Below are 288,358 nucleotides of genomic sequence, written 5' to 3' on the forward strand. Positions count from 1 at the left end.
AAAATGTAATAAAACGAGGGTCTGTATATTCGAATCGCTTGCCGAAAATAGTGGAGCAGATGACATTGGATACTGCGTTCTGCACTAGATGTGTGCAGTCAAACCCTTGTCCCCGTTCTGTCTCGAAGGCCTCGAGAAACTGTGAGATTTCTTCATGTATTTTGTCCTCCATGATGTTCCTGCCAGCTCCAAACTCTCTGAGAGTGTTGAGGGCGAAGCGTCTTTGTTCGCGCCAGAGCTCACCAGATGTTGCAGCCAATCCTGGACAAAGAAGTTAACAAAGGCCCGTTAGCACACCAACATCAACTAATAAACACACTCATAAACATAGTCAAAATATATATCTTTTCTAAATCCTTTACCAATCAATTTGGACATAGTCTATTTTTCTTTACATGTAGTAACGTCGTTAATCCTGTTTAATTGCTTTGATACATTACAAGTTGAGATGATGTTATGTGGGGAAAATCAGTTCAGAGTATGGTGTGGGAAACCCAAATGGGGATGTGATGGCGAGCGACGCAGATGGAGACGTAATGAAGTCGGAAAATGGTGTGGGGAAACCCAGGTGGGGGATGTGATATGCTGCAACACAGGTACAGATTTGTGATATGTGGTCATACAGGTAAGTAGGTAAAACAGGTGGATGTGTCATGTGTTGTCACACAGGTGGTGATGTTATGTGGAAAAACACAGTTTGATATATTAAGTAGGTAAAACAGTTGCAACTGTTATATGTTGCAACACAGGTGGAGATGATCTGTGAGGAAACACAGTTTGATATATTAAGTAGGTAAAACAGTTGCAACTGTTATATGTTGCAACACAGGTGGAGATGATCTTTGAGGAAACACAGTTTGATATGTTAAGTAGGTAAAACAGTTGCAAATGTTATATGTTGCAACACAGGTGGAGATGATCTGTGAGGAAACACATTTTGATATATCAAGTAGGTAAAGCAGTTGCAACTGTTACATGTTGCCACAAATATGGAGATGTTATGTGGAGAAACACAGTTTGATATGTTAAGTAGGTAAAACAGGTATAACTGTTACATGTTTCCACACAGGTGGAAATGTTATGTGGGGAAACACAGTTTGATATATTAAGTAGGTAAAACAGTTGCAACTGTTTTATGTTGCCACACCTGTGGAGATGTTATGTTGGGAAACACAGTTTGATATATTAAGAAGGTAAAACAGTTGCAACTGTTACATGTTGCCACACCTGTGGAGATGTTATGTGGGGAAACACAGTTTGATTGATATATTAAGAAGGTAAAACAGTTGCAACTGTTTCATGTTGCCACAAATATGGAGATGTTATGTGGGGAAACACAGTTTGATATGTTAAGAAGGTAAAACAGGTGCAACTGTTTTATGTTGCCACACAGGTGGAGATGTTATGTGGAGAAACACAGTTTGATATAATAAGAACGTAAAATAGGTGCAGATGTTATATGTGGCCACACAGGTGTAGATGTTATGTGGGGAAACACAGTTTGATATATTAAGTAGGTATAACAGTTGCAACTGTTACATGTTGCCACACCTGTAGAGACGTTATGGGGGGAACACAGTTTGATATTATTAAGTATGTAAAACAGTTGCAACTGTTATATGTTACCAGACAGGTGGAGCTGTTATGTAGAGAATGACAGTTCGATATATTAAGTAGGTAAAACAGTTGCAACTGGTACATGTTGCCACACAGGTGGAGATGTTATGTGGGGAAAGACAGTTTGGTATGTTAAGTAGGTAAAACAGGTGCAGATGTTATATGTTGCCACACCTGTGGAGATGTTATGTGGGGAAACACAGTTTGATATGTTAAGTAGGTAAAACAGGCGTAACTGTTTTATGTTGCCACACCTGTGGAGATGTTATGTGGAGAAACACAGTTTGATATGTTAAGTAGGTAAAATAGGTGCAACTGTTATATGTTGCGACACAGGTGGAGATGTTTTGTGGGGAAACACAGTTTGATATATTAAGTAGGTAAAACAGTTGCAACTGTTATATGGTGCCACACAGGTGGAGATGTTATTTGGAGAAAGACAGTTCGATGTATTAAGTAGGTAAAACAGTTGCAACTGGTAGATGTTGCCACACAGGTGGAGATGTTATGTGGGGAAACACAGTTTGATATGTTAAGGAGGTTAAACAGGTGCAGATGTTATATGTCGCCACACAGGTGGAGATGTTATGTGGGGAAACACAGTTTGATATATTAAGTAGGTAAAACATGTGCAGATGTTATATGTGGCCACACAGGTGTAGATGTTATGTGGGGAAACACAGTTTGATATATTAAGTAGGTAAAACATGTGCAGATGTTATATGTGACCACATAGGTGGAGATGTCATTTGGGGGAATACAGTTTGATATATTAAGTAGGTAAAACAGTTGCAACTGTTATATGTTTCCACACAGGTGGTGATGTTATGTGGGGAAACACAGTTTGATATGTTAAATAGGTAAAACAGGTGGAGATGTTATGTGGAGAAATATAGTTTGATATGTTAAGTGGGTAAAACAGGTGGAACTGTTACATGTGGAGAAACAGTTTGATATATTTAGAAGGTAAAACAGGTGCAACTGTTACATGGTGCCACACAGGTGAAAATGTAATGTGGAGAAACACAGTTTGATATATTAAGAAGGTAAAACAGGTGCAACTGTTACATGTTGCAACATGAAATAACATGAAATGTTATATTTAAAAAAAGAAACATTTGTAATCCGCAGGTTTCACTTCTGTAGCGAGGCTTTCACATCATGTAGCACAACATGTTCATCCTGTGCTGTAACAAATTATGACACCCACCTTTCCCTTTTGAAATGAAGTCATTCAGGAATGAGTGTGGTCTGTCAGAAAAGACGTCGGCGTTCTTGACAATTGCGTCTCTCAGAGCGCTGTAGCCGTTGAGGACGATGAGTGGTTTGTTAAACATGTACACGCTGAAGATATCACCGTATTGTTGCCTGAGTTTCTTAAACGTGATCCGGGGATCGGATCCCATGGAGAGGACATTCCCCACAAACGGGAGGCGAAGGGGCCCGGGAGGGAGCCCGGAGGGACGCCGTGTTAGCAGCCATAACACAGCTAGCACAGCTACACACAATAACACAGTTGTGGGACTGACGGCGAATATATCCAGCATTTTTTCCAGCTGTCCAGTTCTCGTATCGTAGGTATTCCAAACTGAAGATGTTACGACGTGGTTTTGAGTATACACTATATACCTTATGCAATCTCACACTTTTACAGCGTCAGCCTAAAAGAAGTGCCCCAGTTCTGCCTGAGCAAAGATGATACAGCAATTAGACTTGACCCCGTTTCCTTAAGGTTTTCGTGCAAAAACGTTTGTTCTACTTGTTTCTTAACCTGTCTGCTCGTCACTGAAATATTTGCTTGTGATTCAGATATACCTGACGAACACGCAGCAGGCTAAACAAGCTCACGAACCTCTCATTTCCACCAAATAATAATCATCTTAATAACCGGTGTCATTCCTGGCCTCCGTGGTCACTTTGTAATAGTTTCCTGCGAAGTCTATGGGAGTTACGCGTAACTGAATAGAAATTAAAGTGCATCTCTATTTTTTGTACAATTGTTTTTAACATGTCAAATGTGGTGCTAAAATCCCGATACGTTGTTGGTTCAGTTATATTTGTATATTTACTTGTTTACGACGTATGTTGAAGTTCATTCCCCTTACGGTTCGTACACCCGTTGAACACGCGTGTGTCATGCGTGTAACAAGGGGCCGGGTTTCAGTTGAATTTGACAAATAGATCAAATGAACAGTAAGCATTCGTGACCAACTCGTGTTATTCCGGGACAAGCCGAATAGCGACTCGTGCCCTTCTCGTGGCCGTTTTTGCGACAGAACGAAAAGTGGCATTGCCAAAAGAATTGTCAACTCGTTGCGTAATGATTCACATTTATTGCCCATTTATTATAAAGAAAACATTGATGCAGAGCATCAAAGTTCCCCTCCATATGTGATGCCTCACAAACCCATAATTATGATGTTACTGAAAGGCATGAGTGAGTGTGTTGGGTTTAACATCGCCTTTAATAGTATTCCAGTTATATCACGGCGTGTCAGCTTAATGTGGGAGGAACTCCCGAAGTGATGCAGGTGTAAGACGTTTACCACTTCGGTGAAACTCACCAGCACGGGTATGGTGCTGACAAACCTAGAAACATAATCGGGGCAAACCGGAATTCGGACCCGCAATCATAGGTTCCTGGCGGGCGCAAGGGACGCAATTTTGCACAGCGAATCGCGGTGCCTTAGACGACTGGGCCACCCGTGCCCCGAGACACGGTAAGGGATTCATCGGGAACCACAGTTGGGGATGATATGTGGGGCCAGGCAGGTGGTGATGTGACATGGGGCCAGGCAGGTGGTGATGTGACGTGGGGCCAGGCAGGTGGTGATGTGATGTGGGGCCAGGCAGGTGTGATGTGATGTGGGGCCAGGCAGGTGGTGATGTGACATGGGGCCAGGCAGGTGGTGATGTGACGTGGGGCCAGGCAGGTGGTGATGTGATGTGGGCCAGGCAGGTGTGATGTGATGTGGGGCCAGGCAGGTGGTGATGTGATGTGGGGCCAGGCAGGTGTGATGTGATGTGGGGCCAGGCAGGTGGTGATGTGACATGGGGCCAGGCAGGTGGTGATGTGACGTGGGGCCAGGCAGGTGGTGATGTGATGTGGGCCAGGCAGGTGTGATGTGATGTGGGGCCAGGCAGGTGGTGATGTGATGTGGGGCCAGGTAGGGTGGTGGTGTGATGTGGGGCCAGGCAGATGGTGATGTGATGTGGGCCCAGGCATGTGGTGATGTGATGTGGGGCAAGGCAGGTGGTAATGTGACGTTGGGCCAGGCAGATGTGATGTGATGTGGGGCCTGGCAGGTGGTGATGTGATGTGGGGCCAGGAAGGTGGTGATGTGATGTGGGGCCAGGCAGTTGGTGATGTGATGTGGGGCCAGGCAGGTGCTGCAACACAGGTGGATGTGTCACGTTGGAAAAAACAGGTGAAGGTGCCATTTGGGACAACAGAGATGGATATGTTACTTGGGGAAACAGCTGTGATGGCATACAGGACTGCCCATGTAGGTATTACATGTGGGGCAACACAAGTGAAGATGTTATGTGGAGCAACACAGGCGACAATGTTAATTGGGGCAACGGGGGTGGATATGAAATGTTATATTTAAAAAAACCATTTATAATCCGCAGGTTTCACTTCTGTAGCGAGGCTTCCACATCATGTAGCACAACATGTTTACCCTGTGCTGTAACAAATTATGACACCCACCTTTCCCTTTTGAAATGAAGTCATTCAGGAATGAGTGTGGTCTGTCAGAAAAGACGTCGGCGTTCTTGACAATTGCGTCTCTCAGAGCGCTGTAGCCGTTGAGGACGATGAGTGGTTTGTTAAACATGTACACGCTGAAGATATCACCGTATTGTTGCCTGAGTTTCTTAAACGTGATCCGGGGATCGGATCCCATAGAGAGGACATTCCCCACAAACGGGAGGCGAAGGGGCCCGGGAGGGAGCCCGGAGGGACGCCGTGTTAGCAGCCATAACACAGCTAGCACAGCTGCACACAATAACACAGTTGTGGGACTGACGGCGAATATATCCATCATTGTTTCCAGCTGTCCAGTTCTCGTTTCGTAGGTATTCCAAACTGAAGATGTTACGACGTGGTTTTGAGTATACACTATATATGTATTGACTGATAAAACAAACCCCTTTCAGTATGACATGGTAGACTGGATTTGAAGTGACCCAGTTCAGCCTAAGCGAACATGATCAGCAGTTTAAATGGAATTCAATGTACAGCCGTAGCTCTGGTCGCTATCATATATGTTGTGTCACAGGGTTGAACTCTATTTGCGTCTGTACCATGGTTCACTGACCTGATAATCTGTTCATGAACGCACAGCTCTCTACTGTCACATAGTTAACACTGAAGGCTATGAGTGAGTGAGTAAGTTCGGTTTAACGCCGCTTTTAACAGTATTCCAGTTATATCACGGCGTGTCAGCTTAATGTGGGAGGAACTCCCGAAGTGATGCAGCTGTCAGACGTTTACCACTTCGGTGAAACTCACCAGCACGGGTATGGTGTGATAAACCTAGAAACATAATCGGGGCGAACCGGGATTCGAACCCACAATCATAGGTTCCTGGCGTGCCCAAGGAACGCAACTCTGCACAGCGAATCGTGGCTCCTTAGACGACTGGGCCATCCGTGCCCCCGAAAGGCATGAAGGAGCATACATATATCAACAAATAATACACGCTGTTGTGGAAAAAAATCATATATATATTTTGTGTATTGTGCAATACAGTTAATACATTTGCATAGGGTAGGCCTATTTAAAACCAGTTTTCATGTTTAACACGCATTTAGCATTATTCAAGCTATTTCACGGTGGACTGTAAATAATCGACTCTGGACCAGACAATCAAGTGATTGATATCAAGAGCATCGAACTACGCAAATGGAATATGATGTCATGCATCAACCAATTCAGCGAGCCTAACGACCCAATCGTGTTCGCCTCATCTTACGGCAAGCATGGGTTGCTGAAGACCTATTCTAACCTGGGCCTTTATAAAAAAGTAGATTTCTGGCAGAAATGTAAACATGTGGAAATAGTATCAAAACTGCCAACAATATTAGCAGATGCACATACTATAATAATAGATCACATTCTTTTTACACTTGGCATAAAGAGGCATTTGGTAATAATTTTGTAAATGAAAATAGCCTGTTTCCATCCTCAACTCCCCACCTGTGTTGCCCCAAATGGCACCCCACCTGTGTTTCCCATGTGACACCACCATCAGCCATGCCCTACTTCATATGCCGACCTGTATTGACCAACATGAAAGCCCAATAGTTTTCTTCAAACCTAATATGTCGCTGTATACGGAAACTAAAGACACCATAGCTAATATTATGTGAAGGAAACAAAGGTGCAGATGTTACGTCTGGAAACAGAGGTGGAGATGTTGTGGGTGGAGGCAACAAAGATGGAGCAACACCGGTAGGGATCAGCGCTCTGTGCCATTGGAGGAAGAGTTTCTAACCCCTTCCCCACTTTAAGTTTTAAGTGATTTTTAACAAGTCAAGGGCTTTCAGGCATGTATTATATAATTTTTTGATGTGCTGTAAGACGGTCAAATGGTGATCAATAATGGTAGCAAAGAACTTGGCCTCCTTTTCAACTTTAAAAGGAATGCCATCTAAAATAGCCCAGGGTCTTTGATAGCCTTGAACAATCTACAATACTGTATACAATTAGTTTTAGATTTTGAATTCTTAGCACAACAGGAAATGTTACAGTCATCTACGAATAGAGATCATCAATGAAATCGTTTAAACGCTAAGTGAGGCTTTTAATGTGAATACTAAACAATGTGGCTGACCACATATTGCCTTGTTACCCTGATACTGGCGATAATGATCGGTCCTACAATTATCTGTCTGATACAACGCTGGGTATAAATTGAGGAAAGCGGCCTCTCAATCCAAAGTCAATCTTTAAGAATATTGTATTTCCATATAGTGCCATAATATGCTTGTTCGAAATTGTAAAAGATTGTATTACAAACGATCTAAACGAACTAAATGATCAAGGGTATTCATGTTTTTAGGGAAATCGCAATGTATATGTGCAATAAAACTACTGGTCTCTAAGTATCATACTGATCGATTATTTATTATGAGTTTCGTGGTTTTGGAAACACAGTTGGTAAATAAACTTGATCTATAACTTGAGGATCAGTATAGTTCCGTCCAGATTTCGGTATGGGAACAGCTATGGCGTCATGCCATGAAGAAGGTTATTTATCTGATGTCCAGATTTCATCAAACATTAGAAGACCAACATTTCTAAACATGGTTCTGGTAAGTGCTTCAGTTGATAGTGGATGTTCTCAGCTCCCGAATCAGTTTCATGAGCTTACCAAAGAGCGATATGGAGTTCACGTGTTGAAAAATTAGCATTGTAATCTTCCCAATCTGATATAAAAATAATGTAGTTTTTGATATGTTTGAAATTTTAGGAATGTAGTTGAATGAGGAAGAATGTTGAGCGAAGATTTCAACAAGTGTATTCGCATTATCTGAAGTGTGTGTAAATAGTTCATCCCCATGTTTACCTTGGAAATGTGCTTTCGTGAATACAATTTTTGAGACATGATTCTGCCAAGCTAGGCGTTTGTTTTGTTTAAATGTACGCCTGGTTTTATCTTTATAAATTTATCAAATTATGCAATATAGAATGGCGACGGAATGGCGATGCTATTTTCCTTAACCTCTTAGCGTGATTGCAGTCATTGGTAAACCATGGTTTACGGATGTGAGGATTTGGGGTGAACATAAATATCACACAAGGAAAATTTGTAGGGAATTACCTGAGCAAATATACCATTATCCCACTCATCATGTACTCTTGACATGACAGTCATGCTAATGTACGCTTGATACACACGACTAAACCGCCCGAGAATCTACCACGGGTTGCCGCTCTCATAGCATCACAGGTAAAACAGATATGAAAATAAAACACAGGATTTATCAAAATTGAGGCACTTGAATGAATTGATTCTATCAAACAAAATGTCAACATGGGAACAGAATTCTGAAAATTCAGCATTACTAAGTTTGGATTTAAGGCCTGGATGTTCCAAGTGCACACATTTGTCTGAATATTTAGTAAGTGCTGACATCATTCGGGCCACGGCCACATTTCTATGCGATGTCTGAAGATTGAGAATAGAGTGTGGAGCGTCCAGCTACTGCCGATGTGGTTTGAGTGACCAAGAATGTCCCAGACGCTGACTTGAATTTTCTCCCGCGCTGCCCAACTTGTCGAATGTCATCGGCATTCATCTCTCTCTATAATCTGCTTCTCATGACTGAGGTAAGCTGTATCATTATTGTCACAGCCTTTCTTCAAGAATCAAAACAATCATAATCTTATCCAGCGGACTCTCTGCATGAAATCATCATAGGCACGATAATCATTCTTGCCATTTAACAGTCTCTTTCCAATGGCGTAACTGTAGATTTGTCCTTAAAACTGCAAATATTTGACGACAGTTGATCTGTTCCCAATCTTGGAGTGGAGACCATGTGCCCTCTCGATGTCAACATCATCAGCAGAATAGAAGAGAATCCCTCATAAAATATCTCATCTCGTTTTCACTCGCCTTGCAGCGGACACCGGCCTGCATGCCACAGACGGGGAACAAAAGTGCCATACTCCAGCAAATAAAGACCTGTAAAGTTCCCCTGATGTATTTTATCAGATGCTGTAGCAGTATCGCGAGCTTGCCTAATTGCAGTACAGAGCTCCTGAATCGACGTCGATCTCTTTTAAAGTCCCATGCTACAACACATGGCTCAGTATCGGATGTGACCCCCTCCAGCAACGATGCAGGCCCTAACACGACGTCGAACTGAGTCCACGAGTCTCTTGACATCTTGATTAGGGATCCCACGCCATTCTTCCTGCAGGGCAATTGCAAAGGTATCCCTCGTCAATGGCGGCTGTTGTCGTTTCCGAATCCTGCGTCCAGGTTTGTCCCAGAGGTGCTCTATGGGCGACAGGTCCGGTTATCTGGCTGGCCACTGTAATACGGTCACGTTGTTGGCGTTCTGAAAGTCGCTAGTGACTCGAACTGTGTGAGGAGTGGCGTTGTCCTGCTGAAACAGCATCCGTGGGTGTCGTTGCAGGTAAGGCAGTACCAAAGGCCGCAAAACCTCATCAATGTAACGACGTGCTGTGAGATTTCCCTCGATGATGACCAGATCTGTCTTCTGGTCCCCGCAAATGCCACCCCAAACCATGACACTGCCACCTCCATTAGGCTTCACTTCTTGGACGCAAGAAGGTGTCGTCTGTTGACCAAGTCGTTAGTAGATTCGAACCCGCCCATCAGAATTGGCACCTACTCTCGTCGCTGTGACGTCGGTGTAGAAACGTTAACGTCATGCCCTTGAAAGGTCCATAGGCACGGAAACCATACAGTAACGACCCTTCTTCTGGCTGCCCAAGGCTATTAGCGGATGATAACGTCACAGTTAGGAATCAGGACCTTAGGTGAAGCACCCGTAAATACCGGTCTTCCTGTAGGGTCGTGACCTTGGGTCTTCCACTACTCGGTCTGTCTGCAGTACTGCCAGTTTGCCTGTGACGTGGAACAAGTCTGGCGATGTGGCACTTGAAGCAGCCTATGATCCTGACAACGTGCTCCCGCGTCGCTCCCATTTGCAATATAACGATGGCCCTCTCCCTCTGCTCTGCGGCTAGTCGAGGCATGTTCGTTGTTTTAAACGGTTTCATGTGATGCGAGAATACAATCTTGCTCATGTTTTATACCAGAATTTATACGGGTAACTTTGTGCACATTTTGCATTTCTTAGTCTTTAAACTCACTTTTCTCGCAAATCAGGTGAAGCACGTGCTCTTGTTCACAGGGAATAAGTAAGTTCCACGTTTACAGGCTCCACCATAGACGATGGAGCCCTAATCCAGATTGAGCTGGTAAGGGCTCTAAGCCCACGGAGTGTTTGTGAAGATACGCAAACGTTTTACAAACATTCTGCGTAGTCCCCACGTAGCTATGCAAACGTTTTACAAACATTCTGCGAAGTTCCCCCGACAATTTTGCGAAATAAAGTAAAGACTTTTTCAATTCCAAAAATGCCAAAAACAGCAAGGAAAGAAAATATTAATTTGAAGTCAGATCATGGGGAAGATTACAACGAAATAGTTTCAATCCATGCGTTTCATGTTGCTCTTCGACAAACTCATGATACTGCAACAGAAGTTGATGATATACATTTTCAACTACGGAAGCACTTACCAGAACCATGTTTAGAAACCCTTACTGCTATTTGTTTTATGAAATGTGGACATCCGGTAAATCTTCTTCTCCGTGGAATGATGCCACAGATGTTCCCATACCAAAACCTGGACGGGATCATACCGATCCCTCAAATTGTAGACCCATTTCATTGACCATCTGCTTTTGCAAAACCACGGAACAAATACTGATTGACCATTTAGTTCGTTAAGATTACAGCACGACAGCTTAGCATGATTTTGAATTGAGTGTCTGTTTGCTTCGATTTCAATTCAAGTTTTTAACTTGATCAGGATCAGGGTGTCCCACAAAGTATTATTTTGTTTAGTATTAAAATAAATAGCCTCTCCATAGTCCAAAGGCTCGCTGACTTGTTTGATGCATGTCATCGTATCCCAATTACGTGGATCGATGCTCATGATTTCAATCTCTGGATTGTCTGGTCCAGACTCGATTACTTACAGACCGCCGTCATATACCTAGAATACAGTGCGGCATCAAACAACAAACAAACAGACAATCCAAAGTCTTAAATTTTTCATTAGATGCATTTCTATTCGTGGATCATTTTGACATATCATGTCAAGGTGAGAATATGAAAGGCAACATCATTTTTATCATTTATTATATAGAATCCATAATGGTTGTGAGAAAATATTTTTAAGATGTAGAAAAACCCCACTAGTTGCATCCACTTTTGTAGAAAATACAAACCTCACAGAGACCCAGAACTTGTCTTGAATGACAATTCTATTAAAGTTGTTAAACACTTCATTGGTATCATTTTCAATCACTTCTTGACCTTCTTACATACACAAAGTAATCAAACGTTTGAATCACACAATCGGTCACTGATTGTTCAACCTTTCTCTTGTCTGCCCCTTTTGCCTTGTGTGAGCAGTTTCATGAACCCTCATTCTTCTTCCTGTGTACATTTTAGCAGCATCCACACTGTCTCATTTATTTTGGCATCGTTCCTATCTTCCCTGTCACCCTTTATAGTCTCCCTTCCTTGCAGTTACACTCCCCGTTTTTTATTTAGAAGTCTTGATAACAATGGCCATACAATGTTGATGGATGACACTGTCGTTTCAATTATTGATACCATAAATACTGTCTTCAGACACCTGCTCGTTTTACAGACTTCTGATCCAATACAATCATTTTCTGATCAACTGAACAAAATAGCTGATGCATGTATTACTTTGTCCTCTGCAAACCCTCACATCCGTAAACCATGGTTTACTAATGACTGCAAACAAGCTACGAGGTCAAGGAAAATAGCAGAACATTATTTCCGTCGCCATTCTATTGTGCATAATTTGATAAATTTATAAAGATAAAGCCAGGCGTACATTTAAACAAAACAAACGCCCAGCTTGGCAGAATCATGTCTCAAAAATATACTAGTATTCACGAAAACCCATGTCCTAGGTAAACATGGGGAAGAACTATTTACACACTTCAGATATTGCGAATAAATTTTCGCTCAACATTCTTCCTCATTGAACTACATTCCCAACATTTCATACATATCAAAGGCAGCAAGAAAAACTACATTATTTTTATATCAGATTATTGGGAAGATTGCTAATTTTTCAACACGTGAACTCCATATCGCTCTTTGGTAAGCTCATGAAACTGATTCGGGAGCTGAGAACATCCACTATCAACTGAAGCACTTACCAGAACCATGTTTAAAAATGTTGGTCTTCTAATGTTTGATGAAATCTGGACATCAGGTAAATAACCTTCTTCATGGCATGACGCCATAGCTGTTCCCATACCGAAATCTGGACGGAACCATACTTATCCTCAAGTTATAGATCAAGTTTATTTACCAACTGTGTTTCCAAAACCATGAAACTCATAATCAATAATCGATCAGTATGATACTTAGAGACCAGTAGTTTAATTGCAAATATATATTGCGGTTTCCCTAAAAACACGAATACCATTGATCATTTAGTTCGTCTCGATCATTTGTAAAAAAGCGATAATACAATTTCTTTTACGATTTCGAGAAAGCATATTATGGCACTATATGGAAATACGATATTCTAAAAGATTTACATGACTTTGGATTGAGAGGCCGCTTTCCTCAATTTATACCCAGCGTTTTATCAGACAGATAATTGTAGAACCGATCATTATGGCCAGTATCAGGGTAACCAACAAGGCAATATTTGGTCAGCAACATTGCTCGGATTCAAATATATAGCCTCTCTAAGGGTTTAAACGATTTCATTGATGGATCTCTATTCGTGGATTATTAAAAACATTTCCTGTTGTGGTAAGAATTTGAATACTATCGAGAAGGTAGCTGCAGTTATGCCTAAATAAAATACATAAGTGGTCATTAGAACATGGTTTTAGATTTTCAAAATCTAAAACTAATTGTACACAGTATTGTAGATTTACAAGGCTATGAAAGATCCTGAACTATTGTAGATGGCTATCCTTTTAAAGTTGTAAAGGAGGCCAAGTTGTTTGGTACCATTATTGATCACCATTTGACCTTCTTACAGCACATAAAAAAATATATATAACAAATGCCCGAAAGCCCTCGACTTGTTGAAAGTCATCTAAAACCTAAAGTGGGGAAGGGATTAGAAACTCCAATCGCACAGAGCGCTGATCCACTTCAAACTTGATTATGACTCCATCATCTGTTGTGGATCCTGGAAAAGTAATTTAACATCAGATAATATTCATCATGAAGGCCTGGGGCTTTGCTTCGAGCCTTCAGAACAACCCTTATCAATAGTTTGTATGTGGAGACTGATCACTAAAACAACATCGGATAAAACCTCCCTTACAATATTTCACAAAGCTGTATTCAAATTAAAGTAATTCTACATATGACGTTTTTATCGTCTGTACGAAGAAATGTCCCTTACAAAGTCATCCCTTATTCGACCACTTAGAATAAGAATCATACCTGCCATTTCTGCTGACAATATCAATCTTTAAAATATAGCTCCTACTCAGCTTTTGTCTTCTCACCCATGGCATCTGCTACAGCCAGAGAAATTAACTAAACTTAAGAAATCAGAAACAAACAAACCAATCTTCCAGCAAGAATAAAATGAGTTGCGGAACACATATAACACTTACAAATCTAAATTTACAGTCGAATCCAAGGACGATGATACAGTAGCTAGTGCCACTGGGCCTGGATCCAGAAACATATCTTCAAGATTAACAGACGATAATTCATTTTTTACAGCAGAATTAAAGTCAATCATAACAGCTCTCAAATGCATAAATACTCAATCTAAACATAAACAATTCATAATATTTTCAGATGCTCTTTCCTGTCCTCGGGCCAATTATAATGTTTCCTCTTTCATGTAAAATTATAGGATTAAATAACGATTTTGCTTCTGGCCAATACGACATCGTCTTTTGTTGGTAAACCAGCCATGTTTAAATCAGTGGTGACACAATGGCTGATACTGCAGCCAAAGTACCACTCAACAAATATGTGACACTCCTTCCGATCTCATACAATGATTGGATCTGATATCCGAGTTATCTAATGCAAAAATGTGGGACACCTATGTGTGACAACTATCTAACCACTAACTTGGGTTGTCAGTCCAGTTTAGAAGAGGTAATTTTACGAAGATGTCGTATTGGCTATAAAAGATACACAAAAGAATATTTGTTGAAACTCTGAATCTCTTGTGATGAATGAACACGGCCAAGCATGCCCTGATTGACTGTGTCGATTTTTCCATTACAAAGATTAACTTTTTCAAAGTTTCATCCATGCAGGATCATTTTAGCATACGTTCCCATTTAATTCTTGTCGTTTTTTAAATAAAGCGACAAAACCCTGTCTATATCCACTAGCAATATCTGCAGAAAGCGAGAAAGCAAAGACGATAGTACTTTTCCGACTATATAATAAGCATGTGTTTAGGAATCACTATCAAATAGTAATGATACCAGGTGTTCGCGAAAAGGTGAGCGAATCCTGCCCGATCGGTTGTACCCGTCACAAACACATGCAAAGGCAGGTCAATTGTACACCTAAAAAAAACACGGGAACATATGGTACAAGTCAAAATAAGGAATTGCATTGGAATTGCATGCGTCAAATTTGGAAATGTCCTCCACATGTCTAACACAAAACATTTTGAAAGCTTCACTCAGGCCTTGAATGTTGTAACCTTGATCAAACAACTTCTGAGCAAGAGTCGTATGACGCTCTTTGAAATATAAGTGAAAAGAGCGTGCACGAACGTATCTCATAAGTTATAAATAAATGTAAATGTAAACACCAAAGGCTGGGCTGCTGGAATATTTCTGGACATGAAGGGAACGTTATCTATTGGAAAGTTGAAGTCATACCTCTTGTCATACAGTCTTGTGGAGAGTTGTTTGTTAGATTCAAAGGACTGGAGCTGCAGGAATATTGCATATGGCGAACGTTGACTATTTGAAAGTTGAAGTGGAGTGTTGTGTCCCTCTGAACCTTTTGCATAGATCTAAATATGATACGGTTGAGTCTCTTTTTTTCCAGTCCAGGTGGGTAAATCAGTGGAAGTGAATTGGCCATTTGATTGTTATTGAACAATATCAGATCATCGATATACCTGAAGCTTAAGTTAAACTTCTTTGCCAAATTACCTTGATTTGACTTTGCCAATCCGAGCCAAAATTCCAATTCAGATGCAATAAGAAACAGGTCCGCTAGTAAGGATGCCTCCTTCTTGCCTAAAAATCTTACCCCCAAATCTTACGTAGATGTTATCAATGAGGACGTTCAGCATTTCACATATTGTTTTACCAGTAAACCTCAGGTGGCATTTGCTTCCATTTTTCAGAAATTGTCCTGAACCTCTGAATATAGATTCGCAACTGTAACTGTGGTCACCACGTTTTGTAACAAAACCTCCGTGGAATAAGGATCAAGGATCAAAGTAATTTAATCAATGGATAAATCTTGATGTACTTAGTGTTATTTTAAAAATTTGTAGTGTTTGTTCAGAAGAAAACGTAGATTGTTGGTTGCTGTACACTCGATGGGGGTTGAAGTAGGGTAGAATAATTGTCCCCTTGAGAGGATATGTAAGTTCAACGTCACTCAAAGTATTTTATGCATACCCGACTATTAAACGCAGTATATTTGTTATTTTAGATTTTTAGTGAAACTTGTAAACTACCGTGTTGATTTTCCATAACAAGGGATACATACTTCTATCAAGCAGCTGTTCACTGTAAGATTATGATGGCATGCAAATGAAGACCCAACGTTTTTATAACCAAACAAGTAAAGTTACACGTGCATGTCACGTTGGTATGTTTCGGCAACGGGCTCGCACGTGGTTGTGTCAGATAGTAACAGAGACTAGTTCCAATATAGTGCAATATACACCTAATGGTAACAGAGACAAGCTCCAGCTTAGTAGTAGTAGTAGTAGTAGTAGTAGTAGTAGTAGTAGAAGTAGAAGTAGTAGTAATAGTAGTAGTAGTAGTAGTAGTCAGAGTCATCAAGCTTGACCACCAGATCACGTTAGTCACCACTTACAACACGCGTCTTCAGTAGTGGTAGTGGTAGTTTTCACGAGGCGATAGCACCAAACAAAGTACCCAGTGCTGTGTCATGCTTGCATAGACAGGACTAGTACACTTTAATACGTGTGTTGAATTACTAGTATTCAATCTGCTGTGCATGGGATTGCATAATATACAGCGTACACTCTAAAACACATCGTGACATCTACAGTTTGAAAGACCTAGGATTCGAGAACTGGACAGCTGGAAACAATATATGTATATATATATATCACTATATATAAATCATAAGATATTGATTAAAATTAACTACAAATGCCAGAAAGTTGATTGCCAAAATAATGTTATGATATGATGCTTCTGTATGAAAAGAATACCATGTTAAATGTCTACTGTATAGTGTGGGTATGGTTAAATCTGGGACAACCAATGTTTCTTAGAGAATCATGCCATGTTCATATCGAAAATAAGGCAGACGCTTTTTGACATGAACATGGAGATCTACTGTAGATGTTTCTAGCAAATGCGAATATCATAGATATTTTAAAATACAAATATGCGCAGAAAATTATTAAGCTGATGTAAATATAAGAAAATGCAGAATATCATTATCACAATTTAGATGCAGCTCAAACAGGTTAATGGTTGAAGTTGGCAGGCACCAAAAAATACCAAAATGTTTAAGATGTCGACAATGTCAGAAATGGGCACAGTGTTTCTGGGTCCTTTTGGAATACGACACTCTTGTTTTGTCTTTCTCAAAAGACTTAGTGGTGACAATGTTGTTTGCGTGTCTGATGTTCTTTTGCGAGGAAGATTTAGAAAATGTGTATGTTTACGTGTTTTCTGTCCATGACCATATTCCCTGGAATTAAAGCTCCTGAGAAGACTGGGAACATAAATGTCAATTCTCATAAAGAAACATCCTACTTCAATTGATTCAATAAACTTTGGAAGATCAAACGTAAGCATGAAAGTGTTCGAGGGCGAACAGATTGGAAGCACGATAACTGGTAGTCCAGATCGTGTGCGTTGTATACCCCTTTGACAAGTGTAAATTGGCACTCAAACCCCAAAAGCACTGGAAGTTTTACTTTACTACGGAACTATAATCCCTAATATAACATATTATTAAATTCGACCAGTTTCTATGTACTTTTAGGGTATGAAGACAAGTCCTAAATCACGAATTTCATCCACCCCACGAGCATATCACAAACCGGCTCCCGCTACAACAAAGGGGAAAACACGCCACTAACTAATCCCTATAAGGTTAAATGTGAGGTTATATCAGGGTTGATGTTATATTTCAGTGGAGAACGTGGCCATGACTATTGCAGACCTCTTTCTGGCCGGCACAGAAACCACAGCCACTATAATTCGATGGACACTGGCCTACTTTCTCCACAACCCGGATGTACAAGAAAAGTGTTTTCGGGAGATCCAGGAAAATATCGGCCAGAGCAGACGACCCTCCATGAAGGACAAGACTAATCTGCCGTACGTGGAGGCCACCATTATGGAAGTGTTGAGACGTGCGGATATCGGGCCTCTCTCACTCCCCCACACCGTTCCCCACGATGTACAGTTCAGAGGGTACACGTTCCCAAAGGGGGTCAACGTTATGTTGATGCTTGACTCGGTCCTACAAGACCCGGATGTGTGGGATGGCTCACACAACTTCCGGCCCGGCCGTTTCCTTGACGAAACTGGCAAGATTGTAAAGAAAGAAGAGAGTTCATTCCCTTCTCTCTGGGTGAGTTTAATCGCGTGGACAAACTTAATATTGCTGAGTGCGGCGTTATACAAATAAACAAACAAACAAATATAGAGAAATTCAATTAGTCAAGACTCTATTTAATCAAACAGATATATATAATGTGCTCATACCAATGATTCTTCAATCCGAATAAATGTTCATCCAAACAAACTCATTCGGAGCTTTAGAACAACTGCTTTCAAGAAATAACATTTTCTTCATATCGTTTTCACCGTGCATCTACAGAGCGCCTTTACATGAACAGCTAGACGTCATGATGACAGCATGTGTTTGGCATCGCAATGAAGCAATATCAACGAATTGAGAAACACCCCCAACGTATATCTAATTCCCTGGCAAAGATGCCGACATAAGTAGGTCAGGTACGTTGGATTTGAAACTCAAATGTTTGAAACATTTCAGGTTCGACGAGTCTGCCTGGTGGAGTCGATGGCCCGGATGGAGTTGTTCCTCTTCCTGACCACTATGATCCAGAGGTTCAAGTTCGTCCCTGTGGTTGGCCAGATGCCCTATTTGGATGGAATCATCGGCTTAAGTCATTCTCCAAGGCCATTCCTCATGAAAGCCATTCCCAGAGTTTAATCAGTTTAAATGAGTAATGGAGTAGCTGTTTAGACTGCATTTAGCTACAATTCAGCATAGTTTTGCTATTTAGCTATTAGCTTGAGGGTAAAAAAACCCAAACAACAACTGTGTATTAGATAACCAGATACTAACTTTCTAACCACCATGATCCAGAGGTTCAAGTTCGTTCCGTTAGATGGCCAGATGCCCTCCTTGAATGGAATCATGGGTATAACCAATTCTCCAAAACCATTCCTCATGAAAGCTATTCACAGGGTTTAATTAGCTTATGAGTGAGGGAAAGGTGTTTCGAACGTATTTAGAACCAATTCAGCATTGTATTGACAGACAGAGAGACAGACATTTTATCCACTGCTCTTTCAGTTTTAGTTTAAGGGTATCACATTTAATGAGACACCGAAAAAGTGGTACATTGTATTGCAAAACAATTCAGGTTATGTTTAGGTTCTAGGTCAAGATAGGTCGTGATGATGGTTTTTTTTAAAAATATTACTATCAAATGGCTATTAAAACCGTTACAAACACATCACCATCGAATAACCATGTCTTGTTTGTTTCATGTTTAGCCACCATCAAAAGTGGGTGTGTACTCTTTTTTGCCAAACATTTTAATAGTCATTCTTGCAGATTGGAAACATGTTCCGGCTGACATTTAGTATAAGACTACATGCTGACTACATGTAGAAATATATAATCGACGGATGAGTGTCAAATACCATAATATGGAATGTCATAGATGATGAAGTAGTGACTCCAATGATATCGACGAAGCACTTCAGGTCTGGGAGAGATCAAGTCGACGACTAGGGAAGGTTTGTCAGTAAATAAAACTGAAAGCAGATTTGTCATAGCAAAAAAACAGTTGTATTATAATATGGTATGCTACCCCAGAGGTTAACTCCCTTGGTATTCCGTCACGTCGAAGACTTTGGCACAATTCTGGAAATGACATCTGGTGTTTTTCTAATAAACTGCTCCCTCCGCCTACTTACTTGTTTATGATTAACACCCCTGAGCATAATTTTCTGGTACTTGTTGCTCGTGGTCGACGAGTAATCACTGAGTAGGTGAATAGATACTGCTTATCGCAACATCAGCAATTTTGCAACTGTTTGCAGTGACAAATATCTTTACTGTTACCGTGTGTTAACGAACACAATATAAGTGAAGTTGAAAATCACTAAAATGTCAGTCAAATATCCCATTCAATTTAGTGATACATGTATATTGTAATGTCATTTTTATTCGTCTGAAATTAGGAAAGAGTTCATATACTGTCAATTAACGATGTCCTTAATGCTCCAAGACAACCGAAGTTCCTGAAGGTGAATGATGTCAAGTTCTCCGATTTACGATTTACGAGCTGAACCACCGTAATCAGGTTTAGACCTGATCAATGTTCTATGGATATGCAGATGTGTTTCTCTGTGTCTAGCCCACTTAGCATTTGATACAACCTAAAGAATATCAAGCACTTTCAAACATCTTGCTTTGAGATATTAAATAAGAGGTTTAAATGGAAACTTTTGATCAAAGGTAATACCAACAAACGTGGCTTCTCTGACCACTTTAACTAGAATATTATTCAAAGACATTTCTGGATATTTATGCCATTTCCGTTTGCTGCATAAATAAATAAAATAGGTTTTAGTTTTGTGAAACTTAAATGCATTTCTAGAGATCATTTATGTTTTGTATTCTCTCAATGATATTCATATTTGCACCTCGGCATGATATATTAAAATCAAACATCAAACAACAAACCATTGATATTTTCATTTAAAACTTTAGCACTGTTAATTCTTCAGCTAAAAAGTGTCACTGATAAAATACTGCCCTGATGGACTGATCATATATCTCAGGTAATGTGGATCTCACTCAAACTTTAGATTTTCTTTCTTCTAAAAATCATGTCATAATATCAGGCATATGGCCACGAAGACCCATATCATTGAGTTCCTTTAAGATGCCATATTTTCATTGGTTATTACATGTCTTCTCAAATGGATACAACATGTTGTTAATTGTTTAAACCATAGTGTACAAATGACTCTAATTTAACGAGATGACCAATGGTGCTATTCTGATGCCTGGATCCAGACTAAATCAGTCATCAGGTTCTTAGATTCCAAATACCAGACAAGACGCTTGTTAAGCATTCGTTCGATGGTTTTGCATATGCAGCTAATGGATGCAATCGAACGCTAATTAGAAGGATTCGTGTGAACCTTCCTAGGTTTTGGCACAGGAAATTAGCAGCATCATGCCAAAAAAGGAAGAATACCCGTTTCCCAAATATTATGAAAATGAATAAGACTGCAAAAAGAGATGATAATAATTGAAAGTGGATGATATATGTGGTCAAGTTACTGTACCATGAGCTTAATTTGTAGCTTCTTACAGTTCACACAAAGAAAAACATTCATTGTAATCTGATGAATCATCGGATTTAAATTCAGAATCTCCTGTCTTGCTGATTTATATACCTTTGAAATTTAGGATCATAATTGGAAGACGAAGGATGTTTAATAATTGTTTCTGCCAACTTATTATCGATGTCTTTTTTGGATGTTAGTTTATTAGTATCAGTTTTTAAGTGTTAGGCACTATCAGAGGACCCTTTACTTTTATTCTTCTAACCATATTCAGTACATTATTAAGTAGAGTGTGTAGTTTTTTTAAAAACAAAATGTCTCTAGCTGCTACATTTATTTGTTCTACAAGCCTTTGCTCGTGATTCCCTAAGGTGTTCTTTTAAGTTATCTGAGTTGGATGTTTATCGAAGCTCTTTCAGCCTTTTCCCTGTTTCTTCTTGCTTTTTTTGCAGTCATCGTGATACTGAGGTGTACTAACAAGTGGAGTTTTCACAGATGGCTTCAGTAACAATTGTTATTAAGGTATCACAAAACAATAAACTTTGGTCATGATCATTTATGAAATAACCAGCTTTCAATTTACTATTGCAAAAAGTACGAAAAGACAGACAATCGGCCACAAAGGGAGAGATTGCTAAGCACGGTAGGAAATTGATCACTGCCGCACAAATCACTAAGAACTGGTCAAGAAAATTCATCAAAGAATGATGGGTCGGAGATAGACAAATCTAACGCACAGTATGTACCTGTGTCTGGATGGGGGTATATATCATTAAGAAGGCATAGACTATGCTTATCAAGCACGAGGTTATAATCTTTGGCAAGAAATTTGATTACTTCAAGAATTATATCCAAGTCGTCGAAAATTGCATTACTTAGCGTATTCTTCATTCAGGGTGTGTTATTTGAGATCGTTCCCGACCTTTCTTCGTAGGAGCAGTTGCTCTGATGGAGTAACTTTTCCATGTGATCTAGAATACCAAAACCCGTCACAAATGGGCACAGAGTTTCTGTGTCCTTTTGGAATACGATCACTGTTGTTTTTCTAGGTTGAATCCCTTACGGAATTTGAACTCACACTCTCCTAATAACCAGTACACAAAGTCAGCGATCCAAAACCACTCAGTCGCCGAGGCTGGTAGTCCAGATTACGTACTTTGTGTACCCTATTGACTAGAGTATATTGCCACCCAACCTCAAAAATGTACTAGAATTTGTACTTCACTAAGGAAGTGAAATGCCAAACATAACATTTATATGGTTACAAATGACCACTTTGTAAACGCACTGTATATTTTTAGGGTACGATGACAAGCCAAAAATCACGCATTTCATCAATCCCTAGAGTTTATCAGACACACCGACCAGAGGGTCCTGGTACCACAAAGGAGCAAATCACCTTTTAGAGATTTGCGACATCTTAAGTAACTTATCACTACAGTGTTGAGACAAGCGGACATCGCCCCTGTCGCTCTCCCACACACAGTTCCCCACGATGTCCAGTTCTGAGGGTACTCTGGCAAGATTGTAACGAAAGAGTTCATTCCCTTCTCTCTTGGTGAGTTTTATCACGTGTACAAACACAGTATCAGAATCGCATTTGTGCATAAATAAATCAAATATTACTTTGTTTTCTATGTAGATTTTCCAATAAATAGAATAATGTAAACTGACGAGCTAAAGAAATCCAAAATAAATTTATAGGAATTTGGATTCCCGCACGAAATAATGTTTCATGATTACAAACAACGAAATGATATCTTCTTGTCTTTTTTGTCAAGTTTGTTTTGGACGCAAGCGTACTATAAATTATATATTGTTAAGAGCCGTGAAGATATGTGTTAGAACCCATCCTCGTCGTAAGAGGCGACCAAACGAGAACGAGTCAGGCTTGCTGACTTTGTTCATGCATGCCCATGAACCCAGAAACCCTATGATCAATCAGATTTATACAAATTCATTTGGCCATGGTCGTATAAATGATTCTTTAATCTGCTTACAAATAACAGCATTTTTTATTCATATTGTTTTCAGCGTGCATCTATAGAGTGCCTTCACATAAACTTAAATATACTTTAATTTAATTCAATATGCAGAAACACCCTCCCACAGCTTGACGTGCTTGGTCTCGCAATGAAGGAATATCAAAGATGCTGACACGAGTAGATCGTGTATTTTTTTAACAAGGACATGTAGGAGTTGAAACTCAAGGTTTTGAAATATTTCAGGTCAAAGTGTTTGTCTTGGCGAGTCGATGGCCCGGATGGAGTTGTTTCTTTTCCTGACCACCATATTCCAGAGGTTCAAGTTCATCCCCGTGGATGGTCAAATGCCTTCCATGGATGGAATCATGGGTATAACCCATTCTCTAAGACCATTCCTCATGAAAGCTATTCCCAGAGTTTAATCAGTTGATGGGAGTGAATTATTAGGTGTTTAGAACGTAATTAGCAACCCCTGGTTGAATCACACATAAAAAAATTGATACAGAGACTGAGTAAATGCCTGACAAATAAAACGGAACTGATGGCGTTGTCTTACATTGCCAGGGCAATTTATTGATTGAGATAATGTACTCATATTTCAAACCAATAAAGGAAGATGATTTCAACAACATTTTCGAATCAAATTTTGTTAATTGTGTTATTTTGTTGTTGTTTCACAGCTCAAAACCTTTTAAACCAAACTTGCACTGGTGAAAAGGGAGATAATTAAATGTACAAATGTCGAGTTGTTATCAAATTTAACTTACACTCAAGTACTTTGACTGGCATTTCAGCCCTAGTGCCTGAGTAGGTCTAACTGTAGTAAGCGCTTGGAGTGAAACAAGAGGCATTGTCAGTTATCAGGGCAAGCTGTTACAACTAGATTGACAGACATATCATAAACAATGAATTAGCAGACATACAAAATGGGTGTTGAGAGTTGGAACTGCGAGTCAGCGTAGATCTACTTCAACATTTTGGGCTGTTGGTAGTTTTACTACCGCAGTCAGGGATATTCAAACCATATCATGGTATCCTGTAAATTATTGAGTCAGGGCCAGACAAATCTTTGGTTGATATTTTGAGCAACGTCCCTCATCAGTAATGCTCCGCACTGTTGGGGCGCAATGACATTCATGGAATCAACAAGGTCACTAATCAATATACCTCAGCTCGTATGACAAGCAAGAGTGCTGGAGCCTATCTTAAACAAGGGCGCCACAGGAACCATGTGAAGATGCGGATGAGTAAAGGGACTGGGTGGTCAGGCTCGCTGACTTGGTTGATGCATGTCATCGTATCCCAATTGCGTGGATCAACAATGAGAGATTTAAATGTCAGGTTGGTACATATATTGGATATTAATATTGGTAATAATAATGCTTATATACTGATTTCCTGTCACTGGGGAAAGCACATTATGTATTCATATAGCCTGTTTAGATATAACAAAATGATTCAAACTTCTAGTAAGTGTACGTGACATGGACACATGAGCACTGATTTTACTTACAACAGCATATCATCCTTATTCCACAGCTAATTTACATACCTGTGCGGACTTTTGTCAATTCGTGACGACATAAAGCATAGGAAAGATCTATAATATACAACTCAGGCTCCAACTTAAACTTAACTGCCGAGTATAAATCATGCAGTGGGACTTCAGGTTGTTACGTGTATAGGTTATTACTAATCCAAGTATACTGATTGCTTTCACAGAGGAAAGTATATTGTATTTTATGATATTATTTATACAAATATCCCATTGAGACAGGTGGTGTTGCCTCACACTTATGGCTTTATGAACAAATAATTGGAACTTTTTACTAAAGCACTTCTTTTGTAAAGGCATACGATTTGTGTCAACTCGCGACGATATATAGCAAATGAGTGGGTGAGTATGGTATCACGCTGCAATATTCCGGCAATATCACGCTTTTAACCACTAGGCTAACCATCTGCCCCATATAACAGATGAAGGATGTATAATATACAATTCAGGTTCAAACTTTGATGCCGAGGATAAATCGTATCTACTACTAGATTGTAGACAACTTAACCACTCTTGATACAACAGATCTCTAACTCTTTGTTTAAAATCCATAAAAAATATTTGAACTCTGCTAACTTTCTGGAAGATCCAGGCAAAACCAAAACCAAAACCGAAACTAAACAACACATTCTTGACAGAAGTAGCCCAAGTAGGACGATTAGCATATCCAAGACATATACATGTATCTCTGTTGCTGGGCATATGTATAATCCTTGTAAAAACTTACACCTCAGCAAAGAATCATTTATTTTATAAAGGTATCTTTCAAAATCTTTCAAAATCATAGCATTGGGAGAAGTCTTACTTATATTTTAAAAAAACTTTTATAAACAATATAATGTACCCTCTCTGCCTTCTGTCTTTGGTATTCCCATACTTCTGAACAGAAGAACAAATTTACATTATTTTAGAATACAACATCTCAAAGAAAACACGGGAACTGGTCATAACAAAACATTGTCCTTAACACTTCAAATAATGCTTTCTTGGCCTTTATTGCATCGTATCTACAACTTTGAGAAATACTTAAATGACTCGTAAGTACTGCACCAAGATAATTATATTGGTTAACAACTTCTACTTTACTGTCACCATATGTCCACTTTTCAACTCTTTGCTAATCTCCCAATGCCCCTTGAATACAAATATGTATGATTTTGACATATCAACAGACTATGACCATGATTGGCAAGAATTGTGCAATACATTTAATCGTTTCTGTAGTCCATATAGACTTTCTAAAATTAGAACCACATCGTCGGCAAAGAGTAATGAAAATAGCTCCAATACATCTAGTGACAACTGAACACCGATGCACCCCTATCACATGAACCAACAACTTCTGTAGTGACATCATTAATAAATAGAGAAAACAGAATTGGACTTAAGAAACACCCTTGCCTTTATCCCACGGGACAATCTACATAATCCGTAAACCCTTCTCCTTGTCATGACTTAAACACTCAATATATCATCTTAAGACTCTGTATGCTGTGATATAACTGGAATACTGTTAAAAGCGGCTATAAACCCAACTCACTCTCTCACTCTGTAGCATCTTCCCATATGTTCCAACATTTTGAAGAAGATATCAGAGTTGTTCCTGTCCACCGACTCGAAAGTTTGTTTATAAATCAACAAAAGTAACGTTTAATTTACCCTTTTTCTTTGAAATATATTTTTAAACAACTACATACAGTGTGAATGAATTATCAGTAGTTGCACATTCAGCTCTTAACCCCGCCAGTGCTTCAGTAATCATTTCATTAATGCAAGCCCACTTCGTGATTTTCTTGTTCCAAATATCAATATAGATTTTGCTAAATGCCAACAAAAATGTAATACCGCTGTGATTGTATGGACAATCAATTTCCACAATTTTATGAAGCGGTACAATAATACCTGATGACCACTGACTTGAGAAAACACCAGTATCAAAAATAGTGGTAAACAGCTTTACCGTATAGCCAATAAAGTATTATCTACCACAGAAAAACATCCCAAGTTGTTGATATTGCTCCATTGCGGTACCAAACACATGCTACCTCCTAAACCCCTAAACGACCCTTGTTCAGGAAATATCCCACCTACTCGTGTCAGCATTTATTTGACATATACATACGTTGGGGATCTTCCGCAATTTGTTGATGCTGCTTAATTGCAAACCTCATCGGTTGCTATCTTGACGTCTGTCTGGTCGAGGTGGTATATGTATTTAATTTGATGCAAAGTCTACTTGAGTTGATACCAAGGCACCCCGTAGGTGTACATTGAGAAAGGTATGAGGATCTATCAAGCAAATGCTATTATTTGAAAGCTGTATCTCTAAAGTTCCAAATGGATTTGTTCAGATTTACAAAGTTTCGGATAAGTGAATCATTGGTATGTTGTGTACATTTGGGTTTATATAAATAAAAGCGATAAAACTCTTTCCATATTCAAAAGGAATCTCTGCCAAAAGCAGAGTCAACATGAGGATGTGTTTATGAATCACAACAAAGGGACTTAGCGCAAAACAATTTTCATTTGATCTCAATTCTCGTGAGATGGAGGGGTGTTATGTCAAGCTTGATGTTCTGTTTCAGTGGAGAACTTGACCATGTCAACGTCATATTGATGCTTGATTCGGTTCTTCACGACCCGGATGTGTGGGGTGACCCAGACAACTTCCGGCCTGACCGTTTCCTTGACGACACTTTCTTTACAATCTTGCCATAGACATCAAGGAAACGGCCGGGACGGACGTTGTCTGGATCATCCCACACATCCGGCACCTTTTGGGACCGTGTACCTTCTGAACTGGATATCAAGGGGAACGGTGTGTGGGAGCGGTATGAGCAATATCCGCTCGTCTCAACACTTCCATAAAAGTGGCTTCCACATAGGGCAGATTGGTCTTGTCCTTCATGGAGAGTCTGTTCTGGCCGATATTTTCCTGGATCTCCCGAAAACACTTTTCTTGTACATCCGGGCTGTGGAGAAAGTAGGCCATTGTCCATCGAATTATAGTGGCTGTGGTTACTGTGCCGGCCACGAAGAGGTCTGCAATAGTCATGGCCCAATTCCCCACTGTAACATAACATCAACCCTGATATAACACCCCTTCTATTTCATTTAAGACCCTATAGAGATTAGTTACTTAAGACGTCGCAAATCTCTATAGCGTGTTTTGCACCTTTGTGGTACGAGGATCTGATTGGGGTGTCTGATATACTCAAGGGATCTATGAAATGCATGATTTTGGGCTTGTCATCATTCCCTAAAAAGATACAGTGCGTTTTTGAAAGTGGTAATTTTCAGCCATATAAATGTTATATTTGGCATTACACTTTCTTAGTAAAGTACAAATTCTATTACTTTTAGGGATTGAGTACCAATTTACTCTTGTTATTGGGGTACACAAAGTACGTGATATGGAATACCAGTTGTTGCACTTACATTTTTGTAGAAGCCTTAATGGTTGAGTGGCTCAGATGGCTGTCTTTGTGTACTGGTGATTAGGTCCTTCTGAGAGTGTGAGTTCGAATTCCGTAAGGGGCTCAAACTCACAAAGTACTAGAATTTGTACTTTGATAAGAAAGTGTAATCCCAAATATAACATTAGTTACTCACACCCTAAGCTGGCACACAATAATATTACTGAACCTATTTTCATACTCAAGCTATCAACGTTAACACATGAACTACATATCCGCTCGTGCTAAGTGTTACTCGTCCCATGAACATAACAAAAGCAAAATGGAATTACTAAATTGACTGTAGAGTGTCACAAGTACATCAAATAAAGGTTCATTCAGTTTATGTTTACAGTCTAAAGTCGTGTCCTCTTGCTTTTCTTTACGAAGTCGCATTTCCTTGATGTAGGCGTGGATAAAGTCGTCTACGTTATCATCGTCGTGGTTCTGCAAGTGCTGCTTTATCAATGGGTCTATCAGAAGTGAAGCGATGGTATCCATATTCCGCATAGTCTTCTTAATGAATAGATCCCTTGGCAGAAAGCGCACAATAGGCAGCACGTTCGACATATGTGGGCAAAATTTCGTCCATAGCTTTCCAAAATGTAATATAAAGTGGGTCGGTGTATTCAAATCGCTTGCCCAACATAGTTGAGCAGACGACATTGGATACTGCGTTATACACCAGACGTTTGCAGTAAAACCCTTGTCCCCGTTTTGTCTCCGAGACCTCGAGAAACTGCGAGAATTCCTCATGTATTTTGTTCTCCATGATGTTCTCTGAGAGTGTTGAGGGCGAAGCGTCTTTGATCGCGCCAGAGCTCCCCAGAGCTTCCAATCAGACATGCACCAAGAACATGAAGAAGACCTGTTACCACACCAGTATCCATTGAAAAACACAATAGAAAAACACAACCACAAAGGTTGGCATATACAGGTGGAGATGGTATGGGGGTCAAAACACATGTTGAGATGTAATAATTAAAAAAACCATCATGCAATAAATATATTTATCATATAATGGGTGGGTTTCTCTGCAAGATAAAGCCAACGAATAAAAACGATATCCGTTGGGGTCATATGCGGATAGAGATGCAAATATCAAAGGTCAAGTAGGGACTACTTTCACTGTTTACAAACAATCATTGCGTCGCCCTTGTCATTCGGCGATCGAGTCAGAATTAACCATCAGGAATCTTGAGAAACAACTGGGATAATTGATATCATTATCAAGAGAACAGTCTAATATACTGAAAATCAGTGTCTAACTGTGACGTAGCTAAGGCATTTTAGAAGTTGGGGCAGCTTTGGAGATATACATTGCGAAACAATTTTGCGAGGGCACTAGTCCAAGCCAAGCGGGATCAGAAGCCTTATTTGTGCTTTTAGACCTCTGCGCCTTGGAACCTTTTCCACAAATTAAAATAGTTGGATTTTCCCGAAATATGTTTGAATTGTTATCTTGTTTCGTTTTGTCGCTGTAGAGTAGGGTTAGAGAAGCTTCCCTTTGACAAAGGGCAGTTACTCTAGCGGACAGACCGATGGATTCCCGCGAAAGGCAAGTAAAAACAATTCATGTAGGCAATTGTTGTTTTGCGTATATGTTCTTTCGCCACTATGTACGGAACATATTTCAGTTGGAACTATATTGGCTACTGTCACTGTCCGACTGACACATCACTTACCCTGTGACGTAATATATATTAATGCGCACATTCCAGGAAAACTTGCAATGTTTCGGTAATATTTGTGAGAGAAGGAAAGCGATTTTCAAGCACGGATTTGAAGAATGACATTATATGATAAAGAGGTTATCACGCTTGTGTGTTTGGGGATGGTACATATCGTGTATTAGGAATAAACATTGTATTTAGCGAGCCTTGCGTGATAACCTCTATATAATCAGCAGGTTTCACTTCTGTAGTAAGGCTTTCACATCATGGAATCAACATGTTCCCACTATGCTGTAACAAATTATGGCACCCAACTTTCCCTTTTAAAATGAAATTAGCTAACAGTGAGTATGGTCTGTCTGAAAAGTCGTCGGCGTTCTTGACAATGGCGTCTCTCAGAGTGTTGTAGCCGTTGAGGACGATGACTGGTGTGTTCAACATGTACACACTGAAGATATCACTGTATGCGGGGATCGGAGCCCATGGAGAGGGCATTTCCCACAAACGGGAGAAGAGGGGGCCGGGAGGGAGGCCGGAGGGACGCCGTGTTAGCAGCCATCTAGCAGTTATCTTGACTTAAAACCTAAAAATAACCTGAATTGTTTTGCAATACAATGTACCACTTTTTCTGTGTCTCATTAAACATATATACCCTTAAGCTAAAACTGAAAGAGCAATGGATAAAATGTCTGTCTGTCTGTCTGTCTGCCTGTCTGTCTGTCTGTCTGTCTGTCAATACAATGCTGAATTGGTTCTAAAGTCGTTCGAAACATCGAACCTCCGAATGGTGGTCAGGAAGAGGAACATCTCCAGTATTAAGTAAACTGTTCGAAGGACTTCTGTTCGAAAGACTTCTGCTGAATAGAATTGAAGAGTGGGCAAACAAATCTAAAGGCTTCCCCCATCCCTTTCAATTTGGATTTAGGAGAGGGGCTGGGGCAGAATCTGCCCTGTTTACATTAATGGAAAGCATAGCTTATTATAACGAAAGACAGTCTCCAGTCTGGCTTAATGGTCTTTCTTTTCAAATTGTATAACTTTGGTATTAATGGAAATTTATGGCGACTTTTACGCACAATATATACTTCAATGCAGTCATGTGTAAGCATTGGAGGTTTTACCTCAAATGTGTTTCATGTTAAGCAAGGTGTTGGTCAAGGTCGCGTTTTATCGGCATGGCTTTTTACTCTGTATATTAATGACTTGTTGTATTCACTTGATGATTCAGGGCGTGGTTTGTGTCTTCCATGGGGTAATACACTCGGCATTCTATTAGCAGACGATACTACGTTGTTGAGCAGCTCCCCTGACGGACTGCAATGCCTACTGAATGATATATACACCTATGCTAATAGATGGCATTTGAAATATAATGCCAGTAAAAGTGCATTTCTACTGTTTGGGAATATTCTGTCTGTCAATGTGTCTACATTGGTTCACAAGTACTTCCTAAAAAGGAAAATGTAACTTATGCTGGATTGCTTTTAAGTACATCAAAGAAAACCTTAAAACGTACCCATCTAATATGTGAAAAATGTGTCAATTTATGTCAATATAAATTATAATCATGGACTATACTTGTGGTCTAAATCCTATCCCAGCTGTTCGTATATGGGAAAGGGTAATTTTACCATGTGGATTATTTGCTTGTAGTGTATTGGGTAAACTGTCACCGAAGGAATACGAAATGTTTGAAATTATTCAACGTTATTTTTGTAAAAAGATTTAAGGACCATCTAGACGCACTCCTTCCGTCGTCACCAGAGATTGTCTGGGTTTAATTTCTCTCCAGACGTACATTGATCAACGAGCTCTCTTATTCCTTGGAAGACTATGTAATAGTGACATTAACTTTGCACTTAAAAGACTATTGCAGCACAGACTTGTTCAGTATGAACTCGATACAATTAAAGAAAAAGATGATAAATGTAAAATGTCACCCGTATACCACATGCTTTCACTTGTAAACAGGTATGAACTCAATAATGATATAAACACATATACCACCTATTCTCATTTCCTCCCAAAACATACATGGGCGAGTGGAGATAAAGAACAAATAAGCGTATGTGACCATAACGTAATTCATGCAGAGATTCGTTCAAGAGAAAACCTAAAACGATACGATCACTATCAATTTATGAACTTTGCAAAACGTACGTAATAGCTATTGGCGATTTCATCTGGGGATTATATATTATAGCTGTGAATTACATATATTGTTACATGTAAAGATTGTGGAGTTTATGAAGAACGATAAACTTTGAACATTCAATTGAAAACTTGTTATCGGAAGTAGTAACATGCATAACATTTTTTTAATAATGACAACATTGGTATATAATAATAACTTTATTGATAATTTATAACGATCTGAAAAATACTATCATGAAAGTGTATCCCGTGGATAAGCCGACCCCTTTCTACAGAATCTTTTTTCTGGTCCTCAAAATTCGGCTTATACGCGGTCATATACGGTACTCTCTTATACGATCACCTAAGGTACACAGACTTTGGTTACTAACAATTGAAAGTCCGGAACACTTCTATGCTTTAGCATATCTATTGTGTCTTAGCACCTACAGTATACAATCTGATGAATGTTTATGCGGCACATTTGCTTTTGATATTATCAAACATGTGTTTATGTATTGTAAAAAGACTCAACAACAAAGAAATATTCTTGTTGAGTCTATTATTGATTTACTAGATGTGACAACTTTTTCTAGTATCTGGAACGATGATGACGATACCTTTCTGTCCTTTTTACTTGGCGGTTTGCCAACAGAAAGTACTATGGTGAGGTGAGGTGAAATTGAGTTTAACGTCGCGTCCAAGATTATTGCACTTATATAGCGACGTGCATGCACGTGTATGTATGTGTGTGGCTGCTTGTACTAGTCCGGAATGATGCCGATTTATAGTGCTAGCTCACTGAGATACCATGCCGCAGTTTAACATGAATACCCCACTCAGACACAGTATACTGACTCTGAGCCGACCAGTCCTTGTTTTAGCCCCTTAATGCCGAGCGCCAGACAGGGTAACAACAAGTACAATCTTTTAACGTCTTTTTGTATGACGCGGCCCGGGATCGAACCCTGGACCTTCCGCTCTCCGGGCGGACGCTCTACCACAAGACCACGGAGGCGGTCGAAAGTACTATGGCAATTGAATACAATCTATTGACAAATATAATGCTCCGTGTATGTAAAATTGTTAAAATGTGGAAAAACCTACCAAGAAACATTATTTGATAACGATGTGAAACTGCCTGTACATACAATATATCAGCTGTTATATATATATACATTTGTAGAACACCGTAATATCCCATATCAATGTATCTTCATCAACTGGAGGAAATAAAGATGATCTATCTATTTATCTATCTATCTATCCTTTCCCTCACTCATAAGCTAATTAAATCCTGTGAATAGCTTTCATGAGGAATGGTTTTGGAGAATTGGTTATGCCAAAGATTCCATCCAAGGAGGGCATCTGGCCATCTACCGGGACGAACTTGAACCTCTGGATCATGGTGGTCAGGAAGAGGAACATCTCCATCCGGGCCATCGACTCACCCAGACAGACTCGTCGACCTGAAATGTTTCAAACATTTGAGTTTCAAGTTCAACGTACCTGACCTACGTGTGTTTGCATCTTTGCCATGGAAAACGATATACGTTTGGGATGTTTCTCAATTCGTTGAATTTGCTTCATTGCGATGCCAAACACTTGCTATCATCATGACGTCTAGCTGTTCATGTAAAGGCGCTCTGTAGATGCACGGTGAAAACGATATGAAGAAAATGTTATTTCTTGAAAGCGGTTGTTCTAAAGCTCCGAATGAGTTTCTTTGGATGAACATTTATTCGGATTGAAGAATCATTGGTATGATCACATTATATACATCCGTTTGATCAAATAGGGTCTTGACTAATTGAATTTCTCTATATTTGTTTGTTTGTTTAACGCCGCACTCAGCAATATTGAGTTTGTCCACGCGATTAAACTCACCCAGAGAGAAGGGAATGAACTCTTCTTTCTTTACAATCTTGCCAGTGTCGTCAAGGAAACGGCCGGGACGGAAGATGTCTGGGTCGCCCCACACATCCGGGTCTTGTAGGACCGAGTCAAGCATCAATATGACGTTGGCACCTTTTGGGAACGTGTACCCTCTGAACTGTACATCGTGGGGAACGGTGTGGGGGAGTGAGAGAGGCCCGATATCCGCACGTCTCAACACTTCCATAATGGTGGCCTCCACGTACGGCAGATTAGTCTTGTCCTTCATGGAGGGTCGTCTGCTCTGGCCGATATTTTCCTGGATCTCCCGAAAACACTTTTCTTGTACATCCGGGTTGTGGAGAAAGTAGGCCAGTGTCCATCGAATTGTAGTGGCTGTGGTTTCTGTGCCGGCCAGGAAGAGGTCTGCAATAGTCATGGCCAAGTTCTCCACTGAAACAAAACATCAACCCTGATATAACCCCTTCTATCTCACATAAAACCCTTTAGGGATTAGTTAGTTAAGATCTCTGTGGAGTGTTTTCCCCTTTGTTGTACCAGGAGCCGGTGTGTGATATGCTCGTGGGAAGGATAAAATTCGTGAATTAGGACCTGTCCTCATACCCACAAAGTACATAGAAAGTGGTCAAATTTAATAATAAATTTAATTTTTATTGAGGGATTAAGGTTCCGTAATAAAGTAAAAAATCCAGTACATTTGGGGTCGAAGGCCAATTTACACTTGTCAAAGGGGTATACAAAGTACGTGATCTGGACTACCAGTTATCGTGCTTCCATTTTGGGGGAAGCCTCGGTGACTGAGTGGCTCAGATAGTTGACTTTGTGTACTGGCGATAAGGTGCTTCTGAGAGTGTGAGGTCAAATCCTGGATGGGACTCAACCTCAAAAAGTACTAGAATGTGTACTTTTCTAAGAAAGGGTAATCCCATATATAACATTAGTTACTTATATTATAAGCCGAACTTACTTTCACACTCACTAACTCAAGCTATCCATGTAAACACACGAACAACACATGTTCGAAATGTTTCATGTCCCGTAGTCATAACAAAAGCAAAAGGAAAATACTAAATCGAGTGTAGAGTGTTACATGTACAACAAATATAGGTTCATTCAGTTTATGCTTACAGTCTAAGGTCGTGTCCTCTTGCTTGTCTTTGCGAAGTCGCATTTCCTTGATGTAGGCGTGGATAAAGTCGTCTACATTATCATCGTCGTGGTTCTGTAAGTGCTCCTTTATCATAGGGTCTATCAGAAGTGTAGTAATGGTATCCATATTCCGCATAGTCTTCTTAAATTTGAATAGATCCCCTGGCAGAAAGCGCACAATAGGCAGCACGTTCGACACAGCAGCCGCACCTAAATCGGCAAAAATATCGTCAATTGCTTTCAAAAATGTAACATAAAGTGGGTCGGTGTATTCAAATCGCTTGCCGAACATAGTGGAGCAGACGACATTGGATACTGCGTTATTCACCAGACGTTTGCAGTCAAAGCCTTGTCCCCTTTCTGCCTCGAAGGCCTCGAGAAATTGTGAGACTTCCTCATGTATTTTGTTCTCCATGATGTTCCTGCCTGCTCCGAACTCTCTGAGAGTGTTGAGGGCGAAGCGTCTTTGTTCGCGCCAGAGCTCCCCAGAGGTACCAGACACACCTGTACAATGAAGATGAGAAAGACTTGTTGGTAAACCAGTATCAAAAGAAACAACACAATAGAAAAACACAACCGCCATACTCAGGAACAGACCCTGTGATGTGGTGCAGTGATCTAGGGATCTAATGTGGGGCAACACAGGTACAGATGTCATGTTGGGAAACTATGGTGAAGTTGACATGAATGGACAACACAAGTGGAGATATGATATGAGGAAACACAGACAGATATGTCATGTGGGGACAAAAAGGTCAGAATAAATGTTGGGCAACACAGGTGAAGATGTGATGTGGGGCAACACAGGGGAAGATATGATGTGGGGCAACACAGGGGGAGACATGATGTGGGTCAAAACAGGTGGGGCTGTGATTTGAAGTTGTTATGTGGATAAAAACACATGTTGAGATGTAGTAATTAAAGCACATAATGCAATAAACATTTGTAATCAGCAGGTTTCAATTCTGTAGCGAGGCTTTCACGTCATGGAAAGCAGCATGTTCCTACTGTGCTGTACAAGTAATGCCACCTACCTTTCCCTTTTAACATGAAGTCAGTTAACACTGAGTATGGCCTGTCAGAAAAGACTTCGGCGTTCTTGACAATGGCGTCTCTCAGAGTGTTGTAGCCGTTGAGGACGATGACTGGTGTGTTCAACATGTACACACTAAAGATATCACCGTATTGTTGCCTGAGTTTCTTAAACGTGATGCGGAGGTCGGAGCCCATGGAGAGGGCATTCCCCACAAACGGGAGGAGAAGGGGCCCGGGAGGGAGCCCGGATGGACGCCGCGTTAGCAGCCATAACACAGCTAGCACAGCTACACACAATAACACAGTTGTAGGACTGAAGGCGAATAGATCAGGCATTGTTTGCTACTGTCCAGTTCTCGTTTCATACGTACTCCAGACTGTTCAATGTCACGATGTGCTTTAGAATGCACACTGTTTTCACTGCCCTATGTGACCTACATTTAGTATTACGCAATAGAATGAATCAGCGAAAGTTCTTATCAGAGTGTCCTAGTTTTGCCTAAGCAAACATGATATAGCAGGTTTACTCACTGCAGAAATTGGAGTGATGTAAATCCCATATATATACGAAAACGACTCCAGTGTATTAACGGAATGATGAAATAAAATGGAATTAAACGTTGTGATTTTCTGACAAGAAAGAAAACAAATATACACAACAAAAGTTTCTGTGACACCAATATTTTATAGTGGGTTTTTTCAAACAAGTAAAGTTGGGTTTTCCATATTGTATTACATGTATGGAATCAAGTCACAAAAACGCAACTGGTATAGAAAAGCATGCATTCCATGCAAAAGTTGACTTTTATGCAAGGCCCATGCATTTCAAAAATACCCAAGAATGGGTATAAAAACATGTGCGTTAACGGGATTCTTTATGCATTTCTTAGCATCGTGCTGACAACAACCACTCAGAAAAACAACAAAATTACGCAAATATTCAACATTACGAAATGCCACGCCTGTCCGAAAATGAGCGTCTGCGAGCCATTGATATGCTTGAAGCAGGATCGAGTCAACGTGATGTTGCAAGACAATTTAACGTCCACAGAAACACCAACAGACGAATGCAGTCAGAGACCATACTCGGAGTGGCAGGCCACGCGTAACCAATAATCGACAAGACAACTGGATTCGAACAACACGCCTACGAAATCGATTCCAGCCAGCAACAGTGACTGCAAGAAGTTTCCCTGGCCTTCGACGAATATCTTTACAAACCGTACGTCGTCGCCTCAGGTGTGCAGGGATTGTCGCCAGAAACCCGCCAGACGTCCCATTTTGACAGGAAACCACCGTCAGGCACGTCTTCAGTGATGTTGACAGCGTCTACGCTGGACGGCCATGCAGTGGTGACCAGTTCTATTCACTGACGAGTCTCGTTTTCACCTCAGCCACAGCGATGGACGGATTCGAATGTACCAACGTCGAGGCGAATGTTACGTCAATCATTGTGTCATGGAAGAAGATCGGTTCGGGGGCGGCAGCGTTATGGTATGGGATGGGATTACAGCAAGACAGAGGACCCGTTTGATAGTGGTAGCGGGAATTCTCAATGGACAGCGCTACCGCAACGAGATCATCGGTCCTACTGTTCTACCGTTTTTGCGTCGTCATGGCCCAGGCATTACCTTTCAACATGACAACGCCCGGCCTCATGTTGCTCGACTTGTTCAGGATTCTCTTCAACAAAACAACGTGAATGTCATCCCCTGGCCGGCTCGCTCCCCTGATCTCTCACCAATCGAGCACGTGTGGGATGAGATAGATCGGCGCCTTCGACGTCAACCACGTGTTCCACAGACACTCAAGGAACTTCGAAACATGCTCCAGCAGATATGGACAGATATCCCACAGGACTTTGTGCGACGCCTTGTCCATTCCATGATACGAAGATGTGTTGCTTGCATCGCAACCAGAGGTGGACACACACGCTATTGATTATTTTGTAAATTGACATTTTTGCATGTTCATGTTTTTTTATGAAATCACACATTTTCTGAAGTCAGTATGGCAAATTAAATCATTGGAACACTTACAGGAGTCTTTTATCTGTTGCAAACGGAAATTGTTTCAAATTTGGTAAAAAACATAACTTTGCATTAAATCTTATTCAATGTCACGGGAAGCTTTGTTGTTCAGTATATCATGAGAACGATTACCTGAAAAGAATTCAGACTACCACTGTCCTCACAGTTAACAATCTCTAGGATTTTCGTGGGCACCCTGGACAGAGTGTGTCCCCAGCACCCCATTTCTGGTCGTTAGAGGTGACCAAAAGTGAGCAATCAGTTTGCCGTGGGTTGCGTCAATGTGTCGGTTGAGGAAGGGAGTTCCGTGGTTGAGTGCACTGGTTCCAGGAATAGTGTTCCTGTGGCTATAAGGGGCGGTCGGGTAGCCTAGTGGTTAAAGCGTTAGCTCGTCACGCCGAAGACCCGGGTTCGATTCCCGACATGGGTACAATGTGTGAAGCCCATTTCTGGTGTCCCAAGCCGTGATATTGCTGGAATATTGCTAAAAGCGGCCTAAAACCATACTCACTCACTCACTCCTGTGGCTATACGCTTCTTCGACCCTTACTCTACCATGACGGGTGGTAGGATGGACCCGATCCTACCAAAAGGCTGGGCATGCCGAGCCCTGTGCGTTATCTTCTTTAGCACAGGTTTGACCTAATTTCTTTTACATGTTTCAAATGTTACTTATGTTTAAATTTTTTCAAACCAAATATGTGTGTTTGTATGTTGAAATATCTGCACTATTTGCCTAGAGTCTTAAAGCCCAGAAGGCAGTGGCTTATGGGCCAATCTGGTGGTATATAATTTTTAATATTTCTGCTGGGGAATACTCTTTTGGTATCCCTATGCTGTCTGTTTGAAGCATTTGATGCCCACAGGCATTTGGCATCATCCTAGTTGACACTCCATGGTTGGTGGGGAGCCAGTAGGGTGAAACACAAACTGACGATGGCTGCTCCAACGAAACCAAAACAAAATCGCTATAATACAGTTAATACTGTTGATGAGGAAGACATAATAACCTGACTGTGTTATTCTGAACGTGAAATCAGGCCCAGATTTTGCGAAACAAACTTAATTTTTATTCAAATTTCAAACTGAGTTTGCAAAAAATACTCAGCTGATTTTTTAACTCAACTGCATTGATCGAATCAAACTCAGCAAAACTCAGCTGAGTTTTTAACTCAGGACTTAAGTTCGTTCTCAGTTTGTTTTTTTATATGATGTAAGCAGCCTTGGCGCGAGATTTGACATCCGTTTTCAATGTAAACACTTTGCCGTCTGCGCAAGAGTGTCAACGTAACGGAACGAGACGCGACGGTTAAATGTCGATGGTGGCAAGAGGAGGCCGAATTAGACCGAGGAGGAGAGGGAGCTACTTGTTGAAGAAGTACATATGCGACACGATTGCTGTGTTGGAAAATTCAAGGGGTGCAAAGAATAAGCAGCAGGCATCGAGAGCAGATTACCGAGGTCCTAAATGCATAAGTTAATGACAACGAGAACCAAACCATATTAACACTGCCAAAACCTCACCCAATTTCTAAATTCTGGACCTGCCTTTCTTGATGATGTTGTTGAAAACGAATGATGTAATGTTACAGTGGTCTATTTTAGTACATATCAGTGAGAATTTCAAAATAAAATTCAAAATATTTGATAAATCTGTGAATGACATTTTGTTGAGCATGACAATGAAAATTGTTTACTGAAATGAAGCAAATTGTCTTCCAGAAAATCCAGTTATGTGCGAAGATCTGAAGATGAGGGCAGGAAGCAATATGCTACTTGTAACTGAGATGTATGTTTACATATCAAATGACACTGTTTGTTTATTGTATTTTGTATGAAACTTGCTGATAATTATTATTGTTTGGACAATTTCATAAATGTTTGCATAATTTGCCTTGATATATGTCCCCATCTTCCCTTGAATTATTCACTCATAACTCACTATAAGGGTTTATTGAAAATGACTGCGTTAGGCAACAGTTATCATAATTTATGCTTTTAGTGTGAAACTTGCCTCCGGAAACACACACATACGTTAATAATTCATCTAAAATATGTTACAATACCCTCTATTGTTTAGAAGAAACAGCGACATTTTTCCTGATTTTGAGTGCTCCTTATTGAATGTTCAGAGAAATATTGTTTCTTGATATCTGTGACTATCTGAGTTAAAAGTGCCTACACAATGCATACAGTAGTTTTTTTTCGTCCAGCAAAAGAAATGTCAGAAGCAAAAAGGAGGCCTAAGAGAGGAGGGGGGCCAAAGCCTGCCTCGCCATCCCAGTCTAATGTTGTGATCCTGGAATCACTGTCCGAAAGGCCAACCCTCCAAAGTCAGCCTGTTGAATTGAAACTGAAGGTAGATACGTTGCTTACAGTTGGCTGAACATGCTAAATATATATCTTTGTAAAGTGTTACGCTTTATATAATGTTATCATATGATCATCATGTTAAAATAGTAGCTTATTACCTTGTCCTAACATTTTGACAATACAATTATGACATATGTAAAAAAATGCTGTATTTTTGCATGAGCACTGATACAATGCCGAAGTAAACTGATAATGAACATATTGTATTTTAAGTGATCGAACAGTTTATTGAAAATGGAGACATTATGTTTTTATATAATTAACTCAAGTTTACATAACACATTTATCAACAACACGATATTTCATGGGGTGGCGTCTCCTGCAGTCAACAGGTGACAGGTTTATTCAAGGCTAATATGTACAGCAGTGCCAGTGCAGTCAAACAGGTAGAAACCATCGGAGGTAGGATTGGGTACCTAGCAGGAAAATATGCCTGCACGCGATAGCACACGTGTTTTGCATATGTGGTGAAGCTGTGTTACTTATTGTTCTGTATATGGGGATTCAGCTGCAGCGTCACTCCTAGGTCAACAGAAAGTGCCTTTTGTGACAATAGTAAGACATTATAATCTGATGTCAATAGTTTCCAACAAGATGTTTTTGTATGTATTTGCAGAAATGCATCTGCCCCTTCACCACAAATATTTTTCCATCCCATGTTTAACTTACAACCAGCTCAATATACATCAACAAGACTTAAAATTAATCTATGCTGCTATGACCTGTTGGTGACCATGGACAGCCTTAGATACTATCAATACAAGATCCATATGCAATGAGCACAGGCAAATCATTTATAACATTCTCAATGTATATATTGAGACCCGTGAAGATCCGGGGTAGACTAGGTCTTCAGCAACCCATGCTTGCCGTAAAAGGCGACTATGCTTGTCGTAAGAGGCGACTAACGGGATCGGGTGGTCAGGCTCGCTGACTTGGTTCATGCATGGCATCGATCCCAATTGCGTGGATCGATGCTCATGATATTAATCACTGGATTGTCTGGTCCAGACTCGATAATTACAGACATATATAGCTGGAATACTGCTGAGTGCGTCGTACAACAACAAACAAACAGTGATCCATATCAACTTGTTCCGAGTGCTGATATGCAGTTCATGATTTTTCATCAGTATTTGCAGGGACAGGCACATGGATGTCTTAATAACCCTGATTGAGATACAACATGTGCACGCGGGGGAACAACCAGCAAAAGTAAAGTTTGTGTGGAAGAAATAACCGCACAACAAGGGAAAAGTTCATATCAGATAATGTAGATACTAGAAGAAACTGAGTACTACAGGGCCAAGACATCACTGATTTATCACTGCAAAAAAATCAAATTAGAACTTGCAATACAACATTTCAAAAATCAACTTCTACAGTAAACATCACACACTAATCTGCTGTTTCATCAAACGGGACTTCGCCATTTTCGTACCATTTTATAGTTTGTGAAACAAATAGGCAAATATCCTTGAACAAACATTGGGAACTAATCTGAGACACTGAAACTATTGAAAATCTCAGAAAACAAGCTTTCTTCTTGAATTTATTTTTTTTAGTATGTAATTAAGTAACAAGCTTGCCAATATCTACATGACTTAATCCAAGTAATCCATACTAGACTGTGAGTGACGACATGTATCTCATTGACTATTGTGTACATTGAGTATTAAATGAGACCAGAAAAATATTTATTTTTCATGTTTTGCCCTGAATTTGTGTAACTGAGTGTAAGCCTTTTTTCAACTCTGTTTTTGCCAATTTCCTTCAACGAACTCTAACTGTGTAAGAGAAATGAAAACCTGTATGATGATGAGAAGGTATCTTCCTAATCTTTGAGTTCAGTAACATTACATTAACCTAATCTTTGCAACAGAACTCATATGTTTGGTCTGGTCCAAAAACAATTGGATTATTTTATTGGAATGGATGTACATTGGAAAACATTGATAAGGCAGATAATCTGATTTTTATTAATGTTTTCAGGCGATTCTATCAAATTCTCATAAGACCAGTGGCATTAGTGAAAAAGAGCAAAAAAAGTTCATAGAAACGGGGAGACAGCAAGCGCGCCGAGTATTCCGTGCCAAAACCAAAGAACTGTTTGGAGATTAAGAAGAAATTGTTTCCTCGATATGCATCTTGATCCATGACGATCATTGGATCGCATCACATAATTTGCATAAACTTAAGACCCCATTAGAAGCATTGATAGGGTTTGGGCCTGGTCCAGGATGGGTTGCGGCAGAACCCTCATCACCTATACTACTTGTTAATAAGACCAAAATACTAAAAGTACTCATGGAAATGAAAAAACCTGTTTTGCTGGATTTAATAATCGGCACAAAGCATTACGTAGATGTAAATACCAAATAACAAAACAACTGGAAAAGTACTAGTCTGGATTTGCTAGTTTTATCTCAGTGCTCAATACAAAATGTACTTTACAGGAGGTAATTTGTAGGCACTTTCAACATTCAAAAATAAAACTAAGTCCAAATTGACATGGCAGAAACAGGCTATAGGCATTATGCAAATTAGCCTGGAAAAAAGTTATCAAAACAACAATAAGAATAACAGCTATGTTTATGTACATAATAATAATGACATGTAAGTTGTTGTTTGAGAAGGGAATATGTTACTTTTATGTTCTGATATTTTGACGATGATTCACTATCCCACAATGCCACTCACAAATGACTAACCACTGACAAATCACACGCACGTGGGTTTCAAGCACCTGTTTTTACCTTTCGTCAAGGTGTCATAGGTCATGGACCTTGATCTACTAACACCTGGTTATGCTGGTTATGCTCAGTTTCGCAATAGTCTGTTTTGTTCATATTTTTACACACTTTTACGTGTAAAAAGACATAAAAACCTTTGATACGCTGTATTTGTGCCAAGGCCCAATTAGTACTAATTGAGTTGTTTGAATATTTATATATGTTGTATATTAACTGCATTTATTTAAAATCTGAGATCGAAAAAACCGGTTTTTTTTCATTTTAAGAATTATGCTATGCGCTACGTTTGACAATACACATGGCCCTTGTAGTATAATATGGGTTGATGGCGCACATTGTATACATAGTTAATCATGCACAGCTATGCCGAGTAAGAAAGGCTAGTGAAGGACAATAACGTCACATACCGAAAAGTAGCCTACTTGTACCAACTGCCATAACGCATAAGCCACGGAGTGTCGTATGGGCGGGTCCCCTCCTCACACAATGTTGACCTATACATTCGAGTACAAGGGTAAACTCACAATATTCATTGAAATATATATAAACGTTAATTTTGTAAGTCACCATGTCACCATATCTCACGTTCGAGTATAATGGTAAACTCACAATATACATTGTAGTACATAAACGTTGATTTTATAAGTCACCATGTCACCATATCACACGATCGAGTATAACGGTAAACTCGCAATATAATTGGTAATACATAAATATTGATTTTATAAGTCACAATGTCACCATATCACACGATCGAGTATAATGGTAAACTCGCAATATAAATGGTAATACATAAACGTTGATTTTATAAGTCACCATGTCACCATATCACACGTTCGAGTATAATAGTAAACTCACAATATACATTGTAATATATAAACGTTGATTTTATAGGTCACCATGTCACCATATCACACGATCGAGTATAATGGTAAACTCGCAATATACATTCATAACATTTGATATCGCCCCTACAGGCGATTAACTTTTTAGGTCACCATATCACCATATCACACGTTCGAGTACAATGGTAAACTTACAATATGCAATGTAGTTTTGATACAGGAGTTCTCCCCACTATTCTCGGATTACATTGTCCACTCATGTTCACTCCAACTTTGACAAAACCTAACTTAGAAAATCCAGACCCCCTCAACCGAATAAAATACATAAGGAGATGAATAAACCAAAACGTTATGACAGCAACAAAACTGACTTATTCCGCCAAAATATAGATGTTGAACAAATAGATAAACTCATCCAGTTCGCCCATGCGGCGTGTATCCAACAATGTGACCCACTTTCCGTGAACAATCTTGGAGATGGCATAGCGCACGTGCAAAATTGTGTTATCCATGAACTTTGTCATAGGTCAACTTCTAAGAAATGCCTATTAAACAATTGAACATGACAGGTTCGACGTCGACGCTTGTTACAGTTCATTTATTGTAGATTCAGATTCAGAATCAGTTTATTCTCAGAGAAACCACTATCAATCAGTGTATTCATATATAGAGAATCTCACCCGAGTGTCTTTTGATATCAAATATATCAACGCGAGTTGATAAAAGTGGAAAAATTCCGAGGCTTGCCGAGGATTTTTGCCACTTTTATCAACGAGTGTTTGATATATTTGATATCAAAAGACACGAGGGTGAGATTTTATTTATCATCCAACATCATTCTTCCAACTTTTTTCAATTTGTAGACAGTAATTACCAGTGTCTTCAGTGTAAAAAGTACTGCTAACAGCTTCAGTAGCAGAGCCATTAATGATGTCATTTGATTGTGATGTCATGGTAACCAGTGACGTCACAATGGTCTGCAAAGCATTGTGATGTAATTCCAGTGCAGCGATATCTACAGTGGTCAATATGTTTACCATTTTAACAGACTTCTCCACCCCAGTGTAACTACATCTTAATCTATTCTACTGTATAAACACTGCTGCTTACCTGCATATATACTTGTCAACCATACACTGTACATCACTTGTTTGATAACGGTGTTAGAACCTACACCGAAACATCGCTCCTAATTGTAATAAAGACGTTGTTCATCCATACATCTTATCCTAACTTAATACTCCAACTCCTACATGTAAATGCCTCAAAGAAGTAACAAGTAGTACTTTTTGGAATACACTGAATTCTCTGTTGAAGAAGAGCTTCGCATCTGAAAAGATAGTGATTTACTCATCTCCCACTGAAAGTGAATGCAGGAAGCCAAATTTAAGAACGCGTCATATGCAATTTATATGTACTACTATTTACTATTCCCTGTCGGAAAGTGATTGTGATTTTTGCGAATATCACTTGTTCTTTATATATTCTCAGAAATCGCAATTACTTTCCGACAGGGAAAACTACATACCATTAGTAGAAAGTATTGCCAAGTGAAAGTGCTGAAATCACACCTTTCGAAATCGGCTTCCAAAACAAACATATATGGGGGCGTGGCCTAAAGGTACCTGCACAGCTGCAGCGGTGCGTGACAAAGGTTTTCATTGGCAATTAGTTGTGTCATATGTGAGATGCCCCCTTAATCCATTATCGTCTTAGCCTGGCGCTCGAGTGAATTTGTATCTCTAACAATAGGCGCTGGACAAGTAGGAAGACCCCCAGTAAACCGCCACGAAGACCGTTGGAATTGCGCAGCACTTCAAACACCGGGAACCCGTTTAAACACCACTCTAAGGGGAACTATGTGATAGTGAATCATAAACACACGCATATGATATAGTCGGAATCACCAAAGTTTGCTAAATACAAACATTTGGTTTCTCGGCAGGATAAAGCCAACGGATAAAAACGATATACGTTGGGGTCATATGTGGATAGAGATGCAAATATCAAAGGTCAAGTAGGGACTACTTTCAGTGTTTATAAAACAAACATGGCGTCGCCCTTATCATTCGGCGATCGAGTCAGAATTAACCATCGGGAATCTGGAGAAACTACTGGGGATTATTGCTATCATTATTAAAAGAATAGTCTAATCTACTGAAAATCAGTGTCTTACTGTGACGTAGCTAAGGCAATTTTTAAGATTCAGCAACTTTGGAGATATACATTTCGAAACAATTTTGCGAGGGCACGAGGCCTAGCCAAGCGGGATCAGTAGCCATATCTGTGCCTGCAGACCTCTGAGGCTTGAAACTTTTCAACAAACTAAAATAGTTGGATTTGGCCGAAATATGTTTGAATTGTTATCTTGTTTCGTTTTGTCGCTGTGTGTACATCTGACTACACTCAGTCTGCTTAACGTTATGACAGAACAGGCCGACTGTCAACAACGTCTGAACGTGGCCGTGACGTCTCATAGACTAGGGTTAGAGTAGCTTCTCTTTGACAAAGGGCAGTTACTCTAGCGGACAGACCGATGGATTGCCGCGAAAGGCAAGTAAAAACGATTGTTGTACATGTTTTGCGTATAGGCTGCTTCGCCACTGTATGAGAAACAGATTTCAGTTGGAACAATATTGGCTACTGTCACTGTCCGACTGACACATCACTTACCCTGTGACGAAATAAATATTAATGCGCGCATTCCAGGAAAACTCGCAAATGTTACGGTAATGTTTGTGAGAGAGGGAAAGCGATTTTCAAGCACAGAATTAAAGAATGCCATTATATGATAAAGAGGTTATCACGATTGTGTGTTTGGGGATGGTAAATAAACTTCATTTGGAATAAACATTGTATTTAGCAGCGCCTCAAACACCGGTAACCCGTTTAAACACCACTCTAAGGGGAACTATGTGATAGTGATTCATAAACACACGCATATGATATAGTCAGAATCGCCAAGGTTTGCTAAATACAATCATTTTGTTTGTTCCTTATAATAGATATTTACCATCCCAAATGAAACCCACGAGATATCCTCTTTGGTTTTGAACATCTTCCACCTCTTCCCAAACTTTAAAGAAGGAACTGTCTGACAAGCGTGATGTAAATGATGAGGACTACAAATGCTTTGGTGGACGTTTACGTCACCAGGAGTAATTCTTCTACACCAGTGGGATCCAGGCCTGCACTCCAGCATCGTTGGTAGTGTGTTTGGCAAGTGTATGGACCCCGAAGGAGAACAAACTGGAAAATGATCACCAACCAATTCCATCAACACACTCCATCAAAGTTAGGCTTAGCATTTTCAGCTGTGAACGTGTTGCCTCAGGCCCCAGGCTCTTAGATCATGTTGCTACCGTAGGCTGGTCTCTTGGGGGATGTTACTGCAGTAGAAGAACGTCAAAGTTGAAAACTTGTCTCATATAGGTCATTGCTATAGAAGGCTTTTTCGTTAACAGCCTGTCACATTGCAAGAGGATAACTTAAAGTAGTTGGTTATAATAACGTTGACTAAATGTGCCCATAGCTTTCGTTCAACAACAACAAAAAACACAGTGAAAAGTTTGTTAGACATGACACACACACTTGACTGGGCAGCACTGACATCGTATTTTGTCATCTGTATTAATAGCCTCGTCTCGGGAGCCCATCAGCAGCAACTGGGTTGATAGGGCACAGATAGCCAATCTGGAGGCTGAAAAGCGAAGAGGAAGAAATCGGGAGTGTTACATCGATTATCTCCCCTGATGTAGCTAGAGGGTCGCTGGTCTGCTCGACAATACTGCTGATTGTCTACTCCAATATGCCAACAAAGGCAAGCATTAGTTGCTGTCACTTCTAATACGACCGTCCACTTATGTAGCCCATGAAGCGAATATCTTTTCGTGAAAATGACGGGTTTATAGATAAGATGATCGAATCAATTAGTAGATTGGGTAACTCATTAATTATAGGGGAAAGCCTTACAGCCATGGTGTTGATTTGCGGCTGTTTCAGCGATGGTGTTCAAGTGTCTTGCCACAGAGAGATGGATGGATCGGTTGATGAATAGATGGATAGATGGAGTGGAGATGCAAAGGTTTGACTGGGACAGTATCAGAGGTGGTATAATATGGGAAGGATTTTATGGCTGTAGTCTGATTTATAGGTCTGTGAATATTTAAGAGATGGTTGTAGAATATATGGTTTCTGGTTAAAGTATGTGGTGTGTGTTTGTGATTGTGCGAGTGTCTAAATAAATAACATATTGTATGATATCTGATTACCTGTTTCTTTCCGAACTACCATACTTCGTGGACTGGAATGAGTGTCTGGGTGTGTTGTGGGGTGGGGGTCTGAGTGTGATTTAACAATAATGCTGCACTGACAACATTTGTGACACGATAATAACAATGCTACTTTGGCTAAAGACATGACTTATAATGATGCTTTCACAGGAGGGTGGTTTATTTATTATAATGATGCTCTGACCAAAGAAAGGTTTTCATTATAGTGATGCTCTTACAAGAGAAAGGTCTTCGTTATAACTATGCTCTGACTAGAGAAAGGTCTCAATTAAGATTACGTTCTGACAAGAGAAATGTTTTCAGGATAATACTGCTCTGACAAGAGAATGGTCTTCATGATAAACCGCTCTAACAAGGTGAGGTGAAATGGGGTTTAACGTCGCGTCCAAGATTATTGCACTTATATAGCGACGTGCATGTACGTGTGTGTGTTTGTGTGGCTGCTTGTACTAATACGGACTGATGCCGATTTATAGTGCTAGCTCACTGAGATACCATGCCGCAGTTTAACATGAATACCCCCCTCAGACACAGTATACTGACTCTGAGCCGACCAGTCCTAGTTTTAGCCCCTTAATGCCGAGCGCCAGACAGGGTAACAACACGTACCATCTTTTAACGTCTTTTGGTATGACGCGGTCGGGGATCGACCGCTCTAACAAGATACAGGTCCTCCGACAAGAGAAACTTCTTCATGAAAATACTGCTTATGAAAAAAGCTCTTGTGACGACGATGCTCTGACTAGAGAAAGGTCTCCATGGGGATACTGCTCTAAGAAGAGAAAGGTCTTTATGATAATACTGCTGCTGATTAGGTCATGTATCATGAGCATGTTCAATTGGTACAGGGTACATGTTTGTCTCCATATATAAAGTTATTCGTATTCAGTGCTTTCAAAACATATATCAAACCTCAACGCCTGAGAAAAAAACAGTCTCAGAAACAAATTCCATGTCGGCGCAAAAGGCAAAACAAAGATGAATATTATGTGAATGGATCGCTGAAAATCAATGATGACACCAGGGCCCACTTGCACAAAGCAATCTTAGCGCTAAGACTGTTGTAAGCCTATGCTGAAGTATGGGAGTTACGATCATCTTAGCGCTAAGATCGCTTTGTGCAAGTGGGCCCAGGTGTTCACGAAAATTGTAACTATATGAGCTAGCACCCGCCACTCACACAAACTAAACTACAACAGGGTTGAAATGTATGCTGAGATTGTATACAGAGAGTCCTGGATGGCAACAATCTCGCTCCGACAAGCTGGACTGAAACGTGCTGGTTCGTTGGCTACATGTCCGTTTGCGTAATTAAATCATTGCTGGCGACACAAACCCATATGCGGGGGCACGGGTGGCACAGTAGTCTAAGGCGCCGCATATTTGCCACAAGATCCACTGGGTTTGTGATCGAATAACAGATTCACCAGATTGTTTTCACCATATCTGTTACCTGAGATAATGGTCATGGTGCCATAAAAGCTCACCCATTCACTCTCTGTCTGTCGGTACAACTGCTTCTTTTCCCTACATATATTTAAAAAACCGTTTACATTCAGAGTGACAGTCATGAGTTCCAAACAATCGAGTGCTGAAAGGAACAAATTCCAAATCAGCTATCTTAAGAACACATCATCTTAAAGCAAACAGATCTGGTGAACCTAAAAGGACCCAGCAGCGTGCATTGGCCAGCCAAATATAACCACGAACAACACAGTCAGATTTCAAGCGTGCCAGAAACCTATGATCGTGATCCGGATTTGTCCTGGTTATGCAGCATTCCCGTTATCGTAAGTTTCATCTGCATCATTTTGGGATTTCCTCCCACATTAAACTGTCACGCCGTGATATAACTTGAAAACTGCTCAAAGTGGCGTTAAATGAACTCATCTGCTTTTTATTAAATAAAAAACGTCAACGCCAGAGAATAACCAGCTTGATTACTTGCCAGAACAGATTAAAATGCACGTGAAAGGGAAAATAGCGGTTGAAATTATGTGAAGTGATCACTGAAAATCAGTGGTGACGCCAGGTTTTTGCGGAAAGCATAAGCATGTCCTGGACTACCAAACTACACGTTGTGTATGCTGTCACACCATGCGGTTAATAAATAAATAGATGGACACAGCGGTTCTATAGATCACTCATCTAAAGCCATAATAAATCAATTATTAGATCGTCATCCTCGTCCCACACCACCACCTCACACCATTTACTGTCGCCATGTAACTACAGACAGGGAAAAACGTTAATTATATATGCTACCTTCTGTGTGTGCTCGATGGAAAAGTCCACGAATGTAGGCATACCAAACATTTATGATTCACCTGAATCACACCCACTGGAGGGGGCACGGGTGGCCCAGTCGTCTAAGGCGCCGCGATTCGCTGTGCAAAGTTGCGTCCCTTGGGCACGCCAGAAACCTATGATTGTGGGTTCGAATCCCGGTTCGACCCGATTATGTTTCTAGGTTTGTCAGCACCATACCCGTGCTCGTGAGTTTCACCGAAGTGGTAAACGTCTGAGACCTGCATCACTTCGGGCTTTCCTCCCACATTAAGCTGACACGCCGCGATATAACTGGACTACTGTTAAAAGCGGCGTTAAACCTAACTTACTCACTCACTCACTCACTCACTCACATCCATTGGCAGTTCATCTACACAGATGAACAGTTTGTTGTTGTTTTTAAAATAACATATCTATTAAATGCTTCCTGCCTCACATTTAAAACCAGTTGAGATAAAAAAAATTAACATATTATTATGGTTAAAGGGTACAATATTTTTATGGTTGTCAACTTTTACCACTGCCCTTAGCCTCCCTTGCAGTTTCAGTGTCGACAGCACAAAGATATATATGCCTTAAATATTCAACGTTGCCGTGAACAGTTTGCCTTAAAAACTGAATCAAAACATGTAACGTCTCCTCTCTAACAATTATTTTATGTATTGAGATGTTTTATGTTTAATGACAATATTACATACATTGTGCTGAAACCGATAAAATCTTATCTCTCAACCACAGTAGCCAAGAATAGGAAAATGTGCATAGAACGCCCGTCTCCCACCACACAGTGGATGATAACCGGTATTTCTTACGTTGATGACTCGTTTCTATTAAAGGAAACTAATTTTCTACCATAACACTATTTCCCAATGAAGGCGGGAATATACACAAACTGTCCGACGGAAGCTAACTCCTCTTCAGTAAAATGGAAATTGGGTCTAAGCCGGACTGTAATATGAATTATGATACAATGAGCCGTAGGCAGAATCGAAAATCGATGGTAGATTAAGTGTACATTATCGGCCATTTCGTGTGATCCCAGCTCTGGAATAAAGTCGTTCTATGACTCCGTGAAAGGTTTTAGCTCAGTCGACGTGACTTCAATTAATCGCGAATCTAGGGAAGAAATGGCCCATCCAGCTGGAAGAGTGAATTATCTCATCACAGTGTTCCTGATCGTTGTGAGTCGGTGTCTGTACACCCATGCTGTGGATTTGAACGTTGGATGCGAATCTATGTAACGTTGTATTTCATTGGATGATTGGAAAAAGATTTTCATATTTTCATTATGAGACAAAAATGAATTTATCATTTAACTAAAGCATTTATCCATGACATAAGCTTATGACATAAAAACATGTATGTCATACCCCAATGACATAAGTATGCAAATTAGATATGCAAATTAGATAACCGGAAGTGGGACTTTTTTCGCCGGTGCACGTGAGTAGGTGTTTACAAACAACATGGATACATTTGATGTTGGAGACATTATTTCAATTATTCTGCAGAAGTCTGTTCAAGTATTTTGTTTAAAATAATCCGAGGAACTTTTTTTCTCAGCGAAGGAATATGCCATAAAGGAGTTAGGAGGTTGTTTATTTTGGTTTACACGGCTATGGAAAACATGTATCACTACGCACGATCTATACGTAAGATTTCGACAAGTTGCTGATGTTAATGTTTAATGCAATTATTCCTTAATTGGGAAGCAAAAATGTGAAAATGATAAATAGAATTCATCACTCGTGTTTTTTTATATGGGAAATATCAACCTCGTCCCGTTAATCGGTATTTGCCTCGCCAAAGGCTCGGCACATACCGATTAACTAAGACTCGGTTGATATTTCCCATATTAAAAAACACTCGTGATGAATCCTCTATGTATGTAAAGACGTCATTACATACTGAGAGACGTCATCTTGTACATAGACAAACGATATTATAAACATATATAGACGCCATTTTATACATTTTAGAGATTGCATCACATACATATAGAGAGGTCATGTTATCCACATAGAGACGCCATCATATACATATAGAGAATGCATCGCACACATATAGAAACGCCATCTTATTCATATAGAGCCGCATCATGTACATATATAGAGGGAATGCATCACATACAATATAGATACGCTATCTTATACATAAAAAGACGTCATCTTATTCATATATAGATGCCATCATATACTGCTAACATATATAGAATGCATCACGTACATATAGAGACGTCATGTTATTCATATAAAGACGCCATCATGTACCTTTAGAGATGCTATCTTATACATATAGAGACGTCAACAAATACATATATTCGATCTCGGCAGTGTCGGACAAGTCCATTTAATGAACAGGGGAGTTGAGTCGGGTATTTCCCGGATACTCTCACAATGTTCATGTCGATTGTCTGTACCTTTTCTCACAATACCCACTGTCATGTCGCTCCCAATTTTGGATGCGATCGTTCGGCCATTGCGTTGATCAGCGTTGTCCAGATACATCTGTGGGGTACAACTCACATGACACTTCCCTGTCAAAAAAAACGTCGTCTAATTTACGACGTAATCAAGTTGCGAGCGTATGTCCAAATCCCCAGAAATGACGTGCATGCGTGATACGTCATCATACACATGGATATAAATCTATACATCATATAGACACAGTGAGATTTTTCGTCATATAGATACAGTAAGATGTGTCGTTATACAGAGACGTCGTCACATACACGTTCAAACGACATCCTACACATGGATATACATCTATACATCATATAGACACAGTCAGATTTTTCGTCATATAGATACAGTAAGATGTGTTGTGAAATAGAGACGTCATCACATACATATAGAGACGCCAGCATACACATGGATATAAATCTATACATGATGTAGACACAGTGAGATATTTCGTCATATAGATTCAGTAAGATGTGTCGTTATACAGAGACGTCATCACATACATATAGAGACGCCAGCATACACATGGATATAAATCTATACATGATGTAGACACAGTGAGATATTTCGTCATATAGATACAGTAAGATTTGTCGTTATACAGAGACGTCGTCACATACACGTTCAAACGACATCCTACACATGGATATACACCTATACATCATAAAGACACAGTGAGATATTTATGTAGATACAGTAAGTTATGTTGCCAAATAGAGACGTCACCATGTACATTTTGAGACGTCACCATACACACGATCTATGTGTATGATAGAACGTCTGACGCTGTGGGGGGCACGGATGACCCAGTCGTCAAAGGCGCCGCGATTCGCTGTGCAGTGTTGCGTCCCTTGGGCACGCCAGAAACCTATGATTGTGGGTTCGAATCCCGGTTCGCCCCGATTATGTTTCTAGGTTTGTCAGCACCATATCCGTGCTTGTGGGTTTCACCGAAGTGGTAAACGTCTGAGACCTGCATCACTTCGGGCTTTCCTCCCGCATTAAGCTGACACGCCGTGATGTAACTGAAATACTGTTAAAAGCGGCGTTAAACTCAACTCACTCACTCACTCTGACACGGTGAATGTTATATACAGTAAACTACGGTTATAACGAACTCAAAGGGACTACTTTTTTTAGTTCGTTATAACCGTAGTTCGTTATAAGCTTATATACAGCATAACTACAGCAAATAGTCGGGACTAAAAACTTAGTTCGTTATATCCGTCAGTTCGTTATAAGCGTGTTCGTTATAACCGTAGTTTACTGTATGAACATCATCACTGAGAAGTAGAATAATGGGTCTCTATAGCTGACCCTTTTCCATTACTCCAATTTGAAACAACGTTTGATCAATTCTTAAAACATCCATCAAAGGATCAATGACACAAAGCACACACAACAAAACAAAGCTTCTATTGATTTGTAGCTGATGTACTGCTATCCACGACTGGAGTGACCAAAACAGCTTCAATACATTAATTGTATTTCTACAATTACACTCATTTAGACAGCATTGCAACCACGACTGAAGTGCGCATGTGAGTCACTTGCAACACACTATGCTAATGTGAGTTAATGAGTTTAGTTTAACGCCGCTTGAAACAGTTGATCACAGTACTAGAAAATTTGAATCAGACCACGCTAACGTAACCATCTGCTAATACAAGGTTTATTGTCTAGATCAAACAACTACAGCGAACCCCTTAATTGCACTGAAGTAATATCTCATTTTCACACAAAGAATCACTCATAACGTCTAGACATACAGCAACGTATTTTTAATCCTAATGTCTCTCTATTGTTGGAGACAAGCCTGACGTGACGCAGATCGTAAATGTGTACCACGGGGACGAGTGTGCTACCAGAGCAACTATCACAATCGAGGAGAATCTGTGATATTAATATACGATATAACAGAACGTGCTATCTAACCTCCAACGCAGCAGATGTTACCTACGTCCTCTTGTTCGTCAAATAGTAAACCAGTGGGAGATGTTAACATATAAATCAGATACCGGTGAGCAGTTTGCTTGGATTCTTTCATGCAATTTGTTCTAGGTTGCCCAGTGGTTAAAGCGTCCGCTCGTTAAGCCTAAGTTCCGGGTTTGATTCTCCCTACGGGTATGCGTGAAACCCTTTCCCGTTCTCCCCCGTAGTGATACAGCTTGAATGTTGCTAAAAGCGAAGTGAAACCTAATCACTCACTATTAATATACGCAAAGCAGCGGGGATGCGACGTAATTCTCATATTACAACGTTGGCAGGACTGTTGATCTCAAGACCGATGACTTGTACCAACAAGTCGCTAGGGTTTGCCGTTGTCTATAAGGTAGTCAACGTGTTTGTTTTTCCATATAACAAATAATATTATTAATAGCTTTTGGACTTTTAGCAAGATTAGATATACCCACAGATAATGATATTATTTAAATAAGCATAACTATGCTGCTTATCTAAAATTATGTCGCGTTTGCATTATTCATGCACAGTGTAAAGGTCACGGAAAGTAAGGTCATCTATCAATGTGAAGGTGAGTTTGAAATAAACATCCATAGTTGTTGTTTTTATTGTCAAGGTAATGTATGATGTATCTTGTTAAGGTACGTATGATGTTGATTGTCAAAGAAGGCATGATATTAATTGCCAAGGTACGTTAAATGTTAATTGTCAAGGTACGTATGATGTTGATAGTCAAGGTACGTATAATGTTGATTGTCACGGTACGTGTGCTGTATTTTAAGGTACGTATGATGTTGATTGCCAATGTACGTAGGATGTTAATTGTCAAGATACGTATGATTTTGATTGTTAAGGTACGCAGGATGGTAATTGTCAAGGTACGTATAATGTTAATTGTCAAGGCAAGTATGATGTTGATTGTCAAGGAAGGAAGGCTGTTAATTGCCAAGGTAAGCATAATGTTGATTGTTTTGGTACATATAATGTTGATTGTTAAGGTACGTATGATGTCGATTGACAAGGTACGTATGATGTTGATTGTCAAGGTACGTATAATGTTGATTGTCTCGTGCGTATGCTGTATCTTGTTAAGGGACGTAGGATGTTGATTGTCAAGGAAGGAAGGCTGTTAATTGCCAAGGTAAGCATAATGTTGATTGTTTTGGTACATATAATGTTGATTGTTAAGGTACGCAGGATGGTAATTGTCAAGGTAGGTATAATGTTGATGTTCGAGGTACGTATAATGTTGATGTCAAGGTACGTATGGTGTTGATTGTTAAGGTACGTATAATGTTGACTGTCAAGGTACGTATAATGTTGATTGTCTCGTACGTATGCTGTATCTTGTTAAAGGACGTAGGATGTTTATTGTCAAGGTACGTATGATGTTTATTGTCAAGGAAGGAAGGCTGTTAATTGTCAAGGTAAACATAATGTTGATAGTTAAGGTACGCAGGATGGTAATTGTCAAGGTAGGTATAATGTTGATGGTCAAGGTATATATGATGTTTATTATCAAGGTAGGTACGTAGGATGGTAATTGTCAAGGTACGTATAATGATAATTGTCAAGGTACGTATAATGTTGACTGTTAAGCTACGTATGATGTTAATTATCAAGGTACGTATAATATTGATGGTCAAGGTACATATGATGTTGATTTTTAAGGTACGTATGATGTCGATTGACAAGGTACGTATGATGTTGATTGTTCAGGTACGTATGATGTCGATTGACAAGGTACGTATGATGTTGATTTTTAAGGTACATATGATGTCGATTGACAAGGTACGTATGATGTTGATTGTCAAGGTACGTATATTGTTGATTGTCACGGTACGTATGCTGTATGTTAAGTTGCGTATGATGTTGATGGTCAATGTACGTAGGATGCTAATTGGCAAGATACGTATGATTTTGATTGTCAAGGTAAGTAGGATGTTATTTGTCAAGGTACGTATAATGTTAACGGTCCAGGTACGTATGACGTGATTGTCAAGGTACGTATGATGTTGATTGTTAAGGTACGTTTAATGTTGACTGTCAAGCTACGTATGATGTTAATTATCAAGGTACGTATAATGTTGATGGTCAAGGTACATAGGATGTTGATTGTTAAGGTACGTATGATGTCGATTGACAAGGTACGTATGATGTTGATTGTCAAGGTACGTATGATGTCGATTGACAAGGTACGTATGATGTTGATTGTCAAGGTACGTATGATGTCGATTGTCAAGGTACGTATGATGTTGATTGTCAAGGTAAGCATAATGTTGATTGTTTGGGTACATATAATGTTGATTGTTAAGGTACGCAGGGTGGTAATTGTCAAGGTAGGTATAATGTTGATGGTCAAGGTATATATGATGTTTATTATCAAGGTTGGTACGTAGGACGGAAATTGTCAAGGTACATATAATGATAATTGTCAAGGTACGTATAATGTTGATGTCAAGGTATGTATGATGTTGATTGTTAAGGTGCGTATAATGTTGATGGTCAACGTACGTATGATGTTGATTGTTAAGGTGTGTATAATGTTGATGGTCAACGTACGTATGATGTTGATTGTTGAGGTACGTATAATGTTGATGGTCAACGTACGTATGATGTTGATTGTTAAGGTGCGTATAATGTTGATGGTCAACGTACGTATGATGTTGATTGTTGAGGTACGTATGATGTTGATTGTTAAGGTACGTATAATGTTGATGGTCAACGTACGTATGATGTTTATTTGTTGAGGTACGTATGATGTTGATGGTCAAGGTACGTATGAAGTTGATTGTAAAGGTACATTTGATGTTAGGTTTCAAGGTAACGACTCAGCTAACATGATGAACATAAGGCGAAACACAGACAGCTCTTGTCGGTATATTTCGCAACATTTAGTTTCAGACAACCCGTGGGTGGAGTCTGATTGTTTTCAATGAGCGCTCCAATGAAACTGTACCTGACTTCATACAGCTCTGCCAAGAAGACAGAAGACAGATCACGTCTGTCAGTTTAGACGCTTCGTAGACATTTGTACATACGGCGCGGAGATTGTATATGTGATTTGTCTGGTATAGATTTATTATTTATTTAAGAAACAAATAGGTCTAGAAAGTGTCTATCGAGTAGAAAATGACGGCTCAATAACTAAGTTTCTAGCTTCATCAAGGCGAAAATGATAAAAAATATCAAGTTAATTCTTGGAAAGAAAATGAAAGTCAGTTGGTGTCCATTTATGGAACATAATTAATAAATAAACATGATTTTGTTGTATGTGTTGCGTTGTGTAATCTTCCTGTTTGTCAGGTAGTATAACTACAATATTGGCGGTTAGGCCTGGCATGATTCCAGGCAGTATTTCTCTTATTTGGGTATCCCCTGCAATTATATGGCTGGAATGCGACAAACAGCGGTGCAAAACTACACTTATCACTCAGTTACAATAAAACAGGCCCAAACGTACTACTCAAAGATATCTAGAACTGGGTATTATCGAAACAACAAGTGGTTGTCATACCCAATTCTGCTCAGAGAGACCGAACTGGTCAAAGATGCCGTGTTCTCTGTGGAATGTTGCTTGTCGTTTTGCTTGATGGTTCGAATCCAATATGATTATCCTGATTATGAAACTCGTTTCTTCAGCATGATACGAATACGTTCATACACCCAAAACACAAGTGTGGTGTCACCCTGGGAATGGGTACCCGATAGGTGAGGCGCCCTTAGGCAGCTTGGGTTGTATACTCCCCGGGGAGGTGAGAAAGATAACTGGAATGCATACGGATCCACTGGCCGGGGAACAAATAAACCGCATTTTAGCAGATACCAGTACCCTGATAAGTGCATAACATAACATAGCATAGCACAACATAGCATAGCACAACATAACATAACATAACATATCCATAGTTTTATCTGTTTCTCATCTCCAGCATCAACGAACAAGATGTCTTTGTTTGTTTGCTGTTTAACGTCAATATATCAGCAATATTACAGCTACCTGACGGCGGTCTGTAAATAATCGATTCTGAACCAGACAATCCAGTGACTGACATCATGAGCATCGATCAACGCAATTGGGATACCATGTCATTCATCAACCATGTTAGCGAGCCTGACCAACGGATCCTGTTAGTCGCCTTTGATCTTACAACAAGCATAGTCGCCTCTTACAACAAGCATGGGTTGCTCAAGACCTATTGTAACCCGGACCTTACGGGTGTAACCATCAAGAGAGCAGGCGGGCGAAATAAAAAAATAAATAAAAAAACAAAACAACTGTTTTACATTTATTGTGTAACCCAATTTATGACATTTTTAACTTCAAAAAGCTTTACCACTGGTCTTTAAAGTAAACAGAGACCAAGTAATAGATGCTCTCTGAAGTAATTTGATGATGTAGATCGAGTCGCTTTGTTTCGCAAACTGTTTTTTTAATAAACATAGGAGAAGAAAGATCAATCTGACCTGGTTTTGTATGAGTCTGCAATGGTAGCAGTAATAGTTTTTATCACATCAGGGGAAAATTGAGATACGAAACCTTTAAATATTTCACGTCGGAATGAAACTTTTAGGCGGGCGGGAATCGGAAACTCAGAAAGAAAGACTGCCTGACATGACGGACCCAGCATGGCGTGTTCGCTTCTGAGACTACGGTGGGTAATTGACACTTCGTCATAGTGAGGGGCCTCCACCTCATCCCAGTCTTCTGTAGCAGCAACATCCACGTATCATCTTCACCCGACAACATGTCTGCATGCAATGCGACTATTTCAGTCGTTCTCACCCTCTGATCTGCTTCCTGTTCTGCTAGATGGCATAACCGTCACACGCTATGTCTCGTGATCAAAAGCATAAATATTCCCGCCATAACTCGGTCCTGGACATTTCTTTATATTTTGATGTCTTCGATTTTTCTTGGTTGTATTTTCTGCATGGTTACGTTCAATCTGATGGCAATATTTGATCTGACAGAGCCGGTCAGCCAACACAGGCGACGAGAGCACTGGTCATCACTGTAACGACAACCGGCTCCCCTTCTGGCTTCTTTGAACGCCGGCACAACAATCGTAAAGTGTTCGTTTTCGTATATTTTCTGACATCTGACATTTCTCAGTTTTGTAATTTTCTCAGTCGTCTTATACGACTTGGGAGAGGTGGTCATGAGACTGTTAGTGTAGTATTTCTCTATTGACGTCACGAATAACATTAACAAGAATATTTGTATGTCTCAGTCCCGTTTCAATATTTCAAAGTAAAAACGTTTCTTTAAACTAAATATCAAAGGGTTTGAATTTACTCTTCTGTGTTCATTTAACGATTTCGGGAAGGGATGTGTCAGTATTTTATTCAGACTTTAGGCTATTTTGTAGCTAATTTTGTAATATATCGATGAAAGAGTTAAGGAATTGTCAATTTGTAATGACCCTAAATTATTGATGTCTTTGTCCCAGATGGGCTTTCATACGTTGGCCGTTTACAATGGGTAGCAACGTATTTACTTTTTGATAATCTGGTAGAGATGATTAAAACCAATTGATGAATGATTCAAGTACTGAAAAAAATATTATTTCCGGTTTGACGATAAAACTTTTCAATGTCCTAAAGGAAAAGTTTTTTTCAGACTGTTTTGTTTTTTCTTGTAAATGCGCTATCGTGTCAGTGGGTCTGTCTGGTGCTACGTCTAAAGCACATGTAGAATACCTGGCGTTATCACTGATTATTAGCGTCTCTGGCGTTGACATTATATATTTCTATATATTGAAACTGCAAAATGTTTCACTGGATTCCTGAAGATTCGAAATGTGTTATGGGTTCCCCAATTATTGTTTGGTTCATCTTTTCAAAGTCTCTTGAAACAGCGAAAGAAAAAGTGTTCAGTCTCTAACAAAAGGCCCAGAGTCAGAAGTGGCAAGATCTTCGACAATTTTGAAAATAAACTACATACCAAAGGCACGAGTTACGTTAACGATGCTACTGATGAGGCAACCGCCGTGTGAGAGTATCATTCTCGCGTGACTTGAAAATTTTCTTTTAACATTCCCAGTCGACATAGAAACTTTATTAGGATAACGACCACAAACTGACGTCACTTCCCTGATGGGCGAAGGATCATTTCAAAAGCCACATGTGGAAACCACAATCAGAACGTTCCTCACCCCAAGCTATAGTTAATCAACACTTGTTTTCTCCGACGTTCGCGCAATTAGACCTCGTGTCATGACATGTCACGGTGCATTGTGGGATTGCCTGGTCTCGTTTTTGCTGCAGTCTTTTGTTAACAAAGTTGGGCAGTTGTCGTCCCCTGGGTTTCAGCGAGGCAAATTGAAGACTGAGGCAGATGTTGTCTTGAGATCGATCGAAGCTAAAACAGTTCAGTGATGGAGTGTCGGACCATTGTTAGCGCGAGTATTCTCCCCTGATAGTGCGTTTCCGCTGTGCCAGGAGGATGCTAGTAGAATGATGGTCTCAGTGAGACATCACCCAGTAATAAACTTTGAAACTAGATACAGTGTATTTCTGGTCGGTAATCTGTATAAATGTATAAATAACAATGAATCGCGGAGATAGAAGAGGCATTCCGGAAATTGAGGAAAACACACGATCTCTCCGTCTGCTATGTTTAGAAAAAGGGTTGTGCAGTGGGAGGAAAGGGAGTTGAGATGAGAATGGGTGAGGGTGCCGCCATGTTCTGAAGAGATCGGAGATGGTGAATGTCGTTCCAAGTCCCCGTCAGCAGTTTGTCAGCTTGGCATCGCCGAGATTGGTTGATAGCAGGAACCCTGATCCACGCCGTGCACGCCCCCCCTCCCTTTACGCTTTTATGATCGACTGTAGTAACGTCACATTTGTTAGGGTTGTCAGTGAGTCCCCTTGCCCATTTGATGTATAATGTATTTGAGTTCAGGTGTAATGGGGTTTAACGTCTCGTTCAAGATCACTACACTTATACAACATGCGTGTGTGTGTGTGTATGTGCGTGCGTGCGTGCGTGCGTGCGTGCGTGCGTGCGCGTGTGTGTGTGTGTATGTGCGTGCGTGCGTGTGCGTGTGTGTGTGCGTGCGTGCGTGCGTGCGTTCGTGTGTGTGGGTGGCTACTTGTACTAATCCAGACTCATACATCTTTATAGTGCTATCCCACTGAGATACCATGCCGCAGTTTAACATGAATACCAACGTTAGAAATTGGCACTAGTCCTATAGTCCTTACCAAACTGCCCAATAGTAAAGGTATCCTAAGGACTAGTAGAAATTGGCCGATTTTAAAGGTTTTGTTATATGTTATCATTATAAGGACTAGTGGACAAAACTGTTAGTTTCTAACCCTGAATACCCCACTCAGACACAGTATATTCAACCCTTGTTCTTTTCCCCTTAGTACTAAGCACCAGGCAGGGAAACGTTAGGCAACGTCACATTTGACGGTGAGCTACGTTTTATTCCACACTTGCGCTCCTTAAAGGCAGAAACCTGGAGATGGTTTAACATGGCTGAAGGTGACTGTACGTGTACGTTAGGCAACGTCACATTTGGCGGTGAGCTTCGCTATATTCTACACTTGCGCTCCTTAAAGGCAGAAACTGGGAGATGGTTGAACATGGCTGAAGGTGACTGTACGTGTACGTTAGGCAACGTCACATTTGGCGGTGAGCTTCGCTATATTCTACACATGCGTTCATAAAAGGGAGATGGAGAACACTGTCTTCCTCGCTACTTCTGCCTTACTCCGCACATGAGGTACATATCATTAATGTCTCGATGTTGAAATAAATGCGTGTTAAACTAAAACATTTTAATTGTGCATTTGTATGGTGGTAGCCATCCTCTACCAATATGGTGAATTATATGAGCTTGTGTCTATGTGATTTATTAATCTTATAATTAAGTTATTTATTAAGTAAGAAAAGGATATGGATATGGGTCTTGCTGTTAGAGCCTACACCGAAACGTCGCTCCTAATTGTAATAAAGAAGTTGTTCATCCATATATCTTGTCATTACTTAGTACTGCAACTTCTAAATGCCGCTCAAAGAAATTAAGTTATTTATCTTATTTAATTATTGTCCTAACGTTATTTTCTCCAATGTTTCTGTTACAGTATGTAAGCCTATATTTGTGCTTATGTTTTATAAAAAAATATTTATATGTGTTAATGTTTAAAGCACTAAACATGTACGTCTTTTCTTATGACCATCCTTTGTGATGTGTATTTCTGTGTGTGGTTCTGATTTTATAGCATGTCAGTGTGGCACAATAATACACAGTTCCTTTATTAGAGGGAGTCGGTATTATTGTTGTTCAACACGTCAGAGACAGCTAGACAGGTAATCAGTGTCATTCAGTGACTACATCTAACCACTGCACCAACACAACATTGGTGTGAGCGACGGCGGTCACAACTACATTAGGTATGATCGAGAGTGCACACTACTGTCTACGGTATGGGCGATGTCATGCACTGGTCCAGAAAGTGTTGGCACAAACCTTGCTCGAATGAGCGATGGCGTACACAAATACTGACGATATGAGCGATGGCGTACACAAATACTGACGATATGAGCGATGACCTACACAAATACTGACGATATGAGCGATGGCGTACACAAATACTGACGATATGAGCGATGACGTACACAAATACTGACGATATGAGCGATGACCTACACAAATACTGACGATATGAGTGATGGCGTACACAAATACTGACGATATTCATGGTGGCGTACACACATTGACGATATGACTAATGGCGTACACAAATACTGACGATATGCATGGTGGCGTACACAAATACTGACGATATGACTAGTGGCGTACACAAATACTGACGATATGCATGGTGGCGTACACAAATACTGACGATATGAGCGATGACCTACACAAATACTGACGATATTCATGGTGGCGTACACACATTGACGATATGACTAATGGCGTACACAAATACTGACGATATGCATGATGGCGTACACAAATACTGACGATATGAGCGATGACCTACACAAATACTGACGATATGAGCGATGACCTACACAAATACTGACGATATGAGTGATGACCTACACAAATACTGACGATATGCATGGTGGCGTACACACATTGACGATATGACTAATGGCGTACACAAATACTGACAATATGCATGGTGGCGTACACAAATACTGACGATATGACTAGTGGCGTACACAAATACTGACGATATGAGTGATGGCGTACACAAATACTGACGATATGCATGATGGCGTACACAAATACTGACGATATGAGCGATGACCTACACAAATACTGACGATATGAGTGATGACCTACACAAATACTGACGATATTCATGGTGGCGTACACACATTGACGATATGACTAATGGCGTACACAAATACTGACGATATGCATGGTGGCGTACACAAATACTGACGATATGACTAGTGGCGTACACAAATACTGACGATATGCATGATGGCGTACACAAATACTGACGATATGCATGATGGCGTACACAAATACTGACGATATGAGCGATGACCTACACAAATACTGACGATATGAGCGATGACCTACACAAATACTGACGATATGCATGATGGCGTACACAAATACTGACGATATGAGCGATGACCTACACAAATACTGACGATATGAGTGATGGCGTACACAAATACTGACGATATGCATGATGGCGTACACAAATACTGACGATATGAGCGATGACCTACACAAATACTGACGATATGAGTGATGACCTACACAAATACTGACGATATGCATGGTGGCGTACACACATTGACGATATGAGTGATGGCGTACACAAATACTGACGATATGCATGGTGGCGTACACACATTGACGATATGAGTGATGGCGTACACAAATACTGACGATATGCATGATGGCGTACACAAATACTGACGATATGAGCGATGGCGTACACAAATACTGACGATATGCATGATGGCGTACACAAATACTGACGATATGAGCGATGACCTACACAAATACTGACGATATGCATGGTGGCGTACACACATTGACGATATGAGTGATGGCGTACACAAATACTGACGATATGCATGGTGGCGTACACACATTGACGATATGAGTGATGGCGTACACAAATACTGACGATATGCATGGTGGCGTACACAAATACTGACGATATGAGCGATGACCTACACAAATACTGACGATATGAGTGATGGCGTACACAAATATTGACGATGTGAGCAATGACCTACACAAATACTGATGATGTGAGCGATGTCGTACACAAATACTGACGATATGAGTGATGGCGTATTCAAATATTGTTGATGTGAGCGATGGCGTACACAAATACTGACGACATGAATGAAGGCGTATTCAAATACTGATGATGTGATCGATGTCGTACACAAATACTGACGATATGAGTGATGGCGTACACAAATACTGATGATATGAGTGATGGCGTACACAAATACTGATGATGTGATCGATGTCGTAAACAAATACTGACGACATGAGTGATGGCGTATTCAAATACTGACGATGTGAGCGATGGCGTACACAAATACTGACGATATGAGTGATGGCGTACACAAATACTGACGATATGAGCGATTGCTTTCATAAATACTGACGATATGAGTGATGGCGTACACAAAAACTGACGATGTGAGCACTTTTCGTTTATTTCTTAAATAGGTAGATCACTACATCGCTGCTTTATTCAAAGTTTCAAATAAAACCACAGTGCGTTGTCTTGTCACCAGCACGTATTTCAGTTGATATTGTTCGCCTCTAATGACCTAGGCATTAAAAGTACATGAACGTACTCTACTGGTACAGTTTCTTTAGTAAGGGCGTGAAATATTTTCTGAAGCAGTTATCATAAAAGAGTCACAACAACGTACTGTAAATAATACAGCTGACCCTGGGACGTGTCATAAGGAAACACCACCTTCTAATGACCGCAGGTCACGGTCATGTGACCTACCTGTGGCCCCGGTGATGTATGGCGTCACGAGATGGCGGGAATCAGTGTGTGACAGGTTCGCGGAATTATGTGAAACGGAATGTCGCCATGCTGACACTGGACCAGTTCAAGCGGACACTCAATGACTGAACATGTCACGTTGCCCACAAGAGGTAGGTTATTTTTTTTCGATGTATTTTGATGTACTTGTTTTGTTTGCGGTAATATCACAATATAAGGTGTAGCGAGCGAATTACAAGACACTCTGGTATTATTTTCAAGATGTTATATACTGAAGCGTAGGAAATACTTAATACTTATACATTTAAATTAATCGTGACAAACACTCTTCACCATTCATAATCGGTCAGTTTGAGCCAGTAGTCCAGCCTCGTGTTTACATTTGTATTCCAGGTTTTGGGTTCACTGTATTTAGTATTTAGTATTACATGACTGCACCATCAACAAATCTAATGCTTCGACACGTTTTCCGTTGTGTGTGCACATTATGCTTTGAGCATTGATACGGGTTAAGGTCTTACATGCTCGTCTGTTACAGAGTAGGGGTGATGCTTTTTGGGGAGGAGGGGGTAGGGTTTGGGACAGAAGCACCCCGAGGGACCGCTACATTTTGGTTTAATATATTACGTCAACGCCATGGAAGAACCAGTCTCGAGGCACTGGAAAAAATCCCATCGGGCGTAACGACCCACGAAGTCAGAATATGCAATTATACAATGACATATTGACAACCCCGTGAAGATCCGGGATAGAATAGGTCTTCAGCAACCCATGCTTGCCGTAAAAGGCGACTATGCTTGTCGTAAGAGGGGACTAACGGGATCGGGTTGTCAGGCTGCTGACTTGGTTGATGCATGTCATCATATCTCAATTGCGTGGATCGATGCTCATGATGTCAAACACTGGATTGTATGGTCCAGACTAGATGATTTACAGACCACCGTCATGCGGCTGGAATATTGCTCAGTGCGGCGATAAACAACAAACAAACATATTACCAGCCAAGTCTTATTTAGGAGGCTCTTCAACCACAACAGGGTACTGGAGACTCAGTCTTCACAGGACAGTGTTCGAAGAAGTAACCTTAGCGCTACGACTGTCGTAAGTTCATGGAGTTCTACGGAAGTTACGACAAACCTTACGATTGCTTAGTAAAATGGGATATTCTCATACGTTAACCTATGGAATCAGATTGGTGTGTGAACCATGCCTCGTCCTTATCGAGTGATTGATAAATCGGGTTAAGGCCGTATGGTCCAATATGTTTAGGACCTGGTTTTATATACTTCACTGATTTCACCTCAATTATATTATGATTCTGGTTGTTTCTTTCTACTCGTTGTTTGCCTGCTTGTTTAACGTACACAGTCACAAATATTCTAGCTGTATCACGACAATAGGTATATCATCGAGTTTGAACCAGAGAACCGATGACTGATATTATGAGCAAAGTGACAAGCCGTTTGTGTTCGGAGATACACATGCAGACTGATCCATTTACAAGCATAGGTTAATGAGTTGATATAATTGCTGTTTTGACGTTAAACGCCATTCACCCACTTACTGCATATGACCGGTCACACATGTCACCTGCAAGGGCACATTTCACTCAAACATGCTCCCAGCTTGGCGTCACAAATCAGACGCAAAATCCGGATTAAGAACAATTTATGGTTACTCCGGGCAGAGGCACTTGTCCGGTGAAACATGTCCCTTTGATAACAAGACCCCAAACATCAAGAAAATAATCTGTGGGTAACATTTGTTATATGGCTGCATTCTGTATTTATTTAGGTATTCGTGATATTTGTCATCTTCCCGAGGCAAGGGGGTTAACTGACTGAAAAAGTCCAGTTTCCACCCTTGTCGAACTAGGCTTGAATTGAGGGGCTCGATCGTAGCGCCACCAGTGCCGATGTCGAGTTGTGTCTCTTCTATGTCCCTCCCACTGACCATTTAGATTCCACCTTTCATATCACTTGCATTTGCTTCAAACAAAATGGCGGCGCCCAGTCAAGACAGTCTGATCGATAATCAAATTCCATATTGTAATAAACGGGTCTTGCTTCGAGGAAGTGCGTCAAATCACGTAAGCACCTTGATTAAAAACATGAAACGATTTGAAAAATATCTGTTGACACTGTGTTACACATGCTTTGCAAATCCTGCAATTGACCGAAATCCGCACGACAGTTTACGAACCGGATGTCGATTTCGTTACGCGACTTTGATTGGACTATGCATAGACTCGTCAGTACAGCCAAAATATAACTCCATAATTCCTGCCTAGTTCGGCAAGGGTGGAAACGGGACTTTGAAAGTCAGTTACCTCCCTTGCCTCGGGAGGATGGGTATCTGTATGCACATAAAGTACCATTCAGAATTCGTGACACTGCATACAGGTGTTGCCAGTGCCTCGCCTCGGTTTCGGTGAGAACATATGAATGTGAATATATGTACATCACCAAAACTTGTCAGTTACATAAAAACGGAAACAGTAGTAACAAAAAAACTCCGTTTTAATCCCAAAACCAGAGCTACTAACCTACAACTTTGTCTAAGTAGTCAACTAACATCATAACAAATGGAGGCGAGGTAGCATAGTGGTTGAAATGTTCATCACGCCGAAGACTGGGTTCTATTCCCCTCTTGGGTACACTATGTGAAGGTGCTATATCAGGTGCTCCCATCAGAGACATGGTTTAATATTGTAATAACGCGGTGTAGAAACCTGACCCACTCACTCATAACAACTGCATCGATGGATGAGGAATCTATATAATGATACGTATACCTAAGCGAAATACGAGATAACGGGGTTCGAGTTAACGAGATTGCGCTACGTGCTACTTCAAAGCAACTTAAATGGCTAGATATATATCATAATTTTCATGAGGTGAGGTGAGGTGAAATGAAACTTACATAGCAAGGTTCATGCACGTGTGTGTGTGTGGCTGCTTGTATTAGTCCGGATTAATGCCGATTATATAATGCAAGCCAACCGAGATACCATGCCGAAGTTAAACATGAATACCCTACTCAGACACAGTATACTGACTCCGAGCCGACCAGTCCTTGTTTTAGCCCCTTAATGCCGAGCGGAGACAGGGTAACAACAAGTACCATCTTTTAAAGGGTATTGGTATGACGCGGCAGGGGATCGAACCCCAGAGCTTCCGCTCTCCGGGCGGACGCTCTACCACTAGACCGCATTGCGGTCTAATATTCATTAGCTATTTTAACACTACTTAGATCAAACGAAAATAAACTAATATTGAAGAGAGACTCATTGATTTAGCGTGGAAAACACAGACAACACCGTTAATGGCCGCGTTCTAATACCAGTCTATGCTAATGACGGAGCTGCCTGTAGGTGCATGGCTAGAAATAGCTTGATTGTGGAGCAGTGAGTCTAATATGATGGATCGGGGTATTATGTTTATCTTTGAAACGTTAATAATGGCCATTGAACTGTCTTTGACGTATGCGGGGTAATATTACGCCGAGATGTCATTTTACCATCTGAGATCACAACAATTTATGTTCCTATTTTCATTGTCTTGTCAGCCAAAGACGTATAAGTGTTTTGCTCTTTACTGATGCTGTGGGTAATTCTGTCTACAAGGCAAAATTTAAACTCAGAATCCCGCAACTACACTGTAGCCTGTTAAAACTGATTTTGACGGACGCTACGGTACGTTCTTGACCTCAGGTTCACGGGCAGTGCAAATGCACGTGGTTTTAACAAGTGTGTGTTTAAGGTGCGGTCATTTGGGTCAGCGTGATGGTCAACTAGCTATATATACTTGGCTGGGTTTCTCAGTGGGAACAAACATTATTTCCTCTTAGTAACAAGAAAGCGATATGAAAGTGTATCAGTGACGCTCAGTGGGTGGACCGCGGAAGGCATTCCATGTGAACATAATGACGGGATTGTGCATTTTACAAATGTATGACGTTTGTGGATTAACGTCGCGTTTAAGATTATTGCACTTATATTCCGATGTGCATGCACATGTGTATGTATGTGTGAGTTGTACCGTTTTCGCCAGGCAATAGTAGCCGTTTTCGCCAATCGGTGCCGTTTTCGTCCGTTTTCGTCCGGTGACGTTTTGCTGAGGTGCCGTTTTAGCTATAACACAAGTATATTTCAATCAAAATAAATTGAATTAAAATATATAGATGGTTTGACCAGATCTTCATCAATGTAAGGAAATGCTTGCAGCTGGCAGTATAATATTTTCTGTAGGTAGCACGTTATCGATTCTCGTATCATTACGATTAGTTCCTCTTCACGTCTAATTACACCTTGTATTAAAGCACAGAAAGATGTGTTTTGCAGCACCAATAAATCTTAAGACAGCAACTGAAGACGCAGTTAGAATCTGGTGTCTGTCATTTTCTCCCACCACGCGAGGGAGCGTCTGGACTACGAGCCACCATCTTGTCACGTGATCCGATGTCCTACCAGAGTTTAATCATGGCGGATCATAATTTCCTCATACAGAATTAAAATCGTGCCAGTTCGTAACCGAAAATTATTATGTCGGAAAATTAATGTTTATTTTAGCAGGAAATAACACATTTGAACCTTTGAACTAACAAATAATCAATGAAATCGTTTATGACGATGACATGTTGATTTCATGTGAAATATAGCTGGCTTGGATTAAAAAAATACAGATTTTCCACAGTCATGGTGCAGGACAAGTTAAATGTTGTTTATGTTGTTCCTCTCCACTAGTTTTATATGCTTTGAGTTTGACAGGAGGTGAGTGAGTGAGAATGGTTTTAAGCCGCATTTAGTCATATTTTCAGCAATGTCAAGGCGGGGGACTCAAACCCGGGTCTTCGGCATTAAGAACACTTCACCACTAGGCTACCCCATTGCCTATTGTCAGAGGTACTTCATGGTAAGGATTGTGTGGCATGGCACTGAAAACATCGCAACGGATACTAGTATCGGCGCCTCAGGTCAAGATAATTATGCATTACTAACATATGTCGACGTCTCGGTACTTATATATTCGTCGTAAACATATGTCGAAGTCCCGGGACCTGCAGATACCTGGGCGTCTTTAACATTTATGTCGACGTCCCAGTACATGTAGATACGTCGTTTACATGTATCTTGTCGCCCCGGTACCTGCAAAATAGCGATAATATTATTCCTGTATAATACCGCTGTCATAAATCGCCGTACCGGTACCTGTATGTATATGGACTGCTTTAATACATCGACGTCCCGGTACCTGAATATGGACCCCTCCCATACATCGACGTCCCGGTACCTGAATATGGACCCCTCCCATACATCGACGTCCCGGTACCTGAATATGGAACGCTCTCATACATCGACGTCCCGGTACCTGAATGTTGACCGCTCTCATACATCGACGTCCCGGTACCTGAATATGGACCGCTCTCCTACATCGACGTCCCGGTACCTGAATGTGGACCGCTCTCATACATCGACGTCCCGGTACCTGAATATTGGCCGCGTTCATACATGAACGTCCCGGTACCAGAATGTGGGCCGCTCTCATACATCGACGTCCCGGTACCTGAATATTGGCCGCGTTCATACATTGACGTCCCGGTACCTGAATGTGGACCGCTCTCATACATCGACGTCCCGGTACCTGAATGTGGACCGCTCTCATACATCGACGTCCCGGTACCTGAATGTGGACCGCTCTCATACATCGATGTCCCGGTACCTGAAAATGGACCCCTCTCATACATCGACGTCCCGGTACCTGAATGTGGACCGCGTTCATACATCGACGTCCCGGTACCTGAATGTGGACCGCGTTCATACATCGACGTCCCGGTACCTGAAAATGGACCCCTCTCATACATCGACGTCCCGGTACCTGAATGTGGACCACTCTCATACATCGATGTCTCGGTACCTGAATGTGGACCGCTCTCATACATCGACGTCTCGGTACCTGAATATGGACCCCTCTCATACATCGACGTCCCGGTACCTGAATGTGGACCGCTCCCATACATCGACGTCCCGGTACCTGAATGTGGACCGCTCTCATACATCGACGTCCCGGTACCTGAATATGGACCGCCCTCATACATCGACGTCCCGGTACCTGAATGTGGACCGCTCTCATACATCGACGTCCCGGTACCTGAATATGGACCGCCCTCATACATCGACGTCCCGGTACCTGAATGTGGACCGCTCTCATACATCGACGTTCCGGTACCTGAATATGGACCGCTCTCATACATCGACGTCCCGGTACCTGAATGTGGACCGCTCTCATACATCGACGTCCCGGTACCTGAATGTGGACCGCTCTCATACATCGACGTCCCGGTGCCTGAATGTGGACCGCTCTCATACATCGACGTCCTGGTACCTGAATATGGACCGCTCTCATACATCGACGTCCCGGTACCTGAATGTGGACCGCTCTCATACATCGACGTCCCGGTACCTGAATGTGGACCGCTCTCATACATCGACGTCCCGGTACCTGAATGTGGACCGCTCTCATACATCGACGTCCCGGTACCTGAATATGGACCGCTCTCCTACATCGCCGTACCGGTACCTGTATGTATATGGACTGCTTTAATACATCGACGTCCCGGTACCTGAATATGGACCCCTCCCATACATCGACGTCCCGGTACCTGAATATGGACCCCTCCCATACATCGACGTCCCGGTACCTGAATATGGAACGCTCTCATACATCGACGTCCCGGTACCTGAATGTTGACCGCTCTCATACATCGACGTCCCGGTACCTGAATATGGACCGCTCTCATACATCGACGTGCCGGTACCTGAATATGGACCCCTTTCATACATCGACGTCCCGGTACCTGAATGTGGACCGCTCTCATACATCGACGTCCCGGTACCTGAATATGGACCGCTCTCATACATCGACGTCCCGGTACCTGAATGTGGACCGCTCTCATACATCGACGTCCCGGTACCTGAATGTGGACCGCTCTCATACATCGACGTCCCGGTGCCTGAATGTGGACCGCTCTCATACATCGACGTCCTGGTACCTGAATATGGACCGCTCTCATACATCGACGTCCCGGTACCTGAATGTGGACCGCTCTCATACATCGACGTCCCGGTACCTGAATGTGGACCGCTCTCATACATCGACGTCCCGGTACCTGAATGTGGACCGCTCTCATACATCGACGTCCCGGTACCTGAATATGGACCGCTCTCCTACATCGCCGTACCGGTACCTGTATGTATATGGACTGCTTTAATACATCGACGTCCCGGTACCTGAATATGGACCCCTTTCATACATCGACGTCCCGGTACCTGAATATGGACCCCTCTCATACATCGACGTCCCGGTACCTGAATATGGACCGCGTTCATACATCGACGTCCCGGTGCCTGAATATGGACCCCTCTCATACATCGACGTCCCGGTACCTGAATATGGACCGCGTTCATACATCGACGTCCCGGTGCCTGAATATGGACCGCTCTCATACATCGACGTCCCGGTACCTGAATATGGACCGCTCTCAGACATCGACGTCCCGGTACGTGTATGTATATGGACCCCTCTCATACATCGACGTCCCGGTACCTGAATATTGACCGCTCTCAGACATCGACGTCCCGGTACCTGAATATGGACCGCTCTCAGACATCGACGTCCCGGTACCTGAATGTGGACCGCTCTCATACATCGACGTCCCGGTTTCCTGAATGTGGACCGCTCTCATACATCGACGTCCCGGTACCTGAATATGGACCGCTCTCAGACATCGACGTCCCGGTACCTGAATATTGACCGCTCTCAGACATCGACGTCCCGGTACCTGAATGTGGACCGCTCTCATACATCGACGTCCCGGTACCTGAATGTGGACCGCTCTCATACATCGACGTCCCGGTACCTGAATGTGGACCGCTCTCCTACATCGACGTCCCGGTGCCTGAATATGGACCCCTCTCATACATCGACGTCCCGGTACCTGAAAATGGGCCGCGTTCATACATGTACGTCGACTTAATTGAATACTTAGTATTACACTAAGTGATCGAACCGTTGCTCTTCAGCTCTCCGGGCAGACGTCCTATCCACTTGAACATGGGGAGGGACGACCCCACCATAAAGGAATGCAAAGTGTCTGGAATCAGTCAGTTCCGACGAATGAGCGTTCACTGCAGGTATAGCTGCAAAACGTTTCCTTAAGACTATTTTCATAACACTTTTTCTTAAGAATATATTTATATATTTTCCTAGAGACACGATCACTGAATTTCACAATCAGGGTGAGAGTAAAGTTACCAGGACGAAATATTTTGACAAATAATAATATCCAACCTTAGGTAAATACTGGCAAAATCATCCTTACATATTTTTATTTTTTTATAAAATAAACATTTACGTAAAATCATCATCAAAGCGGTTTACACTCCATGACACGCAACTGCATTTTTTAATTATGAAATTTTTTAAGTAAAAACTCTACCCAACATTTACACTGTAAACGTTCACAGAATATCGCCGAATCGGCCGTGATAGACAGAAAGCGTCCCTTTCTCCTTGATGAAAGGAGTCCTGTCTCACTCAGTCAAAGTCACACACAAGCTCGGAACTTTGCAGTGTTGACACATGGTCGACCTCTTAGGTCCGCTTGTCTAATCTCGCTAAAGTCACGTCCGACGCGAGGTAGGTGGTAGACATGACGAGATCATATGCCAGTAACGCGGTTAGTCCAAGACACTAATTATTCAGTTTAAATCAGTAAGTCCGGTTAGTCGAGTCAAACATGACACTTAGACTTCACGCCTGAGCTGGTAAGTCGGGAAATATCAGTACTGATGAAGGCAAATAAGGAATTAGTCTGATTGCGCGTTTGCTTGTCTAGATACAGCTAGAGGGTTGTTCAGATGTCATTTACCCGACGGAATCGGTCTGAAACCGCGGGGACATTACACACAGTGGATGCCCTGCTGCGGAAACGAGTCGGAAATATTTCTGGGACTCGGGGTCAAGCGAAATATCAGTTTGTCATTATGACATTATGCATTCAACCTGGTGGACTATGATTACTTATTTCGGGCACGTAGTTTATAGAAGCAAGGATTAACCAGGATCATGTCTGTCGTACAGATATATTCTGCCTGATTTCAATCAAACATGATATACATTTGAAGTTGGTAATAAAACGAGCAGTAACAGCTGTATGAAGAGACTTGCGGGCAGAGCGGAATCGATGAGAGCGGGTGAAGACCGGGGTGCAACAGAGAGCATGAAGGAGCGGAGAAGACGGAAGAAGCGGATCTGCTGACGTAGGGACGAACAGGGCGGACTGGTGGAGCGGAGAAGGGTGAAGGGGATAGGTGCTGGGTGGGGTGGAGAGAAGAGCGGAGCGGGGTGAAGCCAAGTGGGATTGACAAGAGTGGATAGGGGTGGGTGGGAGAGAAGCAAATGGATTGCTTGAGCAGGACAGAACAGCACAGACACAGGGGGTGGGGGTGGGGTGAGTGTGTGTGTGTGTGTGTGTGTGTGTGTGTGTTGGGGGGTGGGGGGTGGGGGGGTGGGGGTGGGGGGTGAAGAGAAGATTAGGTGATGGAAAAGAGCGAAGCGAGGTGGAGCTTAGGTGGGATTGAACACACAATGAAAGTGGTCAAATGTAACAATGTTATATTTGGGATAACACGGACGAGCACAGTGAAAAGAAGAAGTAGGGAGGAGCGTGGTGTACTGGAGAAGAGCGAGGTGTACTGGAGCAGAGCGGGGGTAATGGAGAAGATCGGGGTGTACTGGAGAAGAGCGGGGTGTACTGGAGAAGAGCGGGGTGTACTGGAGAAGAGCGGGGTGTACTGGAGAAGAGCGGGGTGATGTGATGCGGGATGGAGAGAATAGAAGCAGAGTGGAGGAGGGTGATAGAATATCTTCCGTGTGTATCGCAACCCTCTGTCCAAGGAGAATCTCCAAGAAATGCCTTTCATTTGTTCCATTTAGTTTTAACAATTAACAGCCAGTCTGCATTGTTGTCTCTGGTTTCTTCCAGCAGTTGGATCTTATATTGGCAATAAAATACCTATAAGTATACTCAAACCAAACAAGCCTGTGTAGCAGAATGTCAAATCACCTGTTGTAGCAATCCGCCACAGACTAACACAAAGATAGATCCTACACAGAGATTCGATTTTTCTTAAACAATACAACCCTGTGCAAATCACCTGTATTGACGCACAACCTGACAGCAGATGTACTCAGAATTGTCACTTGTGTTTTTTTGTACGCCTGGAATATCACGTGGGCGGTCGATCTGCTCTCCCAGACATAGCACGTTCAGGTGTCGCGAGGGCAAGAACTGGGTGCCTGTATGGGCGGTGTGTAGGCGAGATAAGAGTGCAAGAGACATTAACCAGTAGCTTTGCACACACAGTATGCTCTTACGCCGTGTAAAACATAGACTGATATTTAGTCCCAGAAATAAACAATCTTATTTATTTATTTATAAATATATATCTACAAAACAAAAATATATAATCCAAATGGAGCCCAGAACAATCCTTAATGTCATCTAGACTTGCCAAATCATTCTAGACTTTAGTTGGACTCCTTTTCAAATTTATTCTCTAGGGTTTGGGGAGAGACTTTGTAACTCCCAAGCCACGGATACGTGGGGGTATTCGTCTTCGCGTAGATGCGTGTGCGTGCGTGCGTGCGTGTGCGTGCGTACATGGGTACACATATGCATTTACGTACGCACGTGCGTGAGTGCGTGTCCTTGTGTACATACTACACGTGTACGTTGGTATTTTACGTTTGGTTTCCTGACTGAAACTGAAATCTATCAATATTTTCAGGTAAACCAATGACTTGCCTTTGCATGTGTTTGTGGTTGGTGGTGTCACCCCTGGGACAGGATACGCTCACCTTTTCTTAAACACCTGGTACCATCACTATTTGATAGTGTTTCATAAATGCATGCTCATTTATGACCAAGAACACGCATTGAAGATCATTATTTTTAAATTATGAAATACTGGTAAAGCAATATTATATAACGTCATTGAATAGATATTAGCCCTGGAAACTGTACAATGTCATACTTTACCCAAACAGGTTTGAATATCAGTGTTGTTAATAACGTCTTATGATTTTTTACCAATCGAATGTGGAAGATGTAATCACACACTTTTTTTTATCGGAAATGTTGTAACAGCCAAGACTGACTGACTGAGTATGGTTTTACGCCGCTTTTAGCAATATTCCAGCAATATCACGGCGGGGGACACCAGAAATGGGCTTCACACATTGCACCCATGTCGGGAATCGAACCCGGGTCTTCGGCGTGACGAGCGAACGCTTTAACCACTAGGCTACCCGACCGCCCCTGTAACAGCCAAGAGAATACTGATGAATGTCATTTACATTTAAAAAGTATTATTTTAACTTAATTAGACCTTCGTACTTCCAGTATGTTTCACCTCCCACCCTTCAATGTATATGTTTATTTCTTTATCTCTTTCAATGTAGGGGCGGTCGGGTAGCCTAGTGGTTAAAGCGTTCGCTCGTCACGCCGAAGACCCGGGTTCGATTCCCGACATGGGTACAATGTGTGAAGCCCATTTCTGGTGTCCCCCGCCGTGATATTGCTGGAATATTGCTAAAAGCGGCGTAAAACCAAACTCACTCTTTCAATGTCAAATGTCGAACTTGGAGAATATTGTAACATAGTGGTGATGTGAGGTGAAATGGGGTTTAACGTTGTGTTAAGAATTGCACGTATAAAGTAAACTGGTAATGTAGAGCTACAAATAACTATCCTAGCCACCGTTATAACTCTAGTCTCCTGTAAATCTTCAACACAGAATAATACTATATCGACTTGAGACATATTTAATTTGGTTTTGTTCTACTACCCTACCGATTGAGAAGGTGAATGTAAGGGTGGAAGAAATAATGTTTTATTGATGCATATTAAAGAAAGAGTGAGTGAGTTGGGTTTAACGCCGCTTTTAACAGTATTCCAGTTATATCGCGGCGTGTCAGCTTAATGTGGGAGGAAAGCCCGAAGTGATGCAGGTTTCAGACGTTTATCACTTCGGTGAAACCCACGAGCACGGGTATGGTGCTAACAAACCTAGAAACATAATCGTGGCGAACCGGGATTCGAACCCATAGGTTTCTGGCTTGCCCAAGGGACATTCCAAGGGACGCAACTCTGCACAGCGAATCGCGGCGCCTTAGACCATTGGGCCACCCGTGCCCCCTATTAAAGAAAGGAAAAAGAATGAATGAATTAATTAATAACTGAAAAGATGATTGGAACTATGAACAGGAAGTTCATGCGAAGATGTCTATCGCGTTTTGAATGGAAATGCCTTTAGTATGTGTAATATATTTAACATCAATTTGTGCGAAACAAGAAACTGTTCTACAATATATCACTGATTCAAGGACTGCGGATTTGTCGTTTCCCCTCAGGTTCATTGAATATAACCGAATGCACACCACTGCTAATGTGTCTCAACACCGATGACTGTCTAGACGGTAGTTGGTAGACAGAGTGTCCACAGATGAACTCACCACAGCGCACTGTCTAGTCATTGCTACCAAACATCGAAGGACACTTCGGCGTCTGTGTCAACACACAACCGCAGCCACGGCTACGTCGGTAATCTGGCCAATATACGTATTCCGGGAGTGATGGGGGGGGGGGGGGGGGGGGTGAGAGTGAAGGGAGGAGTAGTCAATACCGAAGAATCGGATGTCGATATGTTTACCATTGCATGCACTTTGATCAAAGTGCATACTAAAGCAGATCGAACGTGCAAAATCGACATTGTTAGTTTTTGTAAGAAAGTGTTGATATGCTGCTCCGTGTCGTTCACAGTGTTTATCGATTTGATGTGTCCAGTCCCAAATATCCGTCTTGTTTAAATCTATGAATCATAAAATATTCGTTACGTCATTCCCAGTCCTGGTCGAGAAACGGAAAAAGTAGATGTCACATTCCTGAACTGGAAATGAATAGAGTAGAGAAGCACACAAATGAATGAAATTATTTGCTTTTTCACATTAATAATGCTTTGTTATAATACGTCATACTGGCTGGACCTTAGATACGCGATTTATTAACAACAGTAACTTGTACATACCGGATATCGACCTGGAGCCACAGTCATCGAAAGACAATTGTTTGACTAAGACAGCTTCATGCGTTATACCCCTATATCAGTCAACCTTGTCGCCTATATAAACCTACGATATAAGCATGGGTCCTGTAATGTACCATAACGCTACGGTAAGCATGGAGAGAGAGAGAGAGAGAGAGCGAGAGAGAAAGAGAGAGAGAGAGAGAGGGGGGGGGGGGGGGGGTATAAGAAGTGGGCGCAACGGGAACCTCAGCACGAATCGTCAGTTTAAATATAAAAGTCTTCTTTACAATCGCAGGTCGCACCATAGTCGATGTTTGGATTCCAAAATACGCAGAATTTAGCCTTTGATTTCGCCGAAGACGCGACGAGTCTTATAACTTACAGTGGGTCTGTGTGAAGTCAACGCTTGTCACAGATGGCTTGAATACTTGTAAATAAATCAATCACTCTTCGCTTTAATCACGGCTTGTAATCTCAACAAATTCATTCTTTCAAGACACAGATGTGCTTTGAGCTATTTTTTTATTCAAATTCTTTCATCTACACCCAACCAGAAACGAAAGCAGACGACAAATAGGCTCTCGTCTGCTCGTCTTTCTTGCGTTAATTGAAAGCAAAGCTGCGAGTTTCAATTGCCCTGAATCGTGTGTGTCAACTGTCTTATCGAGTTGTGTACTCGTTTTTATCCTGAATCGGGATGACTAGAAATGGGTATTGCGCGAACGGTTTCTCTCCCAGAGGGGCCCGAACGCCAGCGGCAGCTAGGGGGTTATTACGAAGCCTCACCCCTCCCTTCTCCGGGCCTTGTACGTTAAATCAGCACCTTCTTTGCATCAATACTCACTCAATCATTGATTCAGTTTACGGCTGGATTTATATATTATGCCTTTTATACCCCGAGGATTGTAAAGACAACGTAGGTTTCCTCTGTCGCATCGAGGCATAGGGCAATGGGAATATTTGCTGTTGGTTAGTTGTGGTGATATATCGTCTCTGCGCTACATAATGGGGACTTTAGAGAGTCTTATCGGACTTCCAGACAGATGTAGTGACAATCCAAGTGTGGCCTATGCCGTAGGTCTTCTGTATCACGTGAGAAATTGTTTGCACCGAAGAATGCCTTCGGGCATTAACTGAGTATTGATAAGTATACAATTATTTAAATTCATATTGCTATTATTTGACTAAGCATAAGTCACTGTACCTATAAATAGTGTCTTATGATAACACGTGCAGGATAAATTCCGTCTCTATTATGTCCAATGGCTAAAAAGTTTTGAATTAACCAATCAGAATCCTTTTATCATTTTGCCCGAACATATTTCCCACTTCTGCTCATGAAAAAGATCGTCGCTTCTTTTATTGGTATTGAGCCAATTTTCGAAATTTAAAAAGAAAAAGAATATTTTATCGTACTTTCGTTGGTTATTAGAGAATATGTGCCATGGTGTATTGGCGACCACAATAGTTATAACAAGGCTCTAACTATAATGCCTGATTGTAGTGCGTTCATGGTCGTGGTGACTTCAAACAGACAAGACACGACCACTCTCAGCCGCTGAGCCAATTTGTAGTCAGTACCTGTATAGATTATCGCCAGACACAGACCAGAGCTGCTGAAAGGTTAGCCCGTGAAGAAACCAGACAGTGTTGACACATTCAATGTCGTCATGTGTCTACGTAAATGTTATTGAGTGGGATGGTGTTGCCTTTTTGGTTGACAGCTGTGTTAGCATTGAGACATATATTTCCAATTCCTAAGTGACTCCAAATGTAGAGTCATTTATGTCTACTTGGAAGACAGGAGCTCTGTTTATTGTGAAATTGATCAAAGTTTCTCTGCCTCAGTATACTTGTGTATTGGCAGCGTGAAGATGTTGCTGGTGCTTATGGAGTCTTTTTCAAAGGAGGAGTACATTTTGTGAATGTTAATTATCGTTGTGAAGATTTTGCATATGGTCGGTGTAAAGACTTTGCACATTCTCGGGGGTAAAGACTTTGCATATTGTCGGTATAAACACTTTTGTGTTCGGCCGATGCGAAGACTTTGCATATTGTTGGTGTAAACACTTTTGTGTACGGCCGATGTGAAGACTTTGCATATTGTCGGTGTAAACACTTTTGTGTACGGCCGATGCGAAGACTTTGCATATTGTCGGTGTAAACACTTTTGTGTACGGCCGATGTGAAGACTTTGCATATTGTTGGTGTAAACACTTTTGTGTACGGCCGATGTGAAGACTTTGCATATTGTCGGTGTAAACACTTTTGTGTATGGCCGATGTGAAGACTTTGCATATTGTTGGTGTAAACACTTTTGTGTACGGCCGATGTGAAGACTTTGCATATTGTTGGTGTAAACACTTTTGTGTACGGCCGATGCGAAGACTTTGCATATTGTCGGTGTAAACACTTTTGTGTACGGCCGATGCGAAGACTTTGCATATTGTCGGTATAAACACTTTTGTGTACGGCCGATGTGAAGACTTTGCATATTGTCGGTATAAACACTTTTGTGTACGGCCGATGCGAAGACTTTGCATATTGTCGGTATAAACACTTTTGTGTACGGCCGATGCGAAGACTTTGCATATTGTTGGTATAAACACTTTTGTGTACGGCCGATGCGAAGACTTTGCATATTGTCGGTATAAACACTTTTGTGTACGGCCGATGCGAAGACTTTGCATATTGTTGGTGTAAACACTTTTGTGTACGGCCGATGCGAAGACTTTGCATATTGTTGGTGTAAACACTTTTGTGTACGGCCGATGTGAAGACTTTGCATATTGTCGGTATAAACACTTTTGTGTACGGCCGATGTGAAGACTTTGCATATTGTTGGTGTAAACACTTTTGTGTACGGCCGATGTGAAGACTTTGCATATTGTTGGTGTAAACACTTTTGTGTACGGCCGATGTGAAGACTTTGCATATTGTCGGTATAAACACTTTTGTGTACGGCCGATGCGAAGACTTTGCATATTGTTGGTGTAAACACTTTTGTGTACGGCCGATGTGAAGACTTTGCATATTGTTGGTGTAAACACTTTTGTGTACGGCCGATGTGAAGACTTTGCATATTGTCGGTGTAAACACTTTTGTGTATGGCCGATGCGAAGACTTTGCATATTGTTTGAAAGAAGACTTTGCATGTGGTCGGTCCATGTAAAGACTTTGCATATTGTCGGTGCAAAGACTATATTGTGTATGGCCGATGTGAAGACTTTGCATATTGCCGGTGTGAAGACTTTGCACATTCTCAGGTGTGAAGACTTTGCATATTGTCGGTGTAAACACTTTTGTGTATGGCCGATGCGAAGACTTTGCATATTGTTTGAAAGAAGACTTTGCATGTGGTCGGTCCATGTGAAGACTTTGCATATTGTCGGTGCAAAGACTATATTGTGTATGGCCGATGTGAAGACTTTGCATATTGCCGGTGTGAAGACTTTGCACATTCTCAGGTGTGAAGACTTTGCATATTGCCGGTGTGAAGACTTTGCACATTCTCAGGTGTGAAGACTTTGCATATTGCCGGTGTGAAGATTTTGCACATTCTCGGGTGTGAAGACTTTGCATATTGCCGGTGTGAAGACTTTGCATATTCTCAAGTGTGAAGACTTTGCTTATTTTGCTGGTGTGAAGACTTTACACATTCTCGGATGTGGAGACATTCATTTTTGCCGGTGTGAAGACTTTGCACATTCTCGGGTGTAAAGACTTTGCGCATATTATCTATGTGAAGACTTTGCGTATGGCCGGTGTGAAGACTTTGCATATTGCCGGTGTGAAGACTTTGCATATTGTTGGAGAGAAGACTTTGCATATGGTCGGTCCATGTAAAGACTTTGCATATTGACGGTGTAAAGACTTTTGTGTATGGCCGGTGTGAAGACTTTGCATATGGTCGGTGTATAGATTTTGCACATATTATCTATGTGAAAACTTAACATATATTACCTGTGTGAATACTTTACATATATTATATATGTGAAGATTTTGCATATAGTCGGCGTGAAGACTGCATTTGGTCAGAGCGATGCCTTTGCATATTATCGATGTGAAGACTTTGCCTATGTATTGTCTGTGTGAAGATATGTGCATATATTTTCGATAAATTGTGTCTGAATAGTTCTACTCCGCACGTAGACCACACGTACATCACAGGCAAACGGTGGTTGTCAAAGTGTTTATGCGTTCGCTAGTCACGCCGATACGTCGGCTCCATTCCCAAGGCATGCGTGTACCCTGTCATGATGTTGCTGGAATGTTGATAAAAGCAGCGTAAAACCCCACTCATTCCATTCTACACAACTTGGCGCTGAAGATATATTCACGGCCCCTAAACAAGGTGAAAGAACCTTCTCCTCCCCGAGAACACACATGATCCGCACAACGCCAGGCTATATACCCACGCCCTCCATCCCCCATGCAAATACGTACACCATGCACTCATGAAAGAAAACTACATTCAGCGAAAACACCTTCTTGAACGAACACCCACTCAAAACTCCATAAGCCATCATTAGACATCATCATCATGTCATTAGACATAAGCCTCCCTGACAGCCCTTGCTATGTAATATAGCGTAATACGCTGTTCTCCAGTGTAAGAGTATTTGAGGGATTAATCGCAATTTTACGATCAATTTTTGAATTTTCACCGCTCAAGTAGCACGTCCTAGACAGCTGTTGTTGATGTCTCCGTGTGACTGCTTCATGTGGATTACCCCGTTGTTTATGACGTAGCGTTTGTCGATATCCCCGCCTGGCCGCGTCAGATACACACACTCTCAACAGCAATATTATCCTACTTTAGAGATCAGTTATAGGTAAATACGATAAGAAGGACTACATCGGCTTTAATTGTATACTCTGTGCTGTAACATAATGTATATGGTCGAGAAATGTACATATATTGCATACTGTGTACATATATTGCATAACTGTAATCTCGCGAGGTCTGCCGTAAAGATGGGTCAAGTCCTCGAGGAATATTGAGCGTGTTCGTGACAAGCTCCCATTGTGATGTTTCCAACGAAGAGCATCTTGGAACTTACGGAGATATCTAAGTAAACTGTCTTTGCGCTGAAAACGTTTAATTGTGTTGAAAAGGAGTCGTCTGTAATTATGTTTACAGTTTCTATCCATGTTGGTTTGTGGTAACGTTGTAACATGATCAGCGTGTTACAAGTGGCATTCGCATTTCTCACACATTGAAGCACGTTTTCGGCCCGCCTTATATTTACGTTGGCAATTAATGTTACACTTTTCTTCAGATTTATGTTTCGAGAATAGGCAAAATAGGAGAAGCCTTTTGATAGTATGAGCGAGTGAAAAGGGTTTAACGTCGATTTAAACATTAATTTAGTCATATAACGGCGGCCGTGAGGGCATTACTGGTTAGAAGTGGTTCCCATCATCCATTGCTGGACGTTCGAGCCGGTGGATCGGGTGGTCAGGATCGGAGACTTGGCTGATTGCTTGACATCGTACCCGTCGTGGATCGTTGCTCATAATATCAATCACTGGATTGACTGGTACAGACTCGACTATTTACAAACCGTGGTCATCTAGCTGGAGGGCGGCGTTAAACAACAAACAAGCAAACAAACAGCATGATGCGGGAAGAAAATCCTTTAGGATCATGGTACAGTGCTGACAAATCAAGCATCATAATCGAACGCGTAGGACATGTACACCTAAGGGACGCAGCTCTGCACAGCGAATGGCGACTGCCACCCACAGCATAACGCCTCTCTAACCTTGTGCCATGAAAAACTGTTCGCGTTAGAAATGTTTGCCCTGACAGTTAGGCTGGTACAGCTTTCAGCTCAGTATTTCAAGACAGATATAACCTGAGATTACCAGCCACTCTATCGTTGAGAGATTTGCAAATTCGATATTCATCACGACATCGAATCCGACACTTACACCTACATGGTAAACAACGAAATGAGATACAACGCCAGTGCAGCCCAGGCCAGGCCAGGCCACGCCAGGCCACGCCACGCCACGCCACGCCACGCCACACCACACCACACCACACCACGTCACGACACGTCACGTCACGTCACTTCACGTCACGCCACGCAACGCAACGCAATACCCAACCCACACTCTCACCCACACCAACTCCTGAAGATCTACATCAACGCGCACAATCATAACCCCAGCCACAATCAGAAATCAAACCACATTCTTAAACAGAAGCACCCCGACAATACCCATGCCTAAACCCACAAATACACGAGAATACCCCCAACACCCGTGAGTCTGGTGCCCAACAGGTCTTACTGTCATCACCATCATGTGCCCCTCCCAACAAATCTTACTCTCATCACCATCATGTGCCCCTCCAAACAAGTCTTACTCTCATCACCATCATGTGCCCATCCCAACAAGTCTCACTCTCATCACCATCATGAGCCCCTCCCAACAAATCTTACTCTCATCACCATCATGTGCCCCTCCCATCAAAAATTACTCTCATCACCATCATGTGCCCCTCCCAACAGGTCTTACTGTCATCACCATCATGTGCCCCTCCCAACAAATCTTACTCTCATCACCATCATGTGCCCCTCCCAACAAGTCTTACTCTCATCACCATCATGTGCCCCTCCCAACAAGTCTCACTCTCATCACCATCATGAGCCCCTCCCAACAAATCTTACTCTCATCACCATCATGTGCCCCTCCCAACAAATCTTACTCTCATCACCATCATGTGCCCCTCCCAACAGGTCTTACTGTCATCACCATCATGTGCCCCTCCCAACAAATCTTACTCTCATCACCATCATGTGCCCCTCCCAACAAGTCTTACTCTCATCACCATCATGTGCCCCTCCCAACAAGTCTCACTCTCATCACCATCATGAGCCCATCCCAACAAATCTTACTCTCATCACCATCATGTGCCCCTCCCAACAAATCTTACTCTCATCACCATCATGTGCCCCTCCCAACAAATCTTACTCTCATCACCATCATGTGCCCCTCCTAACAAGCCTTACTCTCATCACCATCATGTGCCCCTCCCAACAAATCTTACTCTCATCACCATCATGTGCCCCTCCCAACAAATCTTACTCTCATCACCATCATGTGCCCCTCCCAACAAGTCTTACTCTCATCACCATCATGTGCCCCTCCCAACAAGTCTCACTCTCATCACCATCATGAGCCCATCCCAACAAATCTTACTCTCATCACCATCATGTGCCCCTCCCAACAAATCTTACTCTCATCACCATCATGTGCCCCTCCCAACAAATCTTACTCTCATCACCATCATGTGCCCCTCCCAACAAGCCTTACTCTCATCACCATCATGTGCCCCTCCCAACAAATCTTACTCTCATCACCATCATGTGCCCCTCCCAACAAATCTTACTCTCATCACCATCATGTTCCCCTCCCAACAAATCTTACTCTCATCACCATCACGAGCCCCTCCCAACAAGTGTTACTCTCATCACCATCATGTGCCCCTCCCAACAAGTCTTACACTCATCACCACCATGTGCCCCTCCCAGCAAGTGTTACACTCATCACCATCATGTGCCCCTCCCAACAAGTTTTACTCTCATCACCATCATGTGCCCTTCCCAGCAAGTGTTACACTCATCACCATCATGTGCCCCTCCCAACAAGTCTTACTCTCATCACCATCATGTGCCCTTCCCAGCAAGTGTTACACTCATCACCAGCATGTGCCGGTCACCACAATAGTCTCTTGCTTCCCCTGTTATGCCTGTCTTCTTCTTGTGTTATCAACTGCAGCGCTTCCCAGAGACTGTCTCTAGGAACTCAAAAACTTTATCACGTACGCCTTTCCTGTATTTACAGTAACAACCTACTCCTGCCTCACAACGTAAATACGCAAACAATTTTGAACCATTGACCCATCTTAAATGAGAGATAGGACCGAAAGGTGACCATATTCTTGTCGTATATGTCATATTTCCAAAGTTTAAAGTTAAAATGGCATATTTAAAGGCTCACGATACGGAACTGTTTACACCGACCATCGACAATAATTAAACTCTTTCAATCTGCACTGGTTACTTACTAGGCTATCATGCAGTATATGCAAGCTTCTTCTATTAAGTAATACATTTCTCACTTCTAAATTTTCATTTTCTGATACTGATTTCATATATTGTGGAATATATCTAGCCAGATTTGTCTATATTATTATCTTTATCGGTTCGATCCAATTAAGAGCAGATTTTCTTCTCTCACCCATTGCCGAGCTTGGCACAAGGCAGTGCCTTATAACTACAAACAAACCTATGAGGGGTCTTGTCGGTATAATTGTATTCCTTTGAAATATCTATAATCTGGTCAAATTTGATCGACTTTCTAATGGACTGAGACAGGCACATGCTGTAAATAAGACATGCAGTGGAAGAGCAAAGGTACTATTACACCGCACACACCACCAACAACACAGAATTAACATCCCTCAAATCCACAATAAACTGTAACAAACAAATGTCTCTGGCAACACTTCTAAACCCACTGAACGACCTACAAAACTTCCTTATTAAAACAGGCCTAATAGGCCGCATCTAATAAACTACAAAATCAGTTACTGTATATACTCTGCTGAAACCCTAAAAGAATAATATATTAAAAAACACCCCTAAAACAAACTCCCTCAGTTCCCCCACCTATATCCCGGCATTCTTCAAAATTCCAAATTTCCTCAAAATTAAATAAGCAGCCCTAAAGTCCTCCAGGTTGCCCTTCCTGGGAGGGACATACCCTCCTCGGCAAAACCACTAAATGGCCTGGCGGGCCCGTGTGCGAAATAGTCGGAAAGCGCACGTAAAAACACCAACTCTCTCTCTCTCTCTCTAGAGCCAAGGCTCACACACTTTCAGCGATTTTAGGAGTATCAAGGTAAGATGGCTGCTGACCGTCAGCTGTAGACAAAGCATTCTTGTGATATGCGATAGTCATCCATTACCCCCGGGTTACAGGATTCCGACACACAATCTGTATTGTGACTGATGGTACATCTGTCCAGGGACGCTGAGCGTGTCCAATATCACATCTGCCATCCACACACAACGCGAGATATCGGGGGGATCCTTTGCTGTAGACTTTCTGTTCACCATAGTCCTGCGCCAAGACTGTGGCATATCTGCATTTTTAATCAAAACCAGTCTAGATGATGAAAAAAGGTAAGTCTAGGTTCTATATTTCACACCAGCAGTAGAATGTGTTATATAAACAAGAAAAGAATATTGTGTAAGATAAGATTTCATACAATATCTGTTAGTCTAACTATAGTTGTATCATACCAGTTATGTGTCATCAAATGACAATGTGTATATCATAGCAGTGTATAATGTGTTAAATCATGTGTTCTATCATAGCAGACATACGTAGTAAAGCATTCTTCCATGATTATATCTGAGTGACATACACGGTGAATCATTCCTCCTTCATATCTGAGTGACAAACATAGTGTAGCATTCCTCCTTCATATCTGAGTGACAAACATAGTGTAACATTCCTCCTTCATATCTGAGTGACAAACATAATGTAGCATTCCTCCGTCATATCTGAGTGACATACACGGTAAAGCATTCCTCCTTCATATCTGAGTGACATACGTAGTGTAGCATTCTCATTCATATCTGAGTGACAAACATAGTGTAGCATTCCTCCATCATATCAGAGATACATACACGGTAAAGCATTCCTCCTTCATATCTGAGTTGCATACACGCTACAGCATTCCTCCATCAAACTGAGTGACAAACCAAGTGACGCATTCCTCGATCGTATCTGACCAACAAACATGGTGAAGCATTCTTCCATCATATCTGAGTGACATATGTAGTGAATCATTCCTCCTTCATATCTGAGTGACAAACATAGTGAAGCATTCCTCCTTCATATCTGAGTGACAAACATGGTGAAGCATTCCTCCATTATATCTGAGTGACATACATAGTGAAGCATTCCTCCATCATATCTGAGTGACATACACGGTGAAGCATTCCTCCTTCATATCTGAGTGACATACGTAGTGAAACATTCCTCCATCATATCTGAGTGACATACACGGTGAAGCATTCCTCCTTCATATCTGAGTGACATACATAGTGAAGCATTCCTCCTTCATATCTGAGTGACAAACATGGTGAAGCATTCCTCCACCATATCTGAGTGACATACATAGTGAAGCATTCCTCCATCATATCTGAGTGCCATACACGGTGAAGCATTCCTCCTTCATATCTGAGTGACATACGTAGTGAAACATTCCTCCATCATATCTGAGTGACATACACGGTGAAGCATTCCTCCTTCATATCTGAGTGACAAACATAATGAAGCATTCCTCCTTCATATCTGAGTGACATACACGGTGAAGCATTCCTCCTTCATATCTGGGTGACAACATAGTGAAGCATTCCTCCATCATGTCTGAGTGACAAACATGGTGAAGCATTCCTCCATCGTATCTGAGTGACATACATAGTGAAGCATTCCTCCATCATATCTGAGTGACATACATTCCTGAAACATATCTCGGAGACACACACGGTGGAGAACTCCGACATGAGGTACACCATGTTGACTCTTTGTGTAATAGAAGTAAACCAAAGTATGTCCCCAGGAATCTTCAGCTGGAGCATGCCGACACAAGGAACACTTCTCCTTTCACAAGGCAGTGCTAATAGAGGGCTACATTCTACAAACATCACCTAAAACCATTGCCACAGTTTAACCACGGTTCCACGGGACCTTGGTGTTTAGACAATAAATTGGCTCGTGTACAAAGTAATTCTAGCATGGACTCAGCAAAAGTTGGCCAAACATTGTCATAGCTTGGGCTCGGGGCATAGAGGGTTGGGGGCAGCTCGCGTAAACATGGACTCACGAAAGAGGTCAATTATGTTGCAATTTTTCTGTTGATAAGAAGGATGTCTTTTTGTCAAGACTTTGTTACCCCTTTTAGGTACATCACCTCATCTTGTAGTCCGGGGAAACAGGCATCGGTCAGAAGGAATGCGTCGATATAAACACTGAAGGTCACAATAGCATGTCAAGGTTATGTCGAGGGGGAAAGGTTTGTTTTAACCTCATTTAGGATACAGGTGCGAGAAATGTCAACACTGGCTGTAGAGACAACGTCTCGGAAAAAACATAGAGAGCTCGGAGGAATTGTTGGTTATTTTTAAGCCCAACAGAGGAACGAGTTTGACATTGCGAATGGGTCAATATCAAACAAACAGGGGCAGTTATTGACTGTTCGCGGTTCTTGGTGGTGCGTAACAGTAAAACTCTAACATGATCTGTCTCTGTTTGAGTGGAGTGTATTTAATGAAACCTATTCGGATAAAATATTTAAATTACAGTTCGTAAACACATGGCATCCATGGGGGTTCCGGATACTCTGTGTGGCGGACAAGACAGAGGATGCTGTTCAGTCATGGACAACCAAACATAGCTGTGTTATAACTGAGCACTGCTATATGGATCATATCCGATTCCCGGGGTGTATTTGACGTATTGCGTTTTGACGTATGATGACGTATGGTAGGGCAAGATGATCGTGGTGCGGGGTCATAATGACATGTTGGGGCGTGGTCAAGTATAGGGCGTGATGACGTGTGCCAAAGAGGAGCGACGTACGTAATGGCGTGCGTCGGGGCGTTATGTGGTTCGTAATGGTATGTTGGAGTATGTCATATCGAAGTGAAGTGCTGGGGACTTTGTGAGGTATGTAAGGACGTGTCGACGTACACCTAGACGTGGTGACGTATGTTGGGGTAGGGTGAAGTATATCACGAGTTGGTGATGTATGTCGGGGCGTAGTGACGTATTTTTGGGGCGTGGTGAGGGTATGTAAGGGCGGTTGACGTATGCCAGGACAATGTGACGTACGTCTAGGCAAGGTGACGTATGTCAGGATTTGGTGACGTATGGTCACTGAGTCATAGGGATTGATTACATGACAAATATGGCCGCATGGGCGTGAGTTGTAGTTATATCTATTCATAGTTATTTGTGATTAAACAATATTGTCAGTGTCAGTGACAAAACCTTTGCACATTGTGTGTCCAATATCGATATGGCAAATAGAATACATGTTTCCAGCTGCGGATTGGTTTAGTTGTTAACGTCAAATCTTGGCCCACGTTCGATTCCTATATGAATGGTTTACATTAAGCACACTCATGGCGTGACCCGCCTCTTATGACGGCAATGATTTGCATACATGCTTTGTAAACACTATCCAGTATGGCGGAAAGTTCACTTCGGCGTTCCTGTTTGCGTATTTCCTAAAACATGTTAAACGATTCTAGGGTTATTGGCGTCGTCTCAGAACGACCATTTGTGCTTTTATAAATCACAGATACCCGTTATCACTGATGTGTCTTTGTTTGTTATTGGATTATCCAAATAAGTATCCGCCATCTAGATTTCAAAACAACGCCTAGAATCGTGATTTGTAAAATGTTAAACAGTAATGATTATTACGAGGAACCTAGTTTTCAGAGGTCGTATTCAATAACTGTGCTCTGCTCATAATGATAGTGGATGGTATCATGGGACAGAAAGTTTCCTGCAGAATTCAAAACAGTTAAGGGTATTTGTGTACGTGGTGCAATTTGAGTTTTATTCAACTTTTAAGGGCGGGTTGAAGAGGATGGCGTCTATGTCCTTCCGGCATCCAGGGGGTTAACAATCTGTCAGCATATCCCGTTTTTAATTATCAGATGATACGAAAAAGCTTTTCTTCCATAATACAACCAAGTATAATAGTCTCATATTCAAAACTCTCTGTCAAAAATTATAGATATATTTCCTGGTACAGTAAGTATCCACACTTTACACAAGTTAAGGCCTATCAACAACATTCAATCTGGTTTTCGCCGGCGCTGACTAACACAATATTTCAAACTTCTATTGTGGTGGTTTTCTAATGTCCTGTTGTCACACAAACAGGTTATACTTGAGTTTACATCCTTCTTCAGTGAACACGTGACAACCACTATTGTCATCGCGTTTTATCTAGAAAGCGATTTGGTTTGGTATTGTCTGAGGTATATTGCCTTATTTTCCTCGGGAAATTTTCCTCAACACCACGTTTGCAGCTTGAGTGATATTCAGTCGCACGAAAAGTAGAATATAATTGAAGGGGTCCACATAGACGTCAGCAGAACATGGCATTACTAAGAGAACCAGACTCTAACAGGCATGAAACTTGTATATTAACCTGGAATGTGGGCTTCAATGTCACCTTTATATGGGATGCCATGCGGCTACCAGATTCAAGGTGACGCGACAGTAACAGTGTCCAATAGATATGGGTTACAGGTAATTGGCAGATCGCCGCCGGGACGGTGCGAAACACCATCTGCACCTGGTCAATAGTATTAAAGGAAACATTCTTCAACTAGTTATAATGATAGTATGATGTTAACAGCAAAATATGATGTGCTGGTTGGTTGGTTGGTTGTTTTACGCCGCACTCAGCAATATTCCAGCGGTCTGTAAATAATCGGGTCTGGATTAGACAATCCAGTGATTGATATCATGAACATCGATCAACGCAATTGGGATCGATGACATGCTTCAACCAAGTCAGCGAGCCTGACCACCCGATCCCGTTAGTCGACTCTTACGACAAGCATAGTCGCCTTTACGGCAAGCATGGGTTGCTGAAGACCTATTCTACCCCGGATCTTCACGGGTCATATGATATGCATGAAGTGATAATGACATTATGCTGTTAACTTCCAAAGGTGTTATTCTTCCACTTGTGATAAAGACACCATATCCGACGTTAACAGTAAAATATGACATGCGTTAAGTAATAATGGCATTAAGTCAACATTAAAATGTGAAAAATATGCTGCGACTAGAGAGAAAGGCAATTTGTTGTTAACAGTGTAAAGAAAATATGCTGCAACTAGTGAAAAAGGCAATTTGTTGTTAACAGTGTAAAGAAAATATGCTGCAACTAGTGATAAAAGCAATTTGTTGTTAATAATGTAAAAGAAAATATGCTGCAACTAGTGATAAAAGAGACTTGTTGTTAACAGTGGAAAAGAAAATATGCTGCATTAGTGATGAAGGCAATTCGTTGTTAACAGTGTAAAAGAAAATATGCTGCGACTAGTGATGAAGGCAATTCGTTGTTAACAGTGTAAAAGAAAATATGCTGCATTAGTGATGAAGGCAATTTGTTGTTAACAGTGTAAAGGAAAATATGCTGCATTAGCGATGAAGGCATGTTGTTGTTAACGGTGTACAAGAAAATATGCTGCATTAGTGATAAAGGCAATTTGTTGTTAACAGTGTAAAGGAAATATGCTGCATTAGGGATGAAGGCAATTTGTTGTTTACAGTGTGAAAGAAAATATGCTGTATTACTGATGATGATTTCAGCTGAAGGGACGGTCTGTCAATAATCGTCAGACAATCCTGTGATTTACATCATGAGCATCGATCTACGCAATTGGGATGCAATGACATGCATTAACCAGCCAGTCTGACTACCCGATCCCGTTAGTCGACTCTTACGACAAGCATAGTCGCCTCTTACGGCAATCATGGGTTGCTGAAGACCTATTCTACCCCGGATCTTCACGGTTAAAAAGATTTATAACAGTTGGTATTAATGACAATTGTAATTGAACACACGCTGCAACCAGTGATGACGACTTACACCACCAGTGTATTGTAAGATGCAACAGCCTGCACAGGTCGATGCAAGATCACGACTAGCTGTTTACAAAAGCGATCCCTGTCAGGGAACCGTTGTATTATCTCAACTGGCGGTAAAGTAAACCCTTCGTCTCCTGCCCCCACGCTTACCTTACAACCCCCCCCCCCCCCCCCCCCCCCCCCCCCGACTCAAACTCAACAGCGGTCGGCACATCAGCAGCCGATCCGACAGTTTCAGTTCATCCTATCCCAGAAGCAAGTGGGAAGCCAGAGCCAGTCTGAAGTTCGCGGGTCTCTCTCGATTCCACGAAACCATGGAGACGGATCTATAACACCGACGCACATTCGAGTACGGTGAAGTACCGGTTGTACATACATGACCTCAACAATAACCCCTCGACCCGGAATATGTCTGTTTGAAATACTTCCGGTCACTGTAGGGCCCGACGTGCGAATGGAATAAGTTTATGAGAGGGATCTTTTTATTGTGGCTACCGCGGATTACCATGGCGGTGGAAGCGCTCTAGTCGATAGCACAGTCAGCGGGGACCTACAATTGATTTTAGTTGAGTTCTCACGCCCGCCGTAACAGTGGCTGAGGGGCTGCCTGTACGTAGCATGCTCGGCTTTTGAAGCGAGAGTGTTCACTCCGTGCTGTGTCTTCGTGCTGCTTGTATCGGATGGGATTACTATCGAGTGTATTTGAGGGAGAAACAGTTGACATCAGATTAAGGTAAGGGCTTGTGTTGTGTCTACACCTCAGTTACATGTACACAGTAGGAGGAGAATTATCTGCACGTTCAAACGCGGAAATGGAATAACCCACGAAATCCATGCATAACAACAAACATGGCGGCCACAACATTCCACTGTCAACGTGCTTGTTGTTTGGGGTGCTTGGAAGTGGCTAGATGGGGGAAATAGTAGGCTAGTAGAAGGTGATAGTCGACTTGGAGATCATACCATAGGATGTATGATCCCGTATCATATATCGTCGGGTCTTGGTTACAGAGTTTGTTTATGTTGACGGGTCATGTTTCTGCTTGCCTGGTTTGCGCGCACATGGCTACTTTTCTAAACTCACTGACGATAACATCCATAGTAATTACCCCAAGGTTTTATCACCCTGCGTATGTCATACTTTATCTCTGCTTTTAGCATACTTTATCTCTGTTTACACCACAGTTCATCTCATGACTGGTCCCAGCCTTGGAGAAGGGTATTGCAGGAAAGGATGGGACACAGACCAGAGTCGCATTTACTTATTAACCTTTCGAGTGTGTATTCGGGGACACCAAATCTCTTTCTAGTGTATCTCTACTTTAACATATCGTGTAATAACCATCGGCCAGTATGACGGCCCAACACACAAGTTGGTAATATGAGTCCAGTCTATGAACGAGGCAGGCATAAAACCCAGCGACTGTGCTCACTACAGTGATATAAATAGCAGTTTCATGGCTACTTGAGGAAAACGTATTTCAGTGTCTCTCATATAGTCAGCCTTGATCTAAATTCTTAGCAAAGGCGATGTGTTATTTACATAATACTTTCCGCCGTTCACTGCCTAACGTGGGCGAGAGTAGATGTCTACAGCGGGGTCACTTTGTCTAATATGGGGGAGAACGGCTGTCCCGGGTGGGGTGTACTTGTCTAATTTGTAGGGGTGAAGCTGTCTGACGTCTGGGAAAATAGCTCTGTTCGGGGTGAGGGCGGGGGGACAGGGGTGTGTGGGGGTATTTGTGTCTCGGGTGTGTGACTGTAACAGATGAGGGTCTGCCTGTCTGGGTTGGAAGAGCGCAGGGAGGGGTAATTGTGTAGGGTGGGGCAGTTTAGCTGTCTAGGGTGGGGGTCTACTTGTCTACAGTAGGGTCTAGGGTGGGAGAGCAGCTGTTTTGGATGGGGGAGGCAGATCTATCGATCCGTCTTTTGTAGGGGTGACTACCTGTCTACCGTGAGGTTGCAGCTGTCTATGGTGGGAGAGAGCTGCTGTATTAAGGTAGGGGTTTGGGTAGGTGGGTGGGGATCAACTTGACTACAGTAGAGGGGTGTAGCTGTATAGGGTGGGGAAGGAGGGCTACATACACGCCAGAGGTCAGTGAACCTCATCCGCCTCAAATACATCTGCTATCACTAATACGTGGATGGGGGGAGTTGGGGTGAGGGCGGCATCTAGACTGGTTGCGTCACGCAGGGTGAGGAGGGGACTCGGGACAACGACCTGGTATAAGTCCTCTACCACTGTATCCTCAGCATCTGTTCTCGCCATCTATACCCAACACTATAATATCAGTTCTGAGTGTGTACTCAACTCTTTATGCTTCAATTAACCCATTACTTTACATGTAACAAGGCCCAGTGAGCGACGATTCTGACATCACCACATACAGCAATCACGGCCTAGAGGAAGAATATACCCGCAGTATAAAAGGCAATAGTTTATGTGTGATGTGAGGCGTGATTTGTAATCCCAGCTGCTTACATGTTAGTCGGTGGAGAGGCGTGTTATGTACACCGCCTTTTGCGTGCTATGCTTTTATCTACATTCAACATTGGACGTATTACGTGCTGTCAGATGCCCAGCCTACTGACCGACATTCTATTGTATTTATGGCAACACTGATCTTATTTGTACACCGAAAACCACAAGGGCGCTGTACTTGATGTGCCTGTATCTGTGCACCTGTTGCTACATGCTGCGCCATGTATACATGATTGTAACGTAAAGGCTCTCTCAAACAACCCCCCCCCCCCCCCCCCCCCCCCTCCCTCCCCATGTACTAAGACCTTCATTCATGAAAGTGTGTGTGTGGTGTGTGTGAAGATATTTTGACACCCATCAGCAGGGACGCTGTCATAACATGACAACACGGAGGGTGCGATTTACCTCATGTGGGTGTACTGGGTGCTGTTGGGTGTACCTGGGGAGGATATAGACTAACACATGGTCAATGAAAACGTATCTTTAAGTTATTTATTTTTTTAAAATTGGCAAAAAAAACTTTTTTCTTCTGCTGTGGAATCACGCAAACTAGACTTGGTTAGTTTGATCTAGACTTGCCTAGGCTTTTAGTAAAAATAAATACCTAAAACATATTAAATCCACAGTCATTGTGCAGGACTAAAGAGAATGGAGCTGAGTGGAATGTGCGGGAGAAAGTGGGGCAACAGCAACTGCAACCTCAGCACCTGTCAGGGTCGTTGACCTACTTGGGGAGTTTATCTGCGTGTTACACTGTCACGAAACCTGTTTATCTAAAATACAGCTTTAGTTAACATATGTTTTTGTGTGTTTGCTCCGAAAATATTTTTCGGTTATCAGCGTACTTCCTTTTGCGTTATGACACAGGCTTACTACTGTAGAAACCTTTCAAAACCACCTCCGCCTTTCTCAATATATTCCTGTAGATTTCTTTATTTCACCTATGTTACATGCCACTTCGGCCTTTCTCAATATATTCCTGTAGATTACTTTATTTCACCTGTTACATGGACCTAGTTGGGGTGTGTGTGATAACGAACAGGAAAAAGTCAAGTTCGGCCGTATTCTTTGATCACAATAGATATAGAGGTTATCCACAGGCCCACGGATAGCCATACTATACTGACTGTACTGATTACATCTTTTTTTAATGTAATCACTACAGTCAGTTTAGTATGGCTATCCGTGGCCCTGTGGGTTATCAAGCGATAGGTTTGGCATGTTAAGTAGGAATAAACATTGTATTGAGCGAGCCTTGGTCATGTTTGTCTGTAAACGCTGAAAGTAGTACCTACCTGAACTTCCATATTTGTATCCCAAACGGATACCGTTTTTATCCGTTTGCTTTATCCTGCCGAGAGACCTACCCATTATCTGATAATATGAGTTACGTGGAGAAACAAAAGCCTATTTTAGGTAAAATATGTGTTACAACTAATTCTAACGAAGTGATCAATATCGGATTTTCAGTAAATGGTACCACGAAGTGCAAACGAGCTCATCAGATACAGATTCTGTGATGTGACAAGCAAGTGACGTCACGTCAAATATTATGACGTCATTTTTCCGCACTGGCCGGTCAGCTAACGTGTATGGCACAGCGACTGGCCAATCATATAGCTAGATTCTTTGACTAGTAATTTTGAAGATTTGTGTCATACTTCAAGTCGGTTTGCAAGGGTAGGGGTAAGAAACTGCGGGTGGACAGATGTGTGCTTGCTAGACACTGGACGGCCTGTATCAAGACAGAGAATGCAAGTTATAGGGTTCAGATTATCGAACCCACGTCTTATGACGTAAAGAACGAAATGGTTACCCATCTGCTTACCCGACTGACCCATAGTGCCCGTGACCATAACGGGTTACAATTGGTCCCCAACGACGACTCTGGTTGTCGTCCCAGGCGTCACAATGGATCGGATGGTCAAACTCGGTAGCTTGATTGATTGCGGGTCATCGTATCCCAACAGCGTCGAATTTTGCTCTTAGTATCAATCACAGGTTCGTCTGGTCCAGCCTGAAAAGTTTACAGGACACCGTCATGTAGCTTTTAGAATGGTATAGAGTTCGTCGTTCAACAAAACAATCCACCCTACTAAGGACGTATATGTATAAGAAACGACCAGAGACGAAATAGAAAAGGACCCTTTACATAGTCGTTATGATAAACGGGAACAAATATCTTAGCGAGCCTTGCGGAAACCCATGGTATTGTTCTATGAGGATGAGATATGCTTCTGGCTCTCTATAATATCTTCCTCATCCTTTCCCTCCTCTGTATCCGATGTTTAACCTTAAATAACGTTCCATAAATATGTGTTGATTTTGCATGGCTTGTATATTTACCAATCTGGGGAAGCAATATTCTATCATCTCCATGTGACCCCGGTGCAGACCTGTGTTTGTTAGTCTGTTTGTTGGCGTTCCTTGTTGATGAAGACAGTTTACACAAGCAGGGTCATCGCGGCCTCCATGGGAGTGTCTGGTCACAGTATCTTCTATCGAGGGGAATAACGTGAAGACAGGGGTTTCATTGTGAAGTAGGTCGTTCATTATCTGTTGAATGACCGCATGTTGTTTTACGCCGTCGGTAATGTTCCAGCTATTCGCGGCGATAATTATCTGTTGAAATGTTTCTCGGAGGAAACCTTACGGTGTTTTGAAAACATGGAGAAAATAATCCTTTCTTTAAATGACATGTGTTGTCATGTCGTACTGTGCCATGTCCTAACTTGTAAACATCTCAACTGACAGGGGCGGTGGGGTAGCCTAGTGGTTAAAGCGTTCGCTCGTCACGTCGAAGACCCGGGTTCGATTCCCGACATGGGTACAATGTGTGAAGCTCATTTCTGGTGTCCCCCGCCGTGATATTGCTGGAATATTGCTAAAAGCGGGGTAAAACCATACTCACTCACTCACTCACTCTCAACTGACACACGACAGATCGTTCGGCGGGTACCGTACTCCCGACCTTCACCGAGTTCTTATACGTCACTTCATACGCTGAATAGAAACAACAAACACGCAGGAAATGTTGTTTTTTTCTGTAGATCCAAACACACCACTAAGCATTGAATGTCAAGCAACAAGATGAGCGGAGCAGGTGTTACATCTGTTTTCTGCACATCGCAGATAGACACTCACGGTCATCCATTCATGACGTCATATTTTGCATGTGCGATAAGGTCTTCCCACGTTCTATGTATATAGGTATCGGGCTATGTATGTATGTATCATCATGTATCTATGTATGTAACTTTGTAGGGGCGGTCGGGTAGCCTTGTGGTTAAAGCGTTCGCTCGTCACGCCGAAGACCCGGGTTCGATTCCCGACATGGGTACAATGTGTGAAACCCTATTACTCTAAAATGTGTGGATTAAAACAATTCTGTGTTCTCCATGTGTATAATGTTGTTATGTAATTGTATTTTATTTTTCTAATATGTAAATAACTTCTAATATAAAACAATAAGTACCAGTCGCATCGTGAATCCAGATTTCCCCGGATGACGATGCGTCCCATCCTGATGTCAGCGAACCCGGATGCTCACTCCATCTTGTCGAGAAGTGCAATATCAATCAGCTATCATATATGACTGATCGAACCATCTGATAGCCCGCCGTGACTCAGCATGATGTCGTCATAGCGATCGTTACTTATCAGTTTCCTCGTGAAATACTGACTAGCGTTAAAAAAAGATGTTTTCAAACTGACCATTAGGCAAGATGACACCACTAAGGGGTGATTCATGATAATGTGTACTTATGTTAAAACCGCCTCCGTGGTCTAGTGGTAGAGTCTCCGCCCGGAAGGTCCGGGGTTCGATCCCCGCCCGCGTCATACGAAAAGACGTTGAAAGATGGTACTTGTTGTTACCCTGTCTGACGCTCGGCATTAAGGGGCTAAAACAAGGACTGGTCGGCTCGGGGTAAGTAAACTGTGTCTGAGTGGGGTATTCATGTTAAACTGCGGCATGGTATCTCAGTGAGCTAGCACTATTAATCGGCATCAGTCCGGACTAGTACAAGCAGCCACACACACACGTGCATGCACGTCGCTATATAAGTGCAATAATCTTGGACGCGACGTTAAACCCCATTTCACCTCACCTCACTTATGTTAGAATGAAATCGAATGCTGTCGATTGTGACGCTTGGGATGACGCGTCCAATAAAAAGTCGGCAAATGTCACAGTGATCGCGGAATAAGACTTACGTAAGTTTCAAGGGCATTATTATACAATAAAAACAACAGTTAAATCTAAATCGGAAATAAATAAACGTGCAATTATAAGAGATTGGCGCATATCCAGATAAGCTAAATGTCGGGATAAACAGAAAGACTTGGTTCTTTTCTTCAGTGTAGATTTGGATCAAGGCTACCTCGGAACCTGTTTAGCATGATTTGTAACTTCAGGAGACATGCCGCATAGTGCGTGACAGCTGACACATAGACACCGAAACTCTCGTAAGATAAATATTGCGTCTTACGTTTATGTTTCCGTGATTTTTGCGTGTCGGACTACAGTTGAGACCTATCACCCCGAGGCAAGGGAGTTAATTGATGATAAAGGTCTAGTTTGAAGTAGTTTCCACCCCTGCCTCACTTGGCTGGATTTCTAGAGTTACATTTTGCCTGGACCAACAAGTCTATACATAGTCTAATCAAAATAGTGAAACGAACTAGATATCCGGTTCATAAACAACATGGATTTTTCAACGTGCAGATTTCGGTCGACTGCAGGATTTGCAAAGCATGGATACCGTCAACTGGGCCTCGACAGATATTTTGCGAAACTTTTCATGTTTTTAATCAAGTTGCTCAAGTGATTTGATGCCCGTCGCTGCGTAAGACCCGTTTCATGACAATATGGATCTTGATTGTGGATCAGATCGACTTGACTGGGACCCGCCTTTGTGTTTCAAGTGATGTGGAAGGTGGAATTTGATTGGTCAATATGAAGGACATAGATGGGACATAACTCGTAATATCCACTGATGGCGCTACGATCGTGCCACGAAATTCCAGCTAAGTACGGCAAGGGTGAAAACTGAACTTTTATAGTCAGTTAACTCCCTTGTCTCAGGAAGATGAAACTTTCTTGTTTTTTTTTATAACTTTGTAACTTCCTGTTTTTGAGGTAAGAGATACAGTAGGTGTTTTCGTATGTCGATGGTCGGGTCGATGGCACAAGTTAAAAAACAACCAATGAAAACGAATTAGTTTGAACAGGTGACACAAGGGCCAAGAAAGCTAGGACACTCAACAATGTTCCAGCTATTTTACGGGGGTCTGTACATAATCTTGTCTTGACCAGAAAATCCAGTAAATGACATCATGAGCATCGATCTACGTACGCACTTGGGATACGATGACATGCATTAACAAAGTCAGCGAGTCAGACCACCCGATCCCATTAGTCGCCTCTTACAACAAGCATGGATTGCTGAAGACCTATTCAAACCCGAATGGTAGAATGCATGGAATTAACGTGGCACCACGCAACGTCGGGTTTTCCTCCCACATCAAACAGACACACCATTATAGGACTGAAATATTGTCAAAAGCGGCCTTAAACCCGACTCATTCACTCACCGTTTTATATTTGAAGAATCGCACCAGGACTATATGTTGCTCACAAAGAGACACCAGGCCCCGGGATCATGAAAGTGTTAGCTCAAATTTTGCTAAGCACGAATTTTTTCTTAAGTCTAAATCTAAAGAGTTAAGACAAAATATAGTCTTAAGTTAGTTTCATGATCCCGGGGCCAGAACAACTGTACTACACCACGAACCTAAAAGAGTGAGTGAGTGAGTTGGGTTTAACGCCGCTTTTAACAGTATTCCCGTTTTATCGCGGCATGTGGGGAAAACCCGAAGTGATGCAGGTCTCAGACGTTTACCACTTCGGTGAAACCCACGAGCACGGGTACGGTGCTGACAAACCTAGAAACATAATCGGGTCGAACCGGGATTCGAACCCACAATCATAGGTTTCTGGTGTGCCCAAGGGACGCAACTCTGCACAGCGAATCGCGGCGCCTTAGACGACTCGAACCTTATAGAGAGATATCAACATCTCTACCCAGACTGCCTTGTTGGTTAATAGTTCATATTGTTATACTTCACGCCAGTACATTTGCAGTTTTTCGCAGCAAGAAAAATCTACTCTTTCACACTGGTTTGAAGATAACTAAAATTTCAGTCCAATGTAACATTCAAGGATACAATTAATATTCAAATTAACACACCGTTACAGAATTTGATAAAGTAATAAAGCTTACAGAATCAGTGTTATAAAGGACAAATAACGCTGGAACAGTACTGTATAAAAACGTCGCCTAACAGACGAAGTACACCACATTCGGGACTTGGTGGTGAGACCCGTGAAGATCCGGGGTAGAATAGCAACCCATGCTTGCTGTAAAAGGCGACTATGCTTCTTGTAAGAGGCGACTGTCGCGATCGGGTGGTCAGGCTCGCTGACTTGGTTGATGCATGTCATCGATCCCAATTGTCTTGATCGATACTCATGATATTAATCACTGGATTGTCTGATCCAGACTCGATTATTTACAGACCGTCGTCATATAGCTGGAACATTGCTGACTGCGGCGTTAAACAACAAACCAACCAACTTGGACTCTTGCAAGTGTTGTATACACGTTGGCCCTCTTCTTTTTTCTTCAAATAAATGTGTGTAGCAAATGTCCAATAAAAAAGATGCTATTTGTCAGCCATGTAAAGGATGGACTTATTTATGTATACATCGAAGGTCGTTTCCTCCTGTAATTGATGAAGATCATTGCGACTTGTGATGGATTTTGTGCATCTTTTCCTACGCGCTCACCTGCGGACATACCTGTTCTGAATGTCCAACCTGTATTAATTAAGCCTCAGGTGTTAACACTATAGAACCAGCCACATACATGTCGTCATCACACAGACCGGGCCCCAAGCAGAACAGTTGCTGGCTTTCATGTTAGGTTGATAAAAAAAGGAGTTGATGTAGCGTACATTGGGCTGTCACATCCAAAGGCAGTTTGTTATTGTAAAAAAATATCTACATGCAGATCTTGGTGTTTAATGTCGTTAGCTTTCAGGGCACGGAGTCCCTGGGATTGCCTTGGGTTGCCTGAAGTAAAGGTTTAATCGAATGTTGCCCTTTTCAGATTCACTGATGAATGAGGTTTCATATTTATAAAAATACTAACGATTTTATTTCAAAGAGGAGGGCGGATTGCGTTTATGAATTTGATCATGATTATAATTCATCTAAGAGACATTTTTGGATTTGATTTGAAATTTAATATGAATAGGAGTGGAGTCTGGGAGACGATTCCAGAAATCTGTTCATATCGTGAATTCATCGCTAATGAGATAAAGTTATAACTGTCTTGGTTGTGGCATAACGGCCTCGTGAATGTATGATTGTGATTGGGCTGAGGTAAGTGTCCTCGCAGTGTTTGCATTATGTGTAGTATTGCTCGATTTGTTCTCTTCTGGTGTCCCCCGCCGTTATATTGCTGGAATATTTGCTAAAAGCGGCGTCAGACCATACTCACTCACTCGATTTGTTTTGAAGGAAGACTTCAGCATGATAATGATGGCCCATTGAAACGTGACACCACATCCGGTGTTACAGGAAGCAAGTGATTGTCGCCAAGGAAATGAGGAACGAGTGGTTATATTTTTCAACAAGGAAGATATAATGTAGACTGGAGTCGGGTTTAGATGATTCGCTTTAAATGTTCATTCGCACATTTATTTGTGGTTTTCATAATGGATGGGTTACAAGTGCGCAAACACATTTTCGGTGACAATGTCCTCAACATATATATCAGTAGGTCGTAATATTAGGAGAACTATGAACGCCTCGTTACGATAAGACTCTGTCATCATCAGTGTGTCTGTAGTTGATGTTTGAATCCTAGTTTGTTTTATTGTGTTCTGAACTTCATCGTGTACATAACCATGCCTCTGATTGTGTCAGTCAGTCCAAACAGAAAGTGCTCCTTTATTATCCCCCGCCCAACAAAGATGGCGGGGGATATAGAAACGGGCTCCGTCCGTCACGTTTCGTTTCCGGAGCATAACTCATAAACCGTTCAATATTTTTTCATGAAACTTTGCAGGTCTGTCACGTACATGCTGAACTGGGGCCTTTTGCTATTGAGAAGTTTTAGAAATTTGAATTTTTTACGTTTCCATGGCAACAAGATGGACTTTGGTTGTGAGGGTAGGGTTCGTTTCCGGAGCATAACTCATAAACCGTTCAATATCTTTTCATCAAACTTTGCAGGTCTGTCAGGTACATGCTGAACTAGTGCCTTTGGCTATTAAGAATGTTTTGAAATTTGTATTTTGTACGTTTCCATGGCAACAAGATGGACTTAGGTTCCAAACTCTTCTTTTTTTTACAATTTCCATGACAAGTTCCACCTCGGTTAAAAACGATTAGGGTTTGTTTAGATTTAATTATGTCATAAATTCTGCAACAGGGGCGGGGGATATAGCCACGTTAGAGGCAAACTCTTGTTTAATACTGTAAAGGATTTGCAACTTGATAAACATCCTTTGGTGATATGCATAGATTTATGATAAGAATATCGCTGTCGAGAGAAAACTGTGGGTCAGACAACATGAACCGCAAGTATTTTCTTCTTGGTCTGAAATGCTTGTAAATGTGTTCAGAATATGTCTTCGATGACATGTCTTCTTTGCCGTTCGTTACAAATGTCACATTGCCACTAGGGGATCATTACTTATAGATTAGTGATTGGCTAGCCTCACAGTGTGCATAACCCACACCATAGATCACGATATTTCAATAATGTGTTTTTAACTAGTTGCTACACGATTAAGGAAGTCTCGTTCAATAGGTTTCGGGAGGGTGTCAGATTTTATCAGAGTGAGTGAGTGAGTAGGTATTTCCGCTTGGAGCAGCGTCGCAGTGACAGTCCCGCGGGGATGGCGTAAATTGTACGCTGTGCTGTGTTCAACGTAGTCACCCAGAATCCCAGGGGCCACCAATCAGTAACACTGGCATCGTCACGGTTAGGAAAGTATAAGTGAGTATGATACAATCTCTTGCAAACTGTTTCCCGCACAGCTTTTTTCAGTCATTCTGTCGACACGTTACGTAGCTTCTGTAAATTCCCGCGTTTCTTGCCTTGAGAATAAATGCCAGGACGAATTCCTCGACCAGCATAAACATTACAACTATGTTCCCATACATGCATGTGAAAAACACTTTGTTCTTATTTCCACTGTGTGTTGACATAATAACTGATGCGGGGGCACGGGTGGCCCAGTCGTCTGAGGCGCCGCGATTCGCTGTGCAGAGTTGCGTCCCTTGGACACGCCAGAAACCTATGATTGTGGGTTCGAATTATGTTTCTAGGTTTGTCAGCACCATCCCCGTGCTCGTGGGTTTCACCGAAGTGGTAAACGTCTGAGACCTGCATCATTTCGGGCTTTCCTCCCACATTAAGCTGACACGCCGCGATATAACTGGAATACTGTTAAAAGCGGCGTTAAACCCAACTCACTCACTCACTCACTAATAACTGATGCCTTGTGTGAAACTGCATCACGACACCGTGTCTGTACGGTGGTAAAAGGGCGACTGTCACTGGGATACAACGCCATCCTGCTCGGTGATGCAAGGACATGTTGTGTGACAATACAAGGCCGTCTGCCTGTACGATGATAAAGGGAAGCCTGCGCGGCGAAACGAGGATATTTCACATGACGCGCAAAGGGCATTCTGCTCAGCAGTACAAGGACCACCTGCATGGCGATACAAGGTCATCCAATACTCAAATACAAGGTCATCCTTCAATTCGATACAAGGACATCCTTCCTTTAAGGACCGCCTCCGTGGTCTTGTGGTAGAGCGTCCGCCCGGAGAGCGGAAGGTCCAGGGTTCGATCCCGGGCCGCGTCATACAAAAAGACGTTAAAAGATTGTACTTGTTGTTACCCTGTCTGGCGCTCGGCATTAAGGGGCTAAAACAAGGACTGGTCGGCTCGGAGTCAGTATACTGTGTCTGAGTGGGGTATTCATGTTAAACTGCGGCATGGTATCTCAGTGAGCTAGCACTATAAATCGGCATCAGTCCGGACTAGTACAAGCAGCCACACACACACATACACGTGCATGCACGTCGCTATATAAGTGCAATAATCTTGGACGCGACGTTAAACTCAATTTCACCTCACCTCACCTTCCTTTAAGGCTATTTACGGCCCTGCTGCTCGTCGATACAAGGATATGCAGCATGGCGATACAAAGACATGCTGCACAACGCTACAAGGATATGCTGCATGGCGATACAAGCAAATGATGCACGGCAATACAGGGATATGCTGCATGGCGATCCAACTGGTGTGATGAACGGCGATATAAGGATATGCTGCAAGGCGATACAAGGATATGAAGCATGGCGATACAAGGACAGGCTGCACGACGCTACATGGATATGCTGCATGGCGATACAAGGATATGCAGTATGGCGATACAAGGATATGCTGCGAGGCAATACAAGGATATGCAGCGTGGCGATACAACTGCTTAGATGAACGGCGACAGAAGGATAATGCTGCATGGCGATACAAGGAAATGCTGCACGGCAATACGGGGATATGCTGCATGGCGATACAAGGATGTGATGACGGCGATACTAGGATATGCTGCATGGCGATACAAGGATGTGATGACGGCGATACTAGGATAATGCTGCATGGCGATACAAGGATGTGATGACAGCGATACTTGGATAATGCTGCATGGCGATACAAGGATGTGATGACGGCGATACTAGGATAATGCTGCATGGCGATACAAGGATGTGATGACGGCGATACTAGGATAATGCTGCATGGCGATACAAGGATGTGATGACGGCGATACAAGGACATGCTGCATGGCGATACAAGGATGTGATGACGGCGATACAAGGATAATGCTGCATGGCGATACAAGGATATGTTGTATGGGCTACTGGACTCAGCAACTGGCCACGAATGATGAGAGCAGCGTGGTTCAGAGTGGTTGGAATGTTTGAAGATCGGCATAGTCTCTGAGCTGCCACATGTGCAACAGTGTTTGCAAATCTGTATCAATACAGACGTTGGGTCGCGCCGACCCGGGCCCTCCTATACACATGGCCGCCAACAGTAGGGTGACATTCTTGGCACTAAATATGATAGATCAGAAGACTGGTCGATGTTGGGATAGGAACAGTGAACGGGAGAATTGCTGGGTAGTTGTCATCACGTGTGTATGGATTGGTGACTGGTTTTCGGAATGATTGATCAGACAAGACGCATCGATGAAAGATGGATTGACTGATGAAGCGAGATAATTAAAAGAAAGAAAGAAAAGGGGGAAGTTAGAAAGAAGGGAATGAGAGAAAGAAAATGATAGAAGTAGATAAGAGAAATACAGGATAACGGCGGAACAAAAGGTTTTTAGTAGGAAGTTCTTTGACTGATTAACTATCGGAATAGGGAAGAATCGGGTGTTCCTTGACTGATTAACTATTGGAATAGGAAAGAATCGGGTGTTCTTTGACTGATTAACTATCGGAATAGGGAAGAATCGGGTGTTCTTTGACTGATTAACTATCAGAATAGGAAAGAATCGGGTGTTCTTTGACTGATTAACTATCGGAATAGGGAAGAATCGGGTGTTCTTTGACTGATTAACTATCGGAATAGGGAAGAATCGGGTGTTCTTTGACTGATTAACTATCGGAATAGGAAATAATCGGGTGTTCCTTGACTGATTAACTATCGGAATAGGAAATAATCGGGTGTTCTTTGACAGATTACCTATCGGAATAGGAAATAATCGGGTTTTCTTTGACAGATTAACTATCGAAATAGGAAAGAATCGGGTGTTCTTTGACTGATTAACTGTCGGAATAGGAAATTATGTTGTTTCACTTTTGTTTGAGTGGTATGACTCACATGGACTACATTTGAAGACCTGGGTCCACTTGCACAAAGCGATCTTAGCGCTAAGACTATTGTAAGCCTATGTTAACGTATGGGAGTTACGATCCTCTTAGCGCTAAGATCGCTTTGTGCAAGTGGGCCCTGGACTCCAGTGTTTTCTTGCTTTGTGCCGATGTAGTTGCCGACGCCACACGTGAACCATCTCCACGTTTGAATGACATTGAATGAAACGTCCTCATGTGAGTCGATTGTTCTGTGAACTGTTCACCAACCGAATTGAAGAAATAGTGAACTCCCACGCCACCAGGGTTCGTCCAGGATCACGGCTCCTACTGGTTGTAGTTCCCGCCTGTGTGGGGCTATTGTGAGTGGGGAGGTTGTGTATTTGGAGGTTGTTGTGTCTAGGGAGGTTGTTGTGTGTAGGGAGGTTGTTGTGTGTTGGGAGGTTGTTGTGTGTTGGGAGGTTATTGTGAGTTTAGAGGTTGTTGTGTGTTGGGAGGTTGTTGTGTGTTGGGAGATTGTTGTGTGTTGGGAGGTTGTTGTGTGTTGGAAGGTTGTGTGTTGGGAGGTTGTTGTGTGTTGGGAGGTTATTGTGAGTTTAGAGGTTGTTGTGTGTTGGGAGGTTGTTGTGTGTTGGGAGGTTATTGTGAGTTTAGAGGTTGTTGTGTGTTGGGAGGTTGTTGTGTGTTGCGATTGTATTGTGTGGCTTTTCCTATGCTTTGAACTATTTTCAAATTATAACAATCTGGTTGAATAAAAAAAGACAACTGAAGTTTTAGATGTAGTTATTTAAGAGAACGATCAAAGGCTGTCTGTGCATTAAGGCAATTTAAAAAAAATCACATTTATGTTCAAGTCTATTCAGACCGGTCCTTTGGAAAATCATTAATTACCTACGCCGGTTATACAAGTAAAGTCAGATGGCTCACCGATGAATATCCGGGCTCCTTGTGGTTTTGTACTATTTAAAGGGCGTCTGAAAGAGACCTGTCGAGTTGAAAAAACTAACTCCGTCTTATGTTACTTTCCAACAGTGTTACATCCTGCTTCCTTGTCACTTTGAATGTATGCCTTATATACAAACATTGCAGTACCTTGGTAACAGATAACATATCTGTTCATTCCACAGATCTAGTTCCCCACGCAGACCCTGAATCTAATATTTCCCTAACGTTCCTAGATTCGCTGTGCAGAGTTGCGTCCCTTAGGCACGCCAGAAACCTATGATTGTGGGTTCGATCCCGGTTCGACCGGATTATGTTTCTTGGTTTGTCAGCACCATACCCGTGCTCGTGGGTTTCACCGAGGTGGTAAACGTCTGAGACCTGCATCACTTCGGGCTTTCCTCCCACATTAAGATGACACTGGAATAATGTTAAAAGCGGCGTTAAACCCAACTCACTCACTCACTATTTTAGGAGCCAATCGAGACTTGTTCCCTGCCGTTGACATTTTACGTTTAGGATTATACACCGTCGGGAACAGCCAAGGGTGTGCGGGCTTCACCCTCGTGGATCCCACATATCATGGATCCCACATATCATAAATATGGAGTTATTTCAATCCCATTGCAAACTGTCATAACTGGTACCATATAAGGTGGTTTTAGGATGTAACATAAACCTAATACTATTTCCCCCAGAACTCCACTTCGTTGTGTGTTCTAGTGGAGCAGCTGTTACGGTCGTCCATGGCATCGACCGGGGTTCCCGTTCCAATAGCTCGAGTTCATTTATTGTTTTTACACCATTAGAGTCAACGTACTACTATTGACTGGAATCGATTGAAATATCTTCCCAATAATGGCGTTTGAAAGCAAAGTGATAACACCTTAGATCCTGGTTTAAAAAAAGATAATCAGTTCGCAAGTAAAGGTAATGTGTTTCGATTGCAAAAGCTCAATTAGGGCTGTTGACTCTCAAAGTGATCTGTAACATCTGTGTGTGTCTCCACAGCTACAGATTTGTGGCGGTTATTTCCTGATGGTGTGGATTTCATAGATCGTTTGAAAGCTGGCAGCACAAAGCTGTGTCGTGATAGGCTCCAATAGCTTGACATCCTGGTATAACACATAGAAAATGTTATAATATGATGTTATTGTATGAAAAACATGGAGTTCGCAATTGGGTATATGATGTAAAGTCGTTATTAAATGAATTCGGCTATGGGTATGTTTGGCATAATCAATGTGAAGCTACCAATGCAGATTCGTTTTTAGTATATATAAGCCAAAGACTTAAGGATATTTACTTACAAAATGGTCATCTCATGTTTTAGGTTAAGAAATATGCAATTATTACAAGCTTTTTAAGACAACTATTTCCCCAGAATACTATCTGTTTAATATTAAAAGATTTAGAATTAGTTTGCACAATTTAGATGCAGCTCTCATTGACTTGGGATCGAAGTAGGCAGACATAGAAACAGCCAGAGAATTGAGAATATGTGAGTAATGTGGTTTAAATGGGATTGAAGATCAGTTTCATTTTCTGTTAGTCTGTCCAAAATACAACCATCAAAGAAGTAAATATATTGATCTGCCTTTTTATGTACATCCCACTCCACAAAATTTAATCATGCTATGTTAATTAGAATATGACCTTTTAAACATATCTGCAACCACTCCCGAAAACAGAATTGTACTATGGGCCTGAGGCCTTTCATTATGGAATTAAACGTATCCTTATCCTTAACACATGGGGTATGTGTAGGACGATATGCTTTGGGAACAGAAATAGTGCACTGGCCATCCTGGGTGCCGTTGTACAAAGCGATCTTAGCGCTAAGGTGATCGTAACTCCCATACCTTAACATAGACTTACGGCAGTCGTAGTGCTAAGGTTGTTTTATACAACACCCTGTCGCGATGGTCTAATGGAGGACGGAGAAGGATGGTCTTAGGGTAAGTGGTCACTTCTTTTGATACTGGGTAGATACCTATATTTTATAGGCACTGGCTGATCCCACTGAAGACCCGTGTTCGATTTCTCACACTTGTGCAATGAATGAATAATTTTGTTTGTGTACCCTGTTGTTATTTGGCTTGAATACAAAATGGCATTAATCGAATCGAGGCACTCATGCTGTCGACCACTGGCCCGACTCCGCAATATTCCAGCTAACTGATGGCGGCCTGTAATATTCGAGTCAGGACCAGACAATTCATCGACTGATATTATGAGCAAGCATCCCAGCCGTCGGGGTACGATGACACTCAATAAACCACATCACATCGAGTCTCACCCCCTATCGGTTATAGTCACCTGAATGTTGGGGCAAACATGGGTTGCTGGGGTCTATTCTAACCCGGAACCTCCCTGGGGCCCCGTGGGGACGGTCCGCCGTGATAGTGGTGGAATTGTGCATGTGTGTTGTGAGCAACTGCGGCTTTGTACTGCCGGAGGTAATTGTTTTACGACTTATCCTATCTCGCTGTGTGCAATGTGGATAAGTCCCGTGAATTTCCAGGCTAGAATTGGTCGTTAGCAGCCCCTACTTGTCGTAAGAGCTTACTAACGTAACGGGATCTGGTAACCTGATCTGGTGACCTGACCTGGTGTTCGCTGACCTGGCTGATGCATGTTATCGTATCCCAATTTCGTAGATCGATGCTCATGATGTTATTAAGTGGATTGTCTGGTCCAGGTTCCATCATTTTCGTCGTATAGGTGGAATATTGCTGAGTGAGGCGTTAAACAACAATCAAACAAGCAAACAGTGTGGATCATGTCCTGTCTTTCTCCTACACTCACCACACATTATGTTTCAAGTGGGTGATGGTCGGTGGCTCGATCCGCGGTCGCGTCATGCCAGATGGTACGTGTTACCTTGCGATATGAATTGAGGATATAAAACAAGGAATGGGCGCCTCGAAGTCAGTATAGTGCCTGAGTGGGACATCCATGTTAAATAGTTAATAAAACCAGCATTTTCCCCGACTAGAACACGCACGCACGCACGCACGCACGCACGCTCGCACGCACGCACGCACACCATCTTCAAGACCCAAAGGCATATTTTTTACCACATAAATACAATCACCCCAATTCCATTCTCGTCCCTTCTCAGTTTCAAAAATGTATTCTTGAACGCGACTTCAAAACCGCTTTCTCCTCACCTCAACTCGAGTAGATGTTGTTACCTAGAATAATATCATATTTAATATCATATTTAATGGCACATTATCACCATCTGTACAGCTTACAGCGTACCAGCTAATTCTTGTAATCATCCTTTGGTCGTTCTTGCGGTTTGTTTACAGACTTTGAAACACGGCCCAGGTGGCGTTGTTCCCTGGAGAGCGCCACCTATCGGTGGACGTTCCAGACCCTACAACAAATGTAGTTGTGTTTACACATTGTCACGTGATGTAGGTTGTTCTATTGTTCCAGGCATTTCCATATTTTGCACTTTGGGGCATTGTTTGTTCAGGATTTGTTTTCGACAGATGTCAACGATCATTTCCAAGTAGAAACGTGTTTACAGTAGTGAATATCAGTCTCAACGTCACTGACTAGTGTTCGGAGCAGTAATTTCCCGATACGCAGTATGGTGTTTTTACGAGGCCTTGAGTTCCTGTGTTAGCTGATTTCGGTTTTACAATAACATATATTTACAGTGTTACACAGTTACAGTGTTACAGAGTTGCAGTTTTACAATAACATATATTTAAAGCGTTACACAGTGTTAAAGAGTTACAGTGTTACACAGTAAAATTGTTGCATGGTTACAATGTTCCATTGTTACAATGTTGTATAGTTGCAGTGTTATATATTTGCAGTGTAACATGTTTCCAGTGTTACGTCGTTACAGTGTTACATATTTGCAGTGTTGCGTAGTTACAGTGTTACATGTTTGCATAGATACAGTGTTACATGTTTGCATAGTTACAGTGTTACATGTTTGCATAGTTACAGTGTTACATAGTTATATAAACTGAGGAGCAAACTATAAACTATACCTCTCAGTTCATTTTACATGTTAGATTTTAAATTACAAATATCTCAAGTTATCCAAAAGTTTAACTGATAGTATATCCAAAAACAAATTAACTGTGCTTGCGCTTAGTCAGCACTCAAGGAAAACATGGTTTTATGTTTTGAAATATAATCTGATTTAAAACTTTTAAAAAATACACAACTGCTGATTGGTATCTTAGACATGTTATCTTTGAAAATCAATATATTAGATTTTTGTGGCAGCACAAATTTACTTTTCAAACTTTTAGGGGTTATGTGGTCGCAAATTCTTTTGTTTCCCCCTTATTAATTGAACCAATTTATTTTTACACGAAATTACGCAGCCACAGATTACTTTTTACAAATGTTGCAGGAATGAGTGACGGTTAAATAGACATAATCAAATTTAACAACAGTTCTCTCAATTTTCAATTGCATAGAAAACAAACTCGGTATACTTTCTTTTGCTCCTCAGTTTAGTTGCTGTGTTGCATATTTGCAGTGTTCTTGTGTCCAGTACCTAATGGACGACATCACGACACAGCTCAGATTACCCCGGGGCTCTGAAAGCCGCATAACTTGTTTTGCTTGATAGAGACCACCATGAAATAAGCTATCGCCACATAACTTGATTGAATTTCAATGTGGCGGCCATTCCCTAGTTTCGTGAATCCAGGACACACGGTCAAGTACTCACAGCCTTCTGCCTCTATTCTTCATGGTGTATTACTTACCTTGTGTTCGACATTCAGAAATGTTTTGTTGGGGAGAAATATGTGTAGCAGCGTCACAGGCATGCGATGGTAAACACACACAAAATCCAAAATTTAAAAAATTGGTTTCAAGGTCACAGTTTTGATACCATCGGACTATATTCCTTTCCGTTGGTCGGCAAAAGCATATATTTCCTGTCTATGTGCATGCTGAACATCTAGCAACATGTAACCAACATACTGCTTCAATTGAAACTATCAGATTACAATGTTTTAACAATTTTCGCAAAGCTGTGACATTGCCGGAAGTGCTTGATGCCCCCCGGATAAAAAACGAAGGGAGATAACTCTCAATACACACCGCCGTCTTGATCTACCAGTGTATCTGCAACATATTTTAGGCTTGTGGCTTGAGAGAGGTTTTAGAGGACAGGATATGACATGTTTGCTTACAAAACCTTCGAGGAAGATGGGAAATAGCTCATTTCCTTCGAATTTCCCTTGCCGGAGTTGAAATTTCAAACTGCTACAGCATCAGATGTATGTCGCGAGTTTTTATGGAACTACCAGCTTTGGAATATCGCAAGCCTGAACTCAGCTTTTTTAACAATTACGGGATATTGTAAAAAATGACACTTCAGTCAATCAGTATTATTGTATTTTTGACACTTTATCCCCCACCGCTCCTGTATATTGTACGCATGACATATGCACAAGATATATAAAGCCACAGGGGGATTTTATTTCAACACAAAGGTATTAAGACAGTCTATGCGTCTCGGCATTTTGAATATGTTTTTATAAAAGACATAATCTGGATCGATTATGGGCAGTTGCCAGTGTACCGGTATCGTTACAACTACGAGTGAGTGAGTGGGTGAGTGAGTGAGTATGGTTTTACAAGCAATCTGAACCACTGAAATTGCGAAGGTGACAATAATTGTAAAGCGCAATGACGATGATGTCATAAAGAGTTGCTTATAACCATCATAGCGTGATGTCAACTCAGTCATGGGATCACTGTCCATGGAATCCGGGGTAGAATAGGTCTTCAGCAACCCATGCTTGCTGTAAAAGAAGACTATACTTGTCGTAAGAGGCGACTAACAGGATCAGGTGGTCAGGCTCGCTGACTTGGTTGAAGCATGTCATCGCTCCCAATTGTGTGGATCGATGCTCATGATGTCAATCACTGGATTGTCTGGTCCAGACTCGATTATTTACATACATTTATCTGGAATATTGCCGAGTGCGGCGTTAAACAACAAACAAAACAAAACTGTCATGGCGTGATGTTAATTGATAACTGTCATGGCGTGATGTCAACTGATAACTGTCATGGCGTGATGTCAACTGATAACTGTCATGGCGGTAGCCGGTCACAAAATTGGCGACGATGTCTGTAGCTGTTCACCACTATGACTGTGGTGTTAATAGTTTTCCATCACACGGTGCCAATACTTGAAACTCTTTTATTTTCACACATACGATTACAACAGCTATTTCAGCAGCTCTTTAAAAATCTTTATCACTGAAGCGAAAGTGACAGCAAAAGCATAATTATTATTATTATATATATATGCATATACCGTGACATCTCCGAGACTGATGAGGGAACCGAAGCGCAAGGAGCACAAACGGAGCGCATGAAGACATGGCTCGGGGGTGGAATCTCCCTGCGATAGGTTACAGGAGTGGGGAGGGACTTTATAAGACCCAGATCTGTTTACGGCTATCTGTCAGGCTGCTTTGTATCCATAGAGATCCAAATGTTGATCAGCACGGCCATATGTATGTTACCTTTTATGAATGCAAGCGGTAGTTTGTTATGTGGATTCTCTTTCAGCCGTGTTGTGGCTTTATGGGTTAAGTGCCTGCGGGTGTGCTTGTTTGGAAAGTTACGATGGCACGAGTGTTGGCAGCGAATGGGTTGGTGCACCGTAAAATAACGGTAATGCCACCGGTACATAGTGGATTTCTACGAGATATGAGACTACACTAACTGTTGGTTTACAACTAGGGCAGATTGCGCGGGTCGTTGTTCATGTCAACTAGATATATCCGGCAGTCACTGTGAATACGCGATACTCGTCTTGGTGTTACGATCTTTAAAAGCATGGCCACGGAATATATACGGGGCTTCTGTTGTCGCAATAATCTTGACGGGATCATCCTGCTGTTGTTCAGTTTACGGGTCCTGCTGTTGCAGTTTAATTGACGAAGTTCCTAATGTCATGGTTCAGATGAGGGTCCTGCTGTTGTTCAGTTTACGGGTCCTGCTGTTGTTCAGTTTACGGGTCCTGCTGTTGTTCAGTTAACGGGTCCTGCTGTTGTTCAGTTTACGGGTCCTGCTGTTGTTCAGTTTACTGGTCCTGCTGTTGCAGTTTAATTGACCAAGTTTCTGATGTCGTAGTTCAGATGAATGTCCTGCTGTTGTTCAGTTTACGGGTCCTGCTGTTGAAAGCAAAGCTCTGTCCAAACCTTAGATTAACATAGTCCATGAAGTCATTTTTACACAGAACAATCTCTCTTAATATGTGTTCCTTATGCTGACTTCATATACGTAGTTGGAATTAATGCACCGGCCTTGATTTTAATTAAATGCAGATATTCCGCCCACAAGATGCAGGACTCTACAAACCTCGTGCTCGAATCTGAGGTTCTGACGGAATGTCAAATCCGTTTTCGTTTCAGCCAAATGTAGTCCATTGACTTGTTATCAACGCAGTCGTCAGTACACACATGGGCGCACAATTTGAATATCGCATCAACAATGGTAAAAATAATATTATGTTTATATTCAACCGACGCGAATAGTCTTTTATGTAAGACGGTGCATGTTTTTTTTTAAATTGGAATTTTATGGATACACATGGAAAAAACGGAACATGATTCACCGTAGGTGCACGACATGAATTTTCTCGCTCTCACCGAGCTGACAGTTATTCTCCAACCAAAGGACCCAACTTGTCTCTCCTAATATTTGGGGCACGGGTGGCCCAGTCGTCTAAGGCGCCGCCATTCGCTGTGCAGAGTTGCGTCCCTTTAGCACGCCAGAAACCTATGGTTGTGGGATCGAATCCCGGTTCGCCCCGATTATGTTTCTAGGTTTGTCAGCATCATACCCGTGCTCGTGGGTTCGGGCTCGGGCTCGGGCTTCCCTCCCTGACACGCCGTGATAAAGCTCGAATAATGTTAAAAGTGGCGTTAAACCCACCTCACTCACTCACTGTTGTTGTCTTTCAATTATTTCAATTCCACGCTTTCAATTATTGTAATTTCACGAGTGGATCACTGCAGTATATGCCTGCATTCACATACTTACAGGTACATGGCTGTCTTGAGTGACTAGTGAGTACATTATTATGTCTTATGTTGCTTCCAAATCATTACGGGGCGGTGTTGTAGCCAAGTGGTCAAACGTTCGTTTGTCACGCCGTAGGCCGGGTTCGATTCCCATCATGGGTACAATATGTGAAACCCATTTCTATGTTCCCCCGCCGGAATATTGCTGGAATATTGCCAAAAGCGGCGTAAAACCATATTCACTTACCCACTCCAAATAATCACGAAGGGGGCCAAATTAATTCTCAAGCCGGGGCAACTTGCATCGCATGAAAAGCCCCACATGTCTAGTAGAGGTCCACACTCTATAGCTATTTAAGCTTTTCATGGTTGGACAGACAACTGGAATGTTGAAGTACACCAATTTGAGCCATCTGCCTTTCGTATATCTCTTATCGGTAATTGGGTAGTGGAGAGTTCAGTTTGCTTTCGAACATGTACCTCCTCACCGATGTATAGGAACAGCAAGGAAACACTCTTTCTCCCTGTCTCTTCTTTATACAGGTGCGAGAGTACACAGGAATGTGATGATGTACGGGTCTTCACATTACTTACCCTCTCATGTTTAGGGTCATCTCCTAGATGGTTTAACATGGATCATAGACTCCATCTTGATACACATTGCACATCATATGTTTGGAATGCCATTGAGAAAAAATGTCATGCATACTGAACACATCCATTTGGAGCAGGTAATTAGAGCCTGTGAACTTTATGGCAACATTAAGAATACAGATTAAGCAGCAAATGTTGTTGTACGACTAAACCATTCAATATCTTCACTCGACCTTGCATCTTCAATATGCTCAAGTGACTAAGATTGTCGCCTTTACATTTAGTACCAGTGAAGATCAGGGTTAGAATTGGTATTCATCAACCCATGATTGCTCTAAGAGATAACTATGTTTGTCGTTAGAGGCGACTAACAGGGTCGGGTGGTCAATCTCCTCACTTGGTTTATGTATGTCATCGTATCCCAGTTGCTTGTATCAATGCTCAATGACTGGATTGTATGGACTCGATTATTTACAGACCGCCGTCGTATGGCTAGAATATTGTTGAATCCATCGTTGAACAACAAACAATTAAACAAACAAAAGCCTGTACATGTAGACTCTTGAATAAATAGAGTAGAGCCAGCTATCGTCCAGCGAGACTTAAGGTATTGGTTCATTGCGTTACAGGCGGCACGGCTGGCTCAGTGGGAAAAGACTATTCACTTTGTCATGCAGAGTCGTGTCCCTTAGCCTTGCCAGGATCCTGTGGTGATGGGTTTCGGATCTCCATTTCTCTCTGCTTATGATACTTGATTTCTCATCAGACCTGTCTCTTGGGTAACAGCGAAGTGGTAAACGTCTACGGCCTGCGTCCCTTTAAATCCACCAACATGGGCATGTCTTTCTGAATTACCCCAAAGTAGTGTTGATACCAGGTGTCACTTCTGTCAACATGAATCAGTCTCAATGCGGTCATGAGCGATTGATTCTTTGTAAGCCTTACTAAGTAGGGTCTTAAAGCAGTTGGAGATGCTTATCATCGACAAGTCATATCTAAGATTATGTTCATGTAAATATCGCCTCCCGGAGAAAGAACAACTTCAACCCTTTCTAATCTCACTTATTGTCGAAGGTTTATAGCTCGGCACCCCACTGGGAGTATCTGGGGACGTTTATATGCACGTATTAACACTTACTGTAATCATATATTGTAATAATCTAATGAAAGGCGCGAGTATGTGTGATGAGACCCTACTGTTTTACTTGTCTGGTGATAAATGTGGTCATTTTATTTTCATTTTCGCCTTCAGAACACTTTATTTGAGAATGCGCTCCTGATGGCTATCAATCTTGTCTATCTATCTGGTCTTTTTGTACTTCTTGTACGCCCATCTCAGTGGGCTGGCACTATAAAATCAGCATTAGTCCGCACTGGTACAACACACACACACACACCCCTACACACACACACGTCCCCCCCCCCCCCCCCCCCCCCCCCACACACACACACACACACATACACACACGTCGCTATGTAAGTACAATCATCTTAAGCGCAACGTTAAACCCCATTTCACCTCGCCTCACCTCACCTTGTATGCCATTTGCCTGTAATGTGCCCAGTGCCCAGACCTAGCATATAATAACAGTCGCGGTTTTTAAAGATCAGGGATTATTGTCTTGAAATACCTACGCAAATAATACACCGTTTCTTAATGAGACCGTAAACAACTCTGTAGCCGATGGAGGTGTTTGACGGGTATTGATGGACCAATCAGCAAACAGTGTCCGACATTGGTGTGTATTCCTCCGCGCCCAATCACATCGCTGTTATCCTCCCATGCCACGAATTGCTCCACTGCGATTGTGATGGAGTTTTGTGATTAACTCAGCCCCCTCTGTAAATTTGCCCTTCTCCTGCCCAGCACTATCACGAAGCCGCAAGAGTTGATAAGACGCCAAGATTCGATTGTGTGGGTGACCCGGATGATTGTGTCGTCTGCTGAAAGGGCACGTTATGTGATGGGGGGAATACAGTTGCCCGGATGTAAAAATAGATGAGTTGATCAAGAACCACGTCGTCATGTCTCACCATTGATCTCAACACTTGTCTTTCATACTGACATCAGTAATCAGATACAATGATTGCCAGAGACACATCGGCGGCCATTTTGGAATTTAGGGATCGGTTCAATACAGCCAATAATTGAACACATCCTACTTTTCCGAATTTTGGTGGTTCCATATTTTTTGGTGGTCTTCACTCAAGGCTAGTTCGTCACGTGGGTGGAAGGCTGGCAGGAACGGATATTACGGCAATGCCACTAAATTGATTCCAGAACAAAAACTCGTGATTGGAAAAGGTAAATGGAGTACCACAAAAACGTACGTGACGAACTTTGCCCACACTGTCCAACACACAATGTTTTTTAGCGTATGCAAAAACGTAGGGCGACATTGTTATAATGCCACGGCTGATTTGATTATTAATTCTGATAGAATTCTCAGCAATCATGTGTTGGCATTTGGGCAGCACGGAGGTGTTGAATATTTCATTAGCAACCCGTTCGTTCGATCACAAGTGTTGGACAAGCCATCTTGTGCCAACCACGTTGCTACCGACATGAGGCACTATATCCTGTGGCGGATTGACACACCGACACTTTACAGCCTCCAGAGAGAATCAACCTTTGCAACTCCTCAAAATAAATGAGTTTTCAAATTGATTTGGCGATTTTACTAACGGCAGTGTTTCAATAAGGAGAAGGCTCCCCTCTTGTTGGTGATAATAACATCCCGATCGGCCTGATTTCCTCCATAACAACCAGAATCTCGTACCTGACGGGAGACTACGTGATTGACGTATTGGAACAAGGTGTGAAGTGGCAATACCACTGCAGGCTAGAAGATGTTAGCTCATACTTGTCCCAGTAACCCAAGGATGCACAGAATAACGCGCATACGTACGCTAGTCAAGACACATTACGCACGTTCACGTGTACACAATAAACGTGGGTGAGTGAGTGTGATGTTACGCCGCTTTTACCAATTTACCAATATTTCAGCAATGTCACGGCGCGAAGCACCAGAAAGCGGCTTTACACATTGTGCATATGTGGAGAGTCGAACCGGGATTTTCGGCATGAGGAGCGAACGCTTAACCACTAGCAACCCCCCCACCACCCCCTAAGAGGGGGGTGATGTAGACTCCAATCCATGTATGTCAATCTTAACAAAATACTCAGTATATCTTAATGTAATTACCCTCACGTCGAACGTCAGTTTTCTTATGATTGTGATTCATTCTTTAAGTTAAGTCTTCAGACGTTATTAGTATATGTGTAGCTATGGCTTTTCCCCTTTTTGTATTCGACTTTTTTACAATGCTTCTTTGTTGTTTTGCTTGACATGTTGTATTAGTCTGAGGGGGCATGGGTGGCCCAGACGTCTGAGGCGTCGCACTTCGTTATGATGCATCGCTTCGGGCTTTCCTCCGACAACAAGCGTGACACGCGACGTTAAACCCCATTTCACCTCACCTCACCTCACCATTTGTCTGATCATTTGTTATGATCTGGGTATCAGACTGGAGGACGATGTATTACTTTACACGAAATGCTTGAGATATGTTTCATTCTAATTTAGGCTTCCATCGAAAGTTACAGACTGGTGCCAAGATTATACTTGAATGCTTGTGGATGTCACACTTTGAAGAGAGCACGAGTAATGCAGTCGTCGCGCCCCGCAATTTGCCGTATTGCGTCTCTTTGGCATGCCACTAACCCATGATTGCGGGTTCGAACGCCGGACAGGGTTTGTCAGCACCATACCCGTGTTCATGGGGTGTTACCAAAGTGTCGAATTACTTAGACCCTGCATCACTTCGAGCTTTCCAAACCACACGAAATTGACTCCCCGTGATGTTACTGAAATACAAGTCAAAGTGGCTTTAACTGATTGTTCTTTGGCGATGACGTTATATATTTAAACCTCACTCACTCACTCACTCACTCACTCAGATGAAGAAGAAGAAGAAGAAGAAGATGATGATGATGATGATGATGATGATGAATAAAACCTTCTGAGGGTTCCGGAAAGCCCCATTCACATTCACCTCAATGCATATATGTGTATATTTGCATACGTCAACACTTAAGTGTCACGTGAACGTGTTTTTTCGTGTGTATATTTACACCAGGAGCATATTTGCACTGTATATATAATGTTGTCATGTGAACATGTGTGCCCGCGCCAGAGGATGATCTGATTAATATATCTGTTGACACCAAACACACTGGCAACACTTTTGTATTCGAAGTTCACGCTATTCAGTGTACAGCAATACCAACTTCTATGAGAACATTCAGACCTGGGCGGACAATGTTTCCTTTGGGTTTCAAAGAGTCAAAAAGTTGTGTACAAATTAATTCAAACACATGTTGGGTTATGAAAGGATTTTTGCAAGGTAACTCTCTTCTCATTCGACGTGGATTGGAAAACAACCTTGTCATGTTGAAAGTCGTGAAGAGATGAATATGTGTGCCTTACATCATTCACGTACCTTATTTACACAGCTGAGTTAATTTTAACGTGAACGCATAGTCAATTTTCTTATACACTCCTATGTATAGTTACTCATTGCAAAATTACTTACGTGAGTATATGTTATGCATGTGAACGGGGTATAATATAAGTTCGGCGATGAAGTTTCATGCACATGTTCACGATGGATGGAATCTGGCGCTTTGCAAAGGGACTTCTTAATAGTAGTAGTAGTTGTAGTAGTAGTAGTTGTAGTAGTAGTAGTAGTTGGGGCACGGGTGGCCCAGTCGTCTAAGGCGCCGCAATTCGCTGTGCAGAGTTGCGTCCCTTGGGCACGCCAGAAATCTATGATTGTGGGTTCGAATACCGGTTCGCCCCGATCATGTTTCAAGGTTTGTCAGCACCATACCCGTGCTCGTGGGTTTCACCGAAGTGGTAAACGTCTGAGACCTGCATCACTTCGGGCTTTCCTCCCACATTAAGCTGACACGCCGCGATATAACTGGAATACTGTTAAAAGCGGCGTTAAATCCAACTCACTCACTCATTCACTCAGTAGTAGTAGTATCATCATTATTTTTCTCATTATTATTCTCTTTACTGCAACGCTATGGTACACATGTGCTTCTTCAGTAACAATAGTAATAACTCGATACAAACAGGTATTCTTCGTACAATAGTGACATGTAAGTCGGTGACATGTAAGTCGGCTACGTCTATGTGGTTAGTATGCGGATGAGACATCTGAAACAAGAGCGGCAACAAATGGCCAATTTCGATTATCTGAAGTGAATAATGCACACGTTATCACGGTGTTATTTCCTATGCTAACATGCCTGTCGTCGCTGATGTTGCACAGCTGCGAGGTGAACTAATTCAATACGGCAGCTCTGTTGACATTTCTATTGTGTGTAACGACTGCGCAAAGTGGTTTTCCTATAAACTGAAATCACATTGAAATGTCAGCTAACAACGGTTACATCGTCTCCTGCAGGAGTATAGATAAGGGTGCTAACAGCTGACATGTCGTTATATTAACACGTTAACATGCCGGCATAATTTCAAAGAAACTACAAATGAATATGGATGCACGTGTGGCCGAGTCGTCTAAGGCGCCGCAATTCGCTGTGCAGAGTTGCGTCCCTTGGACACGCTAAAAACCTGTGATCGAATCCCAGTTCGCCCCGATTATGTTTCTAGGTTTGTCAGCCCCACACCCGTGTTCGTGGGTTTATCAAAGTGGTAAACGTCTGAGACCTGCATCACTTTGGGCTTTCCTCCAAAAAACTGACAGGCCCTGATATAACAGGAATACTGTTCACAGCGACGTTTATCTCAACTCACTCGCACATTAATATGCTCATGTCTTTACAAACTGAATGGTTTTTTTTTGTATCGTTTGGCCTGTCGTCGAAAGTACACCCCTTCCTGTCTTGGGTTACCCGACGTACTATAAGCAAGTATTGAAGTAACCTCCAAACCTTAATCTCTCCTCGAAAACAGTGGTTTCATGCTTGACGAACGTGTCGTCACTAACGAGTGATCCCCCTTTACCCAAGGACGAAGGAAATTGCGCACGCGCACAACTGCATATGTGTCAAGGTTCAACTCCATGTCAAATCCACAACTGAATCACAGATATTTGTTTTCACATCTAGGTTTGATATTAAGCATATGTTTGTTATGACTGTAGCGCGTGCAGCACCACGTGGTCTTCCCTTTATTCGGTCTGTCGTCTGGATTGTGTTAAACTGCAGATCTGAAGGGACAGGGAGCGTTAACTCGGTCCATACAGTATTCATGAAAAAGACAGGTTGAATGCATTTGTGGAGATTATGATCTTCCATTTCGACGTATTTTTATTTTATGTGGGTTTAATATGGCATGTATTTTAATAAACTGTCATTTAATTTAAAACTATGGAACCAGAAAAGCATTCAAAAAATGTCGATTGCAATTCAAATTTAATAATCCGATACTGTATGTTTACATCAACTTGCGTGGCGGGTGTAAGTTGAAATATTCCACATTGCCGGCACGTGATATAGCTGAAATATTTTTCAAAAGAGACGTTAGACCCACACATCATTCCGAAAATGACCGGACATGAGATTGTTTTTATAACTGCGATTTTAGACGACTTATTAATAGATATTGTGATGTAATCGATGACAGTGCAGCAATTGCGGAGAGCAGCAAGTGTACTTTTCAGGCGGGGTTTTATCATCACGCAGAGACATTTATTAATTGGGTATTGATTAACTTGCCCCGCACTCGGTGAATAATGGAGTCACTTGACTTCGTGTGATTTATCTGCGCTTAATGAAAATATATTCGTGGGGAGTATATTTAATGAATGTGTGGTCCTTGTTTATTTGATATGATGAAGGATATATGAGATATTATGTTACAAAATGGAACAGTCTACCAAAATGCTACATGAACTGTTAAGCTCCGTGTATTTCGCCAGGTGTATCAGATCACCATCGGCAACATTCGTGTCTTTCCGTAACTGCAAGATGGTCATTGAGTGTACTTATTCACATTAAGAGCCTTGTGTAATGCAATATTGGCCCTGACCCTGTATTCAATACCTAAACATTTTGATCACAGACACAGTACTTACTTTAACAGACCTGGAACGTGGGATGCCTCTCAGGCCGTGGACCGAAAACATTATAGATATACATGTACGTTTATGTCTCTAGACAATGAAGCTAGAACCATATTCTCGAACCCCGGTATTATTACTCCGTGGTAATCATCGTTATTTTGATGAGAAAAAACATATTTGGGTCATGATGAGGTGATTTGAAAGACATTTGAAGTGAATTAAGTCTGGCGCTGTGTATTTGTAATCATTAAACGATAACTCTGTGATGTTTGATGTTTGTCTAATGATACTCCTTGCGACAACAAAAGTAATCATTGGTATTTATATTTATTTAGTCCAGACAGTGTCGCAAATAATATCACAAAAGTCATTTGGCATCAATTTATTCTCCTTAGCTTGTGAATGTTTTGTACAGAACAAACATATTACCAAAGCCCTATGGGATAATTTTAAAATATTTCAAATGCCAATTCGTTGAAGAGAAAACCAGAGTATTGCAGAGTAACTGTGTAGATAATGAGATGAAAGATGCACCGACGCAGATAATAAATCGTTTTCGAATTGTATTTGTCTGTTCAAAAACACATTTTAAAAAAAACCTTTAAATTTAGTTTCCAATTTCCTACGTGCTACCTCTTTCACTGAATGATAGCCTTGTTAGTAAAACATTTGAATTCAACATGCAACGCTTTAATCACTTCAACCAACTGCATGAGGATCTGTACTATCCTAGGAATATTGTCAATGCACACTTCTCATGCAGATCTTGTGAACAGCAAATGTTATTGCGGTTGGTTCAGCGTCTTGCCTGCTATCGATTTGAAGATTAATAATTCACATTTGTCCAAATGAACGTTTTTTTTATAACATCGAGTGTATGAATCAGCAACTGCTGGTGGCATAGCGATAAACTCTCAGCAGCGCGCGTGGAACCGTGTACGGAGATTAGAAGTCAGCCAATCATGGCTTGTTTTACATCAAGACAAGAACAAATTAGCTTGTTAAATGATTGATTGCGTGGGGAAGGAAGCGTTGAGTCTCCGTAACAGTAGGAACACGTGTTGACAATCACCGCCTGACTGAAACACGTCTTCAAATTATACTTTCTAACTGCCCTAATGACATGTAATTAACCAGGGCCATTCCAGTGTGACCTTGTGCAAACAAAGCGATATACTACAATACAACAAACTAATCTTTTGAGAATTTCCAGATTATTATTTTTCAGCCTTGTGTAATAGACTCTGGTAAATTGTGCTCCTTAGCTTCATCTGTCAACACATATCAGAATATTTTGTCTAGTTGTGAGGTGGGTACCACAGGGAATTTGCCAACTGATCTTTGATTGTGATAATTTGCTTATTTAAATACCGTCTGTGTTAAAATCCTAAACTTGTTTCAAATGTAATAGTTCTGTGTCTGTTTGATTTGGGTGTATCTTTTAAAAACCTCCGTGGCCTAGTTGTAGAGCGTCCGCCCGGAGAGCCCGGAGAGCCCGGAGAGCGGAAGGTCCTGGGTTCGATCCCCGGCTGCGTCATACTAAAAGACGTTAAAAGATGGTACTTGTTGTTACCCTGTCTGGCGCTCAGCAATGAGGGGCTAAAAAACAAGGACTGGTCGGCTCGGAGTCAGTATACTGTGTCTGAGTGGGGTATTCATGTTAAACTGCGGCACTGTATCTCAGTGAGGACTCAATCCGGACCAAGCACACACACACACACACACACACACACACACACACACACACACACGGGCATGCACGTCGCTATATAAGTGCAATAATCTTGGACGCGACGTTAAACCCAATTTCACCTCACCTTTTAAAAACATACGTCAACGGCAGAGAATAACTAGTCTCTGTCACTATAACTAGTCACTATTCACGGAAACAGATTCCATTGGGCGCAGTGATCGAAATAGACATCGGCCCGTAGCCCCGAGTCCGACAGATTTCTTCTCGGGCGGATAGTTTTAGATTTCAGCAAGCCCTTACGGCCTGCAGTGTATTTAGTAATTATGTATTAACATGGACCTATATAACCAAGTCCGTGGTATTAAGCATTATGTAAGTAATGTGATAAGCAACTTCATATTCATAACACTAGGATTAGACCTTTCAAATGGCGTATGACATGTTGTACCAAAGATGTTTTACAAACTGATAAATTACTTGATAAATGTAGTCTTCATCTGTCACTATAGTCTGTCTTACAGACCCTGATACAAATATATCAATTACAGCCCATGCAAGTCTATTATGTTTGGCAAGTCTAGATAACTGCAGTATCAGGTCTGAAAATGAAGAGAGTCGCTGGGCCCTTTTTACTATATTTTTATTCAGATAACTGAACAACTGGTTTTTTCTGTACGATATGTTCATTTCAGAGACTAGATGTTAGTCTACTGTCACCACAGAGTCTCTGGGAACTCGGTGTAATAACAGTAAAAACTTCTGGTTGAGTGGTTTTGTATTGTATTTTATATTGCAAGAGTATGTCGCCCTGCTTCAGCTAAAATGTTTGGGCCTACAGGTTTTTTTTCCACTGGGACAACAGTATTTTAAATGTGCTAGACCGTATTGAGGCTCTCAGTTTACTCTGCTGGGTTTCAGACACTGATTGGGCGTAAAGGTAATTAGTGGTGGAACATCTATTAATAGAAATAGAGAATCTCACCCGAGTGTCTTTTGATATCAAATATATCAACCAGAGTTGATAAAAGTGGAAAACCTTTTTTTTCCACTTTTATCAACTCGTGTTGATATATTTGAAATCAAAAGATACGAGGGTGAGATTTTGTTTATCACCCAACATCATTCTTCAAATTGTTTTCAGTTTGTAGACAGTAATAAGCAGTGATAAGTGTAAAAAGTACTGCTAACAGCTTCTGTAGCAGAGCCATTAGGGATGTCATTTGATTGTGACGTCATGGTAACCAATGATATCGTTTGATCTCAACCTGTGGGAAGCAGTTTTGGATGATAAATTTGTGATGACACCAGTTGTTCGCGAAAAGGGTTAACATATCCTGCCCCAAAGACAATTTGGGACGGACTATGAAGTGTAGATATGTGGTTATAAAGCATCATTTACATTAATCATATTATTAAAATGCTTACAGTGTATTACACGTCACAACTGACACTTTGTTTACGGAGATTGTCATGCGTAGAACCAGTCCTCGAGTTACGCATGTAAATAATTAATATCCCTTTCTGTCAAGTTTGAAACGAAACCATGAAAAAATTATTGAATAAATTCCTATACAAAAACAAATCGTATTCATGATACATGGATTTTATTTCAGTTCAAATTGTCCATGTGTGATATTAAAATCGCTGCCATAGAAACAGTCCGACATTCCGAGTGATGTTGCCTCTGTAGAAAACATCAAAGATGCATCATAGAATTGTATCCTTGATCCGGGCAGGCATGGAGTAAAGAGATGCCCTAATCATGCATTTTAAATATTTCGTCGACAGAACGACGATGATTTAGGTGAAATCACTACCATCAACTTGGAGAGGAATAAAACTGATATATTTGTTTAACTCTTCAATTTGTTACGCGTGTTTGGATCGATTACACACATGTGAAATTATTTCCAAAGATGTGGTGGAGACAGCAAGACTGTTCAGTCGTCACATCTACGCTTCAGTATTAGCAGACAAAGAACAATTTGTAGAAACGTCCCCTCCGCCGCGCCCTGCTGAGTCAGTAGGATTGATAGGCCTGTAATGATTTCCAAATATAAAAAAGGCAGAGCAAGTGACAGTTGTTTGTTCAGCCGTTGGCGGAAAAAGACGCCTTCGGCGCTGTTTGAAGTCAATTAAAACTCTGAGTTATGTATACTGACAGTAAAATGTAAGGGAACACATTTCAGTATTGTCTAGCTCTTGTTGTTCATTTTACGCCGCACTCTACGATATTCCAGCTAAATAATCAATTGACATCATGAGGATCTAATAACGATGACATGTATCAACCAAGTCAGCGAGTCTGTGTAGTACCTGGTTAACCTTCAGGTGAACCCGTCGTGCTATTACTGGAATTGTGCTTAAGGCGGCTTTGAACCTCGAGGATAAAACGAGGACTGGTCGACACTCGTGCCCACAAACACACACAAGCACACATTCAAACACCACACACACTAACACACACTCAAACACCACACACTCAAACAGCATACACACAAACACCACACGCACGCACGCGCGCGCACAAACACCCCCCACACACGCCCCCTTTACACACACCACACAAACACCGCACGAACGCTCAAACACACACACAAGCACTACAGACACAAACACACACCACACACACACACACTCAAACACCACAGACACAGAAACACCACACAAACACCCTTCACACACACACTCACACTGAAACACCACACAAACACCGCACACACACCCCACACAAACAACACACCACAGTCACACACACACATGCCCTTTACCCACACCAAAAATACTGCAGGAACGCTCAAACACCACACACACACCCTTCATACACCACACACAAACACCACACACACAAACACCGCACACACACCCTTCACACACACACACCACACACAAACAACACACCACAGTATCTCTCTCTCTCTCTCTCTCTCTCTCTCTCTCTCTCTCTCTCTCTCTCTCTCACACACACACACACACACACATACAGAATGTCCAACGATCTTGAGCGCGGGCCTTAAAGCCCATTTCTCCTCGCAACTTTTATTACGGCGCTTTCTTTGAGTATATTTGTCATGGTGCATATTAATACAGAGACGAATACAGCTGACGGAGCTACTTTTGTTGACAGCAGGACATATTCTCAGAAAATCAGCAATGGCATGTTCATAACATGTTCATAAAACTAGTATCGGATTGTTTACATGGACACCATGGCTGGTGTTTAGTCAAATGCCGTTTCGATCCATTAGCCGCACATTAGCGCAGCAATCAATGTGAAACTTGATATGTAGGATGTACATGGCATAGGTTAAATTTCAATGTTTTGTTTACTTGTCATTAATTTTGACCCTTGAATCGCGTGACATCGTCCACTTGAATCTGGAAGTTGAAGGGAGGTTCAAATGATTCAGCTAATTAATCTCACCATATCGGTAATTCCTTTCAGAACCGATATTTTCTCTTAGAACCATCTAGTAGCCGTGGCATCTACTATGACAATGGGGTACGTGTGACCCAGCCGTCAAAGCGACGCAATTCGCTGTGGCAGTGGTTCGAACCCCGGTTTCCAGGTTTGCCAGCACCACACCCGTGCTCTTGGGTTTCACCAGCGTCTGAGACCTGCATCACTTCGGGCTTTCCTTCTACGCCGTGATATGACAAGAATACTGTTCAAAGCGGCGTTGAACTCACTCACTCACTACTGACAAGTGAAATATGAGATATAACACTGGATTATCGAGGTTGACATCAGATGAGATACGCTAAACAGCATTAAGATTATGTATAAATGTTGGCTCTAGTTTTGTTTTGTTTGTTTGTTTGTTGTTTAACGCTGCACTCAGCAATATTCCAGCTATATGACGGCGGTCTGTAAATAATCGAGTCTGGACAAGACAATCCAGTGATTGATATCATGAGCATCGATCCACGCAATTGGGATCGATGACATGCATCAACCAAGTCAGCGAGCCTGACCACCCGATCCCGTTAGTCGCCTTTTACGACAAGCATTTTTACGACCTATTCTACCCCGGAATCTTCACGGGTCTCTCTAGTTTTGTGAAGTGGGGGAGTGAAATGTAGGGGTGTGGGGAGGAGGGGGCGGCTTTATGGGGTTTGGGAGTTTTGTTGTCACGTTGAAAACATTTATGTCGCGGCCTGTCAATTTGATTGGCTGCACAGTTATGTGTGACCTGGCAGATTGGGTCAGCGTACTAGATAGCGTGGATTGTTGTTCGTGCTATCGACCACTGGTTTGCCTGGCCCAGACTAGATTGTTTATAGGCTGGCGCGACTTTTCTGACTATTGCTGACGGTGGAGTGAAACATTTACTCACTCGAGCTAATGTATGTGACGACGCAAGTCGTGTACGTGACTACATAGCGTATTACCCCCACCAGTAGCCTCCCTGTCGTATTAGCTGATGTAATCGTCTGAATATACATGCATACACGTGAGCTGGAATTAATTTCCCTAGGTGTGTCAAATAATTTGCAGACACGCATCTTCACGTGTTGTGCGTGACGTGCCACGTGACCAAGTAACGGCCAGACATCATTCTGATTCTCATTAAACATTAACTGACCATGCAGGCCACGTGGTCACGTAAGTCGGTCATTTGTGGATCGCTCCAATTTCTCGTTCATGGTATGTGTTCAGATCAGGTAGGTTCTACGTGTATTCTCCTGTTGTCAAGAAGGGGCGGGACGGACAGAGTTTATTTGATTTTGGAAACGTGTTTATTGTCAAATTAAAACAGTGACAAACGGTGACATGTATCGAAACTTTAAAACAGATCAGAACGCATGCATATTGTGGTGTCTGTGAAAGTTCGGTATGAGAGGGGCGGTCGGGTAGCCTAGTGGTTAAAGCGTTCGCTCGTCACGCCGAAGACCCGGGTTCGATTCCCGACATGGGTACAATGTGTGAAGCCCATTTCAGGTGTCCCCCGCCGCGATATTGCAGGAATACTGCTAAAAACGGCGTAAAACCATACTCACTCACACACTCGTTATGCGAAAGAATCTTATACATCTGTGACGTCATTCTATTGTTAAAACGCTCCATTATTTTTCAGGAATGGAGAGATGTTTGTCAATTATACATTATCTTTAACCACCATTTTGTCGGAAAACATGTGTCGCCAGCATCGTTTGATTTAGGGACGTCTAATTATCGACTTCAGCTTTGACGACACATTACCGTATGATGTGAAATTAAGTATTAAAGATTTGCATAAATTCACTTAATCCTGAAAAGCTTTAAAATATTATGTATATAATGTATATAAAGAATTTTAAATATGCTCGTATATCACCGGCAATATCACCAGTCTCCATCCCACCACCCGCAAATCACCAGCAGCAACATCCCCTACCCAATGTATCCGTACCACCTACACAGACCAATACCAGCTCAACAGACCAATACCACCCCACAGACCAATACCACCCCCACAGACCAATACCACCTCCACAGACCAATACCAAATCCACAGACCATTACAACATCCACAGACCAATACCAACTCCACAGACCAATACGACCTCCACAGACCAATACCAACTCAAAAGACCAATACCAGCTCAACAGACCAATACAACCTCCACAGACCAATACCACCCCCACAGACCAATACCACCTCCACAGACCAATACCACATCCACAGACCAATACCACCTCCACAGACCAATACCAGCTCCACCTCCACAGACCAATACCACATCCATAGACCAATACCACCTCAACAGACCAATACAACCTCTACAGACCAATACCACCTCCACAGACCAATACCAGCTCCACCTCCACAGACCAATACCACATCCACAGACCAATACCACCTCAACAGACCAATACCACCTCAACAGACCAATACCACCTCCACAGACCAATACCACCCCCACAGACCAATACCACCTCTACAGACCAATACCACCTCCACAGACCAATACCACCCCCACAGACCAATACCACCTCCACAGACCAATACCACCTCCACAGACCAATACCACCCCCACAGACCAATACCACCTCCACAGACCAATACCACCCCCACAGACCAATACCACCTCCACAGACCAATACCACCCCCACAGACCAATACCACCCCCACAAACCAATACCACCTCCACAGACCAATACCACCTCCACAGACCAATACCACCCCCACAGACCAATACCACCTCCACAGACCAATACCACCCCCACAGACCAATACCACCCCCACAAACCAATACCACCCCCACAGATCAATACCACCCCCACAGACCAATACCACCTCCACAGACCAATACCACCCCCACAGACCAATACCACCCCCACAGACCAATACCACCCCAGCAAACCAATACCATCCCCACAGACCAATACCACCTCCACAGACCAATACCACCCCCACAGACCAATACCACCTCCACAAACCAATACCACCCCCACAGACCAATACCACCCCTACAGACCAATACCACCCCCACAGACCAATACCACCTCCACAGATCAATACAATCCCCACAGACCAATACCACCTCCACAGACCAATACCACCTCCCCAGACCAATACAGGCTCCACGCCACAAGCGTTCCAAAGTCGAAGCGTTTTCCGTCAGTGACTTTGCGCCGACTGTTCGTTCATAGCCAAAGTTTCGCACTGTGCGCTAATCACTGTCGCACAACCCGGAAGTGTGTTGACGTCACCCCGTGCCAATTGTCTCAGATCCTTCTATTTAAAGTCATCTCCCACAGTGGTACCCTCACTCCGCCGTGCCCGACACCAACATTACAACAAGGAGATATCAAGGTGGGATGGGATATGGTTTTCCAAAATAACGTATTGCAGTGTGCGTGTTATTGTGCATTGAAAATGACCTGACATGTGTACATGCAATTGTCAAAAGTCATTAGTAACGTATGAGGGGTGGTCGGGTAGCCTAGTGGTTAAAGCGTTCGCTCGTCACGCCGAAGACCCGGGTTCGATTCCCGACATGGGTTCAATGTGTGTAGCCCATTTCTGGTGTCCCCCGTCGTGATATTGTCGGAATATTGCTAAAAGCGGCGTAAAACCATACTCAATCACTTACTAGTAACGTATGATCAGACCCGTTCAGTCTTCCAGCCTCTTTCATCAATCAGTTCCCACGCTTAGCCATCCGTATCCAGTTGTCAAAAACTAATTTCATACCACTCTTATGTCCATCCATGCAGGGGCGGTCGGGTAGCCTTGTGGTTGAAGCGTGGGCTCGTCACGCCGAAGACCCGGGTTCGATTCCCGACATGAGTACAATGTGTGAAGCCCATTTCTGGTGTCCCCCGCCATGATATTGCTGGAACATGCTAAAGGCAATACTCACTCACTCACTCACTCCATCCATGCTACCGTGGTCTAGTGGAGCGTCTAGTGGGGTTCGATCCCCGGCCGCATCATACCAAAAGACGTTCAAAGATGGTAATTGGTGTTACCCTGCCTGGAGCTCGGCATAAAGGGGCTGATATACTGGGACTGGGTGGGGTATTCATATTAAACTGCAGCATGGTATCTTAGTGGGCTAGCATTATAACTTCGGTATTAGTCTGGACGATCACAAGCAGAAACACACACGCACGCACGCACGCACGCACGCACGCACTATGAGTGCAATCGTGTTGAACGCGGCGTTATGGACCCTATATCACCTCACCATCCATGGTCTGAGCCCGGCTTCACCTACACAGTAAATGTTTCCACCAAGCGGATCGGGGCAGTCCCACACCCAGCCCCGAACCTCAACGTGACCTTGGTTCAATCTGGTCGTCCTCTGACATTCCCACACTGTCACATGCCCTCCCCACCCCCCCACCCCCCCTCTCACAAGTCTCAGCAGACGTCAGCCTTCGTCAGTAGTTGGAGCTGCCTGCTTGTGTCTCACGCCGATTAGAAGACCAGGCGAATTCGCGGTTTCATTATAATGAACTATAAATAACTCTCGTTTGCCTCGCCTAGAGAACGAACGGACTCACAACACACGTTCCGACAGGTGCGCGTCACTGCGCATGTGCGAACTGCCCATGCGTTGAAATATACAAGCAGCAAGAAGACAGGTGTATTCATGGTTGTGTGTAGCGTTTCTCCAGATTCGAGAGATGTAAGTCAGGTTTATTTGAACGAAGCGACTTCACAGCCACCTAACCTCCTGGTCGGATATACATAAACGTGAATCTACCTGAACAGGTGTGTCATTGAAGTGATGTGTTCGCTACAGTGAGACGGATTTCAGCCTTACCCAGGTAACAAAATGCCATATTTGTTAATTTCTTTGAAAATTAGACACGAATCATATATGTATCACGCTGCACTTTCATAGCAACGATGACTTTCGTACGTTAGGACAGGTATGTTGATTTGTCTGGGCGCGCGGACGCCATTCAGTGCAGTAATCCCAGCCAGTGACCACTGAAGTGTGAAAGAAAAACTTGCATTCCTTTGGGTGTTCAAGGGACTTGCCATGGTGGCTTAATATAGCGGCTTACAGAACAGAGAGAATTACGGCGCAACTCGTTGAAATCCATATGCAAAGGGGAATGACAGGCACCCTATCTCAGTCAACACAGCTCGTCGAGTCTAGCTCTGAAAAAAGTGCAAACGATATCGAAAAATTTAATGCTGATATTGATTAAACTATAGTTTGCCATATTATGTCTCATAAATCTTACGGTGCCTATATTTTGACAATATATGACAGTCGATTCTGACAATATATGACAGTCATTTCTTTGTATCGGATGACGCGTGTGTCAATGCATTCGGTATCAATATTTAATTCGCTTTAGACTGGCGTATGAATGTCATGAGAAATTTATTGCAGCTTTGTCCAAGATTGTAGAAATAGATGTATAGCATTACCAGGCTATGGCTTGCCGTATAAGTAGTGTGGTCACTTGTAACACAAAGGTCGGGTTCGTCTCCATCATTGTTGGCCATGACCCTGCCTGGGTTATGACAACGTAAAACAAGCGGTCAGTAGGCCCGAGGCTGATGTTTTTGTTTATTGGAATATTTTCGCCTGTCCACCGGCTGATTATGAATCTGACCTAGGATTTATATCGTTTTGTGAGACTGGACTGGATCCTGACGGCACGTGACACGATGCCACTTTAAGTAGTTTTATTCTCCGTTACGTGAAAGGTAGTCAACACACTTAACAAATATTGATTCAAGGTAAATTCACTGCTTTCATCCAACTGGTAGCATATCCCCGTTCGTTGAGCGTACCCCCTGACGTGTGTGTTGCACAGTCGAGTATATCAGCTGATCTCGCGGAATACAGTGCATGTGTACTTGAGCCGCATTTTCTGGAGAGCGAACGCAAAAACCAAACACTTTACGAAGCTGACGGCAAATGCATCACTTTAAGAATGTGTCCATCCCATCTTCTAATTAAACTGACTGATGAGTGGCGAACCGTTATTTGCATAAAGAGTTCATATCGTGCCTGACATATTGGATAATTGCGTGACGAATCAAAGCATATGTCTTATTAATCAGATGGTCATATTGAATTGATAAAGGGAAGTGGATGTACTGTTCCAATTTTGTGGTTTGTATTGAGGCGGGTGTGTTTAAACATGCGTTGATATATCCACGAAGCTGTGACATAGCTGTGGACGTATACAGTATATGATATATTATGATTGCAAATGTAGACGTTACCAAATGGAACATTATATAGTTTAACCTCGGTAGCCCGGACACCGTTGGAGCGACCACTGTTAGAAGCGTCTGCATGTATGTATTCAAATATCAATACTCTATTGATAGTAATTCGTTAATCAGAACCACCCGACTTAGATGGGCACCTCGGTGGTCTAGTGGTAGAGCGTCCGGCCCGAGAACCGAAGGTCGGGGTTCGATCCCCGACCGCATCATACCAAAAGACGTTAAAAGATGGTACTTGTTGTTAGTTACCATGCTTGGTGCTCAGCATTAAGGAGCTAAAACAAGGACTGGTCGGATTGGTATTCATGTTAAAATGCGGCATGGTATCTCAGTGGGCTTGCACTATAAAATCGGCATTAGTCCGAATTTTATTCTCAGCTACCGTGGGAGTATACAGCACAGCTTGTCTGTTAAGCGCTGGAAGGTTAACAATCACATTACCATCTCATCCTATCGGGTACCCATTCACTGCCGAATCAACAGAGGCATGTAACCACATGTAACATGTACTTCAGTGTTGGGCAGGACCGAAGCCCAGGAATTCCAGGTCAAGCTGAGTCAACCGAAAGAAGTGTTCATTCACAAATGGATTTTTTCGAAACGTGAATTTACGACTCAGATTGTCTTTTGACCAACGGTAAGGAAACACTTACAGTGAACCCTCGTTAATCAGGACACCCCATTTCCCAAAATGTATGTATGTGAGTAAGTTGGGTTGACATTAACCTCGTTTGAACAGCATTCCAGTTTTACCACGGTGTGCTTAATGCGGGAGGAGAGCCCAAAGTGATGCATGTCTCGGACGTTTAACATTTTGGTGAAACCCACGAACACGGGTATGGTGCTGACAAACCTAGAAACATAATCGGGGCGAACTGGGATTCGAACCCACGATCACTTCGGGCTTTCCTCCCACATTAAGCTTACACGCCGTGATATAACTGTAATAATGTTAAAAGCGGCGATAAGCCCAACTCACCCACTCAGACTCTTCCGGTAGTTGCATGTTTATATTTTTATGTTAGAACACACACCACACCATTGCTTTCCGAGCATGACAGGTAACCGACCTGACGGATCGGACTACTGTAGACTGTATCGAGCGGCTTCCAACGATCTTTAGTTCTATTACTTAATGGGCGCATACTCTGTCGAGGGCGGAGGGAGTCGCATCAATAAAATCACGTTATTGGTCTATCATATTTCGTAATTAATAGAAAGTGATGTTTGGTGAGTCCAAGGCACATCACAACATTCATGAACACATTTAGAAATGTACACCTGACAACGGGCAGTAATTAATCTAATCAATGCCCGTAACCATGGCTGGCAATAAATCGGATTTAATATTTAAGCAATGTGGATGTGCGATATGTTTGTTGGCGATGTATCTACATGGGAGCACGCCACACATACTGGCCAACACTGTTTGAGGGAACTCGCAGTTAAGTGAGGTAAAAACGTGTTGGCACTAATTTCATGGTTCACTATTGGCATAACATTAATGATACGCGTGCTCATGTTTGCGTTGTGTATCAAAACAGGGGCGTTACTGGTTAAACTCGGACAACAGGTGTTAGTCTAACAGCAAATAATATTAAATAAATTCCGCTGTTAGTATTAACTGAACAGATTCTTTCGACACGCAAACAAGGACTCAATCCTGAGACGTGGCGCATCATGTGGGGTCAATTCTGATGTTAGACGTGGCGCATCATGATAATCAATCCTAATGGTAGACGTGGCGCATCATGTGGGTCAATCCTGATGTTAGACGTGGCGCATCATGTGGGTCAATCCTGATGTTAGACGTGGCGCATCATGTGGATCAATCCTGATATTAGACGTGGCGCATCATGTTGGTCAATCCTAATGGTAGACGTGGCGCATCATGTGGGTCAATCCTGATGGTAGACGTGGCGCATCATGTGGGTCAATCCTGATGTCAGACGTGGCGCATCATGATAGTCAATCCTAATGGTAGACGTGGCGCATCATGTGGATCAATCCTGATGTTAGACGTGGCGCATCATGTGGGTCAATCCTAATGGTAGACGTGACGCATCATGTGGGTCAATCCTGATGTTAGACGTGGCGCATCATGTGGGTCAATCCTGATGTTAGACGTGGCGCATCATGTGGGTCAATCCTGATGTTAGACGTGGCGCATCATGTGGGTCAATCCTGATGTTAGACGTGGCGCATCATGTGGATCAATCCTGATGTCAGACGTGGCGCATCATGATACTCAATCCTAATGGTAGACGTGACGCATCATGTGGGTCAATCCTGATGTTAGACGTGGCGCATCATGTGGGTCAATCCTGATGTTAGACGTGGCGCATCATGTGGGTCAATCCTGATGTTAGACGTGGCGCATCATGTGGGTCAATCCTGATGTTAGACGTGGCGCATCATGTGGATCAATCCTGATGTCAGACGTGGCGCATCATGATACTCAATCCTAATGGTAGACGTGACGCAACATGATTTTTATATTTGTTGGTCGATTAACCTATATAAACCTATATGACGGCGGTCTGTAAATAATCGGGTCTTGACCAGACAATCCAGTGATTGGTATCATGAGCATCGATCTACGCAATTGGGATAAGACGATATGCATCAACCTAGCCAAACGATCCCGTTAGTCGCCTCTTACGACAAGCATGGGTTGCTGAAGACGAATTCAAACCCGGCTCTTCACGGGTGCGCAACATGAGCGTCAATCCTACTGGAAGACGCGAGAGAGAGAGAGAGAGCTGTTGAATGCATGCATGCACTGATATCGCCACGTCAGTGTGAGATGTGACATGTCGAGCGTTACACTGTGATGTACTGAAGTGAACCTGTTTGTTCAGTGTGACGTGTAGAGTTGTATAATATGTCACGAAACTTGACATGCAGATTGACATTATTGCTGACAGGGTTGTAAATTTCACTGTTATGGGTATCCCCGACTTTACCACTCGTCAGTTCAGTAAATCACGCGAATATTTCGTTACGAAGTTCTGCATTTCTAATGAGTGCAGGGATCTTTATGGTTAACAAAAAAGCGTTTCTAACGAAAAAAAGAATCTTAACCGACTAACCTTTATTGATATTTTGGCTTCTGTCTAGCCATTCCTTAGCTGTATATACAAACCTAGCCGTTTAGGAGGTTTATTATTCTGTACAAGTTCTGATTTTAATGTGTCACCGTTTATCTTGTTAGATCTGTCTAGTTTTAGAGACACAGTTGTTTAATCCTTTAGTCTTGACCTGATGTGATGTATGTTGGTTTACGTTAAGCTGCCATGTTCTCTATTTACGACTGGGCACCTGTCTTTGAAAATCTACCACTTAGAGCACTAAGGGGCGACGTATTTCACTAGAAGAAACAGTTCATTCTTTTATCCATGTCACCACGTGTCGTTTGCTCAGAAAAAAGGCCACTCGGATAGCCTCGGAAATTGCCGGAATGTCGCGAGTGATGACGAATGCTTCCCTTCCTGAAATCTGACATTTTCTTGCACTCCGCTTCTCTCCCTCTTCATAAATAAAACGAATGATGACAGTTTCAGTGACAATCCTATGCATGTTTGTCTCGGACTAAAAACTATCACAAGCATTGTCTACGGATTCAAATTTCAGCGCCTGTTATGTGCCCAAATGACAACATCCAGATCTCAAGAGTTGATTTTTTTTCTCCAGAAAAGGATTTCTTCATATCGCTTCTTTTAAGCCTTTGACATTTGTAGAAATAAAAATCAACTTGCGAAAAAGTTTAAAGTCGCAGCAGCAACCTCTAACCATTTAAACAGATTAACGTTGACCTATTCCGTTTTTGTTTGTGACTGGTGTTCTAAGTTGTGTCACGTGGCATTCACAGTGCGTGTGGCCCGTGGTCATGGTACGTGACACTTCCTGTGTTGACCATGGTTCTTGCCAGGTGATCAACATGCTAGATGGTCAAGGAACTCTTATAAATTGTTGCTATTAGATGTTCATAAAGGCAGAGAAGCGGTCGGGTAGCCTGGTGGTTAAAGCTTTCGATCGTCACGCCGAAGACCCGGGTTCGAATCCCGGCATGGGTACAATGTGTGAAGCCCATTTGTGGTGTCCCCCGCCGTGATATTGCTGGAATATTGCCAAAAGCGGCGTAAAACCACACTCACTCACTCAATCACTCATAATGGCAAGATCAAATGGGCATCAACAATTAAACACATAAACTAATAAGTAATATTAAATTCGTGTCTGAATTTATTCTACGATTAAAGTCTTCATATCAGGAAAATTGGCATGTATCTGTAATTTCAAAATCAATTATATATTCATCGTTCAAAATATATTTGGGCATAGAACTCTATTTGCAACAAGTATCCATTTGTAAATCAATTGCACGTGCTTACTTGAGATGGTGTTCCTACCAACTGCGAATTACGACTGGGCGATATAAAAGGAATTAAAACATCACAGATTGTATTAAGTTTGTAATCAAAATATTATTCAAGATAAATATCATTTTCTTCATCTTCTTCTAAATGTTTACTAACAACTAAGGCTAATATATTCCACAAAAATACCATCTTTTCCCGACATTCCATAGGTTAGGTATGTTAATGTCACCAAATAATGTATCCATTACACCAAATTGAGCCATTTACACTTATAAAGCCTTCTGTATGTTGATTGATGTATTGTGAATGTTCTCATACCATGAAACTTTGCAATGTAGAATAGGCCTGTATGCAGAGATTGTGTGGAAAGGGGTCATGCCAGTGTACGTTTCATCCAGGGTTTGACAATGTTCAAAATTGTATTTCAATAATCAAGGAGCGAGAAATCAAGGCCGCCCCAACCAACACCATCATCATCATCATCTTGATTATTTCCACAATCAACGGATCCGGGGATCAATGGACGTTCAATTTACACGCAGAGTCATGTTGCCGTGTGCTTTGGTCGTGAGCTACTATTGTGATTTTGCTTCTTTGAAGTGCAGTTCAAAGTGGTGTTGGGGGCCACGGGTGGCCCAGTCGTTTTGGGCGCCGTGTAGAGTTGCGCCCCTTTGGCGTGACAGACGCCTATGATCGTTGGTTTGAATCCCAGATTCTCCTTGATGTTTTAAGGTTTGTCAGCACCAACTCGTGCTCGTGGGTTTCATCAAAGTGGTAAACGTCTGAGACATGCATCACTTCTGACTGAAATATTTTTTGACACGAATTGAATCGAAAGTCAAACTTAATAATAGATGAAGAGACGTTGTGTTCGCAGCACATGACGTCGTCAATATTTAACGCCATTTTTCATTTATTTTGAACTATAACTCCTATTGTGAACTGATATGATAGTTCTTCAAGTATGAAGTGTGTTTCTGCTACAGTTAGAATGTCAAGAGTGTGATAGATGGCGTGCAGATCTGGCTCATCTGTAGTGATAGGTAGACCTGGTGAACGTGGACAAGTATTCCTGCTCTGTGCTGTTACTGATCCTAGTCGCTAGGTAACAATATCGAAGAGGATATTTCGGAATGGAAATATCAATTACACAATTATAATAATGATGGTTAAAATAATTATAATTGGTGTTCAACGACTTAAACATGACGTCAGTATGCTTTGTAAATGGCGACACAATAATAAGAACAATTATGATGAAAATGATGATTAAGGTAATTATAATGATGATAAAACGATTCAATCGTTATGATTTATGTAAATCAGACAGTCAACGGCACGTCGTTGTCAGTATGCCACTGTAATGGTAACAGAACAACAATTAGGATGATTAATATGATTAAAATGATGATGATGATGATGATGATGATTATGAAACGATCCAAACGTTATATACTACTCGAATAAGTGAACGAACATCCGATCTTTTCATATGACCATAGTTATTCTGTCAGGGCACGTGTTCTTTTTCTTCTTTTGAGTTGTATATGTGACTTATCTGAATAACAGTTTCAACTCGGCGTTGTCAGTATGCCACGTTAATGGTGACCGTGTTTAGGTTTATCTCCTTATCTTCATGAGAGGGTGCCAGATGTGTGGGAGAAATAAGGGGATACTTACCTAACGCTGGCTATTATTAAGCTGGGGTGACTGAGGTGATGTCGTGGTGGTGTAGACGAGGTCAGTGTCATTGCAGGGTGGGCGAGGTCTGTGTCATGGTTGTGTCGATGAGGTCAGTGTCATGGCGGTGTCGATGAGGTCAGCATCATGGTGGTGTAGATGAGGTCAGTATCATGGTGGTGTAGATGAGGTCAGTATCATGGTGGTGTAGATGAGGTCAGTATCATGGTGGTGTAGATGAGGTCAGTATCATGGCGGTGTAGATGAGGTCAGTATCATGGCGGTGTAGATGAGGTCAGTATCATGGTGGTGTAGATGAGGTCAGTATCATGGTGGTGTAGATGAGGTCAGTATCATGGCGGTGTAGATGAGGTCAGTATCATGGTGGTGTAGATGAGGTCAGTATCATGGCGGTGTAGATGAGGTCAGTATCATGGCGGTGTAGATGGGGTCAGTATCATGGTGGTATAGATGAAGTCAGTACCATGGCGCGGTTGATGAGGTCAGTATCATGGCGCGGTTGATGAGGTCAGTATCATGGCGGTGTAGATGAGGTCAGTATCGTGGCGGTGTAGAAGAGGTCAGCGTCGTGGTGGTGTAGATGAGGCCAGCATCGTGGTGGTGTTGATGAGGCCAGCATCGTGGTGGTGTAGATGAGGTCAGCATCATGGTCGTGTAGATGAGGTCAGTATCATTGCGGTGTAGATGAGGTCAGCATCATGGTGGTGTAGATGAGGTCAGTATCATGGCGGTGTAGATGAGGTCAGTATCGTGGTGGTGTAGATGAGGTCAGCATCATGGCGGTGTAGATGAGGTCAGCATCATGGCGGTGTAGATGAGGTCAGCATCGTGGTGGTGTAGATGAGGTCAGTATCATGGTGGTGTAGATGAGGTCAGTATCATTGCGGTGTAGATGAGGTCAGCATCATGGTGGTGTAGATGAGGTCAGTATCATGGCGGTGTAGATGAGGTCAGTATCGTGGTGGTGTAGATGAGGTCAGCATCATGGCGGTGTAGATGAGGTCAGCATCATGGCGGTGTAGATGAGGTCAGCATCGTGGTGGTGTAGATGAGGTCAGTATCAAGGTGGTGTAGAAGAGGTCAGCATCGTGGCGGTGTAGATGAGGTCAGCATCATGGACCCTTTTTAAGGGACATGTGACCTTGTCTTACATTTCCTCCATCTATAGTGCCTTCATATCACAACAACTTCGACCCAAGCTCTTTACATTTGACAAAGACGAGCCTTCGTTTGATGCGAGTAGTGATTAGTTGTGAATTAGTCAGTAAGTGTGATGGAGATATGTCAACATGTGAGACCCCCTTGCTTGGTCCCCGCTCCGAAGATAAATGTACTTCATGTCAGAATAAACAAGTGAGGTGGGGTGACTGTTGGTCAATATTGACTGACCTTTCTCATGTGTCCACTTATCATTAATATCCACGTGTTTGGAAAGTGTGGCCCTGTAAATACCACCCTTCTCCATACAGTCTTTGATAGGCATTTAGAAGTTGGAAGAACATGAATACATGACCCTTTTTTATGGATAACAACTTCTTTTATCTTCTTTGTCATTTCCTTCTTATTAACTTCTTTGCCCCGACGGGGGCGGTCGGGTAGCCTAGTGGTTAAAGCGTTCGCTCGTCACGCTGAAGACCCGGGTTCGATTCCCGACATGGGTACAATGTGTAAAGCCCATTTCTGGTGTCCCCCCGCCGTGATATTGCTGGAATATTGCTAAAAGCGGCGTAACAAACCATACTCACTCACTCACTCTTTGCCCCAACGTTCCAGAGATACATCTTGCCCCTTCATCAGGTGAATATCTGTACTCTATCCGCTTCCTCCTCATTCACATTCGTTGGATGATTAAATACGTGTTTACACAAGGTGGGATTATGTTCAAAGTAAACAATATAATAAGGAAGCAAATGTGATTACCATGAGAAAAGCCAATTTAAAAAAATGTGGAACGGGGCCTTGGGTTCTATTTCGCCACCTCGATAAATCATGTGAGACCTCTTGCTTGTGTCAATTGTTGGACCTTTCACCGACACGACTTTGAATCTTTATAATTCCACACCAGCTACAAAGTCTGCAGCACTGTTCAAACTTCTCACGGACCCCTGAAGATCCGGGTAGAAAATAGGTCTTCAGCAACCCATGCTTGTCGTAAGAGGCGACTAACGGGATCTGGTGGTCAGGCTCGCTGACGAGGTTGATGCATGTCATCGCATCCCAATTTGCGTAGATCGATGCTCATGTTGTCAATCAATGGATTGTCTGGTCCAGACGCGATTCTGTCCATACCGCCGTCATATAGGTGTAATATTGCTGAGTGACAACAACAAACAAACAAACCTCTCACGCACTCAATGATCGTGGTTCGGCTTAAAACGGATTCAACCTAGTTTTCTATTGACAATGGCTATCTCGGAATCCTTGAACTGACGGTTCCGCTGTTTGTCTTGAAAGGCCAAAATTTGTCCCTTGAGAGCTGCTGAAGTAATGCCCCCCTCGGGGCTGATGAGTTTAATTACTATGGCAGCAGCAGTAGGCCAGTGGTCAATTGGCTCCAGCTGGTTGTTTGGGTTGGCCAGATGGTCCGTCCAGCATTCGAGAGTTTTGGCAGTTCTCCACCACCATGCCGCATAGCCCGCCCCTGGTGTTTTCGGATAAAAGAGACCATCACAGCTGCGCTTTACTTAGTCTGTCATACAGACCCTGAAACAATTAGGGACGGTCGGGTAGCCTAGTGGTTAAAGCCTTCGCTCGTCACGCCGAAGACCCGGGTTCCATTCCCGACATGGGTTCAATGTGTGAAGCCCATTTCTGCCGTGATATTGCTGGAATATTGCTAAAAGCGGCATAAAACCGTACTCACTCACTCACTCACTGAAACAAATATATCTAAAACAGCCCGTGTTTGGCAAGTCTAGGTTACTGCAGTCTGAAAATGAAGAAAGTCTCTGGGCTCCTTTTTATTATATTTTGTAATCATAATTTAACAACTATTTTTTTCTGTACAATATGTTCATTTTAGAGACTAGATGTTAGTCTAAGCTGCGCTGTCCACGAGTTACCAAGCCGCTGTACCCTGATATTGTACACTAACGTCGTGGACGGCCTTGTACCCTGACGCTTTTGACTGACGTCGTAGATAGCCGTTTTCGTTTTCGTTTGACACTGTTGATGCCGTAGATAGGCGTTAAACCACGATGAGGTAGATCGACGTTCCCGGACGTTAGACCAATACAGACAGATGTGGACGTTTGTATAAATGTTAAAACACTGGCGCGTCCTCATCCCGATCACGAAATGCATGTGGCTACGGCGACAGCTGTAGTGTGGTATCAACACCCAGACATGTAATCTTACCATATACTGATTATCGCTAAGACTTAAAATACAGACGCCGAGGTCCACATCCTGGCTTGAATTGATTGAGCGTTTGTTTAACGCCTAGTAAGCAATATTCCACCTATATGACGGCGGTCTGTAAATAGTCTGTCCTGGGTTGAAACATACAGGTAAGTTTGACTATTTCAGCTAACAGTACCACTCCTGTATTCCTGTGCTGGTATGGTTGACGATTTCTGTCAACAATACCACAACACGTAATGCTCTACGTGGGGCTGTGAATCATTCTTCGTGTCATGCCTTTGGTTGTAAACTTGTCTTTCAACGTCGAAAGTAGGCCACCTAGTCCTGCACAATTACCATTGAATATATTTATTTTATGAAAAAAAAATAAGCTAGAAACGCCAGCCAAACGAATAGCCAGCTCTACCTAGCTCTATTCTGAAATCAGCATAGGGATTTTTTTTATTTTTAGAGTCAAGAAGGATATTGTGTAATATAAGATTTCAGAGACTAAATGTGAGTTTATAGGCCACCTTACAATAGCCATAAGAAAATCATACTGAGACAATTATGGGTTGATGTGATGCACGGGTGGCCCAGTAGAAGAGGCACCAGATGGTAGATATACAGACTTGTCTCCCTTTGCTGAAAGGTTAAACTATTTGTAGGTTCGAATCCTAAGTAATAACGATTATGATCTGGGCGACCGTTCCACACGGCTATCTTAGCGCTAAGTCTATGTTAAAGTATGGGAGTTAACATCTTAGCGCTAAGATGGCTTTGTGCCAGTGGGCCCTGACTGATAGGTAGTCCTAAGAGGGGTTAAGTAACCTTGTAAAAAGGCCAGGTTCACACGGTGCCGATTATAGCTCCCGTTTGAGATCATTGCCGTTTCTTGTCGATTGAGTCCAGATTGCTACCAGATCTTGCCGAATGTCCGTTACTGTCTGATCTCTGTCGAATCGCATTCGGGAGAAACGGGATGCTGTCGGGACAGATTCGGTCGGGTTTTTTCCATGCGGAAGATACAAATCGGATCAGATTCGGACTGAGAATCGGGACGAATTTGACAGGAAACGGCCGAATCGGGACGCCACGAATCACAGGATCTTGATCAGAATTTTGACAACTTTTGAACGGGAATGGTCCTATCAAGGACGGCAGTAAAAATCCTGAATGTGTGACTGAGCTCTAAGAGCGTTCCCCCGATCGTGGCGAACACCCGATTTCGATTCTCCGCGTTTGTTCACGTGCCTCTGTCGACGTTCGGTAGATCGAGGTCGGTGTGGACAGGTCGGGTGTGAGGCATGGCATAAGTCGGCTGATCCCCGACTATAGGCTCAAATCCAGTTGACCGTATGTGAAATACGCACCGAGAGCTATTAGGCCAGGAAACTAACGGTGTCCGATGTCGCACCAAACACTGGCAAAATATAAACTACAGGGGTCGGGCCTCAGTCCCGCTGGGGTCACACTTGCGTATACGTATACGGCGTTGAACCCAACTCACTCACACTCCTAATATTGTGATTAATATGCTTCTTTGTTGTTTCTTCAAACAAAATATACAAAATGGAAAACGAGTGTAAACATATTTGTGTTATGATTATCCAATTGTTTGTGTATAATATTCACCTAACACAAACATCGTTAGGATAACATTGTCTGTTTCTTAATTGCCCTTGCTTATGGAAATCTATGAGGTAAACAGTTTTGGTGATGTCCCAATTCGCAAGGATCCCTGACCACAATTTGTTCCACTTAACCAATTTGCAAAGTAAATATTGCCATAGTTTTCCGTGTTCAAGCGGTACTTGATATAAGCTGGCTTTGCATTGTTGCCATGGGAACTGTCTCGCCCCAACCATGTGATGTGGGGTAACAATCGGCAATTAAAGGGGCCATCCTAAATTAGGCAATGGTGGTTTTGTATAGAATTGGGATCATTTATGTGATGAATACGGTCGTTAGGATTGTGTTCATGATGGTTTCCACCTACTTAACGATATGGTACAACAAGGCAAATAATGAGTGAATGTTTATGACGCCGCATGTACACCACGGCGCGTCTAGCATATCGACGTTTTAGCTCTCCCGAGTCGCCCATAACAATTAAGGGCCTAACCGTCATCTAATAGGCAACAGGTGTTGCAAAGACATATCATATTTCTTATTTAGATTTTGTATAAGATTTACTGAAAATTCATCTTGGTATTTGGAGAGTTTTCTATGCTCATATATTTTTGGAGTCAGCCAATCTGGCACGGTTGGTGATGAAGTAGTCCTGCACCATGACTGTGGAATATATTTATTTTATGAAAAAATACAATCTAGATATGTGTACAAGAGCAAGTCTAGCCAGCTCTAGCTAGCTCTATTCCACATGAAATCAGCATCGGGGAAAATTATTTGAGTCGAGAAGGGTATTGTGTCATATAAGATTTCAGAGACTAAATGTTTGTCTAGTGATGTAGCTACATTTAATATCCTTTTCGAAATTAGAAGCATCCCATTATTGTGATGAGTCATTAGCTTGTCGCAATATTTAAAATGATTTGATGCCAATATAATTTGATAATGGACGCCCACCCCTGGAGAAGGTGGCAGCGTACCTGCAGTCACCCTTCTATCGCTGAATTAGCGACACGCCAAGCTTTGACGTAGCACCCTGGTGGTGGCGTGTGGACGACGTCACGGGTAGGATTCCCCGCGGAGACTCCCTGACAAACAGGAGCTTTGTCTCCACCGACAGCTTGGCACCACGGGGAGGCTTATCTAAGCGACATTTACCATGTGTTCAGTGTCAGCCAGCAACATGGAATTGTGTGGTAGGGGGTAGAGGTAGACTAACGTCTAGTCTTTGAAATGAACATATCTTACAGAAAAAACAGCTGTTTTATCACCTTAATAAAAATATCATATAAAGGAGCCCAGAGACTCTCTTCATTTTCAGATACTGCAATCTAGACATGGCAAACTTTATAGACTTGCATGGGCTGTATTGGATATATTTGTGTCAGGGTCTGTATGACAGACTAGGGGTAGAGGATGCGGAAGGTGGTTGTGGGATGCGGTAGTGGTTGTAGACAAACATATGGCATACAAATTCGTTTCTCTCCTGTAAACATATGTATTTTCCTGTCTATGTACATTGCCCATATGCCTATAACACAATATTGACATGGACTGATTCTCTCAAACTGAGAGCGAGAAAACGTTCCCTGGGTTCACCACTTGTGTTGTCAAGTTGTCAATGAGCTGAGTACGCATCTCATCTATCCCCGGCCACGTTTGTTGTCAAGTTGTCAATGAGCTCAGTACGCATCTCATTTATCCCCGGCCACGTTTGTTGTCAAGTTGTCAATGAGCTGAGTACGCATCTCATCTATCCCCGGCCACGTTTGTTGTCAAGTTGTCAATGAGCTGAGTACGCATCTCATCTATCCCCGGCCACGTTTGTTGTCAAGTTGTCAATGAGCTGAGTACGCATCTCATCTATCCCCGGCCACGTTTGTTGTCAAGTTGTCAATGAGCTGAGTACGCATCTCATCTATCCCCGGCCACGTTTGTTGTCAAGTTGTCAATGAGCTGAGTACGCATCTCATCTATCCCCGGCCACGTTTGTTGTCAAGTTGTCAATGAGCTGAGTACGTATCTCACCTATCCCCGGCCACGTTTGTTGTCAAGTTGTCAATGAGCTGAGTACGCATCTCATCTATCCCCGGCCACGTTTGTTGTCAAGTTGTCAATGAGCTGAGTACGCATCTCATCTATCCCCGGCCACGTTTGTTGTCAAGTTGTCAATGAGCTGAGTACGCATCTCATCTATCCCCGGCCACGTTTGTTGTCAAGTTGTCAATGAGCTGAGTACGCATCTCATCTATCCCCGGCCACGTTTGTTGTCAAGTTGTCAATGAGCTGAGTACGCATCTCATCTATCCCCGGCCACGTTTGTTGTCAGATAACATCGATCTTAGTCTGTTAGCACATGACACGAGGGGCCGAGTTGTGCACAGTTGCGTCTCCTAGCTGTGCCGGGGCGGTCGGGTAGCCTAGTGGTTAAAGCGTTCGCTCGTCACGCCGAAGACCCGGGTTCGATTCCCGACATGGGTACAATGTGTGAAGCCCATTTCTGGTGTCCCCCGCCGTGATATTGCTGGAATATTGCTAAAAGCGGCGTAAAACCAAACTCACTCACTCACTCACTCCTAGCTGTGCCAGAAATCGTTGGTTCGAATCCAAGATTCGACCTGATTACCTGATTATTTTTCTAAGTACCGTATTCGACGTAATAAGCGCCCAGGGCTCTCTCAAAATTAGAAATAGGGAGCTCTTATTAGAATATTATTTTGGTGGGAAAAAAACAGAGTTGAAAGATAAATTTCATGGTTTATGCCGACGGGCTGAACTGTTTATATACGACAGATATATTCTTCCAGAATTTAATTGCCCATAATTAAGGGTGCATATAACACACGAGTGCGTATTATACACGGATAAATAAGTCTTGTGTACATTGATCAATCGGAAGGGATGCTAATTGGGATTGTTCACTTACCATATATTAGCAAATATCGCCGTGGGCGCTTATAAGAGCAGGGCGCTTATTACGTGGAATACAGTAAGTCATCCGTGCTCGTGTGCATGGGTTACACCAAAGTTGTGAGTCTCCACCCACATTCAAGCTAAAATTATAGGGGTGGGGTGGGGTGGATGTTTGTTAAGTTCTCATTTGAGTTCAGTGTACCTACCTTGTCCTACGAATAATATATTTGGGGGTGGGGTAAAATCTGAGGGCAAATTATGTTATGCTTTTTATTTCTTATTTCAAATGAACCCAACCCCTGCTGACAGTGGTGTAAAAACTCTCTGTCTCTCTCTCTCTTTCTCTCTCTCTCTCTCTCTCTCTCTCTCTCTGTCTGTCTCTCTCTCTTTCTCTCTCTCTCTCTCTCTCTCTCTCTCTTGAAATAAGAAATAAAAGCATAACACAATTTGTCCTCTGATTTTTCCACCCACCCAAATATATTATTTGTAGGACAAGGTAGGTTGCCCTGAACTCAAATGTGAACTTAACAAACATCCACCACCCCCACCCCTATAATGTTTAGCTTGAATGTGGGTGGAGACCTACGATCTTCTACAAAAGCACCATAGCTATGCTTTACACAGTGTTGGAGTAAAAACTCTCTCTCTGTTAAGTAGGCCTGGAAAACTGTTCACATGACTTAAAACCGAACTGACTCCAAAGCGAACATATGTAAGTCTGATATTATTACACCAACCTCCAGTCGGTCTGTGACCTACTTCTACGTGGTATCGCTCTTAGTGGAGGTGGTTGTGAGAGGGATGTCGTCACACTACCAGGAAATCACGGAACATAAATCATTCAGAGACAATCAAAATCTGAAATTAATTACTGGTCTTACATGCAGGAAGCGACGTGTACCCCGTCCTTCATGTTCACAAACATCCACGATACAGCTAATGTGTTAGACAGTATGTACCTGTCATTGCGCGACCCTGGGGCGACATGCTGTCACGACATGCGTTAGGCCTTGGTGTTGTAGTCGTTGCTCAGCTCAGCTCATGAGTTGTGTTATCCCACAGAAGCACAGATGTTTATGGAAATAGTTTATGGTCATAATCGATACAGTAGGCTGTAGGCTCAGACGAACATCTAGTCTCTGAAATGAACATTTACAGACAAAATCAGTTGTTAAATTATAGTTATGAAGTATATTAAAAGGAAACCAGAGACAATCTTCATACTGCGGTGATGTTGACTTGCTAAATATTATAGACTTGCATGGGCTGTATTGGATATAATTTTGGCAGGGTCCATATGACAGACTTGTAGACTGCCTCAGTCCCTGAACCATATTAGTTTCCCTTCCGCCCAGCCCCTGCTGTAATGCTATTGTCCTTAATGAAGCAAGTCTAGATTGCCCACAGGTTCACTGGGGCTCATTTTCAATATAAATGTAGCTGCTTTCTATAAAAATTATATAGATGTTCATAGGCTAAGTGTTAGTCTGTCTTACAGACCCTGATCAAATATATATCAAATACAGCCCATGCAAGTCTATAATGTTTGGCAAGTCTAGATTACTGCAGTGAAAATGAAGAGAGTCACTGGTCTCCCTATTATTATATTTTTATTAAGATAACTGAACAACTGTTTTTTCTGTACGATATGTTCATTTCAGAGACTAGATGTAGGTCTAGATAAGCGTTAGACCAGCTGTGAGTAAATAACTACATATATTGACCTACTGTTGTCGTAGCTGTTGCGGCATTGTGCTGTTTTATATGGGTTTTTTTATGGTTACTTGTCTTAACCGCGTGTTTCGTGTCTGAATATCATGTTTATCGTGCCCTCATCGCTTCCATCTCAACCACAGCCTATATGGTGGTGAGGTAGCACAGCCGTCTGTACGCTCAGCATCTACGTACGTAGGTTTTGTTGATTCCAAAATTTGGTACATGTGAAGTCTATGTGTCCCTTACCATAATATTATTCAACAATCTTGCTAAAACGATGGAAACCTGACTTGCTGATATCTCCCAAAAGATATACCCTTGACCTTTCGAACATTTAACCTTGACCTCATGTTGACTTATCCTTTTGAAGTGTTCGTGAACTAACACCTATTCCAGTGGAGCCTTTCTGTATAGGTCAAGGACACCATGACCCAAGCAACTGGTTTTATGACTATGAATACCCGCATGTCCAACCCACATATTGACATTACCGATTTAATGACCAAAGGCTTGATGTTGTTCCAGGCTGGCAAGAGTTTACTGACATAATGGAGGGTGAGGAGGTTATGGTCGTCGCTTTGTAGACCTGTTCTCAGGCCTGATATAACTGCTTGACATGTGGTCACGCTCTATATGATGCACTAATCCCCGAACCGTGAAAATCCTGGTTAGAATAGGTCTTCAGCAACCCATGCTTGCCGTAAAAAGCGACTATGCTTGTCGTGAGAGGCGACTAACGGGATCTGGTGGTAAGGCTCGCTGACTTGGTGGATGCATGTCATCATATCCCAAATGCGTTGATCGATGCTCATGTTGTCAATCACTGGATTGTCTGGTCCAGATTCGATTATTTACAGACCGCCGTCATATAGCTGGAATATTGCTGAGTGCGGCTTTAAACAACAAACAAACAGTCATAATCTCTACCCCTTCATGTCCTGATGGTAATGACAACAGTACACATTCTATACCGATACCGCCTCCGTCTTCTGGAGGACAGAGCGATTGTGTGCACGTCGACATGTAAGTGGAATAACCTTCAACGCGACATTAAACCCCATGTCACCTCACCTCGACAATCGTCCCCGGTGATCGACCGACCAAGATGTCCGTCGCCCGGACTGGCGACGCCAAGGGCAAATTTGTCAAATCCATGGCCTACACTTAATCATGGAAATCAATTATGAAGTTAAATGACATTTAGTTTTTCCCCCAAGCATTGTCCGCGTTACTTCCTGTATTGTTATCAGTGTGCCTCGTCGTGTGTCATGATTACCAATGTAATAGCGACGTATGACAGCAGGCTCTATTAGGCTTTATTGTTTTTGCATGTGTGTAAATGATAATGGCATATCTTTGAGACATGGGTTATGTTTGTTTAGTGTATGTCTCAAGAAAGTTGAAAAAGAAACATCATAACAACAATGTATTGACAGTATCAGGAAAAGAGGTAACAACTGCTACAGTGATGATGAAGGCTATTATCATCATCATCATCATCATCATCATCATCATTATTATTATCATAACCATTTCCCTCTATATCACGATAGGGTCGGTGGGGTAGCCTGGTGGTAAAAGCGTTCGCTCGTCACGCCGAAGACCCGGGTTCGATTTCCCACATGGGTACAATGCGTGAAGCCCATTTCTTGTGTCCCCCATCGTGATATTGCTGGAATATTGCTAAAAGCGGCGTAAAACCAAACTCACTCACTCACTATATCACGATAAAAACGGCACATGTATTATCGGACATAGTTTTACGCAATCCCTCTAAAGTCAGCGACCCTGTCGACAGACCAATACAAAATCCAGCTTCGCCGCCAACGGGTGACTGTGATTACCTCCTGTTATTTGACCCCGTGTCAGTTTATCAGCCATGCGTGAAGCAGTCATTAGGGGCCTGCTGGTAAGCCGATATGACCCTATTATACTCTTAACTGCTACGTATAACTGTCACTAATCGCTCATTTTCGGCACCCCGGGGAAAGAATGAAAATGGAAAGCTGTAAAATCTTCTCACTAAATTTAAAAAAAAGAGAAACTTAATGCTGGATCAAACGACCGGATCTGAAGCGTGAATGTCGGTATACCTTACGATCGGCTTCTGCAAAACGTGACGTCTTTCATATCGTAGGAGTGGGTGTCAGTCACTTCAGCCCTTAAGGTATATCGCAAATCGCCCCTGGGGGGTGAATTGCATTATGGGACTTGTTTACGTTTGAAAGCGGAAGTTATCTGGGTTCCTACCTGGATCCTGTTAGGCTGTGGTCAGATCGTATTTACCCAACGACGAGTTGTGTTGTGCCCGAGTCGCTCTTCAAACGACTTGACATTTATTCAGTTGGATTTAACTTGTGCCTGGCGTCCGGTTGAACTTGGTAACAGATTAAAGACTGGAGGATATTTGCTGAAAATGGACACAATTGTAAGTAGGACTTCTAAGTTTAATTTACACTACACTGCTGTGAAATTATCTTAACGTGATTAGGTTTTGTTATTTGTGTTCATGCATCATTGAGAAGCATGGGTTCTTATGCACTCTGATCATAAACACGATGACATTTAGATTGCTGGAACCTGGTAAAATTCGTTTTCGTTGTTCACTGACGGTTTGGCAGGCTGTCACAAGATTTATATTACGAAACCAGATGTGGCAGTGTCTAGGACGATAAACCATAGTCAGAAATATGAGACTACAGGCAGATATATGACGAGAGGCCATATACAGATATATAACGAGCAACCATATGCATATATATATGACTACATACCATATGCATATATATGAGACCACATGCAGATATATAACGAGCGACCATATGCATATATATATGACTACATACCATATGCAGATAAGAATATCTGATTAGACGTAGATACTTTTTGTTAATCGTTTCAAGTATATTATTTCTCCATATTTTACAAACAATCCTTCGAAACCCCCGTGCTTCCTTTATGTACTAAATGAGCCCCAAGTCCACAGACCCAGTTCGTACACGCAATCGTGCATTACTAATGCTAATCATTCTAGTAACACTGGTTGACCCGGGACGCTTCGCTTAAAGTCGCTTGTGGTTACGGCAATCCGGGTGTCTTTCAGTGGAAATCGATATCTTCTTTGTCTCCTTCCTGCTTCCTGTGTCGTTCAAGTTGGAGTTGTTCCCGTACGAACATTGCCTCGGAATCAATCGGCTGCTGACATGGTTAGGTAATGATTTCAGCAACAAAAAAATTCAATTTTGATTATTCGTACACACTGTGTCGTGTTTGAGCGTGTTGTCCATTATCAGTGTATTCTTGGCCCTCATAGCATATGGTGCTGTGAAGATCGACCCACCCGAGCTGTCCCATCTGGGTCCCGTTCCACAAAGCTTTCCTAGTGCTGAGGTGATCTCACCCCCATGCTTTGTCATAGACTCACGTCAGTCGTAGCACTATGATCGCCTTGTGGAACGAGGCCCTGGCATCCTATTGCAGGGATCGGAACTGTATGCTCGTATGCTCGTATGACTGTATGCCTGTATGATTGTATGCCCGTATGGTCGTGGGTATGCCCCAAGTCAGACACAAAGTAAATTTGTTAAAAACCATTTCAATCAGGGTACGGTTGGGTTGGTTTGTTTGTTGTTTAACGCCACACTCAACAATATTCCAGCTATATGACGGCGGTCTGGAAATAATCGAGGACCAGGCAATCCAGTGATTGATATCATGAGCATCGACCCAGGGGGTACGGTTGGGTGGCCTATAGGTTAAAGCTTTGTCATCGCGCCAACGGTCCGGGTTTGGTTCCCCACAAATACAGTGTGTGGAGCCCATTTTTTTTCTCACCTGAATATGATAAAAGCGGCGTAAAATAATACTTTGTCCATTAATCTTGTGTCCTTTGCGGCGCCAGATGGTATCAACTAATCACGCGTGTTCATGATGTATATTAGACTGGGCCCGGTCTTCACCATAATGGTTATCATCATCTGTGACAACGCATTCAACAAAATACCAGTATAAGTCATATGACCCAACCAGCAATATCAATATCCGTCCCCGCGATCCCAGTCATGCAAATCAGGCAGCTGGTTCTCTGTTGAGGTAGCATATTGCCGCTAAACAAGAAATTCCAGTCAAGAATCAGTCAGGCTTACAATGTATATATAACCAGTCTTCAACGAATGATGCAGAATCAGTCAGGCTTACAGTGTACCTATAACCTTCAACGAATGATGCGCTAACATCAAAGTAGGTTCGACAGTGAATATTGATTAGCGTCATCTATCACTCGCCAAGCTTTATGCATATCAATTAGGTGTGCCCCCTTACCGAAGAGCCTGTGTGCGTGCGTGCGTGCGTGCGTGCGTGCGTGCGCGCCGACCAGTCATCGTTTTATCGCCGTAATGTCGAGCGTCGGGCAAGATAACAATGAGTACCATCTTATAACAACTTATTTTGGTATGAGGCGACAGAAGAATGAAACTACCGCTCTATCCACTTAATCATGGAGGCGGTGGAATGGTAAATGAACAGCAATAACAACGCCGCCTTTAGCACAAATCCAGTAGTAGCCCAACGAGTTTACTTGAATTTCAACCAGAAACTGTACAGACTCGCTGACTTGGTTGAAACATGTCACCGTTGATAGACACCTGCAGAAGCGCTCGCAATGTTTTTTTGGTTTGGTTTGTTGTTTTAAGCCGCACTCAGCAATATTCCAGCTATATGACGGCGGTCTGTAAATAATCGAGTCTGGACCAGACAATCCAGTGATTGACATCACGAGCATCGATCCACGCAATGGGATCGATGACATGCATCCACCAAGTCAGCGAGCCTGACCACCCGATCCCGTTAGTTGCCTTTTACGACAAGCATAGTCGCCCTTTTACGGCAAGCATGGGTTGCTGAAGACCAATTCCATCCCGGATATTCACGGGTCCGCTCGCAATGGGAATATACTAGCTCCTCACAGCATAGTTCGACTCATGTGGGTTACTGATGCAGTGTTTATGTTACATTCAGTGTGTGTGTGTGTGTGTGTGGGGGGGGGGGGGGGGGGGGTACGGTGAATTTAACTGGTTTAACGCCGATTTGAACTGTATTTTAGTTATATTACGTCGTGTCGTCTTTATATGCTTATTGTGGGAGGACGATTACCATATAGACAAAAACCACGAATGCGGCCTTGAGGGTGATAATCAAAGGATTCTAATTTGAGATAATCAGAGATTCGAACTCGTGATCATCTACGCAACAACAACGGAGCTCAGCACCGCCACAATGTTATCTCCGTGTTCACGGATCACGGGAAAACAATGTTCATAATAAAGGGGAATCTGGAATTCGACCTTACCATTTGCGGATCCAGCTACCCTTAAGGGAGGCAACTCCACTCAACGAATTCGCCCCCCCCCCCCCCCCCCCCCCCCATGCCGTATATGTAATGCTTTGCAAAGATAATGCGTGTGTGAAACTAACTGATGTGACCCTTCTCTTGTTTGTTCCGGGGCTCTAACTTCATGGGCTGAATAGTGTACGTGTTGAAGATGTGAACGATGTGTCAGCCCTGGACATCGTCTGTGTAAATAGTGGGAAGATAAACGCGGAAGCAATAATGCGATAAAAATACCGATAACATTGATAAGCATGACAAGATCGGTACGGCTTTGATGTAATGATGCAAAGATCGCTTTGGATTTCTTTGATAACGACGACGCTAATTGTCATGACAACGATAACGGCACCTAGCACTGCCCTGGCAACTGAAACTGCATCTAGCACTGCGATGACAATTGTAACGGCAACTAGCGACTATTACAGCGATATCGGCAACTAGCAATGTCGTGACATCGATAACTGCAACCAACTATCATTATCAAAACAACGAAAACGGCAAAGAGCAATGTCGTGACAACGGCAACGATGCGTGTCGTTAGCAATGATGGCGATAACTGTCATTAAAACAATAATCACAACTATCATATCGTCTGTGACAACGCTAACGTCAGTGATGATTCTGGACGCAGCAGGCTAGTAAATGAGACCAATGACAACCGACGACCAACCGTGACGAGAGGACAAGCTTCCAGATGGTATATCGATCACATAACCCGATCTAAACAAAGCCAGCATAATGAAGCGGATTTAGAATGGACCATCAAGATTAGGCGAGCCGGGACACTAGACAGCTTTAAGTGTTGTTTAATCCCAACGTTAAACAATATGCTGCAGCAAATCAATGGTACAATATGCCTATAATTTCAGTATGGCTCTCCAGTAATCTTTGTCGAGATGAGGGCGCAAGGTAACACGTGACAGTCTGGCTGGGATCTGGGGTGCAGCCATGTTGCCATAGATGGTCTGTGGTTCGCATTAGGTTGCCTAGATACGTGTCCACAATAACAAACATGGCGCCATTGTTTCCTTTAGTCATGGGGTGGCTGTAATTGCTTGACATTGTCTTCTATGAGAAGGGGATTTTCGGAAGCATTGTGTGATGTGCGTTTGCACCAGCATCCGCGTTTGAACTCCAACCTGCGTACAATAAAGTCTATTATTGGCGTTCCCAGCCATTGCACTGGTTAAAACTGTACTCATTCTCTTGCTGCAACATTGGGTGACCCGGTTGGCCAAGTCGTCTGAGGAATTCGCTGTTTCGAGGGTCGCTCTTTGAAGTGTCAGAAATCTATTATCGTGGTGTCGAATTCTAGACTGGCCCTGAATGTTTCTAGATATGTCAGCGCCTTATCCTTACTCGTGGGATACGCCAAAGTGCATCACTTTGGGACACACCCCCACACCCCCACGCACACACACCCCACACCACACACACCCACACACACCCCGCACACACCCCGCACACACCCACACCCCCTCCTACACACACACGCACACACTACACACACACCCCAACACACACGCGCACGCACGCACACACACACACACCACCACCACCACCACCCCTACACACACACCACACACACCCAACCCTACACGTCCAGCTTACATGCCGCTGACTATTCTGTCCAAAAGCGACGTTAAACTGAAGCCGACATTCATACCTTCAGTGCTCTTAAAAGTTCTTTTAAACCACGTCTTCTGTGTCTAAGTTTTTCATCGCCATACGAACCCAGTAGTCTTCCTCTAAAAGTTGCTTGAAATGCACCTCAATAATGTTCAATTAGGTATTCGGTCTCTTTGTCATTGCCTTGGGTATTAATGATCCATTTAAATGTCATGGTCTTCAAAACCTTTGAAATCCCCCTTATCCCCATAATGTCATTCCCTTCAGACTCCATTGTTCATTATGAAGAAAATTTGACAGATAACAGAAAACACTCATTGTTCAATTAATCACGTATTATGTTTTCAATTGTGGAAGATTAACTTGAATTGCTATGGCAGCGCGGTGCCCGAAGGGTAGACTTTCGTCACGATTCTTTATAATCTGTCCAACGGGCTTCGTCACATTAGCTGACATTTCAACAGTCGTCTAAGGTTACATAATTTAATTACTTTATTACGCATTGACATTTTACACACAAAAACAGATAAGGCATTTCAGTATGCTCTTTTCCATCTGGCTTGTGAAGGTTCTGTTTGATCAGTATACCATGCAGCGAGCGGAAGCGGATTGTTAATCAGCCTCTCCTCTGGATCGACCAAAGGCTTTCTACGTCGTTTGGATAATTATAATCACTGTTCACGGTTCCAGCTTGGACGGATACCAGGACTGACAATGGTACAGTGTAATGCTTAAGCGAATACTTCGGGCTTTCCTTTCAAATTAAGCTGACAAGCCGTGACATAACTGGAAAACTGTTCAGAGCAGGATAAATCCAAACTCACTTCGCGCCACTTTTTCCTCCAGGAGGGAACGGAAGGCCTGTCGACTTTGAGACACAGCACAAGTCACTAATTTGACCTCTTAGGAGCAATTACACTCTTTATGTAAACAAAACACAATCACTTGTCTGATAAAGATACTGTATTGCCATAGTCAGTTACATGATGCCAAGAGTTTCATTACTGTGTTATGCTTTACAAAATTTTGATTTTCCCCAAAGAAATTAATTGCAGTTTTTGAAAGAATATCAATGATAATATAATTTTATATATACAAAGAGAAAAATAACAAAGTCAGTTCGCCACCACTTGTGTCCCATATATGGCTCATTTGGGTATTTTGTTCGCACAAGTGTCAACACACATTCCGGCATTATTTGTCTGTGATGGAAGACAACATGCTCCCCATCACCCAGTCTGATCTTCTTTTGAACATATTCTGGTATTTACCACCCGTTACAGTTGTCAATTATTTTCAAGAATTTATAGTAGAGAGCTCTTCTGATGGTGCAGTTATTAGGGCTTGGAGGGAGCGCATGTCCCATGGGACTCCCATCCATCTGGCTGTTCCGTTGATGGTGGCTACACAGGGTTTGATGTAGGGGCATGTGCCCTCCTCCATTCGATTGTCACCCTCGGGATCTGGCTGATTTGCAATGTACTTTCCCCCGGGAATAGGGGAGTCCACTTGAATTTGTATACCTTACGTTTTGTAAATACATTTTTTGTTATTGTATATATAGTGAATGTAACTATTCTATAAACGGACATGGTTACAAGGAACATTATTTCGTGATTAATGTATATAAGTCATTTGATTAGGATATGCACTTTGACTGGATATATTCTTATTATGCAGTAACTGTTTCATTATTATCAAATTTGTAGCCCACAGACCTGTTGTCCTGCGATGTTCCGTAGCAGCCATTTGTACAATATGCATCAATAACACATATTCACCTCTAATGAACTGCGATATGGTACACAAGTTGTTTGCAGTCAGCTTCTAAATGTATTTGTATGATTTTGTGATATTTGGCTCTGACTTGACCTGACATGAGATCATGCCACTATAGCCATCATATATATATATAAATACATAGACATAATTTAGAAGTGAGATCTGTTTTGTTATATTTCAATTGTTTTAATATGTTATGCTGCCTTGGACCTGAGAATTGTCCGCAGTCCTCAGCTGAGAGGCAGAGGGCCATATGACCCCTTATCCATAATTGTATGTGGCAGAGGAATGTAATGTTTAGAACATAAAGTGGGAAGCCGATTTGGGTGCTGAAAGGCTGTAACTGGCGGTTAAGAGCCCGTCCGGGTTAGAATATGTCTTCAGCAACCCATGCTTGTAATAAAAGGCGACTAAAGAGATCGGATGGTCAGGTTCGCTGACTTCGTGGATGTATGTCATCGTATCCCAATTGCGTAGATTGATGCTCAAGATATTAATCACTGGATTGTCTTGTCCCGACACGATTATTCACATACCGTCGTCATATATCTGGAATATTGCTGAGTGTGGCGTTAAACACTAGACAAACAATACGCTGATGCTGACGAATTCATTTTTCGTGAATATTTTTTGACAAGTTTATAAAATCAGAGAAGCCTATTTGATAAGAGTTCGCCACGTGAAAGAACTAGCTTCGATTCTCCCCGTGGATGAAACGTGGCGCTTTTTCTTGCCTGTGTGTACGTTTTATTATAACCGGGGACAGTTTTCATCGCTCATTATTCTCCCCAGATTCTGAACGAAATGCATCCTCAACATCCGAAACCTTCACTACCGCCCTTTAACCTTCAATTCCCCCTTCCCCGTGAACATCCCATGTCGTTAAGGGCCTCCTTAGTTAATGCGACCAATTAGATACACGTTATTCACTTGAAGATGCTAATACGGGTCCACCAAAGCACAAGAACTGGACAGTGGTCAGTTTCCCCTCCCCAGTGGCCAGCGTTGCTCGGCCACGTGGTTACTGTATTGTGCTCCCAGTGGAATGTTGAGACGGGACAGTGTGTAGATAGATGCTGGAACACAGTGATGCGTGGAGATTCCGATTACAGAGTACCTCGGCGACCATCGAAGAGACAGACGCCGACAGTGACCTTGACAGTGGGACTGCAGCAAGTGACCTTTCATCAAGCTTATCTGATATGTGTAGCCACGATGGCCGCAGTAGTAGTAGCTGATCCACTTGGTTGGGCAGCCTGATCTGATACATGTTGTCACGGTGACCATAGAACTGACAGCTGATCCACTAGGGTGGGCAGGCTGATCTGATACATGTTGTCACGGTGACAATAGAACTGACAGCTGATCCACTAGGGTGGGCAGGCTCATTTGGTACATGTTGTCATGGTGACCATAGAACTGACAGCTGATCCACTAGGGTGGGCAGGCTGATTTGGTGCATGCTGTCACGGTGACCACAGTACTGATCCATTAGGATGGGCAGGCTGATCTGATACATGTTGGACCCGTGAAGATCCGGGGTAGAACAGGTCTTCTGCAACCCATTCTTGACGTAAAAGGCGGCTGTGCTTGTCGTAAGAGGCAACTAACGGGATCGGGTGGTAGGGCTCGCTGACTTGGTTGATGCATGTCATCGTATTCCAATTGCTTGGATTGATGCTCATGATATCAATCACTGGATTGTCTGGTCCCGACACGATTATTTACAGACCGTCGTCATATATCTGGAATATTGCTGAGTGTGGCGTTAAACAATAGACAAACAATACGCTTAAGCGGATGCTGACGAATTCATTTTTCGTGAATATTTTTTGACAAGTTTATAAAATCAGAGAAGCCTATTTGATAAGTGTTCGCCACGTGAAAGAACCAGCTTCGATTCTCCCCGTGGATGAAACGTGACGCTTTTTCTTGCCTGTGTGTACGTTTTATTATAATCGGGGGCAGTTTTCGTCGCTCATTATTCTCCCCAGATTCTGAACGAAATGCATCCTCAACATCCGAAACCTTCACCACCGCCCTTTAACCTTCAATTCCCCCTTCCCCGTGAACATCCCATGTCGTTAAGGGCCTCCTTAGTTAATGCGACCAATTAGATGCTAATACGGGTCCACCAAGACACAAGAACTGGACACTGGTCAGTTTTCTCCTCCCCAGTGGCCAGCGTTGCTCGGCCACGTGGTTACTGTATTGTGCTCCCAGTGGAATGTTGAGACGGGACAGTGTGTAGATAGATACCGGAACACAGTGATGCGTGGAGATTCCGATTACAGAGTACCTCGGCGACCATCGTAGAGACAGACGCCGACAGTGACCTTGACAGTGGGACTGCAGCAAGTGACCTTTCATCAAGCTTATCTGATACGTGTAGCCACGATGGCCGCAGTAGTAGTAGCTGATCCACTTGGTTGGGCAGGCTGATCTGATACATGTTGTCACGGTGACCATAGAACTGACAGCTGATCCACTTGGTTGGGCAGCCTGATCTGATACATGTTGTCACGGTGACCATAGAACTGACAGCTGATCCACTTGGTTGGGCAGGCTGATCTGATACATGTTGTCACGGTGACCATAGAACTGACAGCTGATCCACTTGGTTGGGCAGCCTGATCTGATACTTGTTGTCACGGTGACCATAGAACTGACAGCTGATCCACTTGGTTGGGCAGCCTGATCTGATACATGTTGTCACGGTGACCATAGAACTGACAGCTGATCCATTAGGATGGGCAGGCTGATCTGATACATGTTGGACCCGTGAAGATCCGGGGTAGAACAGGTCTTCTGCAACCCATTCTTGCCGTAAAAGGCAACTAACGTGATCGGGTGGTAGGGCTCGCTGACTTGGTTGATGCATGTCATCGTATTCCAATTGCTTGGATTGATGCTCATGATATCAATCACTGGGTTGTCTCGTCCCGACACGATTATTTACAGACCGCCGTCATGTTGGTGGAATATTGCAGAGTGCAAACAAACAAACAATCAGACAAACTGATACATGATGTCACGGTGACCACATTGGCGGTCCACCAGAGTGGGACAGGTTCGTAAGTCATGAGAACCTAGCGATCGCCGCATGTGTCTTGTTTTACCAGAAACTGATTCGAACTCACTAGGGTCCTTCTCACTAGGATTAGTTTAGGCACGGACCTAAATAACCGCGGTTTCAGAACCTACCGTATTGTACGTAGACTGAACAGCGTTTGATAAAAGGATGTACACTGTCATGAACACCCCGTTTCTCCGCCAGGGGGCACATTTCAGCTGAACGTACATGCATGCAGAAACAATAAGACCAGAAGTCGGATCCTGATTCAGATCCTGATCTTTGATCCAAGTGATGTGTTTGTAGCGCTGACGATTCGACTTCTAACCGGTGCTGAAGCAGTTTATTACTGTGTAGTAAAAGTTGTATTCCTGTGTCATTACTGCTGTATACAGGGGCCACAACGGTTGAATATGTGTCATGACGGTAGTATTCCTTTGCAATACACCCATGTTGCATTACGGTTGTATTCCTCTGCAATAAATCCATGTTGCATTACGGTTGTATTCCTCTGCAGTAATATATGTTCCATAACTTGTGTATTCCTGTGGCACGGTGGTTATAAACTTGTATTCCTGTGGCACGGTGGTTATAAACTTGTATTCCCGTGGTTATAAACTTGTATTCCTGTGGCACGGTGGTTATAAACTTGTATTCCCGTGGTTATAAACTTGTATTACTGTGGCACGGTGGTTATAAACTTGTATTCCTGTGGTTATAAACTTGTATTCCTGTGGCACAATGGTTATAAACTAGTCTTGTATTCCTGTGGCATGGTGGTTATAAACTTGCATTCCTGTCGTAATAAACTTGTATTCCTGTGGCACGGTGTTTGTAAACTTGTATTCTTGTGGTTATAAACTTGTATTTCTGTGTTGCAGGTAGCTGGCGGACGATGTGTACTGTGAAGCCAGACTGACACAGTGGGCGAGTAGCGGTGGGCGAGTAGCGGTGGGCGAATAGCAGTGGGCGAGTAGCGGCGGTGAGTGCGCATGTACCTGTTGTACGATCTATCTCTGGCTCCAGATAATATTTTCAACCATTGAGTAAACTAAGTACTCAAACGTTATCATCTCCACTGGGTATAGATAGATATCTTTGGCTGTTCAATATATGTTGGCTTTGTTGGGTCCAGTTCAATGTGTATTTTTACTCCAGTATGTTGGCAGTTTTTTAATGACTCTGCCTAAAATATTGTTTCATTTGTGTACTGGTTTGTATTTGTAATTGTGTCCATCCGTAACATATCGCCAAAACTTACAACAGCCATATACATGTCTAATAACCAACAAGCGAGACTTTGGCCCTTTCTATGCATTATTCACAGCAGTTGTGTTCATGTTCGTGTGGTGCCGGTGTTCTATTAGTTAACACAGATCTTTATAGAAATACAGATACGCCAGTTGAGAGGAATACCGTGTTGTTAAACTATTGGATTTTTTATGCATATTTGTGCGCAAGCAACTCAAAATTAATTGGATAATGGTCATTTATTTTGCGCATTATACACAAATACGCATCTTATCTGGCACTCTGCTAGTACATTGGTCACTGGGTACAGCCCATTCGTCACCACTCGCCCCTTTCCGTAACCTGCAAGAAGACTCGTCCCCCTATCGATGAATGTTATGGGCGAAAATACGACAAACCAATCAGAATGCGCGTATAATTTCAAGTTCTTCGTCAAAGAATCCCTCAGAAATACTTTTTGATTTTACATGTCTTGCATCTAAAATTATTCCCAAGAATTCTGCATGTCCAGATGTGCTTTAAGTTGCATCTGATATATAGATGATATATTGGGATATATATGTAAAAGCATTACGCAACGAGTTTACAATTGTTTTAAGTATGCCCGTTTGCGCTAAGACGGAACCCGGTCTCAAAAATGGCCGAGAGGGGCACAAGTCGCTATTCGGCTTGTCCCGGAATAACACGAGTTGGTCACGATTGGATACAGCCTAGACTAACATTAAGTCTATGAAATCTTATATTACACAATACCCTTCTTGACTCTAAAAATAAATAAATAAACATTTTCCCAATACTGATTTAATAGAGCTGGCTGGAGCTGGCTAGACTTGCTTTAAAATTTGTATACGTTTCTAGATTGTGTTTTTTCCATAAAATAAATATATTCCACAGTCATGGCGCAGGATTGGATACAGCCCATTGGCATACGACATGTGTTAATATATTTTGCTGACATAGTTCAGGTTTTCAGCGCGACACAGCGAGTGCCGGGTTGCAAAGTGTTCTTGTTTCACACGGCATATACCTCCGTGTCAACCGGGACAGCAATTACTGTCATTTCTTGTGTCATGGCTGTATGCTTGACTGCTCGAGGACCCCTCGACGCAGGCCACATCTGAATGTGGTGTAAACTGTTTTTTTGGGTCTTACATTGCACTTCTTAAGACTGTCACCCAGTACCGACATTGCCCCGCACAACCTCATCCGTCACCTCGGTATGCATCACACAATTTATCATCGGAGATAAATATGCATAGTAGGGGCTCAACATGAATACAGAGCGTGGCGAATGTGCTTCGGTATTGTGAAATGAAACAACATATACTGTGTAGCAAATATGAACTTTAACCACTTGGCTCTCCCACTACTCATGTTAATCAAATGGTCCCAGATACCTACGTTGTGGTATAAACTCAGGACTTCAGCGTGACGAGCGAACGCTTACCCACATGGCTACTGTATCACCCACCGCCCATCTACGATGAGAATCAAACTCAGGACTTCAGCTTGACGAGCGAAGGCTTACCCACAAGGCTACTGTATCGCCCACCGCCCATCTACGATGAGAATCAAACTCAGGACTTCAGCTTGACGAGCGAAGGCTTACCCACAAGGCTACTGTATCGCCCACCGCCCATCTACGATGAGAACCAAACTCGGGGCTTCAGCTTGACGAGCGAACGCTTACCCACAAGGCTACGCCACCGCCCATCTACGATGAGAATCAAACTCAGGACTTCAGCTTGACGAGCGAACGCTTACCCACAAGGCTACTGTATCACCCACCGCCCATCTACGATGAGAATCATGCTCCGCCCATCTACGATGAGAATCAAACTCAGGACTTCAGCTTGACGAGCGAATGCTTACCCACAAGGCTACTGTATCACCAACTGCCCATCTACGATGAGAATCAAACTCGGGACTTCAGCTTGACGAGCGAATGCTTACCCACAAGGCTACTGTATCACCCACCGCCCATCTACGATGAGAATCAAACTCGGGGCTTCAGCGTGACGAGCGAACGCCTACCCACAAGGCTACTGTATCATGCTCCGCCCATCTATGATGAGATTCAAACTCGGGGCTTCAGCGTGACGAGCGAACGCTTACCCACAAGGCTACTGTATCACCCACCGCCCATCTACGATGAGATTCAAACTCGGGGCTTCAGCGTGACGAGCGAACGCCTACCCACAAGGCTACTGTATCATGCTCCGCCCATCTATGATGAGATTCAAACTCGGGGCTTCAGCGTGACGAGCGAACGCTTACCCACAAGGCTACCGTATCACCAACCACCAGATTGACGCCTGGGTTTCCCTTTGTATTCGCCCGGGACACCTTGCTCAATGTTACAGGTTTCATAAAGCGCAGAGCTGGTTGTGATGAGTCAGACAGATATGTTCTTTTCGTCTCCACGCTGTACTCAAGTTAAGCGTGGGCTGGTGAGTGTAGGCGGTAGACCGCGTTTTTATACAAACTATGTGAGTGGCAGGTGCTCCCAGAAATGCAGGACATGCTTACCCTTTTCGCGAACTCCTTGGCCTACTTGCACAGAACAATCTTAGTTACAATCGATCTTAGGCAGCTACAATCAACTTAACAATCACCCTACAATTGTCCTATTCCACTTGCACAAACCGATCTTAACGCGATTGTAAGACGGCTTGGATTTAAGATCGCGATCTTAACTAAGATTGAAATCTTCAATGGTGGAGGTACAAATATCTTAAACTAGACTCCTGTCTATGGTTGTCTGCAAACGCGCAAATCTTGCTGCGCATACAACGTGTGGAACCGGTTACGACATACAACACGTACCTCCCTCCACGCACCTTGCACAGTTGAAAGGTCTCAACTTGAAGGAAACTATAATTAGTATGTTGGCATATAGATTTAGTGACATTTCTTATTATGAAAGTAAAAATAGAAAATAATAATAGATCTCTATGTCCAAATAACATAACAGGAAAATGTATGATCGTCATCTATTTGTGGGAGCTTTCCGTAAAATCCTAAATACATGTATATCCTTCATGTTTTAGTTTTGCCGCTTTTACAAAGGATGTTATGACAACCTTTTCAAAACACAGTAAGAGGGAGATTTCAAGAATGCATGGACGGGAAATAAGAATAATGTTTCAAGAAAGAAGTTGTTTAATATATATTCATTTGGTATTAATTATATTTTTTAAAAAGTGTGAATTTTACTTTTGCTATTTATGGGATATTTTACACAAATTTCAAATGTCTCATCATGTGTATTTGCTTGTTTGATGAATATTTGTATTAGTTTCTTATAAATTCAGATATTACAACCGCTCGTGACTGTCCCACTCGATTTTAGATATAAACGTATGATTTTGCACTTCAACTTGTGTTTACTTGTAGATTAATTTAATGATAAACTAAAGACAAAATAACTGACACGAATGTGACCCAAAAGATATACAAGGGGAGCTCGGCGGTTCTACAACATTAATACACTGGGCAAGGTAGATTCTACGATACTTATACAAAGGGAAACCACTCCCATCTAGAATATAAACTATGATTAGCTGCCCTTGATTTATCTTAAAGGTCACGGACGTTACAAATCGCTTGCAGACGACTTAGGTTTTATCCTTCCCTTAATAAGGTATGTTGTTTTAGACTTCTTTCAGCATTGACACGGGTGGGAATAGTACTTTTAACTATCGACTCGATAGTTATGTGGTTCACTATCGCAATTAACGATATTTTTGACGTTAAATCTGTGGTGCGGTCTTCGTGTTGTTGAAGTGTCGATTCGAATCATAAAATCTAACAAAATAAAGAGGCAGTGTTTGATCGTAAAGCCGATTATTAATGTGAAACTGGCCCTGTCTTGCACGCCATTTTGTCAGGGACTACAACGATCTTAGCTACTTAAGATTGGTCTGGACCAATTGTAAGTTTCGATTGTAGCTTACAATGATCTTAACCTACAATCGCTTTGTGCAAGTGGATGACGATTGTAGCGTAAGCCTAAGATCGCGATCTTAAGGATTTACAATAATTGTAACGCTAAGATCGCTTTGTGCAAGTTGACCCAGGTGTCATCACTGATTTTCAGTGATCCATTCATATAATTTTCACCTCCATATTTTGCCGTTTACGCCCAATGAATTACGGCGGACAATCGAGACTGGTTACTCCTTGCATTGACGTTATATGTTTCCTCTTCCCGTGACTGACACCTCTGGTTTCAGTTTTGAGCATGCGCAGAACACGAGCAAGAGCACCATCACTGATGCTATAATTAGGTTTCACTTTGATCGTTTTTTAAAGTACACTCTTCTATTCATGATCTGAAATGCATGTTTGCTTTACCTGATCTTGTATGATCAAGCCAAAGCCAATGTCAGGTCTGTTTTAATATTGCAATAGGGTCAGTCTAACCTCTCCGTTAATGGGAGGCCTGCGAGGTAATGATAGACTGTCACTTGCTGAGACATGCACAAACGATGTACCTAGCACGCAACCCTGCCGAGTAAACACCCGCCTCCATCTCAGCGACCTGGAGCGTGCGTGTGTGAGCTGATTCTCCATGGTGGGCACAGCCAAGGTAGGCTTTCACTGGGTGCATGTTGTTGTTATCGGGTAGATTATATGGTGTAGTGCTCGCTTGTCACGCTGTGAACCCGGTTTCATTTTCTTCAAAGGTATAGTTCGCCTCCGTGGTGTAGTGGATAGAGCGTCTACCCGGGGAGCGAAATTTCGGTGGTTCGATCCCCCTCCGCGTTCTAGTAGATGTTGTTAAGGACGGTACTCGGTACTCTGCATGCGACGTTAAACCGCATTTTATGTCTGGTCGCTGGTCGAGTTCATTGAATGGTGTGGTCAGATATTTGATTTTTTTAAATTTGTTTTTTCCAAACGAATTTTAACTTTAGACGCATAATTTGTTTACATTCTCCGAAACCTATGTGCACCTGGAACTCATGATGGACAATCGAAAGTTGATACTGAGCCACCAGTGGCTTGTATTGAACCACCGGTAGCTTGTATTGAACCACCAGTGGCTTGTATTGAACAACCAGTGGCTTGTATTGAACAACCAGTGACTTGTATTGAACCACCAGTGGCTTGTATTGAACAACCAGTGGCTTGTATTGAACAACCAGTGACTTGTATTGAACCACCAGTGGCTTGCATTGAACCACCAGTGGCTTGTATTGAACCACAAGTGGCTTGTATTGAACCACCAGTGGATTGTATTGAACCATCAGTGGCTTATATTGAACAACCAGTGGCTTGTATTGAAAACTAGTGGCTTGTCTGGAACAACCAGTGGCTTGTATTGAATCATCAGTGGCTTGTATTGAACAATCCTTGACTTGTATTGAACCATCAGTGGCTTGTATTGAACAACCAGTGGTTTGTATTGAATCACCAGTGGCTTGTATTGGACAACCGGGGACTCGTATTGAACCACCAGTGGCTTGTTTTGAACCACCACTGGCTTGTTTTGAACCACCACTGGCTTGTATTGAACACCTAGTGGAGTGCCTTTAAACTGTTCCCTTAATGATACTGATTTTAGTACCTGTGACATTTACCATCTGTGCGCGTTGCATCAGCTCAGTAATATGTTTAAACTAAAACAAAGTTTTCTCTGCTGTTAATAGTTGAATAATGTTTATTGGCATTCTAGAAAAAAGACCCTGAGTATATTTTTCCTGAATATAAATTACAGCTTAATGCCTTGTCAAATAATGCAAGAGCCAACATTTGTATAGGCAGTTTTCTAAACCACTTGGGGCCCAGTCGTCTGAGGCGCCGCGATTCGCTATGCAGAGTTGCGTCCCTTGGGCACGCCAGAAACCTATGATTGTGGGTTCGAATCCCGGTTCGCCCCGATTATGTTTCTAGGTTTGTAAGCCCCATACCCGTGCTCGTGGGTTTCACCGAAGTAAACGTCTGAGGCCGGCATCACTTCGGGCTTTCCTCCCGCATTAAACTGACACGCCGTGATATAACTGGAATAATGTTAAAAGCGGCGTCAAACCCAACTCGCTCACTCTCAACCACTGTCAGAAATCTACTTCCGTGGAACATGGCTGACAGGGGCTAGTTTACAGTTATCAAGTAATTATCACACGAACACAAAACAAGCAATTACCGGCAAACTGGTGGCACATTATGTTCATTATGTTATCAGTAATTGGGAATACAGTTTTCCGGTTAAACATCACCGTCTGTATCAATACCAGGCTGCTACAGTCCGGGATATTTTGTTAAGGTCTATTGTTTATACAAAACAATTTGAAACAGCGCAATTCTATAACATGTTAAAAGGTGTAAAAATCGTATCCCAATTGATCGATGCTTATGATGTCTATAGCTGTACAATATCGTTTGAACTTTAGTTGATATTGTTTTTGACATTCGCAAACAATTATAATGAAAATATTCAGGTATGGAGTCATTGTTGGTTGGCCAAGTGTAAACCACGCTTATCGACATAGTACGAAGTCACGTTAGATAGTTTGAAGACATTGGGTGTCACGTGACATTTGAAGGTCATGGGCAATTGAAAACTGATTTAGTCTGCACCAGCGCCCTATAATTAAGGCTATTATGTGTCAGTGTGGAGTGTTAATGGGAAATGTCACATTAAAGAGAGACTCGGGGCAAACTGGTGAGAGTGCTTGTGTTTTCAGCGATTTTAACATTATTGCGTTTTATTTATCGCAGTGCGACGCGCTGTTGATAGTGCTGACATTTTATGATAGGAAACGCAAATATTGACCACGTGTCGTATATCTGGAATCTGGCTTGCTGTACCTGTCCATATTTGTAAGTGTTAACGCAGCCTTAAGATGTAAGTACTTGGGCAGATGTAGTGTGTACATATCCCTTGGTGAGATATATTGTCTTTAACCATTTGGTCAAATATATTGTCTTCAACCCGTTGGTCAGATATATTGTCTTCAACCCTTTAGTCAGATATATTGTCTTCAACCCTTTGGTCAGATATATTGTCTTCAACCCGTTGGTCAGATATATTGTCTTCAACCCTTTGGTCAGATATATTGTCTTCAACCCTTTGGTCAGATATATTGTCTTCAACCCGTTGGTCAGATATATTGTCTTCAACCCTTTGGTCAGATATATTGTCTTCAACCCTTTGGTCAGATATATTGTCTTCAACCCTTTGGTCAGATATATTTTCTTCAACCCTTTGGTCAGATATATTTTCTTCAACCCTTTGGTCAGATATATTGTCTTCAACCCGTTGGTCAGATATATTGTCTTCAACCTGTTGGTCAAATATGTTGTCTTTAGCCCTTTGGGAAAATATATTGTCTTCAACCCTTTGGCCAGATATATTGTCTCCAACCCTTTGGTCAGATATAGTGACTTCAACCCTTTCGTCAGATATAGTGACTTCAACCCTTTGGTCAGATATATTGTCTGCACCAGACTGATCAGTTATACTGTATTCGCACTTCGTTATCAGATGTAATGTTAACGAACCCAATAATCAGAATGTGTGCACACGCATCCCATTGTTAGATATGATTTGTACTCTTCTTTGTTCAGATATACGCGTACACACCTCTTTTTAAGATATTATGTGCACGGACCTTATTATCAGAGAGCTCGGTGTTTGATGTCGTATGCACACATCACCTGCCCAGATAGATCAGTCACATCCCCTTGGCCAGACATATTGTACACGTCCATCTGTAGTAGACACTTCTACTCATGAGTGTCAGGCAACATATCCAGGCACCTTTGCAACCTGCCGTCTAACCCGTGAAGACCCATGCTTGCCGTAAAAGGTGACTAACGGGATCGGGTGGCAAGGCTCGCTGACTTGGTTGATGCATGTCATCGATCCCAATTGCGTGGATCGATGATCATGATATTAATCACTGGATTATCTGGTCCAGACTCGATTATTTACAGACCGCCGTCATATAGCTGGAATATTGCTGAGTGCGGCGTTAAACAACAAACCAACCAACCAACCAACAACCTGTCGTCTTGCACGCCTCACAGGATACAAGTGCTGAGATGAAGCTATGGGAGTCTTTGTGGGGAGGATTTTGAACCCAACAATGGTCCCGGGATCTGGACAATCATCCGAGGTGGGATGAAGCAGGACGCTGGAACCATCTTACCACCATCGACTTCTTTGTATCTCCGTCCGTCTCACCCTGACGGGAATAGCCTACAGGCGACTATCTGGCAATTAGTAAACCTGTAAGCGCTGGACCCGGTCTGGAAGAGATTCTTTATGTTTCATGGCAGTTGAAGAAATGTTGGCAACACCGAGGACATTTGATGCCCCTCGGCCCATAGCTCCGCTCGCACGTCCTGCTAACTCCCTCGTGGATGCCGCGACAGTGACGATGCCGAACAGCCACGGAACACATCAATGATTCACCACGCTTCACACGACGTCAGCTGTACGACTCCGCGTACGAGGAACATTTGCTGCCAGGCTAACGGACGTGTGATTGTGTCCGGAGACGACTGTCTGGACAATGAAGCTTATGAGGATGATGTAGAAGAAGTGATCACAGTTTGCACTCAGCACTATTCCAGCTACATGACCACGGTCTGTAAACAATCCGACCAAATAATCCAGTGATGGTATTATTGGCATCGATCCACGTAATTGGTATACAATGACTTGCATCGACCAAATCAGCGAGCCTGACCGCTCGATCTCGTTAGTGACAAACATAGTCACCTCCTACAACAAGCATGGGTTGCTGAAGATCTTTTCTAACCCGGATCTTCACGGGTACCGATATCAAAGCCTCTGTTGGATTATTTTACGCCGCTGTGGAGGTCAAGTTACAGTCAAATATGCGCAGTTATCTCGCTTTAGTCAAGGCCACTACTGACAAGACTGTTTCAGACATCATTACTCTATGTATTCATTGTGTTGATGTTCCTAAAGAACAGTATGTTAGATCCTTATATGTTTACAATTTGCTTGTCTCGAGGAGTGAAGACATTTAACCAAATAAACCGGATCTGGCATTTTGTAAGTTGTTTACATCAAATGACATTGCATGCACCTACGATTGACTTGCATTCAGTGTTTCTAACCGTACTTTCTAAATTCAACTTGGTACTTGGCCACACCTTGGTAACGGATGCAGACACACCAGCGGTCCTCGCCACTTTTTATATAAGGTCCTCGAAGGTCGACCAGATCTGCTAGTCGGGGATTCGAACCCCAGTTTCCACCTGATAATGATGGATGGTCTCTTGGCGCCATCATGGATTTTAAAAAAAACTGGCATATTTCAACAACCCACGCCCTTGTCTAGCTTCCATGATGCAACCGATTATTGTTCGAAAAGGCGTTAAACCTGACCCACTCACTCACTCACAGGCTCTGTACCCAAGTGTGCAGACATTTGTGTATCGCAATCTACATCGTAAAGCTTATATTGTACAAAATGGGTCGCTTTATAGCTTCAGCAATGGCCATAGCATGATTGCATCTAATATTCATTGTGTGAATCCTGATCTACATTAGCTTCATAGAATATAGAAAAAGCAGGTCTTCGAACACCTGGTTTCATCACTGATTTTCATTGATCCATTCATATCATTGTCATTTGCCTCTTTCGCCCAGTGGAATCAGTTTCGTCGGATAATCGAGACCGGATAACGATATTCTCTGGCGTTGAGGGGCGGTCGGGTAGCCTAGTGGTTAAAGCGTTAGCTCGTCACGCCGAAGACCCGGGTTCGATTCCCGACATGGGTACAATGTGTGAAGCCCATTTCTGGTGTCCCCCGCCGTGATATTGCTGGAATATTGCTAAAAGCGGCGTAAAACCATACTCACTCACTCACTCACTCTGGCGTTGACGGTTTATATTTTGTGATGGGTCGCTCTATGCCCTTAGAGTGCATAGATAGAGTACATCTGACATGATTCATCGCGTCATTCAAGTCCACTTCTAATTGTTTCGTATCTGAATGGCAACCCGGGTTTGCGAACTCAAAACATTATATGTAGGCGCATATTCGTTTGCAGCAGACATACAAACGTATTGATCACACCGAGAAGTGGCTCAGATAACATAACAAGGACATTAAGGTATTATTGTGTTTTGTATACGAGATACTCTACTTGTCAAGAGAACTACTTTTTGTACGCTCTGTTTTGTCCGCTTCTTATTCACGTCTCCTTCCACGGCTCGTAGTATTGGAATCCACAAACTGTTTCGTTTATATACGAAATAAACATATAAACCCCATTATATAAAGCAGTCTCCATACAGGGCTGCATAAGTGTGTCCTCAAGTATTCCGTCACAAGGCTGAATTGCGTGTAAACTACAGACTTCAAGTTTTACAGATGATAGCCAAATGCTATCAATTTCCCTTGATGCTTGTTCAGTGTCTGTACGATAAACACTGAAACATCTTCAATGGTTTGGATTCAATCGTAAATCATTGATTTGCCTTCAGACCATTTCAGTTCTTGGGGCTTTAGGGTCGCCTTTTGGTTGAAGCGTTTTCTCATCACTCCCAAACTTAGTTCGATTCCCACATGGGTGAAAGCCATCTCTTGTGATCCCCGAGTGATGTTGCTGGAATATTGCTGAAAGCGGCGTCAAACAGAGCTCACTCTATCACTGATTCACATTGTTATCATTTTTGGGTGCAGCGTCATGGTTAAAGCATTGACTCGTCACATCCGAACACCAGGTTTTATTTCCTGCATGGGAATCAAGAGTTTACAAGGCACTGCCTACCTCCTTCACTCAGTGACGTATTGAGTGAGTGAGTTTGGTTTTACGCCTCTTTTGTAGCAATATTCCAGCCATATCACGGCGGGGGACACCATAAATGGGCTTCACACATTTTACGCATGTTGGGAATCGAACCCGGGTCTTCGGCGTGACGAGCGAACGCTTTAACCACTGGGCTACCCGACCGCCCCCAATGACATATTGTGGGGGCGGCACGTGGTCCGGTGGGTAGGTCGCAAATCAGGGAAAGTTAGGCAAGGTTAGTCGCGGAGAGTAGTTGGAACGGTGACCACATTCGGCAGCTTGACTCAGGACCGTGTCTAGGGTTCGGTCCTGCCCCACACTGAAGCATGTGTAGCACGGCTGTCTCCTCAGACAAATGACCTTGTTCGAAATATGCGTCTGTTCACCCAGCAGTGAAGGGTACCCGGTAGGAGAAGAAGGTAAGGTGACTTAACCATTTTGCGCCTCACATGGGTTATATACACCTAGGAGCTGAGAATGAAATTCAAGTGCACACTGAACCATTTATCGGGATAATTATGTATGCCTTAGGGTGTGAATGTGGCACAATATTACTATGTGGTCATTATTGTTGTATGACGACTGTATGTCTGTGTCTGTACACAGACTACAGAAACTAGCGAAACTAGCGAAGCTCCACCAACAACAGCAAGCCCAGGTAACCTTCATCCATAGGTCACTGTCAATAAGGAAGTAAGGACGTTTCCATCAAGTCGCCTCGGGATCAATATGTGTACCTCCTATTGCAGTTCAACAAGTACATCTCATGACAAGATGGAAGATAAGATTATGAAAGACAAAGTACATGGCGATTCGACATGACTGATGTTCAGCCAACGTCTGTGCGATGAGGCTGCCGGATAGACTAGCACGTGTTGCTTTGTGATGATGTTCATGTATACTGCACGGGGATATGTAGTCTAGTTGTTACGCGTTCACCCCGCGCGGTTAGGATCTAGGTTCAATTTCTCTACAAGGGCACCATTTGGTGACCCAAATGTTGGCGGTCTTAAAACCTCGCTCCCACGCGACCTCCTCCGTGGTCTAGTGGTAGAGCGTCCGCCCGGCTGCGTCATACCAAAAGACGTTAAAAGGTGGAAGTTGTTGTTACCCTGTCTGGTGTTCGACATTTAGTGGCTAAAATAAGGACTGGTCGGCTCCGAGTCAGTATACTCTGAGTGGGATATTCATGTTAAACTGCGGCATGTGGGATATTGATGGTAAACTGCGGCATGGTATCTCAGTGAGCTAGCACTATAAATCGGCATCAGTCCGGACTAGTGTGCGCACACACACACACAAACACGTGGATGCACCTCGCAATATAAGTGCAATAATCTTGGACGCAACGTTAAACCCCATTTCACCTCACCCCGGCCCATTCTCTCCCTCGCTCACTCACTCACTCACTCACGCACCCGCTCTCTTACTGAAGTGAAGCAACTGGAGTGACAACTAGTCTTGTTAATTTCTGTTTAGTATTTATCCAGGAATTATATTATTCTATTTCTTTATTGACGTAAGAGAGAAACACGCGACAACGTTATTTTTTGAAAATTTATCCTATTTCTAAAATCAATTTAAAACCTGTCGTATCTGCATTTATCTTATGATTACGTATTACCACAGATGTAATTTATAGCTGAGATAATTTGTAGTTAAGGAAAAGGATTAATAACACTGGGAGACTTTTTAGAAATGTCAGGAAATCCTGCAGCTTTCACCACCACGTCACAGCATTATAAAACGTCTCAGCCAGCCCACTCAGGAATGTCATCGCTGACCTCGCGTCATCAATCACACACGTCAAGCCACGTCCGTCTCATATAGGTCAGTGTCGTCATGCGTACACACTCCACAGCAGGAGGGGAACTAGACTTTGTTGAAGTCTACAAGGAAATAATTATTAGTTTCAATCATAATTTCTAGATGTCAATAATGAGAACAAGTTGTCCCTCTAAGAGACCAGAGTCCCCATATCTAGACTTTCCTATTGGGAGGATAGAATTTCTACACATCCATGGATTTTTCTTTAGTATAGCATTGGAGCAAGGCTAGAGGGTAATCTGTGGCATGTGTTTACCTTATGACTCTTCTTATAAGGTCACGAAAGGTGAATTTTGATAACATCCCTCCTGGATTACTGAGAGCTTCCAAGATACCGTTATCCATTGTCTTCTGCCCAAGCTACTGTCTGTATTAGACTAACATTTAGTACCAGAAATAAAATTATCTTATTTCAAATATATGCAAAATGGTTCCCAGAACAATGAACTAGAGCTGAGGCAATCGAGACAAATTCATTCTGGATTGGATTCGTTTTTTTTAATTTATTCTCTAAAGTCTAGGAGACCGACAATGTCCATAGATATTACTTTTTAACTCCCAAGTATGAAGGATCTCATGAAATTATCACTGCAATGTCACTCGATGAGATGAACTTGACATCTGTGCTGAGAAAGAGATTAATGACTTTGCCACAATAGTTTTGTTGGGCAGTGACGTATTGGGTATTGACCATTATTGATACACAATGCACAGGGTAATCGAGAATGCAAGGCCTCTTGAAGCATGCCAATAATAATATGATTATGTGTGTTCGTTTTAAGTATGTATATATATAACATATATTTAATACACTTATTCAACCCGTGAAAATCCGGGTAATAACGGGATACGGTGGCCTTGCTAACTTGGTTGATGGATGTCATGGTATCCCAGTTGCGTAGATGGATGCTCGTGATGTAAATCACTGGATTGTCTGGACCAGACTCGATTATTGACAGACCGCCGTCCTATTGCTTGAATATTGCTGAGTGCAGCGTTAAACAAAACACAAACAAACAAACAAACAAACAATACACTTCTTCAGTGTTCACATGAAGGGACAAGACATAGTCCTGAAACGTTTTCAAAGGATACAGAAGTTGTCTTCGCGTTCACCCGGGTTCAACTCCCCATATGGGTACAATGTCTGAAGCCCATTTCTGGTGTCCCCCGCCGTGGTATTGCTGGAATATTGCTAAAAACGACGGAAAACCAAACTCAATCACTCACTCACTCACTATATAACCAGGATTGCTGAAGAGTCATGGCGCTATTCTGTAGTTTCTCATGCGACATCGCCGTGGGGAAAAAACAATCGTTCAATGGACAATATAACTTCAACGTGAACGGACATAACCATGTAACAACTGCATCCTTTTGTTGGTGATTGAGCTTGGATCGTGACATGGTGCCAATGCACTTCCTCACAATCATCGTCAAAGTCAATTTGTAACCAGGTTTTTGATTGGCTACATACATCTTTTCATCCACAGGCTGCAACTGGCAATCCGCGGGATCAAAGACCGCATAGAGACAAGTTATTTAGACAAATACCTGAAAAACTTGTCTTGATGAAAATGATGGGTTTGTTTTTTGCTTTTAAAGCTGAACCCATAGTGACAACTGGTTGATAGTTTGATTAAACTTTGTTGGTATCGTCTTGTCTCTGAGAACAAAGAGAAGAAAAAATCGGTTCAGTCGTAATTTCATTGACATACGCGATCAGAGATGCGATTCATATTGATTACAATAGAAGTCTTCATCTGGTTTCGAGAAATCGTTGAGAAAAACTAAAACAGAAACCTTTTGGAAATAATTATTCAGCTTGACGTGCAACATCTTAAAAATATATCTCAGTATCAGACATCCTTTTGTGGTGACGAACGAATCTAAGTTCGGCCTCGAATTTCTAGAGGACCGCCTCTGCGAACGAGAGAACACTTCTTTCTTAAACTCTCCAGATAGGAAATGTCAAATATTGTTTGTCACTTTGAAGAACTTGCGAAATACCGAGTTCAGTTGAGGTTTCAAGATCATTCAAGCAAATGTGGAATATTTTTTCGACAAACGACCGTTGCGAGGCTACATCCCGTTGTGTTACGTTGCGCCCCATGAGTTACCTGCTAATCGTTGGTTGGGACTCATATTGTCCCAACCCGTGAAGTTCCGGGGTAGAATGGGTATTCAGCAACCCATACTTGCTGTAAAAGGCGACTCTGCTTGTCGTAAGAGGCGACTAACGGGATCGGGTGGTGAGGCTCGCTGACTGGGTTGATGCATGTCATCGTATCCCAATTACGTGGATCGATGCTCATGATGTCAATCACTGGATTGTCTAGTCCAGACCCGATTATTTACAGACCGCCGTCATATAGCTGGAATATTGCTGCATGCGGCGTTAAACAACAATCCAAACCAAACAAACCTAACTTATGATCATCGGATTGTCCGCACCATGGCAGCTCTCTTTTGTTCAATGTTAATGTCCCCGACCTATGTCCTTTTGGATCTTCTTTGGAACTGCCAAGCCAGGGTACAAGGTGGAATGATGTACAAAACACGCTTTAAACCCTACTCGCTCACTTAGTATATGCCTGAAATAAAGGTACATGTATTTTCTACTTGTCTGTCTAGTCGCGACATTCGAGTTCCAGTTTTTGACCAGTTTCTACTGTAACGCCAATGAACGTGTTTAAACACTCAAAATACCCATTTGCCCTGTTTCTTTGCAACAAGACACAGACATATGTTATACCCCCTTCCCTTAGGTGCAAATGTTAAGGACAATGCATGTTAAGGGGAAATTAGACTGGCTTCCCATCTTAGGCTTAAGGCTATCAAGCACAGGTGGGCTTCAGACTGACATCAACGGTATGTGCTCAGTTCAACAAGGGTTCATGTAGATCAGTGAGCATTTGTGTTAATTCATTTGTTTTCTGGCGATGGCGTGACTGTGTTGTATCAGGGCTGTCAAGGTTAGACAACACTGGTAACGCTAACAGTCGATTCGTTTTGTGTTAAATTTGAGCAAAAATCAATACGAATGCAAGAGAAGTTGCCATGTTTCGAACCGACATGCATATTCATCGGGCAATAACCATTGTTTTCTATTACCCGGAGTTGTTTGGGAATATTTTGGTATGTTCCTATTGGTTAATGCTATCTATTGGCCTGGAGCTGTGGGAGTATGTCCCAGGTCTCGAGGTCTATTGGCCGACTGTGCTCTATTAGCCCAATCCTGCTTCAGCTACGGGCAAAACACCTGCTTATTCCAAGCTGTTTTGCCCAAAGTGGCTTCATGAAAATAATTACGTACTGTCATTCTTACAGCATTGTTCCTGGAAATCGTGTTCGAGTGCTGCATGTTTGAGTGCGCTTGTTCTATAAAGCGGTTTCTGGCAAAGGCTTAAACTGGCCAGCTACTCGCCACATCTCTACTTTCCCTGACTAGATTCATGTATTGCAGCTATTGATTATGCTTGTCCCCGAGGACAAATATGCTTTTTGAAGCATTTCACCAGGGATATTTAGTGGACACATTTTCAATACTTGTGGCTTCAGGAGACTGAGCAAATGTGTTCATTGTTGACAGGTTCCAGATGAGTGTGGAATTTGGACAGTGTTGTGTTATTTTGCACAGAGATAGCGAGTTTCTTTCCTAAGGTGATGGGTAGCCCTGTTGGTAACGCGTTAGCTTCTCAGGCACAACGCCCAGGTTCACTTCTACCAGTCAGAGACCTTTTGGTGTCTACTTGGACTTGCAATTGGTTACAGTGTGAGATGCAGATGTACCAACATTACAAGTTTTTCATCTCAGTGTGTAGCATATAACTATTGGTATAGTTTATGTTTACATCCACTTCCACATCCACATCCACAACCGCAACCGCAACCGCAACCACAACCACAACTACATCAACAACCACATCAACAACCACTTCCACAACCACATCCACAACCACAACCACTTCCACATCCACAGAAGCCAAATCCACAAGTCATCCCGCACGTATATAAAATTGCTGAAGCGGCTATAAGCAATATTTATTCTTTCATTCCACATCCACACGAGGCGGTGGAGTAGCCTCGTGGTTAAAGCGTTCGCTCGTCACACTGAAGACCCGGGTTCGATTCCCCACATGGGTACAATGTGTGAAGGCCATTTCTGGTGTCCCCAGCCATGATATTGTTTGAATATTGCAAATGCGGCAAAAAACAGGAGCGGTTAGCTTGTTATGAACATTGAAGCCTAAACCAATGGATCATCCACAGCAATTCCAAATGATTTGTGTGACAGAATGTAAAATGATTTTACTTGTATGAGCTAACTTCAGTAGAAAGGCATGAATCACTCCGTACAATTCACCAAAGTGGTAAACGTCTGAGACCTGCCACACTTTGTGTTCCCTCCCACATTGAGCTGAAACGCCCTGATATAACTGGAATACTGTTCGAAACGACGTTTAACCCTACTCACTCATTCACTTACTTACTTCACGACTTGGTACCAGGATCCTATGGTATCAAACTTGATGTGAGGTGAAATGGCTTATAACGTCGTGTCGCGTATTTATTCACTGAATATCGACGTACATACACGTATGTATGTGCATGCGCGCGTTTTTTGTTGTTGAGAGTCCCATCCCATTGAGATACCATGACGCAGTTTTAACACGAATAACCAACTCAGACACATTACTGACACCGAGTCGTCCAGCCCCTGCAACGCCGAACGCCAGGTCTCCGGGCAGACGCTCTTTTCACAAGACTACGGAGGCGGAGAAAGGACCATCCACATCCTCTTTTAATGACATTTCAGGATAGCAATGAACAAGATGCATGGGGTTTAGCTAGTTGTAGGCTCATGGAGACATCGCCTGGATGTGTGTTTTTACCTGTGTTTACTCAATCAAGCCTACATTTGTGGCTGGATGACAGCTGTTGGGAAGGTGTGCCATGTGACGGTCATAAATGTCAGTTTACCTGAATCTGACACGGAAGGGGGTACTAAATGTATTCCGCCATTCCTGGCGCAATGTTGATCCTCCATCTATTTCTGTTGGATGTGGATCCTACTGACCTTTGGACCCGTGAAGATTCCGGGGTAGAATAGGTCTTCAGCAACCCATGCTTGCCGTAAAAGGTGACTATGCTTGTCGTAAAAGGCGACTAACGGGATCGGGTGGTCAGGCTCGCTGACTTGGTTGATGCATGTCATCGATCCCAATTGCGTGGATCGATGCTCATAATATCAATCACTGGATTGTCTGGTCCAGACTCGATTATTTACAGAAACCGCCGTCATATAGCTGGAATATTGCAGAGTGCGGCGTTAAACAACCAACCAACCAACCAACCAACCAACCTATTGACCTTTGACATGCACGTTCCAGTAATGTTCGGTGTGTGATGACACCAGAGAAGAATAAGTGAGTACGGTTTAACGCCGCTTTTAGCAATATTCCAGCAATTTCACGGCGGGGCCGGGGACACCAGAAATGGGCTTCACACATTGTACCCATGTCGGGAATCGAACCCGGGTCTTCGGCGTGACGAACGAACGCTTTAGCCACTGGGCTACCCGACCGCCAAGAGAAGAATAAGACAGGCTTACTTATGCATTTATGAATAAGGAACCTGAGTATATATCTCACAGCATGGTGAATGCAGTTTTGAAATGCGGTATCTTAAAGATACGTCTTTGGAAAACATTGTGATCGACTTCTGAGACCACGGTTACCGCTAAAGGTCATTTCTTCCTTCGCAGCATGCCTCCTCGTGATCTGTACGTGACGTCACAGGGTTTGCCACTGCGCATGTGCTGTTTACTGTTGACATGCAGGCGACGGTACACCGCTGTAATAGCTACCATGATGGGATAGTCTCGTCAGAGGCGTTCGGAAATGTCAAAAGGCAACTTCAAAGGGTAGTTGTTAACTGGCGCTTTAGTCGAGTGTGTGAAAGCATCAAGCAGCGACAGTTAATATGCTGTGGGGGATCTTCCGAGTGGATGCAGCCCTGATGAACTTGTAACTTGGCTTTGGTCTTTTGTTTTACTTCGTATCGCTAAATGGGATACAGCATAAACGTTTCAACTGTTTCGGACTTTTATCTTAGGTCACAGTGACATGGTTGTGATTATAGGCCTGATCTATGGCCCCAACTCTGATTTATACAGCGGAGTAAATATGCCGTTCATATCTTTCCCGGCTTTAGATTGGATCTGGAATTGTTTTCACTGTGTAAATCTAGGCGAAGGCATATATTCTTCAAGGTGTCAAATGAGTTTTGGGGGGAACGCTGATCAATCGTCTAAGCGCCCTAATTCGGTTTGCAGAGTTACGTCCCTTAAGCGTTCCAGAGGGCGGTCGGGAAGCCTAGTGGTTAAAGCGTTCGCTCGTCACGCCGAACGCCCGGGTTCGATTCCCGACATGGGTACAATGTGTGAAGCCCATTTATGGTGTCCCCGTCGTGATATTGCTGGAATATTGTTAAAAGCGGCTTAAAACCATACTCACTCACTAAGCGTGCCAGAGACCTCTGATCGCGGGTTCGAATCACAAATTCGTGCGGATGTTTCTAGGTTTGTCAGCACCATTTCCGTGCTCGTGTGTTTCACCTAAGGTTGCAAACACCTGAGTCCTGCAACACTTCGAGCTTTCCTCCGGCATCAAGCTGGAACGCCGTGATATAACTGCAATACTGTTAAGAGCGGCGCTGTAACTAAACCCAATTCAGTCACTCAGTGTGATGTGTTGATGTGAAGGAGATCTGGATAGCGTTGAAGGATGACATCTTATGTTACCGTTATTTGACCTGTTGCATCACAACAAAATTGAGCTATTTTCAAAAATGCAGTATTACAGCTAGCCTAGTGGTAAAGAGTTTGTATCGTCTCGCAGAGGTGTCAGTTTCGATTCCGCACAAGGCTACGATGTATGAAGCCAAATCGTGCTATCTTCTGTCGTGGTATCGCTAGGATATTGTAACACATCACAGACCTGATGTTTGCATGTATTTTGTGGTCATTGGAGAATGTTAACTTTCATTCAGTAATACAACCACGCGTTGTCGTCTGGTCGGGTGTACCCGGATCCGCCTATCCCAGATCCGCCTATCCCAGATCCGCCTTGATTTGTCAGTACTATACGTGCTCGTTGGATTTTCTGTTTTGGTTGACACGCTAATGTAACCCAAATACTTCAGAACGGCGAATAATCTCATTTTATCACCATACAAAAAACATCTCACTTGATCTCAATACAATGTACCCCTACATTGGAAACATACGCGCATGTGCACTTTATGATAAAGCAACACTAATGGTCAGATAAAGGACACATAACACCAGGCTAAGATAAACAGCTTGTCACACTCGAGACAATGCGTAAGTTCAACAGGATTCTCATAGATATAACTCTGATACGTATGTGCATCAACGGTCTAGATAGTCCGACGACCTATACGTGTTTGGACGACATTCCTCTGTCCCCATGAACATCCGGGTTAGAATAGGTCTTCAGCAACCCTTCTTGTCGTAAGAGGCGACCATGCTTGCTGTAAGAGGCGACCAACGGGATCGGTTGGTTAGTCTCGTTGACTTGGTTGATGCATGTCATCGTATCCTAACTGTATTGGTCTAAGATCATGATGTCAATCACAGGATTGTCTGGTCCAGAGGAGATTATTTTCAGACCGCTGTCGGGGGGCACGGGTGGCCCAGTCGTCTAAGGCGCCGCGATTCGCTGTGCAGAGTTGCGTCCCTTGGGCACGCCAGAAACCTATGGTTGTAGGTTCGAATCCCGGTTCGCCACGCGATTATGTTTCTAGGTTTGTCAGCACCATACCCGTGCTCGTGGGTTTCATCGAAGTGGTAAACGTCGGAGACCTGCATCACTTCGGGCTTTCCTCCCACATTAAGCTGACACGCCGCGATATAACTGGAATAATGTTAAAAGCGGCGTTAAACCCAACTCACTCACTCACTCACTCAGACCGCTGTCGTATAGCTGGAATATTGCTGAATGCGACGTTAAACAACCACCAAACAGACAAAAAACATTCCCCTGGTTCTTTGTAGAGACAATTGAACTATTATGCCGAGTAGGTACCGACCTTTGTGGAATATTTTACTGCCACACACGATCCATCAGGATAAGATCGAATGAACTGGCAAATATTATCAGTATTGTATCAACTGTAATGAAAACGTATTCATTTATTTGTACGTCACCAGCTGTTGCGTGTTTTCAATAAATGTTGAAATGGTGAAAGTAGGTTAAAACACACGCGGGAAATGTAATAATGATACTTATCATGTGATGCAGTGGCATCGAACAGCAGGAGTCATCATATCCATACAGCTATGTACATGTAATTATGTAGTGGGAAACAGAGTGTGTCACTGCTGGTGGTCTCGTGGGTTTAGCTGGGGGGTCTCGTGGTTTTAGCTGGTGGTTTTAGCTGGTGGGTCTCGTGGTTTTAGCTGGTGGGTCTCGTGGTTTTAGCTGGTGGGTCTCGTGGTTTTTTGCTGATGGGTGTCGTGGTTTTGGCTGGTAGGTTTAGTTGGCGATAGGTGCGTAGGTTTAGTTTGCAATGGGTGCACGGATTCAGTTTGAAATCAATGAGGTTTTTGAATACATGACATTTTTTTAATGGATAGCAACAGTTACTTCTTTTATTCTTTGTTAAGACGTTTCCGAGCGACTTCTTCTTGCACGACGTTTCAATCGTCTTCGTTCAGACGTGTTTTACTGTCAACGACGTTTCAGAGCTACGTCTTCTTGCAAGAAGTAGCTCCGAAACCTTCTGACAAAGAATCAATGAAGTTGCTATCCATAAAAAGTGTCATATATTCAAAAACCTTCCAACTTCTAAATGCCCATCAAAGACTTCAATGAGGTTTTGGTTGCGATGGGCGGGCAAAGTAATCAAAACATTGTATTCTTTGCTTGTTAGATGGTCTGTGGTCAAACGTTAGCTCGCCTCGCCGAAATCGTTAATTAACAGGCCTTGAGATGGGCGGAGTGTTGCTGAAATGTCGTTGAAGTCTTACTGCAAAATTCACTTAGTCATTTCGCCGTTTGTTTTCGATTTTACAAATTTCGCCGTTTTGTCTTCGATTTCGGCAACACTCTACCCATTGAAAGTCGTCTGAGTCCTTGTGTACTACTCGTGAGTGACTCTAATCTTTCTTGAGTTCATGATTAAAAATAACCTTTAAAAAATTTGTTAATGTTATCAACACTGGATAGGTGTGATAGGGTCTTAATAGCTACACTACAGCTTGTTATCAATGAAAGACACATTTACCTGTTGTCTGTGTGAATATTGTATCTTTACAAAAGTAGCTGTTTGACAGTATTAATTACTCTTTTCTTCTATTTTACAGAATCGAGCCGGTGCGATGGAAGCGTGTATACTGTTTGTGTTGGCGGCTGTGATTGGTCAATCGCTGTGCCAGTTACAAAATCAACCAATCAACGGACAAGTTGGAAGTAAGTGTACCTTGTTTGCTGAACATGTAGTTAGGTCGTGAGACTGAAATTGTGGAGGAAAGCATACGAAGCAGAGATTATCAGTATTGACGAGACGTGGTGTCTGCAAGATTTAGAAGCATCCGTGTGACAGTGTCTTCATTAATTCATGTTTATTTCCAGAGACAGTTCTTCCCACTCTCTTGTCAATACGCAATCTCAGACGAGCTCAATTTATAGACGAGATTCAATCATTTCCACCTTGTATTTGGTTTCTAAAAGATTTCAGATGAAATTTTAAGTTCTCACGTAATTCGTTTCGTGCATTTCAGATCAGAACGGAAATTATTTAAATGTCAATGGTGGAAACGCTGGTAACCAAGGCAACCAATGGAATAACGCCCCACGACTTCAGGGTCAGCAGCAGCAGCAGAACCTCGTGAAACAGTTTAATCAGAACGTGGACCAGTTTGCTCAACAGAACTTGGCAGGGGCTGCCGCACGGCCCCAGAACAACAATAACAACAACAGGAACTTCAACAACATTAATAACCAACTACCAATTAATACAGGGGTAATTGGAGCGCAAGTAGCAGGAAATAACCCGAATCTTGGAAATGTTCCAAATGTAGCATCCAATCAGAATCAGTTTAATGCAGGCCAGGGTGTTCAAGGTAACAACGCGCCTGGGGCACTTGGGTCAGTTGTCCAACCAGGATCCAGCAACATTCAGGCTCGAGTACAGAACGAGGCTCATGTAAATCAGCCTCAAGCTGTCGTCAATGGTGCTCAAGGTCAGCAGGTGAACCAGCCAAACCAGTTCAATCAACAAAATCAAGCTAATCAGCCGAATCAGGTCAATCAGTTGAATGCAGGTAATCAAGGTAATCAAGCCAATCAGCCGGCTCAGGGTAATTCTCAGGTCAGGGAAGAGGTCAATGTCCCTGCTGTGCAAACAGAAGCTCCACATGTGCAGCAAGACACCGGTGCTGGTCAAGGTCAAAGTGACAGAAGAGCAGACACCATAGCAGAGGATGACAGACAGAGGTCAGCAAGGTTGGAACGACCGGTAGAGACCATAAATGACAACAACCAAAATGGTGTCAATGGAGATCAAAGAGGCGTAATCAAAAACGTGGCTGATGGCGTTAATCAAAACAACAACCCACAGCCTAACACCTTCAACGCCAACAATAACGCCGGTGGAGCAGGATATCAAAACTTCAATGGCGGGGGCGTCAACATGAACGATCAGGGCCGCAACTACCAGCATCAGCAACGTGAAATAGGGGGCATCAGACTGACATGGGACTGGAGCGACTTCGCCATCACCTTCGACGACTATGGCGGGGCGGAGATGAAGGTGAGGCGCGCCCCGCACTCCACCACAGGGGAACCCTGGCCGTTACCCCAATACTACGTCAAGAAAGAGAAGAGGGTCTATAAACTGGACAAGGACCTGTTTACGTTCAAGGTGATCGGAGAGACTTGTGACATCATTCAGGAGGCCGTCGAGAGGTACCGTACGCGGGTTCTCGAGGATGCTGTGGAGGACATGTACGACAATCTACAGAACGCCCCCGGCACCAACATCGACGACCCGGCTTTGAAGTACGACAAGGACATGTACACGAAGGCTCACGTCATCGCTAAAGTTGACATCAAGATTCGAAAGCCGTGCCAGAAGTTCCCGTCGGTAGACTCCGATGAATCTTGTAAGTTTCATATTTTCAATATTAAACTATACATCTAACCAGTAATATGACAAGGTAACAATCACAGCGAGTCTTCGGGAGTGATTGAGTATAAATTTACGCCACTTTTGGCAATATTCCAGTAATATCACGGCATGGACAACAAAAATGGACTTCACACATTGTACCCATTGGGAATCGAACCCGGGCCTTTTTCGTGATGAGCGAACGCTTTAAACCGCTAGGCTCCACGTCCGTCTTAAAGAACGTCTGTGATTTTTTACGTTGTCACTCGTCAGTGTTATTCGAATATGCTAGGAATCTTTTGAATGCTAATCTAGGCGTGTTGGCGGCGTATTGAAGTAAGGCCTCGCTCACAAATCCTAAAGCCTTCCATCGCGGTTGTCACGTTTTTTTATGATTTTGCTAAAGCGTTAGAAATGTTTTTCGACCTCTTGTGGCCAAGTTCAAGAATTAGAGGGGTTGTGTTGAGTCCGGCTTGATTATTTCAGCATACCCTTCTGTCACAAAATAATCCCGGCGTTCTTCGTGTTTCATTTCCAACTCAGTTGGTGATACGCACAGGGGGCTTGAGACTTCAAACATCGGGGTCCCGCTACAGCCCAATCAGTGTTTGGGGAAAATATCAAAGAGCTTGACACGAGAATGTCATATTTGTAGTAGTTCCGTTTGGCGGCATAAGGCATCCAGCTGTAATAGGATAGGGCACCAGGCGCAGTGATATAATAACCCTTCACATAATATGTGAATGCGCAGTCCTGTAAGGATAGTCCCTCGGAAACGGAATGAAATTAGCACGTGCGTCGAGTGCAGTAAACACATCCGCGGAGGGTTATGGAATTGTGATCAATCGGTTTGATAGATGATCTGTTCTGAATATTTCTGCTCTTTTGTTTGTTAAGAAGGAGATTGTTTTTCTGATATCTAAGGCATGACGACGCTATTAAGTTTTGCGATCATCGCGTTCTATGATGTGTCAGAACTCAGTGACTCAAAACTTAATACTTTATTGATTTTCTTTGGATTCTTCTTTGTAATACGTTCTTAGTCGAAATGATAATTTGATATACGCAGTTGTTTGGGGATCGATGTAACATATCAAAAGATAGTTAGGGAGGGCTCGCAGGGTCTGAAGCATATAGGCTCGCAACTCACCATGTGGGGTGATTTCCGTCCGCCTCATTCCTAGTGGATACCAAGGGGCGGTCGGGTAACCTAGTGGTAAAAGCGTTCGCTCGTCACGCCGAAGACCCGGGTTCGATTCCCCACATGGGTACAATGTATGAAGCCCATTTCTGGTGTCCCTCGCCGTGATATTGCTGGAATATTGCTAAAAGCGGCGTAAAAATACTCACTCACTCACTCACTCACTCACTAGTGGATACCAACCGTACGCTCACACATATCTTGGTATCCGTCAACGGTTACACTCCTGGGTACCCTACCCATTGTATCCGTCACTAGACACCTCCTCGGATGCCAAGTCTTTTATAATCCGGGTACCCGTTACGGATACAGTTTGGATACCACCTTACTAAGGCTTCGGAGTCGGTATCAGATAGTTGAGTGTATCCGCTAAGAGATACCCAGATGCATTTCGGGTAAGTATCCGGTGGCAACCACCCCTTTTGGTGCTCCGTAGTAACCCATCATTGTCTGAAGTCTAAATGGGTGATCGGATGGTTACATGGCCAGACCCCGAGGGCTCTAAGGGCAATACAACAGCATTCTTCCTTGCCCGGACGGCATAATTTACAGGCGTGGTAAAACTGGAATAATCGGACCACGGCGTTATAACGAAGATTAATTTTACTCTTTCCCAATAAACAGTGAGAAATATATCTACTACCTATAATAAGGTGTTGGGACTTTCTATAATTATGTATTGTCGTTCTAACAAGACATCCAGATAACGAAATATATTTGTTTCAGATGATCTGGTTGTGAAGAAGGCACGAGCATTCATCTGGGCCAATGAGGTTTGGGGAGCATTGCGAGGCCTGGAGACGTTTAGTCACATTGTTTGGCGGGGACTAGATGGCGAGGACCCGGATGACCGAGCCAAAAATGCCAATGTAAATATTATAATAACTAATGTTGTACACCTTTTTACTTATTTCTTTTAATAGAGAAATTGATTTTTAATACATCAATGCATTTTTCTTTGTTTGTTACAAGTCGAAGCCACGAGGAACACGTTATAGTCCTCACTCGTCAAGTCAAGGGTTTGGCTCAGTTCACACATTTGTGGCGCCATCTGTCTTGATATTGGTGGAATATTACAAGTAGCGTAAAACACCACTCCAAACGTATGAAGCAAAGACGTTAATTTGTATGAAGGCTTCAGGACCAGGGGGCACGGGTGGCCCAGTCGTCTAAGGCGCCGCGATTCGCTGTGCAGAGTTGCGTCCCTTGGGCACGCCAGAAACCTATGATTGTGGGTTCGAATGCCGGTTCGCCCCGATTATGTTTCTAGGTTTGTCAGCACCATACCCGTGCTCGTGGGTTTCACCGAAGTGGTAAACGTCTGAGACGTGCATCACTTGGAATACTGGAATACTGTTAAAAGCGGCGTTAAACCAAACTCACTCACTCACTCACTCACTCCAGGACCATGTGCACAACCGTATACACACAGCAAGTGCGAACATTATAGTATACATAAATACATAAAGCACATAACTACAAACAAATGGACGATGTCAGTTCATTACAACCTCGTCCCGAACACCTGGTGTTATCACTGATTTTCAGTTGTCCATTCATATAATTTTCACAGCTAATAAACGTTCATTATTTTTACCCAAAACTCACTTGAGGGTATTTGTGCAAGAATATTCCCTAAAGCTTCCCGGTAGATATATGTTTCTCAGAAGTATCATGATATAACATTTATACTAAGTTTTCCTACAATAATTAGATCCACATCAAGTGCTTTTATGACTTATCATGGTGTAATATTTATACATCATTTCATATAATTATAGTTTAGCAAGTAATACTTATCAACAGGTAAAATGCATATATAAAATATCAGTAGTTTCAGTTATAGGTTTTTAGATAAATGCTAGCCAAAGGTAATGGGAGCGCATACTATTCAATAAGACAAGAGTAATGTCTACATAGTTTAATAGATTTGAAGCATTTATCTAAAACTGAAATGATGTATAAATATTACACCATGATAAGTCATAAAAGCACTTGATGTGGATCTAATTATTGTAGGAAAACTTAGTATAAATGTTATATCATGATAGAAGTATGAAATATCCTCATTGCATGTGCCACGACCTTCTTATTTCAGTTGTTCGTGAAGGAGACGGTGATCAGCGACTACCCAAGGTTCCCCCATAGGGGGATTCTCGTCGACTCTTCCAGACATTTCTTCTTCAAAGAGACAATATTTGATATTTTGGTAAGAAAACACCATTTTTAACTTTCAAGTAAAGACAGAAGTATATTCTACACTATCATAATGAAACCACCCCATGAAGTGTCTCTCTCTGACTTGTGACCTGTGACCTTTTATGATGAAGAACGTGGTACTTCCCGTAGTCAAATCATATTCCTTGTTGTACTGACCCGGATGCAGAGCATATTATGGAGTAATAATGACCATATACCTACTTTCTTGACAACATCTAAAACGTGATCGTCCGAACTGATCAATATCACAATAGGCTATATTTCAAAGCACCTCGGCAAACATTTAGTCTCTGAAAAGAAAACAATTTCAAAATTTATTCTTAAATTGCGTTATGAGACACATCAGAAAGGAACCGTGGGAATCTTGTCATTTTGAGACCTAATACTGAAGAAATCAGATCTAAAATGCACGACGCAAATTTCATGAGAACATAATTTTTCATCTGAAATCTTTCAGAAAGCCATGAAGAATGTGTGTGTATTTCCATGGGATTTGGGGATAATTTGTATTGCAGGGCTGCATATGGGACTACGAGTATAATTTTGTAACAAAATAGTGTTGAATAAATCTAGCTGTACTATCAAGTAAATTGCGTTATTTAGGCCATCAGTTGTTGGATTGTCTGATCATGTGTGAGCACGTCGCCAGGTGTCCTGATATTGCTTAGAATTATTGACTCACGCTACCCGCCATCAGTAAGGCCATCAGTAAGGCCATCTGCAACGCCATCTGCAACGCTATCTGCAACGCTATCTGCAACGATAAGATGCTTGGCTTTTATTGTTCTGTATCTCTGTTCTGCAGGATGGGATGGAGCAGAACAAGATGAATGTTCTGCACTGGCACATCATCGACGACCAGTCCTTCCCCTACCAGAGTGAAGTCTTCCCCGAACTCAGCCGCAAGGTACTGCTGTCTCTACTTCTTGTACACTGCCATATACATGGATCCTATTTCACACAGCGATCGCGACCGTGAAGATCAGGGGTAGAATAGGTCTTCAGCAACACCATGCTTGCCGTAAAAGGCGACATTGCTTGTCGTAAGAAGCGACTAACGGGATCTGCTGGTCAGGCTTGCTGACTTGGTTGATGCATGTCATCGTATCCCAATTGTGTGGATCGATGCTCATGATATCAATCACTGGATTGTCTGGTCCAGACTCGATTATTTGCAGACCGCTGTCATATAGCTGGAATAGTGCTGAGTGCGGCGTTAAACAACAAACAAACAAAGGATGTGGTAAGTGTATATTAAACCATGGGAGGGATAGATAGTCGTAGCGGTACCATCGTTTTGTGAATTAGGACACAGGGTATATGAGTGTCAGAAATCGATGTTCATGTGTTCCGATCCCAGATTTGCCCTGGTTATGTTTCTGGGTTTGTCAGCACCATATCCGTGCTTTTAGGTTTCTCCAAGATGGTAAATGTTTGAAACCTGCACCATGTCGGACTTTTCACCCATCCAAGCTGACGATGTCCTTTGCATGATGTTTAGAATTGTCTTTTCATGGGTGGTCTAGTGGTGTACGGTGCATCAACTAGGTGTGCATAGTTAGTGTTCCTTAATACTTATCCCAGAAGGGGGTAGGGTAGTTAAAACGTTCGCTGGTCACGTCGACATCTTCCCGAGGCAAGGGAGTTAACTGACTACAGAAGTCCAGTTTTCACCCTTGCCGAACTAGACTGGAATTAGGGAGTTATATTTTGGCTGGACTAACGAATCTATGCATAGTGCAATCAAAATCGCGAAATAAAATCGACATCCTATCCTTAAACTGCCGCGCAGATCTCGGTCGATTGCAGCATTTGCAAAACATGTATACAGACAACTTAGCGTCTACAGATATGTTCCAAATCTTTTCATGTTTCTTATCAAGGTGCTGACATGATTTGATGAACTTTGCGAAGTATGACCTGTTTTATTACATTACATCTTGATTATTGATCGACGCCATTTTATTTGAAGCAAATGCAAGTGATATGAGAGAGGGAATTTGATTGGTTAATAGGAGAGACATAGAAAGAACATAGCACATATTAGCCATTGGTGGCGCTACGATCGAGCCTGGATATATTCCACCCTAGTTCGGCAAGGGTGGAAACTGGACTTTTACAGTCAGTGAATTCCCTTGTCTCGGGAAGATGCACGCCGAATGCCAGGGTTCAAGTATCCACATGGGTACAATGCGCGAAGCCAATTTCTGCTGTCCTTCTGGATTCCATCGTAAATCATTGATTTGTCTTCAGACCATTTCAGTTCTCGGGGCTTTAGGGTAGCCTTTTGGTTTTCTCATCACTCCCAAACTTAGTTCGATTCCCATACTGGTGAAAGTCATCTCTTGTGTTCCCCGAGTGATTTTGCTTGAATATTGCTAAAAGCGGCGTAAAACCATACTCACTCACTCCTTATCCCCAGTTGAATATCTATGTCCTGTGTCACTTATGTATTATTTAGACCCATGTTAATCCGGACAGCCAGGATATAACTGAAATAATTTCCGAATGGTTATTAACCCCAACTCACTCAACCATGATGCTCTTGAGCTTCAGGTATAATCGTCATCGGGTTTGCGCTAATTAAAACCTTACTGAATATGATTCATTTTCCATCCCCCAGAACAGTTATAAGTGGACCCACCCAATCACCAACTCAATTTTTCACCCATTTCCTAACAACAAATTCTCTCCCAGTAACGCGGCGTTACTGTTTCCAATCTCATTTCCTAGTCGCATCTGTACAACAATACGTCTAGAACACCCATTCATAAAGAGTGAAGCGGTGTAAAATTTCATCTCCGTTTCCTGTTTCGTTTTTTATCCAAGTTTCGATTGTGAATGTTTTAGTTAGCTCCGTACCGGATTTAGATTGATCTTCTATGGAAGTCCAAACTCGCCATTTTGTTAAACGAGCTGTCTAAGATTGATGTCTATGTTTTTTCTTTGCTGGCTTAAGATATTTTTGCCCGGTAGAGGGCGTGACTTTGATTGATTTATGCCTAGTGAAATGAGCACCATTCCCTAATCAGCTGACTTGAAGTCTTGTTTGTTAAACATGGCGGTGGAGACCTCATTATGTCGTTCGTTACCGTTCGTTTTAGCAGATCCGGATTCAACATTCTGACGGTTTTTGTACATGGGACTTTTCAAGATAGGGGGAATTAGTCTTAAAACGCCAAGCCCAACACAAACAGCTCTCAGATAAAAAAAAATCCCAGTACTTTGGAGAAAAAATATTTTCGAGAGATTAAAAGAAATGTCAGTTCAGTGAGTTTGGCTTGAAACATTCTGACTAGCATGTGGTCATAAGACTAGAAAAGGGGATGTTTTAAAAGCACGTTCACCAAACCATTGTTTCTTTTGCGTGTGACGTATGTAAATAAAGAATGTGAGCAAAAACGATGATAGTTTTTTCAACCACATTCTACAAACTTGTTTTCGTGGTGCAGTTGTTACTCCTGTCCAGGGTAGGTACAATGCTATTGACGCGGTGACCCAAAACACTAGAAATGACTGACTGATACAAATAACATATTTACACTTAAACATAACAAAAAATATTTGCACATAGGCTGTGATCGTGGGTTCGAATCCCGGTTCGCCCCAATTATGTTACTAGGTTTGTCAGCACCATACCATGCTCGTTGCTTTCACCAAAGTGGTAAACGTCTGAGACCACATGAGGCTTTCCTCCCACATTAAGTTGACACGCTGTGAAAAAACTGGAATACTGTTCAAAGCTGCTTTAAACCCAACTTACTCATTCACGAACTCGTACATTGGGTCTTCGGTTTGTTCAGTGGACTGAGGCTCGGAGTTGCGTCCCTTAAAAGTCCGTCAGCCCTCGTTCGTGGGTTTCGCCATAGTGGGCAACGTCTTAGACTTTCATCACTTCAGGCTTTCTGCCAGCATTCAACTGTTCAGGTGAAATACTGTTAGACGCAGCCGTAAACCCTGATCCAGCCTGGCCTATGGGCAGTGTTCATGTCGTGTGAAATATCGACAGACGTTTTATGATGTTACTTGTCGCCAGCATGGACACTGTTACTAAATATACTTTTGTTTCATGTTCAAGCGGCGTCAGACCATGACATGAGGTTCCAAACAACAGAATATTTACATAGAATTTCTTGATCAATAGGTTTCGATTATATAATTATACTACTCAAAAAATGTAAAGGACGCCCGATTCTTCCATAGTACTATACTTAATCTGTCATGACAGACTAGTAAGTGAGTGAGTATGGTTTTACGCCGCTTTTTAGCAATATTCCAGCAATATCACAGCGGGGGAACCAGAAATTGGCTTCACACACATTGTTCCCATGTCGGGAATCGAACCCGGGTCTTCGGCGTGACGGGGGCGGTCGGGTAGCCTAGTGGTTAAAGCGTTCGCTCGTCACGCCGAAGACCTGGGTTCGATTCCCGACATGAGTACAATGTGTGAAGCCCATTTCTGGTGTCCCCCGCCGTGATATTGCTGGAATATTGCTAAAAGCTTAAACCATACTTACTCTCTCTCTCTCTCTCTCACTGCGGCGTGACGAGCGATGTTTTAACCAATAGGCTACCCGACCGCCACCATGACAGACTAACTAGTGATTAGAAAGAATCGGGTGTCCTTGGCCTTTTTGGTGGCATAAATATATTTTTGATTGGATATCGGAGTTTGAGACGTGACTGTTTAACGCATAACAATTGGCCAGGAAAGGATGGTTACACAACCTCACAGAATGAATGATTGACTTGACTCCACGACGCCACAGCAATCACGTCTTTTTCCCTAAAACCATTTTGTAGTGTTTTCCTTATCTGGATACGACAACAGAAGTGGAAAATACAAACAAAGAACAACGCTATGTAATCACTGAAACTCAGTAAGAAAATGATGAAAATACGGTCTTAATTTCCGTCTTCAAAAACAATGATCTCCGAATCAGAGAAGAAACCAAAAAATATTTTAAAAAGTTAAACTAACACCCGTTGTCATCAATGGTTTGCGTGACTTATTCATTGATGTTCACTGCTAATTTCGCCCTTTGGAATCTGTTCCAGCGGATAATCAAAAGTGGTCATTTTCTGACCTTGACCTTATGTTTGGGTTGGGGTTGTGAAACATACCACTGCCAAGGCCATATATCCTGTTCAGACCAAACGTCTAACGCGCAATTACTGAAACAATACTTGAAAAGTAAATCAGGGCACATAAAGACGGACGTTTTCCTGAGCTTGTTGACCGATTAATCCATGCTTACGTCAGCTGTTTTATGTACATCTGCGTATGTTTCTTTTAAACCACAACAAGGGCGGCCTCGAAACAAGAGAAAAGTATCGAGAACGTCCGTAAATTAACTGGGTCAAATTAGATCGTGTTGAAATTGAATCTCTCCCATGAGGTCTGCTTTGCTCGTAGTGACGTCGACATCCATCACGACATCACTCCATTGCTGCGACGTGGTGACGTTAGGGGCAATCAGTTTGATCACATGGGACCGTTTATTTCGCAAAAACAATCTCTACCTAGGGGTGAATAGAAAACAAAGATGTTAATGCAAGATATACATGGCAAATTGCCCCCAACCAAATTCCAGCCCCCATAAAACAAATAAGTCGGTCAAATTACCGTTGGTCCTGAAATAAAAGAGGCAAAACCCTTTCTAATCGTAATATTTATTAAATTTAAAGCAGAATTCATTGTGTGATTCGGACAAGGCATAAGCTTGTATCAAGGAATCACAGGTTATCAAATATAGATGATATGAGGTGTTTTACAGGACGTAAAATTGAAACGTGTGCTGAGGCGATCAGGAGCCTAGTTTGTTCGCTCCTCACGCCGAAGGCCAGGGTTCGAACCCCCACATGGGTGCATTTTCTGGTGTCACCCGCAGTGATATTGCTGGAATGTTGCTTAAAACGGCGTAAGACTATACTCACTAAAACGTGTATCCAACGTAAAATAATGTTGTTGTTTCTGGAATAAGTCCTGTGGAGGAATGTATTTTCAACAGGCGTTCTTTTAAATGTGTTGGCGAAAGAGTTTAACTAGGAAATGCCCGGATGTCCCGTCTCTGTACATGTTTTCCGAGGCGGCCATTACAGTGAATCTCCATTATGTTGAGTGATTGGATTTTTTTTTTCTTTCATGTTGAACCACGACAAGCTGGGCAGAATGAGCCCCGTGTTAAGTACGCCATTTCCTTGACACGCGCCATTTCTACACCTTATAAAATTTGATAACCTTCTCGCCCGGAGCCCCCAACCCCTTAAGACCTTTGTAAAAATTGTTTTAATCACTTGAGGTGTTGTTGGATAATGCAGCGAAATGGGCTCATCTCCATTTGAAGAAATGTGTCTCCGTTTTTAATCTCCTCGGATGGTTTAGCCTCAACCCAGAAACACAAGGTGATATTTCCCAGTGGATGGACATTGGCCTTCCCTAAGCCATCAGCTGTTGGTACCGCTAACGTTAGTCCTGTTTTATGACGTGAGCTGTTTGTTCATCCAGACTTGTACTTCTTTCATGCTTTTGTGGAAAACGGTCTCAGACCATGCAATTGACTTCAACTGTTTTTCAACGCCAATCCCAGACAAGTCTATCACGGAATCGATACCAAAATTATTGCCAGTAGTTACCACGTAGGTTAAGTGTTTGGCCAGTAATTGGATTCTATTGTGTCTCATTGTGTTGTGTTGAGTTGATTGCTGGCCGTAACACGATCATGCAGGCAGTTCCAGACTCTGTTCTCATTTGTTTTTGTTATCTTGCTAAATATTTGTTATTCGTTTTTGTTTTCAGGGTGCGTTCCATCCAACTTTTGTATACACCCAGAAGGACATTGCGGAAATTATCGACTATGCCCGATTCCGAGGAATTCGAGTAATGCCCGAGTTTGACACACCAGGTAGGTCTTTGGGTTGCGTTTTAGCTAATATACCTGCACCTGGAACGATTATATGAAGAAACGAGTAAAAATAAGAAGAGTGAATCAATGAATGACTGGCGAGATGTTTCGGGTTTGTTTTATGCTGTTCTGTTAAGAAGGATCACCACGGCATCGTGCTTGATTTAGAAGGATCGCCATGACATGTTTAAGAAGCTTATTACCAGAAGGGTCAAATTGACATGTCAGTAATGTCACGCGAAGATCTGCCGAGGTCCTGTTACTGACGCATGAAGTTCCGATTGACGCAGCTAACGTGGACCAGCCGAGGGAAAAAGATAGGTCCTTCCGGAATACATCGAGAAGGTCCGAGGACGTCCACTGTGGCGATTACGGTCTAAAGATATACGAGATGATGCGATGTGTGCGGACAGACACTGCACTCATGATACCACAAGGGAGTCGCGAGCTATAACTGAATGCTATGCTTCCACAAGAGCATTGAGCACAGATCGGATCATGTCGGTTTAATTACTCCTGTTCACTAAGCGTTTGACAATGACAGATCGGCTTGACTTTCTTCACCTCGGATTTGACCGGCAGGCACTGTGGTCAGCTGGTGTATGTCCTATGTGACCAATGGAAGATGACCACATGATTGATAAATGCACTTTTCATCGGAGGTCATGCTATAATATCGGCAGTAAAGTTTTATACACTCTTCCGGGCAATTAACAGCTTAAACATTACCCGGGCAACCACCATTATACGACCTCATCTAGGAAATAAAAAGTCGAACTTGACGCGCACCTGTTTTGTCCGTTAGGTGGGTTCAAGTAATGTTAGGACATCACGTTCACTTTTATTAAGGACGTGATGTACTAATACAGACAGAACATCATGTCCAATCTTGGTACATATTCGATATATTGCATGTGTTTCTAATTGAAAAATTGTTCTGTGTTATTTTATCTGAGTAAACAATGATAATTGTTCAGCGCTGAGTAGTATTAATAATTCCACAAATTCTTTTGTAAAGGAAGTGCTTTCTCACATGGAGCATTGTATCGTCTCCAAGTGTGGCACCGTACTTAACTCCCATATCTCGTTAGAGCTTGTCTTAAATGGATTATTCTCGTATGCAGAAGATAAATTTTAATTTAAGGCTTTAACTGCAGAGGGAAAGCGCTGGTGCATCCTTCAGTGACAACGGCAGTTAGCTAGCCTTGCTCTAAGGCCGTACTGAATGATAAGTCCATGGGTGTACAGTAATTCTATCATTATTATAGACTTGTCTCGATAAGCGGACAGTATGCAAGTCTTGGGGACAACTTGTTCTTGTCATTTATATAATCTTGAAATTATGATTTAAACTATCATTTTGGCCTTAGAGACTTGTGCAAGGCTAGCAGTGGGCGTATAACTGCTCTCGCGATAATAAATTTCACTCTAAAGTGTACAGGCGTCATCGTCGGCATGACAACGAATTCTCATTTCCCCACGTTCCTGTTCTTGTGTCATTTCAATCCATGTAGCACTGTAGTCGTCATAGCTCGCCCCCACAAAGATTCCTTGTTAACATAGCTGCCAAGCAAACAGTGCTGCTCGGTCGGTCGGCTGGTTCTTTTACGCCACACACAGCAATATTCCAGCTGTATGACGGCGGTCTGTAAATAATCGACTCTGGACCAGACATTCCAGTGGCTGATATCATGAGCATCGATCCACGCGATTGGGATCGATGACATGCATCAACCAAGTCAGCGAGTCTGACCACCCAATCCCGTCAGTCGCCTCTTACGACAATCATGGTCGCCTTTTACGGCAAGCATGGTGTTGCTGAAGAGCTATCTACCCCGGACCTTCACGGGTCGTGCTGCTCGGAAGAGGCGAACTCAAGGATCGGTGACTTTGTTAATAGCGTGTCATAATGCCCCGTCAGCCTGGATCGTTACACTATCAATCACTGGATTGTCTGGTCCCGACTCGATTATTTACAGGCCGATGTCAAATAGCTGGACTAATGCTGAGTGCGGCGTTAAACAGAAAACAAACACATCACAGGTCGACGGTGTACACGTTGTCAAGTGTCGCCCAACACACCCCTTATACTTAAAGTGCTGGATGTAATGGTGCAACTTATGAGATTATTGTATTAACTCATTTTACTTTATTAAAGTTTGTATCGTAGTAATATATGTTACACAAAAGAAATAATGATGCTTTACCATCATTAATGCGAATGGTCACGTAACCCAGTGGCTTACACGTGCAATTTCCCAGCTCGCGGTGCAGAATTGCGTCCTTTTATCGTGTCAGTATCCGCTGATGAGAGTCCGATTTCCAGATTCGCCCATGATAATACAAGGTTAGTCAGCACTTCTGAAGAAAAAGTAATTTACAAATCAAGGCGAAATAAAATCCCTAAGTACCCACAAAATTCTAATGTATGACTTCGTGAACATGTGTTTTTGTAGTATTTGCTCGAACTGGGTCGATGTTCCTGGTGGTAGACGACGGGAGTCCAAGAGTTTTATGGTAAGCCCAGTGGCATTTGACAGTGCTGAGTCAACTACAGGGGTCATGTTTGGGCCAGGACATGTTGCGAAACGAACGTACGTCTTGAACGTTACTTTTTCTTTGCTTCTCGCCAGCAATCTATGCGCTTGTGCACATCAGGCGTCGTTCAAAATTAACATATCGGTTTTAGTTTCAACAATATCAGTTAATGCGCTTTCGTGTCACTGGGTTTTCTGGTTTCTGTACAGGCCATGGCAGGAGCACTGCTATGCGATGTCAGGCAACAAACAAATACTTACTTTTTTATGCAATCTGTGTTGGTGTCGGGTCCTACCGTTAGGGCAGGACATGCTTACCCTTTCCGCGGACGCCTGGTGTGAGCTCTCATAGTCAGAGGTCCATTCATATACTACTCGGGCGGTCGGGTAGCCTAGTGGTTAAAGCGTTCGCTCATTACGCAGAAGACCCGGGTTCGAATTCCGACATGGGTACAATGTGTGAAGCCCATTTCTGGTGTCCCCCGCCGTGATATTGCTGGAATATTGCTTAAAGCGGCGTAAAACAATACTCACTCACTCATATACTACTCAAAAGAAGTTAAAGAACACCCAATTCTTTCATATTACTATAGTTAATCTCACATGCCAAGACAGATTAACTAAAGTAATATGAAAGAATCGGGTGTTCTTTAACTTCTTTTGAGTAGTATATAATGTTCACCTTTTCGGTCCCAACTGGTTATTCTCTGGTGTGGACCATTTGTATTTATGAATCGCTATCAAGTAGTAATGATACAGGTGTTCAAGAAAAGGTGTGCCTATCCTGCCCAACCGGTAGTACTGTCACAAACACACGCAAAGGCAAGTCAATTGTTCACCTGAAAAAACGAGGACGTTGAATTCAAGTAAAAAAGGGAATTACAACGGACAATCATTTTCGTCACTGATGCATCAAATTTGGAAATGTCCTCCACATGACGACCATAAAACGTTTTGAAAGCTTAAACTTGGCAGTGAATGTTGTCCCCCGATCAAAGAATGTTTGAGCGAGAGTCGTATAACGCTCTTTGAAATATTCGTCGAAAGATGGCCGATGATCCTCTGTACTTTTCACCGATTGTAAACTGACTCGCCATGATATGACTGGCAGCAATATTGCTAAAAGCTGCGTTGAACCATACCACCACCAGCCGTCCGTAGTCGTGGGCTGAACACCAGACAATACGATAATTGATAGTTTTCTGACAGGACATTAAAAGCATTTTAATGCATACAATAGCATGATCATTATCGTCTTTACCATATTACCCTAAATTCGAACAGACCAATTCATCCACCGTCATGTAGCTATGTGGAACCCCTGTATATTTGCAGGAGTACGTCCGCCAGTTGAGGCACAGCTGAAATTTTTTCTAAGCCTCTCCGGGGCGGTCGGGTAGCCTAGTGGTTAAAGCGTTCGCTCGACACGCCGAAGACCCGGGTTCGATTCCCGACATGGGTATAATGTGTGAAGCTCATTTCTGGTGTCCCCCGCCGTGATATTGCTGGAATATTGCTAAAAGCGGCATAAAACCATACTCACTCACTCACTCACTCTAAGCCTCTCCCGTTTTGGAATTTTCTGATCATGAATAGGTTATACCACAAGTGTCACGTGAGACACTCCGCATGACATTGTCTGCAGTCCCTGATTTATACTGTCGTATGTGATTGCTAATTAGTTTGAGAAGAAATGGCTACCGGGTTGTTTGTTCAATATATTTACTTTCAATTTAGGCTGTCAAACTTCCAAAGTAGACCTACTTCTTGGAACTAGTTACTTCGTCTACAACTTGTTACCTCGTATAAAACTACTTATCCAAATCAGTAATGAGAAACAGGTTTCTGAAATGGGCTGCTGCGGTATCCGAGACGCGAGTGTGCGTATGCTCATTCTGTAACAGCTACGTTTCTAATGCTATACGTTGTTCCTTATATTAACCCAGCTCGCATTTTTGTAATTTTAGAACAAAGTCAATGGATCTTCTCCAGTTCCTTTAAACGGATTGTGTCTTCTCGGTCGCCTGTCTTACAAATATATATCAAATACAGCCCATGCAAGTCTATAATGTTTGGCAAGTCTAGATCACTGCAGTATCATGAAAATGAAGAGATTCACTGGGCTCCTTTTTATTATATTTTTATTAAGATAACTGAACAACTGTTTTTTTCTCTACGATACATTCATTTCAGAGACTAGGTGTTAGTCTATCTTCTCGGTAGACAGTAAACAATTTGTTGACGTCACCTCTTTGTGACCTCAGCGGAAGTGATTACCAGTTGACATGCGGTATTGAGTGTACATGATAAGGGAAGCACGTCGTTCACCCCGATATTACGCTACAGGCTTGTCTACCGTCACTGGGGTTATGAAAAACTCGCCTGTTATCAATATGTACCAGGGCAGGCCACGCCACGCGGTTTTATGGACAAACATGTTACCAAACGGTTATACAGATTGCATCGGGGTTATAAAAGAAGATTATCTGGTCTCGTAACCGCCGTGTGCTAACCTTTTGCGGCCTGGTGAAAAAAGTCGATGAGACGTTTATGAAGTTGTCTGTCTCCGAGCCAGGACGCTGAGTCTGCAGATAGACCTGCAGACCATCGACAGATTGTCACATGGGGGTGATCAGTCATCTTTCAGACGCACACTGCGTCATCTGCATGGAGATAGCAGAGAGCAGATTTATGTCAACGCTGCATTGGAGGGAAAGGAAAAATGAAATAAACAGTTTTGCTCCAAGGACGTACTTAAAAAAACCCTGGGGGCACGGGTAGCCCAGTCGTCTGAGGTGCCGCGATTCGCTGTGCAGAGTTGCGTCCCTTGGGCACGCCAGAAACCTATGATTGTGGGTTCGAATCCCGGTTCGCCCCGATTATGTTTCTAGGTTTGTCAGCACCATACCCGTGCTCGTGGGTTTCACCGAAGTGGTAAACGTCCAAGACCTGCATCACTTCGGGCTTTCCTCCCACATTAAGCTGACACGCCACGATATAAGTTGATGAGTTCGACTGCCAAATTCTCCTTGATTACCATCCATAGTTTGTCAGCGGCCGATTTAAATAAAATTGTTTAGGTCTTCCATATGCGTCACTTCCGGATTCCCCCATATGTTCAGCAAACACAGCAGGCTATAAATACAGTACTGTTCAAAGCCAGCTGGACCGCCTCCGTGGTCTAGTGGTAGAGCGTCCGCCCGGAGAGCGAAAGGTCCTGAGTTCGATCCCCGGCCGCGTCATACCAAAAGACGTTAAAAGATGGTACTTGTTACCCTGTCTGGCGCTTGGCATTTAGGGGCTAAAGCAAGGACTGGTCGGTTCGGAGTCAGTATACTGTGTCTGAGTGGGGTATTCATGTTAAACTGCGGCATGGTATCTCAGTGAGCTAGCACTATAAATCGGCTCAGTCCGGTCTAGTACAAGCAGCCACACACACACACACACGTGCATGCACGTCGCTATATAAGTGCAATAATCTTGGACGCGACGTTAAACCCCATCTCACCTCACCTCAAAGCCAGCTGAAGTGAACTCACTCACTCATTTACGACGTTCACTGAGTAAGGAAATGAAGATTTCATCCTTCCGCAAGCTCCACTGTAACATTACCTTGTCCAGTAACCGGCTCCACGAAATGAAACAGTTTGGGAAACAATTCTCAACCTTAACAGTTTCACACAAATGGAATGCCACGCAAGGCTGGAAGTTAATGCAATCCGCCTTTCTCCTCGTTGCGCATGCGAACTGGCGTGTATAAGGTTTGGCTCAATGGAGACAGACTTGGCTTGTGGAAGTAATCTGAAGATTGAAGTTAGTTGGTTCAGCCTCGTTTTATAAAAATTGTTATTTTAATGGGAATTGCAGAGAGCGTCGTGAGAGGCAATTAATAGTTTGTATCGAAAACAAGTTCATGCCCGTTTACAGTGATTAAACTCTTGTGAAATTATGTCTCGTGGTTTTAAAAAATGGTATGACAGCCTGTGACGTTCATGCAAGAAGTAACAACTCTGTGTACATAACGACAGGAGCATCTGGGCAACCGACATGGTTGTCCTCAAGGGTCTAAACAATATCTTTTCTGAAAACGTGACACCAGGATTGTTGTTGTTGGTACACGTTGGATGCGGGTGGCCCACTTGTTATAGTCGCCATATCTGTCAGTGAACAGTTACGACCCTTTACCATGTACGAATCCGATGATCGTGGGTTCGAATTCTGTTTTATGATTATTTGGTTGTCTCAGCACTCGTTGGTTTCACTAATGTGGTCAACTTCAGTGAGAGGGAGAGGGTGGGGGGTGGGTGCAGAAAGAGGGGAGGGAAGGAAAGAGAGACGGGAAGGGAGGGGAGAGAGACAGGGGGGGGAGAAAGAGAGAGAGACGAGGAGAGAGGGAGGGGAAGAGAGACAGAGGGAGGGGAGAGAGACAGGGAGGGAGAAAGAGAGAGAGACAGGGAGGGAGAAAGAGAGACAGAGAGGGAGGGGAGAGAGAGAGACAGGGAGGGAGGGGAAGAGAGACAGAGAGGGAGGGGAGAGAGACAGGGAGGGAGAAAGAGAGAGAGACAGGGAGGGAGAAAGAGAGAGAGACAGGGAGGGAGGGGAAGAGAGACAGAGAGGGAGGGGAGAGAGACAGGGAGGGAGAAAGAGAGAGAGACAGGGAGGGAGGGGAAGAGAGACAGAGGGAGGGAGGGGAAGAGAGACAGAGGGAGGGAGAGAGGCGCACGCACACTTGACTTGACAAGCCTGCGTGGTTTGTAGTTCACTCATACGTGTAACATGTAACCTAATTGTTTTCCATATATCTCTCATTCTGCGTCTCATGTGGAAACAAATGAATTATTATTATATCTCCCATTTTAGATGAATTGAAGCGTAGTAAACGTATTTGTTTCAGAGCATTTTGCTAAACAAATGTGTTTGTTTCAGGACATACCTACTCCTGGGGTCTCAGCCGACCTGACCTCTTGACCCAGTGCTACCAGGGCGGGTCTCCAGTGAAGGGCTACCTTGGGCCAATTGACCCAACCAAGAACTCGACCTACAAGTTCCTGAGAACCCTCTTTGCCGAAGTCTTGGACACGTTCAAGGACCAGTACATCCATCTGGGCGGAGACGAGGTTCCACTTGGGTGTTGGTGAGTAGACGAACTTCTTGAATCTGTACCAAAAAAGCATCTCATTGCTGACATTCTCTAATGGAAAATGAATAATAGATTTTGGTGAAGATCAGACTGTCTGAGATTATTTCTTTTCCTGGGTGTATTCTGGTGCACATTTGTAAATTGTCACATGTAAGAGACAACGAGACCCACGTCGTGATCTCAATGAATACATGGATGAACGGTCCCGTGAAGATTCCGGGGTAGAATAGGTCTTCAGCAACCCATGCTTGTCATAAGAGGCGACTATGCTTGTCGTAAGAGGGGACTAACGGGATCGAGTGGTCAAGCTCGCTGACTTGGTGACATGTCATCGTATCCAAATTGCGTAGATTGATTCTCATGATGTCAGTCACTGGATTGTCTGGTCCAGACCGCTGTCATACAGCTGGAATGCGGCGTTAAACAACCAACAATACATTGATGAACGATTGGAATTATCCAAGGTATTGAAGGGGTGGGTGGCGCTTTCTTCTAACATGTGCACGTGCGTCAGTCTCGTGCAAAGGCAAAACTTGTGGTTTCATTCACTTTCATACTCTCAATCATTGAACCTGAAAGAAATCAAAGTTGTTTCCCTCAACAACCTGAAAATTTTCGCTCAAACGATGAGATGTAGACAGAACGAAAACTATTCCTAGCTCAGTCTGTATTCCAAGCAGTGTGTGGCCTCGTTCCCACGTAGCCCCGATAGAAAAAGGAACATTCCTGTCACGTTTCTTAAACGTGCCAAATGAAACACAGATCATATTCAATCCATGTTTCTCATAAAATCATTATGATTAAGAGTTTACTGTTATTTATATTGCTACCACCGATGCGACGTTTACCGAGAAAGAATTTACCAACTATTTAAGAAATACCGTACATGATTTCAACATTACAACGAAAGAAAAAATAGAAAGTAATATAAGTGATCTCAACAATTTCCCTCAAACCAAAACGACCCAAGTGACATCAATGGTAGGGCCCCAAAAATATACACTCACAGTAAACTATGTTTATAACGAACACGCTTATAACGAACTGACGGATATAATTTATTTTTGGTCTTGACCATTTGCTGTTTATATGCTGTACATATAATTATAACGAGCTACGGTTGTAACTAAAATAAGTGATCCCTTTGGGTTCGCTATAACTGTAGTTTACTGTAGTTGAAAGTCGCCGTGATATGACTGGAGACTGTTAAAACCGTCGTTACATTTGACACATTCACTCTCCAAATTTAAAATGGCTGCAAGATTGCTGATGCGGCGTTAAACATTATTTACTTTCACCCATTCACCCCCATAACTGTACCTAAAATAGCTCCAACTCAGCGCTAGAAGATGAACTATGGCTGACTTTAACGAGTCAGAGGCAGAACCCTTCTCCCACCCCGTTCTCACGTCTCGCCATGATGACCAGCAGTGGTCGATTGAAAGGGTCTAGTCTTCCACTGGCACCGTCACAAAGATCAGGCCGATATCTCCACCGTAACACGCCGCTCCATCTCTTCCCCATTAGCTCCGAGTTATTACCATACGCTGCGAAATCACAGAAGATTCTCTATTCGATCATGATCCTATTGATCGTACATTAGGCTTCAGCGATTTTCATCTCATAACCAGCCCTGCCAAGGATTATGAGGAACTGCTACGTTCGGGGGGGTTGTTCTTAAACAAAACCACCTCCCAAGACGGGGCTATTGCAAGACGCTATTGCCTCGTCAGCAATAGCCACAGCTCGTGTCTTGGTGCCGTTCTGACTTTTTGCTATGAAAGCCAGAATATCGAATATTCCCAGATGAGCGTGAAACTTGTTCCTGGAATTACATGGTGAAACGGGTTGTAAAAGGTGGACCGCTATCATTGAATTGAAGAGGTCAGCTTTCTATCATCCTCTGTTATCCTGTGTTTCTTATCTCCATTCTGTTATGACGTAGTTCGCTTTGAGTCTGGCACAGATGCCACGACGCTAATGTAGCCGATTAGATTTTATTAAAAGGTACATTGTACTGTGGTGGCACGTGTTCCTGTAGGCATCCTGCAGGTCATAGTGAGTGAGTGAGTGAGTGAGTGAGTATGGTTTTACGCCGCTTTTAGCAATATTCCAGCAATATCACGGCGGGGGACACCAGAAATGGGCTTCACACATTGTACCCATGTCGGGAATCGAACCCGGGTCTTCGGCCTGATGTGCGAACGCTTTAACCACAAGGCTACCCGACCGCCCCGTGCAGGTCATAAATCAGGTGAAGTTAAGCAACGTTGGTCGCGGAGAGTACCATGGGAATTATACTTCCAAGGGAGCTGAGAATGAAAATCGAGTGCACACTGATCCATTGACCAGGGTCATAGTAATATAAAGTGTGAACTCGGCTATAAGTTATTTTTTATTTTTTTAATATATTTTAAAAAAAAAAAAAATTCTTTTTTGTTTCGTTTTATTTTATTTTAATCCGTACATCTTCTCGTTTCTGTTCTGTCTTGATTGCCGAGGTTTCATCGTGAGGGGACCCTGTAATGGTGATCCACCCCCTTGCTCTTTGGTACCGCCAAAGCTGAATATGCCTACTCCTGTCTTTCACCCCGTGGATGTCCATAGTTAGAGACCGCCTCCGTGGTCTTGTGGTAGAGCGTCCGCCCGGAGAGCGGAAGGTCCAGGGTTCGATCCCGGGCCGCGTCATACAAAAAGACGTTAAAAGATGGTACTTGTTGTTATCCTGTCTGGCGCTGGGCATTAAGGGGCTAAAACAAGGACTGGTCGGCTCGGAGTCAATATACTGTGTCTGAGTGGGGTATTCATGTTAAACTGCGGCATGGTATCTCATAAATCGGCATCAGTCCGGACTAGTACAAGCAGCCACACACACACATACACGTGCATGCACGTCGCTATATAAGTGCAATAATCTTGGACGCGACGTTAAACCCAATTTCACCTCACCTCATAGTTAGAATAAGTCCCCAGCAAACTGTGCTGGTCGTAAGAGGTGACTTAATACATCGGGTGGACAGACTCGGTGACTTGGTTAATAACGTGTCATCGTCACAACGCATGGGTCGTTGGTCACAATATCAATCACTGGATTGTCTGGTCCGTCCTAAACGGGCCGTCGCCATGTAGCTGGAATATTGCTGAATGCGGCGTCAAACAACAAACAACCAAACTTGTCTTTCATCCCACATTACACTGAACCACCTGCTACTACTGAGAAACTGTTCCAATCAGTGTTACATTCAGCTTGCTCACTCCAAAACAGAAACAACCTCTCTCTTTCAGTTTCAAATCTGAACTTCGACTTTGGTTTTTCAAATTGTCTAGCAATCACGAGAAGAGCTTTGAAGCGCTTTAAATACACTGCAATGGAGATGGCGCCGTGCTTTCTGTATGTTTTAGTTCCTGGTGTCTGTAGCGGGGTCGGTTAATTTGTAGACCTGAATATTTCATGGAGAAGTAATCAAATTGATCACTGGGGCTTCTCTGATTATTTTTCGAGTGGCAACCAGCTGTCACTCTTTATAAAGAAGAATCAAGTGTTAGATATTTTGAACAACGGCTTTGCTAGGTCACTGGAATCGTCAACATATCTTCACAAATAAAACACTCATATTTATCAACAATCTAGTATCTAGTATAAATGATAGGCACTGTTATAGGCAACAACCACCACACCACACGAGGAGCTTAATGGACGTAATTGAAATAGTTCGTGGTTGAACTTGGCTTTAAACAATATCGACTTGAAAATTCTTAACTGATTTCGCTCGTGTTAGCTATCGTTTCTAAAAGGTAATATAATTTGACACTGAAGTCCCTTGATGGAGGATTCTAATGGGAGCCGCGTCGATAGAACGGTGCCTCACTACAGCAGAAAAACAGTAATTGTATTTTTTTGACCTGTTGACCTGTTTCCAGCGGCAGTCTATCAACAACAACAACAACAATAAACAAGCCATTAAAACTCCATTAACCTTGACGTTCAGTGAGGAAATATGGCTGCATCTGTTATGTCTGCATATGTGGAATATGCATGTTTGCTGTTGTGCAGGACTTGTTGACTGCAGAAAGTGTTGGTGCATGTCGCACCTTGTAGTGAACGATGCAGCCGGAGGCGAAAACATTTATATACAACCAGGCGTGGGAATCTAATAAATCTGATCAATTAGTTGGAAACCTATTTTCGCTTTAGAATGCGCTACCAGCCAGACTGTTTCATTGTCTGGTTAGAAACGGCTACACCATTAAAACATATTTGACATTTAATCAATATCTGCGTTATGTAATCGCATGTAAAAATTTATTTACAACTAGGCGTGGGAATCTAATGAATCTGATCAATTAGTAGGAAACTTGTAAGTTTAAAGGCGGCTCTTGCCATTAAGCGTTACCAAGCCAGACTGTTTCATTGTCTGGTTAGAGACGCCTACACAATTCAAACTGACTTGAAATTCAATCAATATCTGTGTTATGTAATTGAATGTAAAAATTTGCGAATTTGTTTTGTGATGGGTTCCTTTGATCCTTATTTGTTGTATAATATACAGCAAAGGAAAACTCCAGGAAGACGGAATTGTCATCCATAAGCCTGTAATAATCAAATTACATTGCCAGACTTTCTTTTGCTCAGAGAATATTGAGGTATTAACTGCAAAAACAGAAACGTCGATGGAATGTGTGGGCCAGATACGTGAAGTTATGACCTTTCAGTCGAATTGCTGTTTGCTTCTCTTGTTAGTCTTGCTTAGTCTTGTGTTGAATGGGGATGAATGATGCGGCAGCCTGGAAGTGTTGAATCTTGACGTGATGAAGTGTTGAATTTACGCGGCGGATTTATGTATGTAAACTATCAAACACGACATGCTTGTCTTACTCGAGACCAGGCGTAAGTTCAACAGTAGGATTCTCATTGATATAACTCTTCTGATAAGTATATGCATCAACGGTATAGAAATTCCGACGACCTATACGTGTGTGGACAACATTCCTCTGTACCCGTGAAGACCCGGGTTAGAATAGGTCTTCAGTAACCCATGCTTGCCGTCAAAGGCGACTATGCTTTTCGTAAGAGGCGACTAACGGGATCGGGTGGTCAGGCTCGCTGACTTGGTTGATGCATGTCATCGTATCTCAATTGTGTGGATCTATGCTCATGATGTCAATCACTGGATTGTATAGTCCGGGCTCGTTTATTTACAGACCGCCGTCATGTAGGTGAAATATTGCTGAGTGCGGTGTTTAACATCAAACAAACAAACAAATTCTTCTTTACTAAATGTATGGGGCCCAGCCCTCGGCGCCGCAATTCGCTGTGCAGAGTTGCGTGCCTTTGGCATGCGGGAAACCTATGGTGGTTGGTTCAAAACCTAGATTCGTCCTGATATGTTTCCAGGTTTGTCAGCACCAAACCCGTGTTCGTTTGTTTCACCGAAGTTTAAGACCTGCGTCACTTTCCGCTCACATGAGACCCGTGAAGATTCCGGGGTAGAATAGGTCTTCAGCAACCCATGCTTGCCGTAAAGGGTGACTATGCTTGTCATAAAAGGCGACTAACGGGATCGGGTGGTCAGGCTTGCTGACTTGGTTGATGCATGTCATCGATCCCAATTGCGTTGATCGATGCTCATGATATTAATCACTGGATTGTCTGGTCCAGACTCGATTATTTACAGACCGCCGTCATATAGCTGGAAAATTGCTGAGTGCGGCGTGAAACAACAAACCAACCAACCAACCAAACGCTCACATGAAGGTTAAACACAGTGACAAAACAGAAATTCTGTTCGACCCAAACTCAATCACTGGATTGTCTGGTCCAGACTCGATTATTTACAGACCGCCGTCATATGGCTGGAATATTGCTGAGTGCGACGTTAAACAAACAAACAAACAATCCAAACTCAGCAAATTACTCTTCGGAAAATGTAGGCAACACGTGAAGTTTGACTATATCATTCCCTGAATTACCCCGTTAATGGTTGATGCGTAGTGATGGTGAAAGGAGGGGTTGTAAATTACCTCAGACCCGTAGCTTGGAATGTACATTCTAGACAGGAGAGTTAGTTTATTACATTAATTTTCGAAATATTCTGATTGGTATGTGTGCTGTTTGGCCGTGTACATCAATTGGCCTATACAAAAAACATCGAGGCATCAGAACTACGCGAAAATCAATGTGTAGGTTGAAAAGCCGATCTTTGCGTGATACTCAATGTATACACCTTTCAAGCCAATCCAAAAAACGAAAATACACTTGAATGATTTGACGATGCATGTATTTCACTCACCCATAAGGCACGCACACACACACACACACACACACACACCACACTCACACACCACACTCACACACCACACTCACACCACCCTACCCACCTACCTACCCACCAACCCACCAACCCCCTGACTCTTCACATTATACGGAGGGGACACGGGTGGCCCAGTCGTCTGAGGCGCCGCGATTCGCTGTGCAGAGTTGCGCCAGAAACCTATGATTGTGGGTTCGTATCCCGGATCGCCCCGATTATGTTTCTAGGTTTGTCAGCACCATACCCGTGCTTGTCGGTTTCACCGAAGTGGCAAACGTCTGAGATCTGCATCACTTCGGGCTTTCCCCCGACATTAAGCTGACACGCCGCGATATAACTGGAATACTGTTAAAAGCGGCGTTTAACCCAACTCATTCACTCACTCACTATACGGAGCATGGTCATTTAGAACAGTTCCAACAAAAAAAACAGTACAACAATACAAAATTATACAACGGTCATATTCAACCATACAATTGGAAACAATGCATCAAGAACACAGTACAACAGAACCTAGATGTAACAGTACAATAACACTGTCAAAACAGCTATTTCAGTGGTATCCAATCGTTCCAGGCAATCCAACCCCGACGTTGTCAACTTCGGGATGGAGTTGTCGAAGCAGCAGCCGGAGGGTTCGCAGTCGACCTACAACGGATACTACTCCAGTCAGTTCGACGTCAGGAAGGTCTACGAGTACTACGAGAACCGGATCATGAAGGACCTTCGCGAGATCGGCAAACATCGCAAAGATGGCGTCAAGTTTGTCATGTGGCAGGAAGTCATGAACAACGACCTACAGGTAAGTGTTAGGGGTGGTATCAGCACTTAACTGTACATTAAATCATCCTTGAACGTTGATTCAAGTTACCCGGGATTGACTACGGAGTAACCGGAAGTGGGCGTGGTTACATGGACATAATACTGCTCTTGGTTCCAGTCTGGTATTGGGGTTTTGGGGGGCATGGGTGCTTACAACCTATGATTGTTGGTCCGAATGGATGTTTCCAGGCCTGTAAGCACCATGCCGTGCTCGTGGGTTTCACCAAAGTGATAAACGTCTGAGACACGCGCCACTTTCCCCACAGATCAAGCTGACATATTGTCATAAAACTGAAATAATGTTGAAAGCAGCATTAAACTTAGTGTCTTGAAACATACCATGACGATCATTTCAAGAGGTGTATGAGTAGTTGTTTGTCAACTACCTCACACACTTACAACAGACATAGATTAGCTACGCATCTTATCGGGTGAAAAAAATGACCCGTTACCATGCAACCAGTTTTTTTTATGGTTTCCCAGACTACGTGTGTTGAATCTTGGAGTCAGTCGTTATAATTTTAGTTTATTGACTTTATTTTATGGCTTTCAAAGCGAAGCTCCAGGGGAGGACCCGGTTGAATATGTCCCCAGTACTACTGATTTTGTGAGGCGACTTAATTGTATCGTTGATGCTGCAAGATTCATCGTATCCCAAACGCGCAAACACACGCACATAAATTCACATGCATGCACACACACGGACATAATTTACATGCACGCACACACACACACGCACACACACACACGCACGCACACACACACACACACACACACACACACACACACACACACACACACACACACACACACACACACACACATGCTCACATTGTAATGCTTGGAACATAGGACACAAAGATATTTGGGCAGTTTATAGTATGACGTCGCATTGCATTTACCTTAAATGAATAATGGGTGAAATGCTATCTTTCAGCTTCCCAATGACACCATCATTGAAGTTTGGATGGGCGACATGGCCGACGTAAACCGCGCCATCTCTATGGGCTACCAGGTTGTGTACGCCACGTGTTGGTACCTCGACCACGTGGAATACGGCACCAAGTGGCCAAAATACTACCAGTGTGACCCCGCTGACAACACGTTCGGTGAGTTTGTTAACCATCATTCAGGGATCTTTGTCATTAATAACTGTATAAGTTTGAATATAGACGATAAATGATAATAGATACGACAAAGCCCTTTCCACAATGATAAGACATCTGTGGTAAAAGTCCATTGTACGATGCCAACTATAACATAAGCATGACTTTGTGAATATGAATCACTATGAATATGAATCACTATGGAATATTGATACCAAACGGTGAGCGTATAATGCCCCACTACAAACACATGCAAAGGTAAGTCAAATGTTCACCTGAGCAAACACGGGAACAGATTTTACAAGTCAAATTATGGAATTCCATTATTATTCTGGTTACTGATGCGTCATATTTGGAAATGTCCTTCACATGTCTACCATACAACTTGACCTTATACTTAGCATTAACATGTTACTGTTGTATTATATATTGAAAGATAAATGCTTCATGATACGTGATTTTGAATAAACAGCGTTAATCCATTCCCTTCACCTCATCCGTCACAGCCAAAACTTTTAACTCTGATGTGCGAACAAAGCTTCACGACAAGGCACCATATAAGCTACCCTATTAACTAAAGAAGCCATTCATATATTCACATTTCGTATCATTCATACTTTTTCTATCATAACTGCTGCCCCCTTACACGCCATAACACGGGATCAAATATGACACTATTGATATCATTGACACTGCTTTCTATGTCTTCGTATTCTGGGAATAACATTAGGCTTGTGAGATGGCCTATCTGTTCTTGCTGTAGTCGAGATGGGGCGCCATCGAGGTGATATTGCAATACATTAGCGGTATTATATTTCTCGCGTTTGTCGGAGACGCTGGATTAGTACGTGAGGGAATTTAGTTACTCTTATAACTCTTGACATTTACAACAAATTAGGGGCAGTCGGGTAGCCTAGTGGTTAATGCGTTCGCTCGTCACAGCGAAGACCCGGGTTCGATTCCTAACATGGGTGCAATGTGTGAAGACCATTTCTGGTGTCCCCCCGTAATATTGCTGGAATATTTCTAAAAGAGGCGTAAAACTATACTCACTCACCCTACTACAAATTAATATCAATGGACGTCTTTAGAATATCTCCCTGTGGTTTCGTAAAATTGTATCCATAACAAGAAACGCCAAGAAGGGTCAATACTTCTCCAGCCACAACAACCTTCTCCATCTATTTTTCCTGCAACATTTGTAGAATGAGAACACATTCCGTTTAATTATCCAAGCAACCACGGCAACAGCCTCAGTACATATTAGACCTTCCACATTGGTCTATTCTTGGTAACATTCTCCGTACATTAGATCTTCCACATTGGTCCACCCATGGCAACATTCTGCGTACATTAGATCTTCCACATTGGTCCACCCATGACAACATTCTCCGTACATAAGACCTTCCACATTGGTCCACCCATAGCAACATTCTCCGTACATTAGATCTTCCACATTGGTCCACCCATAGCATCATTCTCCGTACATTAGACCTTCCAAATTGGTCCACCCATGACAACATTCTCCGTACATAAGACCTTCCACATTGGTCCACCTATGTCAACATTCTCCGTACATTAGATCTTCCACATTGGTCCACCCATGGCAACATTCTCCGTACATAAGACCTTCCACATTGGCCCACCCATGGCAACATTCTCCGTACATTAGACCTTCCACATTGGTCCATTCTTGACAACATTCTTTGTACATTAAGGTCTTTGTCTATATAATGTTCCCCAATTCCCAGGTTACATGATAGACGAGAAGAAAGTGCTGGGAGGCGAGGCCTGCCTGTGGTCAGAATACATCGACAACGAAAATATGATGACAACATTGTGGTAAGTGTAATAGAAGGAGGCCGTCTCAAAACCAAATATGGTGAAGTTTTCTTTCATTAATAAATTTGATATTCATCCAACTGACGTAAGATTGTGTATATATTTTGGAAAATATATTCTTTTCTAACGCATATAACTGAACATTCTCCCAAATGGTATTTATTGATCACAGAGCGAAACGTTAAAGTTCTTCAGGGAAATCAAGTCTGTCGAGATGCTGATGTTTCATGCCAGGAAATGACGCGATGATGAGAAAGGGAATAGGAAACGCGTAATGCCTTCACTTTGTTCCATCAAATGCGTTTTGTTGATGGCCTGCGGGTCAATACATACTCTCCAACGTGTCTTCATCATTAACTTACACTCCACGGGAATTCGAATGCCCTCACTCACTCAACGATGGGATCCTGTTCACATGCAACTGGCTTTCCAATTTACGAATAATTGGAATATCTGTTTTTAAAAATATAAATGTAATCTGACTCCGAAATTTAATAACACCTTTCTTTCGTCCTCCCAATTTTGGCTGAATTTGAGGAGATTATGGAAAAAAACGGTTTCCTCTGGCATTGAACTGTCAAAGTATGAAATTAATTTGTATTCCTCATCCAAAATATACTCCAGTTTAATGTGCATGATATCAAGAGATTCTTTGCAATTCCCTCAAATCACACTTGAGTTTGATATGTTGCCAGATTCAATTACTTCTTTGAGTTTCGGGCTTGACGGGTGTATTTGCCTATTGAATTACCATGGACATTTATTGAGCACTTCTTCAACAGTTTCTGCCATGTTGTATCATATTGAAGAAATAGCAATTGACGCAGTTCCTGTAGAGATGCGCTCTGAGATTGCCCATGATTTTGCTCCACAGAATGACATGTGTGAGTGTTATTGTTTATCGATGTTTCCACAGCATACGTCAGGGACTGCCTGTCAAGCGAATGTCAAACGATATTCGATTTTATCCATTTCTCGGACACCTTTAATGCCACAGGTGCCGTTTTTTTAGTTCAGAAGAAATTGCTCATCTGTTTCATTTTAGTCCCCAGAAAACGTGGGTATTCGTTTTGTTAAATGAATTGAATTGAAAGTAAATTGAAAATCGCAATTTCAGGCCAAGGGCTTCAGCTGTGGCAGAGAGATTATGGAGCGCGAAAGATGTACGGGATCTGGACACAGCGGGAGCAAGACTGAGTGAACACCGGTGTCGAATGCTCAAGTAAGTTCTGAGCATGAACTTTTTTCGCAGGTCCCAGAGTTGTGTCTCCTGCCTCCTTGGTTATCGTTTTACGTTCTGTTTGAAAATGTTACAAGGTATTATTTGACCACTTTGTGAGTGTTTCTGTGACACAAGGACGCCAGCGTGACATGCCTGGAATGATGCTGAAAACTCACTCACTCACTTACTCACTCATAGTGCTCGTGGGTTTCTCCAAAGTGGTAAACGTCCAGGGCCCAGTTCCACAAAGCGATCTTAGCACTTAGTCGATCGTAACTCCCATTCTTTACCACTGACTTACGACAATCATAGCGCTAAGATCGCTTTGTGGAACGGGGCCCTGCACTTCTTCTGGCTTCCCTCCCACATTAAGCTGACACACCGTGATATAACTGGAACACTGTTCAAAGCGGCATTAAATCCAACACACTGTACCTAAAGGTGGTTCTCTAAGTGCAATAGGGGCGGTCAGGCAGCCTAGTGGTTAAAGCGTTCGCTCGTCACGCCGAAGACCCGGGTTCGATTCCCGACATGGGTACAATGTGTGAAGCCCATTTCTGGTGTCCCCCGCCGTGAAATTGCTGAAATATTGCTAAAAGCGGCGTAAAATCAAACCCACTAACTCTCAGTGCTATAGGAACTAGAACAATTCCAACACCTATCCATTGTTCTTTCATCATATTAATTTCGATTTAGTTACAATGTCAGCTTTAGAATACATGATAAATCGAAATATGCCGTTCGTTCAGAACATTGTGTTGGTTGGTTGGTTTGTTGTTTAACGCCGCACTCAGCAATATTTCAGCTATATGACGGCGGTCTGTAAATAATCGAGTCTTGACCAGACAATCCAGTGATTAATATCATGAGCATCGATCCACGCAATTGAGATCGATGACATGCATTAACCATGTCAGCGAGCCTGACCACCCGATCCCGTTAGTCGCCTTTTACGACAAGCATGGTCACCTTTTACAGCAAGAATGGGTTGCTGAAGACCTATTCTACCCCGGAATCTTCACGGGTCTCAGAACATTGTGATACAAATCATCGTATCCCAATGCGCATGATGTCAATCACTGGATTGTCGGGTCCAGACTTGATTACTGACTTGAATATTGTTGAGTCCGGCGTTAGACAACAAACAAACAAACAAAAGCATATTAACGCAAGTATTTTCATGGCATGTCCCTGAACGTGTGAGCACTCTGTTTTCAGTCGCGGACTAAGCGTTGCGCAAATCAGCGGTCCGGATTACTGCCTGAAGCGGGGAATAGGGCGGAGCAGAGACAAGTATCGCACGAACTCCACGTGCACGAGTGGGCGATGCGTCAAGTCACGTGATGGAACGTTCGTAGAGATGGACGACATAGAAGTTCGTCAGCCACACAGGCACATGAAAGTGCCAGAGTGTCCCAAGGTAACGAACCGAATGTTTAATACTGAACCTAGTAACAAAAACAGTTTACAAGATCATCACATTGTGGTCATTATATGCTACTGAAAAGACGTTATAGAGTCCTACTACTATTATTATATATGAAAGAATCGGGTGTTCTTCAAATTCCCTGTGAAATGTTGTAAAAGTTGGGATGACGTTCAGTGGGTTCAGATTGGGTTCGGGGCACGGCTGGCTCGTCTTAGGCGCCGCAATTCGCTGTACGGAGTTGCGTCCCTTGGACACGCCAGAAATCTATGATCGTGGGTTCGAATTCCGGTTTGTTACGATTCAAGGTTTGTCAGCATCATACCCCAGTTCGTGATCTGCATTTTGGGCTTTTCTCCCAAGACAAGCTGACACGCCGTGATATAACTGGAATACTGTTTAAAGCGGCGTTAAACCCAACTCACTCACTCACTCACTCAGACAGGGCTTGACCCAACGCCTGTTGAGAATGACGTTAATTGTAAAAGGCAGCTTCACATTTCGAACCCGATTAGAAAAGTGTCACAGCCACATTGCTCCTTGTGGGGCCCTCCTTGTGAGCGGTGAATACACTATCCCCACAACATATTTCTCCACATCTACGACGGTGCGGTCGGGTAGCCTGGAGGTTAAAGCGTTTGCTCGTCATGATCACGTCGAAGACCAGGGTTCGAATCCCGACATGGGTACAATGTGTGAAGCCCATTTCTGGTGTCCCCCGCCGTGATATTGCTGGAATATTGCTAAAAGCGGCGTAAAACCATACTCACTCACTCACTCAGTCAGTCCACATCTACTTGATAAAAAATGATAAAATACAACAAATATTTCGTCCCTTATCATCAAATACAGACAAATTTGACAAAAGTGCTCTGGTGATGTTTATCCACATTCTGTCTTTTGTGTTTTTCACTTTTTAATCTACATATTCGTATAAATAGACAAATTATGGATTAAAAAAATTGATGGATTCACGTTTTCAGTCACTGGTGGCCTGGTCCTACCCGATTTATAATTTGATATGATATTGCTGGAAAATCGCTGACTCAGAACATTATTCTTACCCTGTTTTAACCACCCTTTCCCTTTTTCAGCAGGTACCCGCCCAAGGGGGTTTGCTGATATTCCTGGGCACCGCCCTGATCATATTGATAGCCGTGGGCGTGGGGGTGAAGTCGACTACTGGCCGTCTGGCCCAGGCCCGGATATGCAAGAACAGAACTATCCTTATTCTATTTATAAGTGTACTCTTAATATATTTCATGTGTTACACGTCAATATGGATGCAAGTGTTTGACTTTTCCGGATCATTTCACAAGAGGCAAGATAGTGACTTGACAAACGATAAGCACTGATGATCTATATGAGTGGTGTCAAGATGTGCACTTTCAGACAGACAATTCGACTGTCGTGTTCTAGATAAGGTGGATGTGCAGGATGGGACGTAATCAAAGTTGATTTGCACATACAGGAAGCTCGTAATTGATATCAATGTGGTGTCATACGAAAGCGGATCTGATGCTTACGTGCACTGTGATGATGATGAGGAGGAGGGGGAGGAGGAGGAGCATAATACAGTGGCGCGTGGATTCGTGCTTGTTTACAAATGGACTTGTGAGAGGCGACGATTCGTTGGAGGAACTTTTAACCAATGGGAAATTAGCCTCGATATCGAGTCACATGATTGTCATGTGATCATTCACAACTTGACTGGACCACGTTATGAACAGGATGATGTTGATTGTGAAGATGGTGATGATGATGATTAAGATGATGATGATACAACCTACATTTTCAAGCTGTAATTTGTAATTTAAATGTGTGAATATTGTAGAAATACCTTTTCATAAAAGGTTAATATTGCTCCAGATTTTCAAAAGGATTATTCTTCTAATGTGATAACGAGTGTTTGAATTGTACATAGACAGCATGCTCTCATGACATGCACGTGCATTCCGTGATATGAATGAGTCTCACGTGCGTGTATCAATCATGTCCGCAGTGTGAGTGAATGTGACGTGCGTCCGCGTGAGTGCTGCACGTGCGAGTCTGACGCCATACATCTTCTCATCGATTGAACTGAAGTGAACTGAAGATGTTTCCATGGTTTAATAGGTAAACCTTTTATTTTTCTATTTGCTTGCTCGGCTATGAAATGTGACTTGTATATTAACAGCGTCGCTCATCATTTTGATCGTTTCCTGTACACAGGTAGCGTTAGTGTTAAAGGGTTGTCCCGACTTGAAGCATACAAGGCAAATGTTGGATGTCTCCTTTTCGACTTGGCATGGTGGTCAAAGCAGTTTCATTAAATCAGGTGTCCATTGAAAATAGACACATGACAGTGTGTCAAGATGTGAATATCTTCAATACTTCATAAATGAAAAAATCGTTCGTAGGAAATTAAACGAGAAAGTGCTTATCTAAGGGAGGTAACTCCACTTAACGTTAGCGTTCGCTGATGTTGGTATTAGCAGGTGACTCTTTTCAAAACCAACCCAGTTTGCAAGTGCTAAATTCACTGTAATGTACATACAGGGCTTTATTTATACATGTTTGTTTTAGAGCGGTTAGTAGTGTGAAGTTTTATGAATGAAAACTGATGAGGCATTTTAAAGTTTTAATGAAGTCGAATTTAACTATGCAAGTGGAAGAAACTTACACATGAAGACAGTGCCAGCATTTTGTATCTGTGGAAACCCAAATTCCAGGATTCTTGTCATGTTTACCGGATTGTGATTCGGGTTTAATGTCTGTTGTAGAGTCGTTTTTGTTCGTTGCCATGCCAACGCCGCATTCAAAAGTTCCGGCAATATCAGCAAAACCTTTCATGGTGTTCAAACATTCTAGTTCCTTCTTTTAATTTGAGACACCAAGCAAGTCCCGTTTCATGTGTGAATGTTTGTAGATATTGAAGAACTACGATTTGGATATTTTATTTCGATGTATGATTTATTACAGAAAGTATTTCCCTGTCCAAGAGGCATTGAGTTCAATTTATCAATCAAATTTTATAGTCATCGTCAAACGATTCTTTTTAAATAAATATTTTATGAAGCATCGGAGGAACGTGAACGGGTTGGATTCTGTTTGAAATTTGTTCTGAATTTTCTGGTCGAATGACCTTTATAAGAAAACAAGTTATTAGATTATAGTGTATACTTGATGTTGCTTTGTTCTCAAATCGTGTAGTAACCTTTGAGGAATACTCGCGTGTTGACACACATCTTACAGTCGTATTATTGAGCGTTGTTCTTATCAGACGGAGGGGGTGCGACTTTCTGTGTCAGCTGATAATGATCCTCCTGTTCTGTAATTGTGTACTGCACCTGACGGTCAAAGTGTCCGGCCCTCAACTTTCTTTCGTTCACTCTCTCACACTCTGAATCATTGTTTCACCATCAATTGGCTACAGACCATTACTGAATGTATAAATGTAGTCTTTAAATATATGAACCACGTTATATAACTCAATTTTCACATGACACTTGCTGACGATGTTTAGGCTATTTCATAGGAATGATTCCTGATAACCATGACAGATGAAATGTGATCACAAGCTTGCTTGTTAATTACGTTTTTTGTTTGCTGTTGGCGTCAATGTTATCAATGCTGTATTATTATAAGAGAGTGAGTTACATCTTACACCGCTTTTAGCAATATTCCAGCAATATCGCGGCTTCCAGCAATATCGCGGCTGGGATCACCAGAAATGGGTTTCACGCATTGTACCCATTGGGGAATCGAACCCGGGACTTTGGCGTGACTAGCGAACGCTTTAACCACTTGGCTACCCCACCGCCGATATTATTATGAACACATCGGCGCAATAGCCAGTGCGTGATTCTTAGGTAATGTTATATGTACCGGAAATCTGTACTTTACTTGGTGTGTAAGGGAACCAATCCCAACCAGAGGGATCTTAGTATTACTTCTGCCGCGATTAAAATATCTGTGCGCTGGGACTTTGTCGTTACTATGTAACCACAGCATGATTTGATTGATAAACTGGTACAGCTGTTGTAATGCGCGGTCGCATAGGTGTCAGTAGACGGGAGCCCAGTATAAACGGTGATCCGTTCTTCACCCTCTTTTTAGAAACTGATTGACTGTGTTCATTATTTGGAATGTATATACTTGTAATATATAAGGAATCCGATATATGAACATTTTCTTGCATTGGGAGACTGTATGATTTATTTAGATGTGTGTCTGTATGTTCGTATGTATAATCAATGATTGCATTGTTTCGCCGATCATTTACCGACATAATAATTTGTGAAATTAGTGTAATATCTTATTCTTAAAATGTAAGAACATCAGAAGGAGCTTTTTTAACAAAGCTCATTCTCAGTGTATATAGGTCACTCAACCTATTATGGTTGCCGCCATCTTGCTTAACGTAGATCTATCAAATAGCAGTGGGAAATCTCCGACATTTCACGAAGGCACCCGAGTTGAGAAGTCATTTTGCCTTCCTTCAGTGTCAAGAGGGTCTTTCTCAGTCATTCAAACATTCTTTCGTGGACATACCTGTAAGCCTACCAGTAGAAAAATACTCTTACCATAACTTGTACTCGTCCGGCAAGGTGATCCCTTAAGACACCAATCGATTTTTCTCCTACTCCGAAATGACTCCGAACTATTTAAAAAAGTTCACATTCGTCACCACTCGCGCCTTTCCGTAACCTGCAATTAGTCATTCGTCTTGTTCCGGGATGACGCGAGGGATCACGAATGTTGGATACAGTTTTAGAAGATGTTTTGTGTGTTCTTTTCAGAAAGTGGACTAAAACAAGATTCAATGCCAAATATGGAAATTAATATGTCATAATATTTTCTAATTGTTTGCATTTAGGCTCCGGTGTGTCGAAAACATCGGTACCGTACGGGTTTCTACATTTTTTTTCTATTTATCTGCTGTGTATCTGATCATACCGTTAGTTATTTAACTATGTCTGTCTTTAGTGGCTGGTGCCTTCTAGCTTTCTGTAGGCACCTGTGGTCGCTCTTTGCTTCATTCAGCGAGACTGGCATTTCACAACTTCACGAGTCCATACGAATTCTCTCTGCATTTTACATATATCTTGTTTTATTCAGTTTCAAAATCATGAATAAAATGTCTCAACCATTATTCGTGTAGTGCTATCTGTTGACACTTATTTTCACCGTACGAAGATCAGGGGCGTCTGTACTATTAGTTTGGATTCTTGGAAATGAAACGTCAGTATTTTACGTCTCGATTATCCCACGAGACAGATTCCACAGGGCGCAATACGCATAACAGCGGTGAACCATATAAGGGAAATATTACGAACATCGCAGGCATACGTCATATGTTGGAAATATTACGAACATCGCAGGCATACGTCATATGTTGGAAATGTTACAAACATCGCAGGCATACGTCATATGTTGGAAATGTTACGGACATCGCAGGCATACGTCATATGTTGGAAATGTTACGAACATCGCAGGCATACGTCATATGTTGGAAATGTTACAAACATCGCAGGCATACGTCATATGTTGGAAATATTACGAACATCGCAGGCATACGTCATATGTTGGAAATGTTACGGACATCGCAGGCATACGTCATATGTTGGAAATGTTACGAACATCGCAGGCATACGTCATATGTTGGAAATGTTACAAACATCGCAGGCATACGTCATATGTTGGAAATATTACGAACATCGCAGGCATACGTCATATGTTGGAAATGTTACGAACATCGCAGGCATACGTCATATGTTGGAAATATTACGAACATCGCAGGCATACGTCATATGTTGGAAATGTTACAAACATCGCAGGCATACGTCATATGTTGGAAATGTTACGAACATCGCAGGCATACGTCTGATATTTTGGAAATGTTACAAACATCGCAGGCATACGTCATATGTTGGAAATGTTACAAACATCGCAGGCATACGTCATATTCAACACATTACATATATCGTAGGCACACGTCCTATGCAGCAAATATTACGTCATATATAAGAAATATTACATCGTAGGCATACGTCATATATAGAAAATATTACGTACATCGCAGGCATACGTCATCTACAACAAATAATACGTATATTGCAGGCATACGAGTGGGCAATTATGTTCCACGTAGCGGGTACAAATCTCATGTTGCCCGCTGAGAAATTATGCGGAACATATCTCCGATAACTTGCTAATGAACCGATGTGTATTCGAATGCATTAATCAAAGGGAAGTAACTCGGGTCGTCTGCGTCGTCTGAGCTTTGCTGACTTGGTGAAACTGCGGACATACATTCCGGACCCGTGTGAATGTCGGTAAGATAAATTCTTGAAGTTTAAACGGAATACCTCAGTAATGAACACATTCGTCTAGGAGGGCATGGGTGGCCCAGCCGCCCTCATTTATTCTGCAGAGATATATTTCCCAAAGGGGCACCCAGAAACCTATGAGTGTGGGTTCGAATCCCAGATTCGCGCTGATTGTTGTTCTAGATTTGTCAGCACCATACCCGTGCTCGTGGGTTTCACCGAAGAGGTGAGACTTAGACCTGTATCACTTCGGGCTTTCCTCCCACATTAAGCTGACACGCCGTGATTTGAGTGAGTATGGTTTTACGCCGCTTTTAGCAAAATTCCAGCAATATCACGGCGGGGGACACCAGAAATGGGCTTCACACATTGTACCCATGTCCGGAATCGAACCCAGGTCTTCGGCGTGACGAGCGAACGCTTTAACCACTAGGCTACCCAACCGCCCCTCGCCGTGATGTAACCGAAGTACTGTAAAAAGCGGCGTTAAATCCTGGCAGCTACTTAACAATTCGCCCCTACGATATGGGGTACCATAGCATGATAAGAAATAAAAGGAAACCGCGGCTAAAAAGCTTTAAACAAAGTTGAGACATCACATCTTGGCCACACATCCCCGGATGATGATCGGTCTCGCACAATGTGTGACCTGGCTGATTGTGGGCTTCATTCTGTAAGCCTGGTCTTGAGTTGACTTGATACAGGTCGTAAAACAACATTCACTCGCTCGCTCACTCATAAAACAAAGACACTGATTTCTATAGCTATATTTCAAATTTACATATTGAGTGCAGTTGTTACAAACGGGTAAAGCGTTGTTGGACTACATTGCATTTCTCCCGCAACGTCATTACAAGACAGGCGAGCCTTAAGCTTGTCCGCGGCAGAATAAGCACAGACATAACCCAAGACATCAATCGCGCACTGTGGTTTCAGGGAAATACGATGTGGTGGTGAGAGAAGCGCACATAAAATCCTGCCCTTGTACAACTAATTGCGTCGCTGTTCATGTCTTAAAGGTGACAATAATTATATGTAAAATATACAAAGTAAACAACTGAGGATGAAAATTGATGAGTAGTCCGTCGGTATCCCTACACACGTTCTTTTTAAAAACTTTGAATTAACTTTGGTCATGAACATAGACAGCCAGGGACTGTTTCATGCAACTTGTGCGTGAATTTGAGTTCTCAGTTTCACTAGTACGAGAGAATGCGCAGGGGGTAGCATCTTCACGAGGCAAATGCGTCCACTGGCTTTTTTTATCAAAGTCTTGTTTCTATCCTTGCCACACCGGGTCCACTTTTCTGGGCTAACTATGATTGGACTCTCGCACAAATCGATAGTCAAATAAGAGAACGTTTCACAAAATCAACATCCGAGACTGGTACACCTTCGTATGAAAGTGATTTACCGCTGCCTGTCTTTGTTGACACGTCATTCTCATCGAAGACAACGATTGCCTATGTTTTTTTGTGTCAGGGATGAAGTCGCGAATGATTTCGTTGTCTGATCGACTAGGTCGTTGCTTATGGTAGTCGCCATCTTTGTGAAGCAATACGAGATAAGAACAGCGATCTGATTGGATATCGCGTTTCCATTACAAGGGGCACAACTCGTGAGTCGAGCCAAGAAAAGTGGTCTTGTTGTGGCAAGGGTAGAAACTAGGCTTTGATACAGGCTAGTGGACACGCTTGCCTCCGGAAAACGAGGGGGTAGATACTGACAGGTAAGGTGCCTGAAAGAAGAGTGAGGTACACGTCACTCGGGGTGCACCAGTTGTGTATGTTTAAGTGAACGCGGTAGACGGGACATCCTGACGGAGGGGTTATCAATTGTTCTGGTACTATACATATATTGTAAACTCGTTAATTCGAACTCCATTTTCTCGAAATAACGTTTAGATTAGTGATCACTTCAGAACCACGACAGGGACTATGGTCTTGAATCGGCGCTCCGTTTGTCTCGCACAACGGTTAACTAGAATACTCCACGTGTCAATCATCAGCTAATTAGACGTCTATTCGAATGTCCCCTGGACTTCGAGTTAACGAGCTTTCATTGTATTTGCGTAGCATTGTGGTCGTAGTCATAACCATCAGTCGAAGAGAATTTTGATGCAGAGCCGGACACAGATACCTCGAAACCCCGTTAATCCGGACGGTACCATACACAGAAAGTGTTTCCTTCCTTGTGTAGAAGTTTATATAGATGTTCTCAATAGACAGTGAAAGATTTCACCAGTCTTTGGGCGTGCGACAGTCCACATTCCGGTCGGCGAGATCTTCCACGAGACTGTTGCAAATCACGTGACGCAGGACAAAATGGCCTCCATTCTGTAGCAGCCGCGGGATGGCCCGGCTAGTGACACTGCAAACTGTCTGCACTGTGCTGACTCCTATTCTGTCAGTAACCAGATGGTAATCGGGCGATGTAGACTTCTTTGTACACTTGACGTCATGTCAGCATGAACGTAACAGTAGCCATTTTGTCCATTAGACACGTGATCCTTTGTCACGTGATCACCGAAAGGAGCAGAAAATTCAGTATTTTGAAACCTGTCTAATAGCGTTAGGTTCATTAGGTATCAAACTGTCTGTGCAAAACGTTTGGTTCTTGGGTTATTAAAATATAATTATGAAAAGCTATTTGCTGTCTCTCCTCAAATGACAGTTGTCTCTCGTTTGAATGTATCTAGCGCAGTATATCTGCATGACTCATTCACGAAGTCTTCCAGATCAGGTTGTAACACGCTTTCAACCTTCTATCTCTTTTTGCCATCGTTTCCTACATTCACGTTCTCGAAGTTCGTCACAAGTGGACATTAGTGTACTTCGTGATCTTCCTTTGCTCTACACTTACCACCACGTGGAACAAAGTGGAATTAGTCTTCATACGTGCTATACCCCTATCTGTCACTGTATTCACAGGTGTAGAATTTACCTGCAACCATGATTTACCTCTTCCCACGCTGTATGAACACGTGGACACAATGCTTTATGTAAACCCAACACTGACACCTATACTGTATCAACAAGTGGACACCGAAGCCAGTCGCCTGTCTCTCAGCACTTTGATCATGTCTCTCTCCCGCTTGATCTGGGTTTGAATCTCTGCCAGGTCCTGCTTGTGCTTCCTCTCCAACCATGCATCAAAAGCAGCCGACTTTTCCTCGTTTGCTCTGACCTTCACCTTTCTCACGTTCTCCTTTTCCTTCTCCATCCTCATCTTATTCTCTTCCTCCTTTTTCTTCATCCACACGTCATGAGGAACGCACGCGCTGTTTCGGACATCTCCACGACGTTTGTCCTCCTCTTCCTGTTTGATGCGCTGTCGTTCTCTGCGCGTCCTGTCCACAGTCTCCTGTTTCTCTACCTTGTCCCGCCACTGCGGGTACGACACCTGCCGTGACACCCTCTTCTGCAGCTTCTCCTCCTCGATCTTCTGCAGTTCCGCCATGTTTGCCTCCAGTATCCTCTGCATCAACCTCTTCCGGTCCTCCGTATGCACCATCCATTCGTCATATGACACAGCTCGGGCCAGTAAGCTCTGTCTCTTCTCCTCAACCTTCTTCTTCTCCTCATCCAACCCTGTCCTCTGCTCTTCTTCTCCACCACCGCTCACCCTCTCACGCCATTTCCTATGCGCCGCCATGTTTTCATTATGGTCTAGAGGTACGTCGATGTGGTCAGTAACGGTCACCAGTCCTTTCAGAGGCCGTGTCCGTCTTCTGTACAGATCGGCCACAGTGACCGTCTGTGGTCGGACTATCTGCCGCGCTCGTTGCTCTTTTAGCCAGGTGTTGTAGGCTTGAGAGTTTCCGCCTTCGTTGTCACTGTCAACACTGTCCTCGGAGTCAGACTCACGGCTGTCACGCTTCTCTTGTTTCCTCTTCCGGTTCAGCCATTCGTCAAACGTCTCCTTCGTCTTCTGTTTGTCATCGCCCGCCATTTTCTTCTTAGACTCTGCCATTTGTATTCTTCGCTTCATCGTCCGCCAGGACTCATTCGTCCGAGTTCGTGAAACCAACAGCCTCGTTCTGAAAATTAAAAGGAACAGTATTAATTTACTACTAAAAAAGTAAAGGATCATCCGATTCTTTCACATTACTATGGTTAATCTGTCATGACATGTGTAATAAACATTTAAATATACTACTCAAAAGAAGTTAAGGGTACCCGATTCTTTCTTATGTGTAAAGAAAGCGTCAAAACTCTTTCAATATTCAATAGGAATCTCTGCATAAAACAGAGTCCATTGTACGATTCCGACTATATCATGAGCTTTATGTTTATGAATAACTATCATAATAATAATAATAACTGTTCGCGAAAAGGTGAGCGTATCCTGCCCCACCGGTGGCCTCCGTCACAAACACATGCAAAGGCAAGTCAATTGTTCACCTGAAAAACTACGCCCATTCCATGTACATAACATGTCATACTGCCACCCTGGATATGTCGACGTCGCATACAGCGACACATCGGTTATAACCATCAGGTTGTCGAGCAGGGATAACAAACGGTATTGATCACGTGACCTGCGAGTGAATGTTGCTTTAGTCAGCAATATTGCCGGTAAAGCACAACGGAGTGCAAATAAACACGTCTGGAGCAGACAACTCGCCACTGAAAACATAGGCAACCATAACACTCAAAGTTTTCAAATTAGTCGGAGAATAACGATTAATGATGAGTGTGGTTTTACGCTGCTTTTAACAATATTCCACACACAGCAAGGAGAGGACTCCAGAAATGGGCCTTTCACATTATGCTCATTTGGGATTCGAACCCGAGTCTTCGGTTTAGCGAGCGAATGTTTGGACCACAAGGCTACCCCACTCCTAGTGCCGTATGGCTGTTCTATGTTATACACAGCGAAACCCCCCTTATTCCGAACTGTGTCGTTCCAAGTGAAATGGTTAACATACATAACGTAGTAATGTCACTTCGTTACAGGACCGCCTCCGTGGTCTAGTGGTTGAGCGTCCGCCCGGAGAGCGGAAGGTCCGGGGTTCGATCCCCGGCCGCATCATACCAAAAGACGTTAAAAGATGGTACTTGTTGTTACCCTGTCTGGCGCTCGGCATTTAGGGGCTAAAACAAGGACTGGTCGGCTCGGAGTCAGTATACTGTGTCTGAGTGGGATATTCATGTTAAACTGCGGCATGGTATGTCAGTGAGCTAGCACTATAAATCGGCATCAGTCCGGACTAGTACAAGCAGCCACACAAACACACACACGTACATGCACGTCGCTATATAAGTGCAATAATCTTAGACGCGACGTTAAACCCCATTTCACCCTCACCTCACCTCACTACAATTTATCGTTACTAGCAGTTGTCGCCTGTTAGTCTAAATCCAACTGTTACCAGTTCGGAATAAACACATTCCTGATTAAGGCAGTGGTGGGTATGGAGAATTGTACCGTTGTGTATTACAAGAAACCAAAATTACAGGGTTCGAATCCCGGTTTGACCCGATTATGGGTCTTGGTTTGTCAGCATCATACTCTTTCACTAAAGGTGTGAAGTCTGAAACCCAAATCGAACATTCCTCCGACAAACTCACCCACTCACTGAAACGTACGCTCAGCAGGGAGGCGGTGTTTCCTGACTTAACGACTAACGGGATTTCACTCCTTGACGTCACTTCCGGCAGTCATCTCCTAAGCTACCCTTTGTGTGTTATCAGCAACACATTGAACTGTACTGCACTTACACCACGTTTAAATCACTTCCGGGTACATTCTATTCTATCGATTGTATGATGTCATGAATAATTTTGTTATGGACATGTCAACCAAATGTATACCTTGGTCGTTTGGAGGAATCTTTCCGACTGCTAACCGCACTCTGACTGTCATCCTGCAACTCAGGTGCGCTCTCCACGCTCCGCGCATCCGAATTGTTCCCACCGGAAAAGTCTTGACCCATGCCCGGAGCAGACGCAATGGAAAGCTGACTGCCATGTTCACTTGGGGCACGGGGTGGGGAGGACATATGTATTGTACTCGAATAGCCCCTGCTCACTGACTTTCGCGGAGGAACAGTGGCAAAGTTCTCTCCCTTGTTTTTGAGTATGGACTGTTTTTGAGGAAGCGATCCATGTCTGTTGGGGGTGTGCCGCCCGGGGGTGCGAGGAGTCGAGTCATCCCACGACACACTATATTTAGAACTAGCCGTTCCAATTCTCGGCATCACGTGATTATTGCTGGGGGGTCCTAAACGGTACCTAGAAGCACTAGAACTGCGTCCGTCACGAGTATCGGTATCCCACATGAAATGTTGATGCGATGACGTCACTTCCTCTTTGTCACCTCCAACCGGAAGTGGCACAGATTGTAAATTCACTGACGCCACAGTATGACGTTTGATGAGCCTAGCTTTATTGTTGCTGGTGGTTGGTCTGGAAGGCGGTTGTTGAGCAGGTGGACTGGGGTGTAAAGGTTTTATTTTTCTGTTTGAGCTTACAGAACTTGTACCGTTCAAAGAAACATATCCATTCGTAGTAGAGCCTTGTAACTTCAGAACTCGTAATTTCCTGACACACTGTTTAGCGAAACATTTTCTTGCTACAATCTCTACAGTATCTCCCACCGCGTCCTTGACCTCAACAGATCCGCCATGCTGGATCAAAACGTCCATGACATGGTCTTGGTCCCGACTGACCGCTGCGTGCAGTGGTGTTCGTTTAAATGGCGTTCTTCCGTTCACACTCACACCTGGACAAAGAGAAGCTTAGGATGAATGATGGTATAATGAAATGGTTTGACATTTTGACACTTCGAAATCCGCAGTTAATAAAGCTTCATTACCAAGACGGTGATAGTGGTGAGTGAGTAAATGAGTAAATGTTGTTTAACGCCAGTCAGTTATATTCCAGCCATATAACTGCAGACCAGACAAACCAGTGGTTGATGGGGTACGATGACACTCAACCAACCAAGTTACCGAGCCTAACCAACCGTAACATTTACTTCGCCTCTTCTGACAAGCATAGGTTACTGAGGACAAAATGTGATACGGAATCCCAATTCTGTCAAATGACAATATATAGAGCCATGGGTTCCCTTGAGCCACCAGGGCCCACTTGCACAAAGCGATCTTAGCGCTAAGACCATCGTAAGCCTATGTTAAAGTATGGGAGTTACGATCATCTTAGCGCTAAGATCGCTTTGTGCAAGTGGGCCCAGGTCTTAGCGTCTGTGATACATGGTCTCCGTAATTGTAAGTCAGATTAGCATTGACAAACATCAATTAGTATTTTAACATTAAAACTGGATTGAAATTTATTATATTATTGTTAGGACTATCAATGCTAACTTATCTAGTTGCAGTTGAAAGATGGTGTTAAAACGTAGAGGGAACACGGGAGAATGAAGGATAACCACTTTAGATCCGTTTTTGTCATTTTTAGTTTTATGTCATCCGCATGTCACAAATTGAGTGGTGTTAAAGTCTTCGTCGATCAGTGTGGCATAACACATGGCCCCGTTTTGCAGTACAGCACGTTGGCCCATTATGTATTTAACATAGCTGTAGCATGACTTATGGGGGTGGTATCCTTGAGCATGATCAAGATTGACAATCCCCTACTTACCGAGAGACAGTAGCGTCTGGCACATCTTCAGATGGCCGTAGTAGCTCGCGATGAACAACGACACGAAGCCTCGTTCCTGCATGATGTCCTTGAACTTGCCTTCTTCGTCAGGGTTGGCGACTTTCTGATTCTGAAAGTTCACGGCGCCATGGTGAATCACGTGATCAACGTCGTCTGCCAGAACAGCCTTAAAAAGACGCAGCCAACTATCATGGAGCTGGATCCGTACGATGAACCCGTCCCACACATTCTTGTCCAGCACCAGTCGGTGTTCTTCGTGCAGTGCCACATCATCAGAACAAACCAAGCGGTATATCTGTGCGGGAATCCCCGCCATCAGCTCCAGACGACATCTTAACTCGCGTATAGTGACACCTGACGCAAGGTTTCGAAGCGAGCAGACGTCTTCCGTTGGAAGTATAACAAACAAGGTGAAGCTCATTATCCCGTTTGGGGGCAGCCTATCTTTTTCCTTTGATTCCATAGTTTCAGCCAATCAGAATGTCGTCTTGTGCCTCTTCATTTCGGTCTTCAATCTAGATGAAACAAAACATAAAAAGAATATCATTGTAAAACTGTTTCGTTCAGACTTATACGAAACGTTCGCAGAAACAATTGGCCGAAGAAAACTACATGAGTTCAATAAATTCAGCTATGACCATCAAGATGGACACTATTTCATCATACAACCTGTAAGTATGATGTACAGCACGTGCAGTATGCGCGGCGTCAACATACGCCTGCAGCAGGAGCCAAGTCAACCATGCCGCCAACTCGTCTGTTCACCTATACAGATGTGAGGTGTCGTGAGACAGATTTAGAACACTCTACAATCGGATCAGGACAACGAGTCGCTACAAATCTCCTTACTCAATGTCTTTGTAATTTGTTTTCCCCTTCCTTATCGATCTTCCTGTCAGGATATCGATCACGGGTACTGATTGATTTTTATAGTTACCTCATCTTATGCTCGCCACGTACAACACTCGAGCGTGGCTCAGAACGAACAATGATTTTCTCTTTGCTGTCGTTTACATGTGCAATTTGTCAATGCGATGCGTTAAAAAAAAACAAATAAAAACCCAATAAATTGCAGCGTGTTGGTTGTTTGACGCCGACAAAGACAAACGAGACAGTTGTAGTTTTAACTTGATAGGATGATTTTATTCTCTCAACAAACATTAGCAAGTTAAAAGAACAAACCAGTTAGGTTTGAGTTAATCTTGAAGCCTAATTATGTGTAATGTCTGCGCATGTTCCAATTCTTGGTGCGCTAACTTCCGTTTTTCAAGTTAAAATGATAGAGAACTTATTCAAACTAAAAATGCAGTTTGATTGTGTGGTTTTTTTATTAAAAAAATAATAGTGTTTGTGTGCGTGCGCGTGTGTGTGTGTGTGTGTCTGTGTGCGTGTATGTGCGTGCGTTTATGTATGTGTTGGCGTGCGTGTGAAACTACATGGGGGGTCGTTCCTCAGGCCAGTCGAACCTTCTTTTCCTTCAACTAAATCTGGTGTGTCAGTGTCATTCGGAGAACGGGGTAATAATAATCAACTGTTTGTCTGACGACGACATCAGTATAAGGTTGTGTTCAACACAAACACACAGGTCAAGTGAGTAAGTGCGGCCTTACGCCGTATTTAGGATCTTACAGCCAAGCTACGGTAAAGGAACGCCAAAATGAGCGACGCAGTGTTAATGACGTCACTTCCTGTCATGATATGGTGGTTATATACAGAGTTAATTACCTCCTCTATATCACAGACTACCGGATGCCGTCACCAGCTAACGCTGCATTGTGGGTCATTAGAAATCAGCAGACATGCACAGGATGTGGGTCGGACAATGTGAATACAAATGATGATTGATTGGGCGTTCTCTCTCTCTCGCTCTCTCTCCTCTCCCCTCATCACCATCTCTCTCTTCTCTCTCTCTCATTCATCACCCTCTCTCTCTCTCTCTCTCTCTCTCTCTCTCTTTCAAACATTGAAACAAATTTGATTACCCTACATGTACCATTGAAGCACTTCTTCAAAACACACTTTGTCATGTACTCTCCTTCTAATTACAATGAAAGATAAAATAGATTAAACCTCAGTTAGGTAGGTGAGTGGTTATATTATTTTCTAGAGATGATTGCAGTACAAATCACCTCCACCTCTCACACCAGCACGTAACGACAAACTACGAGGGATCCAAGTATGAGAGCGTGTTGAGAAGGTGCTCTTCGCCGTCCTGACTGGCGTCTGGAAGTGGGGAGTATCATGAACATACCAACCGCCCCGTCAGTTGACAGTGCTGAAGGAAAGCACTTCAAGACGCAGTACGTCTGACACTGTTCAACGCGCGTCTCCGGGAGTATACTCTGTGTATGTAACCATGTGACTAATGACAAACATTAAACACTCCTCTTAACTCACGGTATACATTCACTGTGAACAAAGTGACATGGAAATACACGTGTCAGCAATCGTCGATATATTATCTTCTGGTGGAGCTACGAGCTGGCTTACAGGTTAAACAATACAATACAATACAATACAGGTTAAACAAGTACATGATTACATATACTGAGCACGGGAAAACCTGGTGGCCCAGTGAATCAGAGTTGCGTACGTTAGTTTATCCGAGATTTGAATCCCACATTCAGCCTCGTAATGAGTAGCAAGCAAGCCTGGTTTGACAGCACCGTACCGGAGGGTTACACTAAAGCAACCTGACACACTATGAGTGAACTGAATAAGGGAATGGTCATTTTTAGGTGGGTAGTGGGGGGAGGTGGGGTGGGGATTTTTTAATACACCCCACCACCACCACCCACCCACATGCATGTCATCGTATCCCAGTTGCGTGGATCGATGCTCATAATGTCAATCACTGAATTGTCTGGTCCAGACTCGATTATTTACAGACTTGAATATGTGCGGCGTTAAACAACAAACAAAACAAACACTCACGAACTACCCTATGGACAGAGCCTGCAGTACTGGGTAGAGACGTGATCGTGGTCAAGGGAGACAACCTGTGTCGACCCCACTTGATTTCCATCACGACTCATGGTACTATGCTGGGCACAAAAATAACTTCTGTGGCCCAAGTTGTCTCTCGACCTCATATCTAGACTGAGGTCTACCAGCATATTATAAAATATGTATTAAAGGTCATTTTGCCCTCGATTATGTACATGTATTTATTCGTATTGTTGTTCTTTACGCCGCAGTCAACAATATTCAAGTTATATCACGGCGGTCTGTATAACCAAGCCTGGGCCAGACAAACGAGTGGTTGATATTATGAGCAACGTATTTAACCGATAAAGCTAGTCAGGCTCGCTGGTTGACGAATGTCATTATTTCTCAATTGTGTAGATCGATGCTCATGATGTCAAACACTCGATTTTATGGTCAAGACTCGATTGTGTACACACCGTTATAGCTGTAATATTGCTGAGTGCAGCGTTAAACAACAACAAAAACAATATGAGAATCGATCCCAGCTGCCAGTGTGACACGTCAACACCTACAGCACTGAGCCAAGCAACTGTAAAAACAACAGTATGAGTGAGTGAGTTGGGTTTAATGCCGCTTTTGACAGTATTCCAGTTATATCACGGCATGTCAGCTTAATGTGGGAGGAAAGCCCGAAGTGATGCAGGTCTCAGACGTTTACCACTTCGGTGAAACCCACAAGCACGAGTATGGTGCTGACAAACCTAAAAACATAATCGGGGCGAACCGGGATTCGAACCCACAATCATAAGTTTCTGGCGTGCCCAAGGGACGCAACTCTGCACAGCGAATCGCGGTAGATCAACTCGAATCTAATTGTTTATGACGAATGTAAACTAGACGTCAAGCCGATGTATGTGAACACACGCAAATTACACACTCAGTGCACCCTAAATTCGGACTGAATGATTAATCCAGAGGTCTCAAATCACAGTAACCACTTCCAACTGAAACAGCTGATTTGACGACCCTATCTCCGCGGAAGCTGATATTTACATAAAATAAATTTCAATATTGTCGGCAGGCGTTTGAAATCGTTATAGTACAATACTATTTTCAATTCAAATTAAATCTACTAGCCCTACACACTATGTTTATCTCCTGTAACAAACAGCTGCATACATACCTACATATTAAACCATAGCTCCCCACACCACGCGTACAGTTCATCTTGTGGTCAAGTTCCGATGAAGTACAATTCGATTACATCCACACACACATCACATGTCTCCAGAAAGAAGTGTATGTGGCCATGACGCGACTGGTGGCAGAAGCTGGGTATGGATTACGGGGGCGTTGCAATGTTATTATGCCTACCTACATTTGACCTAGTTCGCAGTCAGCTGACGGTAATTAATGACATGCATGCTTACTATTGTGAACGTAACACCTACTTGTTGGATGGAATGTGAGCACTGCTTGGCGTACACCGCTTATGGCTTGGGCAGGAGTAATGTTTGACTTCTGCTTATGGGTTATATAAATTAGTAATTTTTGTTTCTTTTACAAACTGGATTGGAGGAATTAAATATTTTTGTTTGTTATTTTGATACAAAAAAATTGTTTTTATTATTGTATGTTTTTTACCCAGAACTTTAAGGTCATGTTGGTCAACATAGTCGTTAGCGGAGTGGTAGTGGTAGATGTCGGGCGAGGAAGTGTAGTAACAGTTGGGATACATGTTACAGTTGTGAGTGAGTGAGTGACTTGGGTTTAACGCCGCTTTTAACAGTATTCCAGTCATATCACGGCGTGTCAGCTTAATGTGGGAGGAAAGCCCGAAGTGATGCAGGTCTCAGACGTATACCACTTCGGTGAAACCCACGAGCACGGGTATGGTGCTGACAAACCTAGAAACATAATCGGGGCGAACCGGTATTCGAACCCACAATCATAGGTTTCTGGCGTGCCCAAGGGACGCAACTCTGCACAGCGAATCGCGGCGCCTTAGACGACTGGGCCAACCGTGCCCCCCCCCCCCCCCCCCCCCCCCCCCCTACAGTTGTGAGAATAGATGGGGTAGTATTTGAAGTCGTCGTCATAGTAGAAGTAGTAGTAGTAGTAGTAGTAGTAGTAGTAGTAGTAGTAGTAGCTGTAGTAGCAGTACTAGTTGTAGCAAGAATAGTAGTTGTAGTACTATTAGTAGCAATATAATAAGTAGTAGCAGTAGTATAGTAGTAGTAGTAGTTGAAGTAGAAGAAGAAGTAGTGGTGGTGGTAGTAGTAGTAGTGCAATGTAGTAGTAGTTGTAGTAGTAGTAGTGGTGGTGGTAGTAGTAATAGTAGTAGTTGTTGTAGCAGCAGGAAAAGAAGTAGCGGTGGTGGTAGTAGCAGTAGTAGTAGTGGTAGCAGCAGCAGTAGTAGTAGAAGTAGTAGTTGTACCGTTGACAATGCCCACTCTTTACACCAGGTAACAGATAGACTACCTGCTTTATTAACGGCGGCCAATGCCAGACCGACACAGCTCACAGCGCTATCCCACCACGCTGGGCCGAGCGCCGTGTAGATCGGGGATTTCACGCATTAATGTACTATGATCCTTCAACTTGACGTATACTCTACGCAAACGGCTTTGTTGTCTCTGAATGTCACTTAGCTAAACAAATGTATCAAGGTATATTAGCATTAATGTAGGAGCTTAAACGCCGAGGGCGGTCAGCCAAATCATACTTTGATGATTCGCGGAAGGATATACAGTGTTTTCATATATACACGTATTCGTAATCCTTCATGAAATGTAGTTCTTGTCCACAACGCAAGTCTGATCTTATCTAATAATTGTGATGAAACAGGCATACAGAGGGTATATATCTTATAATAATAGCCAAGGGCTTCAAAGGTACATCTGTCGTCATTGATGGCAATTAAATTAAGAGGGTATATCATCTGTCATGGGATATGATGAATGTACATTATTATGAACCGTAATCTAACGTGATAGATATAGTATATCAGTACGTAAATTTACAAATATATATATACTCTTCAAACAAAGAAACTTGACACTGACTTTCAAAATGTAATATAATGCGATTGTTTCAAAATAGGACACAGAAACCATAATTGAAACACTGTTTGAAGATCAATGTACACAATGTTCAAAACATTAATCGCGTCACCTAGACAGACACACGTACAAGATACAGTTAATGTCAAAGGGGTACAGAAAATGTCAGTATCGGTTGTGCCCACCGCGTGCATCAATCACCGCTTGACACCGACGACCCATAGATGCAATCAAGTTGTCAATAACACGCTGTTGGATGTGCTGCCATTAATGCTGAAGTGCATCAAGAAGCGCCGGAAGTGTTTGGGCCGGTGGATTCCTTCTGCGAACGCGTCGATCCAAGTCGTCCCACAGATGCTCAATCGGGGACAAATCTGGTGACCGGGCTGGCCAAGGTAATGTCTGGATGTTGTTGTGGTGAAAGAAGTCCTGACAAACACGTGCAATATGCGGTCGAGCGTTGTCCTGCTGGAACTATCCGCCATGAACGTTGACGTGAGGAAGAACGTAAGGCTGTAGGATCAAGTCAATGCACCTGCCACATGCACGAGAGGCGTCCTACCACCGTGATGAATTCCGGCCCATACCATGACACTCCCGCCGCCAAATGGGACAACCTGCTGCACACAGTTGGGGGCGTAACGTTCACCCCGACGTCTGTAGACACGTGCCCGCCCATCAGCACGTGTGAGTAGGAAACGGGACTCGTCAGTAAACAGTACATTTTCTCCACCTTGCACGTGCCGATCTAACCCTCTGTCTGTTGCGTTCCGTTTGATCTGATATTCTGCGTACCCCAGGGATCTGTGTGGTTGTCAACGTTGCTGTGGTAGTGCGGTCTCGGAGGTGTCGCAGCCGGATGTATCGATCTTGTGCTTGGGTTGTCACCCTTGGTCAACCAATGACAATATATATATTCAGTAAGCTGACTTGCATTGTCATACATCAGGAAATAATGAACGCTTCAAATGATGTGCCGTTGCCATGGTAATTCAAAAATTCCCAGCACTGAAAAGGTTCGAGTGATTTGATAACTTTTTTTTATTTGACAAACGGCCCAAACCGCATTCATTTCTACTTTGAAGTTACGAAAGGTTCCTCAAATATTTGAGTAGGCAGCATTCCGGGGAAGACGCTCCGACGACATCTATCCTGCAGGCGAAAAACCGCGCCGTCAAATGCCAAGGTCAGGTCACGTGGCTTTACGGATTGGAGACATTCTTCATCAGTATTCACCTGTTTGATCTACAGGAACAATTCAGCATCGTGTCAGGAATCGTCTCAAGCAAAAGATACAATGTGTTTAACACGTTAAAAAACACACATAAAAAACATTGATATAGCTGTAGAAATGAGCAGCATAGAGCTCGCTCTTATTAACCTTGATTGGTATATTTCGAGCAACCCTCTTGTCCATCAGCCCTCTTTTGTATACCTCCTTCCCTCTCTCTATGTCCTTCTTGCTATCCTTTACTAATACAACATACATTTGTATCTCTGCCCTAATACAACACACATTTGTATCTCTGTCTAATACAACACACATTTGTATCTCTGCCTAATACAACACACATTTGTACCCCCACCTCCCACAACACGAATTTATCTCTCTGCCCTACACGCCACACATTTGTCTATCTGCCTCCCAAAACACACATTTGTATCGACCTCACACAACACACATTTGTATCTCTGCCTAATACAACACACATTTGTATCACTGCCTAATAGAACACACATTTGTATCGACCTCACACAACACACATTTGTATCTCTGCCTAATACAACACACATTTGTATCACTGCCTAATAGAACACACATTTGTATCGACCTCACACAACACACATTTGTATCTCTGCCTAATACAACACACATTTGTATCTCTGACTCCCACAACATACATTTGCCGCACTGCATAACACAACACACTCTTTGTATATTTGTCGTCATCCATCGACACACTAAGAGAACCACAACAACCGTTAAACTAACTGTTAAATACGCTTTACTTCGTTTAATAGGCCCCACGGTGTTGGTGAGAGCCTGATCTGCAGCATGTGTGTCATGTACAACACGATGTCGCACAACAGGGAGTACCCGGAATCAACCATTGCCGACATTCTTCGCCAGCTCAGCTAATTTAAGCCCAATCACTTCAAATATACCTGAAATAAAGTCTTTAACAACCAGCTACAAATCCTGTCTGATTCGTACGACCGTAAGCTTGAGGGGCGATGTAAGAAGGTCAGCGATAATGTCACGTGCAGGGTGTGATGTCACATTGTAGATAAAGTACTTTCACAGTTTACCGGGACAAGTTTCGAACATACTCCAGTTATCTAGTTATCAAAGGAACATTAGTGAGTGAGTGAGTGAGTGAGTGAGTGAGTGGGTGGGTGGGTGGGTGGGTGGGTGGGTGAGTGAGTGAGTGAGTGAGTGAGTATGGTTTTACGCCGCTTTTAGCAATATTCCAGCAATATCACGGCTTCACACATTGTACCCATGTCGGGAATCGAACCCGGGAAGCGAACGCTTTAACTACTAGGCTACCCGACCGCTCCCAAAGGAACATTAAATTTAATAAGTTAACAAAGCCCTATACTATATATTTGTAAAAACAAAACCCCGTAGCTACCTTTTAAGAATTTCATTTTAATTCCCAAAACACCTTTGAAAGCTGAAATGACCTTTTTGAAATTATTATTAATCACACCGAAAATTTGAAAATAGACAATTTCTCATTAAACCAATTGTGAGTGTAATAATAGTGTAAACACCTTAAGCGTTATACAACGCGCTGTGATTGGCGCGTCATTCCGAGTGTATATGATACAGAAAACAGGGTTCACAAGACCATACCGAGAGGCTAAGTACCATTCTGCTATAGAATTCATATACAGCCGCCATTATGGCCATCTGTTTTCCATGTAAGACTGCTCGATAAGCAGAAATGCATGTTTCTGCCGAGGGTTCTCACGAGGTGGAATGTAGATCGCCATTTGACTACGTGTTTTGGAGAATGTCAGTGGTCAGCCCAAACGACGGACCCTTGAGTCATCTGGTCAACACATATCAGTGTGATACAGAGGCTGTTGATAATGATTCGCTACCTATTTGAAGAGTTCCTGTAAATTACCGGACGTGACCGAGCGACGTCGCCCATCATGTCGGCCACGACTGTTTCCGACTGAAAGTTTCAGCTGCTTTTGTTGAATAAATACATAGTCAGGAAGTACTAGTTCGTGATGTTGCGAGAAAACACGAGACTACCGGACAACAGAGAGTGTAAGGTTCAAATAACAAGAGTTCTTTGTGTGAGCGGACAGTGTATGGAATGATTAAACAGCGTGGTCGTGCTAGAGGAGATACAGTAACCTTAGGATCGGGACAGAGTCATATTATAGGAAAAAGGGACTGGGGTGTTCCGAATGAAAAACAACAAGTTTCATTTCATTTCTCTCATTTTGTAGTTACAATCTTTATTTGAAATGTAACTTACAATTGCATTTAATCAAGAACTGGGTTTGTCGATATCTTCAATATTAATTTTTTTCATAAGTCATTACCAATGCCAGAGGTAGTAAGAATTATAGATAAACATACTTTTAAAGTGAGTGAGTAAGTATGGTTTTACGCCGCTTTTAGCAATATTCCAGCAATATCACGGCGGGGGACACCAGAAATGGGCTTCACACATTGTACCCATGTCGGGAATCGAACCCGGATCTTCGGCGTGACGAGCGAACGCTTTAACCACTAGGCTACCCGACCGCCCCTTACTTTTAGATAAACTGTCGGGAAAAAGAAATAAAGTATGACTAATAAATACGTTACTAGGTTGGAAACAGTCGCCGAAACACTACAAACTTAAGGTCTAAAACGCAGCTATGATACCCGTTTCAAATACATCACCAACGAATAACCATTTCTTGTTTGTTTCATTTCTAGCCACCATCAAGCATGGCGTATATTTTATTTTGCCCGGCGGTTTATATCACAACGTCCCCCACATAACTCCTGTAGTTCAAAAGACGCGAGTATCCCACTGGTCTAAGGGGAGGTAACTCACTATGTAGAGGGGTGCTGACAGGATCCGCGGATCGGAGGTTATATTTGTTCACCCAGTTAATATTCTTTGTCTGGCAGCACCATTCCCCTCCTAGTGCGTTTAACAAATTCTTAAACATGCGTCTTTGTGGGCTTTGCCACGCCCACGCTTTGACACGCCGTGTTAACTGAAACACTGTTCAATGCGCAAATCCAACTCACTCACTCGCTCCCCCAATCACCTTGACTTTGTGAGTGAGTGAGTTGGGTTTAATGCCGCTTTTAACAGTATTCCAGTTATATCACGGCTTGTCAGCTTAATGTGGGAGAAAAGCCCGAAGTGATGCAGGTCTCAGACGTTTACCACTTCGGTGAAACCAACGAGCACGGGTATGGTGCTGCCAAACCTAAAAACATAATCGGGGCGAACCGGGTTTCGAACCCACAATCATAGGTTTCTGGCGTGCCCAAGGGACGCAACTCTGCACAGCGAATCGCGGCGCCTTAGAAGACTGAGCCGCCCGTGCCTCCAATGTATATATATGTATGGACGATGTTATCAGTGTTCAACATTCTCCTCGCCCACTCTCAATAGCCAGCAGACATTTATCATACTTAATACATAGGTGTATACTCATGTAAGTCAGTGTGTATGCCTCACATATATCGCATACCAACATGGAAAAGCCGTGCGTGATACGGTGGGAATGTATAGCTTGCCATATACATTGCTATATATAACAGCGTCAGGCAATATACCTAGGAAATGCGTGCACTGGAAGTATACTTTTAATGTGTGTACAGTTAAGTAGGGACATACATGGTCGATCACGCTCCACAAATAACATGAAAGTTCGGACAGCGTTGTACGTCTTCTATATATGCTCTATCGATCTAAGATTACCTGAAATCAATACCAGGTTATCGATCACAGGTCACTTAAATAAAATATTTTACCACAACAGCATTGAAGTCCTTTCCGCGAGAATGTATGTACCTAATTGAATACAGAAAACGCCTCTGAGAACAAAACAATCTTGACATCAACTGAATTGAGAACAAACATCTGGAAGAAGCGAACACGGTGCTGTGCAAGCAGTCGGTTTGGCGTTTGACAACAACGCGACTGGTCATATTTATCCGAACACATACAACCATATTAAAATCAATAGCATGTCAAATACAATATGTGCATGAACATTCTAGACGCGTTTGAGGTTGTAAGCATAACCTTTGGCCTTATCTGTCTTTGGAATAATATATTCCATGTCACACGGCTTGAGCATACAAACAGTTGGCATATGACATACACATATTTAAAAAGCGGCCAAATGGCTTGTGTACGTGAGTATTGTTTAGATACTTAACGCCAAGACATCAATACACATGCATGTTATATGAGTGAGTGAGTGAGTTTGTTTGTGAGTGAGTGAGTGAGTGAGTGAGTGAGTGAGTGAGTGAGTGAGTGAGTGAGTGAGTGAGTGAGTGAGTGAGTGAGTGTTTTTTTGTTTGTTTGTTTGTTTGTTTAACGCCGCACTCAGCAATATTCCAGCTATATGACGGCTGTCTGTAAATAATCGAGTCTGGACGAGACAATTCAGTGACTGACATCTTGAGCATCGATCCAAGCAATTGGGATACAATGACCTGCATCAACCAAGTCAGCGAGCCTGACCACCTGATCCCGTTAGTCGCCTCTTACGACAAGCATGGGTTGCTGAAGACCAATTCTACCCCGGATCTTCACGGGTCTAGTAAGTGAGTGAGTGATGTAGAATGAAAGTGACTGATCCATTTCGGTAATCATAAGACATCTCATCTATAAGAAGAGTCCGTTGTACGATGACCATGTGTTTAGGAATGAATTTCAAATAGTGATGATACAGGTGTTGAGCGCATCCTGTCTCACTGGTGGCACCGTCTTAAACACATGCAAAGGCAAGTCAAGGAAAACCATAAGTGATGTAGTTTTAGGCGTTAACCACTTTGCTGTAATTCACAAGCACGGGTATGGTACTGACAAACCTAGAAACATAATGAGGGAGAATAGGGATTCGAACCCATCATTATAGGTTCCTGACACGTTCAAGGGACGCAACTCTGCATAGAGAATAGCGTCAAATTAGGCGACTGGGCCACCCGTGCCTCTCCTGATATCGGAATATGCAACAAACAACACATCCAACTGTAAACTGTAAATATATCATGTCATTGTTCAAGTAAAATATTACATATTAAAGTGTAGTCGCACATCCATTATTGACAGTTTCTTAGAGTGTGTATCTTCACTACGAGGGCCCCAAACTACCACCACGACGAGTTGTATTACGCGCGGGAAACCTAAATCAATCACGGATCCCCTAAACATGGACGTAAACGCTGGTTCAAGGACTTCCGAGTATTGCCAGGTTATCAATTGGTTGTGTTTGCATTGTGATTATACACCCGATATATACCCGGGCCTACATAAAACACTCCACCCTCAAGACATGCTCTGCGGGGGGTCATCAACCCGATCACGTGGTAAATATCCTGCTCACAGTTGATTGGGTGTGTTCATTATATATTCGTTGTATTAATGTACATGAAACCAGGTCTAAACTTGTACCTACCTAGATACTATATGTTAATAGTCACCTAGCTTACATAAATTGGGGGCACGGGTGGCCCAGTCGTCTGAGGCGCCGCGATTCGCTGTGCAGAGTTGCGTCCCTTGGGTACACCAGAAACCTATGATTGTGGGTTCGAATGCCGGTTCGCCCCGATTATGTTTCTAGGTTTGTCAGCACCATACCCGTGCTCGTGGGTTTCACCGAAGTGGTAAACGTCTGAGACCTGCATCACTTCGGGCTTTCCTCCCACATTATGCTGACACGCCGTGATATAACTGGAATACTGTTAAAAGCGGCGTTAAACCCAACTCAATTACTCACTCATTCGTACATAAGTTATAATAAGCCCTTATAGTGTAGAAACATTATGCAGATATCGGTAGTCCCATACACTGCTAAACCTAGTCGTGATAACAGAATTGTCATATTACAGGTTTTTTACCTTTAAAATAAACATATACTACTAAAAAAAAGTAAAGGACAATCCGATTCTTGTATATTACTATAGTTAATCTATCAGTACCTGTAGTATAGTATATGAATGCTGTTTATTGTACATACATACATTTTACAGTATTCAGATACGCATCGAACCCGGGCCTTCGGCATGACGATCGAACACTTTATATACTGGGCTACCCCACCGCCCCATAAACATCAATGAAAGCAACTATTTCTTACATATTCCGTTTCGTTTGTAAAATTCATATTCTCAGCCTTAAGCTTATTAATTTACGGTTAAGAAACAGATAGATATATAGAATTTGTCGAGGGTTTTTTTTCGCCTGTAAAACGCGATAATCTGTCAGCATTTCACAGCAGACATCGAACAGCGAAACACGTGAATGAAAACCAAATAAAACTCTTCCTCTACCCAAAACAAATACATGAAGGTAACTGCTAGACGGGATTGTCTCTATCAATATTTTTTCCGCTAACAGCACCGTTCTTTATAAAACTAACACCGACTTACACGGTCAACTGGCAGAACTGCGCTGCTTACACGGTGGTGTTTAAACCAAGGAAACCCCATGCATGTTGTTGTAAAAACGGAAAAAAACAAACAAACCGTGATTTAAAGTGACGAGAACTAACTGACAGGTGTGAAATGAACACAGGTAAACTGTCATTGAAAACACAGCCAGCTGAGACAGTCAACTACAATAGTAGGACGTGTTTATAGAATGTTTCACAGTTCTTTGTCCTTTGAAGCCCGTGAATATTTATAGTAGAATGTCTGTGAAACCTTTAAGTGTTGTCCTGTATGAAGATGGTTTGGATGACTAAAAGAAACACATAAGAATTCCCTTATTAATGTTAGACTGAGAAATAGGGTTTGTAACCTATGTGTTAGGACTATATTATGTAAATGTCGTACGTCCAGGCTCAAAAAAAAGTCTCGGGGGTCTAGGCTGGATGTCATCGTATCCTAATTGCGTGGATCGATGCTCATGATATCAATCACTGGATTGTCTGGTCCAGACTTTTCTTTACAGACCGACGTCATATAGCTGGAATATTGCTGAGTGCAAGAAACTAACCAAACGACTAGTCTGTGGAGATTCAGGGTAAAAATAGGTCCCCGGTGTTCCATGCTTGCCTCTAAGGAGAGCTGGGTGGTCATGTTCTGTGACTTGGCAGAGTGCGTGGCATCGTGACCCAATGACGTGGATCGCTGCTCATGATTTCAGTCACTGGTTTGTCTACTCCAGACACGACTATGTACAGGCTGCCGGGATAAAGCTTGATTACAATTTACAGCGGCACTAAACATTATTCACCCGTTGACTAATCCAGTAAAGGGGCGGTGAGGTAGCCTGTTGGTGGAAGCGTTCGCTCGACACGCCGAAGGCCCGGGTTTGATTCCCCACATGGGTACAATGTGTGAAGCCCTTTTCTGGTGTCCCCCGCCGTGATATTGCTGGAATATTACAAAAACGGCGTAAAACTTCACTCACTCACTTATCCAGTTATCCAATGTACAACGGTTACATTGTATATATCTCAAAGTGGAAGGGTTAGTTCGGCTTTTAACGGAAGTTTTGAGATTAAGGGAAACATACCAGATCGGATACATTACTGCAAATAGGTCACAGGTATCCGAAGTCAAAGGTTAAGTTAGTTCTCCGAAAATCCGAGTTGGAATACACAACAATCTACTGCATGTGCAATCCAACCAGATGACTTTAAGTAATGGCTCGTGTGCACGGGGGTCAAATGAACGATAGCACTTTTGTCCTGGTGGGCATTAGTCTCATAAAAGCAGGGGCACGGGTGGCCCAGTCGCCTAAGGCGCTGTGCAGAGTTGTGTCCCTTGGACACGCCAGAAACTTATGATAGTGGGTTCGAATCCCGGTTCGCCCCGATTATGTTTCTAGGTTTGTCAGCACCATACCCATGCTCGTGGGTTTCACCGAAGTGGTAAACGTCTGAGACCTGCATCACTTCAGGCTTTCCTCCCACATTAAGCTGACACGCCATGATATAACTGGAATACTGTTAAAAGCTGCGTTAAACCCAATTCACTCACTCATAGAAGCAAGTATATACGTCGTTCTAAAACTCATGTTCCAATAACTATGATTTTGTGTATTATAGTGCCGTGCAAAGGAAGGAGTGCACTTGAAAATTGTATTTGACAACAAAATTACAATTTCAAAGGTTTAAACGTTACTATTCGGGTTGACGTGAGTCAGCATCCAGTTTTAACAACCATCAACTATGAGTGTATACTTTCTTTTGCCCGGTAGTATATTTATCTAACAGAAGGCTTTGCACAAGGAGCTGAGCGTTGTATAAGAGGTATATTGTTATCGTTGTTATAGTGCCTTACTTCAAACATAACCATTAGTAGTTGAGAGTTGAATTATCTTTGACCTTGGTTCAGTGACGGATATATATCAATCTGTTGCAATGTTGCGAATACATATATCACTTACATCAGTGTCACGTCTCCGACTGCCATCGCAATAACCAACCCTGTACACAGGGAATACAATCAATCATATGTATCACTTCACATGAATATAGTCTGTCTCACAGTCCCTGGACCATATTATTTTCCCTTCCGTCCGAAGCACCAAAATGAAGCAAGTCTAGATTCAGGTTCTCAATCTCCCATCTCACTGGGGCTCCTATTCGGTTTAATTGGACTTATTTGTTTCTATCAAGGTTACATATTTCCATAGACTAAGCGGTAGCCTAATATGTATAAACGTGTGTTTTGAATATCATATGTTCCTTGTTAATAGCGCATGATATACCGTGTGGGCGAACTGACTAGTAATGTGTACCACGTGTAACAGTGTCAATATCATGTCAATATCAAACAGTCGATACTGTACACAGACCCGTGAAATAGACACAGCTTAATCCGAGGCTGATATGCAATACCATTGATATTATTCCTATCTTCTGGATCAAGACGCTAATGCATAGAACCCATATATTTCAGTGTTCAGGTTTTACAGTGAGCTATGTGTTTCTATGGACCGCCTCCGTGGTCTAGTGGTTGAGCGTCCGCCCGGTCAGCGGAAGGTTGTGGGTTCGATCCCCGGCCGCGTCATACCAAAAGACGTTAAAAGACGGTACTTGTTGTTACCCTGTCTGGCGCTCTGCATTAAGGATGTAAACGGGTCTTGTTTGGAGTGAGTGAGTATGGTTTTACGCCGCTTTCAGCAATATTCCAGCAATATCACGGCGGGGGACACCTGAAATGGGCTTCACACATTGTACCCATGTCGGAAATCGAACCCGGGTCTTAGGCGTGACGAGCCAACGCTTTAACCACTAGGCTACCCCGGTCTTGTTTGGAGTCGATGACTGACATTAACGTACTTACAACCTAGCCACCCTCCACCCAACCAACCCACACACCAATTCTCCACCGCCATGTTGCAATAATTATGTTAGAATTTTACCACGGCTTAAGATAGTGGTATCAAGATTGCCTGGGACGTCGATGTTACAATCCTGTATTTCTTTCTTTGAGGACAGCGACACCTAGTGGGCTGCTATTCATATTCTTCCCGTTCTGATGTATTCCGAATAGTCCAAACTCGATAGCCAATATATGAACCGCCGGGAGGTCACATAAATACACAGTGATCTCTGAGAACTTATTGACGACTTTGGGGAATAGCTGCCATGAAAGCATTGAATTGTGTTGTGTTTGCCTGATTGAATCTCTGTTGACTTCTCCGTATCTAGGGATTCCTGTGGGCTTAGTGTTTAAACAGTCAGATTAAATGACGCTATTTCACACACACACACACACACACACACACACACACACACACACACACACACACACACACACACACACACACATAAACACACTCCACACACACTCACTCGCACTCGCACTCGCACTCGCACACGCACACTCCACACACACACACACACTTACGCACAAAAACTATCTTAGCACAAACTATTTCTAAGCCCATGTTAATTTTAGTTAGGCTAGTCTTAGCGCTGAGGTCGCTTTGTTGACGTGAGCTCCGGTAAAATCACCTCATCAATAAAACAACGACAGCAGGTGGACACATTCACGATCATCACTACGCCATTGTCTCGGGCAATACATATTTAATGCTGAGACAGCCCATCACTTGGCGAGGTTATTTTTACACGATAATGACAATCACTGCCGTAAGGAATTCATCAGATTATGATGCAGCAGTAAGAAGCCCTAAATCAAGCAAGTCTCGATTTTCCACAAGTTCTGAAGGGGCGATCGGGTAGTCTTGTGGTTAAAGCGTTCGCTCGTCACGCAGAAGACCCGGGTTCGAATCCCGACATGTGTGAAGCCCATTCCTGGTGTCCCCCGCCGTAATATTGCTGGAATATTGCTAAAAGAGGCGTAAAACCATACAAACTCACTCACAAGTTCTGAAACTCCCATCTCACAAGGGCTCCTTTTCAATGTAATTGTAGTTGCTTGTTTCTATCAAAATCATATATTTTCACAGACTAAGCGTTACTCTAACGTACCTATTAAGTTATTGTATATTTAAATGAGCTTCTCTGCTGTGCGTAGGCCTTTAAGGTAATGAGGTTTTGAAAAATCTCAAATTCAACATCGAAACACGATCCTTCACTGAACAATGCACCCCTACAATGAATGGAACACCTATACACGTTGTATACTACCATAAAGGTGTACATGCATACTACGGCTTCTGCTGCATTCAGGCTAACATAAAGTCTATGAATTGAAAATATTTGTAAAGGGTTTTGTTAAATTGTATATTAATATAAACTCCCCTGACCATAACAATACAAACGGTATGAAAAACGTTACTGCGCTGAAAACAGTCACCGAAACACATCAAACCCGTCAAACACATCACCATGGAATAGCCTAGCCTATTCTTGTTGCTTCAATTTTTGTCACCATCAAACAAGGGTTTAGACTTACTGCCCGGCTGTTTATAAAATAAAGAAGCGCCGAGATTATCTTCAATTTCAGAAAATTAAAAAAAATGCAGCGTCTGTATCATAGACTGCTGCTCAATACCTAGTCCTGCACCATGACCGTGGAATATATTTATTTTCTGAAAAAAAATAATCTAGAAATGCATACAAAAGCAAGTCTAGCCAGCACAAGCTAGCTCTATTCCACAGCATAGGGAATTATTTTTTATTTTTAGAGTCAAGAAGGATATTGTGTTATATAAGATTTCAGAGACTAAATGTCAGGTACTCAATGCCTAGTACCTTAGTGTACTGACACAATGCGTGGTCCCACGACTATGTTAGGGCCATCAAATCCTGGGGTTATAATCAATGAAAAGTCAGCGGATATATCGACAATAATAGACGTAGAGTTCGTATTTATCTGCGCCCCTCCCTCGAGTTACCCTTCGCCGCCTATCAACGCTTAACACAATCCTTTAATCGGTTAATCTGAAGCGCGAGTTATCGACTGCTATATCGTGTCATGGTCTCTCTGCCTTAACCTTGATAATCTCGAAACGATAACGCTCACGTGCCGGGGCCAATTTTACCTCATTTCCAATACAGTACTTACGAACATGTTATTATATATACTAACCTGTAACTCGGTACCTTCCTAACTACCATATATCACCTTACAAGTCTACTAGTCCTCCTGGCAAGTTTCTATATACACCTGATTCTAGAAACAAGATTTGACGTATTTTCCTTAAGAAAACTGTTGGATGCTGGCTGAAAATGTTGTTGTAGAAACACCAACCCGTTGTCACCACACAATAGGAAAATGTGTTATCTATTTATTTTCTCAGCACACGATTGATAAGGCATGAATCTCGGTCGTAGAGAAGACGCAAATAGGATACTATAGAGTTCTCGTTTTGAAATCTGCCGTGAATAAACGATAGAGCGTAAAAAGTTGTCTTAAATATTAAATGAAATCAAATTGTAATATTATTTTTTTGTAAATACGTTTGATTTGCAAATCTGCTGTGGATAAACGGTGAAGCGTAAAAAGTTGTCTAAAATATTAAATGAAATCAAATTGTAATTTATTTTTTTTAAATTACGTTTGATTTGAGTCCGTCCACACAGCGTGTTTGTTTATGACCTGTAGTCGTAAGTATGATATAGAATAGCTAAATAGTATATCTAGTACAAAGACTCACCGTTTTAAGGCTGTCTGTGGCTGCCCGCAACAGAGGGACTCCGGCAGCTCGTTCCCACAGATGTGGTAGCCACGAGTCTAGAAATATTGTCAGCTGGCCAAAATCGGAAGGTAATCCTTGGATTAAACTCTGGTGATGCACTCTCTAATCCACTTGGCTTGTGGGATGTCACGACGTCCCCCACAACTTCACTGCAGAACGCCAGAGCGCACACATTCCCTCCCCCCTTCCCGCGACTTGGAGGCGGCCAACACGGACTGGTGAATTTGGATTTTTCACTTGGCCCCGTAGGTTCGGGTCGTGTCGCGTTTTTATGGGATTCAGGGTGCGTTGCTCTATATCGCTACATCACGACGGGGTGCTAATTGAGTTGTGTTTTTAGGGTTGTAATGTCATGCATTTTCACATAATGAACGTGTGTGAATGAGATCGCGGGCTTTTCACACCGTTAGTGCAGTGTATATTCGGCGACACTTTGAGGGTGTATGAATACACCGCTATATCAAGAGAGTGTCAGAATGTTTTGCCACATCACAACAGGATAAGGCCATGCCATTCGTGACCAACATCACAAGAGGATAAGGCCATGTCATTCGTGACCAACTCGTGTTATTCCGGGACAAGCCGAACTTGCAGGTTACGGAAAGGGGCGAGTGGTGACGAATAAAGGCCATGTATGCTGCCACGAAGAACAAACGTTTGATTTGATGTTTGTTTTGTAAAGGTATTGTTTGCGACATTCCTTACACCAGACAAACCCAGTCGAAGCACTGAACTGCAACCATTAGCAAAGGAGCGTCCCCGGTTCTAAGTAATGTTATAAGCCGGGTTTTTTTTGGTTAACGACGCGCCGCGCCGCGCCGCGCCGTTACGATGAAAAGTGTGTTAAAACATTTCTTAAGTCGTTTCAAGAGATATATCACAGGAAATTCAGCTCGTCGCCGAATCATAATACAAAATGCCCGTCCTTTCAGCCACAAGCCTTATTCTGTTCGTTGATTAGAGTTTAACACTGCTTAATCGTGTTTGTTTGTTTGTTTGTTGTTGTTGTTGTTGTTGTTGTTGTTAAACGCCACGTTTAACAATAATCCAGCTATATGACGGCGGTCTGTAAATAATCGAATCTGGACCAGACAATCTAGTGATTGACACCATGAGCATCGATCTAGGCAATTGGAATATAATGACATGCATCTACCAAGTCAGTGAGCCTGACCACCCGATTTCGTTGGTCGCCTCTTACGACAAGTATAGTCGTCTTTTACGACAAGTATAGTCGTCTTTTACGACAAGGATGGGTTGCTGAAGACCATTCTACCACGGATCTTCACGGGTCGCTTAACCATGTACACAAATTACTTAAACATGGCGTAAAGGAATACCCTTCCTGCAAGTCAAGCCTCAGAAGGGAGAAGACGGTATTATCCTCAGGGTAGATATGTCCAGTGTAAAAACCTTCCGATATTTGCGCATGTGCATTTGGGCGACTATCAATGACTAGTCACTTGAAGCAAAGACGTATATAGAATTGTATATACGTCAGTGCTTGAAGCAAGAGGCGACTAACGGGATCGGGTGGTCAGGCTCCCCGACTTGGTTGATGCATGTCATCGTATCCCAATTGCGTCGATCGATGCTCATGATGTCAATCACTGGATTGTCTGGTCCAACTTCGATTATTTATAGCTGTAATATTGCCGAGTTCGGCGTTAAACAACAAACAAACAAAACAAAACTTGAAGCAATATGACGTCACGTTGCTTCATTGTTGAAAGCAACATAATATGACGTCACCTAGTGTTCATGACATCACAGATTGACAACATGACGTAAATAAAATGTCTGTCCAGGGCTGATATTTCATATTTTCTTCTAACATTATCTTCACTTACTTCCTTTTATCATCCAAAACTGGCTCCCACAGGAGATATGCTTGGATTAGATCAAGCGATATCTACACTGTAGATATCGCTGCAATGAAATTACATCACAATGCTTTGCAGACCATTGTGACGTCACTGGTTACCATGACGTCACAATCAAATGACATCACTAATGGCTCTGAGACTGAAGCTGTTAGCAGTACTTTTTACACTGAAGACACTGCTAATTACTGTCTACAAATTGAAAAAGTTGGAAGAATGATGTTGGATGATAAATATAATCTCACCCTCGTGTCTTTTGATATCAAATATATCAACACTCGTTGATAAAAGTGGCAAAAATCCTCGGCAAGCCTCGGAATTTTTCCACTTTTATCAACTCATGTTGATATATTTGATATCAAAAGACACTCGGGTGAGATTCTCTATATAATGACCGTGCGTAACACAGAACAAGCTACTCGAAACCCATGAAGGACTGACTGCTGTAAACCCTCTCCATGTCTTGCACCATTCCTCCACTCGGAAAATATCCATAATTCCTCTTCACGGGAGTCTCTCGGTACAGGACGCCGGATCTCCATACTCAGGACCCACTTGAAAGTGTCCCCGTCGTCTGCTCGTCGTCACGGAGCCGGGGTACACACAATATGGCGACCATTCGTGTCCCGCCGGCCATACACCAGCAGTGATTGAATTTCTTCTCCTATATATTGCTACGTACCGATACCCTGTCGAACAAGAGGGCCAGATAATGTGGCCATTAGGGCATGGTTGACACTGTCTGTGTTGCCGCTAAGATCAATGGGCTTCTATTGTTACCGTCTTGTCTGGGTGAATGGTAACACAGGTAAACAAACTATAAAAAAATACGTCATAAACTGTAACAAAAGCTTTGTATGGAAATAAAAAAATGATCTAATAGCTGAAAATATATCTTCCCGACCTGGTTAGACGGGGATGCAGTTACGATTACAAGATTAGACCTATCGGATTTTGTCGGGTGCTCAAGATTTTCCCGGATTAGCGGAAAGAATCCCCCTGTCATCAAATACTTAGGCAGACTGCTCGTGCGAGTATAAATATCTCTGGCCCCGTAGAGACAACACACACAGAAAGCACGCTAATGGCTACACTCGTGAAACCTATGAAATCTTTCGGTATCTGCTTTCCTCACATGTATCATTAGTGAGGTGAAATGATATAGAGATTAACGTCACGGTCAAGATTATTGCACGTGTGTGTATTTTTTTTGGTGTGTGTGTGTGCGTGCGTGCGTGCGTGCGTGCGTGCGTGCGTGCGTGTGTGCGTGCGTGCGTGCGTGCGTGCGTGCGTGTGTGTGTGTCTGTGTCTGTGTGTGTCTGTGTCTCTGTGTGTGTCTGTGTCTGTGTCTGATTGTGCTCGTCCGGACTCGTGCCGATTTTATAGTGCTGGCCCATTGATTTATCGTGCCGCAGTTTAACATGAATACCCCCACTCAGACACAGTAAACTGACTCCGAGCCGACCAGTCCTTGTTTTATCTCCTTAATGCCGACCACCAGGCAGGGCAACAAAAAATACCATCTTTCTATCATCTTTTGGTATGAGGCGGCTGTTCCAAGTGAAATCGACTGTGTAACGTATTTCCAGATGAGTGAATGCAACGGGGTAACTTCTATTTCCGTTTCCTTCATGTGTTGCCCGGAAAGCGGAGATTGGAATAATTATGTATTTATGCATATGTATAGGGTAACAGTTCTTTGCATAGAATATATGAATATAGGTTAATCACTGTCCTTTGGTCTGCCATGTGAAAACATAAATACAGTAAACTACGCTTATAACGAACTCTCGGGGACTACTAATTTTAGTTCGTTATAACCGTAGTTTGTTATAAGCATATATACAGAATAACTACAGCAAATAGTCGGGACCAAATAAGTAAGTTCGTTATATCCGAAAGTTCGTTATAAGCATGTTCGTTATAACCGTAGTTTACTGTAACCAAGAAACAGAAATTCATCCTTGTCTTGGCACCACCCAATACATTAGTAGACCCCGTGGGGATTCCGGGTTGGAATTGGTCCCACCAACCTATGCGTGCCGTTATTTTCGTTTGTTTGTTGTTTAACGACACATTCAGCAATATTCCAGCTATATGATGGCGGTCTATTATAATCGAGTATGGACCAGACAACCCAGTGATTTGACATCATGAGCATCGATCCACGCAATTGGGATACGATGACATGCACCAACCAAGTCAGCTCGCCTGACCACCCGATCCCGTTAGTCGCCTCTTACGACAAGCATAGTCGCGTTTATAACTTTATGGATCGGGATGTCACTTTGATTGCATGTCATCGTACCCCGACGGCGTGGATTGTTGCTCACAATATCGATCACTGGTTTGTCTGGTCCAAACTCGATTATTTACAGGCCGTTGTCATGGAGCTGGAATACTGATAAATACGGCATTAAACAACAAAACAAACCAAACATTGGAGATTATTCATGTTATTCAGTGTCATTGTCGTCATGTCTATTATCCCCTGTATGTAGTTATGTATCTTTAGGCTATGCCACATATAGTTTCCCTGTTTATATGTATTTGTCATTGCACACTAGTCTCATTGTCAAACAGTATTTGTATTGCGAATCAATCATGTCGGACTATAGGTGAGGTGAAGTGAAATGGGGTTTAACGTCACGTCCAAGATTATTGCACTTATTGCGACGTGCATGTAGGTGTGTGTGTGTGTGTGTGTGTGTGTGTGTGTGTGTGTGTGTGTGTGTGTGTGTGTGTGTGTGTGTGTGTGTGTGTTAGTATGTGTGCGGTTGCTTGTACTAGTGCTAGCCCACTGAGATACCATGCCGTAGATTAACATGAATACCCCTCTCAGACACAGTATACTGACTCCGAGCCGACAAGTCCTTGTTTTAGCCCCTTAATGCCGAGCGCCAAACAGGGTTACAACAAGTACCATCTTTTAACGTCTTTTGGTATGACGCGGCAGCTCTGCGGGCGGACGCTCTACCACTAGACCACGGAGGCGGTCTGTCAGATTATGTACTTCATATAAATCCCCATAGAGAATACTCAGTCTTCTATTGGTCGTACAAAGGCAACATAGCAGACAGGTGTTCGCGAAAAGAGTAATCATGTTAAGCGTTGACAAATAGGGCCAAGGAGAGTTTCCCTGCCTCAACCCTGTATCCGTGTTACAGCCACTGGATGTGGAATCAATAAAGGGATGGGTTGGTAGTAATCGCACGTAAATGTATAACGTCAACGCCAGAGAATAACCAGTCTCGCTTATCCACATACACAAATTCCATTGGGCGTAAAAGGCAACATAGAAGATAAAAATTATATGAATGGATCACTGAAAATCAATGATGACTCCAGGTGTTCACGAAAAGGGTAAGCATGTCCTGCCTTACCGGCACGGTAGACATTATAGACAATAACAAGAAGGGAAAGGTAAATCAACCCTGTCTCAACCCTTTATCCATGTTACAGCCACGTTACGTGGAACCTTGAAGAGATGTGTATTTGTAGGTAAACGCTATGGCAACCCAAACATAGTTCTAGATCACTGCTTCGTTCCATTGTAATCTTCCTTCATCATATCTGCCCTGTTTGTTTCCTGTCGTATTACTATATATCCCTGTTACTGCATTCCGCGACAAGAGAACACACATCTGAAATACCGGCACTGCATTCAACAACATGCTGACTTCAACTGCTGACGCCACTGAAACCTAAGAGCGCCTTGCTCCTTCGCCCTTAGTGTGAAATTTTACCATTGTCTGGTATGCTGAACATGTTTTCTTCGCAAGCACCTGACATTAATTTTTGTGTGTGCTGCTTTAAATGTTTTCGTTTCACCAAATCACCTGGGTTTGTATGGAGCGGGACATGACATGCACAACGGGAACTACAAGGAAGAAACTTGGGTAGAAACCGAATAAAAAGTACAGGTATTTTTTCCACTGAATTAAACGTTCTAGTTTATTGCATTGAGAGCCAAGTACCTTTGGCAATAATATGAATAAATGCCACATGAAAATGGTTAAGACTCCTTGCTACACATGAAATATAAATACATTTTATCATAAAAAATTATACAGTCAATTGTAATTTAGATAGAAAGTAGAAGTTGTCACTGTCAGTGTTTCGGGTTAGAATAGGTCCCCATGTCGGGCAGTCCGTCTAAGCGACCAATCGGCGTTGGACGTTGCTCGTGCTTGACAACTCGATCCATTTTAATCGTCTCTGAAGGTGCATGAGGTAACTCTTCAACTGACCACACAGAACTGGATAATCAACTTTGATGGTTTAAATCTCGCAAGCCCGATTTTAACTCAGACGTTCTGTCATATTACACCAAATATTTATCGGTACTATATTCTGATAAATCTCCTGTCTAGCATGTAGATTCTCACGGTTTGGTTGTCATAAAGTCAGTGACTGTGACGGAATCCTAGCTTCTCATTGTTACCCCGGCCATTCCATGACTCCCCCTGACTCCCCGCCGTCCACTACAATGGCCGCCCATGGTCAAGCACTATCTTACACTGGAGCAGATTTAGTGTAGTCTGAACGCGTGATGGCAAGTGCACTGAGGAGGATCGGACACTGCAAAAGAGGGCAAATACTTTACCTGTTTTTCTGACCCTACCAGTGTCTTACAATGTGTCGAGTTGGTAAAATAAGGTCACAATTACTGATTGGCTAAACTATTTGTGACATGAGGCAAGTGTGTAAGAATTCCGCACAAGTCCATGTTCAAAGACTTACTCTTTTGACATAAAATTACGAAACGGACAAATAAGTAAGCTGCCATTCCCTTTTGGTGAATTCCAAAATGGACTACGAGAGGAATACATACTAGTTTCTGTTTGTGTATGTACATGTCCGTATTAGGCTTACCCGAACCGGGATGGAAGTATAGTAGCATAGTACTACTAGAAGGGTAGTATAGTGGACAAAGCGTCCGCTCGTCACGACGAAGGTCCGGGTTTGATTCCCAACATGTTAACAATCGAATCATCATAATAGTAACGACATTGATATAATCGTGTCGCGACAAAAACATGGACGGGTTACTTCTAAATGTGGAGTTCAATTATTCTCACTCACTCACTCACGGTACCTTATCAATCCAAGTTAAATAAAAGCGACAATTCCTTTCAATAATAAGAAACATATGTTAAAAGCCGAGCATCATTTTTGTATCGCCATATGTCTACCATGAAACATAATGAAAGCTTTACTGTGGCCTTGAATGTTGTAACCCTGATCAAACAACTTTTGAGCAAGAGTCTCATTGTGCTCTTTGGAGTCTTCGCAGAAAGAGCAAGCGAGATTGCCTTCCCCTATCCACCGTGAATAATGAACAGGGACCAGATGGACGTCCTTGCCTTTCCCTATCCGCCGTGAATAATAAACAGGAACAAGATGGACGTCCTCGCCTGCCCATATTCACCGTGAATAATAAACAAGAACAAGATGGACGCCCTTACCTTTCCCTATCCACCGTGAATGAAAAACAGGGACAAGTGTTAGATCAAACTCACTCACTCACTCTTATCAGCGTCCCCCGGGGATTCCGGTTTCAGAAAATGTCTAATGTATGCTGGTCGTAAAAGGCGACAAATGGATCGCGCGGTCGGGCTCGGTGACTTGGTTGATAGAATGTCATAGTACATCTATGGCGTGTATCGTTGCTCACAATATCGATCACTTGTTTGTCTGGTCCAGATTCGATTATAACAGACCGCCGTCATATAGCTGGAATATGTTTTTGCTGACTACGGCGTTAAACAACATACAAACAAACATTCTTATCTGCGTAAAGGTATATGTTCGAAGTGATATTCGCATGTGTCACATCTCAATCAAAGAACAACATTCAACAAATGCGAACAATAACATACATGTTAAACAATCTGAGCCAGTTGCTTCCTTTCAGGGCTGGCATTGTATATTACGGTGTCAATAGCTATTCACACACATAATCACGTCGCTTGAATAGGCTATTGTTGCTGTCTCTGTTCGACATCTGTTGTAGGGACAGTGGGTGTACGCTAAACTACATGCATGTATAGGCTACATACATACACGCCCATATTACGAGGTGGTTAGTGGGCCGACCTGACCTAGGGGAGCTAACTCAACAACAACGCATTCAGATTTCTCAGGTTTTGTCATTGAGATGAATTCACAAAATTAGTGCATTATAAATCTAACCAGATTGTGAGTGGGTTTATTTTAAAGTCATATTCAATGCATTTGGTTCATGTTTTAATACTTTGACATGAATCATTGTTCAGTGAAATATTTTTAAAGGTGAGGTGAAATTGGGTTTAACTTCGCGTCAAAGATTATTGCACTTATTGTTGTGTGTGTGGCTGCTTGTACTAGTGACTCATGACTGATGCCGATTTTATAGCGCTAGCCCAGTGAGATATCATGCCACAGTTTAACATGAATAACCAACTCAGACACAGTATACTGACTCCTAGCTGACCAGTCCTTGTTTTTGCCGCTTAATGTCGTGCGTCAGACAGGGTAACAACACGTACCATCTTTTAACGTCTTTTTATATGACGCGGCCGGGGACCGAACCCCGGACCTTGTGCTCTCCGGGCGGACGCTCTACCACTAGACCACGGAGGCGGTCTATTGCAAAGGAAACCATCGGGAGAGACCCAAAGGCTGGAAGACTTAAAGTAACAGGTAACTTATATTTATTCATACATTACACTTACATCCCCTTTCTGTACACGACACCACTTTTATAACTATCAGTTAGGATTTATGTGTATAAAATACAATAACGCTATAAACAGCACGTCAATTTTAGCCTTGTTTTGTGAATAGGAAGCTCTTCAATTTGGAGTCCGATTGTTATCTTTAATCTGGTCGGTAACGTTTCCGTTTAAGTATTTTTGGGGTTTTGTTTGTTTGTTTTATTTGTTGTTTAACGACGCACTCAGCAATATTCCAACAACATGATGGTGGTCTGTAAATAATCGAGTCTGGACCAGGATATCCAGTGATTGACATCATGAGCATCGATCCACGCAATTGGGATACGATGACATGCATCAACCAAGTCAGCGACGCTGACCATCCGATCCTGTAATCGCTTTTTACGACAAGCATAGTCGCTTTTCACGGCTTATGTGTTGCTTAAGACCTATTCTACCCCGGGTCTTCCATTTAAGTAGTCCGGATTTACAAAAGTCAGGATTAACGACTTATTGGAAGCAGAAATGTACCTTCGTGTAGGGTTTTCAAAACTAACGACGTCTCTACAACTATCTTAATTGTGAAGTCACGCGTGAAGGAACGAGACATCTCGAGAGATGAGATCCGACATGAAGGACAACTGTCTATGTTGTTTCTGATTCATAACAAGCAGACGAGATGCTTAAACTGTCGGCAGAATTCAATTTTCGTGTTCAGGTTTAGTTCGCTCCGTTCATTGAGCACTACAAACACATTCTGCCCAAGACAACGAGTGCACACGTCTACATTGAATGATATCCTCGGCGATCAGAACCAGCGACGTGAGCATTATGCCCGAGGCAGCAAACTGTGAGTGACAGATTGACAACCGATTACGTCTGATTATTATACTTGAATGACGGAAACACGCGATGACAGGTGTTTCAATTTTGGCGACTCTAGCATGACTTGTGATGAATAGCTCCTGTTTGTGCAGTGGGGTGTCGTGCTGAAGTATATAAGAGGTGCTTGGCTCGGACCAATTCACAGTCGTGCCAAACATTCGCTGCCTGCCATTTATACTGTATAACCCAGTTTGCTTGTCTGCTAACTCAAATTAGATAGATAGACAGAAAGACAGACAGACAGATAGATTTTATAGTGCTAGCCCACTTAGATACCCCGTCGCGGTTTAATAAGAATGCGCCACTCAGACACCATATATCTACTGCCTCCAATAAAGCCGGGGGCACGGGTGGCCCAGTCGTCTAAGGCGCCGCGTTTCGCTGTGCAGAGTTGCGTCCCTTGGGCACGCAAGAAACCTATGATTGTGGTTCGAATCCCGGTTCGCCCCGATTATGTTTCAAGGTTTGTCAGCACCATACCCGTGCTCGTGGGTTTCACCGAAGTGGTAAACGTCTGAGACCTGGATCACTTCGGGCTTTCCCCCCACATTAAGCTGACACCCGCGATATAACTGGAATATTGTTAAAAGCGGCGTCAAACCCAACTCACTCACTCACCAATAAAGCCGATCTTGCTTTATCCCTTACCCCTTCGAAGTACCATGTTTTAACGTCTTTTAGTATGACCCGGTCGGAGATTAGTATTATTATTACAAACCACAAACCTACCGCTCTTCTGACAGGTGGGCACGGGTGGCCCAGTCGTCTAAGGCGCCGCAGTTTTCGTGCCGGTAACCTATGATCTACACTCTTCAAAATAAGAAACGCACAGGTAGTATGTATTTCATTGATCCTGACTACACAAAAAATTCGGTATATAAATTGGATATATGTTATTGGAAAATGTTGGTGGTCTCGTATTCAACAAAAACGGTGCGTCAAAACGCAGCCATTGTCGATTTGCAATGTCTTAAACGGCATTGTTTTCACACTTGTTCAAAAATGTCATGGAGGAAAACAGTAAAGCAAAATGCACCTGCAAGTTATAAAAAGGCAAGCATGAGCCAATGATTTGTCATTCATTTGTCAACATTTTTTAAGTTCGAAAATGCCGAGACTCAGCGTTGCCGATCGGAACATCGCCAAAAGACGTATCCAAAGAGGGGAATTGCAGTCTTCTGTTGCAAGCCAGTTCAACGTCCACCACAGCACCATTTGCCGCCTTTGGAACTGATACACACTGTTCAATTCCACGACAGACCGTCCGAAAACGTTGCTTGGCTGAAAACAGTTGCCTCAACACTGCAAATTTAAGGGCCAAAACATACCTATGATATCCGTATGAAATAAATCACCATCGAGTAACCATTTCTTGTTATATCAAATATGGGTGTATACTGAGTCAAATTAAAAACTTCACATTTTTAAAAGTAATCCCATATATGATATACAACGTACAAATGTATCAGAGAAGGTATTTTTTAATCATGAATGTCCAAAGAAGGATTTTAATTAACGGTGGTAACCATAATTTGTTCAATGCACCTACGATTGTGAAGTTTTTAATTTGGTTCAGTATATATTTTATTTTGCCCGGCAGAGAGGCAGTGGGGTGGCCTAGTGGTTAAAGTGTTCGCTCGTCACGCCGAAGACCCAGGTTCGATTTCCGAAATGGGTTCAATGTGTGAATCCCATTTCTGGTGTTCCCCGCACTCATCCATTTTGTCTGGCAGTTCTATATCTCATCTGTAACAGCGATAAATAGGCCACCTGTAACAGATTGTTAAGACAAACCAGTCACAGTTATATGGAAGCGTTCGTATCATTCGCTGCATTTTCCCTTACAAAACCATTGCATTTAGTTGAGTAAATTCACAACATCAATATGTTCTCTAAATACATTTTGATTCAGATTAAAAAAAAGTTATTTTACGAGCGCTTCATATAATTGTAACCTCGCACTGGCAGTGGGTGTCTGTTCATGGATTTTGTAAACTGTTCTAGACATATGTCATATCAACTAAAGGCGGTAATCTTCAAAAAAGGCACACTAGCTTAGCGACATACTCATGTTTTTTAATCATATAGGCAGCTTAGAAGATTTTCGATTATTAAATAGATATACTGATAAATATTTGCAAAATCATTCCCGTTTAATTATTGGTGGTTTGTTTCATGGGAAACCTGTTCTTTAGGAAACAACTCGCTAATTCCTCGTTCACCGACTGTCGATTCCTTTCTGGAAATATGCACTGGCTTCATTGCCATTTACTCTGGAGGACAACATATGCAAATGAGTATAGAGCACAACCAACTGGAGATGTTTTTTCAACACTGAAGGAAATGAGAGGTATTAGAGATATGGCCTTTGGTATAGACGCTGATGACGATGGTGTGTCTGGTTTGTTTACATAATGTACTGGGCCATACACAAAGTGTCAAACATATATCAAATATATAGTGCCGAGGTGAGGTGAAATTGGGTTTAACGTCGGTTCCAAGATTATTGCACTTATATAGCGACGTGCATGCACGTGTATGTGTGTGTGTGGCTGCTTGTACTAGTCCGGACTGATGCCGATTTATAGTGCTAGCTCACTGAGATACCATGCCGCAGTTTAACATGAATAGCCCACTCAGACACAGTATACTGACTCCGAGCCGACCAGTCCTTCTTTTAGCCCCTTAATGCCGAGCGCCAGACAGGGTAACAACAAGTGCAATCTTTTAACGTCTTTTTGTATGACGCGGCCCGGGATCGAACCCTGGACCTTCCGCTCTCCGGGCGGACGCTCTACCATTAGACCACGGAGGCGGTCAGTGCCGAGGTGAGTCAGGCGTAACCCTTCTATATCACGTAACATGGGGACGTGAAGGTTTCCATGGAAACGCAAGGATCCGATTATGAGCAACAAACTTTTATCAAGAGTCACTAAGGTACGAATAGGTATGTCCTATGAGTGAGTGAGTGAGTGAGTGTGGTTTTACGCCGCTTTTAGCAATATTTCAGCAATATCACGGCGGGGGACACTTGAAATAGGCTTCACACATTGTACCCATGTCGGGAATCGAACCCGGGTCTTCGGCGTGACGAGCGAACGCTTTAACCACTAGGCTACCCGACCGCCCTATGTCCTATGAGGTAGGGTGTGTGCTTGATACTTCCACCAATCAGCGATGTTAGTGAGTGAGTGAGTGAAATTTAACGTCACATCTGCAATATTTCAGCCATATCGGGACGAAACAGTTATAATAATTATATTTTGATTTAATAAAAAGCTGTCAACGAGGGACAGTAAGATAACAAGAGTATCACAGTTTCGATTTTAAAACAAGTTGAGAACAGTTTAAAGAATGCATTTTCAATGTACAATACATTTGAAAATTAGTATGATCTTACGACGTCAATGCTGAAGCTCCCTCTGTAGTATTCATACCCAACTGCCATAACAACCCAATCATCAATTAACATAATTCTGAAAATAATACTTGGATGACTGGTCTGTTGTGTGGGGGCATGAGTTGCCCAGTCGTTTAAGGCACCGCAATTATCTGTGCAGAGTTGCTTCCCTTAGGCATGTCAGAAACCTATGATTGTGGGTTCGAATCCCGGTTCGCTTTGGTTATGTTTCTAGGTTTGTCAGCACCATACCCATGCTGGTAGGTTACACCAAAGTGGTAAACGTCTGAGACCTGCACCACTTCGGGTTTTCCACCCACACGAAGCAGACACGTGTCTTGAGTGAGCGAGCTCACAGCTATATTCCAGCAATAGTTCGATGGGGGACACCAGACATGGTCTTCACACACTGTACCCATGTTGGGTTGGGTTGGTTGGTTGGGTTGTGGTTTAACGCCGCACTCAGCAATATTCCAGCTATATGACGGCGGTCTGTAAATAATCGAGTCTGGACCAGACATTCCAGTGATTAATGTCATGAGCATCGATCCACGCAATTGGGATCGATGACATGCATCAACCAAGTCAGCGAGCCTGACCACCCGATCCCGTTAGTCGCCTCTTACGACAAGCATAGTCACCTTATACGGCAAGCATGGGTTGCTGAAGACCTATTCTACCCCGGAATCTTCACAGGTCGTACCCATGTGGGGAATCGAACCCGGGCTACCCCACTGGGCTACCCCACCGCCCTACATTTTCTGGAATGCAGTAACGCCATGTTGAAGCACTCAGCGAATGCATACGGGAAGCGGCGGTCTTATATCAACCGGAACTCACGCCCCATAAACTACACTGGGACTACTGTCCTGTGTATTAATAGCCAACTCTCCTCGTTATAGTGGTAACAGAAAGCCAGTTAGCAGATTAATCATTGCCGGATCTTGTCCTAGGTCCCTATAGTCCTGATGGTGTGGTGTTGTGGGTAACACGTGTCGTCACACACATCCAGGAAGTAATTCAGCTAAAGTATGGATTTATTAAAAGAGCACTGGAGAAAAACAACATCCTTGTCCTGGCCCGTTAACCATTTCTATCCAATCAGATGATCGCGTCGTTGCTATATCACGTGTCATAGGGTACATTCACCATCACGACTCCACAACCGCGTGTGGAGGAAGTGTATTAAACGTAAAGGCTATATACATGCAGGTGAATGGAAAGCAGAACGCTACAGGTGTGTCGAGATGGCGTGCGATCGCTACCCCATGTTTAAGCTGGTGCTACTCGGAGAACCAGGAGTTGGCAAATCTTCTCTGTTCTTTCGTGCTAAGGATAACACTTTCAACGAGGGCAACAGATCCACAATAGGAATTGACAGTTGCACACGAATCGTTCAGACGAAAAGGGAGAAAGTTAAGGTCAGTACGACACATACCTACGTGTTGCAGGAGTGTTGATGGAATGAACGGGTTTGGTGCCGCTTGTATCAATATTCCAGCAATATATAATAGTAGGCAATATATGTTGTATTCTGTGAATCGACGGTTTCACTAGGTCGCCCACTGTCCCAGATACCATCCCACCTTCAGTGTCAGTCATCAGATAACTCGTCTACGTGCTGACGTTTATGTCAGGTGGTAATTGATACGGAGGATGTTTGAAGTTCAGTGACAGAAATATCATTTACCTTGTGATAAGGACACTGTGTTGGGATGATCGGCGAATGAATCCCTGCCGTCACAAATAAGCGCACAGATCCGTCTCAGGCATACAGTATAGGTCAAGACTCGATTATTTAAAGACCGCCGTCATATAACTGAGTGCTGCGTTAAACAACAAACAAACAAACAAAATAGTATAGGTGAGGTGAAACGTCGCGTCGAAGATTATTGCACTTATATAGGTGTGTGTGTGCCTGCTTTTACTAGTCAGGACTTATAGTGCTAGCCCACTGGGATACCATGCCGAAGTTTAACATGAATACCCCACTCAGTATACTGACTCCGAGCCGACCAGTCCTTGTTTTAGCTCCTTAATGCCGAGCGCCAGACAGGGTAACAACAAGAACCATCTTTTAACGTATTTTGGTATGACGCGGCCGGGGAGCGAACCCCGGACCTTCTGCTCTCCGGGCGGACGCTCTATCACTAGACCACGGAGTCGGCCCATACAGTATAGATAAATCTGATAAATACATGCACCTTATTACACAAGCATACCAAAGTACTCATGGAAATGGAGAAAAAAATGTTTTGCTGGATTTAATAATCGACACAAAGCATTACGTAGAAGTAAATACGAAATAACAAAACAACTGAAAAAGTACTAGTCTGGATTTGCTAGTTTTATCTCAGTGCTCAATACAAAATGTACTTTACAGGAGGTAATTTGTAGGTTCTTTCAACATTCAAAAATAAAACTAAGTCCAAATTGACATGGCAGAAACAGGCTATAGGCATTATGCAATTTAGCCTGGAAAAAAGTGATCAAAACAACAATAAAAATAACAGATATGTTTATGTACATAATAATAATGACATGTAAGTTGTTGTTTGAGAAGGGAATATGTTACTTTTACGTTCTGATATTTTGACAATGATTCACTATCCCACAACGCCACTCACAAATCACTAACCACTGACAAATCACATGCACGTGGGTTTCAAGCACCTGTTTTCACCTGTCGTCAAGGTGTCATAGGTCATGGACATTCACCTTGATCTACTAACACCTGGTTATGCTCAGTTTCACAACAGCCTGTTTTGTTAATATTTTTACACGCTTTTACTTTGATACGCTGTATTTGTGCCAAGGCCCAATTAGTAATAATTGAGTTGTTTGAATATTTCTATATTTTGTATATTAACTGAATTTATTTAAAATCTGAGATCGAAAAAACAGGGTTTTTTTCATTTCCGTGAGTACTTTAAACGCTTGTATCGGGTGTCGGTTTTTTTTGGTTTGGGTTTTTTTTTGCTTTGGGCGTGTATGACCGCCATATGACATATTTCTTCAAAATGTAATGAAATGTGGCACATGTATATTTTTATAATGGCGTTCAGCATACGTGTTCCGTTCTTTGGGTGATATTTTAAATTTTAACGTTATTTTGACCTTTTCACGTTTGACCACACTGGACGCCGAAACATCTTGTGGTCATTGATCAGCCATTTCTGTTAAAAAAAACTATAATGCACGTGGCACTATTTTTTAAATATGTACAGAAAATCTGTAAGAGTGTGTCAGTACACGAACTACTGTGGAATGTTTCCATATAAAAATAACATTAAACATTTCGTTACATGACATGGCAAATATTTAACCAAGTAAATGGTCTTAAGTAGACACTTATCACACACTGTATTCTACTTCCTGCTCTACAATTGGCTTCACTGTTACTATGAAGGAACCTAAATGGTGAAGCCCCGGGCCCTCCTTCCTGTGTGTTGATAGCGACGGACTTTGTGCTGGATTATGTTCTAGTGTATTGTTTTATAACTGACCTGTAAACTGAGTCTGAAATGGTTAGGTCAACTTCTGCAGACTATTTACGTATGCATGTACACGGATGTGAGGACAACACGCTGGTATGTCGGTAAACGTTCTGTTCAAAGTCACACCGTCCTGACCCTGTACATTGTCAGGTGAGTGAGTGAGTGGGTTACCGCTGCTTTGAACAGCATTTTTTTATATATTACATCGTGTCGGCTTAATGTGGGAGGAAATCCCGAAGTGGTACAGGTTGTGGCCGTTTAACATCCTTCCACCAGTGGCGGAACACACGAGCACGAGTATGGTACTGACAAACCAAAAACCCAATCGGGATTCGAACTCCCAAGCATAGGTACGACACAGTGACGAAATGCGGCGCATTAGACAACCGTTGGAGAGTACTTTCTGTTGCTGGTGATGACTGATTTAAACATACACTGAAAGGCAAAAGAAACGTCATGTGGATGTATCATATAAATATCTTTATTTTCAAATGCTTATATATGTAAGTAAAGACATCGGAGAAAGTCAGTGTTTGACCCACATGAAATTAACAGTCTGGGGAATGTTTTTGCGAATTGGGAATTTGGGGAGGCACCAGAAGACATCACAGCTGGGGGGTTCAAAATCAGTTCCTGATGTGGCCACCACGGGCGTTGACTACAGCCACACATCTCCTGTACATGGAGTGGACTATCCTGTTGATGAAGGCCATTGGGATATGGGCCCATATCCTCAGAAACGTTACACGCAGTTCTGCTGCAGTTGTTGGCGTTGGATCTCATCCCGCAAGTGTTCAATGGGATTAAAATCTGGACTGAGGGCAGGCCAAGGCATGATTGGATGTTGTGCTGCTGGAGGAAGTCCCTGGTGACTCTGGCAGTGTGGGGACGGGCGTTGTCTTGCTGAAAGGTGTGGTTTTGATGACGGGCAAAAAAAGGCAAGATATGGGGTCTGAGGACTTGGCCAATGTAGCGGAGAGCTGTGATGCCATTACCCCTGCCTGGACCAATATTCTGAAAGACCACAGGTCCCACTCTCTGGTTCAGTCCGATTCTACCCCAAACCACGATGCTTGGGCCGCCCATGGGCCGCACGCTGGTGGTTGCCAATGGTTTGCCGAGCTGTTTCAGCGGCCATTCGGAATCGGTTCTGCAGATGTTGGCGTATCATGAACCGATCTTGTCGGTCGTCGGTGGTGTTGGTGGTGTTGTGGCGATGTTGCAAACGATATATAGTTCTGACGTTGACATTGAATGCATTTGCAACGACCTGTGCACTCTGGCCTGCTTGCAGTCTTCCGATCGCTTGTCTCTCATTTCCTGATAATCTTGGCATGGCTGATGAATCGAAATAACGAAAGCCAGCTTAACAGTTTTGGGTGTCTTTTATACCCATACCATCCACGATATGCACGTACATCATGTTTTTGACAAGACTTTTCCACAACTGAGTCCTATTGCACTTTTGTAGGCTGCGTTTGGGCAAAGCACTCCATTGTTAAATGGACTTTAAGGCAACAAAAAGAAGCAGTAGAACGTTAAACGAGTTTATTGACCACAGAACATGTAACTGCCAGTGTCTGTTAAGTTTTATCAGTATTTTCAGAAGTGACGTTTCTTTTGCCTTTCATAGTATTTCATTACAAAAGTTATAACAAAAGGATTAGGCAACAAAATGCCATTGAAATAGGTAAACAAATATTAACATGAACATGACGAGCCCACGTGACGTGTATACAGTGCGTATTTAAGAATTGACCTTCAGTTTGTGTGAGTTCATTGGAGTATGAACCTTCATGAACTGTATGAACGTCGGAGCTTGTGACCAGCCTCTTGTCCAAAGGAAAAGCCATATACCGTGTAAACTCCCAATTAAAATTTTATATTCATATAAACTGTAAAATAGCTTTCACGGGGCATCACACGTGATCACAGTTCAGTGAAACTAACGCCAACGCGTGATAATAATCATACTCTATTAACACTATTGTCTTGCAATTTATCCTGAACATTATCCAGGGCAGTATCCAGAGCATTAGTCCGTGTATTGTCACCATTCTATTACGATAAACACGACTCTGTTCGCTACCATATATCTATTGTATGACAGATTTAAGTTTGTGGGATATCTGTTCACACGGAGTGTGTAATGTGTGGCAACAGAAGATCATTGGTGTTATCATTTTCTGAATATGAATACTACATTATACTACATATCACAGGGGGCACGGGTGACCCAGTCGTTTAAGGCGCCGCGATTCGCTGTGCAGAGTTGCGTCCCTTGGACACACCAGAAACCTATGATTGTGGGTTCGAATCCCGGTTCGCCCCGATTATGTTTCTAGGTTTGTCAGCACCATACCCGTGCTCGTGGGTTTCACCGAAGTGGTAAACGTCTTAGACCTGCATCACTTCGGGATTTCCTCCCACATTAAGCTGGCACGCCGCAATATAACTGGAATACTGTTAAAAGCGGCGTTAAACCCAACTCACTCACTCACTCACCAATAAAGCCGATCTTGCATGCACAAACAGCCACTTATCATGGGATATAGCGATTTTAGATTTTGGAATTTTAAGATTGACAAAATCTTATATTTATTTATAAATGTTGACTCCAATTTTAAACAGATGCATTGCGTTACTTTCATATCCATAACGATGTAGATATGTGAGTGGGTATGGTTTTACGCCACTTTTAGCAATATTACAGCAATATCACGGCGGGGACACCAGAAATAGACTTCACACATTGTACCCATTTGTGGAATCGAGCCGAAGACCCGATGAGCGAGCGCTATAACAACTAGACTTCCACACCGCCCCTATATGTGAGTGAGTGAGTGAGTGTGGTTTTACGCTGCTTTTAGCAATATTCCAGCAGTATCACGGCGGGGACACCAGAAAAGTACGTGTAAGATGTTACATTCAGTCCCAATATGTAAGTCATCATCTGCAGTCACCTATATGTGGGGATAAGGTGCTGAGTGAGTGAGTGAATATGATCTTACACCGCTTTAAGCAATATTACAGCAGTATCACGGCGGGGGACACCAGAAATTGGCCTCACACATTGTACACCTGTGAGGAATCGAACCCAGATCCGGCATGCCGTGCAAACGCTTTAACCACTAGGCTATCCCACCGCCCCTCCGATGTGACAGGGCCAGGCAATCATAGCTGGTATATTGCTGACTGTGGCGTAAATCATCATCATCTTCGTCGGCGTTCTCCTCCTCAATCATCATCATCATCATCATCATCATCATTACGAAGAGGCTGTTGCTTATGTGGGTAATCCGTATCCAACAAGAGAGAGACACCATGCGCCAACACTGCAGGGTATATGATTAAATATGTAACAAGGGTATGCAACTCATTTTCTAGTTGTCGCTGTGGGACACCGCAGGAGTGGAGCGGTTCAGGACGTTGACCCGCAACTACTACCGAAACACACACGCCGTCGTACTCATGTACGACGTCAACAACCCACACACACTCTCCTACCTCGCCAAGTGGGCTGACGACAGCACAGAGTTCGCCCCCACAGGTGAGTGATCTACTCATGCCAACTTATTCTCCTCCCAACCCCTCCCCCCATAGGTGAGTATACTCATGCCTACTTTCCCCAAGAGGTGAGTGATGTACTTATGCCTACTTTCACCCACAGATGAGTGATGTACTTATGCCTACTTTTACCCACAGGTGAGTGATGTATTTATGCCTACTTTCCCCCACAGGTGAGTGATGTACTCATGCCTACTTTCATCCACAGGTGAGTGATGTACTCGTGCCTACTTTCATCTACAGGTGAGTGATGTATTTATGCCTACTTTCCCCCACAGATGAGTGATGTATTCGTGCCTACTTTCCCCCACAGGTGAGTGATGTACTCGTGCCTACTTTCATCTACAGGTGAGTGATGTATTTATGCCTACTTTCCCCAACAGATGAGTGATGTATTCGTGCCTACTTTCCCCCACAGGTGAGTGATTTACTCATGCCTACTTTCCCCTACAGGTGAGTGATGTAGTCATGCTTTCCTATTCCTACTCCCGTCAGCCACATTTATAAATACTACTTTGTCAATTGCTTATCCATTATTGCGACTACCAGAATAAAATTATATATAATAAGCTGTAAATACCTTGGTGGTTGTTGGTTGTTGTTTTACGCCGCACCCAGCAATATTCCAGCTATAAGACGGTGGTCTGTAAATAATCAAGTCTGGGCCAGACAATCCAGTGATTGAAATCAGGATCATCGATCCACGTAATTGGGATCAATGACATGCTTCTACCAAGTCAGCGAGCCTGAACACCCGATCCGGTTAGTCGCCACTTACGACAAGTATAGTCACCTTTTACGGCATGTGATACGCAGTGGAAGTCTTAAAAATAGCTCAACAAAACGTAAAGTTAATGTATGTTTCATAATTGAAATTCAAATCTACACCATATTTGAATTAACTCAAGATTTCAGAAACAATTTCTAAAATCACTACTTACCACGATTTGTCCTTATTTGACAATGTTTTAGTCCTTATTTGACTATGAAAAACCCTTATTTGGTTTATTAAAGTCTTCCTTTTGACTTTTTCATTTTATACAATTGTGCCCTGATTTGACACTGTAAGAGGCAGGCGCCGAAAACATGGCTGCTCTCTACCAAGCATGACTATAAAGTGACAAGCCTGGGGACAGAGTTCCCCGCCGCACACATTTGAACATGCCGCTCGTGCGCCACGTGCTGCTGTCCAGAATACCGTAGCTTAACAAGTGGTGCGTTCGCGCGAATGTTTTTTAACGATTTGGCATCCTTCTGTTCATTTCCCCCCACTATGATAGTCCAATATCTATCATCATTCTACAATGATCATCATAACACAAATATCAAGCAATAAACATCCAAATTGCATACGTTATAATGTTCAATTTTCTGAACAATAAACAATTGCACTTCAAAGTTCAATTAAAGTTCAGCCTGAAAAAAAACACTTTTTCATCGCACAAATATAATCTCAAGTCCTTGAAAAGCACAAATATTTTCCTATAAATGTCAATAATCAGAATATATCCTTTTCACTCATTTGTTCCCTGTTTCTCTTCTATATCCGTTTTCTTTTGATTTCTTCATCCTCTTCTGTTCCATCCTCTGTATTGTTCATCTGTCCTTTCCATTTCATTCTTTTCTGTTCGTCCCATCCTCTTCATCCTTTTCTGTCTTTTGTTCCCGTCTGTCGCCTTGTGTCCATTCCAGAGGACAAACTTTTGTCAGTTTTAATGTCCACAACTCTCACATGACCATCTGTGCCTGGATATGTCCTCGTGATGATCTGGATCTACCAACTCCTCCGAGGTGCCTCTGGTGATATGATGATAACCACGTCATCCTCCTGTAGACCCCGGCTGGGTGAAAACCATTTCTTTCTTGTCTGAAGTGAAGGCAACCATTCCTTCATCTAGCGCTTCCAGACATGACGTACGAGTTCTTGTACTCTTCTCCATCCCCTTCTTGGATTAAAAAGTGTAACATCTACAGAGTCTGGAGCAAAGATTCCACCCATTTGACCATGTAGAAAATGGTTTGGCGTCAAAGGTACTTCATCATTTGGGTGAGCACTTTGATGTGTCAAAGGGTGGGAATTTAGTCCCTCAGCACCAACAAACGTTGTTATCAATTCTTCATCTGTTATATCTCCAGATCCAAGAATGGCATGTATAACTCGCTTGGCCGCCCGAATCATTGATTCAAACACTCCACCAAAGTTTGGAGCATGAGGAAGATTAAACTTCCAGATCACCTCTCTATTCGCAAGAGATGACTTCACAGTATCTGTATCCAATTTAGCAACAAGTTGCTTCAGCTCATTTGTAGCTCCAACAAAAATTGTACCGTTGTCTGAAAGGATTTCCTTGGGTAGCCCTCGTCTACTCGCCATTCTGTAGAATGCATTAAGAAACGAATCACTGTCCAGAGCATATGACATCTCCAAATGTACTGCTTGTGTTGCTAGGCAAGTGAAGAGGCACAAATAACGTTTTTGTCCGTATTTTCCACATCCCCGAATTGTTAGAAATGGCCCAGCATAGTCAACACCCGCCTGCTCAAAAGCTCTAAGAGAGTACCTCAAACGAATCTTTGGCGCCATTATTTGAGCTGGTGGCTTTGCCTTTTCGTCGACGACAATGTGAACACTCTCGTTCTGAATTCACGAATCTCTTCACGACCGGCAATTATCCAAGAACGCGAGGACAAAACAGCAAGCAATTGATGTGTTCCAAGAACATGACTGCCATCTTCATGATGCTTCTTAACAAACAACTCCGTTACCCAATATTTTCTCGGCAGAATAATTGGGAATTTTGTTTGGAAAGGCAGATAATCTGCATGTTTGAGACTTCCACCAGACATAAGGAGACCATCATCATCCAGAACAGGATGAAGAGTAATGAGTTTGCTACCTTAGAGGAAATACTCATTTCAAGGGCATGTGAAACAGCCAACATCTATTGAACTCCTAACACAGCTGTCATTAACTCAAGTCGAGGGATGGTTATACACTTCAACTGAGCCTGGGAAACCGTACTCCATCTAAATGAATTCTCTCTGTGAGCCATCGTGATGCTTCATGCTTCAGATCATGCTCAACCACATCATCCTAGTCCATGCCTGACATCCACAGTTTCTGCATGGTTATTTTTGCCCTGATGTGAAATGGAACCAGAAAACAAAAGGGATCAAACAATTTTGCTATCTTTCTAAGAAACATCATGCAGTAACTGATTATGCAGAGCAGGACAGTTATCAATACCACACTTGGTGTTGCGTCTACAGGTTCTGCCATAGTGACTGAAACCAAAACAACGGAAGCAAAGGTTTAACTGCTTGACAGTTTCTCATCTCCTTGGAACTGTCATTGATTTAAATTTCCTACATGTCACAATGTCATGGTTGTCCATGGGACACAACTGACATCTGTGATCTCTTTCAGTCTGATTGTTACCAAAGAAAGTCCCTGATTTGTTTGGACCTTTATGGTTTATTGTCTTTCCTTTAACAGCTAACCCATGGATGGTTTCTTAAGCAATAATCTGGAATTCTGCTTCCATTAAAACCCATTCACGTAATGCTTCGACCGACTCCTGTCGTTGAGTTTCAAATATCCATCTTTGGTATTGACTGATCATTGATTCCTTCATTTTCTTCAGAATCTGTACATACAAAGACCCATTGCCTAACTCTTCTAACCTATCAGACTCCCTTAGGTTTACAACCACTACATCCAGCATATCAGCAAACTGTTCAAAGTCCTTTGCATCACCAGGTCGCACTGGCTTAAAGGACAGTATTTCTTCTAATTGGAGAGCAATATGACGTCTCACGCCTCCAAATTTACGTTTCAGTCTCTCAGGCGCTACACCATAGGCTGCTGTGCTGTGACCTAAGTTTTGAATGACCTTCATTGCACCACCACTAACATGGTGGCGCAACTGAAGCAGCTTATATTCTGGTGTGGCAGGCGCTTTGTCTATACAAGCAATAAATGCAGCCTTCCAGGCTTCATATGATTTGACATATCCAGTAAAGACAGGTATAGACACACGCTTCAATTGTTTCCACATGTCTGTACCAATATCATGACTGAGTGAAAGTGTAGGTGCCATACGATTGTAACATGTATCTGAATGCTGCCTCACCATCTGAACTGGTTCATGATGTGGTTCTACTTGATAACCTGATTGCCAAATGACTGATTTTGTATGACAAGAAGCATTTTTTACAGGAACAGCTTTCACTTCTAAGTTCTTTTCAGAATTAAACATTTGTGATAGACAATATTTGGAAGTAGCATCAGACCTATTTCTGAGATAGTCCTGTGCATCATCTTGAGCTTTAGTACCTATCTCTTCTAATAGTTCACCTTCCTGTGTGACCTTGACCATATTGTGTTTATTACCAACAGCTTCAAACAGTTCTGACAGGTTCACAATAACTTCTAAAGCCTTTTGCTGGCAACTGCTTAATTTGTCTATATCTTCCCGAACTTCCATTCGTGATGGAAAATCTTCTTGATCAACTAGTTGATTTAACTATCATTTTTTGCCGCTTCAGAGAGTTAATTGTAGATTCATAATCTATTTTGTTTGAAATACCATCAGACTCAGGCAGGGGTATGTCTGCAATTGTATCAAGTGTAAGCTCTGTTTTGTCCATTTTCCCCTTTATGGGAGAGATTACACTAGTATGGGACATGTTTGTAATCTAACATGTGATCACATTTTCTCATCAAAATTCAACATTATACCAAACGCTCCTGTTATTGACATTATGCCTGCATCCTCTTGCAAACCACTATTCAACAATGTCTCTCCTGTTGATTTTCTCATTTTTGTTATTTGTATAGTTGCCAATCTTGTAACTACTCGTGCATTCAAGTCTGATGGTCTCCAGACGATAGCATCAGCTGCCCAGTCCCTCTTGGGGTTAAAATTGTTCCCTGATGATCTGACGAGCATGGTTAAGGGTCAACAATGGAAGTCGTTATCCATTTTTCTTATGGTTCTCTTGATGCTAGATAAATAAATGCTAATGGTCCGGGATTTAAGGTTTTTATTAACAGTCTTGACCCAATGCCAGATGTTATGTCTTCAGGAGACGTTCTTAAATCCTAACCAGCAATTTCATTGGGAAGGTTATGTCTGCCTACGTAAAGATCGTCAGTTTGGTTTTAGAGTTGGTAGTGCTAAACTCACTCACTCAAATAGAAGGGAATTAAGTCAATATTCATTTGAAGGATAAAAGATCAGTCTCCATTTTTAATGTCTATAATAATGCTCTTGCTACCTATGATGACTATAGTTCTCTATTGAATATGTCAGACAATCTTAAAGTAGTGTGTGGTGATTTTAAAGGGTGTAGCAGTTTTACTACACTATGAACTAGCTAGGTACTTAGCAAACCTTTATTTGTGCAAGGTGTACATGGGCCTAGTTGCCCGAACACCTATAAAACTTTAAATAATCAATCAACCTGTAAATATCTTCGTATCGTATCCAGACTGCGTGGGTCGTTGCCTATATTGTCAGTGCTCTAGACTTGATTATTTAAAGGGTGCCATAATGTTGATGGAATATTGAGATGTTATTCTTGATATCAACCACCGGTTTGTCAGGTCAAGATTTGAGTATTTACAGGCCATCATGAAATAACTGTATTATTGTTTACAGCGGCAAAAAAAGAATAAGTAAATCCACACCAAAACACCCACATACAGCCTGTCACATCTGTCTTCAGCTCAGCGGTTCCTCGTGGGCAACAAGACAGATCTCTCAAGTTTCGTGGAAAACAGCAGTGTCCATAACTTCGGCATGGGCCACAACTGCGACAGCGCCTACCTCATCTCAGCCAAGACTGGTAGGACATTAGAGACACAGGGAGGGATTGTGGGACATTAGAGGCTCGGGGAGAGGTATGGTAGGACATAACAGGCCCAGGGAGAGGGATGGTAGGACATAACAGGCCCAGGGAGAGGGATGGTAGGACATTAGAGGCCCAGGGAGAGGGATGGTAGGACATGAGAGGCTCGGGGAGAGGGATGGTAGGACATTAGAGGCTCAGGGAGAGGGATGGTAGGACATTAGAGGCTCAGGGAGAGGGATGGTAGGACATTAGAGGCTCGGGGAGAGGGATAAAAGGACATTAGAGGCTCAGGGAGAGGGATAGTAGGACATTAGAGGCTCGGGGAGAGGGATGTAGGACATATGAGACCCCAGAGGGATTGTGGGACATTAGAGGCCCAGGGAGGGATTGTGGGACATTGGAGGCCCGGAGAGAGGGTATAGTAGGACATTAGAGGCCCAGGGAGAGGGATGGTAGGACATTAGAGGCCCAGGGAGAGAAATGGTAGGACATTAGAGGCTCAGGGAGAGGGATGGTAGGACATTAGAGGCTCAGGGAGAGGGATGGTAGGACATTAGAGGCTCGGGGAGAGGGATGGTAGGACATTAGAGGCCCAGGGAGAGAAATGGTAGGACATTAGAGGCCCAGGGAGAGGGATGGTAGGACATTAGAGGCTCTGGGAGAGGGGTTGGGACATTAGAGGCCCAGTGAGAGGAATGGTAGGACATAAGAGGCTCGGGGTGAGGGATTGTAGGACATTAGAGGCCCAGGGAGAGAAATGGTAGGACATTAGAGGCTCAGGGAGAGGTATGGTAGGACATTAGAGGCTCGGGGAGAGGGAAGTAGGACATATGAGACCCCGGGAGAGAATGTGGGACATTAGAGACTCGGGAAGAGGGATGGTAGGACATTAGAGGCTCAGGGAGAGGGGTTGTGGCATTAGAGATCCCGGGTGGGATGACGGGACATTAGAGCCTCAGGGAGAGGAATTGTAGGACATTAGAGGCTCAGGGAGAGGGATGGTAGGACATTAGAGGCTCAGGAAGAGGGATGGTAGGACATTAGAGGCCAAGGGAGAGGGATGGTAGGACTTATGAGCCTCGGGGGGAGGTGGGACATTAGATACCCTAGGAGGGATTGTGGGACATTAGAGGCCCAGGGAGGGATTGTGGGACATTAGAGGCCCAGGGAGAGGGATGGTAGGACATTAGAGGCTCTGGGAGAAGGACGGTAGGACATAAGGGGCTCGAGGGGAGGTAGGACATTAGATACCCCGGGAGGGATTGTGGGACATTAGAGGCTCGGGGAGAGGGATGGTAGGACATTAGAGGCTCAGGGAGAGGGATGGTAGGACATTAGAGGCTCAGGTAGAGGGATGGTAGGATATTAGAGGCTCAGGGAGAGGGATGGTAGGACATAAGGGGCTCGAGGGGAGGTAGGACATTAGATACCCCGGGAGGGATTGTGGGACATTAGAGGCTCGGGGAGAGGGATGGTAGGACATTAGAGGCTCGGGGAGGGGGATGGTAGGATATTAGAGGCTCAGGGAGAGGGATGGTAGGACATAACAGGCTCGGGGAGATGGATGGTAGGACATTAGTCCCTAGTGTTGACATTAGTCCCTTGTGTCAATATTATTCCCTTGTCAATATAAGTCTCTAGTGTTGATATTAGTCCCTAGTGTTGATATTAGTCCCCAGTGTCGATTTTAGTCTCTTGTGTTAATATTAGTTCCCAATGTGGATATTAGTGTCAGTATTAGTCTCTACTCTCTAGATTCAATATTTGTCCCTAGTGTCGATAGTAGTCCCAAGTGTAGACAGTAGTCCCCAATGTTATTAGTATCTACTCTCTAGAGTCAATATTTGTCCCTAGTGTCAATAGTCGTCCCAAGTGTTGACAGTAGTCCCCAATGTTATTAGTCTCTACACTCTAAAGTCAATATTTTCCCCTAATGTCGATATTAGTCCCTAGTGTTGATGTTAGTCCCCAGTGTCGATATTACTCCCCAGTGTCGATTAGTCCCTTGTGTCAATATTAGTCCCGTGTCGATATTTGCCCCAAGTGTCGATGATAGCCCCTAGTGTTGACATTAGTCCCAAATGTTGATATTAGTCCCTAGTGTCAGTATTAGTCTCTACTCTCTAGAGTCAATATTTGTCCCTCGTGTCGATAGTAGTCCCAAGTGTTGACAGTAGTCCCCAGTGTTATTAGTCTCTACTCTCTAGAGTCAATATTAGTCCTTAGTGTCCATATTAGTCTCTTAGGGTCGATATTTGTCCCTAGTGTCAATATTAGTCCAGAGTGTCGACATCAGTCTGCAATGTTGATATTAGTCTTTGATTTGATTTGGTATTGACATTAGTCTCTAGTGTCGATATTAGTACCTAGTGTCAATATTAGTCCCAAGTGTTGACATCAGTCTGCAATGTTGATATTAGTCTTTGATATGATTTGGTATTGGCATTAGTTTCTAGTGTCGATATTAGCATAGTGTCAATATTAGGCCTTTCATAAGGGTTCTGAGGAATAAATAAAACTAGTTACATTGTATGTGTTCACTGTCTGCCACATGTAACTTATATACACGATTTCACCCCTTGCATAAGATCAAAGCTCAAGATGTCAATTTGGGCTGGGACGAGTCCAAATTTACTACCCGGGTACCCACCCCCCTATTACCCTACCCTACCCGGGTACCCACTGTAGGTCTCAGGAGATGTCTCAAAATGTCCGAACATTTTTAGCATAGCCCTGGCAAAACGTATTTAGATACATGTATTAAACAATCTGGTCATTCATACACTGAAGTTGAATTAAGTTATATGTTTAATCAACCGTATGAAAAATCAGAAGGAATGGGTGCATAGTCAGAAAGTAATGCGAACACTGCCGTGTAACCATACTTTTTGTAGTCCTGTGGGTACCCTGGTCCTACTCAGTACCCACCCGACCCGGGTACCCGAGTTACCCGTCCCAGCCTTAATGTCAATCACAGGAATGTTTGGTCCAGACTCGATTATTTACAGACAGCCGTCATATACCTGGAATATTGCAGCGTTGAACAACAAACAAATAAAACAGAGACATTGTTACTGGCCTCCATGACATAGTTCCCTACACTATATTGATGACAAGTGAAATTGTCTCTGATGTTCAAAAGTACCAATATGAAAAAAATAAGGTGGTCGTTAACTAGACAGATAGATAGATCGATAGATAGATAGACAGATAGATAGATAGATAGATAGATAGATAGATCTTCGTTGTAGGCGACGGTGTGGAAGAGGCGATGAGGGCGATGGGGGACAAGCTGTTGAAGGCTCACCGAGAAAACAGTCTGACACAGTCATGGCTTGATGAGGTCAACCTTCAGAAACCTGCTAAAAATGGCGGCTGTTGTTCATAGCGATTGGCAAAAGAAGAATCGCACACAGACTTATTTATTACATGTGAATCCTTAACAATCCTTGAAAACATTCCATCCAACAAATGATGTTGTCATAGTGTGTAATGCCATGAAAACAAAGGGAGCTAACTTCATCAAGTGAGTCAAGAAGAGTTACCGGTCCTACGTTGTGGAGATGATGGCGGTACTGCTGAAACCAGGAACACAAATAAACGAAAGACATGTTTTCTCCCAGGACATGCATGTTGCATGCATACCTCTGGAACAGCTAGCGGATTTAGATGTTACAAAAAAGAATGCACAATGTGCACTTATGCCTCTCAAAAGAAGTTAAGGGTACTCCGATTATTTCATAATACTGTAGTAAATCTGTAACAGCACGGCAAGAATCGGTTGGTCCTTAACTTATTTTTGAGTAGTATATATCCCATGTCTAGACAAGAAAGAGCATGATACAGACATTTTGTTGGGATTTCCGAGTTATAACCAAGTTAACACGATACTAGTCCATGTCTGACTGATGTGACCATGTAAGGAATCGAACTCAAGATGTCTGTGCAAAAAGTAAATGTCAATCTTGACCAAATCCGTTTTACACCATGCCTGCTTGGTATTTCATGCAAAGAAGAATGTAATGATATGCATGTGTAGTGGTGAGGTGAAATGGGGTTTAACGTCGCGTCCAAGATTATTGCACTTATATAGCGACGTGCATGCACGTTCGTATGTGTGTGTGGCTGCTTGTACTAGTCCGGACTGATGCCGATTTATAGTGCTAGCACACTGAGATACCATGCCGCAGTTTAACATGAATAGTGAGTGACTGAGTTTGATTTTTCACCGCTTTTAGCAATATTCCAGCAATATAACGGCGGGTTTAACATGGATACCCTACTCAGACACAGTATACTGACTCCGAGCCAACCAGTCCTTGTTTTAGCCGTTTAATGTTTAATACCGAGCGCCAGACAGGGTAACAAAAAATACCATCTTTTGGTATGAGGCGCCCTGGGATGGAACTCTGGACCTTCCACTCTCCAGGCAGACACTCTACCACTAGACCACAGAGGTGGTCTGCTGAGTAGTGGAATCGATGAGTGACAATCTTGGTTACAACCAAGATGACATTTAGGAGTGAGTGAGTGAGTTGGGTTTAACGCCACTTTTAACAGTATTCCAGTTTTATCACGGTGTGTCAGCTTAATATGGGAGGAAAGCCCGAAGTGATGCAGGCCTCAGACGTTTACCACTTCGGTGAAACCCACCAGCACAGGTATGGTGCTGACAAACCTAGAAACATAATTGGGGCGAACCAGGATTTGAACCTACAATCATAGGTTTCTGCAGCGAATCCAAGTGCCTTAGACGACTGGGCTACCCGTGCCTCCTGACATTTAGCTTCATGTTGAGGGAGCAGGTTTTGATTTGAGATGAGCATTTGTTTTTAATGTTTAGGAGCTCAATTATTTTTTCACAATATAAAACAGGTACTCAATTATTATTTTTTTAAATAAATAAAATTAACAAAATGTTCTCTTCTGACACTTGTCTGCAAGAAAAGGCACATTATTTATTATATATGTAATTTGTTGTCAGTAAAACATGGGCTTGATTATTTTTTTAGAAAAAAAAATGGCATCCCCAATGAAAATTGAATTCCCCCCTTATAGAAGAATGTGTCCTGTTTCTGTTTGAGGATGTAGATGCCTGCCTTTTGGAGTTTAGCTGGAACTTACGGTACAGTCTCTGTAATGACCTTACATGTGAATTAATCATCACACAATGTCATATTTCGTAGTCAAAGAGGAAGTTCTTATTCTTATGGTTTGGATTAACGAATGTACATCCACATTGTCATGTTCAAGTGAAATTAAATGAACACATGCATACAAGGAATTGAATTAGTGGTTCATGCTAATATCTCTATTAATATTTGTTTCAGGTTTTCTAATTCCGTTCCACGTGGACCACACCAATATAAAGCACTCGCGCAAACCCCATAAAAACCCATACAAACTGCACTTGAAAATTGGATTTGATCATAAATTACAAACTTCATCAAAATGTTACTAGGCTGGAAACAGTCGTTAATACATATCAACTACATCCCCATCAAATAAGCATCTCGTGTTTGCTTCATTTTAAGCTACCATCAAACATGGGTGTATACTTTGTTTTGTCTGTGTAGTAGTCGCTCACACATACGCACATCACCAACAATACTGTATCCATGGTTATGATGAGAAGGGAAATGAAAAAGTGTGAGTGAATTCTGCTAAAAAAAAACAAGAGGAGACAAGCATGAGGACCTGGCCAGCAATTCTGCTCCAAAATCCCCAACGAAGACAACCCGTGAAGATTCCGAGGTAGAATAGGTCTTCAGCAACCCATGCTTGCTGTAAAAGGTGACTATGCTTGTTGTAAAAGGCGACTAACGGGTGGTCAGTCTTGCTGAATTAGTTGATGCATGTCATCGATCTCAATTGGGTGGATCGATGCTCATGATATCAATCACAGGATTGTCTGGTCCAGACTGGATTATTTACAGACCGCCGTCATATAGCTGGAATATTGCCGAGTGCGGCGTTAAACAACAAACCAACCAACCAACCCAACGGAGACATCATGAGAACTGGAGAGAAGTTCTGTTCTATAATACCAAAGGGATAAGCACATGGTCCAGCAAGAGACCCATTTTAGCACAAGTGTCATCCCTGATGAGAACCTCTACCTCTGTCTACTAGGTCATTATACAACAGCATCCATATTGTTGGAATTCTGTAATTTGACATCAAGGCACTACTGCATCAATCACAGTACACATATTACATTGACCAGAATATTTGGTGTTAAAGACCAGGGTCACCATCGATTTATTTGAACAACATAAAACATTATCTCCATGTACACGTTTATTAGTTATTACCATGTACACCATCATATTCCACTGACACAGACAGTTATGTACAAGTTATATCCATGGGTGGGGATTCCACAAATTACACTGACAATCAAGCACTGGGCTGTTTATTGTCTCTTTAAAATCTAAATCACAGCAAATATGATTCAGTATGTGTTTCTTAGACCAAAGGGCTTAAATGTGATGTGCTCTCAGGAATGCTTGAATCTGATTGGCTCCCTCTAACCAAGCTTGAAGCTGATTGGATGTTCCTACTCCAATCTGCCAGACATGTGCATGAATCTCATGTTTGATGTTTCCTGAACATCAGAATATGTCCAACGCAATCTCCCTGGCGCTATCACCTGTTTTTGGGGGGAGTCAAGCAGTTACCGTCAGGATATTTCTCCTTGAAATTTTTGACAACATCCGGATCCTTCAGCCTCACACCTTCCACCTGGTTGCCAAGGGTGATCCTACAAACAAGCAATGTGACAGGTGGATTACAACATCCCAGGACATTTAAAATTAAGCATTAAGAAGTTAGTGATTCAAGTTAATTCAGCTTCGAACAGTTTTTCAGCCATATTAGCTTGACACCTTTACAATAATGGCAAACTTCAAACCATCTTAACTACAATTCTAGGCTTTAGATAATTTGCATTACTTTATCCTTGTACATGTTATACATCATTAAACAAAAACATTATTTTTTCTCAAGAAATTTAGCTTTGACTTTTATAAACAAATCTGACTTGAGGTTTGAATATGCAGGAGTAGGACCTACCAGTTGGGTTGTACGTTGTGGGGTCGGCCAAACAGCTCACACTTCCTAGTACCGGGAGACAGCCTCTCTATGATGCCATAGATTTCATCAGGTTTGTGACTGGTGGCTCGAACCTACACAAACAGACAACTCTCTCATATATAACACATCCTAGTACTGGGGGACAGCCTGTCTATGAGGCCATAGATTTCGTCAGGTTTGTGACTGGTGGCTCGAACCTACACAAACAAACAACTCTCTCATATCTAATACATCCTAGTACCGGGGTCAGCCTGTCTGAGATTCCAAAGGAACATATGATGGACTCTTGTAATGCAAAATGTGGTTAAATTGTATCTACATTCATGTATGTTATCTGAAAATCGACATCAGAAAAAGTTTGTCATGGTCATGTGAACTTGGACCTCGTGGTAGTCGGTGTACGATTTGTCTACTGATTCAAGTAGGCTGAAATCCATCATTTTGTCATATTTAACAACCAGTAACATAGGACTCCACAGTATTAATGGTATACATGTATTCTGCAATACGCTTTTCAAATGATATGTATTGCAATATTTTTTATGTATGTTTGTTTGTTTGTTGTTTAATGCCGTACTCAGCAATATTCCAGCTATATGACGACAGTCTGTAAATAATCAAGTCTGGACATAATCCAGTGATTGATATCATGAGCATCAATCCACGCAAGTGTGATACGATGACATGCATCAACCAAGTCAGCAAACCTGACCACCCAATCATGTTAGTCACCTTCTGTGTACTGGCATATTGGGTAAAAAATATATTACAAGTTTCGTTATTCTTATTATCATTTAGCCTAAACTCTGCACAGAAATTAATTCACAAACAATGTTTCCCTTCAAAATGTATTGACAAAATGGTGGAAATGCGGAGGGGTGTTTCTATGACGATGTTATCTCCCCTGTATCCATGACTACAACATGGCAACGACTGACCATGATCACTTTGAAATATTTACTTCAACATGTAAAAAAAAGGATCTGCGTGTACAATTAGTGTCAAACATTTTAGTTCCAATATATCGCAATACAGATACCAGTATTGTAATCAATTTTAATTGCAATTGTGTTGCCAATACACAACCTTACAGTAACAGTTTTGTCATGATCACACAACGTTCCCAGCTTAACACCCATAGATTTGACTGACCATCATACTTGATCAGTGCACTCACCTCCGCCACGATGACATCGCAGTCAAGGCCCTTGTTGACACCTTTAGGATTTCCTTTCACTCCAACCTGAAGTAAAAAGAGACAGGTCCGTGAGTGTTCGTTGCTTGTGGCCCTAGTCAGCAATATTCCAGCCATACAGTGGTGGCCAGTAAATACTGGAGTTACGATCAGGCAAACCCTTGTATCATAGCCATTGGGGCTGGATAAGGATCAGCCGAGTGATCAAGCCTGACCACCTGCTTAGTCAACTTAAGGTGAGGTGAAATGGGGTTTAACGTCGCGTCCAAGATTATTGCACTTATATAGCGACGTGCATGCACGTGTATGTATGTGTGTGGCTGCTTGTACTAGTACGGACTGATGCCGATTTATAGTGCTAGCTCACTGAGATACCATGCCTCAGTTTAACATGAATACCCCACTCAGACACAGTATACTGACTCCGAGCCGACCAGTCCTTGTTTTAGCCCCTTAATGCCGAGCGCCAGACAGGGTAACAACAAGTACCATCTTTTAACGTCTTTTGGTATGATGGGGTCGGGGATCCAACCCCGGACCTTCAGCTCTCCGGGCGGACGCTCTACCACTAGACCACGGAGGCGGTCTTAGTCAACTTAAGCTGCAGTGACCATATCTATGTGCTGCTCCCTACAGACAATATTACTATGGACTTGTCACTACACAGAGCTAATGGCGGCCCCATCGTGTTTTCCTGATAGATCCCCCAGCCAAATCTGCATCAGACTTTAAATATGCTTCAGCAAGGTGAATGTGTCATGATCAAATGAAAAATGAAATGATTCAACGTGTCCTTCAAATACAAGTACTTACAGTGTAGATCGTGCAACCATATAAGTTGGAATCCAGACCAGTAAAGATAATTTAGCGGCCATTGCACACAGCTTGTAACTCTGTGTAGCGGAATGTCAAAATCAAAATCCTTTACAGGGAGCAGCACAGAGATACGGTTACCACACCGAAGTCCATCTTCCCTAGGCAAGAGAGTTAACGGACTTTAAAAGTCCAGTTTCCGCCCTTGCCGAACTTGGCTGGAATTTGTGGGCTCGATTGTAGCGCTACCAGTGGTTATTACGAGTTATGTCCCTTCTAAGTTTTTCCACAAGACCAATCACATTCCATCACTTGCATTTGTTTCAAACAAAACGGTGATGCCACGTCATGACGATCTGGTGTAAAATCAAGATCTATGTTTGATAAAAAGGGTCTTACATCACGAAGTGCATCAAATCATGCGAGCACCTTCATTCAAACCATTAAAAGGTTTGGAAAATATCTGTTGACAACGAGTTGGCGGTGCACA

General features: G+C 42.6%; 9 protein-coding genes and 1 long non-coding RNA gene across 17 annotated transcripts in view; 5 read left to right on the top strand and 5 right to left on the bottom strand.

Annotated features, from left to right (window-relative positions):
* The window catches only part of LOC124133950 (cytochrome P450 2U1-like), an 8,617-nt gene extending 5,147 nt beyond the window's left edge, over positions 1-3,470 (bottom strand). The window contains exons 1-2 of the mRNA XM_046498554.2: positions 2,828-3,470; positions 1-261 (exon numbers count right to left, since the gene is read on the bottom strand). The exon at positions 1-261 is cut by the window's left edge and continues 264 nt beyond it. Of these exons, the coding sequence (XP_046354510.2) occupies positions 1-261; positions 2,828-3,164 (598 nt within the window). The 5' untranslated portion in view covers positions 3,165-3,470. The remainder of the gene's footprint in view (positions 262-2,827) is intronic.
* Positions 3,471-17,400: 13,930 nt separating this feature from the next.
* LOC124134007 (cytochrome P450 2D27-like) lies at positions 17,401-18,792 on the top strand. Its single transcript, XM_048397369.1, has 3 exons — positions 17,401-17,455; positions 17,744-18,186; positions 18,613-18,792. The coding sequence occupies exons 1-3, from the start codon at positions 17,401-17,403 to the stop codon at positions 18,790-18,792; spliced, it is 678 nt and encodes a 225-aa protein (XP_048253326.1).
* An 8,724-nt stretch (positions 18,793-27,516) lies between these two features.
* On the bottom strand, positions 27,517-28,666 carry LOC125381136 (cytochrome P450 2U1-like). Its single transcript, XM_048397370.1, has 2 exons — positions 28,519-28,666; positions 27,517-27,779 (listed from the first exon to the last, which is right to left on the bottom strand). Exons 1-2 carry the CDS (start codon positions 28,664-28,666, stop codon positions 27,517-27,519), a joined length of 411 nt encoding a protein of 136 aa, XP_048253327.1.
* A 4,204-nt stretch (positions 28,667-32,870) lies between these two features.
* Positions 32,871-36,505, bottom strand: LOC124133951 (cytochrome P450 2U1-like). The gene is made up of 4 exons (XM_048397693.1): positions 36,051-36,505; positions 34,996-35,520; positions 33,859-34,299; positions 32,871-33,440 (listed from the first exon to the last, which is right to left on the bottom strand). The coding sequence occupies exons 1-4, from the start codon at positions 36,385-36,387 to the stop codon at positions 33,262-33,264; spliced, it is 1,482 nt and encodes a 493-aa protein (XP_048253650.1). The 5' UTR covers positions 36,388-36,505; the 3' UTR covers positions 32,871-33,261.
* A 57,629-nt stretch (positions 36,506-94,134) lies between these two features.
* LOC124133952 lies at positions 94,135-224,859 on the top strand. Of its 4 annotated transcripts, none has more exons than XM_046498555.2 (15): positions 94,135-94,614; positions 164,821-164,921; positions 187,189-187,294; positions 187,606-188,988; positions 190,921-191,063; positions 192,293-192,403; positions 193,220-193,321; positions 199,214-199,319; positions 206,783-206,990; positions 213,884-214,109; positions 215,067-215,238; positions 216,987-217,077; positions 218,195-218,299; positions 219,518-219,719; positions 220,820-224,859. In XM_046498555.2, the coding sequence occupies exons 3-15, from the start codon at positions 187,204-187,206 to the stop codon at positions 221,078-221,080; spliced, it is 3,201 nt and encodes a 1,066-aa protein (XP_046354511.2). In that variant the 5' UTR covers positions 94,135-94,614; positions 164,821-164,921; positions 187,189-187,203; the 3' UTR covers positions 221,081-224,859. The 4 variants fall into 4 exon arrangements, with proteins under 4 accessions (XP_046354511.2, XP_046354512.2, XP_048253651.1 ...); XM_046498556.2 differs by lacking the exon at positions 94,135-94,614 and adding an exon at positions 134,686-134,951; XM_048397694.1 differs by lacking the exons at positions 94,135-94,614; positions 164,821-164,921 and adding an exon at positions 169,749-169,781.
* LOC125381059 (proline-rich extensin-like protein EPR1) lies at positions 131,970-133,325 on the top strand. Its single transcript, XM_048397238.1, has one exon. It carries the CDS (start codon positions 131,970-131,972, stop codon positions 133,323-133,325), a length of 1,356 nt encoding a protein of 451 aa, XP_048253195.1.
* Positions 224,860-228,814: 3,955 nt separating the features above from the next.
* On the bottom strand, positions 228,815-253,194 carry LOC124133954 (protein phosphatase 1 regulatory subunit 12A-like). Of its 3 annotated transcripts, none has more exons than XM_048397696.1 (4): positions 252,938-253,194; positions 233,641-234,176; positions 231,853-232,762; positions 228,815-230,075 (listed from the first exon to the last, which is right to left on the bottom strand). In XM_048397696.1, the coding sequence occupies exons 2-4, from the start codon at positions 234,122-234,124 to the stop codon at positions 229,067-229,069; spliced, it is 2,403 nt and encodes an 800-aa protein (XP_048253653.1). In that variant the 5' UTR covers positions 234,125-234,176; positions 252,938-253,194; the 3' UTR covers positions 228,815-229,066. The 3 variants fall into 3 exon arrangements, with proteins under 3 accessions (XP_048253653.1, XP_048253654.1, XP_048253655.1); XM_048397697.1 differs by lacking the exon at positions 252,938-253,194 and adding an exon at positions 237,773-237,873; XM_048397698.1 differs by lacking the exon at positions 252,938-253,194 and adding an exon at positions 234,331-234,423.
* An 8,967-nt stretch (positions 253,195-262,161) lies between these two features.
* On the top strand, positions 262,162-263,587 carry LOC124134026. Its single transcript, XR_006861050.2, has 3 exons — positions 262,162-262,410; positions 263,189-263,277; positions 263,547-263,587. It is a non-coding gene; the product is annotated as an uncharacterized LOC124134026 (long non-coding RNA).
* Positions 263,588-266,888: 3,301 nt separating this feature from the next.
* LOC124133955 (ras-related protein Rab-35-like) lies at positions 266,889-282,748 on the top strand. 2 transcript variants are annotated; one of them, XM_048397700.1, is made up of 4 exons: positions 266,889-267,266; positions 272,730-272,892; positions 278,640-278,759; positions 282,004-282,748. In XM_048397700.1, the coding sequence occupies exons 1-4, from the start codon at positions 267,093-267,095 to the stop codon at positions 282,102-282,104; spliced, it is 558 nt and encodes a 185-aa protein (XP_048253657.1). In that variant the 5' UTR covers positions 266,889-267,092; the 3' UTR covers positions 282,105-282,748. The 2 variants fall into 2 exon arrangements, with proteins under 2 accessions (XP_048253657.1, XP_048253656.1); XM_048397699.1 differs by having other exon boundaries at positions 266,900-267,266; positions 282,017-282,748.
* A 2,302-nt stretch (positions 282,749-285,050) lies between these two features.
* Positions 285,051-288,358, bottom strand: part of LOC124133956 (N6-adenosine-methyltransferase subunit METTL3-like) — a 24,233-nt gene continuing 20,925 nt past the window's right edge. Inside the window, exons 14-16 of one of the 2 annotated variants that reach the window (XM_048397701.1) lie at positions 287,038-287,103; positions 285,840-285,952; positions 285,051-285,528 (exon numbers count right to left, since the gene is read on the bottom strand). In XM_048397701.1, the coding sequence (XP_048253658.1) occupies positions 285,414-285,528; positions 285,840-285,952; positions 287,038-287,103 (294 nt within the window). In that variant the 3' untranslated portion in view covers positions 285,051-285,413. The other variant, XM_048397702.1, reaches the window with a different exon arrangement.

Source organism: Haliotis rufescens, unplaced genomic scaffold (assembly GCF_023055435.1).
Source record: "Haliotis rufescens isolate VD_foot unplaced genomic scaffold, xgHalRufe1.0.p SCAF_17, whole genome shotgun sequence".
Lineage (NCBI taxonomy): Eukaryota > Metazoa > Mollusca > Gastropoda > Lepetellida > Haliotidae > Haliotis > Haliotis rufescens.

Excerpts from the sequence above, each read along its gene's own strand:
- LOC124133954 (XM_048397696.1), bottom strand. The coding sequence starts at position 234,124 with ATGGAATCAAAGGAAAAAGATAGGCTGCCCCCAAACGGGATAATGAGC. Across the intron at positions 232,763-233,640 it reads CCAGACGCTACTGTCTCTCG|GTGTGAGTGTGAACGGAAGA; the intron begins GTAAGTAGGGGA and ends CTCTTTGTCCAG. Across the intron at positions 230,076-231,852 it reads GATTCCTCCAAACGACCAAG|AACGAGGCTGTTGGTTTCAC; the intron begins GTATACATTTGG and ends TTTAATTTTCAG.
- LOC124133955 (XM_048397699.1), top strand. The coding sequence starts at position 267,093 with ATGGCGTGCGATCGCTACCCCATGTTTAAGCTGGTGCTACTCGGAGAA. Across the intron at positions 267,267-272,729 it reads CGAAAAGGGAGAAAGTTAAG|TTGTCGCTGTGGGACACCGC; the intron begins GTCAGTACGACA and ends CTCATTTTCTAG. Across the intron at positions 278,760-282,016 it reads CCTCATCTCAGCCAAGACTG|GCGACGGTGTGGAAGAGGCG; the intron begins GTAGGACATTAG and ends TCTTCGTTGTAG.
- LOC124133952 (XM_048397694.1), top strand. Across the intron at positions 206,991-213,883 it reads GAGGTTCCACTTGGGTGTTG|GCAATCCAACCCCGACGTTG; the intron begins GTGAGTAGACGA and ends CAATCGTTCCAG. Across the intron at positions 219,720-220,819 it reads AAGTGCCAGAGTGTCCCAAG|CAGGTACCCGCCCAAGGGGG; the intron begins GTAACGAACCGA and ends TCCCTTTTTCAG.
- LOC125381059 (XM_048397238.1), top strand. The coding sequence starts at position 131,970 with ATGTATATAAAGAATTTTAAATATGCTCGTATATCACCGGCAATATCA.
- LOC124134007 (XM_048397369.1), top strand. The coding sequence starts at position 17,401 with ATGAAAGTGTTCGAGGGCGAACAGATTGGAAGCACGATAACTGGTAGT. Across the intron at positions 17,456-17,743 it reads GATAACTGGTAGTCCAGATC|TGGAGAACGTGGCCATGACT; the intron begins GTGTGCGTTGTA and ends GTTATATTTCAG. Across the intron at positions 18,187-18,612 it reads GTTCATTCCCTTCTCTCTGG|GTTCGACGAGTCTGCCTGGT; the intron begins GTGAGTTTAATC and ends GAAACATTTCAG.
- LOC125381136 (XM_048397370.1), bottom strand. The coding sequence starts at position 28,666 with ATGGATACCATCGCTTCACTTCTGATAGACCCATTGATAAAGCAGCAC. Across the intron at positions 27,780-28,518 it reads AGAGGACACGACTTTAGACT|TGGGGAATTGGGCCATGACT; the intron begins GTAAACATAAAC and ends GTTATGTTACAG.
- LOC124133951 (XM_048397693.1), bottom strand. The coding sequence starts at position 36,387 with ATGCCTGATCTATTCGCCTTCAGTCCTACAACTGTGTTATTGTGTGTA. Across the intron at positions 35,521-36,050 it reads CTTCATGTTAAAAGGGAAAG|GTGTGTCTGGTACCTCTGGG; the intron begins GTAGGTGGCATT and ends TTCATTGTACAG. Across the intron at positions 33,441-33,858 it reads GTTCATTCCCTTCTCTCTGG|GTCGACGAGTCTGTCTGGGT; the intron begins GTGAGTTTAATC and ends GAAACATTTCAG.